This window comes from Aotus nancymaae, unplaced genomic scaffold (genome assembly GCF_030222135.1).
Source record: "Aotus nancymaae isolate 86718 unplaced genomic scaffold, 86718_ANA_hifiasm-v0.15.2.pri h1tg000115l, whole genome shotgun sequence".
In the NCBI taxonomy this organism is placed as follows: Eukaryota; Metazoa; Chordata; class Mammalia; order Primates; family Aotidae; genus Aotus; species Aotus nancymaae.
In genome coordinates, this window is record NW_026988530.1 from 5,537,690 (window position 1) to 5,826,047 (window position 288,358).

The following is a 288,358-nucleotide window of genomic DNA, read 5'->3' on the forward strand; positions in this document are numbered from 1 at the left end:
CCCACTAAGCTTAAATACTAAGCCTAGAGTCTTCCCAGGATGTGGTTACCTCTTTGGGAGCTCAGCAGTTGACCAGGAAAATTTTGCTCCCACATTCAGAAGTCAGTCCGCTCCTCAATCCTAATCTCCACTCTTGTGAACAAAGTATATGGTATAACTAACTCTGTTCCCTGGAAGGCTCTGAAATGGATCAAAACAAGGCATTAATTGGATCAACTTCAAAAATACTCGATGTTCAAGGCTGAATATTATTCTCCTTTCTGCTTCAAATAATATCTAGTCAGTTGTACACCATAGTAAGCAGAGAGTCTTTAATGACTTCAAATTAAAACATAAAGTTATTCTGATAATAAAATGTATGAAATCATTTCAATAACAAAATACTAACAATACACAGATGTACCACATTTAAATATAAACCACCTCCCATTTTCAAATTCCAAGGAAAAATTAAAGTGCAACAGTTAAATCCCCTGCAATCAAGCCCTGATCTTTAAGAGGCAGCTCCCCTAATAAAATCAATCTCTGCCCTTATAAAATCAATCTATGCCCTCAGAAACCCTCAAGTAGTTTCCCAGATCCTGATTCCTCTTAAGGAGCTGTTCTAATCTGCCTATTGAAATCTTGTCTCTCGTCTATTAGATTTCTTTGGGCCTCAATCATTTTTTTGACATGATAACCATAAAGATGTTTTCCCACGTTCTAGTGCTTTAAGGACATTTAGACACAGATGCATCTCCATTTCTCTTTTTATGTGTCTGTCTTGGACTTTAAGATCTTATTTCCATTTCACATCTTTCTTTCTGTCCTTCCAAAAGCTCTCTTTCCAAAAGGTCAGATGTTCTCTTAAGAAAAACCTCTTTCTTCTTCAAGTGCAATCAGCCTGCCAACCTTCATTTTGTTTTTATTCTGTTGCTCCCGTTCTAAAAAAAAAAAGACCGAAGCACACTTTTCAAGCCACCCTAGCTTCTCCGTGATTTCTTTTTTATTTTATCTCATTTTTTTAAAGACAAGGTCTTTCTCTGTCACCTAGGCTGGAGTACAGTGGTGATGATAGCTCACTGCAGCCTTGAACTCTTGGGCTCAAGTAATCCTCCTTCCTTAGCTTCCTGAGTAGCTGAGACTACAGGTATATGCCAACGTGCTTGGCTGATTTAATTTTTTTTTTTGTAGGGGAAAACAGGGTCTTGCTGTGTTGCTCAGTCTGATATCTTTGATTTCTTAAACACACTTGATTCCTGAAGACAATTTTCCAAGCACAATTTTTTAAATTGCCTTTTAACCCTTTGTTCTGTAGTAATTCCATCAAGCTGTTTCTCTGCTCCAACTCCAAAAGAGGTATAGCCTTTATAATAAGAATCCCCATTATTTGATAATAAAAATAGATTACGCTTCCATGAATAAAGCTACTATTTGAGTATAACATGACAGATAAAGCCATGGTCAGAACATAGGAGATTAACAAATTAAAATCAACCTGATAGGGAGTGACCCTCAAGAGCTTGTGAGCAGTCCACATGAATCCTAGAGGTTTGTACAATACTTACACAGTTTCTTCCTTTGGTCCTATAGGTAGACAAAAACAATATACAAATGGATAGGATTTGGCTTATCCACACTGCCTAACTAGGCCTAGCAGTAATAATTTAAAGCTAAAACATTCGTGCTTTGTAACACACATGAAACTGAGGTACAGTTGAGTCTTGCCCTGTAGACCTAGCTGAAAAATGTAGTATAAGCAGCAAATAATTGATCTGCCTCTCATGGCTCTTTTCTCTATGATGATATCTTTTTAAAATTAGGGCCTGCACATGCTATAGACATCTGCTGGTTTTGTAGGGGCCACACACTCACAAGAGAGCTAAGGTGCTGCTGTCTGCTCTCTGAGGCTTGTGTCTGCTAAGGTCCTCCTTGCCTTCTATTTACTAAGGTCTCTGAAGTCTTTGTAGGTTTGTGGAGCCTAGTCTGATCTACAAAGCAGGGGTTTTGCTTACTTAGGACAGCCAGTAAGGCCCATCAGTGTTTTCTGGCACTCATCTGTTTTGTTTTGTTTTTTCTTTTTTTTAAAGATAAGGTCTTGCTCTGTTGCCCAGGTTGGAGTACAGCGGCATGATCACACAGCTCACTGCAGCCTGGACCTCCTAGACTGAAGTGATTCTCCCACCTCAGCCTCCCAAGTAGCTGGGACTACAGGAGCAAACCACCATGCCTGGATAATTTTTTTAAAAAATGTTTTATAGAGATGGGGTCTTACTGTGTTGTCCAGGCTAGTCTCAAACTCCAACTCCTGGGCTCAAGCTATCCTCCCACCTCAGCCCCGCAAAGTGCTGGGACTACAGGTGTGTGCCACCACGCCCAGCCCCAACTGCTTTTTAGAGGCTCCTTGTTGAGATTCATGCATGTTTACTTAGGGCTAGTAGAGCCCTTTAAAAATAGCTATTTGTCTATTATTATAAATTTCAGTCATCCACCAAAGTGAATGAATTCATAAGACCTAAGATTTAAAGACACCTACAGACAGCACAGCAGTTAAAAGCAAACTGTGTAACTGTAAAAAAATCTGTCAGATTGCAGAATAGAAGCCTCAAAGACCAAGGTCAAGAATTCACATGGTTTGTGCTCACAAAAGCACTATAAAATTTTAAAGCTACTTACACAGCTGACTCCAAAAGTCTCAGTCCCTCTGTGTGTTTGATCTCCCATCCACCTCCTTTTTGTTGTCTTATTTCTTGATGATTTTGGCTAATGCACCAGATGTTATGACCATACAGAAGCTCATTAAATAATATGAAGCAATTGAGAAATAAGACCAAAGACATCACATAGAGAGAGTAAACATTCCCTCTATTACTGATGAAATAAATATTAGAGAATTGACCTATTCAGCAGGCAAGTGAACTTTCTAATACTAAACCCCAGGATTAGAGAGATTAATCTTTCAATCAAAGGCCATATTCACACTGAACTTTGAAAAATAACACATGGATGAAGAGAACAGAATGTGTGATTCCTGAAGGCAGCTTGCTCCTAAGATAAAAGGGAAAAAAATGGCTGGCTGGACTATATATATCCAATTTCTTTTCCCAAACTCACTACTTAAAGCATTCACTCCAACTCCCTTGTGAGCTGTTACAAAAATTGCTGCTATAAACATTCCAGCATATGTTTACTGAATTATATTTATATACATATGCAATTCTGTGATGTAGACCTAGGAGTAGAGTTTTTAAGACATAAATATGTCTACGACAAGCTTTAGTAGATGCAAATAATTTTCCAAAGTGGTTGTAACAATTTAGACTTTCACCAGCATTGCATGAGAGTTAAATGCTCAATATCCTTGCCAACTCTTTTATAGTAGTTTTTAAAGTTTTATCCATCCTGGTGGTATGTAGAGGTATCTCATTACAGTTTTAATTTATATTTATTGATTATTATTAAACATATTTTTATGTTTATTGGCCATTTATATGTCCTTTTTATAAAATGCCTGCTCAAGCCTTTTTGACTATTTTATACAAATGATGTATTTTTCTTATTGATTTGTAGGAAGTCCTCATATTTTCTGGTTATGAGATCTTTATTGGATAGATGTATTGCAAATATCTTCTCCCACCCTGGGGTTGGCCTTTTCATACCGATAATCATGTCCTCTGATGAACAGAAGTTCTCTTTGTTTAATAAAGTCTAATTCATTAATATTTTTCTTTTAGGTTAGTGCTTTCTGTGTCCTGTTTAAGAAAATTTTTATCTCCTGGAACGATCCTGAAGATATTCTCCTCTGTTATCCTCTAGAAGCTTCAGTGTTTGTCTTTTACATTTAGGACTATCATCTACCTAGAACTGTTATTTGTATATGATGTGAAGAAGCCATTCAATTTAAATTTTTCTGTGTGGGTTTCCAATTAATCTAGTACCATGTATTTTAAAATATCATCCCAATCCAGGACTCGAACTCAGACCCGGAACAAGTAATCTTAACAAACATTTATAGAACTCTCCACTTCAAAAAAAAAAAAAATCATCCCTTCCCAACTGTACTCTACTATGAGTCATAAATTAAGTGACTTTCTTAATTGTGTGAGTCTTTTCTGCTCCCTTGGTCTGTATGCCTATAGTCTCACCGACATCACAAAGCTTAACTATTGCCACTTTATGATAATCTTGATATCCAGTATCTTGATATCTGGTCTTGCAACTTAGTTGCTCTTCAAGATTATGAGCTTTTCTTGGGCCAATGCATTTATACACAAATTTTAGAATCAGCCACATTCCTAAAAACTTTCTGAAAATTATATTAGGATTGCATCCAATCTACCCATCAATTTGTAGTTTTTAAACAATGTTTTTTATTTTACTTTATAATTTACATATACCATTACTTTACATATTTTGGTTTTTTTCTTTCTGGTCTTTATACTTTTGGGGGCGAGGCAGGCTTTATTACACTGGATAGAACCATCAATACATCAATAAAAGTTTGAATAGAAATGTGATAGTGAATCTCCTTGTCCCAATCCATTCTCAGGAGAAAACTTACTTCCACATTTCCCTTTAAATATAATGTTTGCTTTAGGGCTTTTGCATATATCTTTTATCAAATTATTGATGGTCCCTTTTATTATTTTGCTAAAAGTTTAAAAATTATAAATAGGTATTTAATTTTATAAAATGTTTCTGCATCTTGGGATGATTGAATGATTTTTTTTTTCATTCCATTAATACAGCAAATAACATTAGTATTTTAAAAATTATTATTATTTTGAGATGGAGTCTCCCTCTGTCACCCAGGCTGGAGTGCAGTGGTATGATCTAAGCTCACTGCAACCTCTGCCTCCCTGCTTCAAGCAATTTTCCTGCCTCAGTTTCCTGAATAGCTGGGACTACAGGCATGTGCCACGATGCCAGGCTAACTTTTGTATTTTTACTAGAGACGAAGTTTCACCACGTTGCCCAGGCTGGTTTCAGACTCCTGATCTCAAATGATTCACCTGTTTCAGCCTCTGAAAGTCCTGGGATTACAGGCATGTGCCACATGCCTGGCCTTTTTATTAATTTTTAAATGTTAATATAACATTTCTGTAAAAATTCTGAATGGGCCATAATATCATCCTTTTTGAAACTTGCTAAATTTAGCAATAATTTGTTCAGGATTGTTGCACGTATACTCATAACAGAGACCTGCCTGAAATTTAGTTTTCTTGTAAAGTACTTGTCAGGTATTGCTGCCAACAAAGTTGTTAGATTTAGCAAGTAAAAATACCGGAAACCCAGTTAAATTTGAATTTAAAGATAAACAATGAATAATTTTTACTATATCTTATGAAATATTTTATAGTAAAATTATTCATTATGTATCTGAAGTTCAAATTTAACTGGGCAACCCTAGTTACCAAGGTTTTGCTTACTCCATAAAACAACTTCAGATATTTCCTCTTTTGTATTTCCAATTTTGTATTCAAGAGTTTGTGAACTTTCCAAATTTATGATTGATAGAATTTTTTTTCTTTTCAGACAAAGTCTTGCTTTGTCTCCCAGGCTGGAGAGCAGTGGTGCGATCTCAGCTCACTGCAACCTCCGCCTCCTGGGTTCAAGCAATCCTTCTACCCCAGCCTACAAAGTAGCTGGGATTATAGGCATATGCCAGCACGCCTGGCTAATTTTTGTTAACAGTAGAGATGGGGTTTTGCCATGTTGGCCAGGCTGGTTTTAAACTCCTGACCTCGAGTGATCCACCCGCCTTGGCCTCCCAAAGTGCTGGGATTTACAGGTGAGCCACCATGCTTAGCCGGTTTGATAGAATTTATAAGTGAAGCAAAACATGCTGAGAATTTTCTTTGTGGGAAGGTTACATACAGACTCAATTTATTAATAGATAGAGGAGCATTCAGGTTTACTATTTCTTCATCTGTCAGTTTCATTAAGATGTTGATATGGTTTGGATCTGTGTCCCTGCCCAAATCTCATGTTGAATTGTAATCCCCAACGTTGGAGGTGGGGCCTGATGGAAGGTGATTGGATCATGAGAGCAGTTTCTCATGAATGGTTTAGCACCATCCCCTTGCTGTTCTTGTGATAGTGATTTCTCACAAGATCTGGTTGTTTAAAAATGTTTAGCACTTCCACTCTTTCCTCTCTGTTGCTCCTGTTCCTGCCACATAAGACATCCCCTCTGGCTTTGCCTTCCACTATGATTGGAAGCTTCTTGAGGCCTCCTCAGAAGTAGAAGCCACTATGCTTCCTGTACAGCCTGCAGAACCATGAGCCAATTAAATTTCTTTTCTTTATAAATATCCTAGTCTTGGGTATTTCTTTACAGCAATGCAAGAATGAACTCATACAGAATGTGTTTTCAAGAAATTTGTCTATTTCATCTAAATTTTCAATTTGATCATGATATTTCTGTTTTTTGTTATTGTTCTGTTTGTTCATTTTTGAGGAGGTGATCTTACTATGTTTGCGCAGGCTGGCTACAATCTCCTAGGCTGAAGCAATCCTCCCATTTCAGCTTCCCAGTAGGTGGTAGGATTTCTAGTTATCTTGATATGTTGACTCTTTTATGAAGTATTCTTTTTGTTTCTAGTAGTATTATTGAAACGAATTTGACTTTGCCATTAGAGAAGCGATAACAGCTCTCTCTGGTGTTTTTATGATAAAACTTTTTCCATTCTTTTTCTTTTACCTCTGTGCTGTTTTTATGACATATCTCTTTAAGCAGCATATTATTGGGTTTTTGCTTATGTAACCAGTCTGACAATCTTTGTCTTGGCATACTAACTCAATATGTTTGAATTTAAAACTACTACATTATATTTATTTTGTATTTGTTTGATTTGTCCTATTTCATTTTCTTCTTCCTCCCCCTTTTTTTTTTTTTACAAATTAAATATTTTTATCTTTCAATGTCCCCCTCTTATTGTAGTTTTTAAAATTAAACTTTTACTCTTGAGATAATTGCACATTGTCATATAGTTGTAAGAAACATTACAGAGATACTGCGTGTCTTTACACAGTTTTCTCCAATGATAATATTTTGCAAAACTGTAGTAGAGTATCATAACCAGGAATTGACATGGATACAGTCAAAATACATTACCACAAGGATCCCTCAAATTGCCCTTTTATAGTCTCACTCACTGGCCTCCTGAACACCTGGCAACCACTAAACTGTTCTTTATTTCTGTAATTTTGTCACTTCAAGACAAAATATACAAAAATGCATGGGCTTATATAGTATGCAACCTTTGGAATTAGTGTTTTTTTTTTATTCCACTCAATATAACTCTTTGGAGATTCATCCAGGCTGCTGCATGTATGGATAATTTGTTCCTTTTTATTGCTGAGTAGAGTGATATGGATTTAGGATTTAGAACATTTTGTCTGGCCATTCGGTCAGTGAAGGACATCTAGATTGTTTCCAGTTTAGGGAAATTATGAATAAAGCTGCTATAAACATTAATGTACAGGTTTTTGTGTAAACGTAAGTCTGTATTTTTCTTTTTTCCCTCTATTTGCTTTTGGAGAAAGTTCTTCATTTTTCTGAGGTAAATATCCAGGACTACAATTGCTGGGCTGTGGGGCAGTTTCATGCTTAGGTTTTTAAGAAATTATAAACTACTTTCCACAGTGGTGGTATCGTTTTACATTTCCAGCAGCAATGTATGAGTGATCCAGCTTCTCTGCATACTTGTATTTGGTGTTGTCACTGTTTTTATTTTATCTATTCTGATAGGTGTGTGGTGATACAGCATTGTGTTTTAATTTGCATTTCCCTAATTGCTAATGATGTTGAATATCTCATGTGCTTATTTGCTATCTGTAAACCATCTATGGTAAGTTTTTGTTCATGTCTTTTATTTTAATTGGATTTTGTTCTATTGTTGAGTTTTGAGGGTTCTTTATATATTACAGATATTAGTTCCTTGTCAGATATGTGGTTTGCAATTTTCTTCCAGTCTGTAACTTGCCTTTAAATACTTCTAATGCTTTTCACAGAGGAAAACTTAACTAGTTTAGATAAAGTTCAGTTTTTCCTTTTATAGATCAAGCTGTTGCAGTACGTTAAGTCTAAGAACTCTTTCCTTATGCTTGGATCCCAAATATTTTCTTTTGTGTTTTGTCTAAAAGTTTCATAGTTTTACATTTAAGCCTATTATCTATTTTGAGTTAATTTTTTTGTAAGCTGTGAGACTTAGGTTTAGCTTATACATTTCTTTATTACTATAACTATCCTTTATCAGTTGTGGATAAATCTTGGCTGTTATATCCTCAAATACACCTTTCCCCTATTTTCTCTCTTTACTTTCTATGACTGGCATTACATGAATGTTAGAAGTCACACTGTTGCATTTATTTCTGATGGTCTTTTTTGTAGTTTGCACTTTCCCATTTCTCTGTGTTTCTGTTTTCTACTTATCTACCTTCCTTTTCTTACACTAGCAGCTCTGTTTACCACTTAAAAAAAAATAATGCTCACTCTCCCTTTTATTCATATTGTCTTTTTAGGATTATTTTCCTTCTTCTTGAAGTACATAATTTAGTAGTCCCTTTAGGAATAGTATATTGATAGTCTCTTAATTTTCCTTAATCTTAAAATTTTTTATTTTAGACAAGGTCTTGCTGTGTTGCTCAGGCTGGAGTGCAGTGGGATGAGATTGTAGATCACTGCAGCGTCAATCTCCTGGGCTCAAATGACCCTTCTGCCTCAGTATCATGAGTAACTGAGACCACAGGTGCCTGCCATCATGCCCAGCTGACATCTGTATTTCTTGTAGAAATGAGTGTCTGTCCCACTATTCCCAGGCTGGTCTTGAACCCCTGGCCTCAAGTGATCCTCCCGTCTGAGCCTCCCAGATTGCTGGGATTACAGACCTGAGCCACCACACCTGGCCTGCTCATAATCTTGCAGTTCTAGGATGGCAGTTATTTTCTCTCAGCACTTTATATTATGGTATTTTCCCACAGTCTTCCAGCTTCCATTGTTGTGGTTGAGAACTCTGCTATCAGTATAACTGTTTTCCTTTGTAAGTAAGCTTTCTTTTCTCTCTTGCTTCTTTTAAAATTATTTTCTTGGCCGGATGTGGTGGCTCATGCCTGTAATCCCAGCACTTTGGGAGGCCAAGGCGGGCAGATCACTTGAGGTCAGGAGTTTGAGACCAGGCTGGCCAACAAGGTGAAACCCTGTTTCTACTAAAAATACAAAAATTGGCCAGGAATGGTAGTGCATGCCTGTAATCCCAGCTACTTGGGAGTCTGAGGCACAAGAATCACTTGAACCCAGGAGACAGAGGTTGCAGTGAGCTGGGACATTGCCACTCCACTCCAGTCTGGGCAAGAGAGTGAGACTTCATCTCAAAAAATAAATAAATAAATAAATATATATACACACATCTGCAAGTTCACCTTGAAGTTTCTATCATGGATTTATTTTTATTAAGCTACTTGGGTTACTTTCTGCTTCCTAAACTTGAATTCATATCATTCACTATGAAAAACTGCATCAAGAATATTAAAATAGTGCCACTTTTGCTTTCCTCTATTCTCTTTTCTAGGATTAATTAAACATATTGCAACAATATTGACAAACATTATTCTATTTCCAATGTTTCTCAGTTTTGTTTAAAATATTTTTCATCTCATTCTTCTGTGATCTATTCTGAGTAATTTCCTCAGTAAAATATGTTAATTTTATGTTTAGCTTTATCTAATCTGTGCAGCTCATTCATTAACACTTCAACAACTGTTTTTTTCTTTCTCAAAGATCCATTTGGTTCTTTTCAGATCTTTTTGTCATTCCTGATAGATACCTGTTGCTTTGTCTTTGTAATTTCATCCTTTTCCTTTTCTTTTTTTTTTTGTTTTTTGAGACGGAGTCTTGCTCTGTCCACCAGGCTGGAGTGCAGTGGTGCGATCTCGGCTCACTGCAATCTCTGCCTCCCAGGATCAAGCGATTCTCCTGCCTCAGCCTCCTGAGTAGCTGGGATTACAGGTGCACGCCACCATGCCTGGCTAATTTTTGTATTTTTAGTAGAGACGGGGTTTCACCATGGTGGTCAGGCTGGTCTTGAACTCCTAACCTTGTGATCCGCCTGCTTCAGCCTCCCAAAGTACTACAAGCATGAGCCACCACACATGGCCAATTTCATCCTTTTTGTTATTAAAAATGTTTATATTCTGAATCTAATTGTAAATATCTGAATTCCTTGGGTGTTCAAAGGTGGCTTGCTTCTTCACATGCTTGGTCATCTCTAATTTTGTACTTATGTTTATTTCATCAATCTGTGATATTTCTAAATTAATATGCTTTCCCTCAGCAAGGACTTCCATCTGTTTCTGCCAAGAGACAAAGTATAACATGCTACTATTTTAGTTCTTTAAAGGGTCCCAGCTTAATGTAGCACCATTTAGTTTCCGCTCCTTTTTGTGGGCCTATAGGTAAGGATTACAATTCAAACTTCTGCTTTGGGCATTTGTTTTCATGGCTTATTTGCTTCCCAGGTTTACTTACCCCTCAAATTACCATGCCTGAGTCTAGCTTATGATTGGTATTCCTACCAATCCCCACCTTCTGCCCCCGCTCCCCGCCAACTTATTTTGGTGTCAGGGAAAATTCCTTAGTTTTTCATCCTAGGAATGCAGTAAAAATCTATTAGGAACTATTTTTGAGGGGATCATAAAAATATCTGAGGCCAAGTGGGGTGGCTTATGCCTGTAATCCCAGCACTTTGGGAGGCCGAGGCAGGTGGATCATGAGGTCAGGCGTTTGAGACCAGCCTGACCAACATGGTGAAACCCCGTCTCTACTAAAAATACAAAAATTAGCCGAACATGGTGGCACACCTGTAATCCCAGCTACTCGGGAGGCAGAGGTTGCAGTGAGCCAAAATCATACCACTGCACTCCAGTCTGGGCAACAGAGTGAGACTCCATCTCAAAAACAAAACAAATAAAACAAAACAAAAAACAAAGTCTTGAGGCAAAAAATATTTTGGTGTTTGAGGAACTAAAAGATAGTTCTACATAGCTATAGCATAGGCAGTGAGAGTGAAAGTGGTAGGGGATGCAGTGGAAGAGATTGGAAGACATCATTGTATGCAATAATAAGGTGTTACATTTTATGTGGAATTGGAGGCCACTGAAAGATTTTATGCTGGAAAGTGGATTAACCTGTTTCATGTTTTGAGATCACTCTGGCTATTCTGGGGAGGATGCAATGTGAAAGCCAAAAGTCCTTGGAATCAGGTAGGCCAATTCAGAGTCTATTGCTGTATTCTGGAGAAGAAATTACTGTGGCTTGAGCTTGTGTGATGATAGTAGAGATGGAGATAAGTGGATGGTTTCAAAATATATTTTGGAAAGAGAACAGAAGACGTGTTTTTTTAATATGGCTGTGCCAAGCAAAGTGGCTCTGCAGAAGATCACATGCATGACTGGACATTCAACTTTAACTTGTATCTGAAAGGCTATCATCTCACTACAGCTTTCTTGGTGATGATAGAGCCCTCTTGAATTTCTTTAGATATAACGATCAAAATGTCAAACTGAATACTGATGGAGCCAGCACAGGCAGATCTACAGGGAAAACTGTAGTCTTTCTTTAGTTGAGGGGAATCCAGAAGAATTAAAACTAGAGTGGCCAAATACTTACTGTTCATCTCAGTTTTCTGAGGAGTTACTGTAATGAAATAATCTATTCCAGAAATAAATGACTTTATTTGGATTGCTATGCAAAAGAGGAAAAAAATGCATTAAAAAAGTTATTAGCCAATGGCTGCAAATAATAGAATACCTATCTAACAGTATTATTATGAATTTATTTTTCAGACATATAAGAAGACTGAGGGAAGATGGGTACTGGTATTGGTTCAGTAGTTCAATAATGTCCGAGTTGACGTCTTTGATTTTCTTGCCTTTCTCTCATGCTATTGAGAGTAGCTTTCTCATGACTGGTTTGAACCCACAATAATTTATCAATACCTTGTTTGTAATCAAGGTATTTTTATTATATTTTATTTTTGAGACAGAGTTTCGCTCCTGTTGCCCAGGGTGGAGTGCATTGGCGCGATCTTGGCTCACCATGACCTCTGCCTCCTGGGTTCAAGCGATTCTCCTGCCTCAGCCTCCCGAGTAGCTGGGATCACAGGCATACACCACCACGCCTGGCTAATTTTGTATTTTTAGTAGTGACTTGTTTTTTAAAGAAAGAAGAGAAAATGGATTTTGGGTAGTTAACAGAGTTCTGAACAACCACCTAGATTTAAGAATTTTAGACAAAGGAATAGAACAAGACCATGCTACTTTCTAGTTTTCAAACAGATGAAAACTTTTTCAGAAGTTAACAGTAATGAGTTATTGATATAAATTATAAGTTTAAAAATACATATTGATCTAGAAAATATTTAACGAATATTTAATAATCATTACATTGAAAAATTCATCCAGTAAATATTTGAGCCTATCCATATGCATAGCACTGTACTAGGCCTTATGAGATGTAAAAATATTATACACATTTTCTGTCTTCAAGAAACTCTTTTTTTTTTTTTTTTGAGACGGAGTTTCACTCTTGTTACCCAGGCTGGAGTGCAATGGCGTGATCTCGGCTCATCGCAACCTCCATCTCCTGGGTTCAAGCAATTCTCCTGCCTCAGCCTCCCGAGTAGCTGGGACTACAGGTGTGTGACACCATGCCCAGCTGATTTTTGTATTTTTAGTAGAGATGAGGTTTCACCATGTTGACCAGGATGGTCTCGATCTCTTGACCTCGTGATCCACCCACCTCGGCCTCCCAAAGTGCTAGGATTATAGGCATGAGCCACTGCGCCCGGCCAAGAAACTCTTAAACAATAATTTGTGCTATTATATTTTAAATTTTATAACACTCTTTCATAGGTATTGTAATTCTGTGACTTAGGCAGATAAAATTTTTACCTGATGAAGAAGTTGAGACAGACCCTGCTCTTGTCTCTCTGGCCATTGCCACTTTAATGATCATTTCTTGGCCTGAGGGCTTTCTCTAAAGCTGTGGAAAATAGCTGTGTCTCTGTGTGATCAGGAAATTTGGAAATGCCTGGGAATTAGCAAACTCCCATTCTAGTAGCCTTCACCCAGTGACTGGAAAGATTTGTTATACAGATACCCCAGCTCGCTTGGCCTTCAGATGGGATAACTTTGAGGCCTGTGTTTTCCCAGACTTTTCTCATGGGATTATGCTCCAGTCATTACCAGTGGTAGCTGGCTTGACACCGCACCCTTCATTGACTGTTTTCCCTTCTTTGTTTCACTTCCCCACCTTCTACTGGTGTTTCCTGCACCTCTTAGATAAACTATTTGCACTAAAATCCTTGTCTCAGGTTTCAAGTGAGCATTTCCACTAGGTTATTTCCCCTAATACCTGCCTCAAAAGTGCCTGGCTTAATGGGGCGGAACATGATTCAAGCCAAGCCAGTTGGAATCCTTCACAGGGAATTTTGTCCAGTCTGAAACAGTCAGAAAGGAACTCTCTTCCTTCATCTTTGTTTCATTTGGTTTTGCATCATTCTGTTTTGAATAGTGTCAGGAACAAAGTGAAATCTTAATATTTCTGGAATATTTAATGAATCCAATTCCTACAATTTCTTTTCTGCCAACCTGCATTCATCATCAGCTGTTAATTTAAAAATGTATGAAATAATGTTGCTATAGCATATCATGGTGTCACAGCATACTATAGTAGTTAAGTGCATGGACTCAGGAGCTAGACTGCTTGAGATTGAAACTCTGCCACTTGCCAGTGGTTTGACTGTGCTGATTATTTGTTGTCTGTCAGTTCCATTCTCATTCTTTTATTCTCTCTATATTACAGAGTACTGGAATCCTAAAAATCATTTCCTAGATCCACTTGCCAGTTTGTTTCCAGTTCAGTTGTTAATGCGAAATTCAAAGCTGAGAGGATGGAAGACATTTTTTCTTTTCTTCGGATTCCAGCCTCTGCAGGGTAGCTGGGCTCTGCTACCCTGACTCCAGGAGTAGCTCGAGCAGGGTGAAGGATGTTGGCTTCCTGCAAAACAGTTAAAGATAGTTCTAATAATGCAATAGTTATGTTCCAAAGCCTAAGAAGCACCACATTTGTGGATTTTGGATAACACTGCTTCTCTTTGTTCTGCCAGTGCTAGGAATGATAGCTCTTCTTGCTCAATATTAATATCAATAATTAAAAAGTAACATCTAGATAACAGTACCTTCCACTTTTTGCCCCTCCAGCCCTTCTAGTGGTTTTGGGTTCCCTCAATAATCAAAGTAATAACATTCTCTCTGAAATACCCAAAGTGATTTTTATTTTCCTGATTGAACAATGACTGACACTGTGACCTTGAGGAAGTAACTTTCTCTTTCTTTGCCTCAGCTGCTTCTATAAAGATTATAATAGTACACCTATCTCATTGACATTATTATTATTATTTTTTTGAGACAGAGTTTTGCTTTTATTGCCCAGGCTGGAGTGCAGTGGTGCGATCTTGGCTCACCGCAACCTCAGTCTCCTGGGTTCAAGCGATTCTCCAGCCTCAGCCTCCAGAGTAGCTGGGATTACAGGCGTGCACCACCACGCCCAGCTATTTATGTATTTTTAGTAGAGACGGGATTTCTTCATGTTGATTAGGTTGGTCTCAAACTCCTAACTTCAGGTGATCCACTGACCTCAGCCTCCCAAAATGCTAGGATTACAGGCGTGAGCCACTGGATCCAGCCTCTCATTGGTATTATTATCAGGATTAAAGGAGTTAATATTTTAGGAGCACAGAGAACATTTCCTGGTACAAAGCAAATGCCGTTTGTTAAATAAATAATATGGTGTATTATATGCTATTGTTATATAAATATGGCAGGAGCCATAAAGTTCATAAAGTCTAATGTCTCCATATTTATCCCATGTGCAATCTGTCCCCAACCCTCCTTTTCATTACTGCTTCTCATGATCACTTCTCTACCTGAGTTATGTCTGTCTTCTGTGTTGCTCATCTCTTCTGTCACTAATCAGCACACATGCTTTTCACAGTGTCTTTCTCTCACTTATTTTAGACATAATACAGACATTTTGGAGGTCTGTAGGTTTAAATATTTTTCTAAAGTGATTGTATTTGGGGAGGCCATCAGGCATGTGAAGTAGGGCACAGCACTGGCAGTGGAAGACAACAGTTAATATGAATCCAGAATCTTGAGAGTGGGATGTCAGGGACTTCATGCAGGAGAAAGGCTTGACAAACACGGATTCTTTTGGCTAAATATAGTCCACATTAAGATTATTTACATTTGTATGGTGTTACTCCACTAACTTCGGTTTCTCGATTTTGAGAATAGACATGTTTTGGATCTCATATTCAGCAAACTCAGATTCTAGGGTTACATTTATTCCATTCCCAAGATCTTAGAGACCAAAAAACCCCAAAACAAACAAACAAAAATATGGGAATGAGAGAGGCTTAAAGGTTACTGGATATTCAGAATTCTGCTGTGTCTGTACAAGGGTTAGATCATTGTCTAGAGAACTGGTTAAAGAAAGTCCTAGGGCTGCTATTGACATTTTCAACAAAGTGTGATCACTTCTTCAATTTTTACTGTCCTTTAAAATTTTGGCTAATCCTACTAGTCACAGAGTACTTTTTCTTTATAAATTAGTCTAATCCTCAATTATGCATAAGTGCATTTTTTCAGTCTAATTAGAATTCCAAGCTTTAAAATTAGATGTATATTTTGAAAAGTATATCTGAAAATTTCATATCGTTTGTGGATATATTTTTAAATACAGTAAAAACACCAAGCATAGTAACAACATCAGAGGACAAAGTTGTAAATATGCCACCTTTATATTTATATGAGTATTTACATGAGAATTTGCAATTTTAAGTCATTATTAATCATTGAGTTAATATAAAGTCAATATAGTATTAATATATCATATATTTACTTTAGCAAAAGACATCTACATAAAAGCAGATAAAAAGTTATTTTTGGCTGGGTACAGTGGCTCACTCCTGTAATCCTAGTGCATTGGGAGGCTGAGGCAGGAGGATCACTTGAGGTCAAGAGTTCGAGACTAGCCTGGCCAACATGGTAAAACCGAATCTCAACTGAAAATACAAAAATTACCTGGGCGTTGTGGTGCATGCCTATAATCCCAGCTACTTGGGAGACTGAGGCAGGAGAATTGCTTCAGTCTGGGAGGCAGAGGCTGCAGTAAGCGGAGATCATGCCACTGCTCTCCAGCCTGGGCAACAAAGTGAGAACCCATCTCAAAAATTTAGAAAAGGATGATTTCCTAGTATATGAAAGTCACAGATATTCATCTGAATATGGGCCAAAAGAACAATTCTATTACAATTCAAGAACTGCAGGCCAAGCATGGTGGCTCCCACCTATAATCCTAGCACTTTGGGAGGCCAAGGTGGGCAAACTGCCTGAGCTCAGGAGTTCGAGACCATCCTGGGCAACACGGTAAAACCTTGTCTCTACTAAAATACAAAAGAAATTAGGCATGGCAGTGTGCACCTGTAGTCCCAGTTACTTGGGAGGCTGAGGCAGGAGAATTGCTTGAACCTGGGAGGCAGAGGTTGCAGTGAGTTGTGATCATACAACGGCACTCTAGCCTGGGCAGCAGAGTGAGACTCTATCTCAAAAAAAACAAAAACAAAAACAAAGAACTGCAGAGACTCTTATGGTGTCAGAACCTTATAAGAATTTAAATCAATTTTGGAGACAATCCAAGATGGCCAAATAGGAACAGCTCTGGAGTCCAGTTCCCAGTGAGAATGCAGAGGGTGAGTGATCACCGCATTTCCAAACAAGTTTTTACTGCCCACAGACCAGGAGATTCCTGGGCAGAAAAGCGCCATAAGTCTCCAGCATGGCTGTTTCAGCTGGCGCAGTGGGTCTCCACACAAAAACTCACACAACTCTGGGCAGCCGTTTCAACTGGCACCTGGAACACCTGGGAGACAGAGTTGCCCATTCAACTGAAAAAAAGGGGGCTGAAACAGGGAGCCAGGTGATCTGGCTCAGCAGGTCCCACCCCCACAAAGACCAGCAATCTGAAATACTTGGGATTGAGAGTTTCACAGCAAGCACAGCTGGACCTAGGACAGTCCAGCTCTGTGGGGGGAAGGGTGTTGCCATTACTGAGGCAGTCCACCACTACAGAGGCAGTTCGCCATTACGGAGGCACAACGCCATTACCAAGGCAGTTGTAACTATACCTCTATAAACAAAACCACAAGGAAGTTCACACAGCAGCTGGGCAGAGCCTATGGCAGCTCAGCAACACCTCTGCTGGCAGACTGTGACTAGGCTACCTCCTCGCTGGGCAAGGCATCTCTGAAAAACAGTAGCAGCACGTCAGGAACTTAGAAATAAAGCCCCACCTTCCCAGGACAGAGCACCTGGGGAAAAAAGGCGATTATGAATGCTGCTGCAGCAGACTTAAACGTACCTGCCCAGCAGCTCTGAATGGAACAAGGGAGCTCACAGCTCAGCATTTGAGCTCCTATAAGGGACAGACTGTCTCCTCAAGCAGCTCCCTGACCCCTGTATATCGAAAGAGACACCTCATAAAGGAGAGCTCAGGTTGACATCTCACAGGTATCCTTCTGGGACAAAGGTAACAGAAGAAGAAACTGGCAGAAATCTTACTGTTCTGCAGCCACCACAGGTGATCCCCAGGCAAGCAGGGTCTGGAGTGGACCTCCAGCAGTCCTACAGCAGAGGGGTCTGACTGTTAGAAGGAAAACTAAAAAACAGAAGGAAATAACTTCATCATCAACAAAAAGGATGTCCACTCAGAGACCCCCATCTGAAAGTCACCAACTACAAAGACCACAGGTAGATAAATTCAGAAAGATGGGAAGAAACCAGTGCAAAAAGGATGAAAACACCAAAATCAGAACGCCTCTCCTCCTCCAAGGGATCACAACTCCTCACCAGCAAGGGAACAAGGCTGGATGGAGAATGAGTCTGATGAATTGACAGAAACAGGCTTCAGAAAGTGGGTAATAACAAACTTCTCTGAGCTAAAAGAACATGTTCTAACCAAATGCAAAGAAACTAAGAACCCTGAAAAAAGGTTTGATGAAATGCTAATGAGAAAAAACAGCTCAGAGAAGAATATAAATGAATTGATGGAGCTGAAAAACAACATGAGAATTTCGTGAAGCATACACAAGTTTCAATAGCCAAATCGATCAAGCAAAAGAAAGGATATCAGAGGTTGAAGATCAATGCAATGAAATAAAATGAGAAGGCAAGATTAGAGAAAAAAGAGTAAAAAGAAATGAACAAGACTCCAAGAAATACGGGATTATATGAAAAGACCTAATCTATGTTTGATTGGTGTACCTGAGTGTGACGGAGAGAATGATCCAAGCTAGAAAACACTCTTCAGGATATTTTCCAGGAAAACTTCCCCAACCTAGCAAGGCAGGCCAATATTCAAATCCAGGAAATACAGAGAATACCACAAAGATATTCCTCAAGAAGAGCAACCCCAAGGCACATAATTGTCAGATTCACCAGGATTGAAATGAAGGAGAAAATGCTAAGGGCAGCCAGAGAGAAAGAAAAAATGCTAAAGGTACCCACAAAGGGAAGCCCATCAGACTCAAAGCAGATCTCTTGGCAGAAACCCTATAAGCCAGAGGAGAGTGGGGGCCAATATTCAACCTCCTTAAAGAAAAGAACTTTCAACCTAGAATTTCATATCCACCCAAACTAAGCTTCATAAGCGAAGGAGAAATAAAATCCTTTACAAACAAGCAATAGCTCAGCAGAAATTTCATCAACACCAGGCCTGCCTTACAAGAGCTCCTGAAAGAAGTACTAAACATAGAAAGGAAAGACCAGTACCAGCCACTCCAAAAATGTACCAAATGGTAAAAAGCATCAACACAATGAAGAAACTGCATCAACTAATTGGCAAAACAACCAGCTAGCATGAAAATGGCAGGATCAAATTCACATATAACAATATTAACCTTAAATGTAAATGGGCTAAATGCCCCAATCAAAGACACAGACTGGCAAACTGGATAAAAAGTAAAAACGCATTGGTGTGCTGTGTCCAGGAAACACATCTCATGTGCAAGGATACACATAGGCTCAAAATAAAGGGATGGAGGAAGATTTACCAAGCAAATGGAGAGCAAAAACAAAAATCAGGAGTTGCAATCCTAGTCTCTGATAAAATAGACTTTAAACCAACAAAGATCAAAAGAGACAAAGAAGGACATTACATAATGGTAAAAGGATCAATGCAACAAGAAGAGCTAAGGATCCTAAATATATATGCACCCAAAACAGAAGCACTCAGATACATAAAGCAAGTTCTTAATGACCTACAAAGAGACTTAGACTCTCATACAATAATAGTGGGAGACTTTAACACTCCACTGTCAATATTAGGCAGATCAACGAGACAGAAAATTAACAGGGATATCCAGGACTTGAACACAGATCTGGACCAAGCAAACCTAAGAGACATTTACAGAACTCTCCATCCCAAATCCACAGAATATACATTCTTCTCAGCACCACACCACACCTACTCTAAAATTGACCACATAATTGGAAGTAAATCACTCCTCAGCAAATGCAAAAGAACGGAAATCATAACAAACAGTCTGTCAGACCACAGTGCAATCAAATTAGAACTCAGGATTAAGGAACTAACTCAGAACCGCACAACTTCATGGAAACTGAAAAAATGGCTGTTGAATGTTGACTGGATAAACAATGAAATGAAGGCAGAAATAAATATGTTCTTTGAAACCAACAAAAACGAAGACACAATGTACCAGAATCTGTGGGACACATTTAAAGCAGTGTCTAGAGGAAAATTTATAGCAATATGCCCACATAGGAAGCAAGGAAAGATCTAAAATCGACACCCTATCATCAAATTGAAAGAGCTAGAGGAGCAAGATTAAAAAAACTCAAAAGCTAGCAGAAAACAAGAAATAACTAAGATCAGAGCAGAACTGAAGGAGATAGACACACAAAAACCCTTCAAAAAATTAATAAACACAGGAGCCGTTTTTTTAAAAGATCAACAAAATAGACCACTAACCAGATTAATAAAAAAAGAAGAGAGAATAATCAAATAGATGCAATAAAAAATGATAAAGGGGATATTACCACAGATTCCACAGAAATACAAACAACCATCATAGATTACTACAACCAATTATATGCAAATAAACCAGTAAACCTGGAAGAAATGGATAAATTCCTGGACACTTGCACCCTTCCAAGCCTAAACCAGGAAGAAGTAGAAACGCTGAATAGACCAATAACTGGGGCTGAAGTTGAGGCAGAAATTAATAGCCTATCAATCAAAAAAAGCCCAGGTCCAGATGGCTTCACAGCCGAATTCTACCAGACATACAAAGAGGAGCTGGTACCACTCCTTCTGAAACTATTCCAAACAATCCAAAAAGAGGGAATCCTTTCCAAATCATTTTATGAGACCAACATCATCCTGATACCGAAACCTGGCAGAGACTCAACAAGAAAAGAAAACTTCAGGCCAATACCCATGATGAATACAGATGCAAAAATCTTCAATGAAATACTGGCAAACCAATTGCAACAGCAGATCAAAAACCTTATCCATCATGATCAAGTAGGCTTCATCCCCGGGATGCAAGGCTGGTTCAACATATGCAAGTTTATAAACGTAATTCACCACATAAACAGAACGAAAGACAAAAACCACATGATTATCTCAATAGATGCAGAGAAGGCCTTCGGCAAAATTCAACACCCCTTTATGCTAAAAACTCTCAATAAACTAGGTATTCACAGAACATATCTCAAAATAATAAAAGCTATTTATGACAAACCCACAGCAAATACCATACTGAATGGGCAAAAACTAGAAGCATTCCCTTTGAAATCTGGCACTAGACAAGGATGCCCTCTCTCACCACTCCTATTCAATATAGTACTGGAAGTTCTAGCCAGAGCAATCAGGCAAGAAAAAGAAATAAAGGGTATCCAATCAGGAAAGGAGGAAGTCAAACTGTCTCTATTTGCAGATGACATGATTGTAAATTTAGAAGACCCCATTGTCTCAGCTCAAAGTCTCCTGAAACTGATAAGCAACTTCAGCAAAGTCTCACTATACAAAATCAATGTGCAGAAATCAAAAGCATTCCTATACACCAATAAAAGACTAACAGAGAGCGAAATCAAGAATGAATTGCCATTCACAATTCCTACAAAGAGAATAAAATACGTAGGAATACAACTAACAAAGGATGTAAAGGAAGTTTTCAAGGAGAACTACAAACCATCTCTCAAAGAAATAAGAGATGTCACAAACAGATGGACAAACATTCCATGCTCATGGTTAGGATGAATCAATATTGTGAAAATGGCCATACTGCCCAAAGTAATTTATAGATTCAATGCTATCCCCATCAAGCTACCTATGACCCTCTTCACAGAACTGGAAAAAAATTTCTTAAACTTCATATGGAACCAAAAGAGAGCCCACATAGCCAAGTCAATTCTAAGCAAAAAGAGAAAATCTGGAGGCATCACACTACCTGACTTTATACTATACTACAAGGCTACAGTAATCAAAACAGCATGGTACTGGTACCAAAACAGAGATATAGACCAATGGAACAGAACAGAGGCATCAGAGGCAACACCACACATCTACAACCATCTGATCTTTGAGAAATCTGACAAAAAAAAGCAATGGGGAATGGATTCCCTGTTTAATAAGTGGTGTTGGGAAAACTGGCTAGCCATGTGCAGAAAGCAGAAACTGGACTGCTTCCTGACATCTTACACTAATATTAACTCCAGATGGATTAGAGACTTAAACATAAGACCTAACACCATCAAAACCCTAGAAGAAAACCTAGGCAAAACCATTCAGGACATAGGCATAGGCAAGGACTTCATGACTAAAACACCAAAAGCATTGGCAACAAAAGCCAAAATAGACAAATGGGATCTAATTAAACTCCAGACCTTCTGCACAGCAAAAGAAACAATCATTAGAGTGAATCGGCAACCAACAGAATGGGCAAAAATTTTTTGCAATCTACCTATGTGACAGACAGCTAATATCCAGAATCTACAAAGAACTAATACAGATTCACAAGAAAAAAACAAAGAAACCCATTTAAAAGTGAGTGAAGGACATGAACAGATACTTTTCAAAAGACGATGTATATGAGGCCAATAAACATATGAAAAAATGCTCATCATCACTGGTCTTTAGAGAAATGCAAATCAAAACCCCATTGAGATATCATCCCAAGCCAGTTAGAATGGTGATCATTAAAAAATCTGGAGACAACAGATGGGGAGGATGTGGAGAAATAGGAACACTTTTTCATTGTTGGTGGGAGTGTAAATTAGTGCAATCATTGTGGAAGACAGTGTGGCGATTCCTCAAGGACCTAGAAATAGAAATTCCATTTGACCCAGCAATCCCATTATTGGGTATATATCAGAAGGATTATAAATCGTTCTATTATAAAGACACATGCACATGTATGTTCATTGCAGCGCTGTTTACAATAGCAAAGACCTGGAACCAACCCAAATGCCCATTGAGGATAGACTGGACAAGGAAAATGTGGCACATATACACCATGGAATACTATGCAGCCATAAAAAAGATGAGTTTGTGTCCTTTTCAGGGACATGGATGAATCTGGAAACCGTCATTCTCAGCAAACTGACACAAGAACAGAAAATCAAACACCACATGTTCTTACTCATAGGTGGGTGTTGAACAATGAGAACACATGGACGCAGGGAGGGGAGCATCAGACACTGGGATCTGTTGGGGGAGAGTAGGGGAGGTACAGCGGTGGGTAGGGAGTTTGGGAGGGATAACATGGGGAGAAATGCCAGATATAGGTGACGGGGATGGAGGCAGCAAACCACAGTGCCATGTATGTACCTATGCAACAGTCCTGCATGTTCTGCACATGTACCCCAGAACCTAAAGTGCAATAAAATATATTAAAAAAAAAAAGAAAAAACAACCACAATTTAAATCTACTTGTTCTTCTTACCCTTTTTGCCATTGTTGTTATAGATTCTATTTGTATAGTTTATAAAAATCCACAAGTCATTATTATTACTGTTTTAAGCAGATAATAGTCTTTTAAAATTTACATAATTATCCTTGTTTACGCTCTTTTCCTCCTCTTGAGGATTTGAGATTATTTTCCTTAAGTAGGGCTCCTGGCAGTGAATTCTCTCAACTTCTGTTAGTCCAGAAACATCTTTAGTTTGCTCTAATTCTTGAAAGCTGTTTCCCTGGATATGGAACTTGAGGTTAGCATTTTATTTTTTTTTCTTTCTTTCAGCAATCTAAAGATGTCATTCTATGGGATTCTGGTTTCCCTAGTTCTGTTGAAGAGTCATCTTTCAGACTTACTGTTGCTGTTTTGAATTTATCTTTCCTTTTTCCTCTGGTCCTTTTAAGATTTTCTGTCTTTAGTTTTCAATACTTCTTATTATGATGTAGTCCAGATGATATCTTCTGCTAGAGATGGTTTGACCTTTGCAATATTCTACCTATTGCCAACAGGGAGAAAGTTAAGGATTGATTATCTGAATTCAATTAGGGATTGAGCTGTGTCCAGGCTAGGCTGCAAAGTTTTAGTAAGACCCTTCCACCTGTGGCTTATTTCTGTTGCTCATACATTAAGACATTATCACACAGTCTTTTGATTAAGGAATTGACAGTCTCTGTCTCCTTAGCCCTGAAAGACTATGAAAAATTCATTTCTGCTCTTTGGAGGCTTTGAACTTGTGTCTATACATTCCTGCCTACATAGCTTCAAAATATGTCAAATGTCTTCAGGAAAAGACAATGATGAGTTTGTGACAGACCCCTCCCTCCAGCCTGACTTTTGTCCACTAAACACTGTGAAACCCTGGGACATTTAGCTTTCTCTTTTAGAAGCTTCTGGCACAACTATTTAGTCTCCCATACCACCTCAGCATTCAGCTAATCTGCAGAAAATAGATCATTATGTATATTTCAGAGTCCTTTAGTTTTCAACTGACTATGCTAACCCCTCACCAATACAACTGACAAATGCTTGCTGGAGTCTCTTTTATTTAGTCAAAGTCCTTCCACCTAGGCCAAGTCAGACTGACTTCTGTTCCTGCCTAAAATGTACAAATGTTTTCAGAACTCATCAGCACACCTAGGAAGGGGTCTTTCCTGCCTGGAATTTTAATTTGAGTTATTTTTGATTGCTTCAACATATTTTCCTCTGTATCTTTTAGAAATATGTATCATTTTAATAGAAATTTGTTAAATTTTTAGAATATGTACAATTGATATGTTCTTTTAAAAATGGCTTTAAAGCTGTTTTAGAAATACAATCTTATTTCCCATTTAGGACTACAACAGAATTAAAACAATAAGAAAGACCTTTAGTATTACCTCTTTAAGGACATTTTAGTTTTCTGATAAAGTCATAATAGTGTGGCAAATAATTCATAGTATAGGGAACTGGCCTTATATTTTGAATGTGTGCATTTAATCCATCATTTGAGAATTACATTTAGGACTAGATTATTTGTGCTACGAGATTATGTATATATTTTTTACACAAAAAAGGGGGTTGTTCTGTAACCAACAACTGCATAGATCTCAGCTAAGCCTTATTTCATTTCTCACTTTAGTGTGCCTCTTAATTGTACTTTTAAGTCAGGAAGTGTGTTATAAGAGTTAAGTCTTGGCAGCGATGGTAAAAGTAGGTTAAATATAGAAATGTTTTCCTTTTCTCTGCCGTTATGGAGAAGAGAATGGTAAATGCTATTAGCAGGGTTGGTTCCTTCCCTGCTTCCTTGAGGCTGTAAGGAAAGGATCAGTTCAATGCCTCTCTTCTTAGCTTGTTGATAGCCATCTTCTTCCTATGTCTTTTTTCATATCATCTTACTTCTATGGCTGTGTCTGTCCAAATTTCTCCTTTTGAAAAGGACATCGGTCATACTGGATTAGGGGCTCACCCATTCCAGTGTGAGCTCATCTTAAATTATTTCTGCAATGACTATATTTTCAAATAAGATTATCTTCTTTGATACAGGGTGTTAGGACTTCAACATAGAAAAGTTGGTGGGGGGAACACAATTCAATCTATAATCCTTAGGTGAGCCGAGCATCTACTTTTAGTTTACCCTTATGGTCCTTTGCCTCTCCTAGGCATCAACTACTGGCAAGTGATTAAAAAACCTTTCTGGGCTATCGCGGTGGCTCATATCTGTAATTCCAGCACTTTGGGAGGCCAAGGCGGGCAGATCACGAGGTCAAGAGTTGGAGACCAGCCTGATCAACATGGTGAATCCCGGTCTCTACTAAAAATACAAAAAGTAGCCCAGTGTGGTGGCTCGCGCCTGTAATCCCAGCTACTCAGGAGGCTGAGGCAGGAGAATTGCTTGAACCTGGGAGGCGGAGGTTGCAGTGTGCCGAGATTGCGCCTCTGCACTCCAGCCTGGAAGACAGAGTGAGACTCCGTCTAAAAAAAATTTTTTTTTCTTAAAAATAATTCCTTTCGATTCCATCACTTAAACTATATTTTTTCTGGAAAAAATAATAGTTTAAGTGATGGAATCGAAAAGAAAGAGATCTAAGAATCATGATTCTTAGAAAACAGAAGTGCTAGAATAGAATGTAAAATTCAATTAGTGGCTCTAATTTTGGATGTGAATAAATTCACTATTTGCATTACAGTGACAATTAAAAAAAAGCAGGTTGTGAATCCATCTTATTAAATTATACAAATAATGCAAAATTCCTCAAGTGCAGTAAAACTTTAGTGAACACTAAAAAGTTGATTAACTTGTAGTGAGAGATTATTCATGTAAATAAGTGAGTCACATCTATTACCATTGCCCCTCTGACTACAGTTTGGACTCATAGAAAAGAATGAACACAGTGAATTGAATTCTACCCTTACATAGAAAAGAATGAAAACAGTCAATTGATTTCTAATCTTACCTCATTTATTTATACCATGCTATCGACACTGCTATCTAACATGGAAACCTAATTATTTCATTCTCCCCAGTTTTTCACTGGAGAGATAAAGACTAAATTCCTTTATAAGCTGCAGGTTGTGAGCATCATGATCATTAAGCTCCTATAATACTGAACTACTAGTTGATCCCCAAACAAGCCAGGCTCTCTCAAGGGTCTGTTTTTTTTGTTTCCCTTTACTTGACATTCTCCAATACAACTCTACTGAAATACTACTTTCATAGAAAGGTTTTCCTACTGCCCTATACAATCTTAGGTGACTCTTATGCTCTCATTATTGAACAATTTTAACTAATATACTGTTTACTATTTTATCTCTCTACACTAAACTTTTGAGAGCACAGGCTATAACTGTTTATCTTTGTATCTCTACTGCCAAGCTCAATGCTTGGCATATTCAATACACTGTTCTTGAATAAAGGCCCAGTTTTTATATAAGCACAGCTTACTTTATGCCATAATTAAAAAAAATAATATTCTAAACATAAAATTTAAAAACACATTTTAAAAGTGTAATGCATTAGAGCTCTCACTGCTAACTGCTATTTGAATAAAGTAGTATGAATTATTTGGTTAATTTGGATTTTTGGGTGCTTTTATAACACGCTTGCAACTGTGATTTTGTAGGTATTGCAACTTAAGGCAGAAAAGAGAATGTTATAAACTAAGAAATATGATAATAAAATTCCGGGACCCTTAAATACAAGAAAATACATTTTTTTTTTCTGTTTGAAAAACTGCCACATTATTTTTTTTGTGGTAAAACATATATAACATAAAAGTTACCATTTTAACCTTCCTAAGTGTACAATTCACTGGCATTAAGTACATTCACAATGTTGGGCAACCACTATCCATTTCCTAGGAAAATACATTTTTTTAAGCTCTCATTTTTATTAGTAAACCTAGATATATAACTAATGGTTTTCAAGTACTATTCAGTATGATAACCATATATAAACCAAATAGCATAGTCTAACAAGTGCCAACGAACTTAACTGAAAAATTAACACAAAATATTTAAAATTTATTGAAACAGTCATAAAACCTATATGCCAATAATGGGAGGAACTCCTCAAAACTAAATACCACAGAAATAGCACACCAGGATGTCCATTAAAGTCCTCCTACCTCGGGAAAAGCAGCTTGTGACGCTGGTAAGTAGTAAGGTAAGTTAGCTTTGGCGCGCTCTCCCCAAGTACTAAAACGGAGGTTCTTACTCCGGGCTTGGAGGAGCCTGTAAAAAATGGCTCTATGCCGTATGGAGAATATATGCAATTGGGAGTGGGATAGGAGGCATGCATTGCTTTTATGGGATTCTCAATTTTTTTTTTTGAAACAGTCTCTTTGTCGCCAGGCCTGGAGTGCAGTGGTGCGATCTCGGCTCACTGCAACCTCAGCCTCCCGAGTTCAAGCGATTCTCCTGTCTCAGTCTTCCAGTGTAGCTGGGATTACAGGCACACGCCACCACGCTAGGCTAATTTTTTTTTTTTTTTGTATTTTAGTAGAGACAGGGTTTCACAGTGTTGGCTAGGATGGTCTCGAACTCCTGACCTTGATCCGCCCGCCTCGGCCTTGCAAAGTGCTGAGATTACAGGCGTGAGCCACCGCGCCCAGCCAGGATTCTCAATTGTTAAAAACTGCCACACTAGTAAGACGAGACAGTGAATGCTCAGGCGAAGGACAGGACAGCCAAAGGCTGGACAGCCGCCGGGATCCGCGCTCCGGGCGCAGCGCTGCAGGGTGCGGCGTGGAAGCCGAGGCTCTCCGGGTTTGGAATTCCGCACCCCGCAAGAGGGGGCGGGGCAAGGGAGGAGAAGCCGGGGCCTCCGCCCCTTCGGGACCCATAGGGCGCCCTTGTTTACCTCCCAGTGTTTGTCACCCGAGACAAAGAGGGAAGGAAGGAGGGGCCTCCTGCGGGAAACTCCCTCGGCGGGAAGCGCCTTACTTTCAGAACCTTCTGTAGCACCCCACGGGACGCGGGAACGGCTCCCTCCAGGCCCCCCGCGCCCTTTTCGAGGTTCTCCGCCTTGACTTCCTCGAGTTCTGCGCCAGCCTCAGCGACAGCGGGAGGAGCTGAGCAATCCATTCGCAGGGCAAACTCCAAGCTCTCCCATTTATTATTCTCAGGGCGGCGCAGGCGAGACCCTAGAGGGTCACAGAACAGAGCGACTACAGCTCCCAGGAGCCAACGCAGCAGGGCTGAGCCGAGGCGGGGAACAGACAGGACCTAAACGGTGGTCGGAGGAAGGGCAAGGCGGGCCTCTTCTGCCACCTTAGCGCCAGCAAACAGCCGCCACAGTCGGCCAGCCAGAAACCCAACCGCCCAGTCTCGCCTTAGTATTTTTAAATCTGGCGGGATTCCCGAGCCAACCACTCCCACCGTTTACAGCCCCAGCCAGTCAGCATGAGGCCCGCCATTTTTCAAACCCTCTTCCCGCCGCCAATCAGGATCGAGCAGTACATTCCTCTCCTGACCGGTTCTAACGGGTCTGGGAGTTAACGACCTGGACGACCCACCGAACCTGCTAGGCTGGGGCGTGGGAGGCGGGTCTGCTAAGACACTGACCAATCGTGAGCCGCTGTGGCCAGGGGGCGGGGACTATCTGGGTTTGAATAATTGTCCGAACCAATCAGAGAAGTGGGGGTGTGGCCCGTGGCCTAGCTCGTCAAGTTGCCGTGGCGCGGAGAACTCTGCAAAACAAGAGGTTGAGGATTGCGTTAGAGATAAACCAGTTCACGCCGGAGCCCCGCGAGGGAAGCGTCTTAGTCGTGTCCGGCAGCTTTGCGGGACTGTGAGGAAAAGCTCGTACCAGGCAAGAATCTCTTCCAGTCCCTTCGGGTTCGTGGGCCTGCCTTTCCCCATTCTCTCAGAGCCTCTACTCGGTCTCGGTGCTGTGGCTCTCAGGGTTGGACCTGGCGAGCGGCATTTGGGGTGCGGGTCGGCGAGGGCTGGGGCTGTGGAGGGCCGGCGGGCGGTCGGGGAAGGCGGAAACTTCCCCCGGCTGGGCCGGTTCCGGGAGTTTTGAATGTCGGTCGCGAGGTGGTTAACGGTTGAGGGAGACTCGTGACGTGGAAGCCGGGGGACATTTCTCTCAGGAAAAGCGTTTTGAGGGCGCTTGCGGAGTCACCGAACTCGGTGAAGGGCGGGCGGCGGCATCTGGGGCCCCGTGAGCCACTTGCTGGGCGAGCGTGAAGAGTCGGCCGCGGTCGCTCTGGCCGGGAAGAGGAAGAGGAGGGCGTGCGTCTGGGCGGGGGCGGGGGCGGGGGCGCGGGCGGCCGCCCTCGGGAGGAGGGGGGCGCGGGCAGGGCGGGAGCGGATTTGGGCGGGAAGCGGAGCCCCGCCAGCGTCCGCCCTGGCAGCTGCGGGCTCCTCGCCGACCCGCCGCCGGCTTTTCCCCCACCCCGTCAGGTGGACGCCGTTCTGTTCACCATGGGTAAAGGAGACCCCAACAAGCCGAGGGGCAAAATGTCCTCGTACGCCTTCTTCGTGCAGACCTGCCGGGAAGAGCACAAGAAGAAACACCCGGACTCTTCCGTCAATTTCGCGGAGTTCTCCAAGAAGTGTTCGGAGAGATGGAAGGTGAGGCCGGAGAGGGACGGAGCGCGGGGTGCAGATGTGGCTTTCGGCTAGGAGGGCCTTAGGCAGGTAGTGGGCAACTCGTGAGCTTCTCACCCGATGACTCACCTGAATATCTTAAGTTTCAGGCAGACGATTTTAGGTTTTTACTTATAAGACAAGGAAAGTAAAAATTGCCGACTTTGGATGTTTGTAGTTAAGAATTTTGCTGTATTTTTGGCGCTTATTTTATGTCCACAGACCATGTCTGCAAAGGAGAAGTCGAAGTTTGAAGATATGGCAAAAAGTGACAAAGCTCGCTATGATAGGGAGATGAAAAATTACGTCCCTCCCAAAGGTGATAAGAAGGGAAAGAAAAAGGATCCCAATGCTCCTAAAAGGCCACCGTAAGTTTAAAATAAATCAAATTGCCCCTTGGATTTTTCCTTCAGGTTATTAAACTCTGTTGCTTCCTTTCAGATCTGCCTTCTTCCTGTTTTGCTCTGAACATCGCCCAAAGATCAAAAGTGAACACCCAGGCCTATCCATTGGGGATACTGCAAAGAAATTGGGTGAAATGTGGTCTGAGCAGTCAGCCAAAGATAAACAACCATATGAACAGAAAGCAGCTAAGCTAAAGGAGAAATATGAAAAGGTACATTGTCATCTTAATTTTTTAAAGCTGTGGTTAAGACTAGGTATAGGTAATAACTATAGACAACCTGGGAAATTTAGTTAATCTTTTATTAATTGTTGTCAGGTTTGTTTTGAAAAGGTCTAATGAAAATTTTACACTTCCACACAAGGTAATTGAAGCTTTCCTTTTGACTGAAACTAGTTTGTAGCACTAGTATATTCTTGCAGACAGACTTAAGTGTAGTTACTGTATAATCTGTTTTTTGTTTTTTTTTTATAAATCAGAGGATCAAATTGTTTTATGTAGATACTTATAAAATCTGAAGGTACAGCGGGGACTATGGGACTGTGTGAGGTAAAAGGATACTGGCGGTGAAAGTACTGATACTGCTCTATTGCAATCCTTGTCATTTTACACATTAACTTTTTAAAGCCTAGGGGGATAAGTGCTCTTAAAACTTAGACTGGGACTACCTTTTTAGACAGTTATCAGGGTTATTGGTCAATCATCTTAGATTGTTTACAACTAAGTGGTTTTCACAGTTGTGTAATGACACCGGATGCTTACTTTATTTTTTTTTTTTGACAATATTTCAGGATATTGCTGCATATCGTGCCAAGGGCAAAAGTGAAGCAGGAAAGAAAGGCCCTGGCAGGCCAACAGGCTCAAAGAAGAAGAATGAACCAGAAGATGAGGAGGAGGAGGAGGATGAAGATGATGATGAAGAGGATGAAGATGAAGAATAAATGGCTATCCTTTAATGATGAGTGTGGAGTGTGCGTGTGTGCTCAGGCAATTGTTTTGCTAAGAATGTGAATTCAAGTGCAGCTCAATACTAGCTTCAGTATAAAAATGTACAGATTTTTGTATAGCTGATAAGATTCTCTGTAGAGAAAATACTTTAAAAAATGCAGGTTGTAGCTTTTTGATGGGCTACTACATACAGTTAGATTTTACAGCTTCTGATGTTGAATGTTCCTATTTAATGGTTTTTTTAATTTCTTGACTTGTGTATGGTAGCACAGCAAACTTGTAGGAATTAGTATCAATAGTAAGTTTTTGTTTTTTTAGGATGTTGCCTTTTGTTTTTTAAGAAAAAAATTTTGTAATAAAATTATGTATATTATTTCTATTGTCTGTCTTGATATGCTAAGTTAGTTTTCACTTTGAAAAAGCCATTTGAAGATCAGAGCCATGTTGGCTTTTTTGGTATTTCTGCCTAATAGTTCTTAGACACAGTTGACGTAGTAAAACATTTGAGGCTTAAAAGAAAACCAAACATGCTCATATTTCCAAAATGTTCTTTAAAATTTGACATTTCTGTTTATTAGCTCACTGGTTGTCGGTTTATCAGATATATATACTAATTTTTTTTTTTTTTTTTTTTTTTTTTTCTCGAGATGTAGTCTCTCTGTCACCCAGGCTGGAGTGCAGTGGCGCGATCTCAGCTCACTGCAACCTCTGCCTCTTGATTCTTCTGCCTCAGCCTTCTGAGTAGCTGGAACGACAGGCATGTGCCACCACTCCTGGCTAATTTTGCATTTTTAGTAGAGACAGGGTTTCACCATTTTGGCCAAGCTGGTCTTGAACTGACCTCAAATGATCCACCCACCTCGGCCTCGCAAAAGTGCTGGGATTATAGATGTGAGCCACTATGCCTGACCCAGCATATTAACAATTTATTTTGGGTGAAAAATTCTCCTTAATATGAAGAAGAGGAGCTAGAATGTGAATTTGTATCTAAAAGGGCAAACTGAAGAAAAGGAACAAGATTGAGTTTTCTGTTAACTAAACTGAGCTATTTCAAGATAGAATACCAGAGTAGATTTTGAGTTACAGTAGTCCTTCCTTACCTGTGGGGTATAAGACCCACAGTGGATGCCAGAAAGAGCCGAGTAAGTTTTTTCCTATTCATACACAACTGTGATAAAGTTTAATTTATAAATAAAGCACAGTAAGAGATTAACAGCAATACTATACTGTAATAAGTTCTGTGAATGAAAATACTGTGGGAAAGTGAAATCACAGTAAGGCAGGACTGTGTATCTTCAGTTTGGTCTTAAGCTTTAGAATTATGGACAACTGTAAGAAGCCATTTGAGATGGTTATATTCCATGACTTATTTAAATTTTTCTAGGAATTGTATTATTTACAAGGGAAGGCAGTTATTTTAAGAATGTTTAAGGAAACAGTTGCTGTATTTTAATTACGATAACTTGTTAGAGGTTATTAGTAAAGGTCGAGCATCTGGGTTGGCTATGTGCTTAGAGAAGTAAGCTATTTGTTGACGATTTTAGAGTTAAATTTGACAATCTTGGTTACCTACCAAATTTTAAAATAAAAGTCAGGATTCCTGTTACCCAACCATGGGAGCTTTGGTTGTCTCTTGTCATAATTGGTAAGGATAATCTTCTGTTACATAGTGGGATGTTAGAGCAAATGTACTTAAGTAAAATCTCCAAACATCTTTATGATTGCTCTCTTATTAATTATATTCTGAGTGGGAGAGGCCTCCCAAAGCCATGCAAGAATTGATAAATTGGCCTACATAAAAATGAAAAAATCTACATTCAGACTTGGGGCTTTCACTGATCATAAGATGAAAACTGATTTTCAGTGTTTTCTGGTGTTGGGTGACTCAATATGCTAAAACATTTGGGGTAATCTATTTTAGGTACATACCTATGTCATTTGGGTCCCAGTTCCCTAGCTCTACCAAATGCTAGCAGCATGAACCTTACTTCACAGTGTTTTAATGGTTGAAGTGTTATTTTAAAGTAGTACCTACTGCATAAAGGATATAAAATAAGAGTTTCTAAAACTGCAATAGAGTAATAGTTTGTTTCCTTAAAAACTTCTAAATATATTAGATCTGAGAGGCAGACCTATTGGGTTTCTTGTCACTTTTCTTTTTGGGAGTCTGATTTCTTTTATTTTCTTCTCTATAAAATATATTTTTAAGTTTCTAAGCTAAGAACAACTATTCTTTTAATCAAGAGTTCCTCTAGAATGAACTCGGGATTTGAGATGGGTCCTTCCTGGCTCATGTTTGATTTTTTTTTTTTTTTTTTTTTTTTGAGATAGAGTTTCACTCTTGTTGCCCAAGCTGGAGTGCAATGGCATGAATTCAGCTCACCACAACCTCTGCCTCCCAGATTCATGTGATTCTCCTGCCTCAGCCTCCTGAGTAGCTGGGATTACAGGCGTGCACCACCATGCCCGACTAATTTTGTATTTTTAGTAGAGATGAGGTTCCTCCCCGTTGGTCAGGCTGGTTCTGGTTTCAAACTCCCAACCTCAGGTGATCCACTCACCTCTTTGATATTCTTTTAAGTGTGGATCAAAATTCCAAATCTCAGAATTCTGAATAATCAAGACCAGGTAACTTCAAGGAATGAACATAGTAGAAAACACTGAAATGAGGGCAAGAATTAGATCTCAAACCAGCCTCCACTTGGAGTTGTGTTTGTGAAACAGTTTTAAAAATAGATCATATCTTAATAGTACAGAATGTAAAAGGATATGTAGTATATAACCTTCACTGAGTCTTCTACCTTGTCCTACAGGAGCCAACACCAACAATGTAATATTCTATCCTTTAAGAGACTTAAGTGTAAATAATATATATATGTGTATGTGTTACATAGTGTTACATGGAAGCTTGTATACAAGCATATTGTTAATCTTATTTTGGAGGCTGTTTTCAGTACAACAGAGCTGCCATTTTCCTTTAAATAGCTATCTATGTAGTATCCTGTTGAATAGATCATAATTTAATCAGTTCCCTAAGGATAATAGGATAATTGTTTTTTTCTTTTCTTTTTTTTTTTAAACACTGTTGCTGGGTATGGTTGCTCACGCCTATAATCCCAGCACTTTGGGAGTCCGAGGTGTAAGGATCACTTGAGCCCAGGAGTTTGAGGCTAGCCTAGGCAACACAGACCTTGTCTCTACCAAAAATGAGCTTGGCATGGTGGCCCATGCCTGTGGTCCCAACTATTGGGGAGGCTGAGGTGGATTGCTTGAACCTGGGATGTCTAGGTTGTAATGAGCTGTTATCGTGCCATCACACTCCAGCCTGGGCAACAGACCAAGACTTGTCTGAAAAAATAAAAACATGTTGATGTCACACATAAAAAAAAGACCTAGAAGTGAAGTAGCTGGGCTGAAAGACGTGCATATTTAAAAATGTGCTAATTACACTAGCTAAAACCTGTACTTAATACTTGCCAGAAACTGCTCTTACACTTTGTTAACTTATGAAGCCTGCTAAATAAAATTGCTGCTCAATAGAAGTTGTACTAATATCTACTCCATAGCAATGAAATGTTTTGGAGTGCCTGTTTCTTCATCTCAGCAACATAATTGTTAGACTTTCCGCCGAATTCAATGAGGAAACAGAGACCGGAGTGAGGAAATTAAAAGCCAATTTATTCGGCTCCCGGGCGAGGTTCTATGGTCCGAGAAGGGGCCAGAGAAGTCGCGCTTCTCTTCTTGGGGCGTGGGGTTTTATAGGGAGTAGAAGTGGCTGATTGACTGCGGGGGAAACAAAGAAAAGGTAGTTCTATTGGGTGTTAAAAGACTGGGGACGGGCGAGGTGAACAAAGCGGGGGCATTTCCATTGGGTATGAAGGGATTGAGCACGGACGAGGGGCTGGCCGAGGATGTACGGGGGAGCTACCATAGGGCAGGCTCTTGGCAGGCCTTTTCAAAATTTATGGCAGGTGCAGGACTGAGATTGGAATGCAGACATGGGCAAGGGGAGCCTGCGTGGAGAGGGCAAATGCTGAGCAATGTGCTCAGTATGATGATGTAGTTTTTAGGCATGAAGAGAGAAGGACATGTCCATTCGGCTCCCAAGGAGGCACCGGCCTTACAATAATAATTCTCAAACTTCTTAGTCTTTGTTATTCTGATACATATATAAAATGTTTTCTATTATGAGTTTTTTAAAATGTTTTTTATTTTTTATTTTGAGACTGAGTTTTGCTCTTGTTGCCCAGGCTGGAGTGCAATGGTGCAATCTTGGCTCACCACAACCTCTGCCTCCCGGGTTCAAGTGATTCTCCTGCCTCAGCCTCCTGGAGTAGCTGGGATTACAGGCATGCACCATCACACCAGGCTTATTTTGCATTTTCAGTAGAGACAAGAGTTTCTTCATGTTGGTCAGGCTGGTCTTGAACTCTCGATCTCAGGTGATCCACTCATTAAAATGCTGGGATTACAGGTGTGAGCCACCATTGCTTCCCCCCCGCCACCCTAATTTTTTAATATTTAAGAGCCGTTTGTGGGGCTGGCTGTGGTGGCTTGTGCCTGTAATCCCAGCACTTTGGGAGGCCAAGGTGGGCGGACCATTTGAGGTCAGTAGTTCAAAACCAGCCTGGGCAACATGGTGAAACCCCGTCTCTACTAAAAATACAAAAAAAATTAGCCAGGTGTGGTAGCAGGCTCCTGTAATCCCAGCTACTTGGGAGGCTGAGGCAGGAGAATCGCTTGAACTTGGGAGGTGGAGGTTGCAGTGAGCTGAGATTGCGCCATTGCACTCCAGCCTGGGTGACTAGAGCAAGAGTCCATCTCAAAAAAAAAAAAAGCCATTTGTATTTCCTATGTTCTTTTCTCATTGGTCTTTTTATTAATAGTTTTTGGGAATACTATATATTAAGGAAAATGACCCTTTTGACTATGATGCTTTTTTCATGCAGAGATTTCTTTATATAGGCAAATTTAGCAGTTCTTTCACTGATAACTTTTCTAGTGAGGCCCTTCCCACTCAAAGATCATAAAACTCCAAGACTATAAGAACAATTATCCTTTGTTTTCTTTTAAAAATTTTTTGATTAAATCTTTGATCCTTCTGGAATTAATTTTAGTGCACAGTCTCTGAGGCTCAAATTTCCTTCCCAATGTCAGCAACTACTTTTGGTCTTGTAATCTATAAAAGCAGGACACTGGGTTGGAATTTGCTAAATTATCTTATATATCAAACAAATCACTCGCTGCAAACCTGATCAACAGAGGAAAGTATCTTTTTTTTTTTGCATTTTATCTTTTACCAGTTTCACTATCTGTAAATCATAAGGTTGTCTTACAATAGTACAAATATAGCATTATCTTAAATCTGACTTTTTATTACTAAATATATCACTAAAAATCCTTTACAAAGCAGTAATTTCTTGGGGAATAAAATCAAGAAAGCTAAAGGAGCTGCTATGTCACTGTAAGAACTAGTCCTTTAAAAATGAAATTTCATACCTCTTCTTTCAGCCATATTTGGATTAGTTCTTCATGAGATTCCTACTGGAGACTGACAGTTTTAGAGAAAGGCGGAGTATTTATTGACATTAGGAAATGCCAAGACCTATAGGGACGAGTCAGGGAAAAAGACTGGATGTGGTCAAGCGAAGAGAAATTTTCACTTTTGTGTACTGCTTTGTCCCTAATGCCAGAAACAGTGTTCTATGCATGTTTGTAAACATACAAATACCCCTGTTAAAGGGGACAGCCACTGTTTAGCTCAGTCCAGTTGCTGGATGGAAATGTGGATATAGGATTCCCAGATTTCCCAAATTTTCAAGTGAAACTAGAACTCTTGTGAATTCTGAATTTTAAATATAGTATTGGCAATGAATTACAATTCTGGGGTCAAAACATGTCTATAGGTAAGATTCTGCCCAAAGGTCACCAGTTTGCCACTTCTATAAATTAAATAGTATAGGTAAATGTAAGTTTAATAATTTTTACTTGAGTCAGGTCCAAGGATAATAAAAGTTTATATATGCCTTACAGCTAACCATTGTTTTTATAGTTCAGAAACCCTTCTTGCCCTGATTGGAAACTCAACTTATCCTGCAGTAAAGGTAAATAAAAATGTTTCAGTGGAACTTCATTGTGCTCCTGGGCCTTTATTCTTCAGAGTTAACAGTGCTAACTTCTAGTGATCCTCATCCTAGATGTTACCACATCTATAAGAATAGTGACTCAGGAGTGCAGTAGACTGTCACATTAAAAGGAAAGAAAAGCCGAGTGCGGTGGCTCATGCCTGTAATTCCAGCACTTTGGGAGGCCAAGGCGAGTGGATTGTGAAATCAAGAGATCAAGACCATTCTGGCCAACATGGTGAAACCCCATCTCTACAAAAAGTACAAAAATCAGCCGGGCGTGTTGGCATGCATCTGTAGTCCCGAGGCTGAGGCAGGAGAATCACTTGATCGCTTGAACCTGCAAGCCAGAGGTTGCAGTAAGCCAACATCGCACCATTGCACTCCAGCCTGGCGACAGGGCAAGACTCCTCAAAAAAAAAAGAAAGAAAGAATGAAAAATAACTTTTCAGCATTATGTAGCACTAAATTTTGGAACTGGAAATGGCCTTTATATCTAGTCCAGACATCTTTCTTTGGAAAGGCTGAACAGTCAACTTGGACATTGACCTTGGGCAGGTAAGAGATAGTAAATACCATAATCTATTCACATTTATGTAATTCTTTGATTCTCCACATTTTTAGCAAAGAAAGATTAATGGCATATACAATGAAAAACAAGAAAATATACGAAGAGAAAAAAAAGGTTATGAAAGAAATTAAAAGCCAGGTAGTGAATCACGAGTTTGAATAGGGCTGTTTTTCTTACTGGTTTTGTAACAGACAACTCAGGTAACCTCTTGGTTTCCTCATCTGTAAAATTTGAATGTTTTTGAGGATTAAATGAGGTACTAAGACACCTATTCCAGTGGCAAGAAATAGTAAATGCTCGATAAATATTAGCTCAAAGTATATGTGCCAATATACATGGGTTAATACAGACATTATGATGGAGTATTAGATTCAGTTCTAGCTCACTGCAGCCTCCACCTCCCAAATTCAAGCGATCCTTCTGCCTCAGCCTCTCAAGCAGCTGGGACCACAGATGTGTGCCACCATACCTTGCTATGTTGCCCAGTTTGGTCTTGAACTCCTGGGCTCAAGCAGTCCTCTCCCCTTGGCCTCCCAAAATGCTGCAATTACAGGTGTGAGCCACTGTTCCCAGCCCTGAAGTTCTTGAGAGTCTAGGTAGAGAGGAAAATTAAAGAGGTTATGTGGCAAACATGTTCTTTAGGAGAGTTTTTCCTGGCACCAAATAGAAATTCATCCCTCAGGATTAGAGGGTTACTGAGTACTGGAGTTGATTATGTCCTTGGCCCCAGTACTAAAATTGTGAACTTGGGCAATTTATTTAACCTATCATGTATAAGTGTATAATATACTGTATGTTTAATTTTAGTCACTTGATATTTATAAAAAGTACTGAATAAAGTTTTGGCATTTGCCTTTTTCAACCTGTACACCTAAAACTTGTTTATAACAACTAGTTTATTCATATTCATCTGTGTAATATTCCATTGTGTGATTATATCACAATTCATCCTTTTTCCTGTTAGGCATTTAGGTTGTTTCCAGGGTTTTTGCTATTGCAAATGGCAGTGCTATAAAAATTCCTGTATATATCTCCTGACACTCAAGTGTACTTCCCCTCTAGTAACCTGGATTGTAGAGTCTAGTTGTTTCAGCAGCCACGAGCCTCCACTCTGCCTCCTCAGTTCAACAGTATCACCATTCTGAGCTGTATTCCTTGCACCATGGTTGGGAAAGTCCTCCCAAGGAGACAGACATAGTGAACCTGGGGTTTGCCTTGTGTATTTCCTTTCTTTTAGATATCAGTCTGCTTTGACTGATATCAATTCCTGAAAACAGTTGCCTCATATATTTTGTCCAGTATTAACAGTTGTTTGGGGTAGCAATAGAAGTCCAATTCCAATTACTATGTTATAGCCAGACGTGGAAGTCTATTCAGCTCTATTTTCTACTTAAAGTTTTAGTTTTGTTTTGGGTAGTTAATTCTTAATATAGCTGCTGTTTATTTCCTCATACCAAAAGCCCAAGATAAATTTCATTTAAAGGTAATTTAAAGGATACAATATCTTAGGTATTCTTCAAGATGCACTTAGTTATATCCAAGGATTAAATTAGATCACTAAAAACTACATTCACATGCTATGTGAATGGCATGAGGTAGAGTTAATTTTTTCCCTTATGGTAACTATTTCATCTCCAGTTTCTTTAACTTCTGAGCCTCATTTTTTCACTTGTAAAGTGGGGGTAATAATGATATCTGACATGAAACACATGCATACATACACAAAACTTTTACAGAGGTCTGCAACTTGGCTGTCTTATTCTTCTAATTAAAGGCGGATTTTAAGATTTTCAAATCAGGTAATTATAGTTAACATTTTTATTTCCTTAACTATGTGCTAGTAACTATTCTGAGCACTTTATGTGTATGCTAACATAGTTAATTCTTAAAACAACCCTATAAAATAGGCACTATTACCTTCCCCACTTTTTTTTTTTTGAGATGCAGTCTCCCTCTGTCTGCCAGGCTGGAGTGCAGTGGTGTAATCTTGGCTCACGGTAACCTCCACCTCCGGGTTCAAGCGATTCTCCTGCCTCAGCCTCCTGAGTAGCTAGGACTACAGGTGCATGCTACCACTCCTAATTTTTTTTTTTTTTTGTATTTTCAGTAGAGACAGGGTTTCACTGTGTTAGCCAGGATAGTCTTGATCTGACCTCGGGATCCACCCATCTCAGCCTCCCAAAATACTGGGATTACAGGCATGAGCCACCATGCCTGGCCACTTTCCCCGGTTTATAGATGAGAAAATTGAGGTATAAAGGTAAAAACTCATCAAAGGTCATATGGGTAAATTGTAGTAGAACATGGATTTGAATACAGACAGACTTTAGACTTTATTATACATTCAGATGAACACACTGTAACATCCTTCTACTATGAAAATTAAGGAGCCCTGCATCTCGTCTGCTCAGGTGTAGGGCCTAGGCACAGTTCACTTAAAAAGTTGAAATCCACCAACCTCAATGTGGACATTTCAAAATGTTAAAAATCAGAATTGCAAAGCAATTACTGAATCTAATTTAGAGACAATTCTATCTTTAATCTCTAATTCCATGGACAGTAGTCCCCCAAAACCATCCTCAGATTTTTGTCTATTTCCTTTCAACAGTTTGCTGCCAGTAAAAAGTTTCCTAATGCTCAACCCTTTTTAAAAAGTGCTCTCACGTGGAATAATTTTCACATGGTATCTGGCTCTCTGGTGAGGTACTTGTCATGTTTTCCATTGACTTATATATGAATTTTTCCCCCAATTACTTTATGTCCAGAAATGAAATATATTCTAAGATCCCTATGAGAGACTTAAGAAATAAGGGACTCTCCTTTACTCCAGTCTGGTGCTATGTCACTTTTTCAAATTTCTTAGCCCACCTCTACAGCAGCTAAGAATTGGGACATATGACAATAGACAGGTCAGTTGAGAAAAAGTGTCCCAAATCAACACAGCCACTTACTTGAATGTGTTAGCAGCCATATCTTCTCTTGAGATGTGTTTTGTACCACAGCGTTCTGTGGACTATTTCTAATTTCACCATGGTAGGCTTCCCTTTTCTACTTTTCTCTACTTACTTGATCTGTTAGGTTGTAAAAAAATTTGATTTAAAGACATGTTTGCTTCTAATAGACAATTCTATAGTAGCATTATACTGCCAAGAAAGATATATGTTGCTGGGGTTATTTTTTATAATTAAAAAAGTGTAAACTTAAGAAATTGGTATACATAGGCAAATAGGTAAAAATAAACCTTTGTTTCCTTCCAACAGATATGTAAGCTCTGAGGTTTCTAAGCATGTATAACAGAATGCTAAGCAACATTCAAGCAGATACTCAACTAATAACTGTGGTCTATAATATTTTAGCTATTAAGTGTGTCTTGTAAATAGTAAAATCAAGTAATTCTTTCAAATGTGCAGTGTTTAGATTTGAAATGATTACAAGTACCAAAAAAACCCATGAATTAAAATACAATATTTTATTTTTTTCACCTAAAAAACAAGCAACCCAGAATTAAGATATACATAAGTTTCTCAAATTTACCCTAATAAAATTTTGAATATTTATACAATTTCTACAGAAACATACAGTGTATCAAAATCTGCATAAATCAAATTTATAAAATGTGTAGAAATGCATAGTGATATTATCAACTTACAAAGCAAGGATATGGGAATTATTTCCAAAGCAGCCTACAGTAGAAAATAGTCATTATGGCAGCAGCTTCTGATGTTTTTGTTTGGTAAGGTTTCTGATTTCAATATATAGAATCATATTCATAGAGTATTTTCTTTTAATGAATTGCACAAAATACCCATTTAAAATTTACATGCACAGTTCATTGCCACCTTTCTTAGGCCTATGCATAGTTAATAAGTTTATAATCTACTCAACATGGAAAATGGAGCCTATTTGCAAACACGCAAGTAATTAAAGTATCAATTCTTTCTTAGTTTCTTTTTTTTTATAGTTGATTTATTTTGCAATTATAAATGTTAAACATCCCTAAAGATGAAAGTTAAAATAGTTGATCACAGATCAGTAGCAAAATACAAACTGACAATTCAAAATGTTAAATAAAACTCTGTTGAGGATGTTTAACTTTGACTCTCCAAATTTAAGAGTCACGCTTGGAACAAACAAATTCATAGGTTACATTTTCCTCTTAAATTAAAAAACAAACTTCTGGCAGTAGTTTGTGAATTCCTTTCATTGTAATGATTTCATGATTATAGGATCAAAAATGCTTTAAACTTACTTGCCATTCAGCTCACCTCATCATAGTTTTTTTTTTAGCACTCAGTGTAGGCATTTTAATCTTTTGAGCAGTAACAGTATCTTTTGAGAAATTAAAATCGAATTGACCATTTGGAATATTTCGTTTTCCTAATAGGTACTGTCTTAGTAAATGTTTAAATCCAAACAAATCTTCTGTTTACTGGAAAAATACTAAAAAAAATACACTTCCTAAAAAGAAATTAAGAAACACTAGGGAACACCCAATCTAACAGAAAGTCGTTCACATTTGTTAATTAACTGTGTTTTTAAATACTCCTTTGTTTTTAAATTTAAAAAACATGCAGATAATGTCATTTGGATGAAAATATAAATGAAACATCAATTCACTATTGGCTTCACAGGTTGCACAACTTAGGTTATAATGCACACAAGTTTTATAAGGCCTAATCTAACAAGGGCTTGGAAGGTCTTACCTCAGTCAGAATGAACCTTTGACATGTTTATAGTGGTGTTTTGTTGATTTTGTTACCCTCTCTTTCGGGGGGTAACAATAAAACTGGTAATAGTTTTCTATAGTGACAGGTATTAGAGACGATAAATCCCAAATGTTGGCAGACAATTTTTCTCTAGTTGGAAGACTCCTTTGCAATTCTAGAAGTAGGTATGGACAGAGGGCACTGGGAATGCCAGTAGGTAAGGGAGCAAATGCCACACAACTTCCAACCCTATGGGAAAGCCTTGGGATGTTCCATATTGTCATTTCTTTTTCAAGCCATACAATATCTAACCTTATGGCAAATGGCAGCACATAAATTCATTTCTGAGTAGTAAAAGTATTCCCCGTACAGGTGACAAGTCCATCATTACCATCCTATAAATTTCATCACAAGCTCTTGAAATATATACTGAGAAATGAAAGAGGCACTAAATGTGTTGAAATTCACCTTTCAAAAAAGCAGCATGACTGTGAAGGAAGGCCACCTTGGCTAATAACCTGTGGCAGTGCTTCAAAAGGATGTAAAATTAAATAAAGACACAACAGGTTGATAATCACCAAGTTATATATGAAAGTCTGGCTACTCCAACCTTTTTCAAGTGTGTGAAAAATAAAAATCAAACTGCCTTTCAGACCCCTGAGTGTAATCCCAAAGAAGACAATGTGCTTTAACTCTGTTTAATAAAACAGAGCTAAAGGCACAAATTACCAACATCATCTTAAAACAAAACAAAAAGATGTAAACATCTACAAAGTTTAAGGTAAAAGCAGTCTTGTAAACAGTAACTGCAGATGATAATGTTATTGTAAAATCACAGTTTATCAATGTCCTTGAAACTGATCAGGAGGTTCCAGGTTTGGAGCTGTACAGAGTTAATAACAATAGTTGCAGCAGGTTTCAGGCGGTTTTCAGTCCTGTATAAATTTACTTGTCAGTAGGTAGGTTATTGGTTTCTTTTATTTTCTCTAAACACTATGGATGTTATTCATTTCCCATTTTTGAGTCGTTTTACTGGAGTCACAATTGGAGATGAATACTTGATGCAGGACCTCTGAGCGATCTAAGCACTTTCCTGAAGGAATATGAGTAAATCTGTGCAGGTTCTGGAAAACATAGTAAGAAAAAAGTTTCAAATTTGGACTCTTGATATCACTGACATCAGAAGTCATTAGGAGATAGTTTAAGCAAATGGATAAGCTTATCAACCACACCTCAGACTTCGGATTTCTCTTGATTGTCAGTTTTCTAAGTCCTAAGATCTTTCATTGTTAAGTCACAATATACTGCTGGTATCTGACATTCAGTGTATACAAACCTAATTCATTATCTGCTCCCCATATCTATGTCTACTGTTTCTATCCTGGGTAATGACAATTCCAGCTTTCCAGTCATTAGGAAATACTGCACTTTCCCTCTTTCATTCACATTATACCAGACACTAAGGATGGATATGTGCAATGTCTCTGGTATATATTCCCATTGCCACTGCAGATGCCCTGGTTTGGCCCTCACCATATGTTCAGACTATCCAGGATTGGGTCTGTAAGGCCAAAACTATTTTCATAATAATACAAAGGCTCTACTGCCTTTTTACTTTATTGACATTTATACCGATGGTGCAAAAGCGATGGCAAGTAAAACTGATGGTGCCTTAGCCTGAATCAAACTATGCTAGTACCTGTAGTCTCACTGTTCACTGCCACACACTCAGTAAAAAGTAAATGCCAGTTTCACTTAAAGATGTCACTGATGAAGCAGTAAAACATTAATTTTATTCAATCTTGACCCCTGAGTATACTTAAAACAAAATTTATGAGATGCAGTGGGAAGTACGTATCAAGTACTTCCACATAGTGAGGTACAATGCTCAAGGATACCAGTCTACAATGCAAGTAACTTTTAAGAAACTACCACTTATTAAGTTGTGGTGTACAATCAAAAAATAGTCACAATTATCTGAAAGGCTATTAAATTACTTCCTCTCTTTTCCAACTCTATGCTTGTGTGAGTCTGGGTTTTCGTCATATACTTGAACTAAAGCAATGTATCAGATCAGACCAAATGAAGAAGGAGTATAAGAATCCAGCTGTCTTCTTCTATTAAATCAGATATTAAAGGGATTTGCAAAAATATAGAATTCCATTCTTCTCATTATTTTTTGTGGGTAAACATAGTTATTTTTCATTAAAAACGTCATTTATATTAATGTTTAATGGGGATATTGTTAGTTTCAGATGAATTAATTATAAAAACGTTACAAATTTTTCAGACAATTTCCAATTCTGGAAATATTGCTAGGATAACCTACATAAACAAAAGCAATTTGGGGGTGGGGGGCTCAATAACTTTTAAGAGTGGAAAGGGAATCCAGAGGTCAGAAAGTTTGAGAACAGTCCATACCTCACATTTCCAGAATTATTTTCCTAAAAGTAGCCATTGTTTCCCATCACTACCTTCCTCAAATAAGGTCAATCCCCCTCCAAAACGTAAAAAATGAAGGTCGGTGCTCTATCCTCTGAAGTACAATTTAGAGATACCAAATGATATGCAATTCCTAGAATTTTCTACACATTTTCATGCCACGTCTTTGCTCATCCAGTCTTCTTATTTACTTTCTATGGAAAGCCTTTTTACACTCAGGACTTGTGCAATGATATTTCCTCTATGAAACTCCTCAGTAGTAATTCCTCCCATGAATCACTCTTTTCTATCCTATGGCATTTTGCTTATCTCTATTTTTGCATTTCTTTCTTCTCTACCATTATATGATAGTGCACTTTAGCTATATTTTTGAATTCCCCTACAGTCTAACACATCATTGGTTCTCAAGTGACTAGTAATATCTAATACACAAATGTATATTCAGTGCTATGTCCTTTAAAATACCTAAAACATGTTGCGTGCCATTTTTTGGTCAATTACTTCTTGATATAGTTGCTGGTCTGTTAGCCTCCTTTTACTATTTTGCTAATATTGTTCTCACTGACCCCCACCATTTATTGCTATTATATTTCATTTTTTGTGTGTGAAAACATGCTCCACTCTTTAAGGTTTATGCTACTCTTCTCCTTCCTAACTTGTTATAAGAAAAAAAATCATCAATTGATACATGCTTATCACTTCATGGAAATTATCCATAATGACAATAACAGGGAATGTTAAGGTAGATCATATCCTTATTACATAGATAACAAGTGCTTGCTTGCATGACAGATGGGATGTGATAACAAATACTGAGTGAATAAATAAAATGCAGGGTTGACAGATTCTTTAGTGTGAGGCAGCTTTTCCTACTTTTTGTTTCATAATAAATTGATTTATGTTAGCCAAATCTAGACTTTGAAAACTATACATAAATCTATTAATACGCTGTAATCCTCAACTTGCCACAGAGCTTTAAATACTCACAGCTGAAACACAAAACTGCCCCAGCAGTGTCACGTGAATAACTAAATTTGACCATTAAAGCAAGCAACTTGCTACATTTATCCCGCTGCATTTAGCACACAACAATGATAAAGACGGAATGAAAGCCTAGATTTCAAGTTTTGTTTGTCTCTATCTCCACCTGCTGGACAATACGAAATATTAGCCAAATTTTTAATAGTATAAATATATTTTACTTTAATGAATGATTCATTTAGATTTCAAAAATCAGATTCTGATGAGAGCAATGATGATGACTGCCTCACAGAACACTGACTTTCTTGTATTACTAAAATTAGCAGTGCTCTTCATAGACATCACCGTGGCCTCATTCCGTGACAATATTGTATGAAAGAACAAAAGTGATGCCTCATTATAGAACAATGAGTCATCCAGTGCTCAGGAAAACCTATACGAGTGACTAAATGAGAGGAAAATGCTAGCAAATTTGAATGTAGGCTTGAAGATTTATTCATCTAAATTCCACATGCTAGATGTTATTGAAAATGAAATAGCATATAACATTATTTCAGAAGTTAAAATGCAGAATACCTTGAAGTACTGCCATTCCTTAAATTCATTTAGATTACAGTGTGTAATCATAACTTTTGATCCATCAGCCCCCTTTGTCAAACACTGGTCATACTGCATGAGTTGATTTGCTTCATTGATTCTGAAAAGCTGTAAAAGAAAAAGAGAGAAATAAGTAACAGAGGCACCTTCCCTGCTGATGTATATTTGAAAAGAATGAAACTTAACTCATAATTATAATTAAATTGAATGGCTAGCTTATTTTTCTGTAATTTTTCTGTGTTTAGAACTGTAAGTCCACAAATTATATTTATTTTGATGTTAGTGAATATCCTTATTAACACTGAAATCATTAAGTTCTTTAGTCTCTAAGATACCAAATGGGTCACTAACACATATTTGTTAATTACCAACAATGTGAGAAAATGAAAAAACAAACATATACCCACATAAGAAAATATATTAGTGAATATATATTATTGGCAATAACACTCTATTGGCAAAAAGATGAGGATTAGTGAATAATACTTGTAAAAAAATAATTAGGGAGCTAGGCTTCCATAGTTATGTTAGTGACAAATATATACTCTCAGGAATATATTTTAATCTCTTACATTAGACATTAATTCTTGATTGTAACTGCTTATGCAAAAACCATAATGTTATTATAATGTTATTGATCACTCTTGATGCCCCTCAATGCAGAATAATTTAAACACAAAAGGAAGGTGATTTACCTGATTCCCTCCCATTCTGTGGCAGGGTCCTAGCTCAACAAAGCCTCCATTTGTTTTTCCCATGCTATCAATGCAGTAAGCAGTTTCAAAGCCTCTGATCTGAAAAAATGAACAAAGAAACAAAAAGCAGGCAACAGTTTACTTTTTGATAAACTCTGGCATCAGAACTTAATATTTCATATTAAATATTAAAGTTCACAGGGAAAATCTGGGTATGCGTAGTGACAGGGTATTACTGTATTATCAGTCTTTACATAGTTTGGAAATCATTTATGGTCTTGAAGTCAACATTGGAATGGATTCTTTCTCTAAGAGCATAGAACTACAGATTTCCCTAAAATACCACAGAGGAAAAAAAAAATACCATTAAATACAATTTCAGAATCACAGTATTTCATGTGAATGAGAAGCAAATAGAGAAAAGCTACCTAACCACACTGGTAATAGACACTGGCCCTAGATATCTAGAACAGACTGGATTTGTAAGGGACCTCTCCCAAATGGCTGTGCAGCACTTCTGGTAGCTGTCTCCAAAGGCCTAGGGTGCAAAGGTCACACATGACACATGGCCAGGCAGTGAGGCTTTTCTCTATAGACAATGTAGATGAAAAGCAAACACAGGTTTCCATCTTTGGAATGTATAATTTCTATGAAAATAACTATTTTTGGAAATACTGTATATTTCTCTGAATTATAAATCACTTTAGTATTTGGATAAAATGTTTTATTCTTGCATTCAGCCAGCAAATACTGACTGTGCGCCTCTGATGATAAAAGCTTTTGAGGATATGGAGAGGAGCAAGTCATGGTCCTCACCGCCTGTAGAGAGACGGAGGGGTAGCGGCCAGTCAAGATGGAGGTATGAATTTGCAGAGGAAGAGCTGCTATGCTGCGTGGAGGAGCTCCAAAGACTGCCCCAAGAGACACCTTTACAACAGGTAGGGGTTTACCTTGGAATGTTAAGGAAATGCCGAGAAATGAAGTATAAAGTGCACCTGTCAGAATGGAGAGAGGTTAAACTGAAGATATATTTGGGAGTGAGATAGTAAAAGGAGGACAGAAAATTCTATCCATTCATTCATGCATTTATTCAATCATCAAATACTGAGTATCTGACGTGTGCCAGGCGTGCTGTAGGATCTGAAACACTAGTGAACAAAATAAAGACTGCTGCCCCAGTAATGGGCATGCTGCAGTGAATGTGGGCCCCTGCCTACATTCACTCTGGGAACATAAGGAAAAAAAGACAGAATATAAGTTAAAAAACATAGCAGACAATTTTTCTGCTATTGCAAAAGATGATAAGTATGGGGAAAAAAAAGAAAGAAGAGGAAGTTAGAGTGGGAGCTAGGGTGTTGGGAAGTAACAAGGTGGACCTCACTGAGAAGTGGCAGGTCAGCAGACTTGAAGGAGGTGTGAGAGCTGGCCACGCACGCTGCTGTCTGCAGCGAAGCATTCCAGGTAGAGGAAAAGAGCACAGGCAGGCGCATGCCTGGAGGGAGTCCAAGGACCAGTAAGGACATGGGGCTGGAGTGGAGTGGGGAGAGCAGTGGCAGGTGAGGCCAGAGAGGAATAGGAACAGATGTTGTGGATCTTGGAGACCACCAGAAAGGACTCTGTCATCACTCTGAGGTGAAGGTGCATATTTTCTTGCAGAGGGACATGACTTGACTTCATTTTAAAACAATCACTCCGACTGCTGTATTTGAAATAGGCTGTAGGAGAGCCAACAAGTTAATGTCAGTGAGAGATGATGGTGGCTTAGACCAGGCAAGAAGGAATCAGATTCTGGAACTAGATATGAAGTGCGAGACAAAGACAGGATTCGTGGAAGACTCAAGTGTTTGGTGTGAGAAATCGGTAGAGATGGGTAGGGGGAGGAGATAGGAAGTTCAATTATAGCTGGTTGAGTTTGAAGTGCCTGTTGGACACTCAAGTGCCAACGTCAAGCAGGCAGTTGGATGCACTCGTCTGGGCCCTCAGAAAGAGATCTGTGTGTTGAAGGGCTTATGGTCTAGTTGGGAGTTAAACATAAGTTGCTGTAATAGGACAGGTAAATTAAAGTATAGGGAAAAAAGGTATTAAAGCAATAAATACAGAGAGAGCAGCGTGAGTGTCCTCTGTTGGTTTCTCCTTCTATTCCTGAACTCTAAGTGCAGGCACTTCTGAGGGATGGGTCTTCTCTCCTCTTCTCTATCTGTATTTTCTCTCTTGGTGACCTCATTCAGTCCCATGAAATAACCTACCTGCTGATGGACCCAAATGCGCATCTCCAGAGTGGCCTCTCCTGGATTGGGGCATCATACAACCTACGATCTATTATCAGTAGGCCTTAACAGCTCTACCTGAATATTTGGCAGGTACTTTGCAAGTCCAGAACACCAACAGAAGACTTGCCCCCTCCATTCACTCCCCTACTATCTCCCCAGGCTCAGCAGCCCAAATGAAAAATATTATCAGCTACTCAAATAAAAAAACAACCTCAGTGTCATCCTGGCCCTTATCCTTTACACACCAACCCATCAGGGATCTGCCTCCAGAAAAATTATGTTTATGCAATTGGTCTGCCTCCCTTCATCTCTACTCTCTGGCTGTCTGATTGGCTGACTCTTTACCATTCAGATCTAAGGGCAAATGTCGCCTCCTCAGAGATGCTTTCCTCACCCTGTCCTTAAGTCCTCTTGACAGTATTAGGTGTCATTGTCATTTATCACCATCTGTCATTATCATTTTTGCTTTCTCTTTTTTGGTCTCTATCCCCAGGTAGCATGCTAGTTCCCTGAGAAAAAGGACTCTGCTTGTCTTATTTTCTGTCTAGAAGAGTGACTGGCACATAGTAGGCTCTCAACCAATATTTGCTGAACGTAATTGAGCAGAAGGATGTAGACTTGAATGTTCATGGCAGGTTTAGTGTGCCTGTGGGGCAGCAGCATAAGGCATACAGCAGGGCTGAGGGGTGCAATGAGAAGTGAGTCTGAAGACAAGTTTGAATAAACAAAGAAATGACAATGTCTGATTTTCAAAATGCTTTTGTTTGATTTTAATTATTTTTAATTCATTTGAAAAGCATTGTTGGAGTGCCTATTATATATGGGTCCCTGCATCAGTCCACCTGGACACAATGGTGATCAAGGTCCTGAAGCATTCAGACTGGCTGGGAGAGGGGCAAATTTGGGTGTTGTGAGAACCCTTGGAAAGAGCATAGATGTGCATCTTTTTGATGAAGTGGGGAAAAATAAGAAAGGCTTTTCAGTATTGGTGATCTCTAAGCTGAGAGCAGTACGATAAAGTGAAGTTAGTTAAGGAAGGGAGTTGGAGTAAAGGGCATGGAGGTGCCAGGAGCTAGAGCAAAATGCTGGCAGGAGACAGCATGGTGGCAAGCTGGTCTGGCAAGCTGCAGCTGTGGAGTGGAAAGGTGGCAGATGCTATCAGACAGTTTTTACCCAAACTTTCCCCCAACAATACTTTTCTCTTACTCACATAGTTCCACCTGCCTCTGCCTTCTCCCAAACTTAGTCTACAAATGCACACACTTTGAGATGTGACTATCGGCTGGTACTTACTTCTCCCCAGTCAACATTTTTGGGTGGCAAAGGGTAGTGTGAGGTGATATCATAAGCTATTTCTTCCATGAACCACTTAAAACTTTTGCAGTTGTGATCTTCTCGAAATTTTTTCAGCTCCGATATATCCCCATATGGTAATGCCTGGGATTCAGGACGACTAGCATAGAAGTAGTCTTTATATTCATCCCACCAAACCTCCACAACTCTAACATAATTCTGTAAAAAAGAAAATAAATGTCATTATAAAAAGACAAAGGTCATATCATAAACAGCCTATATTAGACACATGAAATATGGCTTACACATAACAAATTCATTTCAATAGGACCTAACCTTTAATCAAACAACAAATGCAAGTAAGTTAATGATTCTAATATGTCATCTGCCAAGGATTAAAATGTCATGTATATTTAAGCAAAAAGTGTTATACACAACCTGATATCCCTGAGCTGGAAGATCATATATGCTAAGATAATGTATTCTACTCTGCTAACAGAAGAAGAAATTGGATCACAGAGAGTTTATGAGAGCCTGGCTGGACACTGGTATTTCTACTCCTAGAATAACTTCTTTTCTTTCTGTTTTTTTTTGTTTTTTTTCTTTTTTTTTTGAGATGGGTCTTGCTCTGTCATTCAGACTAGGGTGCAGTGGTGCAATCTTGCCTCACTGTAAGCCTCAACTTCCTGGGATCCTCCCACCTCAACTTCCTGAGTAGCTAGGATTACAGGTGCATGTCACCATACCTGGCTAATTTTTTTTTTTTTTTTTGTAGAGACAAAGTCTTATTTTGTTGCCCAGGCTGGTCTCAAACTCCTGGCCTCAAGAGATCCTCCCACTTCAGCCTCCCAAAGTATTGGAATTACAAGAGTGAGCCACTGTGCCTGGCCTATAATCTCTTTTTAATAGAACCATTCTACTGATAAGTATAGGGGAAAAAAAATCTCATTTCAAAAACCATCATGAAAAACAAAAGCTCTGTTCAATAAAACACACTTTTGCAGGTGATTTTATTGATCCTGTTATCATTATAATAGAACCATTTTACTATAACCTCAAATGAACTGGGTATTTTCCCCAGTTGGCTCACTTTTTTTTAATTAAAAAAAAATTTTTTTTTTTTGAGATGGAGTCTCTCACTCTGTCACCCAGGATGGAGTGTAGTGGCGCAATCTCAGCTCACTGCAATCTCCGCCTCCTGGGTTCAAGGGATTCTCCTGCCTCAGCCTCTCCAGTAGCTGGTATTACAAGTGCCTGCCACTACACCTAGCTAATTTCTGTATTTTTAGTAGGGGTAGAGTTTCACCATGTTGGCCAGGCTGGTCTTGAATTCTTGACCTCAAGCAATCCCCCTGCCTCAGCCTCCCAAAGTGCTGATATCACAGGCATGAGCCACTGCACCCGACCCTAGTTGGTTCACTTTAAGGAAAAGCAGCTACAGAGCAATAAAATATGTTGACACTGTGATAACTGACAAATATCTAGCTTTTAAGGCTTTAATTGATGAATGAATGCTTGCTGAATATATGTGACCAAATTGGTATACACTTGCTGTGATTTGCATGTGGCTTGTCTGCCAAAACTCATGTTGAAATTTGATGCCCAATGTGGCAGTGCTGGGAGGCAGGGCCTACTGGGAGGTGTTTGGGTTGTTAATACATTAAAGGCCTCCTGTGGAGGTGAGGGGGTGAGTTCTTGCTCTCCCAGGAATGGATTCGTTCCCACAAAAGTAGTCTGTTAAAGAGTCTGGCTTCCTTGGTCTCTCTCTTGCTTTCTTTCTTGCCATGTGATCTTGTAGTACATGTGCATCCCCTTCTGTTTACCATCATGTGTTGAAGCAGCATAAGGCCCTCAACAGATGTAGCTGCCCAAGCTTGAATTTTCCAACCACTAGAATCTTGAACCAAATAAACCTCTTTTCTTGATAAATTACCCAGCCTCAGGTGTTCTGTTGTAGCAACACTAAATGAACTAAAACAACAATCCCTCATCTTCTACATCATGCATCAGCAAATATTCTCTACAAAGGGTCAGATAGTAAGTATCTTGGGTTTTTTGGGCTATATAGTTTCCTGTGGCAACTATTCAACTCTGCTATTTTAGTGAGACAGTAATCACAGATAATACACAAACAAATGAATGCGGCTATGCTCTAATACAACTTTATTCACTAAAAAGGATTGGATTCAGCCTGTCATCCATAGTTGCTGACCCATCCAGAGCAGAAATAGTAAATGTTTCAGATCTAGCATTCAGATTAAATGTTTTCTAGGCAACAAGATAACTATCAAAGGAACATGCCCCTAAATGCATTGTTGTCACAAAAGCCCATGGGTTTAAAAAAGGCTGCTAGAGGCCGGGCAGGGTGGCTCACGCTTGCAATCCCAGCACTTTGGGAGGCCAAGGCAGGTGGATCATGAGTTCAGGAGATCGAGACCATCCTTGCCAACATGGTGAAACCCCATCTCTACTAAAAATACAAAAATATTAGCTGGGCATGGTGGCACCCACCTGTAATCCCAGCTACTCGGGAGGCTGAGGCAGGAGAATCGCTTGAACCCAGGAGGTGGAGATTGCAGTGAGCCAAGATCGCGCCACTGCACTACAAACTGAGTCTACACGGCACTACAGTGCTAGACTCTGTCTCAAAAAAAGGCATCTATAAGCAGTATGTGATCAAAGAACATATGATATTATCACTTGTTATGGGGTTAGATCTGTGTCCCTACCCAAAACTCATGACTAATTATAATCCCCAATGTTGGAGGTGGGGCTTGGTGTAAAGTGACTGGTTCACGGGGGTGGATCCTTCATGAATGATTTAGCACCAGCCCACCCCCCACCCCCACGCCCAGACTGTCTTTGTGATTTTAAGTTCTCGTGATATCCGGTTGGTGAAAAGGGTGTAGCACCTTCCCGCTTCTCTCTCTTGCTCCTGCTCCCACCATGTCAGATGCCTTGTTCCCAATTTGCCCACTATAATTGGAAGCTTCCTGAGGACTCTCCAGAAGCAGAAGCTGCTAAGCTTCCTGTACAGCCTGCAGAACTGTCAGCCAATTAAACCTCTTTTCTTTATAAATTACCCAGTCTCAGGTATATCTTAATGGCAGTGTGAGAACAGACTAATACATGACTCAACATTCTGAATCCTTGCAAATCTATATGAAATTAGATACAGTACATGTACTCTAGACATGAACAAACCTCAAGAGTTATGTATACATGCGTAAGATTAGAGCAATAAAAGGAAGGAGCAATTAGTTGTCTGGGATGGACAGGGCCAGAGTGGCACTGTGTTGCCCCATCTCGAAGGAGCGGTTAATTAGGTGGGAATGGTATTAAGGGCAAAGAGAAAAGCAAATGCAGTAGGATAAATTATGGCGTATTGTAGTCTGGCAAATAGTTTACAAAAACTGGAATGCAGTATTCACTGAGAGAAAACTTGCTTCAGTTTCTTCATTTTAAGATAAGGATATAGGCTCACACCTGTAATCCCAGCACTTTGGGAGGCTGAGGCAGGCGGAGTTTGAGACCAGCCTGACCAACATGGTGAAACTCTGTCTCTACTAAAAATACAAAAATTAGCCAGGGGTGGTGGTGCACACCTATAATCCCAGCTACTTGGGAGGCTGAGGCAAGAGAATCACTTGAATCTGGTAGCAGAGGCTACAGTGAGCTGAGAGTGCGTCATTGCACTCCAGTCTCGGCAACAGGCTCTGCCTCAAAAAAATACAAAAAAAAATTAGTGAAACTAATTTTGAGGCAGTGAAACTCTGCCTCAAAAAAAATTAGTTGAGGATATAGTCCTTACCTCATAGTGTGCTGTGAAAATTAAGAAGTTTATCTATATAGAGCATTTAGATTTATGTCTGGTACATTGTAAGCACTTAATAAATGTTAGCTCTTTAAAATAACTTTGAATTTTACCCTTGAGATAACAACTATGAAAAAGTTTTAAGCAGGTTAGTGACATCAAATTTAATTTTCAGGTGAATGACACCGGTGGTGAGTGAAGGGTGGGCTGAAGTGGGTTGAACATGATGGCAAAGAGCCAAGTGGGAGGGCACTTATTATTCATGGGAGAGATTTGAGGAACTGCACCGAGCATAGAAAGGGATGGACTGAAGAGCTATGTGTGAGGCCGAATCACCAGGGCTTGGTAAGGGCGAGGGGCAGGGAACAACCTTACATGCTCCCTAAGTTTCATTCATGGGCAAATAGAGAACACGGTGGAAGGAATAACTTTTGAGGAAAAGTTAAAGGTCAGTTTTGACTCTGTTGAGTGAAAGACCTAAAGGACAACAGAGGATAATTCCAGAAGGTCTGAGGCTCAGAGGAGACAAATGAGGTGGAGAAACAGACCTGGCCGTCGGCTGATGGCTCAAGGAGATGCTGTCAAAACTGGAGAAAAGAAAGCACCTGGCACATGCCAGGTATTCACTAAGTGTATGCTACATTCACACTTATTGGGTAGTTTGTATGGTATATATGCTAATTTTTAGAGTGGATACGTATCTATCTACCTCAGCTCTTTTCCTTTTTCTTTCCGATAGACTTTTTTGAGTCAATTTGGCTTTTCATCAATTCTTCGTGATTGTGAGTCCGACTCCAAAGGGAGTTTCCTGCAATGTCAATCATGCCTGGTGTTAATTTGGTGCTAATTTTGTTTTATCATACACATTTAAATCTCATTCCCTGTTGTAGCTGGGGCTTCATTTAGCCAATAAGAAGGATGTTTTGGTTCTGAAAGCCCAGCTGTCTGCTTATTACTTGTTGCCCTGTTGTGAACTGTCCCAAGTTGTGTCTAAAGCCAACAATAAACCTGACTTGATTAAGCATTGCAGAAAATGAGGAGCCTCAGACTTGCATGGCTCTTAGAATTTGTGAAAGCAGCCAAACCAAATAAACTTCAAAGTTGTTTTGCCAGGGAGATAGAGGTCTTCATCCTCCAAGCAGTGGGACTTCTGGATTTCTGTATGAAGCGTCCTTGGTTTGTTTCAGAAATAAATGCCAGCCCCGAGTGTCAGTAGTCTGTGATGAAATGTCAAAGAACTGAGAGACCCCAACATGGCTGGATAATCACCAGATCATCATTCACCACCACACTACTTCTAAATCTGTCCTCCCCAGCTAGAGGATTCTTTTGGAATATGGTGACTATGATGTATCTCATTTTACGAACCTTACACTGCATGGAATGGTGAGAATCAATAGAAGGAACCAGAACTAGGATTCATTTTCTAATAAATGTATGACTGGGAAAGAAGCCTGAGATGATGCTCACCCCACTAAAACAGTCCTATTCAATTTAAGTTCAATATATTTTATTTATTTAAAAAAATTTCTAAAAACATTTCTAAAATGTTTTAAAAACCAATGTTTTGTTTTTCTGCTGGTTCATGAGTTTTGGTAAAATATAGATATCAATCCTAGTTCTATATTTATGGCATAGGAGTTAAGATTCTTATTAAATAATAATAGCAAAATGGTTATTACAGCAGAACAATTTGGATGTCACAATGAAAAGAATCAGTGGAATTTTCCTCTATTTTATGTGAGTGAGATGGAGAATTTGGAGGCAGAATATAAAAGGACAAAGGATATTCACCTTAACTTTTCAATCTTTGTGGGACAAGAGATATTAATCTTTTGTAAGCTTTGTTCAAAAATTTGATTTTGCTTACTATGCAAACTCCTAACATGATTATCTAAATTTTTAAAAACCAAACCATATTTTACTCATGTGTGAATAACAGAAGCTAGTATTTTCCCTTCAACTATTTCTCTACACAGTGTCAGACTTTTTTGAGTTTATTTGAAATGTATTCACGGAGAACATTTAATATAGGAATCTTAATCAGAATGGGATATAATGGGAGGTGAGGTTACCAAGATGGCAATGTAGGAGACACCAGCCTTTATTCCCCCACAACTAAAAAATCAAATACAGACAGTTACTCACAAACCCAAATAGCCCAGAGAGAGCTCCAGTGTCCATTAAATAATCTGTAGCAACAAAATGGAGCAAGAGAAATGAAGAATATCTACATAGGACAGGATCACTGGTGAGGTGGTGCATACCTGAGGCACAAGGGGTAGCTAGGAAAAAAAGAAGGCAGATGCTATTGGTATCGGCCATGTGGCATGAACTACCATAGTTTCCAGAGGCCTGCTTTGTAGAGGACACTGGCGTCACTTGCCACTGAAGTAAACAACAGCCCTTTTGCTGGGGAACCCCAGAAAGGAAGATGCATCTGCACACTCACTACCATCCAAGAAGCAGCTACTCTTGAATTACTTTGAGGAAAGCTCTGCCAATTCTCCCATGCTCCAGTGAGCCCTGATCCTGAAGCCATAGCTGCTCTGCTAGTGCCCACACTGCAGCCCCAGGCTCTGCAGCTGGACTGGGCCCACCTCTGACACTGGAACCATTGCTATAGTGAGCTAGTTCATGCTCCAGGCCCCAGAACCACACCTTTACTGTGCATGCCCCAGCTCCAGGCCCTGGATCAGCTGCAGTAGAGAGCTAGAACTCACCCCAACTCAGAAGCTGCTCTAACTCTATGCATGCTTCTTCTCCCTTTCTTGGCTCTAAGAGCTACTTCACAAGCATCTGGGCCTCACATACTGCTATCAACATTGGCAGCAGGGGTACCCATGTCCCAAGCAACAGCCCAGCTGCCATAGAGAGCTAAGCACTACTCTGTCCGCAGAGCTGCATTAACTCTGAGCACATCTGTGCTCCCATTCTTGGCTACCTCAGCTGTCTCACAAGCATCTGGTACCTCACATTCTGTTATCAATACAGTAGTGAAATGTCTGTGCACTAGGCCCTGGGGTTTTTAAACTGCCCCAGATCCTGAAGCCATAGTCTCTCCATTCATGCTCGTGCTTCAGTCCTTCCATAGCCACTCTACAAGTGCCAATGCCACTGCCACTGCAAGTGAGCCCATGACTCAGAACCAGTGCCACAGGGCATTTAACCTCTGCAATGAGAGAAAAATAAGGATGTCCTTGGCAGCCATACCCAAAGACCTCAACATGCCTCACTGCCACTGTAGATATCTACAGCATTAGCCACTGAGGGGCATTGAAATCTTTGCCAACACTGACTTCAGTGGGCAGACCTATACAGGGAATACATAGCTGGTATTCTCAGTAGTCCCAGAATTGCTACACTCCACCCAGCAAGTACCCTTGCACCCTCCTTCCCCCACAGAGGAAAATCTTTCCACATTGAAACCGGCCTGTAAAGTCTGCAATTGGTAACTGATCCACAAAATGCACAGGCATCAATGTAAGGCAACAAGAACATGAAAAATGGAGAGGACATAATACCACTAAAAGATGACAATAATTTCCCAGTAGCAGACCTGGACAAATAATTCAAAATAATTGTTTTACAGAATCTCAGTGAACTTCAACCAAACACAGAGAAACAATTCAGTAAAATCAGAAAACCAATAAAAAACCAGAATGAGAAATTTACAAAAGAGAGGGAAATTGTTAAAATAAACAAGCAAACAAATGCTGGAGCTGAAAACTACCATGAATGAAATAAAAAATGTAATAGCATTAATAGCAGAACTGATTAGAAGAATGAATCTGTGAACTTGAAGACAGCTTAGTTGAAAATATATAGTCAGCAGAGAATAAAAAGAATAAAAAGGAATAAAGAAAGCTTACAGAATTTATGGAACAGCACCAAAAGAGCAAATATTTAAGTCAAAGGAATTCAATAAAGAGAAGAGAAAGACAAAGGGTAGAAAGCTCACGTAAAAAATTATAGTAAGAACATGAGAGTAGTCTAAGAAAAAAATAATAGCAGAAAACTTTCCAAATCTGGGGAAAGATACAAATATTTAATCATAGGAAGGTCAAAGGTCTCTTAACAAGATTCAATCCAAACAAGACTATACTAAGATATATCATAATCAAACTGTACAAAATCAAAGACAAAGAGGCAATCCTAAAAGCAGTAAGAGAAAAGGAGCAAATAACATATAAGGGAGTTCCAGGAAGGCTAGCAGCAGACTTCTCAGCAGAAACCTTATAGGCCCAGGGAGAGTAGGATGATATATTCAAAGTGCTAAAGGAAAGAAATTGCCAACCAAGAATAATGTACACAGCAAAGCTGCCATTCAAAATGAAGAAGACATAAAGACTCCCAGATAAACAAAAGCTGAAGTAGTTCATCACCACAAAATCTGTGCTATAAAAAGTGCTAACAGGAGTTCTTTGAATAGAAAGTAAAGAATAACAACCAGCAACGTTAAAACATATGACAGCATAAAACTCACTGGTAAAAATAAGTACACAAATTCAGAATACTCTAATACTGTAATGGTGGCATATAAATCACTTATACTTTAGTATGAATGTTAAAAGAGAAAACTAATAAAAAGTAATAGCTACAACAATTCATTAAGTGATACACTATATAAAAAGATGTAAATTGTCACATTGAAAATGTAATAGGTAGGATGTAGCATAAAAGTATAGAGTTTTTCTATGTAATTAAAGTTAAGTAGATATCAACTTCAAATAGCCTGTTATAAATGTACAATCTTTCATGTAAGGTTCATGATAACCACAAAGCAAAATCCTATCACAGATATTAAAAAAATAAAAAGTAAGGAGTCAAAGCATGCCATTAGAGAAAAATCACCTAGTCACAAAGGAAGGCAAGAGAGGAAGAGAGGAAGCAACAACACTGAAACAGTTAACAAAATGGCAGTAATAAGTTCTTACCTATCAATAATTACCTTAAATGTAAATAGACTGAATTCTCTAATCAAAAGATATAAAGTAGCTGAATGGATACAGAAAAAACCTCAACTATATGTTGCCTGCCATAGATTCACTTCATCCTTAAGGATACACACACAAAAACAGATTGAAAGTGAAGGGATGGAAAAACATTCCATGCAAATGAAAACCAAGAAAGCAGGAGGAGCTATGCTTATATCAGATAAAATAAACTTTAAGTCAAAAGCTTTAAAATAAGAAAAAGAAGATCATTATGTAATGTTAAAGGGATAAATTTATCAAGAAGATATAACGATTATAAATATATATACACCCAATACTGAAACACCTAAATATATAAAGTAAATATTAATACATCTGAAGAGAGAGACAGACTGTGATACTATAATAGTATGGGACTTCACTACACCACTTTCAACAATGGACAGATCAAAGAGACAGAAAATCAATAAGAAAATGCAGATTTGAACTACCTTAGATGAAATGAACCTAAAGTACATACACAAAACATTCCATCCAATGGTGGCAAAATACACATATTTCTCAAACGCACATGGAACATTCTCTAGAATAGATCATATGTTAGGCCACAAATGAAGGGTTAAAAAAATTTAAGAGAACTGAAATCAGAGCAAGTATCTTTTCTAACCACAATGGTATGAAACTAGAAATCAACAACAGAAGGAAATGTGAAAAATTCACAAATGTTAAACAACATGCTCCTAAACAACCAATGGGTCAAAGGAGAAATTAAAAGGAAAATTTAAAACTACCTTGCGACAAACAAAAATGGAAACACAATCTGCTATAAATTATGAAATACAGTAAAAGCAGTTCTAAGAGGGAAGTTTATAGCAATAAATGCCTACATTGAAAAAGCAGAAAGACTCCAAACAAACAACTTGATGTCATACCTCAAGGAATTATAGAAAGAATAAACTAAGTTCAAAGTTAGAAGGAAGGAAAGAGATAAAGATCTGAGCAGAAATAAATGAAATAAGACTAGAAAAAAAATAGAAGAGACCAATGAAACTAAGAGTTGATTTTTGAAAAGATAAACAAAATCAGCAAACCTTTAGCTAGACTAAGAAAAAGAGAAGACCAAATAAATGAAATCAGCAATGAAAGAGGAAAATACAATTGGTAGCACAGAGGATTATAAGAGACTACTATGGATAATTACATGCCAACCACTTGGATAACCTAGAAGAAATAGATAAATTTTCTAGACACATACAACTTATCAAGACTAAATCTTGAAGAAATAGAAAACCTAAACAGAACAATAATGAGTAAGGACATTGAATTAGTAATAAAAAGTTTCACATTAAAGAAAAGTCTAGCACCTCATGGCTTTACTATTGAATATTACCAAACATTCAAAGAAGAACTAATACCAATCCTTTTCAAACTCTTTCAAAAAACAGAAGAGGAGGAAAAACAACCAAACTCATTTTATGAGGGCAGCATTACTCTGGTACAAAAGCAGACAAAGGCACTATACGAAAAGGAAATTAAAAGCCAATATCCCTGATGAACACAGATGTAAAAATTCTCAACGAAACCTTTGCAAACTGAATTCGACAGTACGTTAAAAGATCATTTATAATGATCAAGTAGGATTTATCCCTGGGATGCAAGGATGATTCAACATACAAAAATCAGTAAATGTGATACTCCACGTTAACAGAATGAAGGACAAAAACCATATAATCATCTCAATAGATGTGAAAAAGGCATTCGACAAAATTCAATTTAAAAAGCTTCAACAAATTAAGTACATGAGGATTGTACTTCAACACAATAAAGGCTATATACAGCAACTCCATAGCTAACATTATACTCAATGATGAAAAGTTGAAAGCTCTTCCTCTACAATTAAGAACAAGACAAGGATGCTCACTCTCCCCACTTCTATTTAACATCCTACTGGAAGTTTTAGCCAGAGCAATTAGATAAGAGAAAGAAAGAAAAGACATCCAAATCAGAAGAGGAGTAGTTAAATTGTCTCTGTAGATGACATGATCTTATATATGCAAAACCCTGAAGACTCTAACAAAAAGCTGTTAGAACTAATAAACAAACCTAATAAAGTTGTAGGAAAATCAACATACAAAAATCAGTAGCATTTCTATATGTTAACAGTGATCTATCTATAAAACAAACTATGAAAACAATCCCATTTATAATAGTTAAGCAAAACAATAAAATAGGAGGTGAAAAATCTACATGCTGAAAACTATAAATTGATAAAATAAATTGAATAATACACAAAATAAATGGAACAATACCCTGTGATCATGGATTGAAAGAACTAATATTGTTAAAATATCCATATTATAAAGGCAATCTACAGATTAAATATAATCCCTATCTAAATTTCAAGGACATTTTCCCCAGAAATAATAATAAAAAAAAATCAAACCTAAAATTCATATGGATCCACAAAAAAACCCTGAATAGCTAAAGCAATCTTGAGAAAAAAGAACAAAACTGGAGGCATCACACTACCCAATTTCAAAACCTGCTACAAAGCTATAGTAATCAAAACAGTATTGTACTCACATAGAAACAGACACATAGACCAAAAGAACAGAACAGAGAGCCCAGAAATTATCCACATATTTATTGCCAATTGATTTTCAAGGTAGATGCCAAGAACACATTAGGGCAAGAACAGTCTCTTCAATAAATGTTGCTTGGAAAACTAGATATCCATATGCAAAAAGAATGAAACTAGACCTTCATCTCACACCATATATAAAAATCAACTCAAAATGGATTAAGGACTTACATGAAGATCTAAAACTGTAAAACTTCTAGAAGAAAATAGAAAAATTCCATGACATTTGTCTGGGTGAAGATTTTTTTGGATCTAACAACCCCAAAAGAACAGGCAACGAAAATAAAAATAGACAAATGGAATTATATCAAACTAAACAGTTTCTATAAGCAAAGGAAACAACAAAGTAAAGAGACAATCAATGGAATGGGACACTACATCTGTATACCATATATCTGGCAAGGGGCTAATATCCATAACATATAAGGAACTCAATAGTAAGGAAACAACCTAAATAAATTGGGCAAAGAACCTGAATAGACATTTCCAAAAAAAAAAAAAAAAAAGACATACAAATAGCCAACAGGTACATGAAGAAATGCTCAACATTATTAATTATCAGAGAAATGCAAATTAAAACCATAAGATACCACCTCCCACCTGTCGGCGGGAATGCAAAATGGTGCAGCTACTATGGAAAAACAGTACAGAAGTTCCTCAAAATATTAAAAATAGAACTATCATATGATCTAGCAATCTCATTACTAGGTATATATCCAAAGACATAAAATCTGTATATTGAAGAGGTATCTACACTTCTGTGTTCGCTGCAGCAATATTCACGATAGCCAAGATATGGAATCAAGCTAAGTGTCCATCAACAGATGAATGAGTAAAGAAAAGATGGTATACATACACGATGGTATTGATACTATACACCCTTAAAAAATAAGAAAATCCTGTCGTTTGCAACAACATGGAGAATATTATGTTAAGTGAAATATGCCAGGCACAGAAAGACAAACACTGTACGATATTACTTACATGTGGAGTGTAAACAAGTAAACAGAGTAAAATGGTGAAGGTTGGGGGGAGTAGGCTGATTTTGGTCAAAGGACACAAATTTCTGTTAGGAAGAATAATTTCAAGAAATCTACTATACAACATGGTGACTACTACAATTAATAATATATTACATATATGAAAATTGCTGAGAACAGATTTTAAATGTTCTCACCAGAAAAACAAGTACATAATGTAATACATGTCTAAATAGCTAGACTTAGCCATCCCACAACGTATATGTATATCAAAACATTGTAATGTATATGATAAATATATATTTACTTGTCAATTAAAAAAATAGGGTACAATCTTGTTTTTTTTCAAGAGATGGGGTCTCGTTCTGTCATCCAGGCTGGAGTGTACTGGTGCAATCATAGCTCACTGCAGCCTTGAACTCCTGGGCTCAAGGAATCCTCCTGCCTCAGCTGAATAATCTTAAAGAACAATAAGGTATTTCATGAATAAGTCCACCTAAGTAAACATGAGAATCAACATGACTGATGAAGAGATTTACCCCATTCAATAAGCTGACAATTGTTCAGTAACTACTATAGCATGTGGTATAAAAATGATAGTTCCCTATCCTCTCCTTTTACCCAAAAAAGTCACCTTCAGAGTTGGAGAAGACCCAACATAAATGGGTGGAGGATTTCCTTGCCAGCCCTCAAGACGGTAGATATGTCCAACACGAGAGCAAGGGACAAATAATAATTTGCCACCACACTGCCATATCTATGAAGAAAAAAACACATTGTGAAAGTTGTTTCAAATACAAACATAAACTACAACTGACAATTTATCTTGTAAATGTAAATCTAAAGTCTAAATTATATACAGTGTCCACAAAGAATTCCTAAGCTAAACAAATACTAAAATAATTTGCTTTTTAAAAACTCATATAACAACAAAGAAGGCAATAGGGAATATAGTATGAATAATAAACTGCTACTAAGGGGCCTCTTCCTGTATACTCATAGCCCCTAGCAACTTTCTCCCAACATAACCTTGCAAAGTCATGCAGATTCTTTATTCCTAACTCATTCATCATTTCCATTGCTAATATATTTCCTACTTGGGTGATTATTATAATAACCTCCTAACTGGCTTCTTCACCTTCACCTTCTCTCTACTCAACTATCCTTATTTATAGCAAGAGATTATTATAGCTGAAGAGCGGCTTTGGGTCATGTTACTCCCTTGCTTAATATCCTTGATTGTTCTCCACTGCTTATCAACTTAAATAAAAATCTCTTAACTCAGCTTTAAAGGCTCTCTTCAATATGGTCATAACATACCTTCCCATTTTATCTTCTTAGATGTCTTTCTTATTCATGTTGCCTGATTCTGCCAAAGTGTGCTGCTTACTGTTTTCTGAATAAATTCCTTGTGTTCCCTTCTTTGTACTTTTCCTCATGCTACTTGCTTAGAAGTCCCCCTCCCATCCCTTATCTCTGCTTATTAACATTATACCCATCTTTCTAGGTCTGCTTCAAATTCTACATCTAGCATGACGCTGTTTCTTTTTTTTTTTTTTTTTTTTTTTTTTTTTTTTTGAGACGGAGTTTCGCTCGTTACCCAGGCTGGAGTGCAATGGCGCGATCTCGGCTCACCGCAACCTCCGCCTCCCGGGTTCAGGCAATTCTCCTGCCTCAGCCTCCTGAGTAGCTGGGATTACAGGCACGCGCCACCATGCCCAGCTAATTTTTTGTATTAGTAGAGACGGGGTTTCACCATGTTGACCAGGATGGTCTCGATCTCTTGACCTCGTGATCCACCCGCCTCGGCCTCCCAAAGTGCTGGGATTACAGGCTTGAGCCACCGCGCCCGGCCAACGCTGTTTCTTAATCACACCAACTGACTGCCATTCTGCCTTCTTATTGTATTATGAATTTAAGTATAATTGTAATATCTTCTTATCGAGTCCCTTGAAAGGATTGATTTACTCCTCTTCTATCTCTCACAGTGCTAAGCACAGGACATTTAAGACAAGAGGTAATGAATACCTGTTTAACTCAAACTGTGATATAGTTTTCTCTCTCTTTTGGAAAATGAGGGTTGGAATAGGGGTTGAGATGGAGGCTAGGGCATGGAAGGAAGTATTGCTCCAAGACTGCCTCAACAACAGGGGAGGTGCTGCAGGAAGACAGCTCCAAAGTCAGCCTGAGGATGCAGTCATTGTGGGGCTCTGTTTCTGTCTTGAATCATCATGTCCTACAGTGATAAAGGGTGACTATGTCAGTGGGTGGTCAACTTGGCCCTAATGCATGCAGATTCTTCTAGGGGTTCCTATAATAAAAAGCTCCAGTATATAGAAAGTTGGGGTGTGGGGGGTAGATATTTTCATTTCTAAAGCTTGCTGGTCACAATTTTGAGCTCAGTCCTGTAAATACATGGTAAGTTTGGAGCTTGCGTTTTATTTTTTCCCCAAAGGCATCCATTTTCGTTAAGTCATTCTTTATAATTTGGAGAACTGCATTATATAATTGTTTTATTTTTTTTCCCCACAGGAAATCAGCTTTATCTGAAAGCCACAGAAGTTAGTAACTACTTGGAAAATTCCATCTGTTTAAAATACTGTTACCTTGTATGAGATCTCAAAGTTTTCACCACCCCAAATCTGGAGTCCTGGATCATAGAGACCCAGTTCAAAGAAGAACTCTCGTTCAATGGCAAATAATCCCCCAGCCATGGCTGGGGACCTAAGAAAAAGAAACACTGCAATAACCATAACAGACAAACCCCAATATCCCTTCACCAACAGGCAAGAAGCCTTGTAGAATACAGCATAAAATACATAGAAGAGACAAAACTGATGGGCAAACATTAAGAAATTATAAAGCCTTTACAAAAAAAGAAAAATATCTGCTCATAATTCCCCAAAAAATTTACCACAGTTTCTAACTGAAACTATAGTTCATTATAAAATAGAGCATTGTTTCATTTCACCATTAGAGGGCGCTTTGGTTCCTTTGTCGATTTAAAAATTAAGTCTTAGTTAAAATAGAATTTTCTCTTTCACTCTTAAAAACACTGAGCCACACAGCCGTGGTCTGCTAACTGCTCCTGCATTGATTTATGAGTCATTCTTGGATGAACAAAACCATACACCATGGAAGCAGTCTGTCATTTTTAAATTTTATAGCTCAGGGGCTCGCCAAATAAGGGTGTGAATCATCGTACAACAACCACAGTTCATTCAGAGTTTGCAAATGTAGCACAGAAATGACACAAGAGAATTAGACATAGATATTTACTGTGCCAGGAGGTAGGAATGCAAAAGGGTGATCTGTGGATCTGTGGGGCTTGAATGGATCTTAAATTGGACACTTTTTAGGTCCAAGAGAAAAAAGATTTGGCAACTTATTAGGGACAAGTCACTCCCACCATTGAAAGAAATGATAGCAGAATTTCTCTTGTTCCCTGACCCTCTCTCCTGAACAACTAATTACTAATGCATCATGATTCTTAAATTTTAGGGCACTCAATATTATTAGGGTAACTTCTTCAACATCATACCTATTAATCTATTCAAATAGGTTCAATGAAACCCATTTCAAGGTTCCATTGATTCTACCTTGAAAAAATATATATATATATATTTTGAGACATAGTGTCACTCTATTGCCCAACCTGGAGTGCAGTGGCATGATCATGGCTCACTGCAGTCTCAACCTTCTAGGCTCAAGCAGTCCTCTCACCTCAGCCTCCTGAGTAGCTGAGACTATAGGCGCACACCAACACATCTGGCTACGTTTTTTTTTTATTTTGTAGAGACAGGGTTTTGCCATATTGCTCAGACTGGTCTAGAACTCCTGGGCTCAAAAGATCCACCTGCCTATGCCTCCCTAAGTGCTAGGATTATAGGTGTGAGCCACGGCACTCAGCCTTGAAAATACATCTTGAATCTGCTGACTTATTTCCAACTTCACTGCCACCAGCCTACACCAAGCCAACACTACTTGGACTTTGCAGTATCTCCCGAGCTGTGTCCTTTATTCTATTCTGCCCCTACCCTAGTCTAATCACACAGCAGCCAGAGCAGACTCCTCCACATGCAGTTGCATGATACCAGCCTCTCCCAGCTCTCTGGTCTCACCATGCTCTCTCTTCCCATGAGTCCTTCACTGCTCTGCTCCCACCTGGAACGTGCCATCCTCCTTGCTGTCTCAAGGCCTTCACTCATATTATTCATGATCCTGAAATGTTTCCCCTCCTTTTCCGCAGGGTTGGGCCCTCATTCTTCAGGTCTTGGCCTAAATGACACTGTGTCATTAGGCCTATTCCTGATCTCCCAGGCTGGATTAGGTTCATCTTTCCATAAACTCATGTACTCTGTGATTTTTCTTCATACTACTTATCACAGCTGCTGTTCCAGAGTTTGTTTGTCTATGAGAAAGGGTCTCACTCTGTTGCCCAGGCTGCAGTACAGTGGCGCAACCATAGTGCATGGCAGCCTTGAACTTCTGGGCTCAAGCAATCCATCTGCCTCAGCCTCCCTAATTGCTGGGACTACAGGCACATGCCACGACACCAGGCTAATTTTAGTGTTATTTATGTAGTTAACTGTTTTAATTTCTGTCTGACACTCTATTTTAAGTTCAATGAAGAAACATATCTTTAAAAATTTATCCCCAGAAAATAGTGCGTGGCATACAGTAAGCACTCAATAAATGTTTGTTGAATGGATAAATAATGAATCAAGAAATATTTTCAATACTGAAAGAAAAAAGCATCAGGAGAAAGTTGTTCTCTCATGACTTTTCTTCTTAAAGTATGCTGCCTAACTCAGTAACAACACCATTATGTTTTAGGTGATATTTTCATGTCACATTTATTTAACTGTCATTTTAGATTATTCCATTATACCTGTATCTTTTTTTATCTTTAAATATATTCCCATTCATCTCAGTATATACTTGAAAATGCATCTTAACATGGAAACCAGTGAGTTAATTAACAGATAACTTCCCTTTAATTTTTCTAGCTCATTTGAAAAATTTTCTTTACTGGCCTGTGGAATTAGCAGAAATGTAAATTTGCTCAGCACCCTTTGTTTTTTTCTCCCACAGTTATTTGTTCAGTAGGTAAGCAGTAGGTTCCTGGACTATTCTGAATAAGAAATTTACAAAAATAATTTGGTAAATGTCCAATTAAGCTACTATAATTAAGTGCTATAACTTCTTTATGTTTGCCGTTCAGTATCTTGATATCATGACATGCCCAAATCCCACCAGCATTTCCATGACATTGGAAGCACCTTCCCAAAGCAGAGTTCTAACATTATCAGCAGTGTAACAGGGAGAGAGAGACCAAAAGCAGAACCATAGGTTCAGAAAAACAAGATTAGACACATTCAGGAGAAGGCTATACTAACATTTGAGCAAACATTTCATTTGGGGTGACTTTTTTGAGAAACACTAAAATTTTCTAATTACCAGATCAACAGAAGAGAGTAGCATAAGTTCTACTGAAAGAACCACAAGAAGGGACAAAAGCTGATTTTGGAATAGAGTTTTCTTTAATCAATCATTTTTCCGAGAATGAAGCAATAAAGGATTCTATGTAACATTTTTTAAAGTCATGTACTGTGAATCATCAGATTTCACTAGTACAAAATTAGTATTTGAGAGTTAACAATAAAAGGGGAGAAAAGCCCAAAAATCTCTTGCTAGTGCCCTTCACTATTAACACTATATCCACAGCATAAATGTGGAAATAAACGTCTTGGTTGAATTAAAAGTAATTTATGTATTTTAAATTTATAGAATAACACTGTCATCAAAAGAATAAAATTTGATGTCTAATCTAGTAGGATAGGATAACTAAGATTTTCTTTTTTTCACTTGTACTTCGAACAAATGTCATATTACATTATTTTTCTTTCCCCAATGAAAGTGTGTACGTCTCAGCAGTGGATATCGCATTTAGGGTAAAAGCAATTATCATGGAGCAAATGTGAATTCAAAGCTCTGAAACAGTATAAGGAAAGATGCTCTTTCAGAATCTTAGACAGCATCTACATATAGTTTTAATAACAAATCTTTAGCTTGGCAAGAGGTTAATAGGTTAGCAGCAACTGGAGAAAAGAAAAATATGTAAGTGATTTAGTGATTACCGATATGGTTCAGTTTTTGTCTTTCTCAGTCTCTTCTCTTGAGGGGTCAGAGGCACCCGTTTCCAGAGCATACTCCAATCCCATGCTCCTCGGGCATACCCATCTTCATCACCACCCCCTTGGGGTATAATTTCATATGTGTTGCCATTTATGACATCTATAAGCGGCACAGTGCAAATGGTTCTGTATTGTGTTGATGATGGCAGCAAAGATCAAATGGAAGCGTATGTATGGACCCACACATTTATAAGAGTTCATGAGGAAGGAAAAAAAAAAGGACTTAGATAAACATTCAGCATAAGAAAATAAAGTAACAGTCTTTACCGATAAGGTTCAGTTTTATGTTTTCTTTTGGCTTTTTCCTTGTGGCTTAGAGGAATACGTTTCCACAGTAAACTCCAGTCCCAGGCCCCTCTGGCAAAACCATCTTCATCCCCACCTTGCTGTGGTTCAATGGAATAATCATTCCCATCTATGTAATCTATTAGAGGCACAGTACATGTAGTTCTGAAACATTTACAGAAAATGAAAAAGCATTTAAGAACCCAAGACTAGTCAGCATGCCTAACTACATTATCTCTTTCTGTTGTTGATTTGTTTGTGCGCCAGGGGACTTTAATATCTCATGGGAAATAGAGTAAATGAATGTCCCATAAAAGCCAAAAAGCCTGTTTTTATAAGGGCAGGAGAGAGGAGACGTCCCCCTAGGCTTACAGACAAATGTCAGGGACAAAGAACCATATCATTGAGCTTAATAGAGTTTTCTCCTTTTCACTTTGGTCCTAATGGTAACTTTCTTTTGGTAATTTTATATTATAAGAATTTCTGGCCTGTTATTTTCCCTCCCTATCACCCATTAAAAAGCTCACATGTGCGTGTGCATGCACATGCGTGTGTGTAGGGTCATAGTACTTGCCACGTGATTAGCAGTTCTCCCAACTCTTTGTTGCTTTCTATTTCTTGGAAACAGTTATTATGAAAATGAGTTTCTGTACTTTTACTTGATCTTCCTCACTCCTCTGACTGCAGAAAACAGCTTTTATTGTCCAAAAAAAGGTACTATTGCTTAAAAAAAACAAAAAACAAGCAAAAAAATCCCTCCAAATTTGCTGAAGAACTTAAGAAGTGGTCTGAGAATCTGGAACAAAAAAGCCTTTATATTTGAGCTTCATGAAAATGCTAGTACTCTATAACCAATTAGATGTCAAAGTGACATTACAAAGATTATCTGGTACCCTGATTATTGCAATGTTCATCTTGTCAGAAAGGATTTTAAAATCTATTTTCCTGAAATGAAAATGACAAGCCTTTTATATCCGGGTCGGGGTGCTTTTTAGAAGTTTAAAAACCAAGGAAAAGGAAAAACCTACAGGGCTTAAAACTTTAATATGGGGGAAGTAGAGTCTAGAAAGGTGCTTCAGTCCCTACAGAGTGTGAACTCACACTGGAGGGTCATTGTGAGATTCGTGGGATCTGCCACTGGAATTTGGAAAACCACTTCCTTACTGCCCAGAAGACTGCTGGTATTCACCTAGAGAGAGTCACCTGACATTTGGTCAGTTATCTTTCCTCATTGCTTATAATTTTCACATTCCTAAATACATGAGGCAGTGTAAAGTATCCCAGGGAGGCCATGGTCTGACAGTGTATTAGCTATCTGTTTTGGGGAAAATTAATTTCTCTAAGCCTCAGTATCCTCTTCAGTCAAATGGAGCCAATAATCTCTATCTTGTAGGGTTGCTATGAGGATTAAATTAGACAGCCTGTGAAAAATGCTCATGATAGGCCTTCACATTAAATCCTCTCATGATTAAATCCTCCAAAGTGCTGCCTTTGATTCATGCCACTTGTCATTTGCCACATGGACATGTCTTATCTTCCTAGTTATGGACTAGAAACAAGGCTTTTGGAGCTAGAAAACCAATGGTGCCTTACGTTGTTTTAGACATTTCTGGAAACTTAATGGTGATTGCCACATTTCATGGAATAGTTGTCTATTTCCAATCTTTAAAGTTTCTATAGGAACCCAAAGCCTTGACACAAATAATACTTGATCTTTTCTCTTGAAAGGCACAAGAATCAATAGGTATAATTTCAAAGCATGGTTCCTGAAGGGTTTAAAATTCTTACTCCAGTTTAGAGGGAGCAATTCATATTACTCTTAGAGAAAGTGCTTGTAGATAGAAGTGTCTTAATAACCCAACCACAAAATGATTCTTGAATGAAGAACCCTAGGTTTCTCCCAAATGTCAGACTGTCTACATTTGAAATAGTCCACAGTATCAGTCTAGCTCTACCCAAGGAACCTACTAGATAAGGGATAACACTAAAGCACATTTGATGCACTGAATGGAACTGGAATCAAAGAATGAAAATATCATTTGCCCTTCTAGGACAAGGTTTACTTTTCAATCAGGAAAGAAAAAAAGCAAGGTAGTGTTACCTGTCCTTAGATATGGGAGCTACAAGTGGTGCATACCAGTTAACTGCCACCTCACAGTGGGCATCAAGGTATACCAAAACCTTAAAAAAAAGAGGCAGGTGAAAGAATACTCCTCATATATGTCACATCATATATTACAAACAATTTAAAATTAGATGCTAATAAAAATTAGCATTATAGTTAATTCTGACACACAAGTTATCTGTTTAAGCCAGCATTCTCATTTCAATTAAAAAAAAACTGAAGGATGATTAAAAATGTATATGATTTAGTTACTAAACCCAAAATGTTGACATTGTAGATATCAAATGCTTCCTACCTGTCCAAGTTTAGCCTTCTGAGCACCAATACTTCGTGCTTGAATTAAACCTTCCCTTCTCTCATTTCGAAATACCTTCACTAGGCCATTCCACAGCTTAATATATTCATCCAGTTTTTCTTTTAAGTGCTCTATTAATTAAGAAAAATCAATTGATATTATAAATTAGACTAATGAATAGAAACCAGCTAATTATTATTTTTCTCAGGAAACAAGAATAAGAAACAGGCGCATTGGGTAGACAGTAATTTTACATGGACCAGACTGAATGTTTTATCTATTAAGAAGGAAGATAAAGCATATTATTTAAGTTAATTTTGGGTTTAATATGCCTACAAAGAACTGGTTAGTGTGAGAATTATCAAACATCCCTCTAAACAATGATTACTCCAATTTACAGGTAAGGTTTTAAGATACGTCAAAACTATTTTTTTTCAGTTCACATGTTAATGTCAAATCTGAAAGCTTTAAGGAACAACATTTTGTTTGCTGTTGGCAGAAGCAATGGTTAGGGTTTCTGAAGATGCATTGCCTACTAATAATATACAATTTCACTGGAATCCACACAGGGTATGGGTTATTTAACATTTGTTTCTGGGCCATCTTTCCTCAACCACAATCAGTGTTCAAAGTTGTAAACTTGGTGTGATGAATATGGTTCCCAACAAGTTGGCATAAAAAAAAAATCTCATTTTTTCTTTATCTTAAGTAACAAGTGTATAATTATACTTTATAAATATAATTATACATACATATATATGTATATATGTGTTTGTAATTTAGTAGAGGAAATTTTGTGTTACAAAAAACCAGACACATTTGGCAGAGTTTCCATCTCAGCTTCCCATTGTAAGTGAACAGCTTTTGTTTATACCACTATGAGTCCATGAAATAAGATAACCACAGTCAGAAGAAGCTGCAGATCCTTTAAAAGATGCTTCTTGAGGACACACAAATTGTTTTAAAATTGTTTAAAAATCTGGCCCATGAATACGCAATCACAAGAAAATTGCTGCATTTAGAGATGAGTTAGTGGATAAATGGGCAAATCAGACTGTATACTTAATATTTGACTCATTTTAGGGTGTTTATTATTAGTAAGATACATTTGGGTATCTGGAATTGAGAAAAAAAACTTCCTATTTCGGTGCCCAGTTTTAATAAGTATTATAAATAAAATTCTCATGCTTAATCATGTTTTCCCCCAGAAAACCTGAGTAATTTTCCCTTCAAGTTAACTTAAAAAAAAAAGCACTTATCATCTTCTTTTTAAAGTTCAGTGCAGTCCTAAATTATTTCTTTAAAGCCTTTTTGAATTCCATTAGGAGAGTTTTTTTGATATGTAACTTAGACACATCTTAAGTTTTTATGGACAGAAATGAATTGATGGCCCATCCTTCAAATTTAGATTCTTGGTTACCACGGACCAAAGGTGGAAATGGTGCGTCCATTGCCTTTCGGCTTCTTTGTATCTCACACTGCTGTACACTGGGTTAGTGCTCAAAATATTCACTGCCTTTCCTTGGGTGAAAATTACCCTCCCTAACCCACTGACTGCAGGCTGGGCCACGTGACTTGCTGTGGCCAAAAAGTGGGCGGAAATGACGTCAGTCACGTGCACAGAAGCGTTAAGAGGCCACTTGTGTGTGTCTTCTTTCCCACAACCCTCTCTAGGCAGTGTCCAAGCGGAGGCTGTTCTGCACTCCTGGGCCCTGCAGTAAGGATAGGGTGCAGAGCTAGGGCTGATTCACAGGCACGGTATAGTTTGAGCAAAAGCTAACTCTTCCTTATGCAAGCCACTGAGAGTGGGTTTGCTTTTACTTTGGCCCAACTCAGCCACAACTGGCTGATGCACACGTGTGTGGAGGAATTTGCTCCAAACCTTCTTTAGAGAGGATACTGTAATGCCCAGAAACCCAAGTGCCATAATGAATTAGCTCGTTTGTGAGGTTTTATATGTATTTTGTCTTTAAAAGAAAAATCGTTATCTTAATTTTACTTTCTGAATTTATTAGGGAAAGTACACACCAAATTATGACTGAATTCTGACTAGCCAAATACGATATAATTTTACTAAGGATATTACTCAGATTTTAAGGTTGTTTTGAAATTGGAAAAACTAATTAAAGCTGTACTTTTGTTCACAGGTAGCCCAAACGTCTCTGTATACTCTAAACTCAAGGGACCCTGCATGATTTGTCTTCATTAGAGATTTGTAAAAGAAGCAATGATTAAAAAAAAAAAAAAAAAAAAAGACGAAAGTAAAATACACAATACTCTGAAGTCTGAAATTGTGTTCTTTTCTAAGGCAAAGTAGTTATTTTAGGAATGCTAAATACCTTTTGGTATATCTTCACTTTTTTTAGGATATGATAAGCTTTTACTGAGTATTAATAATATAGAGGTTCTTAAAATTAGTAAAATTATTTTATAGATTTAGATTTTTGTACATCTAAATTATTATTGTACCAACAATATCATTTGTCTGGAGACAGAAATAGTGTTTTAATGAAAACATGACTGCCAAAAAAAATTGCAACCAAGATGGACATAAACAAAATGAACAGGAACAAAATGTTTTGCCTAAAAGCTTTTAGATTTGACATTAACATGAGAACTGAAAAAAAATTTTAATGTTATCTTAAAGCCTCTACTCTAAATGCATTTGATATGACTAAAAATTTTAAAGCTATACATTGTCTTGTATACTTAAAAATGACTAGTTAATAAAATGATCAGCTGCACAGAGATGAAGGGAAAAATAAATAGGCCATATTTCTATTTATTTGTGCTAACATAATGTATACAGTTTCAAGATTCTAAACATGTCCTTGCAAAACCAGCAAAGGTTTGTCCAGACTACAAGAATTCTCAAGTTTTGAAGGAAGCTTTTTTTATAAAGCCATTTTGAATGATATTTTCATGTTACTTATGTTTATCTTCACTTCTAATCTTATAATCAGTGGCATGCTTTTACCGAATTTTTGTGTACAACCAAATTTTTGTGTACTACTTGTACATCTCTAAGCATGTAAAATGGACATAATAACATCTACTGCAAGGATAACTGTTAGTATGAAACAAAATAACTCACATACAATGCTTGGCACAGTGTCAACTTGTTGATAACAGATGCTATCAATGGATGCTAACTATTAATTTTTTAAAGCTAATTATTTTGAAGTCATATTTTTGCAATTATTCAGGCTTAACTTATTTTACAGACAAAATGTAAGTTTTATAGCCATTACCTTTATTACTGAAATCGTCAATTAACACAATTTCTGCTAAATATTTCCTTGGAGTCCTTTTAATTACACTGTGGACTGTTCTCATGAGGGTTGACCATCCTTCATTATGGAAGACAATGACAACACTGGAAGTGAGCAGGTTTTCATCATAATGCCAATACTTGCATCTGTAAAGAGAAAATTTCATCATATTTATTTACAGGTAATCTATAACGCTTGGCTCCAAGCTGACAATATTTTCTGATTGGATTACATATTATCAATTTAACTGTGGTAAGTGAATGAAATACAACCTTTAATATTTTAACAGAAACACAAGATAAAAGAGAGAAACTGTTATGAGATAAAAGTCACTCCTAGATAAAGCTACTGCATACCCAATACTTATTCTGTGATAAAAAGAACTAATTTGTGAATTTATGTTGAGGATGCTTAAGATAGTATTTGCAGCTATGAGGTGGTTGGCTTTTCTTCATGACTTGGATCTTAGTTTACTTTCCTTTTTGAAATGAGCTTTTGGCATAAGAGATTTATTTCACTTGTTATAAATAAACCATTATATTACTGTATTTGAAAACTAAACACATTACATTACTATGTTTGACTAAAATATTCAGAAAAAAATTCAACAGGCTGAACTGAGGCATACAGCAAGCATTCAGAAATTTACTGTGGAATGAATAAGTGCTAATACTGTTTAGAGCTTTTAGATTAGCTAAAGAGCTTAGTTGTTCTACACAACTATTTGAAACAAACTGTAGCAGGTGTAGTTTCCAGAAGGCTCTTCCTAAATAGAAGAAACCCCAAACAGGGCCTAGTAAAAAGGCTCATTTTGATTCTGAAAGAATACTTTGCAGTGTAACCAGCCCAAAGTTGGGAGGGACCAAACACTCTTTCAGAGTAAGTTCAAAAACATAGCAGTGGGTGAAAGGAGATCTTGTAGGAAGATGTGGCAAGTGTTTCTGGAGAAACTAAAGCAGTCAGAGCATGGTATGCCTAATTTTAGATGGGTAGGGATAATAATCCCCCTAAACTAACTGTAACCCAGATAAAGACTCAGGCAACATTTTTCTTCCTCTGACTCTAACCACTGGGCTTAAAACAGCAGGACTGAGTGAGAAAGACAGTAATTTTTATTTACAACAGACACCAGAATTGGTGAAAATATATAACACATGAATGGAAATTAGGGAATTGCTGATTTCTAAGGCAGAAGATGGCAACTTGGGGATAAGGGCAAGATAGGAACTTTGAATGGGAGACAGGAAAGAGAAACACTGAGGGGCTGAAGGAGGGAGGAAGAGAGTGAGGTGAAGATGACAGAGGCTGGTGAGGGACCCCTTTGCTGTCCTAGGGACCTCCATTTGGGGCACATCTGCAGGCCTTGAATTCTTACAGAGGACAGGGGATAACAGAGCTGGAATAGAGGGTAATTTTATGTTGTGTGTTATGTAATATTTCCATCTCCTTTCACCAATGTATAATTTAGAAATAATAATTTAAAGATGTAAATCAGGTTATGTGCCAGAATAACTCTATTGGTATATATTTTTCTTATTTGTCTTAAGAATTACAAAGTAATGCATAGTTTGTTGCACAAAATTTAAACAATATAGAAGTATATAACATAAAGGTGAAAGTTCCCTCCCTGCCTCTCTTTAGCAGGTTTTGTTACATTCAATCCTCTTGTTCTCTCCAGCTTTTCACCTCTTCCTAAAAGAGCTTCTACTTCCCTTTTCTAAGGAAGAGAGATGTCCCCTAGTAGATGTCAAATCTCATCTCCTAGAGGAAATTATTGTTAATAGTTTGGCTGTATATATATTTTTTAAAATTTTGTATACTCATGGAGACATGTCTGTTATATATATAGAACACATGTTCAGATGAGTATATATAGACTTTTCTCCCATGTGAGTATGTATAAGACTTACATAATTCTTTTAATAAGAATTAAAACATTATAATAATGTTTCAATACATCATTGAATATTCCATAGTATGGCTCTTCCACAGTCTAATGTTCCATAGTATGGCTGTTAGTCTACTGAATTATTTCTTTATTGATGGGCATTTCTGTTGATTTTATAATAAGGTTTCAATAATCATCCTTTTGTATATATCTCTATGCCCTTGCATAGAATCCTTTTCTACAAAATTTTCAAGGCTGTAAGCTCATTAAGGACAGGAGCCTCAGCTATTTTGCTCAGTGCCATATTTCCGGCATACAACATATAACAGCTGCTCCATAATTATTTCCTGAATTGCTTTGGGGATAATATTTTTGAAATGTCTCTTGATATATTTTGTTCTCAGTAATGTCTACTCTCCACCCCACAATCTTTCTACTTTGAGATACCCTCTAGAACTGAGGGAGAAGGAAAAGAAAAATCAGTTGGGTCAAACTCAGACTGCAGAAGTTGTCTGCCTGCAATGTCACAGCAACAGGTAAAATTAAAACAACCTAGGAAAAAAACTCAGGCCGCACCTGTACACAGATAAGCTGACAGGGTCTAGCACAGAAGCCCTTTTTTCTTTATATAATTGGTGAGCTCCCAGGAAAAAGTTTCCTCCCCTTTTCAGGCATACACATGCCGGGCTCCATGGAAACTGACACAGGGAGGATGGGGGCATATCTAAAGCAAACCCACAGTTATACAAACAAGAGAAGCAGCGCTTTGTGCTTGCTAGAGACATACTCACAGTTGCATAAGATAAGGGGAGCTGCACAGACAGCTTTACTGATATGAAAAGTTGCTCAAACGGCTACAGAGATGAGAAGAGTTTCTTATAAAAGCTTTTGGATTTAGCTGTAACTCGGCAATCCACTCGGACATCCACTCGGACTCCCCTCTCTGCTTCGAAGTGCTTTCTTTCTTTCTTTCTTTTTTTTTTCTTGAGATGGAGTTTCGCTCGTTACCCAGGCTGGAGTGCTCTCACCGCAACCTCCGCCTCCTGGGTTCAGGCAATTCTCCTGCCTCAGCCTCCCGAGTAGCTGGGATTACAGGCACGCGCCACCATGCCCAGCTAATTTTTTTTGTATTAGTAGAGACGGGGTTTCACAATGTTGACCAGGATGGTCTCGATCTCTTGACCTGGTGATCCACCCGCTTCGGCCTCCCAAAGTGCTGGGATTACAGGCTTGAGCCACCGCGCCCGGCCGAAGTGCTTTCTTTTGCTTATTAAACTTTCCCTCCACCCCTACCCTGGTGTTCATGCTCCTTAATTTTCTTGGATGCAGGACAAAGAACCCCGGGTACTAGTTCAGACAATGAGAAACTGCTACTTTAAGGTGCATTGGCAAAACTACAACAGAATAAGGGAAGTCTGCATGGCTTTACATTCTGTGGAGGAGGACATGTTCCTCTTTCACAGAAAAGGGAAGTAGAACCTCTTCTACTAGGGAGAGGTGGAAAATCTGGAGGGAACAAGGGGACAGAAGGTAACAAAAGCAGATGAAGGAAGGGGTTTGTATGCAGCCTCCATTTCCCAACTTTAGGAGGAGACTATCCAGTAGAAGGTGGTTGCTGTGTAAAAGAGAAACTACGCTGAAGTGTACTTAGGGAGGAGAGGTAGAGACAATTTCCCATTCCACATCTGCTGTGTAGTCTCCCTTAGCTCTAGGGTGGAGCCAGAGAGCCTAGAAGTTTCCACATGCTTCCAGTGGGGAACATGGATGTTAGCCGAGAGTTAAGAGCCAGGGGCCTGCCAGGGGTCACAGTGGTAAGGAATAGGATGACATGTGGCAACTCTGTAGGATTGAAGGCTTAAGACAGGACAGGCCCTTGTAGACAAGTGGGCTTCAGAAGATCCACAGTACCAGTGAGAGCCAAAGTGGAGATGAGTCCCTCAAAAGTGGGGCTGGCATGGAAAGGAAAGGCAACAAGAGAATTGACTAGAAGTTACTGCAGCAGGGGTTCCTTTAGCAGCAGATGAAAGGGTGCCAGTCTACCTGGGAATACAGGCACACCTCACCCAGAGCCAGGAGGAGGCAGCAGAGACAGAGGTAAGTAGGCCAGAATCACCTATAACATGTTCCTCAAGGGTGCACGATCCTTCTGTCACCTGGATGCTAGAGAGAAAATGAAGAGAGGAAAAGAGACCCTCTAAAGCACAGAAACAGCCCAGAGAGGGAGTCTGAATTTTGTGCTGACTAGATTGGACACTTAGCCCAAGTGAAAGCCATCAGCCCAAGACAAATTGAGCTACCTTTAATTACAAGCTTTCATTTGCCACCATCAGCCTGAAGGCAGGATCTTAGTTTAGCTCTTTTCTGGTTTGTCATTGTGAGATGAAGCCATTGGATAGAACACACAGAAGTAGTGCTTATAATACACAAAGCCTTGATATTAAGATTTAGGAAGAAGGAAACGCACATTGTATTGAGGTAAGACCCCCTATTCTGCATCATTCTTCTCACTTTACTGGTGTAGCATTTGTAATAAGTTCTAATAAGAAGGAAGGCCAACATTTAAATGGATGGAGCTTGATATATATTTTTGACTAATTTCTCCTCTTTGGTATCTCATTTCCCAAGAAAACTTTAAAATCTAACATCAAGGACAGTACTAGTTCAGCTACACTGTAGAACTGCTCTGACCACATATACTCACATTCAGATTACAGGCTGGCAATGATTAGGGTTATTCAAAGAATTTTACAGAATATTTCCAGAGTAGCTATGTGGGCCAGGCTTGGCATCAGCAGAAAATATAAGAATTAAGAATTTCCATATTTTCCAATAACTTAATAGATTTAAAAAATAAAAATGAAATGTCTATGAATAACTCTCTTGCATTTTCTTTATATCAGTTATGTTTTTAACATCTGTAGTTTGATATAAAGCCTTGTTATATTTAGACTTCATCAATAAATAATACCTAATTCAGAAGACTATGAAAAACATAACATTTTGAGGCTGCAAGTCCCTGCACTCAATATAATCATTAATCTACAATAATGTGTGTGTGCATGCATTTGTGTATTTGGTGTGTGGAAGTTACTCATCTCTTGTTCCTCTCTCTTAAAGGTTGTTTCTTACTTTAGATCATCTGCTAGGAGTCTCAAGAAAAACAGTCATTTTTTATTCTCTTCCCTTAATTCTGAAATAAATATAACTGGGAAGATTCTTTAGGCATAGGAAACAAATCATCAATTTGAGAAACACTGATTTTTTTACTATCCATTTTTTTCTTCCCTTTTATTGAGACAGCCTTGCTCTGTTGCCCAGGCTGGAGTGCAGTGGCATGATCTCGGCTCACTATACCCTTGCCACCCAGGTTCAAGTGATTCTTGTGCCTCAGCCTCCTGAGTAGCTGGGACTACAGGCACATGCCACTATGCCCAGCTAACTTTTTTGTAGTTTTAGTAGAGATGGGGTTTCGCCTTGTTGGCCAGGCTGGTCTTGAACTCCTGATTTCAGGTGATCCACCTGCCTCGGCCTCCAAAGTGCTGGGATTACAGGTGTTAGCCACCACACCTGGCCTCCATTTTTATTTTTGAATAAATTGAAGACCTTTCTTGCCTTCATCTAAAACCTCTTTTGCTCATTCTTATAAAAGAAAGTAGAAAAATGCTTACAATTTATAAGAAACAGTGCTGACACTTGAATATGTTACTTATGTAGAATACAAAGTTTAATTTAGCATTCAGAAATCAATAGGCATTTTCAATGGGAGGAGAATTTATCACCTGATATAGTTTGGATGTTTGCCCCCCTCCCCCCACAAATCTCCTGTTAAAATGTAGTCCCCAGTGTTGAATGTGGGACCTGGTGGGAGGTGACGGGGTCATGGGGGTGGATTTCTCACGTTTAGTACCATCCTCTTGGTGCTCTCCTCGCAATAGTGAGTTCTGGTGAGATTTGTTTAAAAGTGTGTAGCTCACCCCCCACTATCTCTCTTGTTCTCACCACATGAGACATGTGCCCTCTGCCATGATTGGAAGCCTCCTGAGGCGTCCCCCAAAGCCAATGCTTGCACAGCCTGCAGAACCATAAGCCAATTAAACCTATTTACTTTATAAATTACCCAGTCTGTTATTCCTTTATAGCAATGAAGAATGGCCTAATGCATCACTGTTAAACCCAACTGCTCAAGATCAATAGACTGAGGAGAGTGGATTTTACTCAAATGTTCAGTTTCTATGGACACTGGTTGGAATGACGTTCCTTGAGAACACAGTATGGTAGATTTTATTCCATACGGTGCATTACACATAGTAAAATAAAAAATCTAAGCATCAAAAGAAATTTATAGATTAAAATTCCTCATTATCACCCTCTGGAAATGCCTCATATTGTCCATGTCTTTCTCAAAAAAGACTGCTATAATAATTCAGATGTGGACTGGACAACATACGAAATCAATGCTACAATTCTTAGTCTGGATATAATTCCTTTATAAGTATAATCTAAAATTATATTGGCACTGCATTTTTGCAACTATATCACATTGCTAGCTCACAAATCCCTAGAAATTTTCTCCCAAAATTACTATTAAGTCCAATGTTTCCCATTCTGTATTTTAGCAGTTGAACTTAGTATAAAATACCATGCTTACATGTATTGCATTTTATATTGTTGGTTTAGGTGCATGTTCCAGCAGGTTCTGCCCTCTCTGGTTTTTGTCATTTGTTGTGTGTAACTACCCCTCCCAGTTTTCTACTTGAAAATTGGACTAATGATTCCATTTTATCTACTGTTTATATGGAGGCATATAAGGTCAAATATTGTTTTAAAGCTATGTGTTTTCTCTGAGAGGTTGATATCACTCCATTTATCAATTTTACCTAATTGTGCTATCATTCAAACTACATTTATTCCTCTTCTCCATGGGATCTAAATACTTTACTCAAATATCTTGCTAAATCACACTGCATGAGGTATCACACAGTCTCCTGGTCTACTACACATGTCTTCTTTTAGATATAGCTATGACTTTGGTATGACTCTTTTTCATAGCCCATGCTGGTACCTAGTGACAGCTACTTTTTAAGTATATTTAAACGATCTCCCTTAAGATGTTACTGTGTATCAGTGACAAGTTTCCAGGAACAAATTTTCTCTCTCCTCTTTCAGAAATATAAGGCACTATTTTCCCACCTCTAGTTTCCTAAAATTTCTCCTCTTCTCTCCAGTATCTGTGGATTACTGACAGCACTTCCTCTCAAACTCATCTGGCAAGTTCCTCAATATTTGGTGCTGTAAGAGGCTTTAAAGACTTTAACAAATCTAGTACACTCTTAAGATGTCAGTTATGATACTTTCAATATGGAAATCATTCCTGCAGATAACTTTGAAGGAAACAAAAAAGAATTGCACATCTTTTTTTTTCTTATATTAATCATATAATATGCCCTAATAATCTGCCTACTCTTTTGCTTTTTAATTATTTTATTCTGAACGGAATTTTAAAGCAATTTTTTAATATTTGCAGACAATAATACTTGGAATGCATGTCTAGAATGTCGCTTGCTTTTCTGAAAGCTCCTCCATCACTCTGCCCTACTGAGGTCCCCTTCTCTAAGAATCTCCTTAAACAGCAGTTCCCAAGAAAAACAACCATGTCATGTCATCCCTGGGCCATCAAAATGGACTCAAAGTGCACACCTGTTTGAGAGGTGCCAATCAGAGTTCTTCTCTGCCAACTTTGAGCTTCTGAAACTCTTGTTAGTTTCTGTTAGGCTCTTGCATTGTCAGGCAAGGACTGGGCAGCAGAGAAAAAAAGAAGTAGAGATGACAGTTCATGAACTCTGAGAAAGACAGAGCACATAACTTTAGTTCTCAACTTTTTAGTTTGTACTTCTGAGTCTCCCATAGCCACCATGTGTGCTTCCTGACCCTTGTGTTCTATGAGATACTCACATATCCTTTCAACTAGTGGCTCACACCACCCGCTCCACATTTTTTTGTTTTAAGATTAAACTAGTTAAACAGATTTGTTTCTGGGCAAATAATCCATGTCTAACACGCTACACTGATATTTTTTGAAAATATAAACTAATAAACTAAAAAACACTTGATATTATTTGAATAATAAACTAAATAATAGTTTATTATGTCTTAATGAACTGAGTTAAACTGAGAGCTTTTCACTAAGTTTTTATCTGTCTATCTATCTATTTATCTATCTATCTATCTTCTATTTAAATTTGAGATTATTGGAGATCTTCCTCTATGGTCATGGTTGAAGTTACAGGAATGTGAGCTAGAGACAGAGATGGTATTGCATGATAGGTCCTAAAATTTTTTATAAATATGCAAAATTGATTAAACCTAAGAGAATTACATATGCTCACCAAACAAGAAGCTGATATATAAAATATTAGTTTGAAATGAGAAAAAAATAAAACAAATTTTCATGCAACCTAGTCATCACTGGAAACTCTGCCTGCAAACTCTAGTTACAATAAGAAGGTTGCTTGGCAAACACAGTATCTGTTTTAATGGCTGATGCCTTACAGTTTTGAAGCTCCCCGCTTCCTCCTCCACAATAGGGTGTGCTGAACAGACTAAATTTATACTGACTGACTCGAGCCCCCTCTCTGATGGACAGCTAGTGGTACAATAATCACATCTTTTCTTAGGTTCCCTTATTCTCACCCCCATGTAGACTATTCCTTTCTTGATAATACTATATATTCCTTATTTTAACTAGACAATAAAACTGAGGTTATAGTTTTTTATTTAAACATTTTCTCAAACGATGCCTCGATTCCTTGAAGACCTTCTTTTCTTTTCGTTGGTCAATAGAGACTCTAAGATGATGAGCTAGTTACTTTTTTCCAATGTTATTATCAATCAATCCCTGTGAAGGTCAAAATTAAGCCTATAATAATAGAACTCATTCTACCTTATCATCTGCAAGATTAAAATGCCAGCAAAAGTAATGATCAGAAGTTCTGCTCTTAGCCAAAACAGCATTTTCATGTATTATGTCAAAACTCAATACGTACTTGTTGATTTGATTCCAAAAATTTTCCTGAGACTACACCTTTGTCACAGGAGTACTATATCACAGAATACTATTCATTTTCCTTATTAAAGAATCAAGTATTAATGAAAAGGGGAATAAAAAAATGTTTACTTTCTGCTCTATTGAGGCTGACAGTCAAAATCAATGTACATGGAATTAATGGATGACTCTGCCCTTTCAGGATGAAACTAGACAATTAAGAAAATATGACTGTTAATTACAACCCTTGCTTTGGAGTATACTGTATGGTGCCATAGTTGGAAGGCAGAACTCATTCTTGAAGGTTGTACCAGATGGTGGCTTTAGCTCATTGCGCCCATATCCCTATCAGGTCCACTCCTCCGAATCAGCTCAATCTAAATAAAACAGCATGTGCCAGGTTTTAAGACAAGCATCCCTAGTTCCAAGCAGGTTACTGAATCTGAACTTCTCCTAGGGCAGATTTCATCTTCTGAGGCAGAGAGTTGAGATGCATAGATTTATTTCATGTCTAAATAATCAGTGGGGTTGGAGGAAAGTGGATCATTGTTAGCAGAGCAGCATGGCTAGTACCAGAAACTCTCCATTTTACCATGGATGAATCCTAAGGCTGGAAAGCTACAAAAAGCTCATAAAAACCACTGGTGCTTGTAGCTAATGTAACAAAGAGCTGCACCATCATCTGCCAGACCACTTGGGGCCTTTTCTGACCCACAGCTCACCGAAAAGCTTCTATTTATTTCTATTTTCTTGACTCTGCTCTGAGGTAGCCAGTTTCCTGGCACTCCCACAGTCTGTGGGATGCAGCTGTCCAGGGGTTATCATGACAACAGCTTTCTTATCTCAGTTCTCCACCCAGAGCTCGGCTGCCAATGATCCTCAAACACAGTAACAGTATGGTTAGAATTCACAGCTCCAAAACAGCCAGAGGCTTCCTAAAGGTTACCTCGTCATTTGGCCACTCAGCTTGCGGTCTCTGCTATCACCTTAAATAATGTGTGCAAACTGTAGGACAGAAACATTCAAGTACCATTTTAGAGAACACTTCAGTCTCAGCCATCCCCTGATGCTTCTCCTCATTTAGCATCCTAATGACCCCAAAGAAATGAGAAAGTTATGTTCCCCATGTTGAGATACTATGAGAGAAGATGTTAAGTGAGAACGTCATAGTTGACAGGTGTTAAGAGTGGCTGCACAGGGATGACTGTATTTCCTTTTGGTGCGGACATTAGAGGAATCAGGGGCTATAACCTAAGTCACTGAGCACTGGCTGCAAGAGCAGCAGAGGAGAGACCACTGCAGTGAGCCACAGAGAAGGAACATGAGCACCCATGAGGAATCCAACAGGATCCATTCCCAAGCATATGTTCAACATCCCCAGCTGACTCCCAGAACTAGAGCTAAAATTCTCACAGAGTAGACAATGTTTGTGCCAAACAAATGGTGATTTTACTATTAGTTATTGTGATCTCCTTTTATCTTAGACTAAGGCAATGCAGTTCTAATAGCTCTTACAGTTTTCAAATCACTTTAAACATATTACCTCACGTGAGTTTCACAGTAACCCTGTGAGGTAGGAAGGGCAGGCATAATCATTACTTATTTTATACATGAAGAAACAGAGGCTCTGTTAGGTTATATGGTTTGCTCAAAGTCACAAAGTGACAGTATCAAGATTTAAAAATGACTCCTTTGACTCTAACTTGAAGGCTCTTTCCTTAAACCTACAGGTTTACTAAGAATTATACATAAATATATGCTTAAAAAACATACAGGAAAATAAATTACATGTATTAAGCATATATGCTTAAAACATACAGGAAAATAAATAAGGAATAAATAAGGAATTTATTTTTCTGTATGTTTTTTTAAGCATATGTGCTTAATACATGGCCACCAACAAAATGGTTGCACACAGTTCAGAGAATGTCTGTTTGAAGGTTAAGTATACTAAGTATGTTATGGAAAATTAAGAATACTGAACTATGTCTTTTGGGTAGCTATTTTCAAGTTTTCTTTTTTTGAAAAGGAAAACATACTCAGACAGATGTATCCAGTTAATTATTTGAAATCTCAAACCACAATTTAGGAAAAAAATCTGGCAGGGAGTCCTAGGAGTGGACATATGTTCTTGTACATTTCTTCAAAACTCTCTGGGAAAGGAAGAAAAGAACATTTCACAGTGTGAGCCATATGTTTATAGCTATATTGGACTCTCATTTCAAATATGAGCTTACATGCCATATTCTGTGTTATAGAAGTATCAGCTTATCAAACACTGATATATTTGAGCTGAAACAACAGGATCAACACTGGGCACCATGCATGGATGTATAGACAGCCTAACATCCTGAGCAAATACAGGTTTGCATCTTTGACTTAGTTATTAATGTATGCTGCACCTTATTCCACAAGCAGCTTACAAAGACACACAAAATGTAACAGTATTATAAAAGTTAAAAATAGAAGGAGGGCAAAGATGGATAAAGAAAGAATGAGAAAAAGGAAGGAGGAATCAAGAATGAGGTTTTAGAAGTAAATACCAGAGGGCCAAGTGCTCCTGTGTGCACAATTCTGGGGTACCACTGACAATGAGCACACTATGAATACACCGAGTGAGTAGCATGGTGGGTTGGGTATACCAAATACTTCTTACGGATAAATCACAATTTTGGCTTGAATTTTCTAACAAGAAAACCTAGTCAGGTCTGTGTTTAACAAACCAGTTGTTCAGAAGAAGTGCAATATTCTTGGTGTTAAGACCAGATGGGATTTTTTGTTGTTTTTTTTTTAACAACAACAACAGGGGCCTCCTTATGGTGAATGCAGTAATGAGTTTCACTGGGCTGTTTTTCATGAAGACTTCAATGGAGACCAATGGCATTGTACCAAGGTGCAAGTCAGTAAAAACAGTTGTGCAGAGAACAAGTTGGGAATTTAAGTTCAACACAGATTTGAAAATCACACTTTACAAACATTCTTAAAATGTTTATTGAGTCATCTCTCCCATTCCATGTTTCATCACTGAGTGAGTGATTATATGTCTTCTCAATGTACTCTAATTACAATGAGGAAATGACATCAACCATATGGAGGACTTAGATTTCCAAAAGAAAATTTCAACACTGTTAATGACTGAAGAGCTACAGTCTTACAGTAGCAGCATGATAACTTTAGGCTGGAGTTAGCAAATAATTTCTCAAAAGACAATTGTTAGATATTACAGGATTGGTTGCAAGATAGGTTGTAATATTTACTTATGGAAGTCTTAAACATTGATAGTAATGTCCCTATAGCAAAATGAGGAGATGTACTAGATCATTTTTTGAAGACCCTCTCCACTGTAAAACAAATATGACAAAGAGCATGTAATTTACAACAGTTAGCATTTATTAACTCACATAACAGGCATTTTCTGGGGTTAATAAGAATATGCTGGCCACATTTAGTAATTTATAAAGATATTAGGAAACCAAGTAGTTCATTTGGTATATGACTGACGCATATGAGATGTTTAAAAATATTGTAGAGGAGAAAATTTGCTAATACTATTTCAAAAAATTATTACAGTAGTATACCTCATTTCTGGAATCAATTGAGTTACCTTTACTTCTCTTTTTACATCTCTGCTTCATTGTAATTTTCCAGAAAATCAAATCTTTCTAAGGCGAGTGAGTAACCAAGAGTGAATTGAAGTTAGTTATCAAATGTTTTACGGCTCAAAGATGGGATGGAATTATAAGAACTGAGATGATATGTTAATTCTCACTTTGAAGGAGACAGATGCCAGAAAAACTCAAACCAAAATTTTAGAAAACATTTTAGTTCACTTAAAATCTGGCAGGGAACCCAGTGACTTAACTCATGTGAACACTGCATGTAAGCTATGGTCAACTGTCATCTTGAAATAGTATCAGTTTGTTGCATTCTCTCTGAGAGTCCCTCAATTTCTAATGGTCTACAGATAGTGCATAGATAAGGGAAGACCATTACCAAAGGAGGAAAAAAAAAGAAAAACAGAAAAGGGCAAAACAAATATATTCTGTGTGAAGTGGAAGCAGTGAGGGACAGGGATGGTGGAGAGCAGAGGAGAGACTCCAGAGTTGACAAAACACTACCAAGTAAAAGGAACCAGTTATTAATCCTTTGATTTAGTGATTCCACTAGGAATTTGTCCTCCTGAAATAATCAATGATGGGCACAAAGATTGAGCCATAAGTGGGTTCCTCACAGCATTGTTTACCATAGTGAAAACCTGGAAATAATCCAAATGTCCCAAATAAAGGATGAATGAAATAAATTGTGGTCATCCATGCAGTGGATCATACAGTTAGCAAAATGGTGTTGTGCAAAAAAATATTGAAAGATACATAAAAATGTGTTAAAAATTTAATAAAAATTTAAAAATAATATATAACATCTGACCTTGTCTTTTAAAAATATCCTACTTGAGGCTGGGCATGGCGGCTCACACCTGTAATCCCAACATTTTGAGAGGCTGAAATGGGTGGATTACCTGAGGTCAAGAGTTTGAGATAAGTCTGGCCAACATGATGAAACCCCATCTCTACTAAAAATACAAAACTTAACCGTGCCTGATGGTGTACACCTGAAATCCAAGCTACTTGGGAGGCTGAGGCAGGAGAATCACTTGAACCCAGGAGGTGGAAGACATTTCAGTAAGCTGAGATTGTGCCGCCGCACTCCAGCCTGAGCAACAGAGCAAGACTCCGTCTCAATCAATAAATCAATCAATACTTTTAGATATAGATATAGATATAACTTTGGTGGTAGGATTACAGGAGATCGTTTTTACTTTCTTCTTTTAAATATTCTACAAAATATAAATACTTCTTTCATTTTTTCAAAATATTTAAAATTGCTACTTAAGATAACTACAAGTGAATAGAACATTACTGTGGCAGCTTCATAATCAGCAATCCCCTGGGCAAAAGATCTAGCCTGATACCTTTATTCTCATAAAAAATAGTCCTTAAAGCTTTCCCCAGAACAACATCAGCTTACTTACAGAATTAGACCAAACTTTGGTATTCACTTTGCAGATGGCTTTGCTGAAATGCATCTATTCTAAAAAGCAAGGGCATATTTTAAAAATCATTACTATTTATACTCAGTCTCATTTTGAGTCAATAGGTTAATTCAAAGATTTGCAAATTATACTTAGGGGAACTTTGTGCTTCACTGCTGCCAGTTTTTTCCCTTCTGATATTAGCTGGTTATTCCATCTAATATATAGTCCTTCTAGATAGCTGTCATACTGATAGAGCAGGAGCCTGCACAGAATGCAGCTGCCAAGAAGACTGCTGTTTCTCAGAGGGCTGCAGCAGCTAAAAGCAAAGATAAATGTGCTTAAATGGGAAAGGAAAACACAAATAAAGATATAAGAGCTCTGCTGGAAGAAATCTTTTACAAGGGCCAGTTGCCAATTTTTGGTGGTTTATAAATCCAAAGAGGAAAGCCAGTGCTTCTGAATTCCAGTATAATGTTCCAAATATTACTGAGTAAATATGTTTAATTATCATCACTTTAAAAATAAAGAATTTCATATGGAGGAAAAATTATATCTTTTGATGAAAAACATCCATCAAAAACCTTAGAAGTAAATCCTAAATACTCTGAAGCAATTGAGATGGGTGTCTGAGATTAGCATCACAGCACTGACCTCTATGGTGATCAATACTAAAGCCTTCATAAAAGAAAGGAGGCTGTCTCTGCAGTTTCCTCATTACCTAAGGTATTCGAATGCAGAACATCAATTTTCCCCTAAAATATTCCCCGAAACACCTGTCACAAAAACAAGCATTCTTTTTCTCAATCTTCGAAACTCAAGATTTCATAGGAGCAATTTGACTGAATTCCTCAGATACCTAATGTCTTATTTTCTGAAGCTGATGTCAATCTGCTATATCTTTATTCTAGAGAGCACATACAATTAATTGTAAGGGTTATTGCCACTGTTTAAAGGGAAAAACGTTTCCCCTGTACCTCCAAATTATCCCACTTTAATTTCAGATTTCCCCATGAAATCATCCATACATATCCTTACTGATTGTCAATAATATTTTCTCTATCCTTCTGCAGAATAGTTAAAACTAGTGCCAGTGGGTCCAAGTCCACTTGATTATCCTTGATTATATTTTTATATTTTTCAGGTTCTAGAAATATGCATACATTTATATCACCTAGTTCTTTCTTCACGGGACTTTTGTAAATGACATCTCTCACAATCAGCTGACGAGGTAGGCAGGGTATTTCTAGTTTTACTGGATATGAAACATCCTAGCATCATAACTGCACTTTTGATACTCAAAAACCATTCATTTCTTTTCCTGCATGATTATAGTTAGACTTCATGGCCATGATCTATCAGTTTGTTGTATGTTTCTTTGAGACCAAGACTGAAGTAAGAAACAGGTCCAATCACTACTTGGAAAGAATTTAAATTACTTCTGTTGAGGAAGAGGAGGGAAGATTAAATCTAAAATTAATAAGTATTCCTGGCTGGGTGCAATGGCTCATGCCTGCAATCCCAGCACTTTGGGAGGCCAAGGTGGGCGGATCACCTGAGGTCGGTAGTTCGAGACCAGCCTGACCAACATGGAGAAACCCCATCTCAACTAAAAATACAAAATTAGCTGGGCGTGGTGGCACCAGCCTGTAATCCCAGCTACTCAGGAGGCTGAGGCAGAAAAATTGCTTGAACCCAGGAGGTTGCCGTAAGCCGAGATCTTGCCATCACATACCAGCCTTGACAAGAGCAAAACTCCGTTTCAAAAAAAAAAAAAAGTATTCCTGATAAAAGTAAAAGCCAGTTGCCAGGAAATTAAACAGATTCAATACAGCATCCAACCATTTAGGAAAGGTGATGCACTTGGGGCCTGAGGATATGATACTATCACATTTACATGGTCATAAGTACCTTTGAAATTCAGATTAGGTCTACTTATCAGCAGAGACTATTTCAGCACTAAATCTAATAAATATTCCAATCAGTGCAGAAGACTTCCTGTGTTCCATTGCTCATGTCACTAACTGCAGCAGCCTCTGTTGGGTACACTTTGGCATGATTCCAGCTGCCTTCCCAAGCCCATTTTAGCAGTTAGATAGCTATAAAAGGAGGTAGAAGATAAAGTGGGGAGGGGTGGGAAGGAGCAAAGAAAGATGAATTATGAGGGGAACATATAATAATAACTAGGCCACTTTGTTTCTATTCCTTAAGTGGAAAAACAATATTCGATGCTTTTTGGTCTTGACATTTCTAAAAGCCATTATCAGATTTCAGTTTTGATATAAATTAACAGGCAAATAATATTTTGTTTTGTTCTGTGCCTCTGTTGTCTGAGTGCTCCTATAATAAGCCATGCTTATCTGACAAACGTCAGAGGAGCCATGCCCCTCTGATAAACATTTTCATTGTTACTGAGATTTAGGTTTATTATAATGGGATACTAGACATTTTACCCATTAACTATAAAGTAAATATTTCTATGATTAACCTGAGCCCCATACTAAATACACCAAAAATCTGTGGATCTTTATGTGGATTCAATGTCAATAAATGTGGACTGCAATTGGAGATGCCTGATTGGGAATGCACACAAGCATGTTCTGTTTCTTGTTTCTGCTCATAAACAAGTGTCCTATTTGCAGTCTGGTGCCACAGATTTTCTTTCTTTTTTTTTTTTTGAGACGGATTCTTGCTCTCTTCCCAGGCTGGAGTGCAGTGGCGCAATCTCGGCTCACTGCAACCTCCAACTCCTTGGTTCAAGCTATTCTCCTGCCTCAGCCTCCCAAGTAGCTGCGAATTAACAGGCGCCCACCACCACGCCCAGCTAATTTTTGTATTTTCAGTAGAGACAGGGTTTCACCATGTTAGCCAGGCTAGTCTCAATCTCCTAACCTCGTGATCCGCCTGCCTCGGCCTCCCAAAGTGCTCAGATTACAGGCATGAGCGACCATGCCCAGCCTTTGTGATTTTAATTGATAATTTTGCTGTTTAAAACAGCCTCCTGAGAATAATGTCCATGTGCTACCTGGCATTCCTGAGCAAAAAAATGCTGTTCTGTATCCTGTGCAGAAAATCCATGTGAGATAAGCTTTGTTTGGGTGCGAGTTACAGTGTTATTTGGCCCTGAGTATAACCCATCAATGTTATAGGTAAAATAAAGTGTCTTTAAAGAGATACATGCCTAAAACAAGGTTAGGTTGGTGCAAAAGTAATTGCAGTTTTCGCCATTTAAAAAAAAATGCAAAAACCACGACTTTTACACCAACCTCACATTTTTCTTCACTTCTCTTGATACAAATTATAGATTCGATCACCCAGCACTTACAAGCAAGCATTTCTTTATCTTAGGTTGACATTAAGAACTTCTTTATAATTTGCTCACTTCCTTCAGGACTCCTCCTCTTATGTATTAGGATGGCAGAATGAAAGACAACAGGAGGGTACTGCATTCAAAAGATAAGGCTGAACACCACACACCTGGCATGATGAGAGGCCTATGCAGATAAAAGAGCTTCTGAGGCTTCTCTATGCCACACAGGGGATGAAGGTGGCCTCCAGCAACTGTGACCTCCAATCAGTGGGGCTCAGGTGTGGTATGCCTTTTATGTCCTTTAGCACATTTGTTCCCCACAATAACTTTACAAGCCAAGTATTATTATCCACAATTGCTAGAAGAGGAAACCAAAGCTCTCTTAAATGGGCATTATCATGCTTGTAACTCAGCTCTGTATGGGATTCCTGAAGTGAACCTCATGTAGACTTATGAACTCGGCACTCTCAGGTACCATGAAGCACCCCTCATTTACTTTGAGCTCCGCTTCCTGAGGTGAAAATTCTGCCACAAAGGGGCCCCTGCTCCTGTGGAGCTGGTCCCCCTGCTGTGCCTATTCTAGACCACTTGCTGGTCTGTGGGCGAGTATGGTTTCCTGTCGCTGCAGAAGCCACTGGCTGCTAATCTGCCCATTAGTGTTCACAAACCCTTAAGTGTAGAAATTTGCCATTCTTGAGTTGGACAGGCATTTTAGTGAATGCTCTTTCAGCATATCTCCCTAGCATTCAGGTGTGCATTTCTGGGGCCAGGCTGGAGGGTGATCTAAGTGACAGGCATGGTACAATGGTAAATTCTGCCCATTCCCTCAACACTCATCCTCTACTCTTAAGGGCATTCCAAGGTGGCTTTTAAAAATTAATATATGATAATAGTACCTTTTTATGGGGTACACATGATATATGGATACATGCATATAATGGGTAATGATCAAACCAGGGTATTTAGGATATGCACCACTTCAAACATTTATTATTTCTTTGTGTTGGGAACATCCCAAATATTCTTTTCTAGCCCTTTTGAAATACACAATATGCTGCTGTTAACTATAGTCACCCTGCCGTCCTATCAATCATTGAAACTTATTCCTTCTAGCTAACTGCATGTTTGTAGCTATTAGTCAACCTTTCTTTATCTTCTATCCCAGCCCTCCACACACATGGACCCCTCCCAGCCTTGGGTAGCCATCATTATACTCTCTACCTCCATGAGATCAAAGTTTTTAGCTCCCACAAGAGGACATGCAACATTTGTCTTTCGGTACCCCGACTTATTTTTAACATAATGTCCTCCAGGCTCATCCATGTTGCTGAAAATGGCAGGATTTCATTGTTTTTATGTCTATTCTCTTATTAATAATATGACTTCCTACAACTTAGATTTAAGCAAAGGCCCTTCTACACACAGTTGGAATTTTATATGTACACATTTAAAGAGAGGTATCTTGGGACTGACAACATATTTCTTTTGCTTCTAAGTAAAAATTTTATTACTATAAAATGTTTAGCAAATGTATAGAAAATATTACCATTAACACTACTGCTCTGATCAACACACTTTCCTGCTCTTTTGTCTGGTAGAGTGAAAGGTCCTAGGAAAACCTGGATTCACTTCTGGCAGGCATTTAATTTAATCCTGGATGATCACATACTGTTTACACTTGGGATTCTTTATCCACAAAGTGAGGGATCTCTCATATTACCAAGGAACCCTTCTAGCTCCCTTCAGTTCTAAAATTATTTTATTTTCTTTTTCTTTTTTGAGACAGTCTTGCTCTGTCATCCAGGCTGGAGTACCGTGGTGCGATCTCAGCTCACTGCAACTTCCGCCTCTTGGGTTCAAGCAGTTCTTGTGCCTCAGCCTCCCGAGTAGCTAGGTCCAGCTAATTTTTTGTATTTCTAGTAGAGATGGGGTTTCCCCATGTTGGCCAGGCTGGTCTTGAACCCCTGGCCTCAAGTGACCTGTCTGCCTCAGCCTCCCAAATTTCTGAGATTACAGGTGTGAGCCACTGCACCTGGCCAGTTCTAAAATTCTATTACAAATTTAATATATTATGAACAAGGTTCTTGAAGCATCCAAGCCATTCTCTTTAAAAGCTACCATGTGACTCCCAAAGTGCAATCTTATGCACTAGGTTCCCATCCATTCTGATAAGCAGTATATCTGGGCCATTTGAGGAGTGAGATGAAAGTAAAGATCTAGACTAAGAGAAAGGAGATGAAAAAAGTAAAAATTCTGAAAAGAAATGTGGAAGAAATTCAAGGCAATCCCATACTGCTTCAGGGAAGGAAAAAGGGAGAGAGACAGGGTGGAGGTGGGGGAGGGAGGCAGATTAAGGGGAAGGAGGCAGGGTGGGGGTGGGCAGAGAGAGAAAGAGAAAGAGAGAAAGAAAAAGAGAGAGAGAGAGAGAGAGAGAGAGACAGACAGACAAAGGTGCTTACACCACCACCATTGCTAGTATAAACAGCTAGCATGTACTTGCTGCTTACCATGTGCTAGGTGGTGAGCTAACCATGTCACAAACCTGATGTCATGTAGAGAAGGCTGGTGAAGCTAAAGGATAAGGAAATCTAGGGAATGATAAGCTTTTAGAACAAAAAATAAGTTTTCAATGTTCTAAAAATCATGAATGTATATACAGAGGTATGGAGAAAGACCATGACCATTATTCACCAAACAGTAGCTGCCTCTGGAAAGGTTACTTCTTGGGATGTTAGGCAAAATGGGTTTCCTCCACCCCTGGATCTGGCACAAACAAATGCTAATAGAAGGAGACATTCTCATAACAGGATTATATCCTGGAAATGGTAGCAGGGTTGAGTTTGGCAATATAAAATGGCTGATTGTCCTCAAGCTAATCCACCTGGTCTCCTGCCTACTCCTGGAGAAACCGAAGGACAAGCCTGGTATCCTGGCTGCCAGTCTGATGGTCTCCTTGCCAGGATGGGCACAGTGTTGAGTGGCCAGACGTGAAGCGCAAGTTTTGCCAAACAGTACAAGTTGCTAAAGTGCTGGGATCAAAGAAGGATTTGCTTCTGCACCAATACTAGGTAGCCAAGTCAACAGATGCTGCATCTATCTTTACTTTCCACAAAGAGCTGTTGCACCTGGCAGTAGCCCAGGGGCTGCTAAGCCCTCCCACCCTCCAGGATGCAGGAAGAGGCAATACCATAACAGAAAGCATGCCACAAAGCTCAGGCTCCAGTGACAACAGCTGCACACCAGCTGCTTGCTGGCTGGTTCTATTCAGCTTTTTGTCTAGAGAAACAATTGTGGAACACCCAGGGGAGAATGTAGAAACAGAGAAAAACTTAATTTTAAAATGAGACCTGAGAAGACATCTAGGTCTCTGGTTTCTAAACTTGTTGGAGGAGCCCAGGGATTTCAAGAAGGTGCCAAGAACAAAAGTATACAGTTGCCTAGGAAGTCACTTGCAAAAGGATTCTGGGGCTTTTTGTGGTTCAAACAAGTTAGAAACACTGACAACTCTCTCTTTTTCAGATAAGAAAATTGAGACTCCGAGAGGAATACAGAAGAGCAATACGCATCTGACCCTACTATGTGCTCAGAGAACTCACCTGTATTAGGACAGAGATAGAAGAATCAACACCACAGTGTGTAGACTCATACATTATACCTTGGGATGGACATTGATGGGAAAAATAAGACAATTTTTCATCTTGTAGGGTTGGCTTTGTCTTATAACATTTCGCCTCGTATCATAACCACTCATATCTCAGTTACTCTGGCTTTGGGTGAATTCTTCTGATTCCATTGTATATCTGCTAAAAGTTTACAATCATTAGAATACAAACAGTAAGTTCCTTTTGATGACACAGGTATCATATGGCAGATATTTTTCTTTTGAAAATGGGAGGGTGGATGGGGTGGAAAAATCAAAATATGCCCTCAAGTTGGAATATTATTTTCCTACTGAAAATTTGGTCCTAAGACTAACTTTAAAACAATTATTTTATCTATATAAACACTATCTATGATAAAAGTAACTGGCTAAAGGGGGAAGGCCTTGCATGGAATAGCTTTACAGATGTCCCAAACCAATTAGCTAGCAGTTTAGAACTTAGGTAATCAGAATAATGTCTGACCACAGGTCTTTATCATGTAAATAACATTGATCTTATTTTATGATGTGTTTACATTTATCTTAGCACTATCTCTAGACTTTAGAAAACATGGACAATTTTTGGGAACCCTGTTCAATGAATTCTTGGCATTCCAAAAGCAGTCACTACAAAATACTGGTATTATAACAAAATACCCAACTAATAAATTGTTGAACTTTGAATACTTGAGTTTTGCTCTCATAAGTTCCTTTAATTTTATTAATATGATGATGGTAAAGTAAATTACTCCTTCCAGTTTGGAGGCTGGTTGCCCTATACCATTTAAAACCATTTTAGTTCCAGGAATATCAAAGCTTGCCAATTTGCTATTATTTTGTCTTCCAATCCTAAGTAATTAGTATACAGATAGGATTTCATACTATCCAGCCATCTATGCTTTTGCAGATGTGATTTCACATTTGCAATATAAAATCGTTTTTCTTCTGTATCAGTTAATTAAAATAGAGCTCAGTACAATTTTGAATAAGTAAGCATCTTAATTATCTAAATCAACACTAAGCACAGAATCTCTGAAATTACCAATAGATCAAGTATAAGAGATTGAATTTTACTTTATAAAATAACATTGTATTTGTTAATGATCAAACTGAAGACAGATGATGACAAACTTTTTCTGAGGAAACTTATTATTCACCTACTTCATTCTAAAATCTACAGCAGTGGCTTTTTCAAAGTATGATCCACAGATTTGTGGGGTCCCCAAGGCCCTTTCTGAAGTTTGGTTAGGTCAAAATTATTTTGCTGATCATATAAAGATACTATGTTTTTCACTGTGTGGATATTTACTCTGACGATACCAAAGCAAAGGTGGGTAAAACTGCTGGTGCCTTAGCATAAATCAAGGCAATGGCACCAAATGGTATCCATATTTATGGCATTATTCACTGCATACACTGCATACACTGCATACACAAATATAAAAGACATGCCGCTTACACTGAATGACCTTGAAGCAGTAAGTCTTCCTTGACGAAGATTTATTAATTTTATTAAATTCCTTGAGTACATGCCTTTTAATACTCTGTGAGACGAAATGGGAAGTATGCATAAAAGACTTCTATTAGATATTGAACTATTACGGTTGTGTCAAGGAAAAGCGTCTGAGACTGACCTGTGTGCTGAATAAGTTTCTATGATTTTTTTTTTAATAGAATGCCATTTTCACTTAAAGGAACCAAAGGACAAACTATGGTCACTAAGATTGGTTATCTGGCAGTATTTTGAACATGAATGAAGGGAGCCTGTCACTTCAATGAAAACAACTGGTTTCATCTGTTGCCAATAACAAAACTTGAACTTTCAGGCAAAACTAAGAAATTTGGAAATATGACAGTCTCTCAGGAGTTAAGGTTTTTTCCAGTGAGACTGATGAGGTTAACAAATGTATTGTTCTTATCATTATATAATAAAATTGTTGGTATTTAAAAGATCTGCATTACTTGGGAAACCAGTATTTTCCAAATGACCAACTCCTGATGTTACAGCATTATACAACGGTAAAATATAATGTTAAAGTGCAAGACAGAATAGAAACAGAGTACTAAAGGCCCATTTTTATGCTTTTAGATTCTATATTGCAACTACTTTTTAAGAAAACTACCACTTGTTGAGTTTTAGTACAGTATCAAAAAGGAGTATCCACAATTACCTGGAAAAAAGCTATTAAAATGCTCCCCCCTTTTGCAATTACATATCTGAGTGAGGCCAGATTTTCTTCATATATTTCAACCAAAACAACCCAGGGGTACAGACTGAATGCAGAGGTAGGTGTTGGAATTCAGGTATCTTCTATAAGCCAGACATTATAGAAGTTGGCAAAAATCTGAGACAATTACACTCATGATTTTTAATTTAAAAAAAATTGTTTTTCATAAATTATGTAATATGTAATAAATTTATTATTCTTAAATGAATTAACAATTAACAATTTGTTTTAATTTCAGTGTGGTAAATTTTGATAGTTAACCCACATAAATAAAAGCTTAATTATTTGCAGCTATCTTTTTTTTTTTTTTTTTCATTTTTATGAGACCTAGTCTCACTTTGTCGCCCAGGCTGAAGTGCAGTGGCATGGTCTTGGCTCACTGCAACCTCCACCTCCCGGGTTCAAGCAATTCTGCTGCCTCAGCCTCCTGAGAAGCTGGGATTGCAGGCACGTGCCACCTGTAATCCCAGGCTAATTTTTTTTATTTTTAGTAAAGATGGGGTTTCACCATGTTGGCCAGGCTGGTCTCAAACTCCTAGCCTCAAGTGATCCACCTGCCTCGGCCTCCCAAAGTGCTAGGATTACAGGTGTGAGGCACTGTGCCACTGCAGCGGCCTATGTTTTAAGCACGTTAAAAGGTGGTTTGTAGGCTCTGACAAGCCAAGCTATTAAATAAGTATAGTGCAGGTCCTTGAAGAACATTGCCTGATTCAACCTTGTTTTGTTATAATGCTGATGAGAAAAAAAAAAATTGATGCCACTGTCTGGTAGAGTTTGCACACCCTCCCCTTGTCTGCATGGGTTTTCTCTGGATACCCTGGTTTCCTTCCACATTCCCGAGCTGAGCCCAGTAGGTGAAATGTTGTGTCTACATAGCCCAGGGTGAATGAGTATGGGTGTGTGTGAGTGCACCTGTGATGGGATGGCGTTCTGGCCAAGGAGGGTGCCCATCCTGTGTTTTCAGCCACCAAAATGGGCTCTGGCCACCCACCACCCTAAACTGGAATGAGTGGATTGCAAATTAAATGAATAAATACAAATCATTGTAAAATAAAAACATATAAAGTAGACAATAATTATACAGTTGCAGGACAATAAATGATGTGGAACAAAAGCACTCAGCAAGCTCCCCACGTTTGTTATTTCTTGTTTTTGAACTGCATGGTGGTGGAAGGTGCTCCTGACAATTTTCACTTTGTAAACGTTTATTTGTTGATTAAACTCACCACCACAATGACCACCATCACTTACAGGTTCATCAAAAATTGGACGAATCATCATCTTACTTGTTTTTATTAATCTTTCTTAAATGTATGTATATTTCACATTTATTTCAATATTTAATATTAGAAGTATTTTGGTCCTTAGAAGTTTGGTGATATTTTTGTGACTAGAAATATGCCATAGGAACTTGACTCTTGTTTATGTTGTAAAGCAGAATAATAAACATAAAAAGACATGCTCGTTTCTACTTGCCAAGATAATATCCCAAAGCTCTGAATTCTGTGATGACATACAGTTATGTAAAAAATACTTCGAAGACAAAACAAAATAAAACACATGCCTCCACCACAACTCTTGCCTCTGTGACTACATTTCTTAAAAGATAAATGATCCTAGTCCTTGCCTTTTCCTATACATAAAATAATGTTTGACACAATTAATGATTATACTTCTATAATCTATCACCAGATATACTCTTACACTGAAACGTAGACATAATTTTACATATACTAAATCTTCACCACCTACATGTAAACTATAAACTAAAATACTGCCTTAAAACAGCCTGACAGGATATAGTCCTATAGTCCAATCTATAGTCCTCAGTAAGACTTCCAAATAAAACTAATTTTAATTATTTAAAAGCTTAATTTTTTCCTTTAGTCAACAATATCTATTTGCCTATGGTAAAATTAAATTCACTGTATGTCCTCTCCCTGAACCTACTGAAGACACTGAGCAAGGACTCACAGTATTGTTACATGCTTTACCTTCATATAATTCATTCTGGCACGTGATGATATGTAACTACAATATTTATAAGTGAATTTCTTATAATAGTCCTGATAAGCATATTATAAAATTATCTTAAAAGGTTAATAAGATAAGCATTACCAACATTTTTCTTGAAATTTCAAATAATTTTCCCCTACAAGTATTAGCAATAATTCTTCTAATTAAAAATACAAGAAATGGGCTGGGTGCAGTGGCTCATGCCTGTAATTCCAGCACTTTGGGAGGCTGAGGTGGGAGGATCACCTGAGGTCAAGAGTTTCAGATTAGCCTGGCCAACATGGCAAAACCTCGTCTCTGCTAAAAATACAAAAATTAGCTGAGTATGATGGTGGCAGGAGCCTGGGATCCCAGCTACTCGAGAGGATGAGGCAGGAGAATCTCTTGGTCCCAGGAGGTAGGGGTTGCAGTAAGCTGAGATCATGCCACTGCATGCCAGCCTGGACAACAGAGGGAGATTCCCTCTCGAAAAAATAATAAATAAATGGAAATAAGAAATAAGGGGGATAATTCAAGAGCAGGATGAGTTTAACAACTTAGAATAAAGTTTGGACAAATATACACCAAATTCTGAAATGCCCTCAGTGGCCACCAACTGGGGCTGAAAGATAGAATTAGAGAAATAGCAGGATTGGATCTTTTTTCTTTTATACTGCAAAAAGGGTGGTTCCCTCCACTCCACTCCTGGTATTTGTTATTTAACAAAAAAAAAAAAAAAAAAAAGGGAAAGAGAGAAGAAGTTATAAATGCATCCATGAATGATTACTGTACTACCACCAACAACATTCAGATCTGCCACGATGGCGCCTGAGACCATTCCTGAAACCCTCCTCTAATCTAGTAATTATCTGCATCTTACATAGGACAAGTTTTCCTATCTATGTGTCCCATTCCATTAGTCTGTTCCAATGCTTCCCCTTAATCTTATCAATTCATCTCTATATTTTCATTGTGACACTCCCTCCTCCCACAACATTACCTCAATTGACCCTTTACAGCAGTGATTTTAAATCAGGGGTGTTTTTGCCCTCCAGGGGGCATGTGGCTAGATCTGGAGAACTGGTTGTCACAACTAGGGATGTGGAAGCAGGTGTGTGTGTTCCTGGCATTCTAGTGGGCAGATGCCACAGATGCTGCTAAACATCCTACAATGTAGAGGACAGCCCTCACAACAAAGAATTATCCAGTTCAAATGTCAGCAGTGCCAAGATTGTGAAACCCTGTCCTAGGAGGCAGGAAAAAAATTCTGTAATATTGACCCACTAAACCTTTGTCTTTTACCTTTTTCTAACTTTCTCTGTGAAAAAAAGTTAATGTCCTGTAGCAAACTGGAAAACAACCTCTTTGCCGTTAGCATCCCCAACAAGGCAAGGGATATATATGCCAAAATTTGAGTCCCAGGATCTCCATCTTTGAGTTATGTGACCTGCAAGTTTTCTACTTCTCTGAGGCCTCACTTTCATCATCCAAAAATATAGTGAAATTGAAAACATACTATCTCAGTATGGTTATAAGCATAGAAGATAGTGTATTTAGAAACCTAGCAGACTGCTAGACATACAGATGTAACACAGGGACAGTGATGCTGCTGATCCTTACTGTCACTGACTGAGGCCCCTCTATCTCCATCAGCTGATGCAACAGAGAGATAAGGAAAGCAGCAGTCACAGCAAGACAGTTAATTACGTGGACGTGGAAGAGACAGCTTAACCTCATTTGAAGCAATCGAGAAGTATCCCTGAAAACCATATCAACAAGTGTAAATAAGTACACTAGGGCTGAACCCTGCCTTTCTGGGCCATTCTTTATCTCTTGGTGCACACCCTTAGTACACTGTTAATTTGAGCCCTTCCTCTCATCAGCCTCCACATCGGGCATATGACTCTGAAGCCAGAGACTAGTGCCACAATGACAGAAGGCATGAGGTCAAGAACCAGCCAAACTCTAGTCTAGGTTACATTATTGTCTGCTCAGAAGATAGATCGATTCTTCGTCGTATTTGATTTAAATAAGAATACCCAAGGCTGCTTTCCTAAGTAGTTGTGTTTATACAGACTTCAATGGAAGCTTTCAAGAGAGTTTCTCTGTCCTCCTTTAATGCCCTTTCCCCAGTTCCATCTCACTGGGAGAAGAAATCAGCCTTAAATACCTTCCTTGGATGGGGACCCACTCCGGCAGGCCTGCAGCTTACCATGTTTGGACTCTGGAGGGAGCTCCTGCCTCACAAAAGATAAAGTAGATCCTACAAAGACCACAACACTTTCCTTTAAAGTGACAGCTGTGGATCTCCAGGGTCTTAAGAAAGTGGAGTTTAGATTCTCAAATCTTTCTCTAGAGCCCTTTTCCTGATTTTTGGCTTGCTCTCTGGGTCTTTCGATTCTGGAGAATGCACAAATATTTTCCATTTGATTAAGATGGCAGTGCTCGTTCTAAAATACGCCACTAGGCTATTAGAAATGTGATTTACCTCCTACACAATAGCTACATCCCCTAGGATTCAGTGAAGAGGGAAGCAAAGCTACCGGTCATTTCCCAGTGACAGACTAAAAGTTTACTGAATATAATTAAACTATATTATTTATATAATTTTAACTCATGCTTGGCTTTTAAAAAGGATGCTAAGTCTTTTTTCCTTCTTAGCACTTCCAACTTATATCTTGCAAAAATGATGAAAGACTAAATCTATTGGCTGGGCCCAGTGGCTCACGCCTGTAATCCTGGCACTTTGGGAGGCTGAGGCGGGTAGATCACAAGGTCAGGAGTTCGAGACCACCCAGTCCAACATAGTGAAACCTCGTCTCTACTAAAAACACAAAAATTAGCTGGGCATGTTGTTGTGCACCTGTAGTCCAAGCTACTCAGGAGGCTGAGGGAGGAGAATCGTTTGAACCTTGGAGGTGGAGGCTGTAGTGAGCTGAGATGGTGCCACTGCACTCCAGCATGGGTGACAGCAAGATTTTGTCTCAAAAAAAAAAAAAAAAGACTAAATATTTATGATACACCAAGTGCACCTTTTACATATTCAGCTTAAAATGAGCAAAGATAATTAACTTACTTCTAAGTTCATTCAAGAAGTTATATAATAATTATTCAATCATTATTCATATTACTACTTCTACAATCCTTTCTGAAGAAAAAAAATTGGTGCTGATGATCCTGCTTTACAGCTCTCTCCAATGACTTCCCTTAACCATGGGGAAACTGTCACAAATTCTTCCTATAAAGAGCCGAGGTCAATTTTAAACTCAGAGTGTGAGTAACCCTCCCTATAATTGCCTCTAACCTGTTTCAACTACTTTTTAAATTGCCTTCTCTCCAACACAGGTCCTTTTACCTGATATTCCTAAACGTGAAAAAGGAGAAGTCATTTGGAGTTTTATAGCCAACTATGGCAAAAGTGAGTCCTGGCTCTAAACTGAGCCAGGTTTCTCCGTAGTGTGGCCATATGTAACTCCTTGCTGTCTATTGAGAGTGGTCTATTTTTTAGAATGGTGGCTCTGCTTCTAGAATAAATGGAGAGGTAGGGGATATTCCTTTCATACAAATGTTGGTTCATGCTTGGTTTATCAGCAAGCCAGTGTCATGTAAATTATTCATCTAAAATATGGAAAATATCTCCCCTTCTCCCTTTTCTATTATGGCTATGTTATCAAAGCAGTTGCAGTATAGCCCTACGCCCAGAAGTTTGGCTAGGCTTGCATTTTAGGTGCAATTATAGGCATTTCTATGTAGTCCTAGTAAACTCTCTGTTTTGCAAGATCATGTGAAAGAAAGAAAGAAGAGAGAGAAAGGGAGGGAGAGAGAGAGGGAGAGAGAGAGGGAGAGAGGGAGGGAGAGAAGGAGAGAAGAAGGGAGAGAGGGAGGAAGGCAGGGAGAGAGGGAGGAAGGCAGGGAGAGAGGGAGGAAGGCAGGAAGAAGGCAGGAAGGCAGGAGAGAGAAAAGAAAAGAAAAAGAAAAAGAAAAAGCAAGAGCAATGAGACTTAAGGAAAAAAAAATAGGGACGGCACCAGAACACTCAAAACTTAAGGAACTTTGAGACCAGAGCTCTAAGGAAAGCAAAAATCAATCAGCACAGTTAAAATAGGCACTAATTTTTAAAATTTCATATCACAGTCCATCCTTTGCAAACCTAAAACCCATAGGCTTGTGTTTTCCTTTTTGTAGGTCTTCAGAGACATTCATTTTCAATACAGAGCAATTTCACCAAAATTAAAAGTATGATCCAAGGACAGCTACTTCAACAATCAATTTCCTTCTCAGTTTCCTTGGATGCACATGCAGCTTCTTCAGACAGCTAAATAGAGCACCAAGTACAGTGGGCCTTAAAACCACTAAACTCCCCTTTCTTTAAAGAAAAACACTTCTGCAGAAGATAATTTTTTCCCCTTAAAGTCTTCGTAAGTAAATTTTTATGGCTGTCTTTTTAGCTGCGAGAAAACCTTATTCCTGATCACTTCCAAACATTTATATGCAAGAGGAAATCTGTGAACCACCAAGACTTCCACACTGAATTGATACCATTCCCCTATTTACCAAACACACAAGAGCCAATATGCATCAAATAAACACATATTGTAGTAAACGGGCTGTATCTAATGGTTCTGGAACAGTCTGGGCTAGATTACCAGAGGTGACCATGCTGACCCACTGAGGGTTAGGGGTGTGTGCTCGGCCATGTGCATTGCACTCTAGCATGTCTGGGTCTATTGGCACAGGCTGTCTTTCAGAAGGAACTGATAACCTTTTGGCAGAGAACAATGACTAAATACCTTGAACAGACTGTTAGCTCAAACATCAAGATGCCCTAGGAGGAAAGAGTACAAAAAACATCCCTTGATCTCTGTGTTCGTGTTTCCCATGGGCAAGAGACTTATTCTGAAGAGAAAAAAAGAGTTAAGGTTTCCTGAAACTGTCTATCACTGGAATGGGATGTTATGGGATATCTAGTGGTGCCACATAAATATTTTTCAAACTAGTCTCCAGGAAACTTACTCTAAATTCGTAGCTGGGGGTAGAGGGCTGTGAAAATACAATAAATGCAATGTGAGTTTATAACTTTTTATCAGGCATACTTTGTGATTTGTAACATTGGTGGCAGAGTTAGAAGGATGAAGGGAGAGAAAATGAAGATAAATCTTCTGTCAATAGAGCAACTTGGACAATAACCAGAGAGTAAGAAGGCCCTTTCATCAACCAAATGAGGTCTGGGCAGTAGAAGGATGTTTCCACCAAGGGAAGGGAGCCAGCTAGAACCTATCAAGGGAAAGAAGGCGCTTCAGGGAGCGGGGATTCAAGATTGCTGCTACTCTGCTAATGGAGGTTTAGAGAAACAAAGTACCTCAATTTCCAGTTTCTGTAGCCTCACTGAAATAAATATGGTACCTCCCTAAACTGCTGTGGAAATGGGGAGATGTAAGTTACCTCCTGTTTTTTTAAAAAATTTCAGTTTGCCTAAATACATCTGTTGTTAGCCAGAACCCGAAACAAAAATCAACTCTGCATAATTGAGAAACTTCCAACATGCAATGTATATATGTTTTTGTGTTCATATGTGTGTGAAGAAGTAGGCATCAGAACACAAGGACTTATTTTAAAGTAAATCTGGAGAACCGCTGAATTCACAAAGTACTCTAGTTTCCAAGAGTAAAAATTTTCAGGCCAGTAAGCAACATGTCCATCTTGGGTCATCTGAAACCACTTTCAAATGTGTTTTCTGAACATTAGACCTAAAGTTGCCGAACTGTAGTCTAAAAAATGCAATATATTTTGGGCAATCTATGAATAAAAGGGATTATGTGTGAAAAATTGTCACCAATGTCGTTTGGATGGTCATATAGAACGACCATATATTACAAAAACAGAAACTGGGGCAAAGTACAAATACCTATGCATATACATGATTCACATATGTATGTGTATGTATGATTTCTATATATTCTAAATATTTGCCTTAATGTTTTGTGAGTAGCTTTAAGGTTTTAGCTCTAGCTGAAATCTACAGATCAAAATATGTAAAAACAAATTAAAAGGAAAGCTATAGCATTTCAACTAAATCAATGTTTTAAAAATATAAATTTTTAAATTATAGCACTACATTCTAAATAGCTTGGCAGATATCAAAGAGAACCTTTTACATGGATAGAGAATAAGAAAACTTCACAAATACAATTCACCTTAGATAAAATTACAGCATAAGAATCAATATTTACTTTGGACTCAGGTAAGAGGAGAATTATCTGGTATATAAGGCATGACTGTAAATGTAAAATATCTTTTTTAAAAAATCTCCATTTCCCATAGAAAAGCTTAAGAAAGATATTAACAATTAATCTATTAACATGTGCATAGCTCTTAGAATTTTCAAAGCACTTTTACATCTATCATCTCACTTTGAAATTGCAACTAAGATAGCTTTCTACAAAACAGAAATGCAAACGGTGTCTAGGTGGGAGAAAAAGTTAAACATTAGAAGCAGATGAATTCACTCAATGAGTCAAAATATTTAATTCATTTGTTTGAATCAAAATACCTCTGACTGTCTGCCTTCTTGGGTAGAAAAAAGGGATAAGAATAATTTCCAAGTGTTAGCATCAGCAGTTCACAGTAAAAGGAAATAAAATCCCAAACTTTATCAGAAGAAAATCTACCCTATCCACAAATAGAACTTTCTACTTCTTCCCATAAACAGGCTCCTCTTCCTGACGGGCTCTAAATGAGTTCATCGAACCCAGGGAAGAGACCAGTTTAGGTAAACGAGCTTTGGGCAGAGCAGCTTGTTTTATCCTAACCACCCTCTTTCTGTTAATGGCACCACTCCTCTTTGTGTTACTGAGCTTTAAAGCCTTGGATTTATCTTTGATTTCCCCTTCCACTCCATCACCTGCCAAGGCCTACTGCTTCTAACTCTTTTGTTCTCTTACATTGAATCTCCTTTTTCTAATTCTGTATAACCTCCACTGGAGTTCTCACTTGAATGCCACTAACCCTCTAACAAGTTTCTACCCCCTAATCTACTCTAACACCTCTTCTAGTTAAAAATCCCCAAAGTTCTCTTTATAAACCTTCAGTGGGTATTCCCAAATACCAGATTCAGTGTAGACTCTGTGAATGGCATGTAATCTTCCAATGCCCTACTATCTTCCCAGCTGTATTTCTCTGAACATACCTCCAGATCCAAGTAAATTGCACTACTTGTTCATGTCTTCTACCTTTGTGCCCTCTTCCTAAGGATACCCTGCTTATCCTTCAGGGTCTTCCCTAGTGTCTCCCCCAACCATTCTTTTATTTATTTTTCTTTTTTTTTTTGAGATGGGCTCTCACTCTATCACTAGGCTGGAGTGCAGTGGCGTGATCTTGGCTCACGACAACCTCTGCCTCCTAGACTCAAAGGATCCTCTCACCTCAGCCTCCCAAGTAGATGGGACCACAGGCATGTGCCACCATGCTCAGTTGATTTTTCTGTATTTTTGGTACAGAAAAAAGGGGTTTTACCATGTTGCCCAGGTTGGTCTCCAACTCCTAGACTCATGCAATCAGGCCACCTCAGCCTCCCAAAGTGCTAGAATTACAGGCATGAGCCACCATGCCTGGCAAAGTATCCTCTTCTGACTCCCCTGTAACTTGACCTCTCATTCCTCTAAACCACATTACTAAAAGCTCACACCTTTTGATGGTTCTTACATTCTGCCTTATATGATGGCATTCTTTCCTTTCTCCCTAGTGGTAGATGGTGAGCCTCTTGAAGGCAGGGACAGTGCATTACATATTAGAGATACTCAATATCTGTTGAACTGTGAAGAAAATCATATTTGTACTTTATAGAAAAAAAGTGTGAAGGCAGGTGAAGTCATTCTTGGCTCAAGTCTTTAAAAAAGAAGTAGGCCTCCAGTTCACTCAAAATACTGTTACTCACCCTTTTAACAAGCAATCAACAGCCAATAAATTAGTCAGTGAATGTAATTCAAAGCTATCATATACAGAAGTGTGAGTCATGCCAGCAGCTGGGCAGTTCTCTCCTGCTTCTAGGGAAGAGAACATTCATCTACAAAGACTACAAAACAGTCACAAGAATGGACAAGCTAACCGCAGTGTCAGATGTCACAGCTGGACAAAAGGCCCAAGCTTGGTCTCTAAGCTTTGCAGGTGCCTCATTTCTATGACAGACAGAGGTGGGAGAACAAGGCTATTAGGGCCTGTGTTCTGAAGCAGCAAAAAGCCAGCCACACCAAACGAGCTTTTGAGGGGCTCCAAGCACATTCCCCATGAGGGCAGAGGATGAGGAAGGGTGCATTCTCATGTGTACAATATGGATGTACAGTATGTTTTCAATATGTTGCCAGTAAAAGTAGAAAAGTGCTAATATGCATATTAGGTAATATACAACACTCAGGGGACTTTTATTCATGGTTGGTTTTTATTTTAGAGAAAAATTCCGAAGATTGTTCACATTCTAAATTATAAATAATTTTGCTTAGAAAATTATTTGTTATACTCTACATTGAATTGTAAGTGTTCAACAAAGGAATGAAGTCTATCTCATTTTTTCTAATGTGGGAGAAAGAATTCAGTTTAAAAAATAATTTGGATTCAGTTAAAAAATTTTCTGGGATTTATTATATTTGGGCATTTTGAAATATTAAAAAATGACTTTTATCACTAGTATAGGATTTCAAAGAGAGGCTTAGGAATATTTACTAAAATAGATTTGGGCCTTTGAATTTAATTGGAGACACAATATTTACAGAAATAATACACAAAAACATGCAAAGTCCTACTTCTAGGCACTGCTCCAGTGGTGCCAGAGGAAAGAACACAGGAAACAAGTGGCTATGCAAGGCATGGAAGAAGGAAAGAAAAGAGACAGGACGGAAACCGCGGAGTGCAAGGAGGACTCTGAGCTGCGAGGTTCCCATGGAAATCAGTGTGGCTGAAATATTCAAAGGAGATGAAGGCTTTGGCATCCTGGAAGGTACTAGCAGAAGTAAGAATATGTAGATAAGGCAATGTGTGACATTTATGTTTTCCAAAAATCAACAGAGCCTATCAAAGTTAAATAGCAAATGAAAACATTCAAATGTTGACAACAAGGTAATGAAGAAAATACCATAGCAGTAAAAACAGCTAATACTACTTAGGTTTCTAACCAACAGGCTAATAAAAGACTTTTTGTAGTCAATTATGTCATTCAATTCTAATCCGAACCCTGAGAGACTGGTATTGTTAGATCTGTTTGAAAGTTTAGGCAACTGAGGGTCAGAGAGAATAAATAACTGGTCAAAGATCTTACATCTACTGATGGCATCAAGGTTTGAACCCTGTCTGATTTCATTCATACATTCATTATCGACAGATATTTACCAACCGGGTACTACTGAGTTCCTACTTGTCAGTTACTAGGTATACAAACGGGCATAGTTTTTGCTCTTAGGAACTTAACATCTAAAGAGAAAGAGAGCCAATAAATAACTTAATAAACCAATATCTAATTACAAAATTTGATAGATACTATGAATAAAATGGTTAGAGAGAAGTAACAGAGAATCAAGTGGGGCCTTAGCAAATTAGATAGCATGGTTAGAGAAGTGCACGTGAGGCCTAAAGGATGGGAAGGAGCCAGCCAGTCAAGGGACGAAGGGAACAAGCATTTGTGGAGGAGGGAAGGGCATAAGCAGAGGACGTGAGACAGGCCAGCACAGCTGGACTAGGTGGACAAGAAGTACAGTAGGTCTGCAAGGTAGGTAAGGGCCACAGCAATGGGGGATCCTGCATGTTAGGAGTTTGGGTTTTAAGAGCAATGGGAAGGCACAGAATGGTTTTAAGATTGGAGTTTCTAAAAGACCACATTGATTTATCTGTCTGAATAACAGGCAGTAAAAGGCAAGAGCAGAAATGGAAAGTCCAGTAAGGAGACTTCTGCAGGATTCCAGGAGACAATGGTTGCATGGCCTCAGTTGGAGGCAGAGGAAAGGAAAGAAGCAGACCTCGGAAGTGATCTGGGCCACATTTTGGTGATAGAAACAAGAGGCCTTGCTGATGGACTGGATGTGAGGGGTGAAGGGGAGGGAGGCATAGAGGATGTCTCTAAATCCTGTGCACTGCTTTAAGCCTTGTACATCATTTAATTTCCTTAACGTATTTCTTATATTAAAAAGTTACCTATATTTATATTGGTGTTTTAAGTGACATATTTTTAAATAAACAGCTCATGTGCTAAAATCTGTTTCCACACTGCTAAACTCACCGTCTGATTGTAACATCTGCACTGAGGTACACTACCAAGAGAGAGATGTGCCTCAGGTGTGCAGTAATGGAAACGAAGGGGCTTTCACACCAAATCACCTAGGGGTGACTCACAGTTTTGCCATTCTTCTGGGTAAATGCAAAGAAGTCACAACTCTGAGCCTCAGATGACTTGACTTTATACATATGGCTAAGAACTCTCTCACAGTTTGGTTATGAGAATAGGGTAACTTATACTAAGTCCTGGCCTGCAGCAGAATGTCAATAAATGTTAGACTCTCTTCCCTTCTCCCCCCATTACAGTGATGAGAATGCCACCAGTCATTTCTCAAAGCACCTCTGTAACAGAGATGAGAGATCTGAGTGCTACATTGAAGATAACTGAGACACACTTTAGATGAGGGACTGCAGATCCTGTTAGGGGTCCTAAAGGGTCCTCACATGGCTGCTCTAACTCTTTAGCAACCATCCTCATCTCCTAAGATTGCCAGATAAAACACAGGACACCCAGTTAAATTGGGTTTCAGGTAGCCAGGCGTGGTAGCTCACGCCTGTAATCCCAGCACTTTGGGAGTCCAAGGCGGGCAGATCACGAGGTCAGGAGTTCCAGACCAGCCTGACCAACATGGTGAAACCCTGTTTCTACTAAAAATACAAAAATTAGCCAGGGGTGATGGCATGCGCCTGTAATCCCAGCTACTCAGGAGGCTGAGGCAGGAGAACTGCTTGAACCCGGGAGGCGGAGGTTGCAGTGAGCAAAAATCATGCCACTGCACTGCAGCCTGGGCAACAGACTGAGACTCTGTCTCGAAAAAAAAAATTGGATTTCAGGGAAATCCAATTTCAAAAAAATTTTAAGTATATCCCATGCAATATTTGGAACATACACTAAATTTTTTCACCATTTATCTGAAATTCAAATTTAATTGGGCATCTTGTATTTTTATTTGCTAAATCTGGCAATGCTATCTGTGACTAGGCAAGTCTCTACTGGGAATAAGTTACTCCAAGATTCTTCCTTCACAGCCCTGTGAAATGCTCTGACTCTTCTCTGTCTAAGAGGTTGTATCTCTCACCATGACAGTGCTGCACTTCCACTCCTATTCTTCATAGTTCACTCATCTCTTCTCACTTTTACCAGTAAATGTACAGGAATTCTCAAAATCTACTGAATGGCATTATATTGGACACAGGACTTTACTTAGTGGTCATAAAGAATGCTGGTGAATAGGTGTATGTGTATGTGTGTGTGAGTGTGTGTGTGTGTGTGTACACACACACCTGTAGGTAAATAGGTATGGGGGTGTGAGCACCTGCTGTATTAACCTTTTTAAAATGAAGATTATGCTAACAATACATTATCAGGAATACATGTTGAATGTTTTCTAGTAGCAGTAAATTAAATTTGCAACTACATTAATGAAAGCTATGTAGATCCTTCAGTGGTAGAACCAGTTATTGAATAAACTGAAAGAGAAAAGCTTTGAGTTCATTCAATAATCACTATCCATCAAAAGTTAAGAGCTGAAAATCTTTCATTTTAAAATCATACTACGTGAAAAGAATTGGAAATCCTAGGCCACAGTTTTATCTATCTGAGTGTTCCTTTTGCATATAGTCAAGTGTTTCGACGCCCAGTTTCAGTAGTGAGGAAAAAAATAAAGGAAACATAAATCTAGTTAATTATGTGAGACATCCAGAGCACTGTTACTGTTTGCTATTGTTCCACAACAAGATAAGGCACTTGCTCCAGAATGAAAATCAACACATCAAGGAAGTTTTGCTATTAAAAAACTGTCAGTAGAACTAAACAACGTATTTAATAGCGTAATTGACTTACATCTTGGTGCAAGCTCATTTTCTCACTGTGGACTGGTAACAAAAAATTCATAGACCAGTGCCAGTCTGGGGACCATATTTTGAATAGCACTGATGTAAAGGACCCCAGAATTTTATAAGGTCTGCCTTCAATACGATGGCATAAACGGAGGGGTCGCCTCCTTCTGGCCATTTTGCTGTTCAAAGATCCTCTTATTTCCTTGAAATAAAGGCATCAATAATTTCTCTATTCTAACAATCTAACTAAACCTAAAAACCTATCAAAACAATAGTTGCCCAAATTTTAGAAAGAAGAGGATGTGTGCTTACTCTTCTTGGCGTAAGTCATTGACGCTGCGGTCCAGTGAGATCATGTCACTTGCCACCATGTTAAATCCAAACTCTTTAATGCTGGCTTGAACTGCATGTTTGAATTCTGGTCCCAAAACCAATGGCTTGGCTTTCTCTCCAGGGCCACCAACCACTCCAGGAGGCTCAGGTTCTTTGGGTTCAAAGTTACCAAGGATCCCTGGGCGAAGCACAGGATCACGGTAGGTGAATGTCTGAGGCTTAAATGTGAGATACTGCCTCTGCATGATATCTTTCTGGGAATCTCCTCCAGCATGGTGCTCTTGTTCATTTTTGGCCTTGTTTTTTCTTCTAATAGACTCTAAGTCCACTTCTACTCCTTCAACATGAGGCCATGGTACCACAGGTTTGAATCTGTCCTCCCCAGGAGCTAGTCCATTGCCTCCTCGGTTGGGCATGGGGTCATTGACATCTCTGTCTTCCTATACAAAAGGGAGGGGACATACAATGAGAACATGAAGGCAAACCACCACAGTAGAGTTCATGAGACCAATTTTCAGGTTTAAAAAATGGTGAGGCAACAATAAAACAGTTCAGGATGTAGAATACAAACGTGCAGTTTTCAGGACTTCCCATCAGAAGATATCTTTCAGGGTAGAGAGGAAATACCAAGAAATAGGCTATTTCTTCACCTTACTGTTGCAAAATTAATGAAGGTATGCATTTTTACTTCTGCCTTTGCAAACCTACCTCTCTATCAAAGACCTCTTCATAAAGCATATTTTTAAGGGTTAGAGCAAAGAAGTTCTAGAATCTTTGATTAAAACAGATGCTTAATAGGTCATGTTTGTACAGTATGTGGTTTTCCCAGTTGTCCCATGTGTGATAAATATAACCTTTTGTCGGTAGCACAACCATATGGTGGCAGTGGTATTAGATGTATGTCACTGTCAGCAGGCTGGCTCAGTGCCCCAAATGGCAGAGGAACAAAACGGGGATATGCAGAGTCCAAATTTGGTATTTTTCACTCACTGAGAGTTTATCTGAATTCAGAAGTATAAAAAAAGCTAATATCTGTAACTTAGTCAGCTTGGACTTTTAAACCAGTTCCCTATACCTAGTCTGCCCATTTTAGAAGCAGCATGGGTCAAAACATTCTTTGTACAAGGATATTCATTCCTAGTAAAGGGTGCCTCTCTTTTCTGTTTGGATTGTCTTCATCACCTATGCACATCTTCCCCTCAGATATCCTCAGTACTTTTGCTTCTGAGGTATTTTACGTTAGGTTTTTTCCTAAGCCAGTACAATTCTCTGCACAAGGCACTGTTTCTCAACATCGGCATCACCTTGATGGCTTTAAAAAATGCCAATGTCTGTGTCTTACCCTCAGACATTGTGATTTAATTGGTCTAAGTATTTTGATTTTTAAAAGCACCCCTGGTGACTTTAATATACATCTCAGCCTGAGAATCACTGGCTTAATGGGAGGGCTGCTTGTTATAATTAGACAAGAGGATTACAGAGGACACAGCTAGGGAAGAGGCAAGGTGCACACAGAAAAACTGCAAAATAGGCTGATGGGCCTGCGACTTCCTTCTACACTAAGACTGTGCGATTCCCCAACAGATTAGCCGTAGCATTAGCACCACCCGACCAAAATCTTTCTATAGGGTTAGAGCTACCTTGAAAAGTAAAGTTTAACAGTTTGTCTTAAAAAATATAAAAGTAAGGCTCTAAGTATGATGTGGATGTGTAGGCTGCTCTCTATTAGTAGTTTATTTAGAGGCAAAAATCTTTATAGAAAGTCAGTTATTTCAGATGTGAAGTTAGTAGGTAAGGGCTGGCTAAGAATTGACTTTCAAGAGTTCAAAAATAAATTTTTTTAAATTTTCCATTTGTTTAGGTAATATAGACATATGATACAAAATTCAAAATATCCAAAAGGGCATGTAATGAAAAGCAAGCTTTCCTGCTTTTCCTTCTGCAGAGGCAATTACAGCTATCAACTTCTTGTGAATTTTTCTAGAGATGTGATATGCAGGTATAAACATACATGTGTATACACAACAAGATTATTTTTTTAAAGACGGGGCATAGATTTTAACTAACTCATTAAAAAAGGAACCTGTAAGATGTTACAACTGGTTCAAAGATAAATCCAAAGGACAAACATAAACATCAAGAACATGGCAAAGAATTTAAACATAGATACAGATCTGGTTAAATTGGTCACTCTGCATAAGGCAATAATCAATTGCATTCCACAAGAATAACGTCCATTTCAATGGACAAGAGTCCTTTGCATCACTCTCAGTTTTCTGTAATTTACAGGACTGCAAAATAGGAAAGGGTGAGATAAGCTGGAAAGTTGAGTTAGACAGTCATCTTCGGGACCATTTCAAAGTTTTTCACAAGTTCCCCCTGAAATAGAAAAGGCAACACAGCCTGATTGTATAAATGTGATGCCTTTCCTCAGGCATGTGTGGTTCAGGGTTGAGAAAGCTTCTGGATCAGCCTTCTGATTGTCACACCTCATGGACTTAGCTTGAGCCTAACCTGTGAGCCCTACTAAGGATCAGAGTAAGTGAGTAGAAGGCTGTTTTGCTGGAAATCATATTCAGGAAGGACTGAAGATTCTCTTGGGAATTAACTAGTTCTAAGAAATGTATAAGGTAAGCATGACTGTAACAGAGAAGGGGTGATTCTGACGATGGAAAACGTGTTTGTTTCTCCAATTTATCTCCTGGCTCTTTCCAAAATTATACTTACTTATGTTAGTATCGTAAGTAAATTAATATAGAGATATCATTATAAAATGTGTAACAAACTGGTCCCAAGTTGTTGATGCTGAAACAAGTAAAACACAAAAAGGAAAAAGATATTGTCCTCCACTTCAATTTTTCATATCACAGTCTCAAGTGAATTGGTAAACAGGGAAGTAAGAAAACTTTATTAAATACAGAAGAGTAGTTTGAACAGCTCATACAATACCAGCATCCATAGCCATAGCATCCACTAAATTACCTAATGTTCCATGGAGAGGAAACTGTATATTAGCAGAATATAGAATATGACAGTACAGGAAATCAAATTGTGAAATACACACTATAGTTTAGGTTGCCCTATGCTAATACCAAAATTGCCAATTTAAATATTTTTCAAATTCACCCGTTTCAACAAGAGAAATTTTAATGGATTCAAAAATCCATGTTTGTTTTCCTCTAAAAGTTGTTTTGGTCTTTTTTTTTTTTTTTTTTTTTGACTTAATGGTTCTTTGTCTAATCTTAAACTGTTGGTGTTCTTTAGGATTCTGTTATTAGCCTATTTGTCATTCCATCCTTATTCTGGGTTATTTCATTCTCTTCCAAGCTCAGTGACCGGTTTTACAGTGAGTATTGCAGCATCCATTTTGCCAGCCCATATCACCTTTCTAATCTCTAAACCTCACAAGCAACTGCTTCCTGAATATTGCTATTCATATCTCTCTAACTTTAACATAGCAAAAATTGAACCTGTCATTCACCTCACATCACAAGCCTGTTTCACTTACTGTCTTCTTTACTTCAGGGATTGAAACCACCTTTCACTCAACTGATGAAATCCAAAACCTGCAATTCATCCTCAACTTCTTATTCTCTTTTATCTATCCTTCTGACATCCAATTAATTGTAAATTCCTGTCAATTCTATCACCTGTGTAGAGTCTCAATCTGGCTACTTCTTTCTATCATCCTCACTGCCACTGCCTTAATTTAGGTACCCTCACCTCCAAACAAGATTACAGTAGGAATAACAGTGATGATGGTAAACACTGTGCCCTAAGAGCTTCACATATATTAACTTATTCAATCCCATGAGTTAGGTACTATGATTGCCATGTCTATTTTACAGACAGGATGCCTGACAGGGAAGTTACCCAAAATTAGTATCAGTATGTAGTAGAGTCAACATTTCAATCCAAATTATCTGGCTCAAGATTCCATACTCTTAATCATTATGACCTAGTGCTTCTCACTCTGATACATGCACTTCCTACACAGCAGCCATAGGGACTTTTCTAAAATTCATATATAAATATGTTTCTCTCCCTACTTACAATATTCCAGCAGTAGCCCCCTGCCCTCTGGAGAATATGCACTCCTCAAGAGGGATAGCAAGGCTTTTCTGGCTCTAGACTGCATTTATGAAATGTCTCCATCACTACCCATGAGACAGGAGTCAGCTAACTTTTTCTTCATAGAGTTAAGTAGTAAATATGTTTGGCTTTGCAGACCACAGGGTCTCTGTGGTAATTATTCAAGTCTGCCTCTGTAGTGCAAGAGCAGCCACAGACAACATGTAAAGGAATGTGTATGGCTGTGTTCCAGTAACCCTGTATTTACAAAGACAAGTGTTGGGTTCGATTTGGCCTTCCAGTCCCTGCACTAGACTGTAAGTTCTGTGAAAGTGTGGAGGTTTTGTCCATCGTACGCATCACTGCATGCCCAGCACTTATACTGGCACATAATTCCTCAATAAATACTCACAAAATATATGAATGAATCCTAAAATTTCTGCTTTGGTGGCAAGACAGAGTCTGAAAAGAAAAGGGGAGATAAAAAATGGAAAATATAAAATGGGAGAGCCAGGCTTAGATCAGAAAGATCCTTACAGGCAATACCTTATGAATTTACCAAGAACATAGCTCTATATTCCCTACACAGCACTGTACTTTTCATAATGCTATATAATAGCACCAGAAAAACTGAATTTGCTTACTTCTCAAAGGCTGCATGTTATTAAATCTGAAGGCAAAACCAAATATAAGAATCGTCTGTCTAACCCCAAGTCAACTAAGAATATTCACATCAAATCTTAATATTATATGATTCAAACAATGGCTACAAAGTGGGGTAATAGTTAACTTCCCAGAGGAGAAAAACTACATACTCCCCCTTTCTGAGAGTGAATGAGAATCAGTAGATGCCTCTGTGACTCACTGGTACTATGGTACCTTCGTAAACACCAGCTGATCCACTCTACAGCCCAAACCAATGAATCACTGTTGAATAGAAATGGAAAAGAGGATGAGTAGATAATTTTCCAAGATCAATATGTTCATAAAGGTGGAAATGGACTGAATAATACAGTCACTTATCACCAGATGGCAAAATGGATTACCAGAAATAAAGTCAGGCTAGTCACTACCCACAACTTACAAAGTGCCCCTTCTTATCCCCAAATCCTACTTATATGTAATATTTTTGCAAGATGGTCATGCCTTGGCAGAGACCCACAGGGATTTAGAAAAAATGGTCTTTAGAGCAAATGACAATTACATAGGCTTGTTTGGATTTGAAATCACAGGCGAAGCCTAGGAAACTAAGCTTTTAAACATGAGCTCATGTAGTCACACGGTCTCTTGAGAAAAGACAACTTAGATTTAGGAAAGGGTCACTGCTTAAACAACATGCACACTATTTGGTTATTATTCCTCATAAGCCACAGAATTTAAAGGCCTAACAAGTCAAACTTCATTCTGTGATTTTAACTCTCTTGATCAAAAACACCTTTCATCAGAAAAATCCTATCAGCATCCTTTCTCTGGCTGCACTTACCTAAAAGGAGCAGAAGGAATGGGCACAGAAAGCACAGAGGGAGGTGGTAAAAATAAACAAGCTCAGAAATTCAAAGGGAACAAGGCGTGCTAGTAGGCTGCGGCTCCCCAGACTCTCACCAACACGTGGCAGGATGTGGGTGGGAATGTGGGGTGCACCAGCCTCAGTATCCATCTTTCTCTCTGCTTAGTTACAGCTGGATGGACTAGACATTTCCTGCTGACCGAAGACCTCCACGTCTTGCTCCTTTCAGAGCACTGAGCAATGACTGCATTGGGAGTTGTGGTCCTGCTGGGCATGGTCAAGGAATTTGTCTGTGCTTAATCAGGGCTTAAAACGGGTAAGCTCAAGATTAAACAGAGACCTTACCAGTCCTTGAATATCTAGAATGTCATCCATACAGGAAAGGGCCCATTTCCAAGTATATTTTAATATTCATAAACTAGAAATAAATTGAAGGCCACTTTCCAATGGCAATGCCTCTGTTAGCAACTCGGGCAGAACTGAAAATGGAGAAAGTATGCTTTCAGGTAATTTTATGGAAATATAAAAATTCTACGTAAGCTCCGGGTGTGGCTTAAAGTATGACATTCTGGTAAGAATTATCTGCTCAAAGAAATAGACTGGCTTAGAGGAATTCCTATTCTTGTCTTTTTTTAAGTATCAAACCATGATATAAACCAAAGGGTAACAAAATAGAGGAAATAGTATAATTGACATCATAATGCTCCACTAAAAGAAATCTAGGTCAGCAACTCTACTGCATATTAAACATAAGCAGGGCAACCAGGCTGAACACTATATAGTAAACCAATGTGTCCCAATCTTACTTTATGGATTGAAACACTGGGACTCGACAATGGAGTGTTGCCTATTATACAATAGCTAATAGCTATATCTTTTATTTTTCTCTCAGGACTTCCGATATACTAAGGCAACTGCAGTTACAAGTGGGTAAGTCAGTGATGCAGTTTTAGCCACCTATTGCAAAGATTTTATCAGTTTCTAAGGGGGCATTTTGAGTCAATTAAATGCCACCCACTTTTAATCAAAATATAAAATACAGTATAAGATCTATCCTGTACTATAGTGAAGAATATTGAAATAAATAGGTATTTTCCTAGGTTGCACGGACACTGCTTTCCAACCTGGGCACCAGAGCATGACCCTGTTTCAAAAACAAAGGTAGCTTCCTAAAAAGTTGTCTATATCACATTTTTGAACACCTAATCATCTGAATAAAAGGAGGATTACATTATATAAGAGTCTCCCAAAAAAATCTCACAATTGTGCAAAGATTAGATCTTTGGATTTTTCTGCATACCATTTGGAATTCTTAAAAGAAGTCCCCATCTGCATTGACACAATATTTTTCTAAAGATCTCTGTGCATCCTGAACAATAATTATCAATCACAGAATACCAAGACAAGGTAAGTTTTAAGTCTTACACTCTTTTCCCCCAGTTTTAATGCAATTTCTTCCACATCACTAGGATAATTTTGTGATTTTCCTGACTTAATGGGAAAATTAAATGTACCAAAAATACTACCTGCTCAGTAGAAAAATATCAACCATTTTTTTCTTTCTTTTTTTTTTTTTTTTTTAAATAGAGCTGGGGTCTCACGTTGTTGCCCAGGCTGGCCTTAAAGTACTGGGCTCAAGCAATCCCCCTACCTCGGCCTCCCAAAGTGCTAGGATTACAGAGGGTAAACTACCGCGCCTGGCCAATCAACTATTTTTTGCCAATCAGCTCTTTGAGTTATTAAGATAACCTCATATGAAGATTATCCAAAACCATCTACATGTTCTCATGCCTGCTCCAAGCATCCAGTGTAGTCCCCTCCCTTCTGGAAACCGAATTCCCTTTTTAAACAGAAGACAAAGCATGCACAGCCATCCCACCTGCTTCTAAACCCCCATATAGCTTCTTTCTCCAGGTGAAAGATGGGGAGCTGGATCTCAATGTGAAAAACTTTGAACTGTTTTAAGCATTTAAAATCATTGAAGAAGCCAAACAAGGTCTAAACAGTTTTGTTCCCACCACACTTATTTCAATTTAGTATATAAAAAATATTGACACATTAGTCCCATATGTTCTGTCTTTGGATAATAATTATGCACAGATGGTATCCCTAGTCTTAAATTAGCCAGTGTCCAATTCCCATCGCCATCTCTATTTCAAGTAGACACATTAGTAAGTATTTGACATTTAATCTCATATTATTGGACATTGTGAGTGAATATAATTTTTGGTGGGGAGGCACCTTTTCACTCAGGCTTTAGGAAAATTGCTCTTCAACTGACAAAAAATATTACCTTTATTTTACCAGAACCCAATCTTAATGGACAAGTATGACTTTCTTTAGATGATATGTATTTATTTAAAGTATGTCAGAGATAAGATACCATATTAATAAGAAAAACTTCAGAAATATAAAATCTTCTAAGTCATAAGTTTGATCTTTTGGAATGCTAGATTATTCCAGTGATTAGGTATAATTTAAAAGTGGTTTTGGCAGTGATATTAGTAAATATGGGTAACAAATCCATTATATTTACTCAGAAGTATATAGTACAATTTTGAACAAAATTTAGCTCGTCCAAACTGAAGTAGGTGACCAAACTTATTAAAGTTATGCTAAATTCACTTTTAAAGAACCATAACAATGCACCAAATATTTTAAAGGCATTAGGGTAAATTACAAAATAAAAACTTTCAATTTTCAACATATAAGTTAAAATTATTACTGGAAAAGTGGAGATTTCACACAAAACCCTTCTTTGTGTTAACACTGTAATATCTAATGTTCTGTTTTATAAATATGAAATTACCATTAAGCATACGATAGTTCAAACCAGTACATTTAAACTCAGGAACCAGCTCCTGGGAACTTCTGCCCTCCTCCCATGGTCCTGGGTCCTGTTTCGTTTGTTTTATTTACACAGATGCATTCTGCTTTCATACCAGTGAATGTTTCTAACATTACACTTCTTTGTGTAATGCCTTAGTATCTGTTTGTGTGTTTCTCCCCAATCAGACTGAGAGCTCTTTGAGGACAGATAGTGTGTATTATTTAACTGTACGTCCTGAGTACCTAGTAGACAGCAGGTACTCAGTACATGTTTGTTCATGGATGAGTAAATTGAGAACATCTAGCTGTGGCTCATCTATTATCCTGCTGGAATATAAACTGATTTTGAGCCTATTATCTTATGCCACTGCTCGGCTTGGTTTAAGCTAGCATTTTGGGAATCCAAATGAGATAAGTGAAAACATTATTTCCCTACAAATCTAAAATTTGAATAATCCTTTTTTTAGTTTCTTCTCTTCTTCAGATTTGGATAAATCATGTTGGCACTTCATGGAAAATGAGTACTTTATTTAAACATGAAAAAGTAAATCTGCTGATGTTAGTCTTAGTTCTCTTTGCCATTTATCTTGCAAATAGTTTCCTGCTAAATCAGGTCAGAAAAATATCAGTTAATACTCAAGTGGGAATACATTTTAAAAAGAAGTGAGTAATTAAAGGACCAAAATGCAGGTTAATTTTTGCCACAGAAAAATAAACAAATTGATTATTGTTTTACCAAAAAACTTTTATTCTTAAGACTGTTTAATTGGCCCAGATCAAAGTTATCATTGCAGACAACTAATGAAGTCTATGAAACACATGAAATTTGAAACTATTTATGAAATCCATATAAGTTCTTTCTTTCAGAGACCTTATAAAAATTCATGCTTTGGCTCATAAACTGAATCATACATATACATTACAGATTTTAAAAAATCTTTCTTATTGTGAATATTTAACATTAATTCTTTAGCTGATTTGAATTGAACTTGAAAAAATCAAACATGAATATTAAATGATCAATATACATCATATTGTAGTATATTTCAAAAGGTGATAAAACTGTATTTGTCAAAGTTTATGCCATCATTTCAGCACGTATGTCAAGACAGGCCTATAAATACAAGACATACCAATGCCGCTAGAAAGCCCATCTCCCACAGGAAGCAAAAGGCTGATAATAATATTTTTAGAAATAATAAAAGGATCTAGTACATTTTAACTCTCCATGTTTAGGGCTAAGCAGTTCCTGAATTTTAAAAAGAAAGCTCCTAAGTAGCATTTTTGTTCTAAATATAATGTATAATCAATTACACAACATATTTTAATAAAATAGTCAGTATTTTACAAGAAACATCTTACCACATTATTCCTGAAAAATGACCTGTCTAAAAGTAAGAAAGGTTTTGGGAAAGTGAAGAGAAAAGAAAAATGAAAGCGAAGTAATGAAAGAAAGATTGTAAAATAAAATCTGTGAAAAATTTTAAACACATGAATAAGTTATACATGCATATATATTATGTATGAACATGGAGAGAGGAAATACACATTTAAAAACCAAATGACTTAGTAGGATAAGAAATAAGAAATTAACCCTGCTGAACAGACTCTTCAAAAGAACAATCACAGCATTTCATCAGGTGGAGAAAGGGGAACTGCTTAAAAGCTGAATTGATTGAAAATGAGGTCACATCTGCTCCTCTTCTGCCCACTCACATCATGTTTTGGAATGAACTTTCAGCTTGTGCCAATCAACCCTACTTTAGTACCCAGAAGAGCTAAGAATTTCTCTTTCTCGATCCGCTTTAAAATATTTTAAAATAGCATTCCCAATATCAATCCCTGGAGACCACGCTGTTAACACTTTTTTTTTTTTTAAATCCAGGGAAGTACTTATTTAGGCCTATCCTTTGATTCTTGTTTCCAATATAACAGCGTATTTTATAACCTAATACTAGCCAATGGCAACCAAACAGTTTAATTCTTAATCCTCCTTGGCATCTGGCAAACCCAGTGAAACCACATAATGATTTCCAAATCTTCTTAAAAACCTTATAGGAAATTAAAGTCACCAACAGAATCATCAATAATTCTTATGACACTAAGAAAAACATTTTACTGACTGAGAGCAGAATGAGGTCAAATGTGGCATTTGTGTTGGGAGAGAATGTTTGTAATACCCTTTTGAAAGCCAAAAAAGCAATGTCCTACTATCCCTCTAGGGGAGAAACTCGAGAATGAGTATAGCACTGCCACATGAAATGTTACAACTACTTTCTGCAGCTGGAAATGCATAAAACGGCTCTTCCTCCACCACTTCCCTGCTTTGCCCTGAAGCATGGCTTTCATAACAGCTCATAAAAAGGTATTGCAATGTGTGGCTTTACAACACATGCATTATGATTGATGTATGATAACCTTCTCTCACGAATCTGAAAAAATAACCACCCCAAGGAAAAAAATACCTCAGAGCTTTCAGAGCAGATGTATCACGTTAAAGCCTGGAACAACATTTTATTACCATGTCATGACTAAAAATCCATTTTAGGAGGGTGTGACAATGTAACATAATTATGTGAGACAGAAAAATACATTCAGAGTAGATTAAGGTTATTTACGTAATAAACTTTCTAACATTTTACTTTTTAACTATCAACAGGCCTGATCTCAAGAAGGAATGCTTATTCGGTGATACTGTGGTTTATCATGAATGTTATCTGTCATTCAGGTTACTATTTATATTCATCATTAAAAGATAAAAGAATTGTCCTTTTAGTTATCCAAATATTTATTACAGGTCTACTATACACCAAGCACGCTATATAAAAGTGCCATGTTATAGAAAAAGGCCTTGCCTCTAAGGGAGTCACAGCACTGGAAAAGGGAATGCCTAAGCAGGCCTGTGACCTGATCTGCGTTCTGAAAACAGTAGAGGCTCCCCAGGACATAGGCGGTGGGGATGTAAGGTGAGGCATGAGGAAAAGGCACAAAATCATAAGAACATGGAGTGCTCAGAAAACGCCAAATCATCTGCTGTAACAGAGGGGCAGGAGATGAGACTTCAGATACTGGCAGTTCTTCAGAGGGCCTCTTAAGAACTGCTGAGAGGTTCAGACTTGATCCTCGTACATGGGAGCCATGAAATCAAAGCTGAATTTTGGAATGAGTACTCAGATAGAGCAAATGAGTGGGAAGAGAAGCCAAGATGTTGTCAGAGAGATAAGAAAAAAATTAAAAATAAAATACCACAGAAGGCAAAGTGGGAGAGAATTTCAAGAAAGGGGTGGTCAATAGGGCTAAAAGCTGCAGTCATGATGCTGAAGTAACAAGAATGACAAAGTCTGAAGGTACAGGCCAGGGGAGTATGGTGTGGCAGTGCTGCAGTGGGCCTAGCTCGCCACCTCTCTGATACTTAACAGTGGAGGCCCCAGGAACATGGAACTATAAAGGCCTCTCGACTCCTCACAGTTCTCTCCTACCCAGCTAGCGGTTGGATCTGCCATACTGCTTTCTGTCTTCTAGAGCACACAAAGCATTTTCGTGATCCCCTTGTTGCTGTGCCCTAGACATTCCCTTCAAATGCCTAACTGATGGTTTAAGAAATATGTTTGGAGTACCTACTGTGTACCAGGTTACAGAGATACAAAGGTAAGCAAATACATCCCTGCTTTTGTGGATCTTTCCGTCCAGTGGGGCAGACAGATAAACAAATAATCATATAAACATGGTGCTGTAAGAAACTTCAAGAGAACTAATCCAATATAGGAAGTTAGAAAAGGCTTTCTTGAGAATAAGTACATCATTGAGCAAAGATTTGAAAGATGAGAAGTTAGGTAAAGAGAGGACAGAAGTGTATCCCAGGTAGAGAATGTGTTGTGCAAAGTGCCTGTAGCAGGAAGGCCTATGCCAAGCAAGAAGGACTAGATACAGCTGGAGTCCAGAGGCAGGCCTGGGGCCAGGTAAGGCAGAAGATTAGGTAGTAGCTAGATCAAGCCAGGCCTGGTGTTCATGGTAATGCATCTGGACTTCATTTGAGAGCAGTAAAAAGCAAGTTAATAGCTTTAATGCATCCTGGAAGGGACAGAAGCATTTTGAAGAGTTCCCTGGCTGAGTAGTAAGAGAACAGACCTGGAAGCAGGTCAGAGTGACTGAGGACAGATTCGGGAACAAACAGCAGTAGTCTGGATGAGAATCTTTGTGGTAGAAGAAAAAAAGTGGACAGATTCAAGGGTTAATTAGTATCTTAGTCCATTTGGATTGCTATAAAGTAATACCAGAAGCTGCATAATTTATAAAGAAAAGAGGCTCACAGTTCTGCAGACTGTATAAGAAGCATGGTACCTGCATCTCCTTCTGATGAGGACTCAGGCTGCTTCCACATGTGGCAGTAGGGAAGGAGAGCTGGTGTGTGCAGAGATCACATAGCGAGAGAGTCAGCAAGAGACAGAGAAAAAGGTGCCAGGTTTTTGTTTTCTTTTTTGTTTGTTGGTTTGTTTTTAATAACCAGTGCTTTTGGTAACTAAGAGAACACACTCATTACAGTGCAGATGGCACCAAACCGTTCATGAGGGATCTGCCTCCATGACCCAATCACCTCCCATTAGGCTCCACCTCCAAAATTAGGAATCAAATTTCAACATGAGGCTTGAGGGGACAGACATCCAAATTATAGCAATTAGAAAGTAAAATGAACAAATGTGATGATGGATTGGATATGTGTGATGAAGGAGAGGGAGGTATAAAGGATGACTTTAAGATTTCTGACTTATACAACTAGATACTATTCACTGAGAGAGGAAACACTGAAATAGATCAGAATTGAAGATGATGAGTTCCCTTTTAGATATGCTGAATTTGAAGTGCTTCTGAAACACTCAAGAGGAGTTGGAAACAGAATTTATAGCTCAGTGAAGAGATCTGGACTGGAGAATATAATTTGGTAGAAATCTTTATGTAGATAATAATTGACCCAAGAGCCAATAAGACAAATGATGGAGAGATTATAAAGTGAGAAAAGGAGAGGACCTTGGATCCCGCCTTGAGGAATCCAACCCTTACATTATTGATAGAAGAGAGTGAGACCACAGAAGAGACAGATGACTCGCTCAATATTTGAAAGAAAACCAAAAACCAAAACAGTGGGTTCAGACAGAAGGCATGGTCAACCATGTCAAGAAGCCAAGTAAGATAAGGACTGCATTTGGTAACATGAAGCTGAAGCTGGCTGGTAACTTCAGTAACAGCTGTTTTGATAGGGTAATAAGGATGAGTGGAAGTGTGGAGTTGGGAGATGTGGAAACGGTACAAATAGGAATAGGCAACATTTGTGAAAAACTTGCCTGTTAAGGGACGAACAGAGATGAAGAGATAGCTAGAAGAAATACGCAGTGGAATAAGAAAACTCAGTTTTTTGTTTTTTTGGTTTTTTTTTTGAGACGGAGTTTTGCTCTTGTTACCCAGGCTGTAGTGCAATGGTGTGATGTTGGCTCACTGCAACCTCCTCCTCCTGGGTTCAGGCAATTCTCCTGCCTCAGCCTCCTGAGTAGTTGGGATTACAGGCATGCGCCACCATGTCCAGATAATTTTTTGTATTTTTAGTAGAGACGGGGTTTTACCATGTTGACCAGGATGGTCTTGATCTTTTGACCTCGTGATCCACCTGCCTCGGCCTCCCAAAGTGCTGGGATTACAGGCGTGAGCCACCGCGCCCGGCCCAACTCAGTTTGTTTTTAATGGGAAAAGCTTGAACATTTTTAAAAGCAAAGGCAAGGGTGAGACATTTAAAAGCATGTGAGAGAAGGGGTAATCAAGTGTAGAAAGTTCTTGAGAATGTAGAAGGGACAGGAGTCAAAGCAATCATGGGGACTGGCCTGGTTGGGAGGAGGACACCCCCTCTGCTGTAATAGGAAGGATGGAATTGGTGCAGATACCGACATTATTCTCTTCTTTGGGATCCAAATCCTCACCACTGCAGTCTGAATTAATCCAACAGTGTCTCCCATTTAACGTATTCTGTATATTGCATTTAGACTTACCTCTGTTAAACACTGCAGATATATGAAAAAAATACTCAACATCACTAATCATGAGGGAAATGCAAATCAAAACCACAATGAGGTATCATCTTATCTGAGTCAGAATGGCTCTTATCAAAAAGACAAAAAATAACAAGGCTGGCAAAGATCCAGAGTAAGGGAACTCTTATACGCTGTTGGTGGGAATGTAGGTGACAGCAGCCATTATGGAAAACAGTATGGAGGTTTCTCAAAAACCTAAAAATAGAACTACATACGACCCACCCATCCCACTACTGGGCATTTATCCAAAGGAAGGGAAATTAGTATATCAAAGGATACCTACAGTGTCATGTTTATTGAAGCACTATTCACAATAGCCAAGATAGGAATCAACCTAAGTGTCCATCAGTGGATGAATGGATAAAGAAAATGCAGTATGTATACACAATGGAGTACTATCCAGCCATAGAAAGAAATCCTGCCATTTGCGGCAACATGGATGGAACTGAAGATCATTATGCTATGTGAAATAAGCCAGGCACAGAAAGACAATAATATCATGTGTTCTCACTCATATGCAGGAGCTAAAAAAGTGGATCTCACTGAGGTAGAGCAGAACGATGGTTAACAGTGGCTGGGGAGGGGAAAGGGGTAAAGAGAGATTGGTTAATGGGTACAAACATACATTTAGAAGGAAGAAGTTCTAGTGTTCAATACCATAGTTGGGTGGCCATAGGGAACAATATATTGTACATTTCAAAATATTTAGAAGAAAAGATTTGAGGCATTCCCAACACAAAGGTAAGAAACGTTACAAGTTCACACCTGTAATCCCAGCACTTCGGAAGGCTGAGGCAGGAGGATCTCTTGAGGCTAGGAGTTTGAGACCAGCCTGGATAGCACAGTGAGATCCCCATCTTTACAAAATGTTTTTTAAAGATCAGCAGGGCGTGGTGGTGTACATCTGTAGTCCCAGTTACTTGGAAAGCTGAGGCGGGAGAATTGCTTGAGGCCAGGAGTTTGAGGCTATAGTGAACTAGGATCATGCCACTGCCCTCCAGTCCAGGCAATAGAGCAAGATCCTGTCTCAAAAAACAACAACAACAAAAATGTTCAAGGTAACAGATATCCTAATTACCCTGATTTGATCATTACACATTGTATGCATGTATCAAAATGTCACACATACTCCATAAATATGTACAATTCGTATGTATCAGTCAAAAATTTATAAAAACCACTGCTTTCTAGTATATGCCAGGGATTTTTTAAAAAAGAGACTGAAAGGCTCCCAAACATCAGGCTCACACTCTTTTGCCTGGCTTCAGATGTTACCCACTATGTAGTCACTCAAGCTGTCCCTGTACTCATTAGTCAGTCATGTCCCTTCAGGAGATGGTTTTAAAAAATCATTTTCTGTCCTGCCTCTAGGGTTTGTTCACTTATCAGCCTTAGCCTACAGCACTGCCCTGCTTTCCTCCTCTCTTCCTTCCAGGTACAGTTCCAATTGCATATATAAAGACTCAGCCCCCACAATCTGCTCTAGTTCCAGTGATACTTTTCCCTCTTATGAATTTCTACTCAATACTTTTATAATTCTCTACCTGTCCTATATGTTAGTTTTTCTTCCCCAACCAGACTAACAAGCTCTAATTGAGGAGTCTTAGTCTTTTGCTCCTTCTGCACAGGAAGAGCTTCTATTATGTGTCTTCCTTTCTCCTAAATTCGGTGCCATTTCTATTTTCCTTATTCCTACTCCCATATACAAAATAACAACAGTTATTCAAAATGAAACATGTTTCCTGGCCTCCATATTTTGAAAGGAGGGTCCGCCTTAGGCTTTTTAGATGGATTTTTGGGGCAACAGCAATATAAAATTTGATTTTAAGAAATAAAACTACCAGACGCTGTTAAGTATGTTACATACTCCAATCCTCACAGCTATGCAGTGAGATAGGACCTGTAATTTTACTCACATTTTATGTTTGAGGAAGCCAAAGATTAGCAAGGAGATTATACATCATTAAGTCACACAATTAGTAAACCACCGATCTAGGTTTGAACCCTGGCCTGTGGCTCCTAATCCTGTGCTGGTGGCCACAATGCTTAACAACTTCAAAAAGACTGCTTGATGTTGACTTCTACTTGGTAGGAATCCAGAAATTTACAAGAACAATTAACTTGAGGGGCCGATCAATATATACTTTAATGTCTCTTTATTCTGCTTTTTAAATTATGTTATAAGGCTATCTTTGGCAACCAGTAACACCTAAGTAGCCAATTCTGACATTGCAGAATGAGATCTGCCTGTCAAAGATGTTTTGTTCCTTCAATGTGTTAGGTTATGATCTCCCCTGACAGCTTGTGAAATAAAGGGAAAAACATTTGGAACAATTTAATACAAAGAATTAAATCAGTCTGTCCCATATGTAAGGACTAAAGTGCTTTTCATCCTGTGTTAAGCTGACTGTTCTGAGTGAGGTACTACTGTGAATTTTTAGATGTTCAAACTATTGCTAATGAATACTCTTGCCTTTTTTGTGACCAAAAGTAGTGCTGGGGCTATGGAAAAAAACTAAATTATTCATGATTGAGCCCATTCTTATAGCTTTGCTGATATTCTACTCTCACCAAAAATTTATCAAATGCCTGGTTCCATAAAGACAGCAGAAGACAATTACACTATCAAAGAAGAATTTACTATATTTCCTAGGACATGCTAACTATATTATATGTAAGACCAGAGTTCCATTTTTTCCCTCCCATAGTGTAAGAGGTATCAATTAGAGAAAGAGGGAAAAACCCTCACAGAGCACTTATCCAGAAACACCTCACAGAGTTACTTATCCAGAGATACAACCAAGAGTCTGTTTTCTAGGCTACATGAGAATATTCACTATGAAACCTAAGTGAGAATTAGGAGTGACATAGCAAAACACTACTTTCATAGAGAATAATATGGAGTGTTTTCCTAATTTCTGATTTATCATATAGTAAACAGATTACACTTATATTAAAATATTAAAAATATGATAGTGAACTTTAACTTTCCATTATCTTATAATTCCATTTCTTCATCTTGCTAACTACCACCTTTTAGATGATAGAAGCAATATTCTAATTTTATCATAACATGTTCACAATACTAAATAATTAAAATAATCATTTTATTTCAGAAAACTTTTTGGCACTTTGAGAGAAGGAAACATAGCAGCAGTTGAGCAACAGGAAGCAACTCTACCAATTAACTGAAAGAAGCTAATCACATATGCTTAAATTTAGCTGGTCTGACACATTCCAACCAACCTCAGTTGATCATACATAAGCTGCCGAAGTGATACAACTAAAATTTGCTATCTGTTTGCAATGAAAGGCAAAGTTCTGGCAAATAATATGCAATAATTTATTAGAAGACTACAGTGGCAACTCTCACTGAATATCTGTTTTATTTTGCTATACTCTTCCGACGACCCTAAGTTATCCAGGTTTTTTGTTTTCTATTAAAAAGTTTCCCTTCTTTTACCTGGTATAAGGGAGGTAAGCAGCACATTTATCCTGGTAGCTACAAATAAATGAAAAAGGAAGCATGCTGCTACTACAGGACACATGGAAGACAGCCTATGAATGTGTCAGTCAAAGCATCATCAAAGTTAGAACCTCCAAAGGCTTACCAAGAAAAATGGAAGAGATAAAAATGAAAATAAAAAGTAACAGTAGTAAATCAATTTATCAGAGAAAGTATTTTATTGAATACTGACTTCCATCATGATGACTACTACAAAGATGATGATAATAGGATGAGGAGAAAGTAGAAGAACCCAATGAAACAAGCATGATTCCACCCGCATTATACGTATCTCTTTTAATTCCTGCCACAACTCTTTGAGCTAGACACCACTATTATCCCATTTTTTACAGTTGAGAAATCTGAGGCACAGAGTTTAAGTAACTTGATAAAAGCTGTGCTCCAAGGAAGCAGTAAAGGTAGGATTCATATCCAAGTCTTTGGCTACAGATTCCATGTTCTTAACTATCGTACTCTCTGTAGATAGGGAGGCATTCATGCATATCCTTAACTAGAATTTCTAGGGAACTTCTAGCTAAATAAATTGACAGTTATCTTTGTAGATTTTATAAATGCTAAAACATAAATATATTCCTTAGAATCACTGTTAATTTCAATAAAAATTTCCTTTATTCTCAAACCAATATAATAACTGCTAACCAGAATTCATAATAAAATAGTTCAGAAAAGGTTATTGTAATAGAAGTAAACTTGTAGAAATCCAATTAGTATTTCAAAAAGTAGTAATAACTTACTATGATGCCCACCAGCCTAAGTGAATATTAAGACGGAATCAAATGTAATATGCTGGAAGTGATATATTCATTTCATGTGACTTAATTGCTACAGAGAAAAAAGAAAGACTTTATTTTCAGCTAGTCACTTTGGCACATACGACAATTAAACTGAGCTACTGAGATTGCTATTCTGATTTTGCAGAAATATAGAATTGTCTTCAAAAATCTACTGTTTGGTATGGTGATTCCTCAAGGATCTAGAAATAGAAACACCATTTGACCCAGCAATCCCATTACTGGGCATATACCCAAAGGATTATAAATCATGCTATTATAAAGACACATGCACACATATGTTCATTGCAGCACTGTTTACAATAGGAAAGACTTGGAACCAACCCAAATGCCCATCAATGATAGACTAGATAAACAAAACGTGGCACATATACACCATGGAATACTATGCAGCCATAAAAAAGGATGAGTTCATGTCCTCTGCAGGGACATGAAGCTGGAAACCATCACTCTCAGCAAACTGATGCAAGAACAGAAAACCAAACACTGCATGTTCTCACTCATAAGTGGGTATTGAACAATGAGAACACATGGACACCGGGAGGGGAACATCACACACCGGGGCCTGTTGGGGGATGGGAGAGCTAGGGGAGGAATAGCAGGGGGTGGGGGAATTGGGCAGGGATAACATTAGAAGAAATACCTAATGTAGATAAGGGGGGGAATGGATGCAGCAAACCACCATGGCATGTATATATCTATGTAGCAATCCTGCATGATCTGCAAATGTACCCCAGAACTTAAAGTATAATACAAAAAAAAAAAAAAATCTGTTTGTCTGCCATTGAAAATAAGGTTTTCAAATTGACACCAAAGAAGAATTGCCACCCTTCTCCTGCCTAAGTCATGTTAGTATTCCTGAAAGCATCCTCAGTTTGGTCTCATGCAGATCTCACTAAGATCATTATTTTCAGCAAATTTCTTGCACATCTACTCCTGGGTATGCTTGCTGGTAGGCTCCCAGGAAGTTAAAAGTCAGTGATGACCTCAAGATGCATGAAATCTCTTTTTATAAACATACCAGTGGTTCTTAACCTTTTTAGGATCACAAAGATCTTAGACTCTCCTAGGGAAAAAAAAATGTACAAACAGTTTAATGTTGGTAGAGTTTTTTATAGAGCCATCTGGCTGTAAGTATCAAAATCTTTAAAAGCATTCATTCCCCCGACTACAAAATTTCAGACCGGTGAATATATTCTAGGGACACAATTGTAATCACAGAAGAGACATTATGCAGAAATGTTCACTGCAGCCTGTATACCAGCCAATCCACTAGAAACAAGCAGAATGCCCTTAATAAGAATAGTTAGAAAAATTATGCTAACTGAACTGAATACAACTGAATAGTATATAATTATAAAACATTCAAAAAATAATTTTTGTGGAAAATCCTTATATGTAACGTTAGTTTTAAAAAGAATATACACATTGAATATACACACTGTTTATACCACATCACCTCAAATATGCAAAAATAATAGTAATGAGGCATATAAATGACTAGAAGAAAAGAGAGTAAAAGTAGTTTTTTCTGGTGATGAGCTTTTGGATGTCAATTTTTCCCATCTCTTGGTTTTCCTTATTCCCTATATTGAGCACATGCTTGTATAAATTTTCAAAAAATTGTCAAGCTTCCTGTTACATTTGTTTTTAAAACTACTTATTCAGAAAAAACAATTGACCTGCTAGAAAACATTTTCTATAACTTGAATATTTTTGCCATAAGGAAATTCTTTATTACAGTAAGCTATAAAATTTGTTGGCTGCCACAGCGTCATTTTACATAATTTAAGGAACAAACAGAAAACACACGAACGACTAGCACAGCTGAAAAGAGGCTGAAAAGAAACAATATTTATGGCCACAAAATGACTAGGCTGAAAGTTCACACACAGGGCAGAGCTAGCAATATTTGTCACTTGAGAAACACAACCAAACTTGAGGTAGCATTTTAAAAACAGAAGCAAAAAACCTAGCTTAAGTGATTTTTTTAAAGATGTAAAAAATACAGAATGCCACGAAGCCAAGTATTAATCACACAATTACCAAAAAATCACTTAAAAGCAATGAGAATCATGCTGCATGACTTCCCCTAAAATGAGACATTCATGAGCCAGAAAGCACTACACAGCACTCTATGTGAAGAGGCGCACATCCTTGTAAAAAAGAAGGAAACGATACTCTACCTTAACACTTTGCTCTTTAGTGATCTCTCTTACTTACCTGCTCCCAGTTCAATCTTCTTCAAGATACTTCTTTAAATGGAGTTGAATTTTAAAATTTTTAAATTAAATTAAAAATTAAGGTTAAATTAACAGTTTTTGTCTCCAAAGTGGCAGATGTACATGGCAAAATAGAAGCAAGGAATTAAAACAAGGAGTTGGATTAATTTTTAGGTTATTTTTCCTTATTAGATTGGCTTTTAACCACATATTAAAGCATATTTGACATATGTATAATTTTAAAGCATTTCTAGTTTAGAAAATATTGTTGAGCAAAGAAATTATGTTGCTGGGTGCTGAGTTTCAATATACTCAGAAATGATTTATTTTTAAAAACTACAGAACAAACATAAAGTATTTCGAGATCCTCCAATAAAAATGAAGACAAGATACACGCCTCAAGGAAGAAGAGAACAAACAGTGCATTTGTAACATAGTCTCACCTAATTTAAATGGAAAAATCAGGCATTTCTTTTGCTGAGAGCACATAATCCCATACACAAGGGACCAGGTACACCAGGCAGGAGGAGATCTGTGCTACATGGTGGCACATTTCAGCCCTTGCATCCACAAGTTCAAATGAGCAGGTGTATGTATTTCTCTGCACCAGGGGTTAATAGGACATGCAGCCCTTCTGCCTCCAAGTTCACACAGAAGACAGACAGTTGGGACAGTCAGGGAGCAAGCTGAGAGTGAGTAATTTTCTCCATCAGAAAATCATGGGATGAAGGATGCATGTTGAGTGTCAAAAAGGATGCTTTAACAAAGAAGGGGTTGAAATTAAGGAGATCCTAAGCATGAGTTAATATAAAGACTTTCTCTTGCACTGACCTCTTTGAGAACCTTCTCAAGAATGGCTGTAAAGACAAGCAGAGTAAAATGTTGAGGACAGGAGATGCTAAATGCCTGATGTTTAAAAAAACAGTAAGTTTATTTTGGTTTATCCAATGCAATGTAAGGCAAAGAGTTAAAAGCTGATACAACTGGGTTAAAAAAAAAAAAGACTTTATAGTGAATGATGTAAGAGCAAACTTCTCTGAATATATATTGAATGGGAAAAATAAGAAAAGAATAGCCAATAGGGAAAAAAGTCTTTATCAAGAAAATTTGTTTTGAAGAAATTATAGCAAATTTATTGGAGATGTGGTGGACACTGTGATCAGTGATCACTTCTATGCCAGAAGCCCTTTCAGGATTAAAAAACGTATTCCTCTGGCTGCAGAGAGTGCTGGCAGAAGCGGGTACCCATCCAAGATCAAGCCTCCTTCCAGGGACAGTCTGCACACAGCAACAGGTCAATGCAGAGGTAAAAGGCCAGTCCTCCCACTCCAAATTGGAAAGACTTTAAACAACTCCCTAGCTCCAGAGCTCTCTGTGGGGTTGGCTCAGGACTTGGTAGAGAATCACATCATAGCTCTTCACTGAGCAGTTGTGCTTGTATCCCTTCCCTTCCAAAGGTATTGATCCCCAGAAATCAATTCTGTTAGATCTGTCAGGTATCTGTAACAAAATCAGACAAAATCAGGCATCCAAATCTCAAGGTCAGAGTCAGCTTCCTGGGTAACCCAACCTGTGGCAAAGATAAAACTTATGTTTTCCTTAGAAAGTAGCTCATTAAGTGGAGTACATACGTTTAAGTCAATTTTCTCATTTACAAAATAAGAATATTAATATGTGAGCACAATAAAGTTCCTGCAAGGATTAAATGAGGCAATATATAAAATACTTTGGGTGCCTGGCAACACTAAATACGCAATAAATGCTAGGCCATTATTAAATAAGTTCTGTTTTTTAAAACAGGATTACTGTTTAAAACCCTCTGAAGAATTGTAAGGAAGATATTGAGGATAATGAGAGCCTAAAAATATGAAAAATTACTGTTCATGACAGTAGCTTCTAAGCTCCCTATACCACCTTCCTGCAAATTCATCTTTTTTTTTTTTTGCTTCCTAGTCAACCTTTTCCCCATTTCCTTAAACATTTCTCCCTGTGCCAGTAATTTAACGATTACATTATAACAAAATTATAAAAATGTCTTAGTAGGTAAAAAGAGGGCGGGGGAGGAGTGAGAGATATTTAACCCAAAGTAAAACAGATCTCACATATTCCAGCAGTCCTGAGACTGACTAGGGCAGGAGATAATGGATTTGTTATTTTAAAAATACAGACCTACAATATGACAGAACTCTTTTCCCAAGATTCTAATTCAGAAGTTCTTGGGGAAGTGGATGTAGATATTTGTATGTTTAAAAACTCCCCAGGGACAAAAAGAACTGCAAAGAAATCATAAACTTCATTCAGAATTCTATTGTAATTTAAAACTACATGTGTATATATGAATCAAACAAATACAAGTTTTAAATGTGATATACAAATAAAATTTTAAAAATTAATGTGAAATTTGAATTATAAATATTAACATGAACTCATGATTAAAAGAAATACACATTATTTCCTTGCAATGTACACTGAAAAGGTCTAGAAGCAATGACACAAGTATGATAGGGATGTCTAACATTTCAAGCTTGATTTCTAAATACTAGAAAGAATGGAGGTTCCTTGAAGAAATAGCTGATTTGGGGTCTGAGGCAGGAAATTGGAAGGTGAGAAAATTTAGTTGTGTCAGAAAGAAAAGTAGCATTGAAAAAATAATGGGAAATATTTAATATGATCTACTTGAAACGTGGTAAAGGGGAAGAATTACAAATTTACCCTAACTTTTTAGAAGAAACTGTAGTCAACCCACAGTTGATTAGGAAATGCTCACCTTTACAGAAGAAGGCCAGCTAATCAATGTAGATGTAACGGAGTCTGATGGAACAATAGATTCTGATAGGGACAAAAGGATGGTTTCCTTTAGGTGAAATGTTAGCAACGGGATATTCACATAATACCAAAGTACCCAGGCACGTTTGTTATTTACCAAAAAAAAAAAAAAAAAACAGATCTGGTAGTTACCACCATGAACAAATGATTTAACACAAATTCCAACGATGAAACAACCTGACATCATTTGTCACCTGATGTAATGCAATATGAAGTACACACCTCAAATGAAGAAGTATTTTTATAAATAATGCTTTACCTAAACTCAAATTAAGCCAAGATTTATACAGATAGGTCTATGTATATACACAGAGAGGGAGAGAAAGTGAGAGAGAGAAAGCAAGTTTGTTAAAATATTAACAACTACTGAATTTAGTAGGTACTTATATGAATGTTCATTGTACTAGTCTTCCAGCTTTTTGTACATGGGAAGAAAATTTTAGTTATAAAAAGTTTGAGAAAAAAACACAAAAAATGTTCTTTAGGTGATTTTAATGCACTCAACTTGAGAAATTTTGGACTGTGGGGGGTCTCATTTAGGGAAAATAGTTAAGTTTATTCCAAAATGAAAGGATTCCTAAAGAAAATATGCATAACAAAATACACTGTGCAGTTCTTTTTCATTTAATAATGTTAATACTGAATAGTTATGCTACCATTACAGAGTTTTCATACAAGAGCTAGTATAATTTGCTTCTTTTAGAGCAAAGTGAAATACAGATATAACTCAGGCTGAGCAATCTCACTAATTAAAAAACTCTATCACTTAATTTATTCATCATATTTATTGAATAATTAATATAGGTTAGAAAAAGACAGGATATAGTATGAAAAAGATTGGGGAAGTTTTCTGCATTTAAAGGGCAATGAGTGGAGTTGTATGCAGAATACAGACTGTATGATTTGTCTTTTTGATGACTACAGTGGGTATCAACGGTCATAACTCTTGCACTCACTATCAGGCAGCTATTGAAGGCTTCATCTTTTGTTAAAAAGATTGCTGATCCTTAGGAAGCTCCACCTAAGTACAAGTGTTTCCTAGAATTGATGTAGAGAAGTGTGCTGAGGCTAGGATGGAATTTTTTTTTAGGATGATTCTTACTGTGAAAAACATTATTCTATTATTGCCAAAAATGATACATTGGCAGAAACTAGCAGTCTGATGCTCTGACCTTAGTAGTCATTTTATTTAAAACACCGTTGCAGGTCAATGATAGAAAGGAATTGAGCTCAGCTGTAAAGTAGGAGTGACAAATCCCAGTTTACAGCCAATGTCTTCCATTAATGAGCTATATAATTGCAGGTACATAGCAGTTAACTCATTGGTAAAATGGGGATAATAGTAATGTCCAATGTCAGTCACAAAGCCTTCAAGAGGATCAAATGAGATCATGTGTGGGAAGGCACTTTATACAAAAGTTCCATTTTAATGTAATAGATTAAGGAAGGGCAAGTATAGTTTAACATTTCTAAAGAAGTGTTTAGAATAGCTAAATCTTCAGTTTTAAACCCATAATTTTTAAAGAATAGCTGATTTTGGAGTTCAAGACCAGCCTGGCCAACATGGCGAAACCCTGTCTCTACTAAAAATACAAAAATCAGCCGGGCATGGTGGTGGGCGCCTGTAATCCTAGCTACTCAGGAGGCTGAGGCAGGAGAATTGCTAGAACCCAGGAGGCAGAGTTTGCAGTGAACCGAGATCGTAGCATTGCACTCCAGCCTGGGGGACAGAGCGAGACTCCATCTCAAAAAATAAAATAAAATAATAAATAGCTGATTTTAAAACAAACCAAAACCAAGCATATATATGGTGTATAAATTATTAAAGTAATGTTGACATTATCATCATCATGCAATAAATGCTCCATTAACGCAAAGGTTTACTGAGGGTCTGCCAAGCACGTGCTGATACCATGGCCTAGCATGACTCAGTGAACTGTTATGGTTCCTGGTTCCATCACAAGGCAGGAGCAGAAAGTCACACCAGCACTGAGAAACTACAGCACCCGATAGCTTAATTTTATGTCTTCTGAATCTAATTCCGGCTTATATTTTGTATGCTTTTAAAATTTTCAGGTTTTTATTAAGGTTTCTGGCCCCTTTTCTGAGTCATGCTAAAATAGCATATCTCTCACAAGAACAATCTCTAAACAGTAGTAATTAACAAATGGGTGAAGTCAAATAAATCTGAATTATATATCCCATTGAAGTAACTACAATTAATTTAAATCTTTGCTTTTGTAATAAAGTCTAGATGTAACAGCAAAACTTACCAACATTTGAGTCACAGTCGAATGTTAAAACTGGCGATATCTGCCTTTTAACTTTTTCAAAGAAAGTTAAAATAGTTTATTAACTATTTGATAGATAATACTATTAAAATATTTAAAGTTCTCTATAAATCAAATGCTAAGTTAATTAAGAATCTTTGGGTCAGAGTCAAATATTAAAACTGGCATTATCTGCCTTTTAACTTTTTCAAAGAAAGTTAAAATAGTTTATTAACTATTTTATAGATAATACTATTAAAATATTTAAATTATCTATAAATCAAATGCTAAGTTAATTAAGGAATGTTCTAAGTCTGAATCTAGAAACAATTTTAGAATGTGATTTTATTCTATTGGTTGTTCCATAATTTCAATTAGTATCAAAAAACCCTCTAATTTTATTTCATTTATTAATAGTCTCTCACCAAATAATTATATCTCTGACCTAATATGATTAATAGCTCTACTCTATTTGAAAAATTCAGCTCAGCATTGATTGCTTCTCCATTTTATTCATGTTGACTTTTATTCCTAGGCTAGAGAATAACTCCATGAGCAAAGAAACTATTCTTGTCTTTCTTCTGCTATAACTCCAGCACCTAGTAGCTCTCCTGAAAGAATATTGATGAAAAGAAATAAAACCAAAAAAGAGCCCAAATAGCAAAAGCAAGACTAAGCAAAAGAATAAATCTGGAGGTATTACATTTCCCAACTTCAAACTATACCATAAGGTCATAGTCACCAAAACAGCAGGGTACATTTATAAAAATAGGCATATAAAACAATAAAACAGGATAGAAAACCCAGAAATAAAGCCAAATACTTACAGTCAACTGATCTTCAACAAAGCAAACAAAAACAAAGTGGGGAAAGGACACCCTATTCAACAAATGGTGCTGAGATAATTGGCAAGTCACGTGTAGAAGAATTTAGCTGGATCATCATCTCTCACCTTATACAAAAACCAACTCAAGATAGATCAAAGACTTAAATCTAAGACCTGAAACCATAAAAATTCTAGAAGATAACATTAGAAAAACCCTTCTAGACATTGGCTTAGTTAGGCAAAGACTTCATTACTAAGGACCCAAAAGCAAATGCAACAAAAGTAAAGATAAATACACAGGGCTTAGTTGAACTAAAAAGCTTCTGCACTGCAAAAGAAATAATCAGCAGAGTAAACAGACAACCCGCAGAGTGAGAGAAAATCTTCACAATCTATACATCCGACAAAGGACTAATATCCAGAATTTACAAGGGAACTCACACAAATCAGCAAGAAAAAAACGCTCCCATTAAAAAGTGGGCTAAAGACATGAACAGACAATTCTCAAAGAAAGATATACAAATGGCCAATAAAAGTGAAAAATGCTCAATCACTGATTATGAGGGAAATGCCAAATCAAAACCACAATGCAATATCACCTTATTTCAACAAGGGTTACCATAATAAAAAAATCCAAAAATAACAGATGTTGGTGGGGATGTGGTGAAAAGGGAACACTTTTGCACTGCTGGTGGGAATATCAACTAATGCAACCACTACAGAAAACAGTGTGGAGATTCCTTAAAGAACTAAAAGTAGATCTACCATTTGATCCAGCAGCCCCACGCCTGGGTATGTACCCAGAGGAAAAGAAGTCATTACAGAAGAAGATAACTGCACACACATGTTTATAGCAGCACAATTTTAAATTGCAAAAAATATGGAACCAGCCCAAATGCCCATCAATCAACGAGTGGATAAAAAAATGTGATACACACACCACACACACACACACACACACACACACACCATGGGATACTACTCAGCCATAAAAATGAATGAAATAATGGCATTCGCAGCAACCTGGATGGAATTGGAGAGTAAAAAAGTAAAGTAACTCAGGAATGGAAAACCAAACATCGTATGTTCTCACTCATAAGTGACAGCTAAACTATGAGGATGCAAAGAATGATAAGAATGATATAATAGACTTGGGGACTCAGAGGAAAGACTGAAAGGGGGTGAGGGACAAAAGACTACACATTGGGTACAGCGTACACTGCTCAGGTGATGGGTGCGCTAAAATCTTGGAAATCACCACTAAGGAACTTATTCATGTAACCAAACACCATGTGTTCCCAAAAACCTATTGAAAAATAAAAATTTAGAAAAGAAAATATAAAATAACTAAAATGACCAAGAATTTGGTAGTTGGTGGCAGCTTGAGGGGAGAGACCATAACTCATTTATCTTTGCATACCAAGCATCTAGCACAGTATAGATGGGGAAACCCAGAACCAGCAGGGGGTCAATAAATGCTTGTTGAATAAAATAAACAAGTGATGAATGAATGGGAGTACTGGACAACTGACAAAATTTAAAAGAATACATGTGGTTATTACTAAGATATTTTGATATTTACGACAAGACCTAAGCAGAAATTCTGTTTTACTATTATTTGTACTGGACAGTATCAATCCTTCTACAGTCAACACAATGTGAATAGCAATGCTTAACCTAAAAAGAAGTAGGATGGGCCGGGCGCGGTGGTTCACGCCTGTAATCCCAGGACTTTGGGAGGCCGAGGCGGGCGGATCACGAGGTCAAAAGATCGAGACCATCCTGGTCAACATGGTGAAACCCCGTCTCTACTGAAAATACAAAAAATTAGCTGGGCATGGTGGCGCATGCCTGTAATCCCAGCTACTCAGGAGGCTGAGGCAGGAGAATTGCCTGAACCCAGGAGGCGGAGGTTGCGGTGAGTCGAGATCACGCCATTGCACTCCAGCCTGGGTAACAAGAGCGAAACTCCGTCTCAAAAAAAAAAAGAAATAGGAAATCTTAAGTGGCCGAGAGACTTGCCTGAGTTGTTCTTTTTAGGTACCTGTACATAATTTCCTCCAAACAACCAACCATTAAACACCCACCCCCACACACCCTTCTCAGTGGCCCTGCTTGGATGCTGTTTCCAAAGCAAAGGAAACAAAACATGAGGGACAATTTTAGGTAAGGGTAATACTATCTTGTTCTCCATAATGCAAAAAAAATCCTTTCAAATTTACTTTAAGAGCTTTTTAGCTTTTCAGAAAATCTTTTCACATTTATTCAATTAGAGTAATAGTTAGAGTAAAACCATTTACCCAACTCCTAAATTCCAGCAATCTTTTCTAAGCCTTAGGGAATTAAGATTCATATTTCTTTTTATATCAGAAGTCGTATTTTGTTCACAAATGAAATGACTTCTAATCTACAGAAAATGTCTATGCTAAGATTAGAAGATAAACCAGAATCACTAATCTATCTTTATTATCATTTAAGATGAAGAAACTGTCCCAAGCCCAACGAATAGCATAAGGTATTGAAATTTAATCTGTCTCCCTACCCTGTCTCCAGAAGCCAAGACAAAATTTAACAAAGTGATTCAGTCAGAGAAATTAAAGTTATAATGAAATTTAATCAGAGAACTCTCTGGAGCCTGATGTCTCTATGACTGTATTTTATAAACAACTGTCAGTACCCTTAGCATTTTTTTTCTTTTGGCTTTATAGGGAGTATCTTACAATAGGCACAATCTTCTATAAGCGAGGTTGCAATGCAAGTTTATCAACCCACTCCTTAATGACTCACAGAGTGAAAGCAGGCTGCAAAATATCTGTTTCTCACCAAGTCTGCACAAAAGTTAGATGTGTATTAAATTTCATCTTCACTGTGTGCCTTAAAGTGCATATGGCTAAATGTGGGTATGAAGGTTTAAGAAAAATTATGAATGGCAAAAACCATAAACCACCCCCTATCACTTAGGCAAAGATATGTAGAAGATTCCAAGAATTGAATCTCAAAAACTATAGAAATAAGGCTGGGTACGATGGCTCAGGCTTGTAATTCCAGCACTTTGGGAGACGGAGGTGGGTGGATCATGAGGTCAGGAGATCAAGACCATCCTGGCCAACATGGTGAAAGCCCATCTCTACTAAAAATCCAAAAAAAAAAAAAGCTTGATGTGGTGGCAAGTGCCTATAGTCTCAGCTATTTGGGAGGCTGAGGCAGGAGAATCACTTGAACCTGAGAGGCAGAGGTTGCAGTGAGCTGAAATAGTGCCACTGCACTCCAGCCTGAGCAACAGATCCAGCCTCTGTCTCAAAAAAAAAAAAAAAAAATCCAATTTAAATAAGAAAGCTATGTAAGGTAATTTTGGTTTTCTTTTGTAGAAAATAAAAATGCACAAACTACAACATGCTTTTCACTTCAAACTTATGTTCTAGTAGATGTCAAAATCTATGAAATATTATTAGGGTAAATTAACGGACTATTACTACATGAAACGAAAATGATGTTTTTTGACTAAATAAGTAGGATGCATAATGCTGAACTTTGAAATGTTCTTCCAATGGTAGTTACAGTTTATTACTAACAAGCTATCCTTACTGAAAACCTTATCCTCACCATGAACAAGCAACACATCTGTAAGAAAGGTAATAACTCAGGATTTGATCTGTGACTATGCAGCTAACAAACTAATCCATATGAGGATCACGCCTATACATGTATATGCATTTTTTTAAACTTAATGGCACCATTCTCTGGTTAATTGAGCAAACTGACCAAGTATTCCTTTTAATATCCTCACAGTAGATGAGTGATAGATCTGAAAATGTGGCCAAAAAACAAGAATCAGATTTTCTACAGATTAAATTTTCTAAACTATATAAAAACATATAATAAGAATAGTACACAAGAAACCAAATTACTGAAACCACAAGACAATAACCTCAACCCAGGGACCCTCACACCTGGGGAACATACCCATCACTCAGTTGCCAAATAGAGAGCCAAATACTGAATGTTTACTAAAGAATACATCCTAGCAGGTTTTTTCATATATAATTATCTCACAAAATCCTCCTGATAACCATAGTTTTTATAAAAGAAAACGCTGAGACTTGGAAAGGTGAAAGTGATTTATTTAAGTTAATACAACTAGTACTAACAAGGGACAAAGTCAGGATTCAAACACAGACATCCTTGATATCAAAAGCCCAGTAACACATTACCCCCTCCACAATTAAGATAAAATACTGTACTTATCTATTTTAAGCATTTAGATTTTTGTATAAAAGACTTCATTTAGATTCGACTGATTTGGCTGATTATTTGTATGGTTTAAGTTTACCTTTGCACTTCTAATGAAGAAAGCGTTTGCTAAAGTATATCACAAGTTGAAACAATATTAAAAGTGAAAAGAGTGATCAAATATCATATACAGAAATAACATAGACATCATTATTACTTCACTTTAAAGCCAGCTTGTGGGTTTTTGAGACAGGGTCTTGCTTTGTCACCTAGGCTGAAAATCTCAGCTCACGGCAACCTCCACTTTCCCAGCTCAAGCCATCCTCCCACCTCAGCCTCCCAAGTAGCTGAGACAACAGGCCCACAATGCCATGCCCGGCTGATTTTTTTTTTTTTTTTTTTTTTTAAACAGAGAAGGGGTTTCAGCATGTTGCCCAGGCTGGTCTCGAACTCCTGACCTCAGGTAATCCACCCACCTCAGCCTCCCAAAGTGCTGGGATTACAGGCATGAACCACTATGCCTGGCCTTGCAAAGCCAGTTTTGAAGCTCTGAGTGTTTGTAAAAATGCAGTTCATATTTTCTAGATCAATCTTAATCACTAGAACAGTTTCAAAATAGTTGACAAAAAGAATAGTGGATTTTATATGGTTCTATTGTCAGAATGCTCCTTGAAAGGATTCCTTGAGCCTGATGAAATTCCACATCCTGGACTTCTCAAGTCAGGCCAGGTCTTAGGGTTAACAATGGGACCTCCCCTAGCTCACAGCTGTGATCCTCAGTCGGGTTCCCCAGGGATTGGGTGCATTAAAAAGAGAAAGGTAGGCACCTTATCTCAGCACTTTGGGAGGCTGAGGTGGGTGGATTACCTGAGATCAGGAGTTTGAGACCAGCATGGGCAACATAGTGAAACCCTGTCTCTACTAAAAATACAAAAATTAGCCAGGCATGGTGGTGTTCGCCTGTAATCACAACTACTTGGGAGACTGAGGCAGGAGAATCGCTTGAACCTGTGAGGCAGAGGTTGCAGTGAGCCAAGATCACATCACTGTACTCCAGCCTAGGCAACAGAGAGAGGCTTCGTCTCAAAAAAAAAAAAAAAAAAAAAAAGGAGAAGAGCAGAGGTTTGTGGTGGAGCCAGTGGGTATTCAGAATCTCTTGGATAGTTGGATTTGTTCTTTCAACTAACTTTCTTTGTGTATCCACCATGTTTCTAGCCAACTTGGCTGTGGAAATACAAGAGGTAAAAATCACAGCACCTGCCTTCTAGGAGCTTAGATTCTGGTAGGAAGGAAAGACAGTAAGGGATCATGATAGGATTACCAAAGGGAATGGGTCCAAGTGTCCAAGCCACAACTTGACTATAAAAACTGGCATCTGGCCATCACTGAGGCAGTCGGTGTATTCCTGAAGCACGACCACAGGCTAGATGCCAGGATATGTTGGTACTGCCTCTGTTATTTGAGAGGTTTTGAGTAACATTTCAGAAAATGCTGTCACTATTAGGGCTGGAAGGAGCATTTAAAAAAAAAAAATCCAAGCTGTAAGTCTGGAAGCAAAAGTAAGACAAGGGCAACAGGTTACTACTTGATTCCATCAAGGCATTCTGTAAATTCTCTGCTGCCAAGTGCCAGAAATTTGACTCTACCAGGCTTAAGAGGCAGAATTTGGACCAGTCATTGTACAGCTCTATTGAGAACTTATACAGTATACACACGCACTAAGCACTTCACTTTTCCCTAGGGCTCATCTGGATCTGTCAGTCCCTTTTCTCTTTGAAGATTTCTTAAAATCTGGAGTTTTCTTAGGGCTCTCAGTCCCTTGTAGACTCAATTTAATCACAGAGATCTTGCTCTTTCTTTGGAACACACTTTCTGTCCCAGCGGGCAAGCTAGTTAGAGATAAGAGGCCTAAAGCTACTATGACCTTACAGAGTGATCTGGGCCAAACTGCAAGTTAATGACTCCTCAAAATAAAGCTTTCTAGTTTATCAAAATCCAGAGGCTGAAATACTTATCACAATGTGGTCTCTTGAGAGTTTTTATTTTTGTTTTAAGAGTTTTGTATTTATTCTGTCTTTCGAACTGAACTTCATTGCTGAAAGGATACAACACTTAAACTTCTTTAAAAACATCAAGATTAAAGAACACACAGTATAATGATCGCTTCTCAACTTAGGTCATGCAAAAAAAAAAAAAAAAATAGTAACAACATTGGGTCATGTTTATTTCCAGAGGCATCTTGATCTTTTTTGCAAACCAGAGATTCTTTTGCCTGGAGCCATAGAAAAGCCCTTACATTAGCCTTATAAAGTGAAATGTACGTTAGTAAACTATAGGGGTCAACATTTCAGAAACATATAGTAGAAGAATCTATTTAAGTCTATCTAAAAGCCCTCAGTCTAAAATCAAAGGTGCTATAAACAGTTATGAGGACTCTTTTGGAGTAATAATAGGAAAGGATGTTCATGTAATTCAATCAAGGTGAAAGATGAGACTTTTAAAACTAAAGCTGGTAAAAACATAATGGCCAGCAAACAGAATGGAGGTGCTGTACACCTGTCAATGCTTGAATATTTATCTGAACAGTTGTATTTTTGTGATTTAACCCTTAATTTCATAAGAGTGAATTTTATTACAATGTTTTGGTTAGCAGACCTTCAAAAATTACTAAGACATAATCTCTATATAGCTATCAAATCATAGTTTTTTCAGGATGTGTGAAAACAGCCTCCTTTATTTGATTGCAAAAATATCAATCCGAGACTGAAACTGTGTATGACTATTGGTATTATACATCACAGCTCAATTGTATTACGCACTACTATCTCATTGCCTAACCAGTTCTACAAACATTGGCATAGAAATAACAACTCTTTTTTTCTTGCCAGCTTCCAGAGTAGTTCTTTACTCTCTTGGTTGGCAATTGCTTAAAGCTGATAATCTTCTGAACTAGGTACCTTCTAACAAACTCTCAGGTTTATGGGGAGCAGCTCCTCATGGGGTAACCAAAATAGCACAGAGCTGAGGATCAGGTTTATCAGTTTTAATTCTACGATAAAATTCTACAAGAAAAAAAAAACACTAGAAAGGAGAAAATGTAAAATGAGAAATCATATTTTTTGTTTTAAGGGTCTTGAACACTAAGAATACATCAGAGAACTCCAAATAAGGGCTTTTTCTATTTATCATCTCATCAGCTTAAAATTACAATACATACATTTTTCTCAGATATTTAATACAAGTTAATCAACAGTAACTCATACTTCCCAGTGTATTACATATACAATTACATCCACTTGTCCAAAGTGGATTTTTTTTCCCCCACGAAGTGAGCAATTATGTTAAGAGAGAGAAACAAGGCTTAGTTTTAGTATTTTCCACAAAAGGTATTTTTAAAATGTGAATCTTTCCAAGTTTTAGTATTTTCCACAAAAGGTATTTTTAAAATGTGGATTTTGTACTCAGCTAAGAAACCTATTTTAGAAGAAATGCTCATGCGCTTTAATGCCCTATGGTAGACACACGGAAGGAAATGCACATGGAACTCTGAAGCACTGAAGTAATGCTGCTATTGTCTTTGTTCTGTTTTATTGATATGTCCAATAGACATGTGTCAAAATATTTTAAATCATTTCATTATAGAAAATCACTACACCTTAATATGCTATTACATTCTAGTGAAAGAAAGTCATCGTTAGCTGATTAAAAAAAAAGCCAACTGAAGTGAGTCAGAAGACAGTGGTAAAATAGCACTGGCAGGGAATCTTTGTGTGACTGAAGTTAATCCCTTCATCTCTTTGGATGTCTCAGAATCTTCCATTTGTAAAAAGACAATTAGTCTAGAATATCTACACTGAAGCTTCTTTCAAGTTGGTGTCATATAACCATCCTGATCACTGCTAAATAATCTGTTTAAACAATTTGGACCTTTAAAATGCTTTTTTAAAAATTTAAAGTCTAGTAGTTATTTGTAGGCTATTACAGATACTATTATTTTATTTAACAGGCCTTGTTAATTACTTGTGACTTCTGTAGACTTAAGTTGATTTTTAATAAGGATATGGATTAAAGAGCTATGAAAATAATTTAATTGTTAAATTCACTTGCATGAAATAAAACTAGATAATCTAAGTTTGCTCACTTCATACAAAATTAAGTGTTAAAGAGCAAACATTTTTCTTCATATCTCCAACTCATTGAAAATAATCCTCAAATTACCTTTGGATGACCTTTCTGAGACTTACTATCTTTCAGGATAGCACGTGTGCTGTCCTTGTCAGCACTATGTGAAAGAGAGAAGAAAGCCATTGTGACTCACCTATTAAAAATTCCCATAAAATTACAGAGTAGTCAACCACACTGCCTGCTGATATCTGGCAGTCTTGTTATCAGTTTAAGAATATGAAATTTTAACCTGAAAAATCCAGAGTTGACACTTTGAAAACTGACAGGCTGAAAAACTTTTGTATTCGGTCATGATGTTCAGAGATATACTAAAATAATTATAATGCCCCTGGGTATCTATTTTGGTATAGATTTTTAAAAGCAGTTTCAGGAAAGTATAATCTATGAGGTAAGTCTAAAAGGTGTCAGGAAAATGGGAATACATATAAAATCTATGCAGTCATACCCATCACAATTAAATGTCAATTAACAAGACTATTTAGACTGTGTGTGTGTGTGTGTGTGTGTGTGCACGCCCATGTGTGTGATGTGCTCGTGCACACACGTGCAGGTATATTTTACATTTAATTTCCTGACAATCTAAAGATTAACTTGAAAATCCCTTTGTTGCTGACTCTTGTTGTTGAACAAATCTGTGTATAATATTAGTCTGCATTCCTATCCTGTATGTTAGAAATGATGAAACAAAAATGACACAAGATTTGTCAATGGAATACTCAGGTCTGTATCATTACTCTCTGTGGGAAAGCTTTGTTCTACCTATGATGAAACAGGATGTGTTTCATCATAGGTAGAACAAAGAAGTTGGACCTTCTTAGTTAAATGTACTTGTCAGTATCACCTATGTACCCTTCTCAAGACACACAAGCCCAGGCTCACACAGAACAGAGATTTTTACCTTAACAGATCTAGTGAGGGTACAGGCAGAAATGCGTATTTAGGAATAGCTTCCAGGTAATTCTTAACATGCATCCCTAGTTAAGAACTTCTAGATGTGGTTTTTCCAACATAAAGACACTAGTAAAATCACTCAGAATTTGGAAGTAGTGATTTTATATGTAGTTCTTGAGTACTTGAGATATGGCTGGCCCAAATTGAGATGTACGGTAAACGTAAAATACACACCAGATTTCAAATGAAAAAAAGAAAGAACGTAAGGCATCTTAATATTTTTTAATATTGATTACATGCCGACACAGTCTTTTGAATACACTCCCTTAAATAAAATGTTAAAATTAATTTCATCTGGGTTTTTAAAGCTATTTTTAATACGGCTACTAGAAAATTTACAATTATATATGTGACTTGCATTTATTTTTCTACTGGATAGCACTGAAATAGAATTTTAATAAAGTATCTTCTACAGAAGATATTTAATATTTAACATTTTAATTTTTTTTGTTGTTGCAGGATCAAAAAGAAGGATGGGACAAAATCAGCAAATGTGAAAAGAAAAAGTAGGCTGGGCATGATAGCTCACCCCCGCAATCCTGGAGGCTGAGGCAGGCTGATGGCTTGAGCCCAGAGTTCAAGACCAGCCTGGATAAGATGGTGAAACCCCGTGTCTACAAAAATACAAAAAAATTAGCCTGTAGTCCTAGCTGCTTGGGAGGCCGAGCCGGGTGGATCGCTGGAACTCGGGAGGCGGCAGCTGCAGCAAGCCGAGATGGCGCCACTGCACTCTAGCCTGGGCGACAGAGAGACCCTGTCTCAAAAAAAAAAAAAAAAAGGAAAATGAAAAGTAGTAAAAAAGATTTTCTGCTCTCCCTGGCTTTTGATAGAGATTTGTGCAAAGGTGCAAAGGTGACCATTTTTCATTTAGCTCTAAGTATGTTTAGGAAAGAGTCAATGACGGTGAGTTTCCGAAGGCTGAAATTCCATCTGCCTCAAACACAGGCTCTGTGCCCACAGAGACTCCAAGGCACAGGTTTCTTGGCATCCTTCCCGGCAGGAAACAAGTACTCATTCTTCTGGCTGGAGTCAGTTATGTTGATGCTGCAATGTTTCTAGGTAAGCATAATTAAATAAGTTTCCTTTTTTTCTTTGAGACGGAGTCTCGCTCTGTTGCCCAGGCTGGAGCACAGTGGCATGATCTTGGCTCACTGCAACCTCCACCTCCCAGGTTCAAGCTATTCTCCTGCCTCAGCTTCCTGAGTAGCTAGGATTACAGGTGCCTGCCACCACACCCGGTTAATTTTTGTATTTTTAGTAGGGACGGGGTTTCACCATGTTGGTCAGGCTGGTCTGGAACTCCTGACCTTGTGATCCACCTGCCTTGACCTCCCAAAGTGCTAGGATTACAGGTGTGAGCCACTGTGCCCAGCCATAAGTATTTCTTAAATTGCTAGGTGCCTAATTCTGCCTGAGCACAAAGGCACCTGAGGTCACAAACTTTCTTGCTGGCACCTGGGAAAGGAAGGCAAGCAGGCCAAGGATAGATTGGCAGGTAGGGTGGGAAAGAGGGAGCCTGACGAAATGGACTGAAGGGCTTCTACACATTCCTGCAGGAGGCAGTGATGGAGGCTGGGTCAGATGCCAGAGACTAGGAGATCAGATTGGGTGACTGGGAGGTACTAGCAGGTGCCAGGGAGTGGAAGCAGACCTGAAATGTTGAGAGCGAAATCTGGCTAAGTGACCATTTTCCTTTTGGCTCCAAGGAACTACATAAATGTCGGTGAAGGTACATGTTCACAGATCAGAGAAGGCTAGAATTATTGGCATGTACTTCATTTTCCAGTCCTAGACCTGAAAGCAAGTGAAGACAAACCTGGGTGAACAGGAAACTAGTATTACATAGAAGTTTTACTCTCTCCACTTCGCTGGAAAGAAATACTGAAGAAGAGCTAAGACATGGGCTGACCAAGTCAGCCTCATTCAAATGTATATACTACAGCAAACTTCTCCTTTTGCGCCCAGAAGAGAGAATACAACATCAACTAGGAATATTTTGAAAAAGAACAATGATGGGGGCAATGGTGGTGAAGACCTGCCCTCCAGATATTAAAATATTGAAATGGCAATAATTAAAAGTTTGACACCAATGTGCATAAGAGACAGATTAAAGAAGCAAAGCTCAGCAACAGGCATAAATATATGTAAGAGTTCAGTACTTCAAAACTTTGTATTATTTAGTAAATGATACTGAGTAGTTGGCTAATCATTTGAACGAAAGATAAATCTCCAAACTATTCTACTCACCAAAATAAATTCTAGAAATGAACAAAGATTTCAAAGTTAGAATTCACAAAAGTGCTAAAGAAAACATAATTTTAAATTGGAGAAGGACTTTCTAAACATGGCACCAAAGGTAGAAACCAAAAGGAATCACTCGAAGGTTTCATCACATAAATATGTTAGAATGTTCAGCTCAAGATGCCAAGCTAGGCACCTTTGCCTTTCATCTTTAGAGAACCATTTAAATAAAAAGACGGAGGTACAAGGAGGAAAACCTGTAACAGGGAAGAGACGAGCTGGAAGGACAGGAAGCAGATGAGAGCCAGCTGGGAGATAAACCAGCTGAAAGAGCTGGAGTGGAGATGAAAGCCTGTCCTGTGTAGACTATGGAGGAAGGAGAAGCTCCTGGAAATGCTCTGGGCTCAGTCTGCAGGGATGAGGGGGTAAGAAGGGATAAAGCTGCTAATATTCTCATTTTATAATGTAGGGAGTCAAGAGATGCTGCTGAATGATAATGGAATAAAAAATAGAATTAGGTGTGTCACTTCAAGTCATAAGGGTAAATAACAAAAAGTTTTAAATCTAAAATATTAATAAAATAAGAGGCAAATGGGAAAGGGTAAGTCAAATTCACATCTTTTCTAAGTGCACAGAAATATTCTATTGTTAAATCAAAAATAGAAAGAATTGTATATTTTCTAATGCTGTTAGGTAGAAAATATGAAATGAGCATGATTATACTTTTCATTTTTAACTTTTACATCTTCTTTAACCTTGAATAATATTTTAAAATATCACAAATAAAATAAAAACAAAAAACAAAAACAACTGGGGGAGTAACTAATATTTATGACACCCAAATTGTTAATATTCTTAAATCCAAGCCCCCTCCCCTAGAAAACTCTTACAAATCAATAGGAACATATAAATGCATCAATGGTAAAAAAAATATATATATATGAAAAAACAAACAGGCCGTTTACAAAAGAAGAAATATTCAAGTGACCAATTTGTAAATAAAAAAATATGTTCAACTTCACTAGCAATTTAAAAATATAAGTTAAAAACAATGAGGATCATTTTTCACTTATGAAGTTGACAAAATCCAAACTGAAAATATCCATTGTCCACGAGGTTTTCAGTTATTGGTGAAAGAGTAAACCTACACAACCTTTCTAAAAGGCAAATGACTTAAAATTTTGCATACCTTTTGATCCAACAACTAAAATGCTAGAAATGTACTCTAAAGAAATCATGACACTGCTAGGCACGGTGGCTCACACCTATAATCCCAGCACTTTGGGAGGCTGAGGCGGGTGGATCACGAGGTCAAGAGATCGAGACCATCCTGGTCAACATGGTGAAACCCCATCTCTACTAAAAATACAAAAATTAGCTGGGCATGGTGGCGCATGCCTGTAATCCCAGCTACTCGGGAGGCTGAGGCAGGAGAATTGCTTGAACCTAGGAGGCGGAGGTTGCGGTGAGCCAAGATTGTGCCATTGCGCTCCAGCCTGGGTAACTATAGCAAAACTCCGTCTCAAAAAAAAAAAAAAACCAGAAAGGGAAGAAAGGTACAATATTTAAGAATGTGCACAAAAAAATTAGCTACATCAACTCTTATCACAAAACTGTTTACAACAGCAGAGAGGTGAGAAACAACCTTAATAGAAGATTAGCTGAACAATTTTACTACTAAACGACATAGAAAATATTTATTGGTATGTAAGATAGTTTCGAAAGAAAGGAAGCTAAGCTATGCGTACAAAATCATTTTACTTAAGTAGTATATTTTCTTTATGTAAATTATATATATATATGTGGAAAATGTAATAATATATAGCAAATTTAGTAAGTTATCTTTGGGTGGTAATTATTTTATTCTTTTTTGTATTTTTTACAAAAATTGTTTTTGATTTAATATTTTTAAAAAGCATATATTTCAAAAAAGCATATTTTAAAAAGCATAAAAGAATGCCCACCACCAGGGGCATTCTTGGTCAGCACACACGACAACAGCTCCAGTTAAAAGGCAATAGATCCCCTTTGGAGAAAGTTCTGGAGCCCACTGCAGTCTTGGTACTCAAAACAATATAAATTAGACAGCTATGAAAAAGTGAAGAAAGGGCAAATGACCACACCTCAGACACACAGCAACGTATGAGACAACACAGATGAAGCAAGCTGATAGAGTCCACTTATTGGATGGTAAACTCCAACAGTTACAGACAGGAGCTGTCAGTGAGAAGCTGGTGATGGTCACAGGGACAGAAAGCCAAGTGCCCTTTTGCACAAAGGCCCTGTTGGCGAAAGCAGCAGTTTCCAAAGGCCTGGCAATGGTAGACTGTAGCAGCCAGGGGTAGTGTCACACCTTGGCTGAAGTTGCATGGCAGTTTGGTAAATCTGCAACCACTCCAGTGGGAGAAAGACTTTCACCTGGGCACTAAGGACACTCTCTCCACAGCCCCTCCCCAACCTCTCCCAGCAACAGAACTGTAGAGGGTGCAGACTCAAGGACAATTCCCCCTCACCCATCACTGTTCTTTTCTACTTCCCATTTCCTAGAACATAAGAGAGGAAGAAAAATCTCGCAGAATCTAAAGACTAGTTTCAGATTCCACATCCACACAGTGGAAACAAGCAACCTCTGAATTCACGAAGACTGAAGTTGAACCTTGACTCTACTAAATAGTTTTGTGTCCTTGGCAAGAGATACAAGTTTTCTGAACTTCGGTTTCTTCATCTGTAAAGCTGGGACAATTTGAGACAGATATCAAGAAATGGCAAAATAGGACTTGCCAGCAGACATCACCCCCACCCAAGAGAAATATCAATTTGAACTACCATCCACATAGAAAAACACCTTCCACAAGAACTAAGGAAACCAAGTGAGAGATTACAGCACCTGGATATAGTACTGAAGAAGGTAGGAAGGACAGCTCGACATCACTTGCATCACCCCTCACCCAACCCCAGGCAGCACAGCTTGAAGCAAGGTATCCTCAGCATGAGGGAGGGAGAGAGAAATAAGCACTAGACTTTGCTTTGGACCTGCCAGCAAAACAAGGCCTGCCTCAATAAAAGCCAGCACCAGGTTGTCTCCTGCAGCCTGTCATCAGGCTTGCACCTGCAGACCCAGTTTCTGGGCTGCAGATACAGGCACCTGTCCCACCCAGTGCCAGGCCAGCCCCTGAGGTCCCAGTTCCAGGATGGTACCTACCTGTGGACTGAGCCTCCAAGTCTGTCCCAGCACCAGGCAGGATCCTGCAGCCGCAGGCTCTAGGCCAGCCCGGCAGGCTCAGTCTCTGAACCTGCCCCACCACCAGGCCAACCCAGCAGCCCTGTTAGCCCCAGGCTTCAGGCCCACTCAAGCTACCAAGCTGGCCCTGCAGCCCTAGTCATCAGGCTGGCCTCTGCAGGTATAGGCTACATACCCAACCAGCACCAGGCCAGCCTCTATGACCCCAGGTTCCATGCCCACCCTGGGTTTCAGACCATCCTAGAGCCAACTTGCCCTACACAGCCCCAGCCCCAGACTTCAGACACAGCCCAATGACAGGGGCTGGGTCTGTCATTGGGCTGGCTAACCTGTCATTGGCCTGGGTCTGAGGCACCAGGCTGGCATCTCTGGACACAGGCTTCAAGACTTCCCAGTGCCAATCTTGTCCCTCCAGTAAGAAATAAAAGCATACCACTAGAGAAAACCACCTAATCATAAAAAAAACAAGACAGCAAGAGAGAAGAACAGATTAAGTCCCTGCTGTCCCATGCTCCAGCAGGCCGAGGATGCAGGCCCAGCCCAGCAGACCCTGCTGCCAAGCTGGCCTCCATGTACCAAGGCTCCAGAATCAATCCTGCAGACTCGGGTATCAGGCCCATCCTAGTATGTGGTCAGCCTCTGCACACTCACACTCAAGACCTACCTCAGCACCAGGTCAGCCCCTGTGGCCCCAGGCTTCAGGTCAACCTCTGAGGATATGGACTCCAATTCTACTCTTACAGATCCAATGACAGGGGATCCAAGGCTCCAGGCCCAACCCCACAGACCTAGAGACACAGGTACCAGGCCCACCCACCTGCTGATCCAGGCACCAAGTCCAAGGCCTTCAGTAGTAAGTGTGCCAGAGGACCACACCAGATGACCTGCTCAGAATCTCTGGATGAGGTGACTAGTGAAAGGCTTCCCCAGAAAATGCCAGTATGCAAAGACTGGAATAAGTCCTACTTCTTCAAATGCACAGATTATTAACATAAGGCAACAAAAAATATGAAAAAGCAAGGAGACATAATACCACCAAAAGAACACAATAATCTCCTAGGAGCTGCCCTCTTCCAAAATGGAAATATATGAACTGACAAAATATTCAAAATAATGTTTTTAAAAATCTTAACACACAGTGTTAAGAAACAATTCAATAAAGTCAGGAAAACAACACATGATCAAAATGAGAAATTTAACAGAAAAACTGAAAGTATTTCTTAAAAATCAAATATTCTGAAGCTGAAAAATACAACAGGTTAAATGAAAAATGCAGTAGAGAGCATCAATAGCAGAACTGCTCAAGCAGAAGTAAAAATCTGTAACATTAAAGACAGGTTATTTGAAAACATATGGAGGAGAGAAAAGAAAGAAAAGGAATGAAGAAAGTTTATGAGATTTATGGGACAGCATCAAAATAGCAAATATTTGAACTAAATTGAAGAAGAAGAGAGTCAAAGGCCCAGAACACTTATTTAAAGAAGTAAAAGCAGAAAACTTTTCAAATCTGTGAAAGATATAAATATCCAGGTACAGGAAGGCCAACAGTCTACAATCAGATTCAATCCAAACAGGACTACACCAAGACATACTATAATCAAGCTGTCAAAAATCAAAAAGAAAAAGAGGATCATGAAAGCAGGAGAAAAGGAGCAAATAACATATAAGGGAGTTCCAGAAAGACTGGCAGTAGACTTCTCAGCAGAAACCTTACAGGCAAGGAGAGAGTGAGATGATACATTCAAAGTGCTGAAGGAGAAAAAACCACCACCCAAGAATATTGTACCTGACTAAGCTGTCCCTCAGAATTAATGAGAGATAAAAGACTTGCCCAGACAAACAAAAGCTGAGGGAGTTAATCACCACTAGTCTTGTCTTATAAGAAATAGCAAAAAGAGTTCTTCAAGCGGAAAGAAAAGGATGCTAATTAGTAATGTGAAAACATATGAAAGCATAAAGCTTACTGGTAGAAGTACACAAATTCAGAATAATACTGTGATACTGGTGTATAAATCACTTACATTTTAGTATGAAGGTTAAAATATAAACTAATAGCTACAATGTAATTTGTTGATACACAATGTAAAAATATAAATTGTGACAGCAAAAGCATAACATGTGGAAGAGAGTAAAAGCATCGTTTTTTAATGCAATCTGAGTTGTTATCAACTTAAAATAGCCTGTTATAACTAGATGATGTTGTAATGTAAACCTAATGTAACCACAAAGAACACCTAGGGCAGATATGCAACATTTAAATAATAAGGAATCAAAGCATAGCAGTAGAGAAAATCGCCTAATCATTTAAAAAGACAGCAAAAGAGAAGAATAGAATGAAGGATTTATAAAGCAACCAGGAAGTAGCGAACATAATGGCAATAAGTCCTTACCTATCAATAATTACCTTGAATGTAAATGGATTAAATTATCCACTCAAAAAATATACAGTGGTTGACTGGATAAAAAAACAAGACCTAACTATTGCTGCCCACAACAGATTCACTTTACCTGAAGGACACATAGACTGAAAGTGAAGAAATAAAAAAATATATTCCATGCAAATGGAAATCAAAAGAGAGCTATACTTTCAGGGTAGCTATATTTATATCAGATAAAGTATACTTTAAGTACTGGAAAATGAGACAAAGAAGGTCATTATATAGTGATACAGGAGACAATACATCAAGAGAATATAATTGTAAATATATATACACTTAACATTAGCACATCTAAATACATAAAACAAATATTAATAGATCTGAAGAGAGAGAGACACAATATAAATCTGGGACAATGATAGTATGTATCTCATGGAGCTGCTGAGAAATAAAAGCAAGCAAATAGTCTGTATTCAGAAAAATGATAGCTTTTATCAGAAAATGCCACGCAGTCTTAAGGGCCAGGTTGTTGGTCAAACAAATGCTGTAAACGGCCAGGTAAAGAAATAATTTTGAGTTGGAGTAAGCAGATAAGGCTTCCTGGAGGGAGGATTTGAACCTGATAAAGTTTCCTGGAGGCAGGATTTGAACTAGACTTTGAACAGCTAGATAAGGATTGAGGAGGCAGAAAAGAGTGAATAGGGTAATCTAAGAAAATACAATAGCATTACCAAAGTTAGGCAGACAGATCCCTCGTTCCTCCTCCCTGTTTCAGTCATTTCTCAGCTCCATGGCCACTGCAGACCTATATTGGGAATCAACTTCCTAGGCTCTCCTCCCCACAGTGTACTACAAGTTTAGGTGGTAGTGGTTTCTCTGCCTTCTATAATATATGGTATAGAGTTGGACCCACAATAATCTGTACTTCTCTTTCAGAGAATTTTCATTCACCCTTGATATCTGAGTGGACTTCTTTAGAGCTATGCCATATGACAGACACTGGGGATAAACCAGAAAAAGTACTTTAAATACTGTTTGATTCTCAATTTTTAAGAATACAGAAGCATTTCCCTTCAGCAAAACAAAAACCATTTATATTTTACAATATCAATATTGCTACAAAATAGCAATAATGATCATCAGAAAGAAGAGAAATCAATAAATACTATGAACTTCTAGACCAGCACAACTGTCGTTAAGTAAAGCCAGACTTCCTAATGAACAGTTCATAAAATTAGAATCTATTGTGTTTTGTTTTGGATAGATTTTCCTCTCTTCAGAAATGTAAGACCCAGGCATCTATTGACAAAAAGACAGTCACTGTTTCAAAACTTTAAAACCTACTAAGAGACATAAAGGTCTGAAGTTCTCTGCCTTCCTATTAAGGAAAGGTCACAACAAGGGGGCTGATGAAAAGATGTTTGCGGGGTTCTGGGCAACCTGGCTTAAGCATTACAGAGGCACTCCAAGCTAATTAACACAGAACGTTGTAGGACACATCACTTACTAGAAAAAAAGGTGCTTTTTCTAAGATGTCCTCTTTGGTATCATCTGTTGGTCATCTGCTCTGAACGGGAGTTGGCATTTTCATTAATGTTAATACAATGTTGAACTGAATCCTGTAAACTGAAAATGACTTACTGGTTTGGCTCAATCTAGAAATAGCATATAACCCAATTCTCTTTGCCCAAAATAGATTATATTCTAGTTATACAAATAGCTGTGAACCCTTTCAAAGCACTTAAATTTTTTTCTTTTTCTTGATTCCATAAGGCAGCAAGGTGCAACAAGAACAGCAAGTACTTGGAAATTTATATTTGGGTTTACATATTTGGACCTACTATTTCCTACTTGTGTGACTTTGGCTAAGTTTATAATTAGTTAATTCATCAAATTAATTTAATAACCACATCTTATATCAAGAATGACATGAGATAGTTTATCTAAAAACATACAGTAAAAGACTATTTTTTAAATACTCAGCAGAAAAGAAAAATGAAGGCAGGAAAATCAGGAGAAAAAAAGGTAAATACAAAATTCATTCTAAAAGGTCTTATATAATTGTTAAAAGTAGGTACAAAATATTGCCTTGGGATTACACAAATGTTAAATGCAAATTCAAAAACTGTAATTTACAAAATCACTAGGCCACATACTTAATCTGAACAGATTTATTTGTGATGGATAAATCTCATAAATCTTGAAGGTTTATTGTAAGAATTAAATACCTCTATGAAAATACCTAGTGTAATCCCTAGCACACTGTAGCTATTCCATAAATATTCTTTCTTTGCTTTCTCTTAATCTTTTCAGTGATAAATCTCTCTATTTTAAACTTAGGTTCAAAAGTGGTATTTGAGAAATGCTACTCTAATCCTTTTCTCATTCAGAATATTACTTTCATCCTACTGAAATAAAAAGCAACACATAACACAATCTACAATATAAAATTTCAGGATTATAGGATCTTTGTACTACAAAAAATGGAAATGGCTGCATCCTGCAAAATATATTTGCTGCAACATTCTTTGTGATTACATATTCACCTCCCACTCCTTAGCATACCCTAAACATTGGAAACACATAAATTTTAAAAGACAAAACTGCTGTTAGCAAGCTGTGGAGAATATGTGCCATTCAAATAACTAGAATAATATGGTCTTGCACATGGAATCCTAAAATAACATGTAGGAGGTTGTCAGCTCTGATATTAGTGTGCTAATTAGGCTTCCCCAGAATAAAATGATATGTTGAGCGAGATATTTTTTTTTTTTTTTTTTTTTTTCCCCCAGAGTAGAATCCTATAGATTTTGGAAAGCAGTATCCAAGAACAAAGTGGTCTTAGAACATGACAGTATGTATGACATATACAGATAATTGAAAATAGTTCTAAACAGATTAATCCAAGTGGCTTTCTTTCTACCTTAAACAATCAGGAAAAAATATGACTCTATGTAATGGAAAGACCTGACATTTTCATTCTATTGGCATAAAATTGTCATGTTGCAAAAGGTGACTGACTTTCAATAGGATGCAATTAGATTAATTCCAAAGTGCTGCTACAGAAGTTAGATATATAATTGGTTAGCTAAATGGCTTCTTCCAAGCACAAATAGAATTTTAATAATTGCTTTAGCTTTATAAAAATCTTGTATTTATCTAAAATGGTTAGGGAATGGGTTCTTCAGGTTATGAACACTTGCAGCAATGGAGACTTTCTTATTCTATGCATGGATTGCCAATTTTCTAAGAATTAGAAGCCAATAATGTACTAAAACTATTCCAGGAAGACTTTAACTTTTGTTGATTCAGAAGGAACATGGTGCATCTTTTAACTCCTTAGGGTCACTGTTATGATAATCCATCTTTATTACAGTACCATGGTTCTCATCTACCCTAATTATCCAGCAAATGGCTCACCGCAGATTCTAATTTGTTCCATCCTACCTCAACCCTATTACCAACTATCACCACCCACCACCACCCTACCCAAACTAGAAGACAACCAGAGATAAATCCTCAAGAAACTTCTTTTTGAGAGGGTGGTTAACAAAGTTAAATTGGGTAGAAAACAGATGAAGCAAGTTTTAATCCTTTGCTGGGTAAGAATGCTGCCTACATGGTGTGGGCGATCTTGTAGGACTCTGATGGGCAAACCCGGGGCCCATTAGGAGGGCATGAAGATCCAAGCATCTGAGCTGGACCACAGCACTAAAAGATTACAGTGATGACAACCGTAAAAATGATGATGGTTATGATAGGAATATCTCTAACATCATCATCTTCCATTTTAGCATATAGTCCCTATATTCCAGGCACTATCCTAACAACTTTGCATATACTAAACAATCCACTGACTGAGGCACCAGAAATGTCCCTAATGTTCACATGCAGAGGTCAGTAGCTTGCCCAAGGTTATAAAGTAAGTGGCAGATCAAGGACCTAAACTTGGGCAGTCTGACTTTAAACTCAGCGACTACCTTATGCTACCTCTACCACACAACTTATCACTCAGGCACCTAAATACTGAATCTTTCTTCTCCGAATTACCCTGTTCTTTAAATGTAACTGTCATCTCTGTGTCTGTGGCACACAGTATCTAGCACATAATGCTCCATAAAGATTTACTGCATATTTTGTATACAAAAATTTGATTGGGAAATACATATGGTCTTTTCTCTTATTGCAACAGCCTTCCTCAAACTGTGCTCTTGAGAACACTAATTCCCTTGCTTTTTTCTCTGCCTAGAAGGTTCTCCCTCCAAGATTTTCGTAAGGCCAGTTAACTTGAATTATTCAGATTTCAGCTCAGATATCACCTCTTCAAGAGGCCTTTTATGACCATCTGATCTAAAATAGTTCTCACTTCTCACCCAGAATACCCACATTGATGTATTATACTCATCGTATCCTTCATGATCTGGAATCATCATTTCAATCTTTTTACTCATCTCTCTCTCCCTCCGCCAGCCCTCCCTGAGGCAGTCTGTGATGGTATCTATGGCACACAGCAAGTCCTCAAACATTTACTGAAATAACACATGAATTGATGCCAATAGGTTATCATACTAAATATTTTGTTTTCATATAAGTTTGTGAAACTCTGGGTTAAAGAAAGTTAAATAAATTCCTTCAGGACTTTTCAGGCTTCTGCAAGAGGCAGGTATAATATACAGCTTTTGCCAAACTTATCTGGTCATAGAACTTATCTGGCCACAGGAATTGTTTGTATTTGTAATGGATCCCCTCACAGAAGGACACTCTGGGAAGGGACACACAGAGATGTATTAACTATATGAGAGGCTGTTGACATTGCTTTAAGAAGTGCCCTTCTCCCCAGTCTTTTCTTCACTGAAGAAACAATCCAGGTAAAATAAGTAAAGCAAGCTGCATCATCCTTGCAGGGATGCCGTGAGGTTTAAATGCAGAGTAATTGCATGGTTAACATGTTTTAATTCCTGGCCTCCCTACCCCTCATGGCAGCCCTGGAAGAGTGGCAAAATCTGCATTTTACAAACCAGGAAAATAAGGCTCTACTCTGTGGAGTAATACACCCTAATTCACCCAGCTGCGAAGAGGACAGACCAGAACTCAAATTCAGAACTTTCTGGTCCCAAAACCCATCCTCCTCCCATTATTGAACACCCTACGTCTTCATCCCTCTACTTCTCTCCAACCACAGCCTGGACATCCTTGGGTCTGGACTTTGGGATGACCCTGGGTGAGATGTGGCTGCTCAAGTTAGAGCAGAAGTAGACAACAGCACATCTCCACCTCCACTACAGGTGTTTACATTGTTCCTTGTGCAATTCCCACAAGAACAGTGACTAAAGTTTTTCTTAATATCCAACAACACTAGGTACTATGGAATCTAAGCATCAAAACAAAATGGGAACATCTCTGATTACCAGTAGTATAATCATTTTCATCCCTTTACTGTGTAAGACTTAAGAAAGAAGAGGAAGATCATTTTCCCATTGCTGAATTAAGTTGATTAACAATTACTTTTTATCATAAAAGTCCACTCTAGGGTGTATAAAACTTATCACCATGCTTTCTTTTCCTTCATATACCTGAAATTTCTTTATTCTTTTTAAAAGATCATAGCTCTAAATATTACCATCTTAATGCAATATAAATTTATCTTTTAAAAAACTTCAGTTGTAGAAATCCTGCAGAGCATCACTATTTTGCTTAAGAAAGAAAAAGAATCTCAGTGATGAGTCTGGAACTCTGAGGTTACCTTCCAGAACTTGCATAAAGAAGGCATTCATGGAACTAGATATATACTACCCACATCCTGACAACCCCAAATGATATGGTTCGTTTTGTTTACCCATCAAAAAAAAAAAAAAGAGTCTAAAATTTTCACCCTCTCTGAAACATGTACCTATCAAATGTACCTCTGAGTATCTAGGCAAAGAACCCCAATTTTATATGCATTAAACCAGCTCTTTAAGTAACAGGAATAAAGACAACATTCAGGAAGCAAAGAAAAATCCAAACATGAAAGTGTCTCTGAGGTTAGACCCTTATTACACTATTGCAATACAGTCATCAAACAATCAACAATAATCTTCCTTGCAGGAAGATTATTATTATACCCAGAAAACCAAACACCACATATTGTCACTTATAAGTGGGAGCTGAATGATGAGAACACATGGTGGGTAACAACACACACTGGGGCCTGTCTGTGGAAGCAGGGAGAGCATCAGGAAGAACAGCTAATGAATGCTGGGTTGAACACCTAGGTGATGGGTTAATCTGTGCAGCAAATCACCATGGCACACATTTACCTATGTAACAAAACTGCACATCCTGCATATGTACCCCAGAACTTAAAATAAAAGTTGAAGAAAAAAAATCTTCATGTTACCAAGTAACAACAGTACCTTATTCCTGCTCCAAATTCCAAGTTCTTGTTAAAGGGTCTTACAAAATATATAAAATGCTTCCATTTTAAACAACTTAAAATACATTCTGGGTGGGGTGTGGTGGCTCACGCCTGTAGTCCCAACACTTTGGGAGGCCAAGACAGGTAGATCACCTGAGGTCAGGAGTGCAAGACCAGTTTGGCCAACATGGCAAAACCCCATCTCTACTAAAAATACAAAATTAGCCAGGCATGGTGGCGGACGCCTGTAATCCCAGCTATTTGGGAAGCTGGGCAAGAGAATGGCTTGAACCCAGGAGGTGGAGGTTGCAGTAAGCTGAGATTGCACCACTGCACTCCAGCCTGGGTAACAGAGCGAGACTCTGTCTCAAAAAAAAAAAAAAAAAAAAAAAAAAAAAAAAAAAAAAATACAGTCCAACTTAAAACTCCCTTCATTATTAAAATACGAACTAGAAAACTGTTATGTAATTTTGTATTGTACAACTGTTTGAAATTTTTCTCCTATTAATTAGGGAATTTGCTAGTAGCTCATCTACATCTGAAAGCAAGTAAAGTAAGCAGCTGAAGTTATTTGTCACGTCCCTGTTAACTTGAAGGCAGCTATTCTTTTGACTGTATAACATTAATAAGAGGCATGTTTTAGTCTTAGGGTTTAAATTGTTAATAAAAACCACATAGTGATGTATGTGTGCACTCTCTCTTTCCTCACTATTAAATCCCACATGCCAGATCTAGCGTCTTCACTAAGAGACTATGCATCTGAGTAAATCAAGTGTAAGTTCCTTTGCCTGTCTCATCAAAGTCATCATCTTATCTGATTCACTGTAAGCATGGAATAGAACCTAAGTTCTTGACAGTAATTATAGACTGTCCAAAGAAACTAGCCAGATAAGGACAACTCTACTCCTACTTTGAGAGACTACCTTCAGGATCTAGTGTTCTTAGAGAAGAAAATATGTTTTGGGGTTATACTCAGATATTATTGGCACTAGGAAGTACAGTGTTTTTAAATGTCACCTTTGTTCCTTTGCAAGATGACCCTAAGATCCTAGAGAAATCACACAGTCAAGTTTTCTTTAGAGAAGATGGAGAAACAACTCAAGCATTTACAGGTCTTCTGAACGGAAGGACATTAGACCCTGAGAACTGTTTCAAATGTGAATTGCACTTTAAAGTAGCCTAGACCCATAGCCAGTCACTCAGACACCCCTTCAGGCTTTGGAAGATTGTTCTTCATGCTTGTATAGGTCATTTTGGTACTTTTTCAGAAATAACCAAATGTAGCAACATGAGAAATAGTCACAAATACTTATAGATGAAGCTGAGAAAGTAGAAATAAGAGTTTAAATGATATGACAGACTTGTTTAAGGACACTTCATCGAACAAAAAACACTCAATATTAATATCAAATTAATATTCTGGGTCTTGAAATTAAAGGAAACAAATCGCTTCATAAAGACTTTATGTGTGTGTGAAACCAAGTCTTATGAACTAGTTATTATTAAACTAGCAATGAAAATTAACATCTGTCATTTGCTCACCAATTCTAGGTAGAAATTTAGTTAAGAAAATCTAAGCCAGAGTTTTCTGGTTTACAAAACCCTTCACTGATCTCTTCAACAGCAGCAAAAAAGTAGAGGACATTTTCGGGATTCAGTCTGAATGCTACTATGCCTGAAAACCAGATTAAATTTATCTCCTGTAAGGCAAAATCGTAATCAAAGACTCACATGAAACTGCCTCTGAAACAACTGCTTAGATTCAAAATCGATTATCAGTTTCATTTTATTAGTAGTAAACTTCATCTCTCCCTTATTTGTGAACATGATAAATTCCTAAATTTACATTCAAAGCCACAGAATATTACTGTGAATGTGAACGTGTGGACAAAAAATGTTCCCAACAGCTTTCCAAACAATTTTTTAAATGCAATATGGTGTATACTAGCCCTAGGGCAATAAGACAAAATTTCTAAGATGATAAGTAAATTGCCTAATTTAAATTTAAATTGCCCCTTTAAACAACCTAAGGCATGTACAAAGCATGCCTCTGTATAAATGCGGTATGTTAACATGTTGTATTAAATCTGACAATAAGAACCCCAATTAGTTTACATCATTAGTCTCCTTAGCCTACTATTATCTCTTAATGCTTTTAACTCTCTGTACCCTAAGCAAACACTGTAAAATAAGTAATAGTTACAAAGCAATTAGCTGAGCCAATAAAGAAATATTTAATTGGTTCCTAGACTATCAAAAAGACTTTAAATCCATTTACAAATAGGAAAGTTGAAAACTAAAGTCTAATTGCTTTCACTATCTATAACTACATAGCATATGAACAAATTTACATTAACTACATAGTAAATAAAGCAATAAATTATTAGCATTGTCAACAACTGAATATGTTTAGCCTCCTTTTTTTTAAAAAAAAAATAGTTTTTCATACAATCACCTATTTTATAAGCCCCTTGGATGCCTCCCTAATAACAGATTTATTTTGAACTCATTGATTTCATATTCTTTAAAAAGGAAATGAAAAATGAAAACCTTAACCACTCCAAAAAACTAGTTTTGGGATTGCAATCAAAGCAAACACTCTACTCATTAACTGTATTAACTGAAGGCTGGCAATTTGGGAGGCTGGTAAATGCCTTTTTCTTGTTTGTTGACTTCTGTTTTATCACTTATTTACACAGACATTTCTTCAAATTTCATACTGTGTATCACAGTTGATGATCTTTTATTGTCAAAAAAGATCAACAAAAACCCAAGCATCACTTTAAAAAATTATAGAAAAATAATTTTACTGTTACACAAAACCATGCTTTGTCTTCCATGAATGCAATGACTTTAAAAAAAAAAAAAAAACTGGGGGTCAGAGGAGAGAAAAGACAGAAGAGACAAGGGTGCTAGGCAGCAACTTCATGTATGTGATTTGAGGGTCCAGCTAACAAAATCTCCCTTTCTGGCTTCCATGTGCATTCTCCATAACAGTAAATTCCTTTAGGTTAAAGCAGATTATTTCTGTATGGAGTGTATGTTACTCTAGAATGATTTATGTACGTACAAATTACAGAAACCTACTGAAGCTAGCTTAAATAAAATAGTATTTGTTTTAAGAATTCAGGGCTATATTACAACCTAATCAGCAGGAAGAACAGGCAGGTCTCATGGGAATTAGAAGGCCTCAGGCAGAGGCAGAGGCAGAGGCTGAGTCTTTTTGTCTATTTGTCCCTCTCCACATCATCTTTCTTTTATCTCTGCTTCTGGAAACAAAGTGAAAATCTACTTCATTCCTTTCTCTATAGACTGGCTTCCTTGGCAAGCCTTTTAGGTTTTCCTCCCCCATAACCTTGCCTGGCATATGACTGGTGCTTAAGGAGCTGATCCTGGTACCATGCCTACCAACCAAGTCTGTACCATCTCCATTGATTCAAAAATCCCAGGACAAAGAATACAGCTGACCTAGCGTGAATACCCCTGTCCCGTCAACTATATCCATGGAACAGGGTTGAATCTTCCAACCTACAGATAGGGACAGAGAACTGAGGAGGAGATGTAGCTTAAAATGAAATGCATGGCCAGGTGCGGTGGCTCACGCCTATAATTCCAGCACTTTGGGAGGCCGAGGCGGGTGGATCATGAGGTCAAGAGATCGAGACCATCCTGGTCAACATGGTGAAACCCCATCTCTACTAAAAATACAAAAATTAGCTGGGCATGTTGGTGCGTGCCTATAGTCCCAGCTACTCAGGAGGCTGAGGCAGAAGAATTGCTTGAACCCAGGAGGCGGAGGTTGCAGTGAGCCGAGATCACGCCATTACAGTCCAGCCTGGGTAAGGAGGGACACTCATCTCAAAAAATAAAAAATAAATAAATAAGAAAAAAGAAATGCATGTGTGTTACAAGGTCCTACTGAATTCAAATTTATACAGAGGACAATATTAACCACTGAACACAAACAGGAAGACTGAGTGAGAAAGGCTCAGGCAGGTGCATTCTGACGGTTTCCCAACAATTTACTCCTACAGCCTTTCAAGGCAATGATGATAAAGAACTCAAGTATACATATAAAGGGGACAGTTTATGTCCCCTTCTGGTGGCATGGCACCTGGGGCATCTTTAATCGTTTGGTGATTCTGATACTTCTCCAGACAACCCTTTAGAAGTAGGAAGGACCCACATACAGAAACTAGAAATAGAAACTGTTCTGCAAAGGGCAACTTATATAAACACAGGGATGAGATGGCTTTCAGTTTGAAGATAAAGGTTTTTTTTTTTTTAAAAAAAGGAACTTGTTGCTTATAAAATTGAATATCTCAGCAATATGGCTGAAGTACAGAAAATCCTAATGGACAGGGGAGGGTATATATTAAATTCCAAATTCTGAAACAAGGAGGACCCCTTGAAGCCAAAATAAGAAAGGTTTCAGGGCAAAGGAATAATGCTTCTTTATACAGCAACTGTAAATATACAGCACATGTCATCTTAATAATTATTTCTCCATGCCCTTTAAATTTTTGGTTTCTACTTGCTGCCCTCACCCACCACACACTCCTTGACACACTTCTCCCTCAGCCTGGCAAAATCCTACTTTGAAAGACAAGCACAAAGTTAATCCTCCTCAACAGACTTGCCCTTTTCCACTTCCCAGATATGATTCATTTTATTTTAATATTTAACATACAATGTTAATGTCTTCACATTCACCTCACAAACCAGCGTGTGACTTACCTGAGAAAAGAGATTATATCTTAGTCATCTTTGTATCCTCAAAGCCCAGTGTAACAAAAGACACCTAAAAAAATCCATTAAGTAGTTTTTTGATGAGTCACAGACACTAAAAACAAACAACTTAAAGAAAGGCTCACAGAAACTTATGAATAATAGATTCATGATAGATTTCTAAGGAAAGAAAGGAAACTTTGGGCTGCATCCTTACCTAATGTGGATGAAAGGACAGCAGGCATGCTTTCTCGCATAAAAGTGACTTTGGTATATGTGCAAGACACTCCTCAAGACTGAGTACACCACTCTTCCACTCAATCTTGTTCACACAACCTGGCCCAGATCCACCTCTCTAATTTTGGTCACAGTACTGTTTTGGGCACCGTATCTTCCAGCTGAACTTTCCAAAGGAAGACTTTATATCCACTACTGTGCCAGTGATTATTATCTTTCAGTTCCAAACCTACCTTTCTATATTTTGCTTTGTGAATCTGGCTCTAGAACTTTGCAAACATTTCTTGCCAACTACGTTCCCATTAGGCTTTACCAAACAGGGGGCACTAGACTGAAGCAGAAAGGCTGGCAGAAGAGATTTATCCTTTTGCTCGCTGCTTAAAGGCAACTCACCATGGTAACTGGAGTGGTCCCAATCTATAGCATTTATTCAACCCTGCTCCCACTCCCCAAACCAGCCCCATTATTTTCTAGAGACAACAGGAAGCCAGCCAAGTACTCCCCCATCCCACCCCCAGAGATCTGAACACAAATTTGCCAGGTACTTTTGTAAGCTTCCAAATTTTGATAATCCCAACCTCTTCTTTTATTGCCCTAGCCCTATTGGTGCTAGTTCTTCTTGGAATCCCTATCTGTGTGCTTCCTTAATATTTCCATTTTGTCTTTTCAGTGCTCCAACATAACCTGCCCACTGTAAGACCTACCTCCCAATGCTGCTATGCAAGTCCACAGACTTTTGCTTATAACCTTCAATGATCCATAATCTTCTCCATGGTCTCCAGACTGCCAACAGTAATAGGGTCAGATAGTGAATTTTTGGTATCAAATCTTTGCCAATTCCAGGCCTCCTCTACATTTCTGATAATGGATAAAGCTCAGATATGGGGAGTAGGGATTATTCCAGTTGGCAGAAAAAAGACAAGAAACATTACTCTGTTAACAACAAAGCAAACCAATAAATGTAGAATTTCAATAAATCATCATAACCCAATGTTCAATAAACTTATTGAACACCAATGTTAAAAAGCACTGCTTGGTGATAATGAATGCATTAGAAAAGCTTAAAGCCTGGACCTATTCATGTGAACTTCAGAGACAAGTCTGAAAAGAGACTTGAAATCAACAGTTAACCAAGTAACATAAAAAGTAACAAATTTATGTTTGGATAAGATCAAATTTACACTAGATACCAAGACCATGCTAACTGTTCTAGGCAAGGAGAAAGTGGAACTAATGAAAGTTAGCTACAAGTGACTTTTGAGCCTTGCTTATACAATTGTATCATTTAAAAAATTATACGCTATTACCTTGTAGCAAAGACTATGATTCCTTCCAATTAGTACCCACTCCCTAACCTCCAATGGTTAGCTATGTACATGGCCACCTAGAATAAAGATACTGAAAGTGATATGTACAGGTAAAGAGGCAAATTCCTTGTTTCCTTCCTTCCTACTGCTGTACTGTGGACATGGTAGTAAAATCTCAGACCACGTAGATGAAAGCAACTCTCTAAGAATGACAGAGTAACAAGAGAAAAGGGGCATGTATCCCTAACAGCACCATAAAAGACTATGAAGTATGGCCATTATCAGTTTGGATATTTATGTAAGAGAAAACTAACATTTTGGATTTCTGTTGTAGTAGCCAAGTCTGTATTTTAATTAACATTAACTCCAAATATCTAGTTACTATCCCTTAAGGTTCACACAGAGTCAACAGAACCAACTGAGAGTTGAATCTATGGTTCAGCCTCCATGTATTTCCATAAGGAAGGTTGGGATGGTGGTAGAAATAATGTTTCCTAGCAGGTACCATTCAAAGACTTCCAGAGGCATTTGTGAACACTGAATAGGGAGTAAAAATGTTCAAGATAGATAATGTTAATTTTGAACACAGACGTCCCTTGGAGAAAGGGAAGAATATCCATGATTACTGCAGGGAGTTTCCAAAAGAAAAGGTGGTGCTTTCAGTGCACACTTTATTAGACTAATATTTTTAAAGTACTTCATTCCATCTTGCCTATGCAGAAAAAGTTATCCACCTAATATACACCATATAACTCTGGTGTTATATGCTTGCAAAATGTTTTTGGAAGTATATTTGATTTGGGGGACCTATTTTGTTATTTCTATAGGAAATGAGTTTCTAATAACTAAAACATAATTCATACACTGGACATCTATTTTTATATGAATAGAAATCTAACATGGGTTATACTTAAAATCATTTGACTCACAATTGGAGTCAAGAACCATTTATGTTTAGGTTCCCTGCATAAAAGAAATTGCTAAATATAAGTACTTAGCAGATTCATCAGGCTGCGTGGCAATGTAGCAAGATGGAGGTGACTGCCAAGCAGGGGTTGTTCTAGGAAACCTATTTTAACTATCAGTAGAGTTTTTCTGTAATTGTGAAGTACACTGTAAACGGAAATCATTTTTGATAAATAACAAAGCAAGATCAGTGAGCTGTTTTCAGGTGGAAAACGATATGGGGAGCATAAGTGCTGATATCAGTGTAAGATGATTACATGAGCACCTCAAGTTTGAGGATTAAGAATGAACTGTAGGTCTCACCAGGGTTTACCACCAGGGAGACAATGATTATTGTAAACTAAAGGAAAACCACTAGAACACTTTAACTTCTCCCTGAAGGGCAGTAAGGCCAGGGGCTACTCAGCAGGGGACAGGGGAGTAGTATAAAGTAGGGTGTGTCTGCTGTTGAGAAGTTTAGGAACCAACTGGGGAAACAGCCACATGCTAAAGAGCATTACCACCAGTCATAATCAGGTACATAATGAGGAACTTGGCTGAGGTCAGGTATATAGGTGTAGACTCAAGTGGTTAGGAAAAGCTTCAAGGAACAGGTAGATCCTGAATGGGTCTTGAGGGATGGTAAGATTTACACAGTCGGATGATGGCATGCTGCACATGAACAGGCAAGGAAGGCCTCAAGGCAGAATTCAGCAGCCAGATTCCTCCTCTGAAGACAGGTCCATCTGTCCATGGTGCTTTCTCTTCTCTCAGAACACTAATGTTCTTTAAAGACAATTAGATGTTCTTTAAAAACTGGATCAGTGACCAGGTCAGTTTGTGAAAGATGTGCTAAAATGCTGAAGTTTCTTTTCTATAGTACTTTTCGGAGCTTTTAACATACCAATGTACACTGTGAAATCTCTGAGGGGGTGAAACAATATGCAATGCTTCTCAACCTTACTGGCCCCAAAACCCTTTTAAAGTAATGCCTGCTAATACACCTTGGTTCACAGAACACAGTTCAGAAAGTGCTACTTGGTGGTACTGAATCCCACCTGAAGAGGTAGGCTCTGCAGTCAGCCTAGGTTTGAACTCTAGTTGTTACCCATGAGGTCAACTGACCTTGGGCAAGGTATTTAACTTCTCAAAGCCACAAATTTCCTCAACTGTAAAATGTCAGAAGATTAAGTTAAGAATGTAAACATACCTAGGTGTTCAATAAAGTTACTCATTAATATTTGATGCTCAATTATCAGACTAGAATTTGGCTCCCCACATGGGTGGGGAGTACTGAGCTGACCTGTTGTATTAGTACATAAGTATAAATAAATGCATAATGTCTGTATGTATTTAAGATATAGGCCAGGCACAGTGGCTCACACCTGTAATCCCAGCACTTTGGGAGGCCGAGGCAGGTGGATCACGAGGTCAAGAGAAGGAGACCATCCTGGCCAACATGGTGAATCCTCGTCTCTACTAAAAATACAAAAATCAGCTGGGCATAGAGGTACGCGCCTGTAGTCCCAGCTACTCAGGAGTCTGAGGCAGAAGAATCTCTTGAACTCGGGAGGTGGAGGTTGCAGTGAGCCAAGATCACACCAGCCTGGCACACAGAGTGAGACTCCATCTCAAAAAAAAAAAAAAAAGATGCAAAGACATAGAAAGGAAGAGCCCTATCACGACATAGTGAAATAAGTATTGTCCAATTATGCAATGACTAAAAGAAACGGTATTAGCTAGAGGAGCCAAGATGGCCGAATAGGAACAGCTCTGGAGTGCAGTTCCCAGCCAGAACAACGCAGAGGGTAAGTAATCACCCCATTTCTAAACAAGTTTTCACTGCCCCCAGACCAGGAGATTCCCGGGCCAAAAAGTGCCATGAGTTTCCAGCATGGCTGTTTCAGCCAGTGCTGCAGGTTGGCGCACAGAAACTCACACAAACCTGGGGGGTCATTTCAACTGGCACCTGGAAAACCTGGGAGACAGAGCCGCCCATTCAACTGAAAGGGAGGGGGCTGAGACAGGGAGCCAGGATATCTGGCTCGGAGGGTACAACCCCCACAAAACAAGCAATCTGAAATGGTCTGAATTGAGAGTTTTGCAGCAAGCGCAGCTGGAATGTGGATGGTCCAGGTGGTGGGGGGGGGCATCTGCCACTACCAAGTCAGTTCGCCAATACCGAGGCAGTTCTAACTGTACCTCTGTAAACAACACCTCAAGGAAGTTCACATAGTAGGTGGGCTGAGCTCATGGCAGCTCAGCAACGCCTCTGCTGGCAGACTGTGACTAGACTATCTCCGTGCTGGGCAGGGCATCTATGAAAAAAGGCAAGAGCATGTCAGGAACATATAAATAAAGCCCGACCTTCCTAGGACAGAGCACCTGGGAAAAGAGGTGGTTATGAGTTCTGCTGCAGCAGACATAAATGTACCTGCCCAGCAGCTCTGCATGGAACAATGGAGCTCCCAGTACAGCACTTGAGCTCCTAAAGGGACAGATTGTCTCCTCAAGCAGCTCCCCTACCTGCATATACCCAAAGAGACATCTCATAAAGGAGAGCTCTGGCCGACATCTGGCAGGTACCCTTCTGGGACGAAGATAACAGAAGAAGGAATTGGCAGCAACCCTTAGTGTTCTGCAGCCCCCACAAGTGATCCCCAGGCAAGCAGGGTCTGGAGTGGACCTCCAGCACTTCTGCAACAGAGGGGCCTGACTGTTAAAAGGAAAACTAAGAAACAGAAAGAAATAGCTTCAACCATCAACAAAAAGGACGTCCACTCAGAGACTCCATCCGAAAGTCACCAACTACAAAGACTACAGGTAGATAAAGCCACGAAGATTGGAAGAAACCAGCACAAAAAGGATGAAAACACCAAAAACCAGAACACCTCTCCTCCTCCAAGGGACCACAACTCCTCACCAGCTAGGGAACAAAGCTGCATGGAGAATGAATCTGATGAATTGACAGAAACAAGCTTCAGAAGGTGGGTAATAACAAACTTCTCAGAGCTAAAAGAACATGTGCTAAACCAATGCAAATAAACTAAGACCCTTAAAAAACGGTTAGATGAAATGCTAACTAGAATAAACAGCTTAGAGAAGAATGTAAATGATTTGATGGAGCTGAAAAACACAGTATGAGAACATTGCAAAGCAAACACAAGTTTCAATAGCTGAATCGACCAAGCAGAAGAAAGGACATCAGAGACTGAAGATCAACTCAATGAAATAAAATGAGAAGGCAAGATTAGAGAAAAAAGAATGAAAAGAAATGAACAAAGCATCCAAGAAATACAGGATTATGTGAAAAGACCTAATTTATGTTTGATAGGTGTACCTGAATGTGACAGGGAGATGAATCCAAGCTGGAAAACACCCTTCAGGATATTATTCAGGAGAACTTCCTCAACCTAGCAAGGTAGGCCACAATTTAAGTCCAGGAAATACAGAAGAACACCACAAAGATATTCCTCAAGAAGAGCAACCCCAAGGCACATAATTGTCAGATTCACCAGGGTGGAAATGCTAAGGGCAGCCAGAGAGAAAGGTCAGGTTACCCACAAAGGGAAGCCCATCAGACTCATAGCGGATCTCTCGGCAGAAACCCTACAAGCCAGAAGAGTGGGGGCCAATATTCAACATCCTTAAACAAAAGAACTTTCAACATAGAATTTCATATCCAGCCAAACTAAGCTTCGTAACTGAAGGAGAACTAAAATCCTTTACAGAAAAGCAATTGTTGAGAGATTTCGTCACCACCAGGCCTGCCTTACAAGAGCTCCTGAAAGAAGCACTAAACAAGGAAAGGAACAACCAGTACCAACCACTCCAAAAACGTACCAAATGGTAATGACCATCAACACAATGAAGAAAATGAGTCAACTAACGGGCAAAACATCTAGCTAGCATCAAAATGGCAAGATCAAATTCACACAAAACAATATTAACCTTAAATGTAAATGGACTAAATGCCCCAATCAAAAGACACAGACTGGCGAATTGGATAAAAAGTCAAGACCCATCTGTGTGCTGTATTCAGGAAATGCATCTCACGTGCAAGGACACATAAAGGCTAAAGATAAAGGGATAGATGAAGATTTATCAAACAAATGGAGAGCAAAAAAAAAGCAGGAATTGCAATCCTAGTCTCTGATAAAATGGATCTTTAAACAAAGATCAAAAGAGACAAAGAAGGACGTTACATAATGGTAAAAGGATCAATGCAACAAGAAGAGCTAACGATCCTAAATATGTACACGCCCAATACAGGAGCACCCAGATACATAAAGCAAGTTCTTAACGACCTACAAAGACACTTAGACTCCCATACAATAATAGTGGGAGACTTTAACACTCTAGTGTCAATATTAGACAGAGCAACGCGACAGAAAATTAACAAGGATATCCAGGACTTGAACTCAGATCTGGACCAAGCAAACCTAATAGACATTTACAGAACTCTCCACCCCAAATCCACAGAATATACATTCTTCTCAGCACCACATTGTTCCTACTCTAAAATCGACCACATAATTGGAAGTAAATCACTCCTCAGCAAATGCAAAAGAACAGAAATCATAACAAACAGCATCTCAGACCACAGGGCAATCAAATTAGAACTCAGGATTAAGAAACTAACTCAGAACCGCACAACTTCATGGAAACTGAACAACTGGCTCCTGAATGTTAACTGGATAAACAATGAAATGAAGGCAGAAATGAAGATGTTCTTTGAAACCAATGAAAATGAAGACACAACGTACTAGAATCTCTGGGACACATTTAAACCAGTGTCTAGAGGGAAATTTATAGCAATAAATGCCCACATAAGAAGCAAGGAAAGACCTAAAATCAACACCCTATCGTCAAAATTGAAAGAGCTAGAGGGGCAAGATAAAAAAACAACCTCAAAAGCTAGCAGAAGACAAGAAATAACTAAGAGCAGAGCAGAACTGAATCAGATAGAGACACAAAAAACCCTTCAAAAAAATCAATAAATCCAGGAGCTGGTTTTTTGAAAAGATTGACAAAGTAGACAGACCGCTAGCCAGATTAATAAAAAAGAAAAGGCAGAAGAATCAAATAGATGCAATAAAAAATGATAAAGGGGATATCACCACTGATCCCACAGAAATACAAGCTACCATCAGAGATTACTACAAACAATGTTATGCACATAAACCAGTAAACATGGAAGAAATGGATAAATTCCTGGACACTTACACCCTCCCAAGCCTAAACCAGGAAGAAGTTGAAACCTTGAACAGACCAATAACAAGGGCTGAAGTTGAGGCAGCAATTAATAGCCTACCAACCAAAAAAAGCCCAGGTCCAGATGGGTTCACAGCTGAATTCTACCAGACATATAAAGAGGAGCTGGTACCATTCCTTCTGAAACTATTCCAAATAATACAAAAAGAGGGAATCCTTATGAGACTAACATTATCTTGATACTGAAACCCAGCAGAGACTCAACAAAAAAAGAAAATTTCAGGCCAATATCCATAATGAACATGGATGCAAAAATCTTCAATAAAATATTGGCAAACCAATTGCAATATCACATCAAAAAGCTTATCCATCACGATCAAGTAGGCTTCATCCCAGGGATGCAAGGCTGGTTCAACATATGCAAGTCTATAAACATAATCATCACATAAACAGAACCAAAGACAAAAACTACATGATTATCTCAACAGATGCAGAGAAAGCCTTCGATAAAATTCAACAGCTCTATATGCTAAAAGCTCTCAATAAACTAGGTATCGAAGGAACATATTTCAAAATAATAAAAGCTATTTATGACAAACCTACAGCCAATATCATACTGAATGGGTAAAAACTGGAAGCATTCCCTTTGAAATTTGGCACTAGACAAGGATGCCATCTCTCACCACTCCTATTCAATATAGTATTGGAAGTTTTAGCCAGAGCAATTAGGCAAGAAAAAGAAATAAAGGGTATTCAAATAGGAAAGGAAGAAGTCAAATTGTCTCTATTTGCAGATGACATGATTGTATATTTAAAAGACTGCATCATCTCAGCCCAAAAGCTCCTTAAACTGATAAGCAACTTCAGCAAAGTCTCAGGATACAAAATCAATGTGCAGAAATCACAAGCATTCCTATACATCAATAACAGACTAACAGAGAGCCAAAGCATGAGCAAACTCCCATTCACAATTGCTACAAGAGAATAAAATACCTAGGAATACAACTAACAAAGGATGTAAAGGATCTCTTCAAGGAGAACTACAAACCACTGCTCAATGAAATAAGAGAGGACACAAACAGATGGAGAAACATTCCGTACTCGTGGTTAGGAAGAATCAGTATCATGAAAATGGCCATACTGCCCAAAATAATTTACAGATTCAACACTATCCCCATCAAGCTACCAATGACCTTCTTCACAGAACTGGAAAAAACCACCTTAAACTTTATATGGAACCAAAAGAGAGCCCACATAGCCAAGACAATCCTAAGCAAAAAGAACAACACTGGAGGCATCAAGCTACCTGACTTCAAACTATACTACAAGGCTACAGTAATCAAAACAGCTTGGTAGTGGTACCAAAACAGAGATACAGACCAATGGAACAGAACAGAGGCCTCGGAGGCAACACCACACGTCTACAACCATCTGATCTTTGACAAACCTGACAAAAACAAGCAATGGGGAAAGGATTCCCTGTTTAATAAATGATGTTGGGATAATTGGCTAGCCATGTGCAGAAAGCAGAAACTGAACCCCTTCCTGACACCTTACACTGAACATAAGACCTATCACCATGAAAACCCTAGAAGAAAACCTAGGCAAAACCATTGAGAACATAGGCACAGACAAGGACTTCATGACTAAAACACCAAAAGCATTGGCAACAAAAGCCAAAATGTACCCTAGAACCCAATGTATTAATAATTAAAAAAAAGAAAGAGTATTGTTTTACCTTTTAAACATTCATAATATGAAGAAAAATGAGAAAATCCTGGAGTGGCTAAGTTGCATCAGGAGAAAAAAAGAGAAATGATGCTTCACAACACAGAGACTACAGGAGTAACAGTAATAAACAAAATTAAGAAACCAATGTTTTTACTAAACCTCATATATAACCCCATGGCAGTGACTTAAATTTCTTAATACTAACTCACTACGCAGAGGTTTAAAAGCTTTAGAGTGCTTTACAGTCCACAATTTTAAGTTATGAACTATGTTGGGGAAAAGAATAGGGAAGACATAGTGAAATAAGTAACTTCCACAAAACATTTGCTCTTCCAGTTTTATTCTCCCTCGGATGGCTTCTGTTTTTCTTCATTTAATTGCTCTTTTTGCCAGAAAGCACCCAATGTTTAAGCAATCTTAATAAACCATCTTATAAAATTCAAAATCATGCCTTGGCTTTTTTCCAAGGGCAGGTGAAAAAATTTTGCAAATGTGGTGTATATGACAATTTCAGATCTCTAATTCCCAGCACACAGGTTTTTTTTTTCCTCTAATGTCCTCTTTCCTTAAACCATCTTAGTATTAAAATGACCAGATGATAAAAAAATTTAAAAATCTATATATATCCTAAAAACAATAAAAATATTCCTACAGTGAAATTAAAAAAGCAATCCACAGAGTTTATGTATACTGTGGACCATGTCTACGTATAGCACATATATTTAGTCAAGAAATACACCAAATACCTGATGATAATTATCTTTGGGTAGGATGCGTCATAGATAATTTTGTTTCTTACTTGCTTTCACTTTTTAATACTACCTACAATGAACATACATTCTTTTTTTCTTAATGTAAATGTATTTTAAAAGTAAATAAATAAGGCCGGGCGCAGTGGCACATGCCTGTATCCCAGCACTTTGGGAGGCCGAGACAGGTGGATTGCCTGAGCTTAGGAGTTCACAACCAGCCTGGGCAACACAGTGAAACCCCATCTCTACTAAAATACAAAAAACAAAAATTATCCTGGCACGGTGGCAGTTGCCTGTAGTCCCAGCTACTTAGGAGGCTGAGGCAAGAGAATTGCTTGCACCTGGAAGGCGGAGGTTTCAGTGAGCCGAGATCGCGACACTGCACTCCAGCCTAGGTGACAGAACAAGACTCTGTCTTAAAAAAAAAAAAAAAAAAAGTAAGTAAGTAAATAACAATATTTTCCTCTTTCCCCATATGAGAACACTGGTTCACTGAAGGATATAACTTTTAAGACAAAAGTCTAAAAGTCCAGGAGAAAAAACAGTATTCAGCCCTCCTTCACTTATAATTCAAAATAATGAATTCATAGCAAGTTTACAGAACTTAAGTATTTTCACTCTTTTAGCACTCTTGAAACTATGTACAAATTATGGTGCTCATCCAAGAAGAAGGAACAGAAGGAAGGAAAAACAGTATGTGCAAAAGTACAAGTTAAACCCCGCCATAGAAGCTCTGATACAGTTTCCTAAAGGAATCACAAGAACATTGCTATAGAGCTGATTTTACGTCTACTTTACAGATGAGGAAAAAGGAAGCTCCCAGAAAGTAAATCACTTGGCCAAGGTCACTAAAGCTATTAACAGTGATTGCACCAGCATTTTACCCCATGTCAGAGTCCATGTGTACTTTTACTATATAATGATGTTCAGCTTTATTTTTAATCCACCAGCTGCCACCTTGTCCTTGGGGTGCTATATGTTACACAGTAAGGAAAATTACACATCAATATAATTTCTCTAGAAAACTTAGTATTCATAGGGATTAATATTCATGGTTATCGACTGTTTTTAAAAAGAAAAAGCATATATGTGGTTTAGACCCCCCTCATCCTTCCTATTCCCCGAAACCCAAGACAAATGATTGGCTTAAGCCATGACCTTATACTATATACCCGGCCCCTCCTCCTTTTAGGTGGCACACACTTATCTTATCCCTACAACTTAAAGCTCATTCTCCTTGCCCTATGCCCAAGCTCTTGTAAGGAATACCATAATCAAGTTGAATGTAATTTCCCTAGGAATCTTTTGAATTATTAAGGATGTGTTTGGGTTTTTCCAAATCTCAGTAAGACAGTGACAAGAAAGCATCACTAGGACAGCAGCTTATCCCAAAAGTATGAGATTGCTAAATCTCTTGAACCTAAATAATGCTTATTTCTTTCTTTCTTGACTAGCACACGGTTCACAGAAACTGTAGGCTATACGATGTATACAAGGAAATTAAAAAAAAAAAAAAACACTTTCCCAGCAGCACCGATTTAACCCCCACTACTTCCTAGTAACTAGCTACAATACAAACTTTGGAATTTAGTATTCCTAAACTATAGGTCTTTTTTGCTTGTGCTAAATATCTACTACATTTTAATTCATTATACCGCCCAGGACAGGAAGCATTTAAGCAGTATTATAGAATCAGAAATGCAGTACATGTATTATTTTAAGAATAAGGGATTTCTCTCAATCAAGTATTATAGTAATCGAAACCCTAAATTATACTAGCTTCTTTTCCACAAAAGGAATTTTTCCACTTTTTTGTTGTTGTTGTTGTTGAGAATCACTGATCTTCTTCACTCCCAATAGTAAGTTAAGCATCTAAGAGACATTGTCCTTTCAAGATTCCAGGTGGCACCCAGTGCACCATTTACTCTGTACACATACTTAATATGTGCTGTTCATGCTGCTACACACTTTCACAACACCATAAAGAGAATTCAACAAACCTGAGTCTTCTCTGGGCAAGGCAAAGGTGACTTCCAACTGATAACAAGCAAACTGACACAAACCAAATTTCTCAAGCATTTGGCTTCATGACAAACCTGTTAAAGCATGGTGATTTCTGTTTTGCTTTTTTACTTTTTTGGGTGTCAGTCATCTGTTACCAATGTATTTTTAAATGTACATATGTAAAATCCTAAATAAACAGAAACGTCAGTACTGGTTCATGGATTTAGGAAATTAAGTAAATCAATTTGTATCTAAATGGAAAGAAGGCACTGTATATATTCTGATCTTTTTTTACCACTTAAATATGGTTATCATGTAAAACTGTGGCAAGTGGCACAATGCTCATAGTCAGCTGACAAGAAGTAATGGAGATGGAGTGAAGCAGATTGAAACATTAGTGTTCAACTTCCAGAATATTAGTATCTCAAAGTACCAAAAACGGTGTTCTAAATCAGTTATTTTGACATTATCAAGAAGATGTTCCATTTAGTAATTTAAATTTGATTTGATTTTCATCACTGCATATATAAGGCAGTTTTAAATTAAGCCCACCTCAACCCAGGAAAATTTGCAGTCCTTTGACAGGAAGGAACATTGTGCGAGAAAACCAAATCCTAACCTTTCTCCCATTCCTACTCAATCACTGGTCTTTAACTTTCATCATTCATCCCTCTCAAGACCTGTGGTATTTCAGAGGATATAACAGCCTCTTAATGTAGCTTTTTGTTTTGTTTTAAGTACAGCATTCAAAGTAGTGGTAGGGGGTGCAAAGAGATGACACAAAGAACACTTTTTTTTAAAGGTCCATTATTACTAATTTTAAAAATGAAATTTTCTCATTATCACTGGCTCAAGAGTTAAAGGTTTGGTTATCTTTAAAAAGTATCAGGTACACAGAGAAAAAGCTGTGTGTGTGTGTGTGTGTGTGTGTGTGTGTGTGTGTGTGTGTATTATGGGGAACCTGTTAGCCTCATTATTCAAAGATTTGGTTATCTTTAATTTAAAAGAATCAGGTACACAGAGAAAAAGCAGTGTGAGTGTGTGTGTGTGTGTGTGTGTGTGTGTGTGTATTATGAGTAACCTGCCAGCCTCATCATTCAAAAGCTTTAGTTATCTTTAATTTAAAAGAATCAGGTACATAGAGAAAAAACTGTGTGTGTGTGTGTATGTGTGTGTATTTGTATTATGACTAACGTGCTAGCTTCATCATTCAAAGGTTTCAAAGGTTTGGTTATCTTTAATTTAAAAGAATCAAGTACATAGAGAAAAAGCTGTGTGGGGGAGGGAGGTGTGGTGTGTGGTGTGTGTATTATGAGTAACCTGCTATCCTGATCATTCAGAGGCAACACGCTGCGTGCCCAAATGGCAGGTTTACTTTTTCTAGCTACCCACAGTCAATAAAATATACAAGTGATGACATTTTTAACCTTAAAACAATCATTCTGACATTTAGTACCCACTGGAACCCAAAGAAACTGACCAATGAATCACTCAAATTCCAGGTCTCATAATCAGAGAAAGGAATCCTCTGTCCCAAGGGAGAAAAAAATAGATTGTAGTTATTTTTATAAAAAATTAAAGGAATAGTAGGAAAAGTATCTCAATTCACTAGAAAACAAAATACTGAACAAATGTATATTACTTTTGCTGTTACCTTAAGTTTTCTAATTTTCTATATTTAAAAAATTCTATTCCTTAACTGACACATACAACTTCCTTTTAGCTCTTTCTGCATTTATCAGCCCTTATAAATCATTACACAAGACATGTTACTTTTAAACATAAGTACTGTCACTTAAGCTAAAGAAGTAGATGCAAATAAGAATGTTTCAAGCCATTTATTTATCTTTAGGAAGCAATTTTTGCCAACATATAAGAAAGATTTTAATATTTACTTTTATCTTAGTGTTACCAGGTAACAGTGTGGCAGTCAGGGATGATAACTGCTTCTTACGAAACATGATTTTACCACTGTGAAACTATTTTTTAGACTGGCTGTGACTTGCCTTCCATTTAGTCATAGTGTATAGGCTGATCAAACAAGAGTGGCTGTACTCTTCCTGCAGTCATAATTAATGAAAAGAAAGATGAAGCCACATTCATTAAAACCTTCCTCAGATTTTCAAATAGGACACTGGGAAAAATAATCTGAGAATGACCATGCAGTATATATGTATTCTGACCGACACCTGGATGATACCAACATTTCCTTTCTCAGGCTAAGTAAACAGCAGGACCTGGGAAAAGGCAGTATTTTCAGCTCTATTATGTTTGTAGGTTGATTCCACTCTTCAAAATTTTCAAAATTAACAACTGTGCTTTCACGTACCCTACATTTATTTTAAAATAGAAGTGTTACATGTGCCATGATTTAGAGTCTAAATGTTAGCTACAAGAAGAGGAATAGGGTTATCTTAATTTCATACAGAAAATGTATTTCTTTAAAATGCCAAGGTATTTAAAAATCATCCTCTTTTAGTAAATTTTTAGAATAGAGACTTTTAGAAAATTATTTATTTTTTTCTACTACCATGATCTCCCTGGATGTAAGCAAATTTATTTTCATTGATCACTAAAATTGAAACATTCTCCTTCAGCCTCCTCTGACAAATTTGACAATTTCCTCTTCGAATTTCCTCTGAGACAATCACACAGGGAGCAACAGTTAATGAAACTGCAGGCCTCTATATCCCCATTCTAGCAATCTTTTGCTTAAATGTTCAAATATAATTATGTATTTTAAGTAATCAAAATTTCCAATCTTGACAGTGATCTTTTAGTTTAAGAACATCTACCATAGTAGAAAAATCTGCATGTTTAAAGTAATAAGATTTCAGTCATTTTTATTCCATTACTCTAAAAAGCACTTTGTAGTCATTTATTCTGTACCATAATTGAGAGCTTATTTGCCAAAAATCGAATGGATTTTTTAATTCATTTTAAATCATCCTGGCATGAACTAGCAGATTTTTGAACAGGGGTGTTTAAACACTTTCCTTCAAAAGAAAATGTAAAACTCTGCGAAAACAGATTGTAAAGGTAACACTAAGATTTACACAGCACACCTTGCTGTATTAGAGATTAAAAGATTAAATCTGTTGAATTAGATAAATTTTAAGAAACGCAATGATCAAATTCTCTAATAAAAATTGCATGGCAAAATACTGAACTTCCAGAATAAAACTACCTGGGAAGGGTAAAGATTTAAGTCTTCTCAAGTAAGCATAATTAAAACCTATATCCAGTAAGACAAACATTTTAGAAAATGCCTAAGACAAGTTTTGAAATGGCTATGCAAAGTATACTTTTGATTTCCAGGTACACAGTATTTTATTAACAAAGAACTGGCCTGGTGCAGTGGCTCACACCTGTAATCCTAGCACTTTGGGAGGCTGATGCAGATGGATCACCTGAGGTCAGAAGTTCGAGACAAGCCTGACCAATATGGTGAAACCCCGTTTCTACTAAAAATACAAAAATTAGCCAAGCATGATAGTGGGCATTGTAATCCCAGCTACTCAGGAGGCTGAGGCAGGAGAATAGCTTGAACCCGGGAGGCAGAGGTTGCAGTGAGTCAAGATAGAGCCATGGCACTCTAGCCTAGGCAACAAGAGTGAAACTCCATCTCAAAAAACCAAGGGTGCCACTTGTAGAACAAGTTAGGCATTTGCACAGTTGTAAAAGCCACTTGCAAACCTTGCTTACATTAAAGAGTATCTTATCAGGTTTGGTTTGTTTGTTTTTTAAGCGACATGCTTGCAAACCTTGCTTACATTAAAGAGTATCTTATCAGGTTTGGTTTGTTTGTTTTTTAAGCGACATGGTCTTGCTATGTTGCCCAGGCTCCTAGCCTCAAGCAGTCCTCCAACCTCAGGCTCCCAAAATGCTAGGATTATAGGCTTGAGCCACCACATCCAGCTGGTGTTTCTATTAAAAGGAAAACCAAAAGTCAAAGGAGAATTATTAATACACACAATTTAATAAATAGAAATGCTGACATACCCAACTTCAAGTAAGAGTGAACTCCCTCCAAAAAAGTTTTGGCAGTTTCTCAGTTACTGCCTATTTAAGATATACTTACGTAATAAATAATACCAATTCTTTTTATAAGATACCACACAGTTTTCATAGGAAGCATAGCTTTACCAGTGAATACATAGTTTTCATAGTAAACAACTATGCATATAAAATAATTTCACAAAGGTAACTACAAATGGTAAAATTACACTTAAGCCAGATACTTATTAAGCATGTTAAGTTTACTACCGAAGACAGCAGCATACCGCTTGAGGCTCAGATATAGTCCTAAACCCAGGGAATTGGTAAAAATTAAAATTAAAAAATGACTAGGTCATCCACTCTATTCTCATACAGAATGGTTCCCAATAGTATGTGACTTAATTTTAATTTATCCAGTTTAAAATATTCTTGGTAATAACAGATTCCTATTGCTTTGCTTAGAAACCTACTAGCAGACTAGTTTGTATTAATATAATACTGCAGTTAATTGTACCTTCTAGATTTGGGAAACCAGGCTGCTCTGCACCAATTCTATAAACCTAATTAGATAATGTAAAGTTAATTTTTTCCTCAAGTTTCAGTGTACCAGTTCTTGTATTCAGTGAAGTGAATCAAGTCTCCCTGTTGGCATGTTTAAATGCTTCTCGGGAGCGATGCTTAAAAACGATAAAAAAAAAAAAAAAAAAAAAACTGCTATGAAGGCTGGGGAGCCCAGAAGGGAATTTATAATAGTGCAGAAATGAGAACGTTTCACATTTGGAAATATTCAGGATTCTTAGAAAATGAAACAACTAAAAGTCAGCTCTTCCCTCTCCAAAAAGATGTAGGCCCTGGGTGACTGCAGTTCAAGTCGTCTCATTCATTGTTGCTTTCGGGACCACAGGGCTGAACTAGAATTAAAAGGTAAACCTCATTTTTAAAAACTAAGAGTATTGAAATGCTGAGCATACAGTTTTGCTATTCTGTTTTTTAATACACTTCAGTCTAATTAATGTACTAAAAACTGAAAATTGCCTAATGTTCTCAGAAGAAAATTTCTTTTCCAACTTTAAGTATAAATTACTTTTCTAGTCACAGCTTTTCAAATCACTGGGTTTCAGACTTGAGTAAAAAAATGACTAATATGTGTTGTAATATCTAGCTTATATAGTATTATACAGTATCACAACTAAAATATGTATACATAGGTGTACACACACACACACACACACACACAGAGTTGTGGGTAGGGAGAGGTTGAAAGGCACATAGTTATGGTAGCCCAGATATACCCAAAAATGGGTTAAGTTCCTCTTTGATAGTTACAGTTCTTTAATAAAACTTCTACTCTATTGGTATTTTCCCATAGTGAAGATGACCATTCATGACCTGAACTTCTTTATCATCTAGGCCAGTTTTCCTGGGCCATAATATTTACTGATGCCAATGACGATGCTGTTACAGTCCCTCTCTAGGGCAAAGTATTACTGGTTCGCTTCGCAGGCAGGTAATGCTTTCACAGCCACTTGCTTCAGCTTTCATTCTAATCAGTCCTCAAATATTGTAACACTTGCATTTGTTGATGGCCCTGCCCTTAAAAGAATTATTTTTGCTCACGGTCAGGCAATAGTGTCTAAGTCATTTTACTTCCATCTATGCCTTCTTCCTCTCTCCCCACTAACCTCCTATAGCCTAAAAGAAGGCATTTTCCATGTTTCTTGCTTCCTACACACATTTTTCTCCTCCATCCACACAGACTCCTTTAACATACTAATCAGCTCCCTGAGCTTCAGATACCATCCTCTGGCCAATGAAATGCATCCACTTCTGATTCCATTCTGAGCTCCATCTACTTGGTTAGACACTTTCACTCGACTGACCTGTGGTCTATAAAATACTCTATGCCCAAATCACATTTTTCATTTTGCAGCCCCCAAATCTATATAACGTCTAGACTAGTACTCCTCAAAGCAGGATCACTGGACCAGCAGCAACAGCATCCCCAGGGAACTAGTTAGAAATGCAAATTACCTGCCCTACCCTAAGTCTACTCAATCAGAAATTCTGGGCATGTGGCTCAGTAATCTGTTTTCTCACACCCTCTAGGTGATTCTGAAGCCTACAGAAGTTTGAGAGCCAGTGCTTTGGACAGTTGTATTCCTCCTAAAGACATCAACATCCTTCCTTTCCTTTACCATCAAGAATGATTCCTCCTCCCACTGGGCAATTCTATTATACTTCCATCATCTCTCCCTCTGTATTCAGTTTCTAGGGCCTTCTCCATAGTTTACGCTTCATTATATCCTTCAGACATAATTCTCTCGTCACTGAAAGCTAGCTTGCACTGTTTCCAGATTATTCCTTACAGCCCAGCTCTGACATTCAAAGTCTTTCATGGCTCAGATTCTATTTATCTAAGGTCCTCTATTCCATTCCTCTCCACCCAATTTTCCAGCCATGTAGTCCCCAGGATTGGTCACAGTCATTTACACTGTTGCACACAGTCTCCTCTGTCCTCATCCCTCCAACATGTCTTTTTACAACACAAGCTCTCGGACAGCATCTAGCCCCATACATTAGACGCTGCTTTCTCTGTAATCCCACAGGGCACGGTGGACTTAACTAACACAGTTTTGTTTTACCCACCACAACTGTTTACTTGTGCATCTGGCCCACACACAAACTGTGGCCAAAATGGGTTATTACTCATTTTGTTTATCCAGGAACATACATTTTAAGCGAGACACCCATATAACTTACCATCCAACTTAGGAAACTTCTGAGAGTGAAAGGATAATAATGGCTAATGGGCAGCAAATGTAAACTAAAACAAATAATCACCCAAATAACAGACCACAGGAGCCACACATCCCCATCATCTGAGTCCTGACTACATCTTCAAGCAATTCAGAACTGTACTCCCTCCAAACTCAACAAACTCCAGACATACTGGCTTCAAACCTACCCTTCCACCCCATTCTCTTTTTTAAAAAAATTTTTTTTGAAATGGAGTCTCGTTCTGTTGCTTAGGCTGGAGTGTGGTAGTGCAAGCTCCACTTACTACAACCTCTGCCTCCTGGCTTCAAGCAATTCTCTTGTCTCAGCCTCTTGAGTAGCTGGGATTACAGACGTCCACACCTGGCTAATTTTTGTTTTTAGTAGAGATGGGGTTTCACCATCTTGGCCAGGCTGGTCTCAACCTCCTGTCCTCAAATGATCTGCCTGCCTAGGCCTCCCAAAGTGCTGGTATTGAAAGCGTGAGCCACCATACCTGGCTTCCCATTCTCTTTCATATTACCATGTACAGATGGCTCCTCAACATACCAGGGTTATACCCTGCAACAAACCCATTGTAAACCTGAAGAATTGTAAGACGACTTAAGTCCAGATGCTCTCATACATGTGACAGGATTACACACAGATAAACCCATCAAAAAGTCAAAAATCATAAGCTGAATCATGGTAAGTCGGGGGCCATCTGTATTGTCTTCAGTGTTTATCTGAAATTATCCTGCTAGTGTCTACATATCCACCTTTCAATGTAGTCCATGTGTACTTGCCTGTGTTGTTAAAAACTGTAGTGCAAAATCAGAGAACACAGCTCTGAAGTTAGAATACCTCAGAGTGAATCCTGGCTCTACAATTAAGTGAATGACCTTGGACAAAGACTTCACCTCTCTATACCACACCAGTCTCATCTATAAAGTGGGGATTCCATCAAACTTGCAATAGAAGGTGGTTGTTACAAATAAACAACAAAATACATGTAGAATATTTATTTGGCCCAAAGTAAGGATTCAATATATGTAAACTATTATTGTTGTTGTTATTACCGAAATCCTTAATTTAGCTACTTTTCAGATTGTACATTCATTCTTCAGGAATGAGAATCGAAATTCAAAATATGAACAAAGACAATTATCTAGTTTGAAGCTGAATAATCATGATCATTTTCCTGCATTCAATAGCTACTCAAATCTTGCTGACCAACTTTTTTAATAACTCATTAGAATTTCCACATATTCTGTTTACAGATGGCTCAAGCTCAGAATTTTGCTTTTCATTCATGATGCATTATTTTCTCTCTTCCTGTTTCTCCAATTTACTATTGTCTGATATAACATAGTTTATACAGAAACCCAAATCATATTCCCACATGTTATCTCCCATCCCATGCAACCAGCCTAAATCACAAAACAGACTGCTGTTCAACAGTTTCCATTCTCTCTTTACTAATAATTGTACACTCCCCAAAAGGCTATTTTAAGCCTTCTCCATCTACTGGTTTGACTATTGACGAAACATATCCTTGGGACAGTTCTTATATTACTTCTTTATATTGCTACCAGATTAAGGAATAGCTCTCCCCCACCCTCAACTAGATTGTAAAAGCAGTAACTTCCACTTCAGGTGTTCTCAGTGTTCTTCATGGGGTCTTAGGGAGGGGAGGATGAAGAGAGGGGCAGGGGCAAGGAGGTGGTAACAGGGCTGATGCCTGACCTCACAGAGACCACTGGATGGGAAATGTTTCCACAGAAGTGATAAATACAGCAATTCTTAGGAATTCACCAAACATTTCCAGAATGTTCAGACCTATGTGGGAGACATAAATGCATGTACTTTAGTTTGTATGAAAAACATTTAATATGTGCCTTCCATAAAATCAGCACCAGGAAAGATGAAGGAAATAATGAACAGGAAACGTGAACCCTGCCTTCAAAGGGCACATAGTCAGTGGTTGGAAACCTTGTTTGGTTTAGAGGACACTTTAGGAAACATGAAAGCTTCTGATTATCAACCTAGAAAAAAAATGCAGATGCATGCAAAAGTTCGAATTAATTTCATGAAGTCTATAAACCCTAGATTTCTCACACCTGGTGATGTGAGAGTTTTATCATTTTTATGTGTGGGGGAGAAGGGGGACGGTAGATTGAAAACAGCAAAGAAAACAAAAACCAATCTTAAGGCGTGTAGCCTGGGAAACAGAACAGTGACCACTTAAGACACCACACTTTCACTAAGTGATAGCTCCATCCCTAATAGTATAAATGGAGCTTCCATTTGAAATACAATCTCATGTTCAAGGGCAGAGTTTTTCAGGTTACAACTGATCATCACTGAGATAAAATGGCTTTGGAAGGTGGAACTTCACTGTCAGGGTAATCAGTTCAGACACTAATCTTCATTTAAGCTCTATTCCTTTCAAACCTGTTAGCTTATCTATCACATAAAACCTCTTGGCCTAGTAGTTCCTGAATTAGTCCTACTACATACACCCTGAACCTAAGTGGCATTAATGACTTCACTAAAGTTGCATTGGGTATCCAGAGAGTCATTAGTTTACACACAGCTTCTCAGCAGTACTGAATGTTTTAATGCAACGGTCCCCAATCCTGGGTCATGGACAGATATCAGTCCATGGCCTGTTAGGAATCAGGCCGCACAGCAGGAGGTGAGTAGCAGGCTGGCAAGCAAGCATTACTGCCTGAGCACGGCCTCCTGTCAGATCAGTGGTGCCACTAGATTCTCACTGGAGCATGAACCCTATTGTGAACTGTCTGCAAGGGATCTGGGTTGCACGCTCCTTAGGAGAATCTCACATCTAATTATCTGAGGTGGAACAGTTTCATCCCAAAACTATCCCCCACCCAACTCAACCCCCACCCCCAGTCTGTGGAATAATTGTCTTCCATAAAACTGGTCCCTGGTGCTAAAAAGGTGGGGGACTGCTGTTTAAATGGATCTGTCAACATTTCCTTTAAAAACCTTTATTTTCAGAGGCTTATGAGTCAACTGTAGACAGTCACTCAGGGCTAAAACCTGAGATAAATGGTGTCAGTCTGAGACATATTATAATTCATTTAATTAAAGGAACTTTCTGTGCTTTGCAAGTCTAAACAGATAATCTTAAGAAATGCTAACCTTAAAATATCCAGAGGTCAAAGACTAAAAAAAAAGGCTTCCCATAATAATAAAATACAAGAAGGTATACATTTTGCCTTCAGAACTTTCCATAATGGAACAAATAATCTATCATCCGAGGCCTCCTGACACCTTCGCTATCACATCCAATAGCCAAATCCTGATGCCTTTGCATCTTTAGGAGCTCTTGAATCAATTTACTTTTTTCTATCTCTACCAGTTCTGGTGGGGGTTGTAATTCTTCAGGTGGGACATGTGTTTGCTCCTACCAATACAAGCAAACACATGTCCCACCTAAATAATTATAACCCCCACCAGGACTCCTGCTACCTGTTCTATAGACAAATACATACTTTCTGTAGGCAGTCAGAGTGATCTTTTCAAAACACAAATCCACTCTCCTGTACTTAAAATCCTTCAGTGCCTTCTCACTGCACTTAAGATCTATCCTTAGCATGGTCTATATGACTCATGCTTTCCTGTGTAGCATCTTTCTACTTCTCTTCTCAGTCTCCATGATACAATATTTATCTCTTAGTTTCTCACTATTTCACCCATGCTACCTCCTGCCTCAGGACCTCTGCACAAATGCTCCTTCTCAAGAATGTTCCCACCCACTTCCAGATTAACTACTCTTCTTGAAATGTTCAGATTTCACCTCAAAAGTCATCTGAGTAGGCAGCTAAGCAGACACGAGCAGGGCAGGAAAGCCCCTCTTCTCCGCCCCCAACCAGGAATGTCAGGTGGTCATCAAGTGATGATCAGGCAGTTATTAAACTGTCTGAAATATACTTGGTGGCAGCCAACACCATGGAAAGGCAATCTCCCAAAAGATAGAAAACACCTGAAGCTGGTGATCAACAGGTTCCTGGTAAGATCTCAGGAGCTGGGTGAGTGGGCTCCAGCATGTGCCCTAATAGGCAAAATGGCAGCTTTTAACTGGTATATGACCTTCCTCTAGGAAGGCTCAACTGGTAAGAGAAAAATGCCTCAAGTGAGCATGAGTACAACTGCAGTGAACCCACTGCATGGAGCCCCTCCTCACTGCTGGCAGGCCTCTGCAATTGCAGACAGACCACCCCAAAGGAAGAATCAGGGGAAAGAAATGCAAACCCTGGAATCAGGCCAATGTATAAAACCCTAAGTCCAGGATCAGATGAGGTACCTGGATTTCTCAAATCACCCACATGGCCCTCTTCAATGTGTATTTTACTCCCTTCCATTCTCGCTCTAAAGCTTTTTAATAAACTCTCACCCCTGCTCAAAAACTTGCCTCAGTTTCTCACTCTGCCTCATGCCCCTCTAATAAATTCTTTCTTACAAGGAGGTAAGAATCGAGTTGCTTCAGACCTGTATGGATTTGGTACTGCTAACGGGCATTTCTTCAGGTAAGGCTTTCATGACCAGATTCCTCCATTTTCTTGTGCCCTATGATTTTCACTATGAAAGCATGTAGCACAATTTTTATGTATATCTTTTTGGAGGTTTGATTACTGTGTGGTTTTTACAAGATCCATGAGATTAAGGACAAGTATTTTCTTAACAACTAGTACCATGCCTGGTACATAATAGGCACTTGATGTTTAAATAAATCAATATTTAAAATCACAAAAGAGAATATAATCGAAAACATAAGGTCATTTTTCACATCATTCACCTCAGAGAAAGGGCAAGAGGCCTAGAGACGGAAGGAAATAAGAAACATGTTTCTTTTGTCTTCACTCCACAGGTGGGCAGACCTCAAACCAGGAAATAGCACAGATGTGGAAGGACCATCTCAAGTCATCTAGGCTATAACAGACTTTAGCGTCTGAAATATGCATAGTTCAAGACAAAAAGTGGCACAGAGCAGATGGAGCCACAAGTACAAGCTTGCTGGAGTAGAGGCAGAACCCAGATCTAGTAAACTGGATAGTTCAGGCCATTTAAAGGGATGCAAAAAAGTCCGTATGTAGATCAGCATTAAGAAGCAGAGATTTCACAATGGGTGGAATATTTGCAATAATCACCTAAGTAAAAGAACCACAAGGGGGAGGAGAAACTCAGGAGTCAGAATCCTCCCTACAGGATTTGTCCTTCTAGCACTGTATCTTAAAAGCTTCCTATGTTAGTCTTTATTAAAGGGAAACAATAATCCCTTATTTATGCTCTCATTATTCATAAACTACACTTTAAATTGCTTACATTACTATTTACCTGAGAAGCCAATAAAATGGTCTTTCTTGCTCTTCCGATATGCAAGCATTCTTCTTAATGTTAATTATGTTAAGTCTTTAAAATCTAGATTTTGTCTTTGATAAATGATAGAAATTACACTGGATCCACTGAGAAACTTTATTAAGTATACTGAAACAACAAAAAAAAATCAAGATATCATCACCATGTAGTATTGAAATGGGCATATGGCCCACCCTTTATTTGCACTAATAAAACATTCAAGTGATGCTGCTGTTCCACCACCTTTCAAAGACCATCTGAAGGGCGGGACATTCTGAACCTAGTTTTGCCAGTTTTTCGTCAGTTTCTCTCCCAGAAAACAGGGGGTTAAACATTTCCAGCTGCATCTAAAAAGCCATCTGATGACTTAAAACAAATACCCTCAATTGCAATTTTCAGTTATCCTTTGTCAATAAGTCATATCGAGAGGAAAATCATAAAAAGGTCATCATCACTCCATGAGCTGAGAAGCTTAAAACCGCAAACGTACTGAAAAGGAAAATTGATACTTTTCATTATCATCAATTCAGATTACTTAGATGGGAATCCATCCCAGATATTACAAAGGGATTCCACTGCTATAGATTTCAAATACTGAAACTTACAGATTACATCTAATCTCATGATATAGGCAAAGAGCTGATAATGGGATCTCCTCCTAGGATTCTTACTCTTGAAAGGACGCCACAAGCCCTTCTGCCCAACTTCCTGACGCTAACTTTCCAGAAGGAAAGTTGATAAACATGACAGAGAAGCAATGCTGATCACATTTGCAAAAAGCACTTGACAACAGAGAGAGCGACTCGACTCCTCCTGCAGCCTCGCCACCTCGGCTGTCGTGAGCCCCTCACGCCCTCTCCTACCCCCCATGCCCAGGGATGAGGAAGCAGCGGGCGCAACGGCTCATCCAGGGGAAAGCAGGTCAGGGTGCGGGCGAGGCCGCTGCGCTCCACCAGCTGCCGGGTCAGTGAAGCTGCAGTGGCCACGGCCACTTCCCCGCGCGGCGCGGCTCCTGGTAACTAATGTTCCGAGGCGCCTGACTAAACCCTCCAAATCCAGGGAATGTCAGCGCTCACACTCGCGCCCTGGGCGGCAGACAAATGCGTCCCTGAGGAGCCGCTGCCAACTCCGCGCCTGCGCTCCCCTCGGCGTCGGCCTGAGGTAGCCGGCAGCAGCCGGCGCGGGGCGGCCAGGCGCCGACACAAGTTAGTTTTCCGGCCGGAGCAGCCCTGCCGCAGCCCGGGAAGAGGAACTGCTCCTCTCCCCCCGACAGCGCCCCAGCGCCGCCAGAGCAGGGGCTTCCCCAGGCGCGGAGTCAGGGACGGAGAACTGGGGGCAGCCGGCGGGGCGGGGACGCCCCTCCGCCATCTCCCGCCAACAGCCCCTCCCTCGTCCAGGGACGCGAGGGGGACGCGCGGTCCGGGCGAGGCCTCGGCGGCTCCTCGCACCCCGGCTCCCCGCCGCCGGAGTTGAGGGGGAGGCGCGCTCTCCGTAAGAGCCGGAGGCGGGGCGCCATCGCCCTCCCACTCCCGGGCGGGCGGGCAGGGGGAGCCCGGTGCTGCTAACACCCCCAGACGGGAGGCGTCGGGAGGGGAGGCTGGATCGAGGGGCCTGGTCCACAGGACCGGCGGTGGCGGCAGCGGCATCTCGCCTTCTTCAGGCCTGTACGCGCCACAGGCCGCAGCCTGGACCAACCCCGCGTCCCCCGGCTACGAGTGCGGCGGTCCCGGCCCCCAAGAGTGGGACGCCGGGCGGCCGCGGCCCCCAAGACCCGGCTCTCCGCCCGTAGTCCCGGCAGGGAGAGCGATCATTCGAGCCGCTGCCGCCGCAGCGCGAGTGTCGGCAGCGGAGCCCGGGGCGGGGAAGAGCCGATGAAGGGGCGGCGAGGGGGCGGGCCGCCGGCGGCCAGGGGGACGCGGTGCGCTGGGCTCGGTGCCCCCTCGGCCCGCGCTTCGCCAGCACCACCTGCAGAGTCGCGGTGCCCACGCTGTGCCGCGACCCCCGCCGCCCCCTGCTCCCGCCACACGCGGGCAAACAAAACAAGTTGCAGGTCGCTGCCGCCGGAGGGGGCCGGGCGGTTCACTCACCCTCATCCTGCTCAGCGGGCTCGGGTCGTCCGGCCGCGGGGTCAGGGAAGACCAGAGGACCACTAGCCCCAGGAAGCTTCCCACCACCAGCAAACTGCGTAAGATGAACCCAATCTTCAGCCTCATCTTCCTCCGGCGGCGAGAGACTCACAGCCCGGCGCAGCCGCCGCCACCGCTCTCCCCTCCCTCCTTCCCCCTCCTCCGGCTCTCCTCCTCCTCCTCTTCCCCCCACCCCTACCGCTACGGCTGCCGCCCTCTCCGCTGCCTGCCCTTTCCAGCTCCAGATCCGGAACTCCCCTCGTCTCTACCTTCCCCTGAGCTCTTCCCTCCGCCCCTCTCGTAGCCCCCTCCCCTCCGGCGGCCACCGCAGAGCTCCGACCGACCCGGGCGCCTCGCTCTTCCTGGCAGCTTTCCTTTCTACCTGCCCCCTTCCAGATCCGCAGTCTCTGCTCTCCGCGCGAGCCCCCTTCACAGCCCCCCTGCTACCTTGCAACTAACTTGCGCTTTCCCCAGGTCTGGTCTTTAGCCTTTGCCCTGCAGCTCAGCTCCTTAAAGCCTTCAGATTCCCAAACTTTTATTGCAATTATGGACCACAACTCCGTCCCTAACGCCTTTGCCCCCGGGAACCCCTGACGTGCCGCCCCCTCCGGCGGACTTGGAGCGGCTCTTGGCTGCACCTCTTCCCCTAGACCCACTGCCCTGAGCCCCCTACCGAGAGGCTTGCAGGAAGCCAACCAGGAAGTGGGACTACCGCTGCTGCTGCTGCAGCAGCAGCTCCACGTGGCTGATTTATAGCTGAAGGTTTTTTTTTTCCTTATTGATTGTTCTTGCTTTTTCACACGGCTCCTTAAGGTGGTGGATTTGTAACCGAAAGGCCCAGGTGAGATGTGCAAATATCACTGGATTGGAGGAGCTCACTTGGAAAGCCAGTATTTCTTTCTCTTGAGCTAAAGAAAAGAAAGGCGTTCGTCTTATGCCAATAAGCAATACCAACCTTGTTCACGGGCTGGTGAGTTTCAAATCCGAGGACCACGGATTTCAGGTTTTTAAAACAATTCCACCCTCATTGCCTCCTTCAGACCTGATTTTTGCCACTTGATTTCTGCTTTTCAAACGCCTTTTCTGTCTATGTTACCTAAATTACAAAGGAAAGGATATTGGCAAATGTTTAGCCAAATTCCCCGCCTTAAGGAAATAATTTTTCTGCCCATATCTCCCAATAAAGATGCCTATGACTTTATACCAGAGTGTATGTAATTACATTATCAGTGTACTATATCCTAAACTGCTAATTTAAATCGAACAAAACGTTTTAAGATTTTATCTAGAGTTTTGTTTTTGTTTGTTTGATTTTGAGGCAAAGTCTGGCTCTGTCGCAGAGACTGGAGTGGAGTGGAGTGGTGCGACTTCGGCCCCCTCCGCCTCCCTGCAACCTCTGCCTCCAGGGTTCAAGCAACTCTCCTGCCCCAGACTTCAGAGTAGCTTGAACTACAGGTGCATGTCGCCACGCCCAGCTAATTTTTTTTTTTTTTAATTTTAGTAGAGTCGGGGTTTCACTGTGTTGTCCAGGCTGGTCTCGACTCCTAAGCTCAGGCAATCCACCTGCCTCGGCCTCCAGAAGTGCTAGGATTACAGGTGTGAGCCACGGCACCTGGCCTATCCTAAGTTTTAAGATGGTGAAAGCTGATTCTTTTTTCTCATACTGTCATATCTGCAAGTTTTTGCTTTAAAACAAAACCTAGTTATGTAAAGTTTTAGAATAAAACCTTTTAAATCATCAAATAGATAAAGAATTGTACCCGACTACCTTCATGTGTGTTTTAGCTTGGCTTACAATAGCTAGGGTATCGGGGAGTTCAGCAGATACTATAATTTCAGAATTTCCACAAAATATCTAAAGTGATGGGTTCTGGAAATGTAGGATGGATTGTAGTTAGGTGTATTATTAGTTGGCTGAATGATTGTACACCTGTAGAAGTCCACTATATAGAGCACCTGGAAAGAGGGACTGTCAAGGGTTAAACACAAATCACTGCTTGATTCAGCATTTGTATCAGCCCCTTAGGTTAAAACCAGTTGTTTTAACTGGAAGCTGAGAGAGATTTCTCCTAAGACCATTTTTTGGTAAAAAAGATCTAGAATGTGTAATTCATGAAGTATGAATCTGCCTGGTAATATGATATGAAAAGCGAATGCACCATTTCTTGGTGATGATTCAGGTCGGTGTTGGGACCCAGGAGTCTCCTGTTAATCAGTACCCTGGTGATTTTGATCCCGGTAATATGGGCACCACCTTTGGAGAAACACTGAAAGGAAGCAGGGTAGGGGGTTGGGAAAAGTCTTATGTAGATAATTTTGAAAGGCAGGAATAGGCTTATTTATGGACTCAATTTGAACTGTTCAGAAGTGAGGTGGACTGCTTTTCTTTATTTTTTGAGTCAGGGTCTTGCTATATCACTCAGGCTGGAGTGCAGTGGCACATTCATAGCTCACTGTAGCCTGGAACTCCTGGGCTCAAGTGATCTTCCTGCCTCAACCTCCTGAATAGCTAGGACTACAGGTGTGAGTCATAATGCCCAGCTAATTTATTTTTTATCTTTTTGTAGAGACAAGGTCTATTGTCGGGTCCTGTTGCCCAGGCTGGTCTGAAACTCCTAGCCTCCAGCCATCCTCCCTTTTTTGTCTCAAAATGCTGGGATTACAGGCATGAGCCACCGTGGCCCACCTGGACTCCTTTTTATAGGAGATAGAGACTGGGCTGGAAATAGGTAACTTACAAGGCATCTTACTGTGACCATAAGAGAATAATTTCATTTGAAATCAGCAGCTGAAGTCCACCTGAATAATTAAATCTTGGATTTCTGCTATTTTCACAGGGGAGACAGTTTTTTATTATTAAGAAAGTAGGAAGCTTGGTCCAGCACGGTGGCTCACGCATAATCCCAGCACTTTGGGAGGCCAAGGTAGGTGGATCATAAGGTCAAGAGATTGAGACCATCCTGGCTAACTTGGTAAAACCCCGTCTCTACTAAAAAATACAAAACTTAGCTGGGTGTGGTGGTGCATGCCTGTAGTCCCAACTACTTAGGAGGCTGAGGCAGGAGAATTGCTTGAACCTGGGAGGCGGAGGTTGCAGTGAGCTGAGATGGCGCCACTGCACTCCAGCCTGGCACTTGGCAACAGAGGAAGACTCTGTCTCAAAAAAAAAAAAAAGTAGGAAGCTTTATTTTTACTATTATGAGCATAGCTGCATAAATATGCAAATGAAACTGATACCTATCATCAAAGTATTGGGAATGGTTCTTTGAAGGTCCTAGTATTCTGAGAACATCCTGTCACCACCACCACTACCCTCCCCTACCTTTAGTTTTACATGTAGAGAACTTAAAATATGTGTGAAAGAGTATATAGTTATATAGTTGTATATTGATTAATAGGTATATAGTTGCTAAAGTTTATGTTTCTCTGAGACCTAATAACATTTAAAAGAAACTACAAGTAAACTAACACAGGAACAGAAAACAAAATACCGCATGTTCTCACTTATAAGTGGGAACTAAATGATTAGAACACCTGGACACATAGACGGGAACAACACACACTGGGGCCTCTCAGAAGGTGGAGGGCAGGAGGAGGGAGAAGATCCGGAAAAATAACTAATGGGTACTAGGCTTACTACCTGGTTGATGAAGAAATCTGTACAAACCCCCATGACACAAGTTTACTTATGTACCAAACCTGCGCATATACCCCTGAACTTAAAAGTTAAAAAAAAAAGTGCAAGTATACATTAAAACATATGCCCATTGCAATATTTGCTGGGAAGCAGACTTTGTAGAGTTAACAGAGCTCTGTTTAGAAATTGAGGAGCTACATTCAAAGCTTAGGTCAAGATAAATCACGTATGTCTCTGAACCTAGGGCTTTTATCTGCCTAAACAGTGATTACAATACTCAATCTCACAATGTTCTCAAAAGTAATGATTGAGGTCAAGTACATATATAAATATAAAGTACACTTAGTGTAATGGGACAAGTCTCAGGTGTGTCTGGCTATACTTCTTGTTTTATGAAGTTCCTGGGATAATAGTCACTAAGGAAGAGAGTAGAGACTAGAACTGAATGAGATGGACACAGAGATCGCCAAGAGAAGCATCGTCCTCTGCCAAGTCATGGGGTCATGTGTGGTGGATGGTGACATGGCATCTTCAGCTCAGAGTCCAGCTGGGAGCTCAGAAGCAAGGTAACTGAAGGGAAGAGAAATTTCTGAGCACCTAATGTGTGTAAGATGCTTCACATTTATTATTTCATCTAACCTCTACACAACCTGATGTGGGTATTACTGCTGCCAAGGTGGGATTCAAAGCAGGTTTTTTTCTAACCTCATAATTCTTTCCAGACTGGACTAGCCCTCTGAGTCTGGAACATAAATGTTTTCAGGCATTGTAGTGTGCAAGAGGTCAGAGCCTAAAGCTTTGTTATATTTTAATTTCTCCACCATGTCAACTCTGTTAAAGGGAAGCCCACCAGAAGGAATTGTACTCATTTGGGGGCTACACTCCCTTGGGGACCTCACCATGCTTCCCTGTCTTCTCTATGCTGCAGCCAAGCTGAACTTCTAGGTTTCTAAATGTAACTCACTTACCTTCAGACCTTTGTACATGGAGTTCTTTTTGCCTGAAATACCTTCTGACATCTTAACATTACACTTAGATGTCAGTTACAGAAAGCTTTTTTGAGTCTCTCTCACATGTCCCACTCCACACTCCTGTGTCCCTTCCCACCAAAGTACTTGGGTAGGCATCCTGCTGGGTGCTTCCACTGCACCCTCTGCTTCTCCTTTCCTCATGATTACCACTGTATTGTAATTGCTTAATTTCTTTTTCCTATACCCAGACATACATGAAGGTGGAGCCTTGTCTAACTAGTTCGTTATTGTTACCTGTGTCTGGTATGTGGAAATAACTCACTGAGTATTTCTTGATGAAATGCTGACTGAATAATGGGATTGAAAATATAAAAGGCAGATGAAACTTAGAAGAGGGGTCAGGTTTACTTCAATTGCTATTCCTCCTCATCGGGAGGTTTTTCTTCCAAGGATAAAACTTTGGAGGTTTTATTACATTAGCAAAGTGATTATTTTACACATGTTCTTCATCATCATCAATTGATAGTCTGTTTCCCCCTTACTCAGCATCCTATTAAGGCTACTCAGAACTAAGAAGAAAGGGTGGTTTTAATTAGGGTTCATATTTTTGTATGTACTGAGATTTAAACACACACACACACACACACACACACACACACACACACACCCCTGCACTGAAATGGGAACATGCAGCCATGGTGAATTATTTGCAAACAAATTTCAATATTAACTATGTCTGGTTGCCAAGAACTCAGGTTAGAGTCAGTGACCTCTAAATTAGTAAATATCCTATCACCTATTCTATAAGCCATTTAATCACCTCTTTTTAAAGAAGAAGAAGACCATTGGTGGGATCTTTAAAGGAAGATACATTTTATAGTTTAGAGAATAATTACTACTGGCTGGGCATAGTGGCATCATAACCAACTGGGCCTGGAGAATTTGCTGCCAAGTTCACCCACATGGCCAGCGGGCAGGCCTCAGTTCCTCACTGGCGGGCAGTGGAAGGCTTCAGTTCCTTGTCACATGGGCTTCCCCACAGGGCTACTCATGACATGGCAAGCTGACTTTCCTCCTGCATGAAAGATCTGAGGGAGAGAGGCCCAAGGCAGAATCCACAGTCTTGTATAAGAAATGCTCTGTATACTGCCTTTATCTGTAAAATGAAGGTGTTAGACCAAATGATCTTTAACATCCTTTCCCATACTGAAATTCTGAGATTTTCCTATGATGTTGATGTGTGATTGAGACTTAAATTTGTGCTTTCATGTGGAATACTATAAAGTAAAATTCTGCCTTTGTACTTTTTTTCTGACATAGGGTAATATTTCTATCATAAGCTTAAGAGATGGATAATTCCTGAGTTGTGCTCATCTGGAATAAAGGACTGTTGTCAAGAGCTTCCATTTGATGAGGTTAAGGGTCTCTTACAGTGTTTTGAAAGCAAAAATACTTATTTAAAAGCCCTCAGATTTCACATTGCAGAACATTACCTCTTCATAATTTGGTACTGTTTTTGGACTCCCATAATTCAGAAGTGTTCTTCTGATTTAACCATTTATTTCAGAGGTGATTGAAACAGATATGTCTCTTACCACTCTTGTTTAAAACCTCTTCAACAGCTTCTCATTGCTCTTAGATGTAAGCCCAAACTCCCCCATTTATTACAAAGCCTTTGTGAGCTTGCCTCTGCTTACCTCTGCAGCCCCATGGCTGGTCAGTTTTCCCCCCTTTTCCAACTTAAACTATAGCCATGTTGACTTTGTCTCCATTTCTGAAATAGGCCAACTTCCCTCTCACTTCTAGACCTTTGTGTATGTTATTCTCTTGCTTAGAACACTCTCTCTGTAGTTCTTACACTAACCCCGCTCCTACAAGCTTCCTGATAACCCTTCAGATTTCAATTTGTATATCAATTCTTTCAGAAACTTCTAATTGTCTTCATCCCCCACCCCACTGCTAGGTTAGAAGACCCTGCTTCATGCGTTCAGAGCACCCTGTAAAGTTCTCCCTCAGAGCATATAGAGCTCGACTTTTTAATTGTTTATTCAGTTGTCACCTTCATTAGACCAAGTTTCTTAAGGGCAAGGACCATGTTAGAATTTGGCATTGTGTCTCCTGGTGTTGACAGTGCTTGCAACAGAAGAAATGCTCAGTATTAAGAGTCTGAACGAGTGAAAATAGATTTCCTATGTGCACTGTTTTAGGCATAGGTGAAAGGAAGTTGCATAGAAAAAATACTAATTTAAAAGCCCTCAGATTTCACAATGTGGAACACCACCTTTTCATAATTTGGTCTGGTTTTTGGACTTCCGTAATTTAGAAGTCCTCTTCTGATACAAGAAGCATCCTTTAATAGCTCTTAAAAGGTGATAATATCTAAATGTTTTGCAGAAGCATTTTATAGGTAGATGGTTTTGCCTTTATTTGGGTGTTGGGAAAGAAGGGTACAGTATTGTACATTTTACCTGACCAAAATGAGTACCATAATTCCTAGATAATAAGCTGATAGCTGTTTGAAACTGCCTGTCAGCTCACTGAAGGCAAAATGCGTTGCCCAGAACCTCACATCTTTTATGTGGGGACTCAGTACCTATATGACAAACTAGCCTCTCTGTGTTACTGTTGATAATCTCTTAGAGCATGACCTTGAAATAATGGGTGAATGGAAAGAAACTCTGTCAGTGAAAGGGCCAGAAAACCTACCCAGCTATATGCAGAATAAGAGATTTGGCTAGACTCAGATTTCTAATTTCCTTTCAAATGCTCAAATTTCTCAAAATTAAGGTATGAAATGCACTGAAGAAAGACTTAAGTTCTCAGCAGGTTGGTTAGTTAAATGACCTGAAAGTTTTCAAAACAGGTATTTGTCATGGTATTACTGTAAGTCCTCTTAGAGTTTGTGTGCATAAACCTCTGCATCGGTGACCAGGCTAGTTTCAGACAGTTATCAATTTGTTATCACATCCTTCCAGAGATCCTGCTTATCTAGCTATGCCTAGAACCTGACATTCTTTATTGTGGGAACCTGTAAGACAAAGCCTCTCCTGTTAAAACAGATTATCTCTTAGATCATAACTTTGACACAACGGGTGGAATAGAAAGAAACTATGTCAGTGAAAAGGCCAGATAACCCATGCTGCCATATGTAAGATGAGAGGTTTGGCTAAACCACATTGGGCATAGCTGGATAAGCAGGATCCCTGGAAGTGTGTGAAGATGTGTGGGCAGGAGAAAAAAGTCAGGGAGGAGGGGACATTCCTGTGCTTGACCATCTTCTGAAAGTTTTTTGATTAATTTAAATAATATTGGGCTATTTTAGTAATGGACTATGCCTACAGGCCTTTTTAGTCATTTGAGACAAGATAAACAGTTACACACAAATAAACTCAGATTCAGGCTACAGAGTGATTATGATGCAGAGAGATTTTCCCAAATGATCCAGGAAGTAAGAGTCTGGACAGGAACTAGAGTTCTGTTAATTCCAAACCTTTTATTTCCCAACTGTGCCATCCTGCATCTTGCTAATGTCCAGAAATTTCATCCTTTTTTTTTTTTTTTTGGAGACAGTCTTGTTCTGTCACCAAGGCTGAAGTGCAGTGGTGTGATCTTGGCTCACTGCAACCTCTGCCTCCTAGGTTCAAGCAATTCTCTGCCTCAGCCCCCAGAGGAGCTGGGATTACAGGCACCTGCCACAACATCTGGCTAATTTTTTTGGTATTTTTAATAGAGACAGGGTTTCACCATCTTGGCCAGGCTGGACTTGAACTCCTCCACTTGCCTCTGCCTCCCAAAGTCCTGGGATTACAGGCATGAGCCACCACGCCCGGCCTTATCCTTTCTTTAGTTTCTAACAACTGAACAATGACAAGTACATTTTCTCTTTTATTTGAACATGTGGCTCTGCATTACATGACCATTTGGAGAGGCACAACAGAGAGTTGTGAGCCAAGAGTGCTGATCTTCAGGGGAGCTCGAAATACTGCCATTTAGGTAAATGTACCTTTTACAATGCTGCAAAGAGTTATGAAATTTGAATTATTTTAATTACAATTCTTTTTGGAGAGTGATGTTTGAGGACTTGGTTTTATGAGATGACTTCTCTTTTCAAACCACGTAAAATGATTTTTAACAAATGGAGTCCTTTTCTATGATCCTCTCCTGTATATTTTTAGATATTTCTATTCAACATCTTTTGAGCATGTGTAATGTGCTAGTCATTGTTCTAGATGCTGGAGATAGAGCAGTAAACTAAAAGCAGAAACCTTTGTCCTCATAGAGTCAGACAATAAGCCAAATATGTATATTATTACATCTTGTTATCGAATAAACTGCTATATCACTACATGCCAAGCCTTTTTCTAAGAGTATACAAAGATCAACTGATTCATTTAGATGATCACATTAGAAGATAAATGCAATGAACAGAAATAAGCCAGGGAAATGCAATGTGGAATGCTGGCGGCGGGGGTAAGGGAAGGTTTCCATTTTATAGTCTGAGAAGATAATATTTGAACAAGTCCCGGAGATGAGGGCACAGCCAAGTGGGTATCTGAGGGGAGATGGCTCCAAGCACAAGGAGCAGCAGATGTGAGGCCCTGATGCAAGAATGTTCCTGCTTGTTTGAAGAAAAGCAAGGACATGAGGACACCTGTAGCTGAGAAAGTGAAGGGAGAGCATTAGATCATAGTAAAGACTGTGGCATTTATTTAGAGTGACAGGGGAAGTCATCGGACAGTTTGGTGCAGAGGCGGCATCATCTAACTTACATCTAAATAGTATCACAGCCTCTGGCTTCTGGGTTTGGTTTGGAAAAGAAAAAGATAAAAGCAAGGACCAGTTAGGAGGCTTTTGTGGTAGCATAGTAGGTCTCTAACAGTAGAGGTGGATAGAATATGTTAGAATATGGATATATTTTGATTATTCTTCAGCTATGATGGTTCCAGCTAATTAGGCTTGTTGTTTTGGTTCCTGGCTCTCTGTAAGTAGTTAAATTAATAACCTGTAAAGCAAAAGCAAACTCTAAATGCTCTGGCATCACACTTTTTTTTTTTGAGACGGAGTTTCGCTCTTGTTACCTAGGCTGGAGTGCAATGGCGCAATCTCGGCTCACCACAACCTCCGCCTCCTGGGTTCAGGCAATTCTCCTGCCTCAGCCTCCTGAGTAGCTGGGATTACAGGCACGCGCCACCATGCCCAGCTAATTTTTTGTATTAGTAGAGACGGGGTTTCACCATGTTGACCAGGATGGTCTCGATCTCTTGACCTCATGATCCACCCGCCTCGGCCTCCCAAAGTGCTGGGATTACAGGCTTGAGCCACCGCGCCCGGCCCCAGCCTACTCTTTTCTTTTTGATTTATATGGGTACATAGTAGGTATATATATATATATGTATGGGGTACATGAGATATTTTGATACGTGAGTGCAATGTTGTAACAATCACATCAGTGTAAATGGGGTATCCATCACCTCAAGCATTTATCATTTCTTGTGTTATAAAATTTCAATTATATTTTTATTTTAAAACATACAGTAAATTTAAAGTGGTTCCAGGCCAATAATGGCACAGGTATCTGAAAAGCAAATACAAATCCTTTCTGCAAGAACTCCTTTACCTCATGCTTTGAATAATGTTTTGTTCATGTGGTCTCTAAAAAATGAGTTACAGCTGGCAATCACTAAACACCCAAGACATCATGAGGGAGAGCCAGCAAAAACCAAAAACTGCAAAATATGATGTGTAAAAAATTAGCAATTGCAGTTATCAGACATAGAACATAAAATAATATGTTTAATCCATTTCAAGAAGTGAAAAAAGAGACCTGAAAATATGAGTAAATTTGAGAAAAGACCTAATTTCCAGAAATAAAAAATATAATTAAAAAGTTTTAAATTACTGAATGCATTAAATTGCATATTGGATTTATAATTGAAATTGTCTCATCTCTTGGTTTCTGGGTTCTATTCATTTATCTTTCTATCCATTCATTCTGTCTCTTTCACTAATTCTACTATCTCTAAAAACAAGGCGTCATTTAGAATTTAATTCGTTCTAATTCTTTTTCTTGCCCTCAGTGTTTTTGTTTTTTTTTTTTGAGACAGTTTCTTGTTGCCAGCCTGGAGTGAAGTGGTGCAATCTCGACTCACTGCATCCTCCACCTCCTGGGTAAAAGTGATTCTTCTACCTCAGCCTCCCAAGTATCTGGGATTACAAGCATGCACCACCATACCTGGCTAATTTTGTATTTTTAATAGAACCGGGGTTTTACCATGTTGGTCAGGCTGGTCTCAAACTCCTGACCTCAGGTGATCCACCCACCTCGGCCTCCCAAAGTGCTGGGATTACAGACCTGAGCCATCACACCCAGGCTTTTCCTCAGTTTTTAACCTCTTCCTGGACTAACCCATTCACAAGGCTTCAACTTATATTAATACTTCCCACACCTAAACTTTTGACGCAGATTGTTTTCTGAGCATTAGACCTACAGGACATTTCTCAATGGATGTTCCATTATCATTTCAAAGTCAGCATTTCCAGAATGGAATGTATTTATTTCCCCACCGAATGATCTATTTTTTGTAGGCTCCTGGTTTAGCCATTGACACATGAACAAAAAATTTCTAAGATATCTTCCATAGTTTCCTCCACTTTTTCCTCCCAGATTTACTTGTTACCAAGTCACGACCATTCTATCATTGGTATTTACTTTTACATCTGTTCTCACTGCTGTGACTCAGGGTCCCTTGCCATTTCCTTCATCATTTTCCAACCTTCTAGGCTCCTGTTTCTTAAATCCACAATTCCTAGCGCTACCAGAATTATTTTTCTAAAATGTAAGTTCAATCACATCACTCTTGGAGCAAAAGCTTTTACTGGTTCACCCTTACATGTAGTCATTCATTGCATCCTGAGAAGTATCATCTCAAATAAAGCACTAAAGTACAGCGTTAGTGCCCTGGTTGGAGAACACTAAGAAGATTATAGCTTTTCATGGACTTTAGTAAACTAGATAGATGGTAGAGAAGGAGAACATCCTGTAGGACCATGTTAGATAAATCTTTGATTAAAAAAAGTCTTAGGCGATGTGCACAGCAACCTACTCTCCTACCTTGCATTTCAGAAGTGCTAGTAAGTGAAATGAAGTATATTCACTCAACAAGGAGACCACTAGATAGATGTCTTCATCTGAGATTAAAAGGAAAAACATCAAAATCAGGCCTGTAGAAAAAGTGCTGCAAAACAAGTGAACAGAGGTTTGGAAGTTTTTAAAACTTAGAAGAACATAAGTGAATAATTGCTGTGAGGGTTCCAAAATTTCAGGGGCTTAATGCAATAAAAATTCATCACAGCACAGCCCATTTCTCTGTGTGGGTTTGTTGAGGGGTGGGAAAGGAACTCTTTCCATTTGATGGATCTGCTATTCCTGGGATGTCAAAGGCCTCCATTGATGCTTTGCAACTAGTTGGTAGTGGAAGGTGAAAAAGAGCACGTGCAGGATCACTAGGAAGTGTTTTAAGAGTCAGGCCCAGAGGCAGGAAATGTCCCTTTTGCCCAAATTTTATGCACCTGAACTCAGCTACATGCTTATTGGTAGATGAATCATTAAACAGTATATCTGTTCCTTTATGTTAAAAAAAATATTTAGTAAAGGAAACAATGGACCATTAAGTGGAGAAGAATACATGATACAAAGCTAAACACACTCTGGTTCTAACTCTCTTACTAAAAGAAATCTATACATTTTTATTTTTCAAGAAACTGTTAAAAAATAACCTATTACCATTTTGATCTGTCTCTGAATAGTAGGATTGCTGGGAATATTCTTAATGTTTTTCTGTACCTACATTATTAACAGTGAAACTATTACTTTTCAAAATAAGCATTACCAAAAAAAAATGTAAAAGAAAGACAATGATGTGTTTTTAAAAATATTTGTATATTTTCTAAAATTACCTATTAGAAGACCTTGTCCTCCTAGTAGAGGCTTAATAAATATTCACTGATTGAATCATTATACCATTGAATAGAATAATTAAGTGTAAATAGCCTAAGAACAAAGTGTTAGGGAAGTTATTTCCCTAGTGACACCATATAAAATGTGATAACTGATGAACCAAATTACCATACTTTCTTCTTTATATGATTACCTTGATTTCAGTTTTATAATACTTAAATTATACTGTAAGTGTGGCATTAATACTAATGAGTTACCTATGTTAATGATTCTGGAACTTCTGGAACTTTATTCATATTGATACTATGTATACAATTTTCAGTCATACCTAAAGTAGCAATATACTATTGCTTTCATGTTTTTCATTAAAATTACTTATTTTTTATAAACCTAAATTTAGCTTTATATTAAACAGCAATACCAGTAAAGTCACGGGAGTGTATTGTTCCTACACATATTAAAATATAAATGTGCAATTATCAAAATTTAAAATCTTCGTGTGCTACTTAATCATGTTTTGTTTTTTTTTTTGATATGGAATCTCACTATCACCCACGCTGGAATGCAGCAGTATGATCTCGGCTCACTGAAACCTCCCACTCCTGGGTTCAAGCCATTCTCCTGCCTCAGCCTCCCTAGTAGCTGGGATTATAGGCACCACCACCATGCTCAGCTAATATTTGTATTTTTAGTAGAGATAGGGTCTCACCATGTTGGTCAGGCTGGTCTTGAACTCTTGACCTCAGGTGATCCACCTGCCTCGGCCTTCTAAAGTGCTGGGATTACAGGCATGAGCCACCCATGCCCGGCCTACTTAATCATCTTTTGCCCCCAAGATTACCACACTTTAGGATTAACTGACTTATAATATGTTGTATTTCCCTATTTAATATTTTAGGTTCAAGCTTCTACATGTTTGAGGACCATGAACAACATATGTTTTGCCCAGCTGGCATCTAGTTTTATGATTTATGATCTAGTTTCATCATTTATGTTATATATGTAGGTATATATAGGTACCAAAAAGTGAATGCTTTAACAGGTGTTGTATGGGTTGATTTTTTCTTAAGCATGCCAGTTTTTTTTTTTTTTTTTTTAACAATTAATACTCTGTCTCCCTCATTTTTAGTGAAAGTTCACTGATCTGACATAAAATAGTTTTATGGCAAAACTTTATAAGCTGGTTAATGAGGGAACATTTTAAAAGTCTAGATTGCTTTGGTGTGTACATTGCTTGGGTAGGTAAAATAGAGAGGTTACTACCATTTCTTGAGAACATAATCTTCTTCTCAGAGATGATAAGTAACCAAAATTTAAAAAGGTTAATCAGGCCGGGCGAGGTGGCTCACGCCTGTAATCCCAGCACTTTGGGAGGCGGAGGTGAGCAGATCACAAGGTCAAGAGATTGAGACCATCCTGGCCAACATAGTGAAATCCCATCTCTACTAAAATACAAAAATTAGCTGGGCATGGTGGTGTGAGCCTGTAGTTCCAGCTACTGGGGAGGCTGAGGCAGGAGAGTTGCTTGAACCCAGGAGGTGGAGGTTGCAGTGAACCGAGATCATGCCATTGCATTCCAGCCTGGCACCTGGTGACAGAGTGAGACTTGTCTCAAAAAAAAAAAAAAGTTAATCATTAATTTTACATTTTAAATGAAGGGTTTTGTTTTTAGATGATAAACAAGGCAAGCTTTAGGTTTTGCGACACTTAAAAAATACAAAGGAATTTACAGAATTGATCGAGGAAAATCCTTATGATAGAGACCTGTTTGGGATTTATGGGATGTCTGAAAATACGGATGTGGTTTCTAGGTTATTTCTGACTTTGTGGTTATTATGATTAAGTGTCTCATTTTCTTAATGTTAAGTATTAAGAAATGGTTGGGAGCAAGGCACGACTGGGTGAAGTCAGCAATCTAATAATTGAGATTCATACCCAAGTAGTTATCAAACCAAATGAATTAATCAGTTACACTAGGTAGGTTAAAGTGGAAAACCTATATAATTTTATATTTTCTGTGTTTTTAAAACAAATACAAGCCTTCAGCACAAACCCCACCTACAACGTCCATGCAGGACCTTGTAAAACAACAGCTGATAAATGAGCATTAGCATTCTTGTGGAGCACAGACTCGGAATAAGCCCTTTGCTGAGTACTGATGGCTGTGAATACATGGGCTGAGCTATTAATTATTATTATGAATGAGATGTGACTGACTTTCTATTATATATCGTCATTCCATGTGATTCAATTTATGAGTGTATTTTAATTATTGAACCAAAAAAATGAATAATTATAAAAGATACCTAAGAAAAAATATCCATCTTCTGTATTGTCCTGTTAGTGAGGAACTGTGAATTGATTTTTTTCCCTTTTATGAAAAAGAAATATTTGCACATCTACAAGATAAAGAACAAGAAAATAGAGGAATGAGACACTCTGGCTTTAGGCTCATAATAAATGTTCCATCTGCCCCACATCGCACATGCTAGAACCCCGACCTCTACCTTCCAGAGCTGCAGTGATCACATGTCCTGGCATGCCATTTTCCCTCTCCAACAGTGTCTTCACATTTTATCTGAACAGCCTGTTTCATGTGTTTATTACCCTGCACAGCCTCATATTTTATGAAGTTGGATATAAGTTATAAATAATAGATTGTGAATTTAGCCTGTTTTGACTGAGCTTGTTAGACTTTATATGGGAATCATTGAGACCTACAAATGTACGTTTCCATTGTTTTGACACCAAGGAATAATGGCTAGAGTTCATAAATAAAATTATGTAAATGATTCTGTTTTGCTTAAACTGCCAGGGAAACAACAGACAAAGTGCCCCTTGGCCCCCTTAGGTGAGTAGGCTGGAGGAATCACCAGGTGGTATATCTGGTGAGGCAAAGAGGCAGACCCAGCCAACTATACTGTGAGCAGTTCCAACTGCACAGCCAGGGACACCACTCCATGGAAAAGGCTCTTGTTCAGTCGTTGGCCTCTTCAGCCCCATTGGTGGGCAGCAGTTTTTCTCTAGGGTACCAAAGTGTCCCTCTCCAATTTACGATACTGCTTGTATCTCTTAGCTTCACAAACTGTGATATGAGCAAACTAAATGTTGCTATTTAACTTGCTTTGTAGGGGAAGAAAGGGACTAGAGTCAAAGCAGATGGCCACACCATAGTAGAATAGAATTTGAACCATTTCTGCAGACTCCCAGTCTAGAGTTTCCTTTACGCTACTGAGCCTCCTATTTCAAGTTGAAGACATGATTAGTTTGTTGGATTTCATTAACTATAAATTGAGCATGGGTTCTAGAGATATGATGATAGACAAGATAGAATAATTCTCTGCTTTCCATAAAGTTTGTAGGTCCATAGGGAAGGCAGACATTAATTTATATGATGAATGCTGTGATAAGAGATATTTGTGATCTAGTACTGGATGCTGGAGGCATCTAGTGATACCTAGTCTACTCTAGCGGATCCAGAAAGGCTTCCTGGAACAAGAGCCGTTTAAGAGGACACTGGCAGGCCAGGCGTGGTGGCCCACGCTCTGTAATCCCGCACTTTGGGAGGCTGAAGTGGGCAGATCACCTGAGGTTGGGAGTTCAAGGCCAGCCTGACCAACATGGAGACACCCTGTCTCTACTAAAAATACAAAATTAGCCGGGCGTGATGATGCATACCTGTAATTCCAGCCACTCGGGAGGCTGAGGCAGGAGAATCGCTTGAACGCAGAAAGTGGAGATTGTGGTGAGCCGAGATTGCACCATTACACTCCATCCTGGGCAACAAGAGCAAAACTCCTTCTCAAAAAAAAAGACATTGGCAGATGCATAAATATTACCCAAGCAAGTGGGGGAGGGGTGGTAGAGTGGAAAGGAGAATATGCAGAATGCCTGAGGTTAGTTACAGTGACAGGAAGAAATCTGAATGACTGGAGTGAGTATTCCAGGATAAGCAGTGGCTAAACCCAGGATTTTAGAGGCAATCCTAAAGACAATGGGCAAGGGAGGAAAACAGACTATCAAGTGACTATGTGTTGAGAACAGAGAGCACCAGGATTAGCTTAACACCCCAGAATATACAGAGTTCAGATTAGAGTCCCTTGCCTCATCTCATACTGTTAAGAATGCACATGTATTTGTTTTCCTAAAAGCAGACTGGGGAAAGAGAAACCAGTGCTCTCTTACCTGATGCTATTCTTCAATTTATTGAATATATGTTTACTGAGTATCTGGTATATTCAAGGGCAGGTACCACCTTGTGCTAAGCACTATTGAACGTTCAATGTACAAGTTACTATTTATCGAGTGCTTGCTCATGACATGCTTAGAATTGTGATTATAAATGAAGTCATGGGCCTCATTTATCGTAATCTCTTTGGAAGGTAGGACAAAACAAAATAAGCAACTAGGCCTGTCTACAAACAGGTATTATGCACACTGCTTAATGTTTTAATAAACAGCCAAGTTGATCTCAGAATTGTATCGAACAATAGGAGAATTTTTGGTTTTTCATGTTATTCTTAAAAGACTTAGTTTTTTCAGTTTCGTAGTACAGGTACCAAATTAAATTTTGCTCAAAAATATAAGTGCATATTATGTGCCAAGCATTGTACCAGTGATGCAAATGGAGGGCATTGTTCCTTGCCTCTGAGAAGCTTGCAAACAAGTGGGAACTATAGCAATAAATATATTACAATAGGATGTACTATAAAAATGTTAGATGTTACAGTAATATGGGAAGCTTTGTAAACCTGTTTAATTTATTCCTTTATACTGCAAAAATGAAAATATAATGCATTTCCTGGTTTTTATTTTTATTTTTTTGAGACAGAGTTTTGCTCTTGTTGCCCAGACTGGAGTGCAGTGGAGCGATCTCAGCTCACTGCAACCTCCGCCTCCTGGGTTCAAGAGGTTCTTCTGCTTCAGCCTCCCAAGTAGTTGGGATTACAGGTGCCTGCCACCACACCCAGCTAATTTTTGTTATTTTTAGTAGAGACGGGATTTTGTCATGTTGGCCAGGCTGGTCTCGAACTCCTGACCTCAGGTGATCCACCTGCCTTGGCCTCCCAAAGTGCTGGGATTACAGGCGTGAGGCACCGTGCCTGGCCCATTTCCTGTATTTTTATTGACACAATTTTAAATAAAATGGTTGAAATCCAACACATTCCTGTTTTCTTCTAAAATGTTCTAAATAGAACATTTATTTGTCTAATAAAGTTATAAGAGTCATGAACCATTTCTTGTTTGGAGAATTTGTCTTTTGGTAATCAGAAAATGAACAGCAAATTACATTCCAAAAATGAAACTGTTTTAATCAGAAGGAGACATTTTCAGTGTGATTAGGCAGCTGTCAGCACAGGTTAAAGAAAATCAACCAGTAAACTAGATCCCAGAAAACTTTCTAAGAATGTCCATTGCTTTTTTAAAAAAACAGACTTCATTCATCTTAAAAGCATTTGTATAGCTTGCTTCTTAAATGCTGTACACAATTTTTCATATCTCAACATGGAGAGGTTTCTGCTTTTCAGAATATGCAAATGTGTCATAACTCTTACATGTATTTTATTGATACATGTATTCAGTAAGTATTGAGTGACTAGTTATATCAGACTGTGAGAATACAGAACCCTGCCCTTAGGGCACTTACAGCCTGGAGAATCTGATGGAGTAACGAATAGTTGCAGAAGATATTTCTTTTGCTTGACCATTCTTCTCACTAATACTTTTAACAAAAAAATTGAAGGTCATATTTTATTAGTATTTTCACATATCCCCTTTTGATTAGAATTTTCTAAAACACTGTTTTTCTAGGTATCTTTAATTTGATGCTGTAATGGCTCACATCATGAACTTATCGAGGAAGTTTACTACCATGATTCACTGTGGTGAAATTTTTTTTGTTTTTTGTTTTTTTTAAATGGAAGGAAGGATGGAAGGAAGGAAAGGGAGGGAGGGATCAATTAACATAGCTACCTCTGAAGCTCTTTATGGAAGATGTATAATAAAATAAGGAAAATTTTGGGGAAGCAGCGGAGCACAGAGAGAAGGAAAAGTGAAATATAGGTAGAATTGTACAACAAATTAGAATTATTTTTAACTAAGGTTGGAAAACAGAAGGTTAAAGTTAATGCAATCTAGATAAAATCCAATTATATAATCTAAGGATTGAGAAGACCTGAAATCAAATATGTTATCAAGAGGAAATAATATATTGCAATTCCTTAATTCAGTGATAAAATTTCAGCCACCAATTGCCCATATAAAGCCTACCAAGTGACTAGAGTTATGTCTCTTGCCTAGATATAGGTCAATTAATTAAATGATTGCAAACAAATAAGTGCTGTCTGATTTCATGAGTCATTTAATGCTTGATAACAAAAGCAAATCAATCAAGGGGGTAAAATAGCAATTGTAATCTGTTGGTTTTGAGGCTTGAGATTTATTTAGCTTCTTTAATTTTGAAATCTCAGCATTAGAAATCAGAATGTTTCATTACATTTTTCTTCAAATAGTCTCAAGTGACAGTTTGTTGAATTTATAAAGTTTACATATGTAAATTTTAAAGTGAAGATTGTTTTACTTGATAGGTTTTTAAAATGTCGATTGCACAGAGGAAGGTGCTATGAATAAGAATTCGCACGTGCCTAGTACAAGTAGACAATTTTAAAAAGCTCTACATCATTTTAAATATGCGTTCTCTTACTTTTGGATCAGAACACCAAGGAAAGAATTTACCATTTAGACTTGCCATAAAATTGCATTTATTGAAGACCCAGCATTTGGGCACAAGAGATTTTAATAATAGCACAACCTCACTCAATAACTCACAGCAGCTCCAAACTAGTCCTTTCCCTTCATTCTGAGCCTATTGTCTACCACCCAGCTCAGAGCTGACTAGGTAGCTTTAAGATTCAGTGAAGTCTCTTCTTATTTCTATACATCTGAAGGATAACTGTTTCAAGGCATAAAATACAAGAAAAGTATAAATTGAAGGACTGGTTACTAGGGTTTAACATTCTCATCAGAGCCCACACATCCTCCAGGGAGACTAATGGGGTAATATGTAAAGATATGTGTGCTCACCGAACTCCATCTTTTTTTTTTCTGGACACACGGTTTTAGTACATTTTCCAAATGCCCTTGATGGGGTCCTGTCACTGAGTTCTAACGAATGGAAGTGATGTACAACACTTGCAGGCCTGGCCCCTAGAACTCATCTTGCATCGTCCACAAAGTTCTGTCTTGTCCACCCATCCTATGCACAGAATTCAAGGAAAGGCTGAGGTCTAGTGGGGAGAGAAAGGCAAGCTGAGGCCATGTGCAGAATAGTTTTACCTCTCTTCTTCCCACTGCACTTGCACTGGACTGTGACTTGAGCAAGAAATTAACCTATTTTGCATTATACCCAATGCCTTAGTTTTTATCATTGCAGTTAATATGCGATGAATAATACAGTTGGTAAAGATGGTGGATAGGAGAATGAGAAAGCAGATATCTCCACTTTATAGTTTGCCACTAATTCTATATAACTCCCTGTAGAAATGAATTTGGTAAGAGTAGTACCCCATGATAGAAGTGCCAGACATAAAAAGTTACCAAACCAATATATCAGGGATCCAATGTGGTTGAGTACCTTGCTATCCTCCATTTTTCTCTTCAAGCATGTTCTGCATATCTGTATCACATTAACCAGGACATATTTCTTGACTTGCCCTTGGGATCCAATAGTTCATTTATTCCATTTACAACATTTTCCCATTGATTATTGAGCAGTATTATCCACATTCCATTTCCAAGTTAAAAAATATTTTTTCAGAAATTAATAACCACTTTTTTGAAATTAATGAATTTGGCAAAGGGATGAGTACAGAATTGATTATTTGAGCCTAAAACTGTTATAAAGGTCAGGTGCAGTGGCTCACATCTGTAATCCCAGCACTTTGGGAGGCCAAGGCAGACAGATCACTTGACGTGAGGAGTTCGAGACCAGCCTGGCAACGTGGTGAAACCCCGTCTCTAATAAAAATACAAAAATTAGTCGGGCATGGTGGCGCATGCCTGTAGTCCCAGCTACTTGGGAGGCTGAGGGAGGAGAATCTTTTGAACCAGGAAAGTAGAGGTTGCAGTGAGCCGAGATTGCACCACGCACTACAGCCTGGGCAATAGAGCAAGACTCCAACTCAAAAAAAAAAAAAAAAAAAGGCTGTTGTAAAGTCTTTTTTAATTATACTTTTGTTATCGTTAAAAATTTAAAAATTTTCTTCTCTTTTTTGTCTACCAGATATTACATTATAATAATATAATAATCAAAACCAGTATAATGGTGATGCTGTAATAGCCAGATCAAAGGACTGAAATAGCCCAGAAATGAGTTGGGCATGGTGGCTAATACCTGTAATCCCAGCACTTTGAGGCCAAGGGAGATCACTTGAGGCCAGGAGTTGGACAATATAATGAGATCACTTGATCACCTGAGCACATAGATTCCTTGAGGCCAGCCTGGGCAACACAGCGAGACCTTGTCTCTACAAAAGATTAAAAAACTTTGTCAGGCGAGGTGGCACATGTTTGTAGTCCCAGCTACTCAGGAGGCTGAGGTGAGAGGATTACTTGAGCCTGGGAGGTCAAGGATATAGCAAGTTGTGACCACACCACTGCACTCAAGCCTGTGTGACAGAGTGAGATCCTGTCTCAAAAAATAAAAATGAAGCCCCAAAACATATTTAAATATATGCAAACCATTCTTTTGTATTTTTTATACACACACACATATGCATATGTATATATTTGGGTATGTTTTCTGGACCTTCTGAGTGAACGTTTTCTTCCCTCTATATTGTGTTTTCTTCCCCTTTTTTGTATTCTTCTTTTTAAAAAATCATAATGCATTAGCAAAGCCCCAAAATGGATCCCAGCGATCTCTGCCTCCTGGTATTCACACCTCACGTCTTAGTATTCACAGGCTTTGTGCCAGGGTTGGTCTTCGCAAGCAGTTGAAATGAGCAGAAGAGATGATATGTCACATGGTATGTTGTTAGATCATCAAGACCATGGCTTCCATCTTAGGCAGTCATACTCTTTCTCTCTTAGATCATTTGCTGTGGGGAAGCAAACCACCATATGAGAGGACGATCAAACAGCCTCTGGAGTCTCATTTGGTAAGGAACCGAGGACTCCAGCCTGAGGACTCAGGCAAGTAACTGAGGCCTGCCAACAACTATGGAGCAAGCCTGGAAGTGGATCCTTCCTCAGCCTTCAGATGGGGCAGCAGCTGCAATGACAGCCAAGCCAGTGCCACCTAGCTTAGCAACCCCTAGAGAACTAACTCTGGGTAAGATAATACATGTTTGTTGTTTTATGCTGCTACGTTTGGGGGTAATTTATTATACAATAGATAATTAAAATGCATAGCATATAAATAAAATCAATAAAACCAGTATGGCTCAGCAATGAGTAAATTAGATAATTAGATAAATTTTGACATTTCTGTTTCTATGTTAATTATTTTTCTCAGAATAATTTCCTATGGTAAAATATGTTAAGAGTGGTTACCAATAGGACATTTTTAAATTAGCAATTAGTTTAAGAGGCCAAGGCAGTTGAATTGCTTTCACTCAAGAGTTTGAGGCCAGCCTGGGCAACATGACAAAACCCTGTCTCTACAAAAAATACAAAAATTAACCAGGCATGCTGGCATGTGCCTATAGTCCCAGCTATTTGGGAGGCTGAGGTGGGAGGATCAATTGAGCCTGGGAGGTCAGTCTGCAGTGAGTCAAAATCATACCACCTCACTCCGGCCTGAGCAACAGAGTGAGACCCTGTCTGAAATATATAGATACATATTAACAATTCTTTCTGGAAACAAAAGTATAATCACTGTACTATTTCCCATTTTATTAAATGCAGTAAACAGTATTGCAATTTATTTGTGTTTATTTAAAAACATTGTGGAAATCTTTGGGAGAAAAGCTACTTCAAATTAGTCTGAAAACTATCATTTCTTTCTAGCAATGTGTAATAGCATAATGATTGCTTAGTAGAATTTCCTGAGAGAGATTGTAACATATATTTTAAGCAAAAAATTGTAAACAAGTTCTTCTGCAGTACTTGAAGATCTTTTTTTGTGAATATCTCCCTTATATATATTATGAAGATATATTTTTTGTGTCTATCCTCCTTATACGTAATATGAAGATAGGGTTTTTTTTGGTGAATATCCTCCTAATACTACTAGTATTGTTTGCAATCTGTCATTATTCTTAGTGTAAAATTAAACTTCAGCAGAGTACCTGTGTGAACTCTAACAATTTTTGAATTAGTGAAGCCCCAAATCAATGAAGCTTTACTTGGTATAAGGGAACTGGAAAGGCTGAAATCTCAAGGGAAAGTCAAGGCAGTAATTCCTAGCAGGCTGTGTTTCTTGGTGTTCTCTGTGCTTCACAGAGGTTGGAATGAAGCTTCTGGTCTAAGTTGTCTTAATCGTGGTCACAGTGGTAATTTTACTTTCCCACTCTTTTTCCCTCAATTAGAATGACTGGGAGAGTTGAGCTAACAGAGGTAGAATATTGGTTCACAAGACAGGATTTTAGAGAGATAAATGTGGGCACGGAAGAAGGAGGAATGGTGTGGAAGAGCAGGTGGAGACAGACACAGCAGGGCTTAGATAGTCCCTATAACCAAAGCCTGGTTGTGAGGAATGCAATAGAAAGGATTGCCTGTGCTAAGATGGCAGTTTTAATGATAATATTTGAGGGAAAAAAATTAGATCTTGGAAAATATGTGAAAAAAACGATTAGTTTTAATATCATTATTACTTTACCTGAAACACCATTTCAAAATCAAAGTTAGTAGTGATGTCTTTCCATTAATGTTGGAAAGACTTAGGCTATCTTATGCATAATTTTTCTGGTAAATTATGTAATGAGTGGTATAATGTAATATAATTATACTCAATGTAATTATACATAAATAATGTAATGAGTATAATAGCGTGGCTATTGTGAAGGGTATGGAGTAGTATGTCTTTCTTTTTTCCCTCTTAACATATAAAGGCTATTTTCTGTATTATACAGACATTGATATTTTTATGTGAATGAACAAATAGAAACATCAGGTAAAACTGAAGGAGTTGACTTGGGTTATTTCTTGTGTGAAATGGATGATAAGAAAAATATTAGAAAATGTTATTACATTATGGAACTTCTCATCAAAATACAGCTTAATGAGTACAAAAAGATAAACTAGAAAAAGACATTTGTAACACATATAACTGACAATGAATTAATATCTAGAGTGTAAAGAATTCTCACAAATACATGAAACCCAGTAAAAAGCAAAAAGGACAAAAGATATGAATAGACATTTCCGAGAAGAAGTAATACAAATGGCCATAAACATAGGAAAAATGCCGAACCACATCAGTAATCAGGGTGATACAAATAGAAGAAAATGATATAACAATTATATCAACAAAAAACCAGGAAAACTCTTATAATACTAAATGTTATTGAGGATATGAAGCAAGGGGAACTGTCATTATTGGTATAGGTGGAAGCTAGAGTACATTCCGTTTGTAGAGAAATTTTGCATTGCCTAGTAAAGTAGTATATACGCATAACCCATGACATAACGATTTTACATTTACATGTACCACATCTTGCACAAATTGAATAGGAGACATGTTGAAGAATGTTAATAGGGCTTTTTTTTTTTTTTTTAAAGACAGAGTCTTGCTCTGTCACCCAGGCCGGAGTGCTGTGGCATGATCTCACCTCACTAAAACCTCCATGTTCAAGTGATTCTCATGTCTCAGCCTCCTGAGTAGCTGGGATTAGAAGCCTGTGCAAACACACACGGCTAATTTTTGTATTTTTAGTAGCAATGGGATTTCACTATGTTGGCCAAGCTGCTCTCAAACCCCTAGCCTCAAGTGATCTGCCCACCTTAGCTTCCCAAGAATTTTATTTTTAGGGACAGGGTCTTGCTATATTGTCCAGTGTATTAGTCTGTTCTTATGCTGCTAATAAAGACATACCCAAGACTGGGTGATTTTAAAGGAAAGAGGTTTAATTGACTCACAGTTCAGCATGACTGGGGAGGCCTCAGGAAACTACAGTCATGGCAGAAGGGGAAGCAAAGACAGCCTTCTTCACATTGCAGCAGCAAGGAGAAGTGCTGAGCAAAGGAGGAGAAAGCTTCTTATAAAACCATCAAATCTGGTGAGAACTCACTATCATGAGAACAGCATGAAGGTAACCTCCCCCCTGATTCAGTTACCTCCCATGGGGTCCCTCCATGACACCTGGGGATTATGGGAACTACAATTTGAAATGAGATTTGGGTGGGGACACAGCCAAACCATATCACCCAGGCTGGAGTGCAGCGGCTATTCACAGTCATGATCCCAATACTGATCAGCACAGAAGTTTTGATGTGCTCTATTTCTGACCTGATCCAGTTCACTCCTCCTTAGTCAGTCTGGTGGTCCTCCACTCCCTGGAGGTCACCATATTGATGCTGAACTTAGTGCAGGCACCTGATTGGCATAGTGCACTACAGCCCAGAACTCCTGGGCTCAAGAGATCTTCCTAGCTCAGCTTCCCAAGTAGTTGGGACTACAGGCATGCACCACAGCACCTGGCGGCATTCTTCTTTATTTTATTACAACCAGTCTTAACTGGTAGATAGGGTGTTATTCTTAATAGCAGAAAGTTGGAAACAATCAATCAACAGGAGAATGGATATATAATCTGTTGTATAATCATACAATGGAAGGTATTAAGTAAAAATTATTCCACTACAATCACATATGTCAACACAGATGGCTCACAAACCTAAGGCAAAACAAAAGAAATGTATCACAGTAATACACAAAACATAGTTGTGGTATATCAATTGGTATATCAAAACACAATTGTATTGGTATATCAATTTTGTGTATCCATAGATATACAAAAGCAGGCAAAAGATATAAAATCTGGCAAAAATTAAGCAATATGTTGTTTAGAGATACCTTTTTTATATATAATACAAGTGGTAAAACTCTAAGGAAAAGCAAAAGAATGCTTAATACAAGTTTCAGCATAGTGGTTAGGTGGTTAGCTCTAGAAGAAGAAGGGCAGCTCTGATCAGTGAGGGGCCATCAGGGGCTTCTAAGTTTCTCGTAATAGTAGTCCCTTTCTTAAGTTGAATGGTAGAGAAGCAAGGTTGTTTGTGTTATTTTTGTTCTTTAAGTTGTGCATATATATACTCTAAAACCTTTGCATGTGTGATATATCTCATGACAAAATATTTTACAAATGTGTATGGAGTCTACACATTGGGAAGCTGGCCTGGATACAATTTGCAAAATGAAGACAATTGTTATATCTATTAAATCATTGATTTCCCCCCCCCCAGATATTTCTTGAACTTGCCCTGCTCTCCTTTTATCTTTGTTCTTTGCACCGTGTCCTTATCATTTCTCATATGGGTACTATCATCACTGTCTAACCAGTCTTACCTCTTGGATTCATCTTCCTCACAGCCACCAAAATATAAATCTATTCATGCCCCCTACCCTCATTATTTAGAACAAAAGTTAATGGTCAGGCTTTTTCTACAGCTGTGCTCTCTGCTATTAGTAACCTCCAGAGTTATTTGTTATACACAGGTACTACCTCACTACCATATTACTCATATTTAAAATATTTAAAATGTTATAATATATAATACTTATATTATTTATCAAGAACAAAATCATTTCTGCTCTTAAGTATATTATTAACAAGAATTTTTAATTCCTATTAAAATTAAAGGAAGAGCAATGTGATTTAATAACTTCGTGATTTTTGAAGTTTTAGTGAAAACTTAGTAATGCAAAGCATCAGAGATCTGGCTCCAGTATCAATTTTTGATTCTCAGTTTTAATGGCTGTCATAGCTTCATTTTTCTCATTCATGTTTTCCTTATATCCTGAATTTTCTCAATTATTGTTCTCTTTTTTGTACTGCTATATTTTTGTAAGTTATATCAAAATGGATGGGCAAGGTAATAAATAAATAATCTAAATAAACCATTAGATTTGGCTTATGCTCCCAAAAAATAAGTATTTGTAACTCAGGCCTTCCAAAAAATAAACATTTTATAATAAACAATGGATAATTTATGGAGACTTTACTGCAGTAATAAATGCAAAGATGGGTAAATCTTCTTCAACAAGTTCAGTTCTAGAATATCTCAGAGACATAACGCCAAACCTATCAGTAAGAGAGAAATTTACTGGTCATATACATATTCCATTTGTCAGATTATCTTGTTAATTTTTATCAAGTTCTGTCTTATATTGCATTTGCCAAGTTGGAAGAATAACATAACTTTGACCATACCTGAATTTTTGTAAAACTTCTCAGAATACAAAGAAGGTTGACGAACCAGCTTTTGTTTGTAACAATTCCATATCGTTATATGATGCAGAAGTTACAAAGCTTTCATCAACAATTACTGACTACTTTCATTGTCATCCTCATGTGGGAGTTCTGAAAGACTGAGATGCATTCAAGTAACAGAGGAGAGTGCACAGTGCAGCCTTCTGTATTAAACAAAAGAATAAGAGAAAAATATTCACTTCTATCCAACGTGCGAGCAACAGAGCATCAACACAAACAAAACAGGCACCAGCCACAAAGCCTTCAGGAATTCAGGAAAGGAAGATTAAAACCACACTCTTTAAAGGTGAACAGTATTTTAAAAATACAATTTTATTTGCAACAGAATTTTTATTAAAGAAAGACACGCCTGAATAGACTATTATCCAGATAGTTCTTTACAAACTGAGTTCCAGACAGTGGTTCACTTTTAAAGGACTCCAATAGTACCATATCCAAGAGTAAGCAGATCAGTTCACAAAAGTACTGCCAGTGTCACCATGCAGGCCAACCCAAACCATCCACAACTGATAAATTTCTAAATCCTAATGTATTAAGAAACCATAAATGCCCACATCATTCCAGATTTATTTTTACTTCTCAGAGATCCAAGTCAGTACTTTACATCAATTACTCTATTACAAAAGGACAAAATGATTTACTTCTTTGACATTAAAAACTGAAATATCTAATTAGAAAATACCCTCCAGATTTATGATGGAAACTGACAGATATTTTAAGAACTTCCTAAATTTAATGCACTATTAAAATTGCACCAATGGTCATATTAGCATAATTGTCAAAGTAAGATTTGGAAGACCTGAAAGTAATATTACTTCAGGAGGCAAGAATACAATTATTAAATAGTGCTCTTGTGATCATCACATGGTGGTTTACAAAAATTAGTTCAGCCATTGTGGAAGACAGTGTGGCGATTCCTCAAGGACCTAGAAATAGAAATTCCATTTGACCCAGCAATCCCATTACTGTATATATATCCAAAGGATTATAAATCATTCTACTATAAGGACACATGCACACGAATGTTGATTGCAGCACTGTTTACAATAGCAAAGACCTGGAACCAACCCAAATGCCCATAGATGATAGACTGGACAGGGAAAATGTGGCACATATACACCATGGAATACTATGCAGCCATAAAAAACGATGAGTTCGTGTCCTTTGTAGGGACATGGGTGAACCTGGAAACCATCATTCTCAGCAAACTGACACAAGAACAGAAAATCAAACACCGCATGTTCTCACTCATAGGTGGGTGTTGAACAATGAGAACACATGGAGACAGGGAGGGGATCATCACACACTGGGGACTGTTGGGGGGAATTAGGAGAGGGACAGCAGGGGGTGGGGAGTTGGGGAGAGAGAGCATGGGGAGAAATGCCAGATATAGGTGATGGGGAGGAAGGCAGCAAATCACACTGCCATGTGTGTACCTATGAAACAACCTTGCATGTTCTTCACATGTACCCCAAAACCTAAAATGCAATAATAAAAAAAAATCCCAGACTGTCTCTCTTTCTCAACACATGGTAGGATTATACTTTGTTGTGCACTTGGAAAGCTTTAAGAGAGCATCTCCTTCATTGGATTTGTTTTTCCCTTTGGCTTTGTGATGGATAACATTTAAGATGACAGATACTTGGCCAGCAAAGATCCCTGGACAGTTACCAAAAGCAGAGTCCTGCTTCCAACCTGAAAAAGAAATAGAGCATAGCAAGAAATAGTTAAAACTTTGTGTTTTAAGCTGCTGAGATTTTGGAGTTTGTCACCATATCACAACCTACTCTGTCCTGCCACAATGCCATATGCAAACGTATGAAAGCACCTATCTGATTTCTGGACATCATAATTCTTTTTTAATTTTTTTTTGAGACAGTCTCCCTCTGTTGCCAGACTGGAGTGCAGTGGCACAATCTCGGCTCACTGCAACCTCCACCTCCCAGGTTCAAGAGATTCTCCTGCCTCAGCCTCCCGAGTAGCTGGGATTATAGGCACCTGCCACCATACCGGGACAATTTTTTGTATTTTTAGAAGAGATGAGGATTCACCGTGTTAGCCATGATGGTTTCGATCTCCTGACCTCCCAAAGTGCTGGGATTACAGGTGGGAACCACCGCACCTGGCTTGGACATCATAATTCAAGAGTGAAATAAAGGCTGGGCGCAGTGGTTCATGCCTATAATCCCAGCACTTTGGAAGACCGAGGTGGGCAGATCACAAGCTCAGGAGTTTGAGACCAGCCTGGCCAATATGGTGAAACCTCATCTCTACTAAAAATACAAAACTTAGCTGGGCATAATGGTGGGCACCTGTAGTCCCAGCTACTCAGGAGACTGAGGCAGAGAAACACTTGACCCTGGGAGGCAGAGGTTGCAGTGAGCCTAGATCACGCCACTGTACTCCAGCCTGGATGATAGAGCAAGACTCTGTGAAAAAAATTTTTAAAAGAGTGAAATAAAAACAGGTTCTCTGTCTCAATTCTGCCTTCTGCTTTGCTTTAACAAAAGAACCACTAGTAGTTGCTATGAGAAAGATATCCCAAATTGTGTCGATTAATTTGAATAGAACAAAGTTGTGCCTACTCAAGTAGGACAGATGTTTCATATTATAATTCACAGTGGCTGAAAGAATGTCCGGCAGCCTATTATACATTCTTCTGCATTTATTTATACTAAATGAACAGGAAAAATATTAGTCTTTATTTTTAAAATTAATTAATTTTTCTTTTTTTAAATTTTACTTTAAGTTCTGGGGTACATGTCAGATCTTGCAGGATTGTTGCATAGGTACACACATGCCATGGTGGTTTGCTGTCTCCATTCCCCTGTCACCTACATCAGGCATTTCTTCCAATGTTATCCCTCCCCAACCTCCTCACCCATCGCTGTCCCTGCCCTACCCCCCTACTCCCCAACAGACCCTATTGTATGATGTTCCCCTCCCTGTGCCCTTGTGTTCTCATTGTCCAATACCCGCCTATGAGTGAGAATATACAGTGTTTTGTTTTCCGTTCTTGTGTCAGTTTGCTGAGAATGATGGTTTCCAGTTTCATTCATGTCCCTACAAAGGATATGAACTCATCCTTTTTTATGGCTGCATAGTATTCCATGGTGTATATGAGTCACATTTTCCTTGTCTAGTCTATCATCGGTGGGCACTTGGGTTGGTTCCAGGTCTTTGCTATTGTAAATAGTGCTTCAATGAACATACATGTGCATGTGTCTTTATAATAGAACAATTTATAATCCTTTGGGTATATACCCAGTAATGGGATTGCTGGGTCAAATGGAATTTCTATTTCTAGTTACTTGAGGAATTACCACACTGTCTTCTACAATGGTTGAACTAATTTATACTCCCACCAACAGTGTAAAAGTATTCCTGTTTCTCCACATCCTCTCCAGCATCTGTTGTCTCCAGATGTTTTAATTATCACCATTCTAACTGGCATGAGCTGGTATCTCAATGTGGTTTTGATTTGCATTTGATGATGAGCATTTTTTTCATATGTTTGTTGACCTCATATGTGTCCTCTTTTGAAAAGTGTATGTTCATATCTTTTGCCCACTTTTGAATGGGTTTGTTTGTTTCTTGTAATCTGCTTTAGTTCTTTGTAGATTCTGGATATTAGCCCTTTGTCAGACGTGTAGATTGCAAAAATTTTTCCCATTCTGTTGGTTGCCAATTCACTCTGATGATTATTTCTGTTGCTGTGCAGATAAACTTAAGTATAATTAGATCCCATTTTTCTATTTTGACTTTTGTTACCATTGCTTTTGGTGTTTTAGTCATGAAAGCCTTGCCTATGCCTATGTCCTGAATGGTTTTGCCTAGGCTTCTTCTAGGGTTTTTATGGTGTCAGGTCTTACGTTTAAATCTTTAATCCATCTGGAGTTAATTTTAGTGTAAGGTGTAAGGACGGGTCCAGTTTCTGCTTCCTGCACATGGCTAGCCAGTTCTCCCAACACCATTTATTAAACAGGGAATCCTTTCCCCATTGCTTGTTTTTGTCAGGTTTGTCAAAGATCAGATGGTTGCAGATGTGTGATGTTACTTCTGAGGCCTCCGTTCTGTTCCATTGGTCTATATCTCTGTTTTGGTACCAGTACCATGCTGTTTTGATTACTGTAGCCTTATAGTACAGTTTGAAGTCAGGTAGCGTGATGCCTCCAGCTTTGTTCTTTTTGATTAGGATTGTCTTGGCTATGCAGGCTCTCTTTTGGGTCTATATGAAGTTTAAGGTGGTTTCTTCCAGTTCTATGAATGGAGTCATAGGTAGCTTGATGGAAATAGCATTGAATCTATAAATTACTTTGGGCAGTATGGCCATTTTCATGATATTGATTCTTCCTAACCATGAGCATGCAATGTTTTTCCATCTGTTTGTGTCCTCTCTTATTGTTTTGAGCAGTGGTTTGTAGTTCTCCTTGAAGATGTTCTTCACATCCTTTGTTAGATGTATTCCTAGGTATTGTATTCTCTTTGTAGCAATTGTGAATGGGAGTTCGCTCGTGATATGGCTCTCTGTTTGTCTTTTATTGGTGTATCAGAATGCTTGTGATTTCTGCACATTGGTTTTGTATCCTGAGACTTTGCCGAAGTTGCCTTTCAGCTTAAGGAGATATTGAGCTGAGATGATGGGGTCTTCTAAATACACAGTCATGTCATCTGCAAATAGAGACAGTTTGACTTCCTCTTTTCCTAATTGAATACCCTTTATTTCTTTTTCTTGCCTGATAGCCCTGTCTAGAACTTCCAATACTATATTGAATAGGAGTGGTGAGAGAGGGCATCCTTGTCTAGTGCCAGATTTCAAAGGGAATCCTTCCTGTTTTTGCCCATTGAGTACAATATTGGCTGTGGGTTTGTCATAAATAGCTTTTTTATTATTCTGAGATATCTAGTTTATTGAGAGTTGATATCTAGTTTATCCGTTGATATCTAGTTTATTGAGAGTTTTCAGCATAAAGTGCTGTTGAATTTTGGCAAAGGCTTTCTTTGTGTCTATTGAGATAATCGTGTGGTTTTTGTCTTTGGTTCTGTTTATGTGATGGATTACGTTTATAGATTTGCGTATGTTGAACCAGCCTTGCATCCCTGGGATGAAGCCTACATGATTGTGATGGATAAGCTTTTTGATGTGCTGTTGCATTTGGTTTGCCAGTATTTTGTTGAAGATTTTTGTATTGATGTTCATCATGGATATTGGCCTGAAGTTTTCTTTTTTAGTTGTATCTCTGCCAGGTTTTGGTATCAGGGTGATGTTGGTTTCATAAAATGAGTTATGGAGGATTCCCCCTTCTTGTATTATTTGGAATAGTTTCAGAAGGACTGCTACCAGCTCCTCTTTGTACATGTGGTATAAGTCAGCTGAAAACCTGTCTGAATCGGGACTTTTTTGGTTGATAGGCTATTAATTGCTGCCTCAACTTCAGACCTTGTTATTGGTCTGTTCAGGGATTCAACTTCTTCCTGGTTTAGTCTTGCGAGGGTGTAAGTATCCGGGAATGTATCCATTTCTTTTCTTCCAGGTTTACTAGTTTATGTGCATAGAGTTGTTTGTAGTAATCTGTGATGGTGGTTTGTATTTCTGTGGAATCAGTGGTAATATCCCCTTTATTGTTTTTTATTACGTCTGTTCAATTCTTCTCTCTTTTCTTTTTTATTAGTCTGGCTAGTGGTCTATTCTGTTGATCTTTTCAAAAAACCAGTTTTTTGAAAAGATTTATTGATTTTTTTGAAGGTTTTTTTTGTGTCTCTATCTCATTCAGTTCTGCTCTGATATTAGTTATTTCCTGTCTTCTGCTAGGTTTTGAGTTTTTTTTATCTTGCTCCTCTAGCTCTTTCAATTTTGATGCTAGGATGTCGATTTTAGATCTTTCCTTGTTTCACATGTGGGCATTTATTGCTATACATTTCTCTCTAGACACTGCTTTAAATACGTCCCAGAGATTCTGGTACATTGTGTCTTCGTTCTCATTGTTTTCAAAGAACATCTTTATTTCTGCCTTCATTTCATTGTTTATCCAGTCATCATTCAGGAACAAGTTGTTCAGTTTCCATGTAGTTGAGCAGTTTTGGGTGAGTTTCTTAATCCTGAGTTCTAATTTGATTGCACTGTGGTCTGAGAGACTGTTTGTAATGATTTCTGTTCTTTTGCATTTGCTGAGGAGTGATTTATTTCCAATTATGTGGTCAATTTTAGAGTAAGTGTGATGTGGTGCTGAGAAAGATATATATCCTGTTGATTCGAGAGCAAAAAACAACCAGCCAGTAACAAATTTGTGGTGGAGAGTTCTGTAGATGTCTATTGGGTCCACTCAGTCGAGATCTGCGCTCAAGTCCTGGACATCCTTGTTGATTTTCTGTGTCATTGATCTGTCTAATATTGATAGCGGAGTGTTAAAGTCTCCCACTATTATTGTGTGGGGGTCTGTGTCTCTTTTTAGTTTGTCAAGAACTTGCTTTATGTATCTGGGTGCTCCTGTATTGGGTGCATATATATTTAGAATGGTTAGCTCTTCTTGTTGCATTGATCCTTTTACCATTATGTAATACCCTTCTTTCTCTCTTTTGATCTTTGTTGGTTTAAAGTGTATTTTATCAGAGACTAGGATTGCAACCCCTGCTTTTTTTTTTGCTCTCCAATTGCTTGGCAAGTCTTCTTCCATCCCTTTATTTTGAGTCTATGTGTGTCTTTGCACATGAGATTGGTCTCCTGAATACAGCACACTGATGGGTCTTGACTTTTTATTCAGTCTCCAGTCTGTGTCTTTTGATTGGGGCATTTAGGCCATTTGCATTTAACATTAATATTGTTATGTGTGAATTTGATCCTGCCATTTTGTTACTGGCTGGTTGTTTTACCCGTTAGTTGACGCAGTTTCTGCACTGTGTAGTTGGTCTTTACCATTTGGTACATTTTTGCAGTGGCTGATACTGGTTGTTCCTTTCCATGTTTAGTGTTTCCTTCAGAAGCTCTTGTAAGGCAAGTCTGGTGATGATGAAATCTCTCAGCAATTGCTTGTCTGTAAAGGATTTTATTTCTTCTTCACTTATGAAGCTTAGTTTGGCCGGATATGAGATTCTGGGTTGAAAGTTCTTTCTTTAAGGATGTTGAATATTGGCCCCCACTCTCTTCTGGCTTGTAGGGGTTCTGCCAAGAGATCCACTGTGAGTCTGATGGGCTTCCTTTTGTGGGCAACCCGACCTTTCTCTCTGGTGCCCTTAGCATTTTTTCCTTCATTTCAATCCTGGTGAATCTGATGATTATGTGCCTTGGGGTTTCTCTTCTTGAGGAATATCTTTATGGTGCTCTCTGTATTTCCTGGACTTGAATGTTGGCCTGCCTTGCTAGGTTAGGGATATTCTTCTGGATAATATCCTGAAGAGTGTTTTCCAGCTTGGATTCATGCTCTCTGTCACATTTAGGTACACCTATCAAACATAGATTAGGTCTTTTCACATAATCCCATATTTCTTGGAGGCTTTGTTCATTTCTTTTCACTCTTTTTTTGTCTAATCTTGCCTCCTCATTTTATTTCATTGAGTTGATCTTCAATCTCTGATATCCTTTCTTCTGCTTGGTCAGTTCAGCTATTGAAACTTGTGTATGCTTCATGAAGTTCTTGTGCTGTATTTTTCAGCTCCATCAAGTCATTTATGGTCTTCTCTAAGTTGGTTATTCTAGTTAGCATTTCATCTAACCTTCTTTTAAGGTTTTAGTTTCTTTGCATTGCATTAGAATATGTTCCTTTAATTCAGAGAAGCTTGTTATTACCCACCTTCTGAAAACTGCTTCTGTCAATTTGTCAAACTCATTCTCCATCCAGTTTTGTTCCCTTGCTGGTGAGGAGTTGTGATCCTTGGAGGAGGAGAGGCGTTCTGGTCTTTGATGATTTCATCCTTTTTGTGCTGGTTTCTTCCTATCTTCATGGATTTATCTACCTTTGATCTTTGAAGTTGGTGACTTTGGATGGGATCTCTGAGTGGACATCCTTTCTGCTGATATTGAAGCTATTTCTTTTTGTTTTTTAGTTTTCCTTCTAACAGTCAGGTCTCTGCTGTAGGACTGCTAGAGGTCCACTCTAGACCTTGCTTGCCTGGGAATCACCTGTGGGGGTTACAGATCAGCAAGTATTGCTGCCTGGTCTTTCCTCTGGTAGCTTTGTCCCAGAAGGGTACCCACCAGGTGACAGCCAGAGCTCTCCTATTTGAGGCATTGTTTTGATTATACAGGGGTCAGGGAGCTGCTTGAGGAGGCAATCTGTCCCTTGTCTGCCTGCAGAGGCACTGCTAGGCTGTCATGCACTCGGTCCAGCTGCTGTGTAAGCTTCCTGTGGCTTTTTACACAGGTAAATTTAGACCCACTTCAGCATGGATGCCCTTCCCCCCACCAAGCTCAATCATCCTGGGTCGAGCTTGAATCAGTGTGCTGGCTGTGAAACTCTTATGTGAAAGGGCTTCAGTTTGCTGGTCTTTTGCAGAGGGGGTGGTACCCACCAAGCTGTATCACCTGTCTCCCTGCTTTCAGCTCCTCCTCTTTCTGGGGAGCATGTAGCTCCATCCCACAGGTGCTCTCAGTGCTGGTCAAAACTTTCACCCAGATCTGTACTGACAACCCACGGCATCTGCCGTTGCTGCTGCTCAGATCTGTGTTGGTATCTTGTGGCGCTTTTCAGCTCAGCGGGGATCTCCTGGTCTGTGGGTTGCAGAGGGCATGGGAGAAATGCAGTATCTGAACCAGAGTGCCGGGGGGCAGGGGGGTGAAGTACCCAATCCTCTGGTCAGTTGCACTTCCTGGGTGAGGCAATGCCCCACCCTGCCAGTTTGCCTTCCTTGAGCTACACCCACTGTCCAACCAGTCCCATTGAAATGAACCTGGTACTTCAGTTGGAAATGCAGAGATCACTTGCCTTCTGCATCTCTCTCACTGGGGGCTGCACTCTGGAGCTATTTCTATTTGGCCATCTTGGTGGAATCTCTCTTTTTTTTTTCTTTTGAGATGGAGTCTCACTGTCACCTAGGCTGGAGTTCAGTGGCATGATCTCAGCTCCTGCAACCTCTGTCTCTGGGTTCATGCAATTCTCCTGCTTCAGCCTGCAGAGTAGCTAGGACTACAGGCACCCACCACCATGCCCAGCTAATTTTTTGTATTTTAATAGAGATGGGGTTTCACCATGTTGCCCAGACTGGTCTCAAACTCCTGAGCTCGGGCAATCCACTTGGCTCAGCCTCCCAAAGTGCTGAGATTACAGGTGTGAGCCACTGCACCTGGCCTACTTTTTTAAAGTAATTAATCCTATCCCATTTGGGCTCTGGTATTTATTCTCCTGATCAGAAATGAGCCAAGACAGCAACTTAGGAGTCCTTTTAATCCTTTCTTAAAAGACATTCACATGATACTGTAGATTCCTTTGACTTTAAAAAAAATTGCATTATTATCTTTATTTTATGAAGGAAGGAATCTTGTTGATATTGTTAGAAATTATATCCTTAGTGCTCAGAATAGTGAACATAAGTACACCAAAAGTAGTATTTTTTAAAAATGAATGAATCTGCATTTCTGCTAGAGTACTCATTAACTGCAAGGTCAATGTGAGTTAGCAGTATGATGTGGGATGGCTGAATAGGAACAGCTCTGGAGTGCAGTTCCCAGCAAGAACAACACAGAGCGTGAGTAAGCACCACATTCCAAATGAGTTATTACTGCCCACAGACCAGGAGATTCCCGGGCTGAAAAGTGCTACGAGTTTCCAGCACAACTGTTTCAGCCAGTGCAGTGGGTCGCCACACAAAAACTCACACAAATCTGGGCGGCCATTTCAACTGGCACCTGGAACACCTGGGAGACAGAGCCACCCATTCAACTGAAAAAAACGGGGCTGAAACAGGGAGCCAGATGATCTGGCTCAGTGAGTCCCACCCCTACAAAGACCAGCAATCTGAAACGCTCTAGTTTGAGAGTTTCACAGCAAGCACAGCTCAACCCAGGATGGTTCAGCTCTGTGGGGGAAAGGGCAACTGCCATGACCAAGGCAGTCCACCACTGTCGAGGCAGTCCGCCATTACTGAGGCAGTCTGCCATTACTGAGGCAATCCACCATTATTGAGGCAGACTGCCATTACTGAGGCAATTCTAACTATACCTCTATAAACAAAATCACAAGGAAGTTCACACAGCAGCTAGGCAGAGCCCATGGCAGCTCAGCAATGCCTCTGCAGCCAGACTGTGACTAGGCTGCCTCCTAGCTGGGCAGGGCATCTCTGAAAAAAGGCAGTAGCACATCAGGAACTTATAAATAAAGCCCCACTTTCCCAGGACAGAGCACCTGAGAAAAAAGGCAGTTATGAGTTCTGCTGCAGCAGACTTAAACATACCTGCCTAGCAGCTCTGAACAAAACAACAGAGCTCACAGCTTAGTACTTGAGCTCCTATAAGGGTCAGACTATCTCTTCGAGCAGCTCCATGACCCCTGTCTACCCAAAGAGACACCTCATAAAGGAGAGCTCAGGCTGAAATCTGGCGGGTATCCTTCTGGGATGAAGATAACAGAATAAAGAACTGGCAGAAGCCATTACTGTTCTGCAGCCACTGCAGGTGATTCCCAGGCAAGCAGGGTCTGGAGTGGACCTCCAGCAGTCCTATAGCAGAGGGGTCTGACTGTTAGAAGGAAAACTAAAAAACAGAAAGAAATAACTTCATCATCAACAAAAAGGGCATCCACTCAGAGACCCCATCCAAAAGTCACCAACTACAAAGACCACAGGTAGATAAATCCACAAAGATGGGAAGAAACCAGCACAAAAAGGATGAAAACACCCTAAACCAGAATGCCTCTCCTCCTCCAAGGGATCACAACTCCTCACCAGCAAGGAAACAAAGCTGGATTGAGAATGAGTCTGATGAATTGACAGAAACAGGCTTCAGAAGGTGGGTAATAACAAGTGTCTCTGAGCTAAAAGAACATGTTCTAACCCAAAGCAAAGAAACTGAGAAAATTGAAAAATGGTTTGATGAAATGCTAACAAGAATAATCAGTTTAGAGAAGAATAAAAATGACTTGATGGAGCTGAAAAACACAGCATGAGAACTTCGTGAAGCATACACAGGTTTCAATAGCCGAATCCACCAAGTAGAAGAAAGGATATCAGAGATTGAAGATCAACTCAATGAAATAAAACAAGAAGGTAAGATTAGAGGAAAAAGAGTGAAAAGAAATGAACAAAGCCTCCAAGAAATATGGAATTATGTGAAAAGACCTAATCTATGTTTGATAGGTGTACCTGAATGTGACAGAGAGCATGAATCCAAGCTGGAAAACACTCTTCAGGATATTATCCAGGAGAACTTCCCCAGCCTAGCAAGGCAGGCCAATATTCAAGTCCAGGAAACACAGAGAATGCCACAAAGATATTCCTCAAGAAGAGCAACCCCAAGGCACATAATTGTCAGATTCACCAGGGTTTAAATGAAGAAAAAAATGCTAAGGACAGCCAGAGAGAAAGGTCGGGTTTGTGGGTAACACCCCCCATGGGCACCAAGGAAGGATAACTGTCCAGACCCCAGGCACAATTAGTGCCTGAAGAATATCTTAGTTTATAGTGTTATTACTCAGTGATTTCCTTTATATAATCCTTTATATACAATCATGTATTAGTTTATAGAATTAGTGCCTGAAGTATAACTTACAGCTTACATATATCCAGCTTATATAATTATACTTAATACTTACATCTAGCATACTTAGTTCTATATAATCTTTCCATATAATCATATAGTTATTGTAGTCGTAGCTGTACTGACACATTTAGTGCTGATTTATATAATCCTTCCATATAACCATATAGTAGTTTGTAGCAGGAGGAATGCCTAGAGCAGTCACAGAACAGAAGCAGTACATGGGAAAACAGCCAGACCAGGACAAGAACCAAAGACCCAGGCGGTGGTGTCCCTGCCTGAAAGGGTATAGGCTGTATGGCAGGCTTGGAGCAAGAGCCTCTCCTTCTGATAAAGGAGTTGTAGTACCTTGCATCCAGTTCCTGTGGAAAGTAGGCCTCAGGCCTGAGATCCTGGAAATAACCGAGGGAGAAGAATGCCTCTGGTGTGACCAGTCACAGCAGCTGTACACCCTGTCAGTCTTTTCTTGCTTCTGTGCTAGCTCAAATCATTCTCCATAAATATCTTAAGAGAATAGTACAAGTCTGTCAGCTCCCGCTGCATTAAGCTTACAGCATCCTTCTATTAGAAATCCTTTGAAGTCTCCAGCCCCCAGATAAGAAGTGTTGTGCACGACACCTGTTGCACACAGCCCACCTCCTTGCCTCAGTGACCTAATGGGGGTGGACCCCTTTTTCTGTACATGACCCTCTACTACTGCACACAGCATGGTCCCCTCCTGCACACGGCCAACCTCTCTGCCCAGGTGACATAATGGGGTGGCCCCCTTGCTTGTAATTCAGGTGATTATGTATGCCCTATTACCAAGCCTATAGATGATGACCTCACTTATGACCCTGCCCCCTGCTTGTACCTAATAAATACAGATGCTTCTGGGCATTAGGGGAGCTCTTGCTGATCTCCACTCACAGGTGGCATGGCCCCCCGGTCCAGATGCTTTTCACAAGTTCTTCAGTGTCCTGTGTCTTTACTTCTTGGATCCTGCACCTCAGCACAGCATAAGGGAGACCCCATGACCCTGTGGGGCCCTACAGCCTTGCATGGGTTACCTACAAAGGAAAGCCCATCAGACTCACAGCAGAACTCTCAGCAGAAATCCTACAAGCCAAGAGAATGGAGGGCCAATATTTAACATCCTTAAAGAAAAGAACTTTCAACCCAGAATTTCATATCCAGGCAAACTAAGCCTCATAAGCGAAGGAGAAATAAAATCCTTTACGAACAAGCAATTGCTCAGAGATGTTGTCACCACCAGGCCTGCCTTATAAGAGCTCCTGAAAGAAGCATTAAAGATAGAAAGAACCAGCCAGTACCAGCCACTGCAAAAATGTACCAAAAGGTAAAGAGCATCAACGCAATGAAGAAACTGCGTCAACTAATGGGCAAAACAACCAGCTAGCATCAAAATGGCAGGATCAAATTCATACATAACAATATTAACCTTAAATGTAAATGTGCTAAATGCCCCAATCAAAAGACACAGACTGGCAAATTGGATAAAAAGTCAAAACCCATTGGTGTGCTGTTTCCAGGAAACCCATCTCACATGCAAGGACACACATAGGTTCAAAATAAAGGGATGGAGGAAGATTTACCAAGCAAATGGAGAGCAAAAAAAGAAGCAGGAGTTGCAATCCTAGTCTCTGATAAAATACACTTTAAACCAACAAAGATCAAAAGCGACAAAGAAGGGCATTACATAATGGTAAAAGGATCAATGCAACAAGAAGAGCTAACCATTCTAAATATATACACACCCAATACAGGAGCACCCAGATACATAAAGCAAGTTCTTAACAACCTACAAAGAGACTTAGACTCCCACACAGTAATAGTGGGAGACTTTAACACTCCAGTGTCAATATTAGACAGAGCAACAAGACAGAAAATTAACAAGGATATCCAGGACTTGAACTCAGATCTGGACCAAGCAAACCCAATAGACATCTACAGGACTCTCCACCCCAAATCCACAGACTATACATTCTTCTCAGCACCTCATCACATCTGCTCTAAAATCGACCACATAATTGGAAGTAAATCACTCCTCAGCAAATGCAAAAGAACAGAAATCATACCAAACAGTCTCTCAGACCACAGTGCAACCAAATTAGAACTCAGGATTAAGAAAGTAACTCAGAACCACACAACTTCATCAACAACTGGCTCTTGAATGTTGACTAGATAAACAATGAAATGAAGGCAAAAATAAAGATGTTCTTTGAAGCCGACAAGAATGAAGACACAATGTACCAGAATCTTTGGGAAACATTTAAAGCAGTGTCTAGAGGAATAACAATAAATGCCCACATGCGGGGGATGGAGGCAGCAAACCACTTTGCCATGTAGGTAACATTCATGCAAAAAGCATCCTCTTTATCATTTTGCCACTAAAGTTAACCATAAATTAGAATTGGAGGTTTTATCCAATTATGTTTGAAAAAAAAAACAAAAAACAGTTTGATGTGGCTCTCTTAAAATCCAAATGCCATTTAGGCTGTAATAATAGAGGTGGCAGATCCAGGATAAATGAACAACATAATTCGTTCTACTCTTAATCTTTTGGAGTATAACATTTAGTTAAACATAGTACCACACACCAGGAAATACTGACATTAATACATTCTAGTGCAGTGTTTCCCTAACCTTTTTTTCCATCCTGGAGACCCCAGAAAATGGTAATATTTGTAAGATACAAATGGGTAAAAAAAGGCTTTGTTCATCTTAGGGCTGAGAGACTAAGACACTGTCAAGAAGTAACAAATTTCTCTTAGTGGCATGATCTCAGCTCACTGCAACGTCTTCCTCCTGGGTTCACATGATTCTTCTGCCCTAGCCTCCTGAATAGCTAGGACTACAGGTGCCCGCCACCATGCCCAGCTAATTTTTTGTATTTTACTAGAGACAGGGTTTCACTCTGTTGCCCAGGCTGGTTGCAAACTCCTGAGCTCAGTTGCTGTTTAAATGTTGATAATAAGGTAATATTTATATAACAAAGGAGAGAGACTTTTTTATTCTACAAAATCTGTAATACTCAGGAAATAACATAAAATGATTATGATTATTTCTCTCATGCATGCTCCAATGTCATGACACTCAAGAAAATAATATTTTGGCACACTCACAGAAAATAGTATTTTGGCACACTTGTACTCTATTGTGTCAGGAGAAAACCAACTGGGATGGGAGAAGGGAAACAGAAGGCACAGAATTAGTCATTATGCAAGCCACAATTAATCCAGCACATCTAATGTAAGGCACTTTGCATATATTAACTCATTAATCCATTTATCAATAAAATGGGATGGTGTTATTTTCTCTGCTTTATCATTAAGGAAACAGAGACTTAGAGACATTTAATATTATATCTAGGTCTGTGTAAGTACTTTATGGTGAGCTGGGTTTTGAATCTAGAACTGACCCCAAATCCTATGTTATTTTCTCTGCAAAATAGCAAGACAGAAAGGGCTTCTGTACAACTGTCTTCAAATGTAAAAGGACTGCTAGGTGGCAGAGAGATTAGAAATTTCTGATGCTCCAAGAAGTTGATCTCATACCTATAAGTGGAATAATGAAGGGGGACAGACTCTATTTCAGAATAAGGAAGAAATGACTGTCTTATAATGGTAGAATTCTCTACTGCAGATGGTGTTTAGCACATGTCTACTTCTTAGGGAGTTTTAGAAGAAACTCCTATTTGGATGACCCCTGACTTTATTTCCAACTTCCAGTATGATATTATAGTAAGTAAAAAGCATGAGACAAATCTGTTAGAAATACTGTTTCTTTCACATGAACTTTCTCGGAAGGATTTGTATTTTAGACTAATTGCAAGTGGATAAAGAGCCAACTTCCAAGAGAAAAGGCCAAATAGTTCTCCAAAGAGTTTACAAGTGCCTTTCTTTGAAGACTGCTCTATTATTTTGGAGCTTCCAAGACCTGGTAAGAAGTGCATTCATTCTCAAAAATCAAAATACAGTCCCAAACCTTCATCATCAGCAAGGTTGCAATGTAACAAAGAGGCCCTATTACTTTCCTCAATCCTTCTGAAAGTGAATGGATATCAATTAACAAGAAATCTTAAAATCATTAGATTGCCCTACTTTAGGCAATGGCTTAAGGCAATTTTAATATGATTCTGTTGTGCGTGTAAGAGAAATATTTATTTTCAGATTTCCCTTCATCTTCCCACAGTCTCTTTCATAGACACACTTTCATGTTTTATTTTAGAATACATCTCCTCTTATAAATCAAGGAGTTTCTAGGTAGAATACTTTTGTCCTGAATGGAGTACAGGAAAATTAAATAAAGGGTTGGCTACTGATCGAGAAATCATAGAGCCAGGTAACATCACTGCTACTGTCTCCACCATTGTCTTCTCTACCTTTGCTCCATCTCTCCCTGTCTCCTCTTTACTTTCTTCCAGCTGTCCTGTGAGGAGTCTGAAATGATTTTGGACTTGCAGTGACTGTCTCCTCGATTCTTTATTCCCCAAACCAAGGATAATTATGAGACAAACCTAGGCCAGGCAAGGTGGCTCACGCCTGTAATCCCAGCATTTGGGAGGCGAAGGCAGAAGGATTGAGTCCAGGATCAAGACCAGCCTGAGCAATATAGTGAGATCTCATCACTACCAAAAAAAAAAAAAAAAAAAAAAAAATTACCCAGGCATACTGGTCTGTGCCTGTTGTCTCAGCTACTTGGGAGGCAGAGATGGGAGGTCACTTGTGCCCAGGAGTTCCAGGCTACACTTGAGCTAGGATCATACCACTGCACTCCAGCCTGGGCAGCAGAGTGAGTCACCATCTCTTGAGAGAGTGAGAAAGAGAGAATCTCAACTGTTACAGAGAAAAAAATTCTAGATAGGGATGTGGCCTTTCAATTGCTTGCAAATGATCCTCCTTTTCCTTGGCTACAAATGTCTTTCATTATAAAGAAAATTAATTGAAGTCAGAGAGAAAGTCTAGTAGATCTGGATTGCAGATCGTTCTGTCATTAGCAGCATTAACTATTTGTCAAATGCAAGTGAGCATATAAATATCAATAAAATTTGCTCAAAGATATCTACATAGATAAAATATCTATATATTTCTTGTCCTATCCTTCCTATTTTTTAAAGCAAGATACATATTTTATGATCGTGATTGAGAGAAAATTATAACTTCATTATCTTCAGTATTTATGTTTTGAGACAACTGCTTGATGGGTGAAACCATTTAAAAACCAAAGTCCTTTCAGTTCAGTAGATCCAATGGTAAGAATCTAAGACAAACTCAATACATACCTAATTTTGCTACGTAGCAATAGAGCTAGTGAACATTTCTCCTTTGATGAGCCTGGAAAATAGCATAGTGATTCAGAGTTCACGTTCAGGATTCAGACTGCTGGAACCCAACTCCATTACTTACAAGCTTTATGACATTGCACAAGTTTCTTATGCAGGTTCCCTCATCTGCACTACATTCCCTTATCTACACATTGGTGATAACTGATAGGATTGTTGGGAGGATTAAATAAGACAGATCTTGCAAAATACTTAGCATAGTGCCTGTCACATAGTGTTAAGTGAATGTTAATCAGTATCATTAGTTTATCAGTATATAGAATTAAAAGAAATTCATACCTAAGGAAGTATAACACTAATAAATAAAAATGTAGCTTGGCTGCCTTTTATACCTATGCACTTACATTTCTTTGGGATTTTTAGATTACTGTGTATTGTTTTTCTATCGGTGTACTTGCTTCAATACTTTGAGAAAATAAACTAATGAATATTAATCTATGAAATATCCCTCTATAGAAATATATAAAGCATGGTTCAATGCTTTGTAAAGTCTCACCAAACCTAAGGGTATTAAAATTGTTTTCCCTGGAAATGTTTTATGCTTTAAATACATATGTTTAAAAAGTAGTCACTATCTTTTATTCAGTGCTGGAATCTCTAATCCTAAAGTCTAGAGACATAATACTACTGCCACTGAAGTTTGCAAGTGGATTGACATGCTTCTAAGAAGCATGGGCATACTTCAGAAAATTATCCTAGAGGGTAAAGAAGAACACTATGTAAATAGAGTCGGAAATCTCTTTATATTGAGCTGACAGTTCTGTATCTTAACATTGACAATCTTCTAGACACTAAAGTTATTCAAATTCAAGACAGTCCCTGATGAATTAGTTTAATTGCCCTGATGCGGGCCAAAAAGTAAGATTACATACATTCTCGTTGAGAGAGCAATGTCACTTTTTATTAAATTTCAGACTCCTTCAGTTAGATTTACACTGGGGTGTTTTACCCCCTCCAACAACATTTAAATTTAACTTCTTGTTCACCTTTCTTCCTACTTGTTTTTGTCTAGCATGATTTTTATGCCTTCAGGTGCATATGAATTATTTATGTACCCATATGATTTTCTTCCTACATCTCCACACTGTGTTTTAAGTGAAAATTTATGACGGAATATTAAATAAGATGAAAGCAAAACCAAGGGAAATGCAATATAGTTGTGTGTATGTATTGATAATGCTAACCATCAAGTATTACTGGACTCAACTGAAAAAACAGAGATGAGATATTCTGTAACTGCCTTCACCAGTGGCTCATTTTGTATAGCCCTAAGGCAAGATTAGTTCCTAGAAGACATCATTCTGTAACATAACCCTTTCTCACCTCTCAGCTCCCCAGGCCCCCTCCAGCCCCAAATACCAGGTAATTTCACTAAATCATAATGCATTTTGTTAGCAGCATGGTGATAGGAACTAAATGAATGTTGGATCATCTATTATGCCAGTGGATAAATTACCAAGTGCCATTTCTCCAAATCAAATGTGTTTGCGAATCAAACCCTGCAATAGTTGCAAAAAGCAGACCTTGCCTGACTCATCTTTTATAATCATTGTCAGCTCTAACGCTTTAGAATGCCTTAAAATGATTGTAAAAAGTCATAAATCTTTAGAATGCCTTTAATTCCACAAATACAGTTGTATAGCTCCTTCCATGCTGTTCACAGAGAGTAAAGAAATTTGCCACATTGACACTATTCTATCCTAACAATTCATATCCTTCACAGGCCTTTCTCAAAGACCCATCTCTCCCTTAATCTTCTCCAAAAGCCATAAAACTCATGCTTTTTCTATGATGGAGAGAAAATTTTAGTCTGAAATCCCCAACTTTACATTTTCATCTTCAAAATGTCCTTGCTGTAGGGAGTAAACCCCATCCTTCGCTTTCGAGTTAAAAAAAAAGAAAATGGTGTTTTTCAAGTAACTTTATCCTATATGTCTCTGTATCATTAAACTGTTTCTTTCTTCCATCCTCACAATTTTCCATAAAATTTTTGGGTTTAAAACTGTACCACATCTATTCCAAAGTTGGAGATCAGAAAAATGTGCCTTGATAGGCCATTGTGAAACCATCCACTGACTGTAAACTGGCTTCCAAGAAAGTGCAAAGTAAAACATTTTATTGGCTTGTACCATTAAGAAAATGAGGCCATAAGGCATTAAGTCAACCACAACAAACAAGTGATTTTGTTTTTCCTCTAATACCTAAACCTGCTCCAATATATCTAGTGAAATCTTTTATTTCTTTTTCTTTGGCAATGAAAGAAAACATGCTGTCATATGAAATGACCTCTAAAACCATGGTGCAGTAATGTGGTCAGAGCAGTGTGTTTAGAGTCTGAAAATCAAGTATGTAATCTTTGACAATTCTCTTACTCTCTGGGTGTCCTGTGAGTTGGATTTCTCTTTCTGTAAAATATACACAACCTTTTATCTACTCAATAGGAAAAAAAAAAAAAATTGAGAACTCTCTTAGCATTGCATTTTTTGTATGAGAACCTTTAATTTTTTTAAGAGTCACAGCTCATTTACTTTCAGATTGCATCTTTGTTGTGGTTTCATTTTGCAGTCCTTGAGTATCCACTATTTTAGCTACTGATACTATTCCAAATTATTTTTTGTCACCAAACCAATAACAAAAAAGGCCCTGAATAGCCTCTGTAGGTGTTTATGTTTTTCTTTAGTGTAATACCTCTAGAGAATAGTTTATTTTAACTCCCTTGTTTTCTAGATTGTTCATGTTGGAAGGCAGACTTTCTGAACTCTTCTCAAGTGATGATAAAATGGACTCGTTGATAAATCTTTCTGGTACAGATTTTCAAAACTTCCATCTATCCACTGTGCTTTCATGTTAAAGAAAGAATGGAACATCATCTCTAAAACAAGGTAACTTCAGCTCTGGGGCTGAGGAGGCCAGCCTGCCACTGGGTAGTTTTGATATCAGAAGGATTTCAAAACCTTTCCCCTGTGGAGGATGAGTTATATACCCACCCTGGGGCATCAACATGAAGGTGCTGAGCAGCTTGCCATTGACAGAACGCTGCGGGTCCCACAGGCCACTCCTGCTAAAGTGTAACTGAAGTTGTTCTCACAGAACTGCCATCCACACAACCCACCCAGGGGGACTGTGGTTCTACACTGACTCAGTGATCAGAGTGGGGACATTTTCTTATTCCTCCAGAGACTGACAAGAGATGGGACCTGAAGTTACCTTGATCTCACAGCTGCATCCTGATACATACATTTTATTACCATGTTGGGAATAAATTACTCTGAGGCTCCCAATAATGGCTGTTTTGGTTTTGACAAATGAGGCTCTGAGGTTAGATCCCATAAACCTCTACTTCCATCAATGGAGATCGCAATGTTCATGTAAATTATCTGCATAAATTCAGTGTCAATCTATTCAGATAAGGACCAATGTTATTTTTAGAGAAAGAACTGGAATATAAACAGGTGATTTTCAAGAGCTTTCTTTTTGCAAATTGCCCACTCATTACAGAAGGGTGCCATGAGAAGATCAGATTGGGTGCGGTCGAGGCTCACTTCTGCTTCCAATGACTCCGTTTTCCATGACTTCTCAGCCTTTGCATGGGCCAAGAGGTTGAGCTGAAAGCAGCTTTGGCCACATAAGTGATGTTGGGACACAGGCATTTTAGAAAGGGTGGAGGATGCAATGACTACCAAGGTAAATAAATCCTCTTTCCTCAGAATATTGGTTATGTGAAAATTACTGCTTTTTTCTTTTTTTAAGGTTTTTATAAAATTACTCTTGGATTGATTGCATGAATTTTGTTGTTGTGTTTCTTTCTATAATTTTTGATCTTCAGAGCTCAAAGAGGCACTCTCATTTGCACAGCACTAAGAGATGCAAGTTATTCCATTTTGTGTGTGTGTGTGTGTGTGTGTGTGTGTGTGTGTGTGTGTGTTTGAGACAGAATATCACTCTGTCGCCCAGGCTGGAGTGCAATGGTGCAATCTTGGCTTACTGCACCCTCCACCTCCTGGGTTCAAGCGATTCTCCTGCCTCAGCCTCCCAAGTAGCTGGGATTACAGGCATATGCCACCACGCCTGGCTAATTTTTGTATTTTTAGTAGAGACAGGTTTCCCCATGTTGACCAGGCTGGTCTCAAACTCCTAACCTCTGGTGATCCGCCTGCCTCCACCTCCCAAAGTGCTGGGATTACAGGCATGAGCCACGGCACCTGGCCATGTGTGTGTTTTTAAAAAAGCTTTATAACAAATATATACATGCAGCTGACAGAAGTAATAGTCTCATTTTACATGTGTGTTAAGTCTCTTAATGCTAACACTAAATGCAAAACAGGTGCTGGAAAAAGCCTAGAGCAATTATAGTAGGGATGACACATCAGTAGTTGTTATAATGACTTAACAATTAAGGGTTGACTGAAAATCTTGTTAAACTCAGGAGACTGCTCAGCATCATCATCATCTTGTGCAAGTGCAACAATTAAGCTGTTGCTTTGCCATGTCGTTATTCAGAACTGAAAACGCCCTTTGGATTAATGTGTCTTCATTTCCCAGCCTGCTCATTTTATTGAATGACATGGCTATGGGACTCTGGTAAGTTTTGATTCACTTTCTGTTAGGAGGTTTATTTTTTACATATTTTCTATTAAAGGCCCCTTACCCCCAGCTTAAAGCATAAATGAAATTACACATTTTGCAAACTATGCTCAAGTCACATGTGTCTTTATTTTGTAAAATTATATAGACCATATCTACTATAATTATTTTTATTGTCAGTGCTAAAATTCTGACAATCTGGGGAGAAGTCAACAAAACAGACTCACAATCAGTTGAAAATTCTTTTCAAAGACTCAAAATGTGAACCTAATTTCTACCAATGTCAATTTTTAGAATGGTAGAAGTTAAGTTAGATTTCTTCTTCCAGATGCTAAAATCCCAGTTAGCGTCACTTCTTTTATTCTCTTTCTTATTCTTTTTCAAAAAATTGTCTTGGATAAGATGTCAGTTACATGTGTACTATTCCTGCTTTCACTTAAAGGCTATAATTAAATCTTTTGTTTGTTCCGACTGCAGTTCATTCCTGGCATTGGATAAGAGCTAAGCTATTGCTTCTCCAGGTTCTTCCCTCAATAAAAGTGGAAGTAACAGTAAAATGATTACTAGCTTTTCTAAAGTGAATTATAATACACCTGACAAAACAAATTCACTTTAATATAAAGTGGGATGTAGAATTTTATTTCATCAGCCACTTGTCAAGCTAACCCATTTAGAAATTCTAATGTAGTTTTCAACCTTTGCATTAAATATGTTTCTTTCCATTTTCATTCTCAAAAAATTCATCAAATTTCAAATGACATGCTCTTTCTAGGGTTTATGTATGCTTTCACTTTTTAATAGCAATTAACATACTATGTGAAAATTATTACTTCATTTTATCTACTCTAGTTTTTTGAGGTCAGAGTTACACTCAGTTTAGCATGTTTTAGAGCTAGGTGCTAGGAAATGTACCCTTCTTTTTGGTTACTGTTATGCAACCTAGAGTCATTTTTATTATGAAGGAGTAAACTGGGCATTGGAAAAAACAAAACTAACCTCCTAATCTTAGAATATAAGATTAAGTGTATAGTAAATATCTTTAAACTACTTAGCAACCTGAAAAGCAACAACCAATAACTTGAATTTTTTTAGGTGACTCTTACTTATTATGAACTCCTCTGCAATTAGGCAACCAAGACCCTAAGGATTTTAAGATTAGAAAGTGGTTAATGGGAATAATCTAGCTTTCAGATGTCTTGTTCTGTGTTTCACAACCAGATGAAGAAGGGGCTACAGCCCTCATCGCCTGAGGACATAGTCTCTCCATTCAGCTTTTGTGAAGAGAGACTTCATGGTTTTCTTCCTGTGATTGAAGATCCTCTGTGGTGTGACTTTTCCTTGATTATTTGAAAATTTACACACCCTCCCTGCCATGCCTTTGCTTCAGTCCAGTCTTCCATCCATGAATACACCAGGCCTGATTCTGCTTCCCTGCTTGTGCCCCACCCTTCCGCCACATCTTGCTGGCTGTTCTTTTTCACCACTTGGTTTTCCATCCTTTAGAGTTCAGCTCTGGTCTTATCTCCTCCATTATGTACTATTAACATCAGTCTGTCCTTCCTCTGAACTCTAAAATTTACAGCAATACTATTTTTTATTTGTATTTTGTTTATATGTGGCTTCACATTATATGCTCCTTATGCTCATTATATTTTCTATGTCTAGGTCTATCACTAGCAACACAATAGTTTTATACATCTTATGTAATTTAAGGGTCAAAATGGTCAATGTGCTCCTTTGGCTCCCTGTCCATCATCCCACTTCTGGTGGTTTCAATTGGAGACAATAAGCAACATGAATCAGAGTACAGTCAGGAAAAAAGAACCCAGACCAAGTGGTTTCGTTGAGAGAATTTAACATGGGGAACTGGTTCCAAAGAGATGGGACATACTAAAAAGGCAAACAACAAATGGTGAAGGCAGGTATTTGCAAAAATAGGAAGTTACCAGCACCTTTCTAGAGGAGGTGGTTTCACCACAGTTTAGGAGCTGGGGCTGCTCAGAGGGTGCTGGGGCCACCAAGGGTAAGGCTTCCCCAGGGAAGCTGGGACCATGGAGGAGACACAAGCACTGTCAGAAATACTGGCCAAAGTAAGGAAGGGAGGAGCGTACCCTGGCTTCTCCCCATCTACATTCCAGACTCCTGCCAGTGACTTTTCTAACCAAACTAAACAGAAGCCAATTAGCAAAGAAGCACGGGCAATGCGTTTTGCAGAAATCAATGCTTTGTGATACAGAGCAGAACAGGGGAAGCAGAGGAAAGAAATCTAAGAGTAAATGGGCAAATTATTAACACAGTGATGGAGCAGAATTGAACAAATTCAAGGCTATTCTACATGTGGTGGGAACTACAAATAGTCCAATAACTCATAAGTAACTTGTTTCCAACATCTTTCCTAGGATTACTATTTCTGAATAATCACAATTTAATAATTTAGACTTCTTAAATAATAATGTATAATTCCTTTTATTTTATTATAAATTATAAAATACAAAATATGTCTGTCTATCCTTGGCTTGTGTCAAAGGATTGCAACTATTCTTGCATGTAAATGTAAAGTATAAAGAAATAATTTCCAAAATATATCTTCTAATTGAATCAAATCTAATTATAGCCACTTCCTAATTTATACCTATTCAATATATTTTCCATCTGTTAACATATCTAAAACTAATCTCATCCTTTTGTTATTAGTTGAGACTTTTTCATTTAAAAGCTATGGAAATCCAACTCAAACTAGAATAAGCAAAGTAGGAAGCATATTGGCTCAATCTAACTGGGAAATCTAAATCTAAATCTTGTATATCAGGGATAGCGGAATTCAGGAGGTTAAATGATATTACTTAAATTCATTCTTTCTCTCTTGTTCACTCACAGTGCTCTGCCTGCCTTTGTTTAATTTCACTCTCAGGCTAGCTAGCTTCATGTGTGATATGCATAGAATTCCTGGAAGAACTCATATTGGGATGCCTGGATCGAATGCCCACCTAGAGAGCCATTCCTTAAGGCCAAATTTACAGTGGATTCTGATTAGCCAGACCTAGGTAAGGAAAGTACCATTTGGGGTGGGGTTGGGGCTGTTATCTTCCACATCCAAATCACATTAGTTTGGGAAGGAGGTTGTTTCCAAAAATTGGGATACTGAGAGGATTAAAAAAAATATATATATATATATTCGTTATACTCTTCCTTCCTACTACTACCAATTTCTTTAAAATTTTTTTGGTTTTTGGACAGGCAAACTGGCTCATACCTGTACTCCCAGCAATTTGAGAGGTCAAAGTAGGAGGATCACTTGAGCCCAGGAGTTCTAGACGAGCCTAGGCAACAAAGTGAAACCCCATCTCAAAAAAGAAAGAAAGAGAGAGAGAGGAGAGAGAGAGAGAGAGAAAGAGAAAGAAAGAGAGAAAGAAAGAAGAAAGAGAGAGAGAAAGAAGGAATTCACTGGGCATGCTAGTGCACACCTGTAGTCCCAGCTACTTGTGAGGCTGAGGTGGGAGGATTGCTTGAGCCTGGAAATTCAAGGCTGCAGTGAGCTGTGATAGTGCCACTGCACTCCAGCCTAGGTGACAAAGCAAGGCCCTGCCTCAAAAAACAAATCGTTTTCACTGTCACAATTTTGTCAACCATGCGAGTTATAAACTGTCTACTCCCAAATTTTTGCAATCATCAAATCCTATCACTTTTTCCTTGAAATTAATTCTCATATCTGTCATTTACTTTTATTTTCAATTGCCACCACTCTGATTTAGACCAGGTTTTCTCAACCTGGGTACTGTTGACATTGTGGGTCAGGTGACTTTTTTGTTAGGCTATTCTCCTGCACTGTGTAGGATGTCTCTACCTCATGGATGCCAGAAGCACTCTTCCCAGTATGACAGCATAAAATGCCTCCTGGGGGCAAAATATCCTCTGGTTGAGAATCTCTGATTTAGACGTTTGTTAACTTACACTTGGACTACTTTGCTAGTCTTTTTAAATTTTATTTTATTATTTTATTTTATTTTTGAGACAGAGTCCCGCCTGTCTCAAAGGGATCTCTGTTCACTGCAGGAAAAGAAAAGGTGGCACCAGAGCTGGGCTTTAGAGGATGCATAGGAGTTTGAGTGGCACAATCTCAGCTCACTGCAACCTCTTCCTTCCGAGTTCAAGTGATTCTCCTGCCTCAGCCTCCCGAGTAGCTGGGATTACAGGCATGAGCCACCATGCCCAGCTAATCTTTGTATTTTTAGTAGAGACAGGGTTTTGCCATGTTGACCAGGCTGGTTTTGAACCCTTGACCTCAGGTCATCCACCTGCCTCGGCCTGCCACAATGCTAGAATTACAGGCATAAGCCACCATGCCCAGCCAAGACCAGATTCTTTAATCTGGCATCTATAACCAAACTTACAACCTGTTACTACTCAGCTAAATTTAAGGGAATATTTTCCACTCAGAGTGGACTACCCATTGTTCCTTGGCTCTGCTTGCATTTTCCAAGTCATTCGTTTTGTTGCTCTGTAGGTCAGGAGTGTCTTCTCTCAACTTAGTTTGAGTCAAACTCTCAGACTCCTATCATCCTCTAAAGCTCAGCTCTGGTGCCACCTTTTCTTCTCCTTCAGGAGATCTTCCTTATATTTTCCTTCATCCTCCCCAGTACATGCTTATCCCACTGCTCTCACATTTTACCATGCTCTTATTATATTTTGGCTTGTCATTCATTTGACTCATAGCACATGCAGCTTGTACTGTTATCATTTATGATCTTAGCAAGACCTTATTATTCCTACTCAATTATCACATCCTTGAGGGAAGAGATTCAAATAAGAGATACTGTCTCTGACATCACCACTTAGATGTGCCTTAAGGCAAGATGAGTTAATTTTCCTGTGTTTTTGTTTTTCCAGCTGCTTCATGGAGAGTTATGCTCTTCCTTCCTATCTCACTTCCTTTTTGAGGATAAAATAAATAAGGTGAATGCATTTCACAGAGCAACTACAAAGGACTACAGAGTTCCTATGTGAATCTTCTCAAGATTTGCTGTGACTTGCTGTAGAAGGTCAGTATACTTTTGGGAATGGATAGGAAAATTAACTTTGTAACAGTCTCAAGGGAGGTAGGAAAAATGGAGTCATGGGAATGTAGAATGGTGCAGCTACTTTGGAAAACAGTCAGGGAGTTCCTGAAATAGTTAAGCATGGTTATAACTATTCTGTTATAAAAAGGAGTGAAGCATTGATAACAGGTTACAACATACATAAACCCTGAAAACATCATGCTAAATAAAAGGAGATAGTAACAAAATATCTTACATTATATCATTTCATTTGTATGAAATGCTGGGCGCCGTGGCTCACGCCTGTAATCCTACCACTTTGGGAGGCCAAGGTGGGTGGATCACCTGAGGTCAGGAGTTCAAGACCAGCCTGGCCATCATGGTGAAACCCCATCTTTAAAAAAAAATTTTTTTTTTAATTAAAAAAAATAAAGAAATGCCCTGAATAGATAAACCCATAGAGACAGAAAATAGATTACTGGTTGCTTGGGACTGGAGGTCGGGGGAAGATGGGGGACAGATGGGCAATATCTAAAGCATACAGGGTTTCTTTCCGAAGGGATAAAAATGTTCTAAAATTGACTGTGGGGCCGGCATGGTGGCTCACACCTATAATCCCAGCACTTTCGGAGGCCGAGGTAGGTGGATCACTTGAGGTCAGGAGTTCACGACCAGCCTTACCAACATTTAAAACACCATCTCTACTAAAAATGCAAAAAAAAAAAAAAAAAAAAAAAAATCAGCTAGGCATGGTGGCACACACCTGTAATCCCAGCTACTTGGGAAATTGACCCAGGAGAATTGCTTGACCACAGGAGGTGGCAGTTGCAGTGAGCCAAGATCGTGCCACCGTGCTCCAGCCTGGGCCACAGAATGAGACTCTGTCTAAAACAAATAAAGCATAAATAAATAAATAAATATAAAAATAATAAAGTTGACTGTGGTTATTGTTGCATGTATCTGTGAATATACTAAAATACACTAAATTGTATATTTTAGATGGGCAAATTATATGATGTGTGAGTTATAGTTCAATAAAACTTATTTTTAAAAAATCACAAGCATTTCTATACATCAATAACAGACTTAAAGAAGGCCAAATCAAGAATGAACTGCCATTCATAATTGCTACAAAGAGAATAAAATACCTAGGAATACAACTAACAAAGAATGTAAAGGACCTCTTTAAGGAGAACTACAAACCACTGCTCAAGGAAATAAGAGAGGACACAAACAGATGGAGAAACATTCCATGCTCATGGTTAGGAAGAATCAATATCGTTAAAAATGGCCATACTGCCCAAAGTAATTTATAGATTCAATGCTATCCCCATCAAGCTACCAATGACCTTCTTCACAGAACTGGAAAAAACCACCTTAAACTTTATATGGAACCAAAAGAGAGCTCACATAGCCAAGTCAATTCTAAGCAAAAATAACAAAGCTGGAGGCATCACACTACCTGACTTCAAACTATACTGCAAGGCTACAGTAATCAAAAAAGCATGGTACTGGTACCAAAACAGAGATATAGAATAATGGAACAGAACAGAAGCCTCAAAGGCAATGCCACACATCTACAACCATCTGATCTTTGACAAACCTGACAAAAACAAGCAATGGGGAAAGGATTCCCTGTTTAATAAATGGTGTTGGGAGAACTGGCTAGCCATGTGCAGAAAGCAGAAACTGGACCCCTTCCTGACACCTTACACTAAAATTAACTCCAGATGGATTAAAGACTTAAACATAAGCTCTAACACCATAAAAACCCTAGAAGAAAACCTAGGCAAAACCATTCAGGACATAGGCATAGGCAAGGACTTCATGACTAAAACACAAAAGCAATGGCAGCAAAAGCCAAAATAGACAAATGGGATCTAATTAAACTCCAGAGATTCTGCACAGCAAAAGTAACAATCATTAGAGTGAATTGGCAACCAACAGAATGGGAAAAAATTTTTGCAATCTACCCATCTGACAAAGGGCTAATATCCAGAATCTACAAAGAACTAAAACAGATTTACAAGAAAAAAACAAACAAGCCCATTCAAAAGTGGGCGAAGGATATGAACAGAAACTTTACAAAAGAAGACACATATGAAGAAATGCTCATCATCACTGGTCATTAGAGAAATGCAAATCAAAACTACATTGAGATACCATCTCACGCCAGTTAGAATGGCAATTATTAAAAAATCTGGAGACAACAGGTGCTGGAGAGGATGTGGAGAAATAGGAACACTTTTACACTGTTGGTGGGAGTGTAACTTAGTTCAACCATTGTGGAAGACAGTGTGGTGATTCCTTAAGGACCTAGAAATAGAAATTCCATTTGACCCAGCAATCCCATTACTGGGTATATATCCAAAGGATTAGAAATCGTTCTACTGTAAGGACACATGCACACAAATGTTCATTGCAGCACTGTTTACAACAGCAACGACTTGGAACCAACCCAAGTGCTCATCGATGACAGACTGGACAGGGAAAATGTGGCACATATACACCATGAAATATTATGCAGCCATAAAAAAGATGAGTTCGCGTCCTTTGTAGGAACATGGATAAACCTGGAAACCATCATTGTCAGCAAACTGACACAAGAACAGAAAATCAAACACTGCATGTTCTGACTCATAGGTGGGTATTGAACAATGAGAACACATGGACACAGGGAGGGGAGCATCATACACTGGGGTCTGTCGGGGGGAACTAGGAGAGGGACAATGGGGGGTGGGGAGTTGGGGAGGGATAACATGGGGAGAAATGTCAGATATAGGTGATGGGGAGTTGGGGAGGGATAACATGGGGAGAAATGTCAGATATAGGTGATGGGGAGGAAGGCAGTAAACCACATTGCCATGTATGTACCTATGCAACCATCTTGCATGTTCTTCACATGTACCCCCAAACCTGAAATGCAATAAAATATATATTTTTTAAAAAAACCAAATCTAAAACTGACAGAAAAAAAGGATTCCACAACCTATCAATATCTGTTCAAGCTTCTTGAATCAAAGCAGGCAAGATAATCCAAGACTAAAATGTTAAGCCAACGGATTCTATCATAATGTGTTTTTAGTGTGAGTCCCTTGTTTGCTTGCCCTTAATTTATTCTTACTGCCCCGGCAGAAATTGCATTCTGCATTCTCTGCTTCTGTGCTCTTATTGGATGCTGAACTTAGTGACTCATGGATCTGCAGAATTCTATTAACTTGCCATCACTAATTTTTGGTTTTAAACATAGCTATGTCAGGTTGTCAAAATATACATTTTTATCATAAAGAATTTTACTTTGGGGAGTAGAGAGGAGAAAATCCTGGTTTCCTAAATATAGGGAACATTTGAACAGCATCAATTTCTGCAAGTACATTGTGGCCGATTATACAGGACAGAGTTTATGCAGACCTGACTTTTGGCAGTTGTTGGAGGTAACCAGTTTTCTCTGCTTTCTCAGACATAGGCTATGATTGCCGGTGAACTGCTGAAGAGTTTTCATTTCTCTGTGTAATACATACATTGTTTTACATAAACTCAATTTCACCTTTCTTGTCTATTTCCTCTTTTAAGTATAACGGGAATTTGTGAGCCTCCCAACCCTTTCTTAGGGGCAAACTTTTTAAACAACATAAAGACTATCTGGAGGTTTGGCCTTACCACCTCTCCTGCAGATATCCCTCTGGTGTCTCTGGCATTCTGGGTTTCTTGGCTGTCACAATAGCCTCTGTTTCTTAGCACCTCCCGAGACCCTCTTCTCTTGGTGCTGGAGCGAATGGAATGAAGAAGCCTCCCTCTTTTACTTTTCCCTTCTTCCCTTGACACTTCAGCCTCATCAATGTTATCAAAAAGCAGTAATAAACACTTATTGAGCACCTACTGTATACCATTAACTATGTTGAGTGTTTTACTGCATCTCAACAACCCTACAAATCTGTACTATTATGTTGCCTATGTCTTTTTTTTTTCCCTTGCGATGGAGTCTCACTCTGTCACTAGGAAGGAGTGCAGTGGTGTGATCATGACTCACTGCAACCTCCAACTCCCAGGTTTAAGTGATTCTCCTGCCTCAGCCTCCTGAGTAGCTGGGATTACAGGCATGCACCACCACACCCAGCTAATTTTTGTATTTTTGGTAAAGTTGGGGTTTACCATGTTGGTCAGGGTACTCTCAATCTCCTGACCTCATGATCCACTGGCCCCGACCTCCCAAAGTACTGGGACTACAGGCGTAAGCCACCGTGCCAGGCTTATGTTGTCTATTTCTAGATGAGCAAACCAAGTCTTAGAGGCGTGAAGCAACTTGCCCAAGGTGTGGTAGAGCAAGGATTTTAACCTAGGCAGTCTCACCAGTACATTTTACTACTGCCAAGATGCAAGTTCTTAAATACAAGTAGCTTACATTTCCTTGTGTGTTTGAATGGAATGATCACAAGTTGCAGGCTTTCACAACGTGAGTGGTCACGTGCTGGGAGGTCAGCTGCCTCTGCGTGTCATGGCCTGCTGGCTGAGTCCTGCCCCCATAGTGTCAAGCTCCTGTCATGTGGCCCTTCCCAGGCAGCCCTCCCTGTTGTTGGGTTCTGGTAACCACTCCCTCCCTTCCTCCACTTCAGGCCTCAGGTGGTCACACCTGCTGTACCAGCCCCATAGATTGCACTAATCCCTTGTGGTTTCTCTACATCCTGTGGACACCTTGGCAAACAGGTTTTTAATTAAACTTTCCTTGAATTTTCCTGTTATGAGCATGCCACTTATTTCCTGCCGAAGCCCTAACTGATGCAGTCTCTTGGGTGCTCCTCCATGCCTGACCTGGTTCCACCTCAGTTCACACCCATGCCTCACCTGGCTCGTGGAAAAACTCTACTCCCTTCCACAGGAGAGGAATGTGCATGTCTTCAGTTCTTTCTTGAATCCCACAGGCTCAAGTGGGCTCCACCAGTCTGGTGGACCTAGGGAGAGAGGGAGGCAACAGGGCTCTTCAGCTGTGGTTCCGTCTTCCCACCTGGAAGGGCCGTGGGTCTGCTGGTGCCTTACTAATTACAGCCCTCAAGGGCATATCCCTTATTATCTCAGAGACAACATGGACTAACCAAAAGAAAAACATCCTTTTATTAGCAGAACTCTGGTTAACACCTGCAGAAACACCAAGTCTTCTGTGTCTAAAATCATCAGGTTCAGATTCTTTTCTACTCTGTCTGGGGGCTTGGCAGCATGAACAAAAGATCATAGTAGCTTTAGTGGCTCCCTGGAGAACATTACCAACTGTCACTGAATTACCTTGATTCAGAATTTGGGGAGATGCTTTCCCACTCATCCTCATTCATAAGTGAATTGGGATTCATAGTCTTGTTTCTTTGGAATTATGTTTCTGCTTTAACTTTTCCTCCAAAATTCTAAATATAGGATTAAATACAGAGTCCTAGGGATGACCTTCGGGGAGGTGCCTAACATAGTTTTTGAAGGGTCAAGAAGTCTTCTTGCAGGAAGTGATGAGGGTTGGCCAAGTGAGGAAAGGATTTTCTAGGTGGAGGGAACAGTGTGTGCAAAGGCACAGAGGCAGGTGACTGCATGAGCAATTTGGAGAAATGCAAGACTGTGTGGTTCCCAGGGCTTATCCTGTACAAACATCCTCAGGTATCAGGTATGCTGTTATTAAGGCCACATCGGCTGTGTATTGCTAGCATGTTTTCCAGTTGGTTAGTGCCTGGGGTGAGCAACCATCCCAGTTTGCCAGGGACTGTCCCAGTTTTAACACTGTGATTCCCATGTTCCAGGAAACCCCTTAGTTCCAGACAAACTAGGGCCATTGATCACTCTATGTGGTTACAGAAGTTGTTAAATATTTTGGACATCACCCCTGCCTTTAATATATGTGCATTCATATATAATGTATTATACACACACACACACACATTCTTGAGTCCTTTTACAAGATTATATCTTTACGTATTCTTGCTCTTTAGTTTGGAGCATGAGTTCTACCTAATACTGCATTCTCATGTATCATCTAAGATGACCTCCTCTCACCTTGACACTGTAAAGTATTTTTCCATATATGTAGTCTCTGAGGTATCTTGAACTTTCCTTTCCCGCTATCAGATGAGCTCCCCTCAAGGATCTTTGAAGAACTCTCTTCAGACTTTTCTGCTTAGAGGAAATTCCTTTTTAGACTCAAAAGATAGCTGGCTGTATTAAAAGGAGTGCTGCTATGACTGGAATGTTTGAAGATAGTTCCAGAAATTGTGGCTTCGTTTTAGTTTTAATTTTAGTCTCTGAATTACGTATTTAATATAGACCAATTTTCAAGAATAGCAGATATCCCAGCTGATTTCTGTGGCAGGCAGAAGTGTTCTTCCTATCTGCTGTTCGCTGAGCCAAACAGCTGTGCTTTGAATCTGCTCCCCAGGCAGCTGCCTTATGCTGTGACCCTCCCACACACTTCCTGCTTGATTGCCACACCTGGAAGCTGAGAATGTCACTGGACAGACTGAACCAGGTGACACATACCACAGAGAAGTCTGTCATCGCTCTTTCCTACACATGTCTGAAACTTACAGACATCGTAAATGATTTGCCAAAATTTAAATGTCTGCACCGAGTTGTGGTAGGCCTGCTTAATGGTAAAGGCATATTCCATGTTTGAAAAATGTTTCACTTTGTTGTAGGTCAAAGCATTAATCTGTAACTCTATGAGTTCCTGTAACTATCTCCAAGCTTGCCATGTTGTTGTCATTATTATTTTTATTGTTTTTCTGGAAAATCAGCTTTGGAAACACAGTAGGATGAACAACCGCCCAAGTTCATGTCCCAAGGAATGCATGCCCCACTTTTGTCCCCAGAGTCACATTTCCTACGTATTAGCCCTTGCCAAAGCCATACCAATAGAAAAAAGCTACACAGTTCAGTTCCCTCTACTCTGGTCTGTTATGTCTGCTAAGCATTTGCTAATTAATTCACCAAATGGTCATGAAACTCCCATGTGGCAGACACTGACAAGGGCATCCCCACCTCTGCTGTCTGACTGTTGGTGGCAGTTCCAGACCACCTTGGGAGGCATATTTTGAGGAAGATACAAGTCAATCCACATTACATATTTCCAAGTCCCATCCCTATTTTTGAGGAAGAAATCTAAATACGGTACCTTAGATCATGAAAAAATTTCTTTCCATAGGAGCTGTGTATTTTAAGAATTTAAAAGGGATTTGACAAACCTGTGGTCGTACTCTCTCAAGGCTCTCTTTTTCTCTTCATTTTCATGGACTTTTACCTATCTGTGGTTATTTGCCTCTCTGCTTTTCCCTATCATTCCTAGAAGGTAGAGCTGCATCATATTAATTATAGAATTCCCAACATTTAGTTAGTATCAGGTATGCAAAAGATGCTCAAAAGTTGATTGGAAAACAATCACATGAATCACTTAACCCAGAGAGGTAAGTGATCTGTTTAAAGTAAAAAACTAAGATGACGGGAGGATGGATGCAGCAAACCACCATGGCACGTGTATACCTATGTAACAAAGCTGCACGTTCTGCACATGTATCCCCAGCACATAAAGTATAATAAAATAAATAAATAAAAAATAAGTTTTATCCCTGACTAAATTTCAGTGTGGAAATAAAGAAATAAAGATAGCATGTAAAAAATAAATAAATAAATAAAAGTAAAAAACCAGTTAGTGATATCTATGTATACCCCATTAATATGTAATTAGGACCATATAAGCCCAGTGATGAGAAGACTCAAAGTCAGCCCAAGCAAGACTGGGTGAAAGGCATGAGTCAGACAGACACTCAAGTCTGGACAGACAAGCCAAGTCACCATGAATTATTGCCTCCTTATAATAAAAGATCCTGAAAAATTGAGGAGTTATGGGTGGAGTTGAGTAAAATGAAAAGTAAATAAATGCCTGGTCTAATCTGGAAAGAAGCAGGAAGAATCTTGAAGAAAACCGATACTCTACATTATTTTAATCAGAAGTTGTTAAGGAGAGGAATCTGTTAATCTGACAAAAATTTTGATGATATGATGCCATTTTTGAAGCAAAATTATATACACATAAAACAAATTGTGTAAGGGTATATGTATTAGTTTGTTGTCACACTACTATAAAGACATATGGGGTAATTTATAAAGAAAAGAGGTTTAATCAGCTCATGGTTCTATGGACTGCACAGGCTCCTGCTTCTGAGGAGGCCTCAGGAAACACAGTCATGACAGAAGGTGAAGGGGAAGCAGGCACATCTTCACATGGCTGGCAGGGGGTGAAGATGGGGAGGAGGTGCTACAAGTTTTAAAACAAGCAGCACTAGGGGGATGGTATTAAACATTAGAAACTGCTCTCATGATCCAATTATCTCCCACCAGGCCCCATCTCCAACACTGGGGATTATATTTCAATATCGGGTTTGGGTGGGGACATGGAGCCAAAGCATATCAGTAAATATATTAAACTGTTAATAGAGATTGTCTTGAGGGTAGAATTAATAGGTACTTTTGCTATTTTCTTTTTTTTTTTTTAACTTTTAAGTTCAGGGGTCCTTGTGTAGGTTTGTAACAGAGTTAAACGTGTATCATGGGGTTTGTTGTGCAGATTATTTCTTTGCCCAGGTATTAAGCCTAGTACCCATTAGTTTTTTTTCCTGATCCTCTCCCTCCTCCCACCCTCTACCCTCCAATAGGCGTGTGTGTGTGGTTCCCCTCTATGGTCCATGTGTCCTCATTATCTATCTCCCACTTACCGGTGAGAACATGTGGTATTTGGCTTTCTGTTCCTGTGCTAGTTTTTTAAGGATGATGGCCTCCAGCTCCATCCATATCCTGCAAAGGACATAATCTCATTCTTTTTTATGGCCACATAGTATTCTATGATTTATAAGTACCACATTTTCTTTATCCAGTCTATCATCGATGGGCATTTAGGTTGATTCCATGTCTTTGCTATTGTGAATGTGCTGCAATGAACTTACACATGCATGTGTCTTCATAATAGAATGATTTATATTCCCTGGGGTATATATCCAGTAATGGGATTGCTGGGTCAAATGGTATTTCTACTTCAAGATCCTCGAGGAATTGCCACACTGTCTTCCGCAGTGGTTGAACTAATTTACCCTCCCACGAACAGTGTATAAGCATTCCTTTTCCTCTGCAACCTCACCAGCATCTGTTGTTTTTGACTTTTTAATAATAGCCATTCTGACTGGTGTGAGATGGTATCTTATTATGGTTTTGATTTGCATTTCTTTAATGATCAGTGATGTTGAGCTTTTTTCCATATGATTGCTGGTTGCATGTATGTCTTCTTTTGAGAAATGTCTGTTCACGTCCTTTGCCCACTTGTTAATGGGCTGTTCTCTTGTAAATTTAAGTTCCTTGTAGAGGCTGGATATCAGACATTTGTCTGATGCATAGTTTGCAAATATTTTCTTTCATTCTGTAGGTTGTCTGTCTACTCTGTTGACAGTTTCTTTAGCTGTGCAGAAGCTCTTTCATTTGATTAGATCCCATTTGTCAATTTTTGCTTTTTTTGCATTTGTTTTTGGCATCTTCATGAAATCTTTGCCCATGCCTATGTCCTGAATGGTATGCCTAGGTTGTCTTCCAGAATTTTCATAGTTTTGGGTTTTATATTTAAGTCTTTAATCCATCTTGAGTTAATTTTCGTATATGGTGTAAACAGGGGTCCAGTTTTAATCTTCTGTATATGGCTAGCCAGTAATCCCCTCAGCATTGATTGAATAGGAAATCCTTTTTCCATTGCTTGTTTCTATCAGTTTTGTCAAAGATCAGATGGTTGTAGGTGTGTGGCCTTATTTCTAGATCTCCTATTCTGTTCCATTGGTCTATGTATTTGTTATTGTACCAGTATCATGCTGTTTTGGTTACTGTTGCCCTGTAGTATAATTTGAAGTCGGTAGTGTAATGCCTCCAACTTTGTTCTTTTTGCTTAGGATTCTCTTGGTTATTCAGGCTCTTTTTTGTTCCACATGAATTTTAAAATAGTTTTTTTCTAGTTCTGTAAAGAATGTCAATGGTAGTTTAATAGGAATAGCATTTGCATTAGTCTGTTCTCACACTGCTAATAAAGACACACCTGAGACTAGGTAATTTATAAAGGAAAGAGGTTTATTGTACTCACAGTTGAGCTTGGCTGGGGACTTCAGCACCACAATCATAGTGGAAGGCAAAGGAGCAGCAACGGCGTGTGTACATGTTGGCAGGCAAGAGAGTTTGTGAAGGGGAACTTCCCTTTGTAAAACCATCAGTGCTTGTGAGACTTATTCACTATCACAAGAACACCATGGGAAAGTCCCACCCCCATGATTCAATTACCTGCCACTGGGTCTCTCCCATGACACAGGGGAATTATGGGAGCTACAATTCAAGATGAGATTTAAGTGAAGACACAGCCAAACCATATCAACATTGAATCTACAAATTGCTTTGAGCAGTATGACCATTTTAATGACATTGATTCTTTCTATCTATGAGCATGTAATGTTTTTCCATTTGTTTGTGTCATTTCTGATTTATTTGAGCAGTGGTTTGTAGTTCTCTTTGCAGAGATCTCTCACCTCCCTAGTTGACTGTATTTTATTCTTTTTGTGGCAATTGTGAATGGGAATTTGTTTAGGGTTTGGCTGTTGGTTTGACTATTATTGGTGTATAGAACTGCTAGCAATTTTTGCATATTAATTTTGTACCTTAAGACTTTGCTGAGTTGCTTACCAGCCTAAGAAGCTTTTGGGCCAAGACTGTGGTTTTCTATATATAGGATTATGTCATCTGCAAATAGGGACAGTTTGACTTCCTCTATCCTTATTTGAATGCCCTTTATTTCTCAATCTTGCCTGATTGCCTTGGCCAGAACTTTTGATACAATGCTAAATAGTGGTGAGAGAGGACATCCTTGTCTTGTACCAGTTTTCAAGGGGAATGCTTCCAGCTTTTGCCCATTCCGTATGATGTTGGTTGTGGGTTTGTCATATATAGCTCTTATTTTTAAGTATGTTCCTTCAATACCTAGTTTATTGAGAGTTTTTAACATGAAGGGATGTTGAATTTTGTCTAAAGCCTTTTGTGCATCGATTGAAATAATCATGTGGTTTTTGTCTTTAGGTCTGTTTATGTGATGAATCACATTTATTGAATTGTGCATGTTGAACCAACCTTGCATCCCAGGGATGAAACATATTTGACTGCAGTGAATAAGCTTTTTGATGTGCTGCCAGATTTGGTTTGCCAGTATCTTGTTGAGGATTTTTACTTCAATGTTCATCAAGGATATTGGCCTGAAGTTTTCTTTTTTTGGTATATCTCTGACAGATTTTGGTATCAGGATGATGCTGGCCTCATAGAATGTTTTTTATTTCACTTATTTTGGAATAAGTTCAATAAGTTCAGTAGGAATGGTAACAGTTCTTTGTATAGCTAGTAGAATTCAGCTAGTCCTAGCTTTTTTTTTGGTTGGTAAGCTATTTATTACTGCCTCAATTTCAAAACTTGTTATTGGTTTGTTCAGGGATTTAATTTCTATCTGGTTCAGTCTTGAACGGGTTTATGTGTCCAGAAATTTATCTATTTCTTCTAGACTTTCTAGTTTATGTGCATGGAGGTATTTATAGTATCCTCTGTGGTTGTTTGTATTTCTGTGGGCTCAGTGATAATATCCCCTTATAATTTCAGATTGTGTTTATTTGAATTTTCTCTCTTTTCTTCTTTATTAGTCTAGTTAGCAGTCTATCTATTTTATTAATTTTTTCAAGAAACCAGCTCTTGGATTTGTTGATCTTTTGAATGGTTTTTTGTGTCTCCATCTCCTTCCGTTTAGCTCTGATTTCAGTTATTTCATGTCTTCTAGCCTTGGGATTTGTTTGCTCTTGGTTCCCTAGTTCTTTTAGTTGTGATGTTAGGTTGTTAACTTGAGATCTTTCTAATTTTTTGATGTGGGCATTCAGTGCTATAAATTTCCCTTTTAACACTGCTGTAACTGTGTCCCCAAGATTCTGGTATGTGGCATCTTTGTTCTCATTAGTTTCAAATAACTTCTTGATTTCTGCCTTAATTTCATTACTTACTCAAAAATCGTTCAGGAGCAGCCTATTCAATTTCCACTTAATTGCATGGTTTTGAGTGAATTTCTTAGTCTTGAGTTCTAATTTGATTGTTCTATGGTTCAACCAACTGTTACGATTTCAGTTCTTTTGCATTTGTGCAGGAATGTTTTACCTCCAATATGTGATCGATTTTAGTGTAAGTGCCATGTAGTGATGAGAAAGATGTATATTCTGTTGCTTCAGGATGGAGAGATCTGTAGGTATCTATTAGGTCCATTTGATTTAGGGCTGAGTTTAGGTCCTGAATATCTTTGTTAATTTTCTGTTTCGATGATCTGTCTAATATTGTCAGTGTGGTTTAAAGTCTCCCACTATTATTGTGTGAGAGTCTAAGTCTCTTTGTAGTTCTCTAAGAACTTGCTTTATGAATCTGAGTGATCCTATATTGGGTGCATATGTATTTAGAATAGTTAGCTCTTCTTGGTGAATTGAACCCTTTATTGTTATGTAATGCTCTTCTTTGTCTCTCTCTCTTTTTTTTAATCTTTGTTGGTTTAAAGTCTGGTTTCTCAGGCACTAGGATTGCAACCCCTGCTTTTTTCTGTTTTCCATTTGCTTGGTAGATTTTCCACATCCCTATATTTTAAGCCTATGTGTGTCATTGCATATGAGATGGACCTCTTGAAGCAGCATGTCAGTGGGTCTTGGTTTTTTATCCAGCTTGCCACTCTGTGTCTTTTTTTTTTTTTTTTTTTTGAGACAGAGTCTTGCTAGAGTGCAGTGTTGTGATCTTGGCTCACTGTAACCTCTAGTTCCCATGCTCAAACAATTCTCCTGCTTCAGCCTCCTGAGTAGCTTGGATTACAGGTGTGTGACACTGCACCCAGATAATTTTTGTATTTTTAGTAGAGATGGGGTTTTGCCATGTTGGCCAGGCTGGTCTTCAACTCTTGACCTCAGGTGATCTGACCATCTTGGCCTCCCAAAGTGTTGGGATTACAGGCATAACCCACCACACCCAGCCCTCTGTGTCTTTTAATTGGGATATTTAGCCCATTTACATTTAAGGCCTGTATTGCTGTATGTGGATTTGATCTTGTCATCATAAAGTTAGCTGGTTATTTTGCAGACTTTTTATGTGATTGCTTTTTAGTGTCACTGATCTGTGTACTTCATGGTGTTTTTGTAGTAGCTGGTAATGATTTTTCCTTTCCATATTTAGTCCTTCTTTCAGGAGCTCTTGTAAGGCAGATCTGGTGGTAATGAATTCCCTCAGCATTTGCTTGTCTGAAAAAAATTTTATTTGTCCTTTACTTATGAAGCTTAGTTTGGGTGGATATGAAATTCTGGGTTGGAAATTCTTTTCTTTAAGAATGTTGAATATTGGCCCTCAGTCTCCTCTGGCTTGTAGGGTTTCTGTTGAGAGGTGCATTGTTAATCTAATGGGCTTTTTTTTTTTTTTTTGTAGATGACCTGGCCTTTCTCTTTAGCTGTCCTTAACATTTTTTCTTTCCTTTGACCTTGGATAATCTGATGATTATATGTCTGGGGGATGATCCTCTTGTGGAGTATCTTACTGAGCTTCTCTGCATTTCCTGAATTTGAATCTTGGCCTATCTAGCTGGTTTGGGAAAGTTCTCATGGATTATACCCTGAAATATGTTTTCCAAATTGGTTCCATTCTCCCCATCTCTTTCAAGTACACCAATCAGTCATAGATTCAGTCTCTTTACATTATCCCATATTTTATGTATATTTTGTTCATTCCTTTTCATTCTTGTTTCTCTATTCTTGTCTGCCTTTCTTATTTCAGAAAGACAGTCTTCAAGCTCTGAGATTCTGTCCTCTGCTTGGTCTATTCTGCTATTAGTACTGTGATTGCATTATAAAATTCTTATATTGTGTTTTTCAGCTCTATCAGGTTGGTTACACTCTTCTCTATACTGGCTATTTTATCTGTCAGTTCCTGCAATGTTTTATCATGATTTTTAGCTTCCTTGCATTGGGTTACAATGTGACTCTTTAGCTCAGTGAAGTTTGTTTTTATCCGTATTCTGAATTCTACTTCTGTCATTTTAGCCATATCAGCATCAGCCCAGTTCTGAATCCAGCTCTGAACCCTTGCAGACATTTGGAAAAAAGAAGACTTTCTGGTTTTTTGAATTTTCAGTGTTCTTATGCTGATTCTTTCTCATCTTTGTGGACTTATCTACCTTTAATCTTTGAGGTTGCTGACCTTTAGAACTTTGAATTTTTTTTTTTTTTTAACAGTCTGGCCACTTTATTGTAGGGCTGCTGCAATTTGCTGGGGATTCACTCAAGTACTCAGTCACCTCAGATTTTCTCGTACCTATAGGTATCACCAGCGAAGGCTGTAAAAGAGCAAAGATGACAGCCTGCCCCTTACTCTGGGACCTCTGTCCCAGGGAGGTAAAGACCTGTTGCCAGCCCAAACACACCTGTAGGATGTGGCTAGAGACCCCGGTTGGAAGGTCTCACCCAGTCAGGAGGAATAGGATTAGAGACCTGCTTAACAAGGCAGTCAGACAGCTTTCTTATAGCAGCCATGTTGTGCTCGGGTACTGCCTCCACCCATGACTGGCTTGGGCTTTCCAAAGTCTAGAGGTTGGAATGGCTAAGTTGCCCAGACAGTAAGGATGGTAGCCCACCCCTCCCTCTGGGAGCTCTGTCCCAGGAAGTTTTTAACTCTCTATCCACCAGAGAACATCGATAGGGGTGGCCGGAGGCCCCATTTGGGAGGTCCTGCCCAGTGAAGAGGAGCAGGACTAGGGACCCACTTAAAGCAGTCTGCCATGCTTTTGTAGAGCAGCTGTGCTGTGCTGGGGTACTGCTTCTGGATCCCGTTGAGTTGGGCTCTCCAAAGCCCACAAACTAGAAAGTTTAAGTCCACCTAAACAGCAAAGATAGGGACCCGAAACTTCCCCCAGGAATTTCACCCCAAGGAGAATTCAAATCTCCGTCAGCTTTGGAACACTGGTCGGGGTGGCTGGAGGCCCCAGTTGGGAGGTCACACTCAGTGAGGAAGAAGGGACTGGGCACCCAATTAAGGGATCAGTGTGGCCATGTTTTGGTAGAGCAGCTGTGGTGTGCTGGGGGAACCCTTCTACCCCAGGTTAGCTTGGACTCTCCAAAGCCTGCAGGCTGGAGCGGCTGAGTTATCCAAACAGCAAAGACGGTGGCCTGCCCCTCCCCCAGGAACTCCATACCAGATAGAAGCATCACTGTTGCCAGTGATTGGCTGCAATTCTAAGCCAGGGAGTCTTATCCTGTAAGGCATCGTGGATGTGGGGCCTGGGACCACTGCTACTCAGCCTCCTAGATTCAGCCCCCTTCCTAGGGGTATGTATGGAGGTCCAACCTCCCACCTTGCTGGAGTCGCAGTCACTTTTGCCAGGAAACCCAGAGCTGGTGTATGTAAGCTCTTGGATGTCCGCACATGTCTGAGCAGCTGCTCTGCCAAGACTCCACACAGCTGTGTGTCAGACTGAAGGCTCTGGTGGAGAGTGGGTTCATAAGGACATCTCCTGACCTGAGAGTCGCAAAGATCCATGGGAGAAGCATGGTTTCCCGGGATCACATCTTCACTCACTGCTTCCCTGGGTCGGGGAGGTTCCCTGGGCTCCATATCACTCCCTAGTAAACCATTGTCCTGTCTTGTTTTTCTTTGTTCTCCATGGGTCAAGTTGATTCCTTTATTAGTCCTGACGTGCGTACCTGGATGTTTCAGTTGAAGGTGCTGCATTCACTGTACCCTTTTCTTTTTCTCTGTGAAAGCCACACACCACGGTTGCTTCTAATCACTCATCTTGGTCCAAATGCCCACTATTTTCTATTTCTATTCTTTGATTAGTTAAAACCATAAAAATGCTAGAAAACCATAGATTCATGTATTTTTTTCTTTTGTTTGAGAAATCTTAAAAAATTAAAACTTTCTATGTGCTACATTTAGGCAAACACTTACTGGAGCATCCACTATGAGCATCAACTCAGTACTGTGTGTGCAGCATTTTTTGTCAGAAATGTTGATGTGTGGAAGAGGTATAGCTATCGTGCTGTGAGAATGTAGGGAAGGAGTGAGGGTGGACTTAGCAATAGCTTCAAGCAAAAGGTGACATTGGAGTGGACTTGAAGCGTGAGGAGAACCTTGAGAAGGAATGTTGGAAGATTTTTTCCAGGTGAAGAGAACAGCATGAGCACTAAGAACATGTGACAGCAACACTTCTTGGGGACAGGATAGTAGATTTGTGTGGATGAAGCTTATGCTCTTGCATGAAGAAAAGGATATTAATGTAGCAAGCTTTGAATGTCATGCTTAAAGACTGGGTGCTCTGTAGGGATTAGAAAGCCATAGGCAGCTTTGTGATGAGGGAGGAGATGCCATTTTTCTTACATGGTTGAACATTAAAAAAAAAAAAAAAAAAAAAAAAAGGCAGGGCATGGTGACTCACACCTGTAATCCCAACACTTTGGGAGGCCTGGGCAAGAGGATTGCTTGAGGTTAGGAGTCAGAGACCAGCTTGGGTAACATAGCTAGATCTTCTCTCTAAAAATAATAAAAAAATAAATTAGCTAGTTGTGGCCGCTCATTCCTGTAGTCCCACCCCGGCTACTCAGGATGGGAGTTCAAAGCTACAGTGAGCTATGATTATTGCTACTTCATGCCAGCCTGGGAAGCTAGGATGTTTTAAAACAAAAAACAAACATTACATATTGTTTTGCAACTACTTCTTCTCCATCCCACTGATTAGTTTTTTGGATATCTTTTTGTATCAATAAATATGAACATATATTATTTTCAATTGCAACATAATATCTTATTGCATAGAAGTTTTATAATTTATTTCACTCAATTCTCTTGGTAGGTATTTAAATTAGTTCAGACATTTCGCTTGTATAAACAACACTCCCTCAAGCCTCATTTTAATTATGCCTTTGTCTTCTTACCTAGTTATTTCCTTTGGACCACTTTTTGGAAGTATACTTTTCAGTTCTTTTCTAAAACTTCTGTTTTTTCTCTTATGTTTCAGAAATTCCTTCCCTGACTGAAGATTATTTTATCAATGTTCACTTTTATTAATGTCTAATTTGAGTGTTTTCATTTTGAATATATAAATCTTTAAACCATCTTAACTTCATTTTGGAATACAACAGCCAATGGGAAATCTAACTTAATTTAGAAAAGTAGTTTGCCAGTTTTCTTGTTGACTGCTGAAGAGTCTGTTCTTTTCCTACTGTTTTGGAACACTTAAAAATCATATTCTAAATTTATATATATATTGAATTTAATTTTTGTATATAGCATTTATTCAATCCATTTATTCTGGATGCAGTACCACAGTGCTTTAATTTTATAACTTTACAATAGATTTAACACTCAGTCAGGAAATCTCCCCTTATTCTAGCTAGTTTTAGGTAGTTTCCTGTATGTGTCATAGGAATTTCCCTCTGTAATCTTCAATTTTTAGTAAAGGTCTTCACACCAATAGCCTTATGTTAGTGGTACTCTCAGGAATGATGCAATTAGGAATGTCCACCTTAAAGAAGCTGGTGCCAGAAATGGAACTATGTGCAGAAGTGGATGAGCAAGGGAAGGCTGGAAAGTTTACAAAAATTGAAGAAGGCATTACATTTACTTGGAAGGAAAGAGTAAATCCAAATGCCTGTAGATGTTGAGGACCTAAAGCTTATATATATGTATTATGCATTTCATGTATATATAAAAATGTGTTTATTTGAAATACACTAATATCACACTATATTAAAAAATTCTATGTTCTGCTTTTTAAAATTAACATTATTTAAGAGATATTCTCTCTAAGGTTATATTTTTATCCTTCAGAAATTTCATTTTTATTGGTTGAGTAATATTTCATCCATGGATGTTGCATTATGTCGTGATGCTTCATAAAATTGTATAACAACACTTCATTATTAATGTCTCATGTAGGTTAACTACAGAGCAATAATCTAAAGCTAATTCTGTCTGTGCCTAGAAAATATGTTTGCCCTAAATTGTTTGACTTAATGGTTCTCAGATTTATTTGGCTTTTTCGTAGATTCATTCTTGAGGATTAAATGTGCTTGAGTGGCTCTTACTAATTTACAGGTTCACCCTATTTATTTAGCTTCTATAACTACTTTTGAGTAATCAGCATAATGTAAGTAATATTTGATCCTCATTCTTCTTCCACTTCAGAGACCCGGTGTTTCATTAAATGGTTAGGAGTGGCCATATAACTATGACTCAGGAAACACTTTCATCTTTACAGAAATGTATGTTTAAGACATTTAACTTAATCTTTGACAAGTGCATTGTGAAAAAGTTTTCCCCATTCTCTGAAATATTATTTTTAATAATTTGTTTTTAAAGTTTGAAGAGATTTTTAAAAATAAACACTATCACTCCTCAGACAGGGTAAGTGATCTGGCTGATTTAGAACTAGAACACAGGTCTTCTGGTTCCAAGTTTAGTGATTATTTTTCTCAAATTCTCCTTTTGTATAGGGAATCATTTTATATTCCTTGTATAAACCCTACTTAGGTAAGATGATGGATTTCAAATGCTAATACTTTTGATTTATATGTATGTTTACAAGTGATATAGGTCTACCTTTTTTTTTTGTATTACGTTTTCAGCTTTGGTATTAAAATTAGATGCCAAGTTTAAAATATTCCTTATGTTCTGGATTGATTTATATGGCACAAAATGATCTGTTCTTTATTTGGTAGACTTGCCTTAAAACATCCTAGTGTACTGTTAGGGGTGTCATTTGTTTTGTCTGTAAAGATTATTTTGTAGTTATATTTATATTAAGGTTTTATTTATTTATTTTTTTATTTTTGAGACGGAGCCTTGCTCTGTTGCCCAGGCTGGAGTGAAGCGGCGCAATCTCGGCTCACTGCAACCTCTGCCTCCCGGATTCAAGCAGTTCTCCCTACCTCAGCCTCCTAAGTAGCTGGGATTACAGGTGCCTGCCATCGTATCCAGATAATTTTTGTATTTTTAGTGGAGACGGGTTTCACTATGTTGACCAGGCAGGTCTTGAACTCCTGACCTCAGGTGATCTGCCTGCCTTGGCCTAAGTGTTGGGATTATAGGTGTGAGCCACTGCACTTAGCCTGTTTTTGTTTTTGTTTTCTTTATTATCGTTTTTGAGTCAGTCTTTTCCCTTGGAAATAATATATATTATCTAGGTTATAGATAAAGCCCACCTACTCTTTATTTTGTATTTTATGCAATGCTCAAATAATATGTAGGTTCTCTGGACTAAATCGTGTCCTCCTAAAATTCATTTGTTGGAGCTCCAATAGATGATATGCTGGCCTTTGGAGGTAAGGCCTTTGGGAGGTAATTAGATAAGGTCATGAGGATGGGGCTCCCATGATGGAATCTGTGTCCTTAGAAGAGGAAGAGAGCCAGGCACAGTGGCTTATGCCTGTAATCCCAGAACTTTTAAAGGCCGAGGTGGGTGGATTACCTGAGGTTGGGAGTTCAAGACCAGCCTGAGACCAACATGGAGAAACCCATCTCTACTAAAAATACAAAATCAGCTGGGTGTAGTGGTGCATGCCTGTAACCCCAGCTACTTGGGAGGCTGCGGCAGGAGCGTCGCTTGAACCTGGAAGGCAGAGATTGCAGTGAGCCAAGATCGTGCCATGGCACTCCAGCCTGGACAACAAGAGTGAAACTCTGTCTCAAAAAAAAAAAAAAAGAAGAAGAAGAAGAAGAGGAAGAGAGACCAGAGCTTGCTTGCTCTTCATCATGTGAGGAGACAGCAAGAAGGTGGCTGGCTGTCTACGAGCTGAAAGAGTCCTCACAGGGGAATGTAAATGGAAGGCACCCTGATCTTGGACTTCCAGCCTCTAAAACTGTGTATTATAGCATCCAGAGCAGACTATTATGCTAAGACATTGTCCACTAACCTCATTGTTACAGCTGTCCACCTGAAGATGGAAATCTGTAATCAACCCTAGTGATCCTCAGTTCGGAGGTTAGCATTGTTTGCTCAGTGATTGCTGAATGGAGGGGCAGACCATGGACAGGGCTTATTCTCAGCTAGCATGAATAGGTAACCTGCTTTGTGTTTTGGGGAGCTCTTTGGATTTTAAAATTATATCTTTGGTGTTCTGAAATTCCTCCATCTATGTATTTCACATCCTACTAGAAATTCATAGGGATTTTGGCTCTGGGAAATTTTCTAACAACGCTTAGTTTGATTTCCTAACTCACTAACCTACTCCTCAGCTATGTCCATTCTGCAATTCAGTCTATCAGTTGAGTTTTTAGTTTGTCAATTACTTTTAAAAGTTTTCATCAATGCAATATATTGTTAAATCTCTGAATACCATAATTTTGCTCATATGGTAGATCCTCTATAGATTCGCAACCTTCCCTCTCTCTGTCCTAGGTGTTGAAATTTATAGTCACATTCATAATTCTAGCCGAGTTTGTTGATATTATTGTTTTTATGTATTCTACTTTTTACTATGTAGTCTGGAGCTTCAGCAGCTATATTACAACCATTAGTGAGATAGAGGAGGGACAAAGGAAATGAGGATAGTAGCCAGCCATTCAACACAGCTGCCTAATCAATCACCAAGAGCTTCTTAAACACCCCACCCTGTCCACCTGCTACGAAGTTCCCCAACACACCTGACCACCATGAACTGCATCTTCTTGATGATGTTTTCTCTTACACATAATAAGATTTGTAGTCTTTTTTATTGTATAGTTACTTGGAGAATTGGATTTGATTTGTTTTCGATTTTCAGATATGGCTTTAAAAACTTTTTCTGATGATGGTACTCTAGGTTTCTGGATTTCTCTGGATTTTTTTTTTTTTAACCAGGGATTCTCAAACTTTAGACTGCGTCAGGATCACCTGGAGGTCTTGTTAAAACCTACCCACAATGTTTCAGTAGATGTGGGGAGAGGCTGGAGAAACTTACATTTTTGTTTCCAGATGATGCTGATGCTGTTGGCCTGAGAAGCCACACTTCGAGAATCACCTTCAAAAATCATATCTGGGGCTGGGCGCAGTGGCTCATGCCTGTAATCTCAGAACTTTGGGAGGCTGAGGTGGATGGATCACCTGAGGTTGGGAGTTCAAGACCAACCTGACCAACATGGAGAAACCCCCACCTCTACTAAAAATACAAAATTAGCCTGGCATGGTGGAGCTTGCCTGTAATCTCAGCTACTCAGGAGGTTGAGGCAGGAGAATCGCTTGAACCTGGGATGGGGAGGTGGTAGTGAGCCAAGATTGTGTCCTTGCACTCCAGCCTGGGCAACAAGAGTGAAACTCTGTCTCAAAAAATATATATATATATATATATCTGTTACTTATTGGAAAGACAACTCTGCATATGTGATTAGTTTTCCATATTGATTTAAACAAATTTTATTTTTTTTAAATCCAAGATTTTCATAATGAGTAGTCGAAGCTCAGAGGAAAAAATACAATGTTACTTTTAAGTTACAAATATCCTCCTCTGTGCTTCTTACCCATTTAAAATTATTCCAAGTCTTTCACTCCTCATAGCCTCTGTTGTCTTCTGGAACTCAGTGTTTTCACATAATTCAAATTTTGAATGAAGATAAAAAAATCAGTATGTGTAAGAACATTTAACATCTTTGTATGTATAAATATATGGTTCAACAGACAGTAGTTTAGACATATAAACATTATTTCAGAAATTTATACTTCTACAATAGTTTTTAAAAAGTGCTTGTGTCAGGTACATTTCTACAGCATTGTCTGAGACTGACTCAGATAATTTAATCATCTCCTGAAGCCAATCTACTCACGATTTTCCCAAAGTAGCCACTGGTACCTAAGGAATCCAAACAGATGAGGGAAGCTAAATATATATTGCTTCCTTTAGTCTCATATCCTGTTTCTTCTTTCTTCTTCAGAATTCATTTTCAGGCCCAGGCACATGATTATGTACTAGTTTTTAAGATTAAATGTTCATATCTGCTTTATACTATGTTTTTGAGAATGACTTTAAATGCATGAATGCATTTACAATAATTACCTATATGCATGTATTGGATGATTAGGACATAAAATACAACAAGAAGAAACACATTTATTAGCTTGTATAGTTTATTTTAACTGTGAGACTTCTCTCCTACCTTGTAATCAAGACAGCCCTTCTTCCCCCTGAGTCTCCTAAACTTAAATATTTGAATGTGCTTTGAGATTATCTTATTTCCACTCCCTGTCATTGAGTGCTGAGCTCGAACACTGCCTATTTTAAGCTCTAAGTACTTTAATTTAAATTTGCAAGTAATTATTACCTCTTGAATTTGAAATGCACATTTCTTTAAGTGCAAAAATCACACTCAAGTGAATCAGCTTATGTATTAATATAAACAACCTTAGAGTAAACATATCACATATATATTTTAGGCTGCAACATTCCTGTTACAACCTAACAACTAAAAATACTACCTATATGCTTGAAGGTGAGTTATGACTGTCATGGGAACCATAATTTTGAACCTGATATTTATGGGCATAAATCTCAGCCCTGTTTCTACCTAAGCCTTTAACTTAGGCAGAAAAATGTTTTAGAGGCTTCTTTGCATGTTGTAACAATAGCATTTGTCCTGACTCTGATCTATTGTAGTTGCTTTCTAGTTTTTCTCAGAGACAGCTGGATATGAAAGTGTCTCCTAATACATGATGCCGACTGAATCTCACTGCCATTCAGCTTGGGCATTAAGGCTTAGATTGCAGTATCAATACACACAGAAGGACAGATTGAATGTATTAGGTTTTTCTAGGGGAAAGAAATGGAGAAAGAGAAATAACATCTTGGAAGTCTTTATACACTATTTGTATAAAGGTAGTATTTATCTCAGGCTTTGAACATAATTAGAAGTGGTTTTCTGTTGTATTTTGAGAGGATCTAGCTGTGGCCCTGGAAAGAGGTTCAATCTCTCAGAACAGCAGTGTCCTCACTTTTGGAATGAAGGAAATAATAGTCACCTTTCAGAGATTTTATGAAGATTAGCTATGATAATATGGGTAAGGTGCTTAGTACATAGTCTGTCTGATGCATGCAGGGACTTCATAATGAGTGTTTAGTGTAATTGAAGAAACTGAATCAAAGCAACAGAATAATGATGACCAAAGGAGACATAAGCCAAGTGTGGGCCAATCCCATGTGTGTTATGATAAACGATGCTTCAAAGAATTGTCTCTAGGCAAAAATCACATTAAAAAATAAATACAATTGAGGATGGAGATAAAATTTATCTGAGCAATCACTTCGTGTTAAGCACTATGTAGGTGTATTAGGTATCTAGTGCTGCAAACCAAAGTATCACAAAACTTAGCATCTTAAAACAATACTGCTGTAAGAGAATACCACAGACTGGATAATGTGTAAAGAAAAGAAAAGCAAACAGTTCTGGAGGCTGGGAAGTCCAAGAGCATAGTGCCATTATCTGGCAAGAGTCATCCCATGTGAAAAATAGAAGTGAGTGCATGAAACAGAGAGAGACACCAGGGGCCAGACTCACTTTAAAACAACCTGGACTTGCAATAACTAACCTGTTCCCAAGATAGCTATATTAATCCATCTGTGATGGCACCACCCTCATGACCCAACCCCTTCTTATTAGGTTATATCTCCCACCACTGTTGTACTGGAGATTAAGTTCTAACACATCAACTTTTGGGAGACACGTTTCAAACTGTAGCCAACACATGCTGTCACCCAGGCTGGAGTGCAGTGGCATGATCTCAGCTCACTGCAACCCCTGCCTCCCAGGAGAATCATTCAACCGATTCTCCTGCCTCAGTCTCCCGAGTCGCTGGGACTACAGGCACACACCACCACACCTGGCTAATTTTTTTTTTTTTTTTTTTTTTTTTGTATTTTTAGTAGAGATGGGGTTTCCGTGTGTTAGCCAGGATGATCTCCATCTCCTGACCTTGTGATTCGCCCACCTCAGCCTCCCAAAGTGCTGGGATTATAGGCGTGAGCCACTGCACCTGGCCCAAACACACATTTATTATATCATACTTTTTATGAATCAGAAGTCATGGCATGGTTTAGATAGGTCATCTGCTTCAGGGTCTTTCATAGGCTGCAATCAAGATGTAGGCCAGGGAGGCGGTCCCATCTAAAGGCTCAGCTAGAGAAATATTCACTTTCAAGCTTACATAGTTGTTGGAAGAATTCAATCCCTTGAAAGTTGTTGGACTGCAACTTCAGTTCCCAGCTGGTTGTTGGCTGGAAATGCCCTCAATTTTTTTCCTCATGGGCCACCTTTTTTCTAATGGGATGCTTGCTTCATCAAAATATGCAAGTCAATAGAGACAATCTAAGACATATGTCTTAGTTTTGTTTAACCTAATCATGTTAGTGATGTCTCATCACCTCTGCTGGATTCTATTGGTTAGAAACAACTCAAAAATTTCACCTGTATTTCAAGAGGAGGGATTATACAGGGGTATAAATACCAGGAAATGGGGATCACTGGAGACCGTTTTAGAGTGAGTCTACCACAGTAGTTAACATGGAAATAACAGAAGTTGTAATCATAGCAAAAACTAACATCGTACCCATTGTGTGACAGGCATTTCTCTGAGAATTTACGTTTGTGAATTCATTTAACCCTTCCAACAACCAAACAAAGTAGGCATATTACTATATCCATTTTAATAATGAGGGAATTGAAGCACAGAGAGCCTAAGTGATTTGCTTAAGGTAACATAGCCAATAAGACGTGGAGTTTAAAACCTGACATTCTGGCTCTAGAGTTCTTATCCCTAAACACGATCACACTGCATATGCTGTATGGCTATATAACATAAAAATTATAAATAGTAATTATTGACAAATATGTTAGATTTGCATTTATTTCTTCTATATTTGAAGGAGGTGTCTGATTATTAGTATTTTACATGAAATAAAAACATTCTGGATAGGTAAGATAACGTACGTGCTACTACATAGTAGGTGCTCAGTCAGCGTTAGTTTCCTTTCCTCTCATTGGTAGCTAATTGGGCATGGCAGAGTTAGGGTAGGATTTTTTGGGCAGTCTTTAATTTGCTAAAAGTTTGAAAATATTTCCATATTACTAACTCTCTGAAAACCAAAATATACAGAAGTATTTACTTGCAGTAGAACAATATACATAAGCTCCTGAGATACTAGGATTTTTGCTTTCAGAGTGGAACCCAGATAGTATTTGAATAACAAGTCATTGGCCTTGAGTGGATGAATTTCAGTGACAGAGTTGAGCAGCATTTATTTAAAGGGGAATTCTTCCAGTTTCCATTAATTCGTTACAATCTTCTGAGTAGTAGGATAAATATGATGTATTTAATTTGACTTCTGCACATTATAGAGTTCCCTTAGCTTTGCTACCACATCTACTCACTTCTGTTGCTTTGAGGTACAGTTTCCTGCTTTCTTTCCCTGCAGTCCTCTCCCTTACAAAATAAGATAGGATGGAGATATCTACATGACTCTCATAGACCACCTTTTCCTACTAAGTCTAAAGTTTGTATGTCCCATATAAAGACATGGCAAAGTTTTGCCCTGTATCATCTGACTTATACTGCTTTGGCCTGCAGGACACTTGATTACTAGAGAAAAACAGTTACAACAATACTTGTGATTCCTAGGTAATCTGAATGCCCACTCTACATCTTCACTAACGTACATAATTATAATTTGATTATACATGACCATATATACTCTGTGTGTGTGTATGTGTGACAGAGAGGGAGAGAGAGAGAGAATATCTGTCATGAAGAAGAAAAACTAAGTCATAAATTATTTTTTATCATCTTAAACGATTCCAGAATATAAGTGACCATTAATAAGTAAGTAAAGGGGCCAGGCACAGTGGCTCAAGTCTGTAATCTCAGAACTTTGGGAGACCAAGTTGGGTAGATCACCTGAGGTCAGGAGTTCAAGACCGGCCTGGCCAACATGGTGAAACCTCGTCTCTACAAAAACACAAAAATCAGCTGGGCGTGGTGGTGGGCACCTGTAGTCCCAGCTACTCAGGAGGCTGAGGCAGGAGAATTGCTTGAACCCAAGAGGTGCAAGTTGCAGTGAGCCGAGATCACGCCATTGCACTCTAGCCTGGGCGACAAGAGCAAAACTCTGTCTCAAAAAATAAATAAGTAAGTAAAACCAGAGTCCATTATGCTCAGAAATTACACTAAGGCATCATTTTGTGTGGTATTGTGAATACTTTTGGGGATACTGTTATGGACTGAATTATGCCTTCCACTTTCCTAAATTCGTAGATCGAAGCTCTAACCTCCAGTGACTACATTTGGAGATTGGGTCTTTAAAGAGGCAGTTCAAGTTAAATGAGGTCAAAAGGGTAGGGGCCTAATTCAATAAGATTGGTGTCCCTATAACAAGAGGAAGAGACATCCGAAATCCACTTTCAGAGTGGGCACAGAGGAAAGGCCACGTGAGGCTACAGCAAGAAGGCAGCCATCTGCAAATCTGTTGTCAGAAACCAACCATGCTGGCACCTTGATCTTGGACTTTGAGTCTCCAGAACTGTGAGAAAACAAACTTGTTGTTTAAGCCAACCAGTCTCTGATATTCTGTTACAGCAGTTTGAGCAGAGTAATATAGATAGCTATCCAGTTAAACTCCTTATCACCTACAGCCCCATCCTCATTGCCTACTTCCTTGTAGAGAGTTAGCTCCTATAGATGTGGCTAAGTGGGTAGCAAGGAAGCAATGTAATCTTTCGACCTGAGAACAGCCATTTATCCCAGCTGCACTTGATCTAAGTTTGTCCAACAGATTCACTCTAGGGGGAATTTGAAGCAGGGTCTCAGAAATTCTAGTTCATTTCTGTAAGATGCCTTAAAAGAGAAAGTATTTGAAGCCTGGGCTGTGGTAACCTTGTGCATGCAGATTTTTGGAAAGAAGGAAAAGAATAAAGTAGACGTGCAGATGTGCAAAGAGAGGAAGAGATGCTAATCCATGAGAGTAGCCTAAGAGAGACGGGAAAAGGGACCTTGGCCATGAACTCTGAAGTGCTGACTTCCAGTCTCTTGTGAGGCCCTGTTCAAGTTCTGTACTTGGTTTCTATAAAATATCTCTGATTTTTACCAAAGTTCCTTTTTGCTTCAGCTGTCTCTAAGCAACTTCTGTTTTTCTGCAACCTGATTCTGTGATAAGACATATGGAAACATGTATAATCAAAGCCTAAAGCATGAATTAATTAGAAATTCCATAATAAACATAAGGTTGATTCATGAATTTGCTAATCATTCTCCCTTGCTGTGGAAATAATGGAAATTTTATTTTTATTTTTATTTTATTTATTTATTTATTTTTTTGAGACGGAGTTTCGCTCTTGTTACCTAGGCTGGAGTGCAATGGCGTGATCTCGGCTCACCGCAACCTCCACCTCCTGGGTTCAGGTAATTCTCCTGCCTCAGCCTCCTGAGTAGCTGGGATTGCAGGCACGCGCCACCATGCCTAACTAATTTTTTGTATTTTTAGTAGAGATGGGGTTTCACCATGTTGAGCGGGATGGTCTCGATCTCTTGACCTCGTGATCCACCCGCTTCGGCCTCCCAAAGTGCTGGGATTACAGGCGTGAGCCACCGCGCCTGGCCCGAGAATTTTATTTTTAATCTATGGCAGTTATAGATCTCTATAAATTCAGTTATTCTCATTTCTTGTTCACATTCTACATTGTCTTTTTGAGGAAGATCCTGCCGTGTGTCTATGACCTATAACAAAGGTAAGAAGAATATGTTCCATTTATTCATTTAAAAAATAATTGAGTGTGTGCTTTGAAGGAGTTCTGGTCTGGAAAAAAAATCTTGGGCAAGCACATTCAAATCAGAACTTGTTTCTGTCTGAACTATTTCATGTTAACTGGTGAAACAGTCACAAGATACCCAGGTACGACCACTCAGATGGTTCTTTATATCACTACAGGGGACACATTCAAGATTACTGTGGACAGTATGCTCTGGGGTATACAGTACATGATATTTATACCACATATGGAGCTCCAAAATGACTAAGCATAGCCATACGATTAGTACTATAAAATATATGAATGAAGTCATATGAAGCACAATTAGTTCTACATGGGAAGGGAAGAACAAAAGGCAATTGGTGAAGGCTACACTGAAAATAAGAAGTTGATGCATGATTGGTAATTTTCCAAGGAGAACAGACAGAGAATGTGGACGTTTCTAGTTTGGGAAATAACAAAATACAGACCAAGAGACATTAAAAAAATACACGGAGGAAGGATGGAGTAAGGAGCTCCCCAAATCTGCTTATCATAAAAGCAATGAGATCACTGGCAAAAAAAAAAAAAAAAAAAAATGCTCAACATCAATTTTATCAGAACTCTAGAAATTAACTAAGGGCTTACAAAAGCCCATGGAGTATTTGATCAAGAAAAATTGCAGAATCTCAGAAAAAAATAGCAAATCTTGTAGCATTTTAACTTACACTAATTCTGTAACCCTCCCTAAGCTCTGTCATAGCCTTGAAAACCAACAAATTTATAACAATGGTAGCTGTGAAAACCAGAAGCTTAGCACCCATTGGATGGGACAGAACAGTTTGGAACTGTCCATCCCCAGAGAACTGTCACTACTTGACTTGTCTGGAAGCTTATGGAAAAGTTCTATTCTCAGGACTTGTCCTTATTTGACCTGACTCAAAGCTTTCTCTGTGTGATGACTCCTACTTGCAAGCCTCACAAACAGGATAAAAAGCAGTTGATAGAAACTGTCTTTGTGGAAGTCCAGATGTTGGACTTACTAGACAAACACTTTAAGCCCTCCATGATAAGCATGTTCCAAAAATTCCCTTCATTTAGGATATTGTAAATTATTATGAGAAAAAAAACCCAGAGTTCTATGGTCAAATACATTGATGAAATAATGAATTAAACAATTTCTGCATTACATGGTATGTCAGTACCTTTCCTGTGCTAATATACATTGTGATCATCTAAGAGTGATATAAGAAGTGGAGGAAAACAGGTATGTCAGGAGTTCTATTGCCTACTTCCTTGTAGAGAGTTTCCCAACTCTCTACTTCTACAAGGAAGTAGAGAATTGGGAGCATTTCCCAAAGTTCTTTTACTACAAAAATAAAATATCAAAAAACATTTTAGAGCTTATGGGGACAGTAATGACTCTTAACACGTAGTTTAGAAAATAGAGGGCTAGACCATCATCTCCTGTGATAGGGTTATTCCTAACATAGGAACACTATCTAATCTAATTTACATGTTTCCTGATACACTGTCCCCTACATCCTCCTTACTTTGTAATTGTTTACTGAAGGAATACATGTAAGTAGAAAAGCTACAGGGGAAGAAATAATTACAGGAATAGTAACAAAGCAGGATAAAGACCTCTGCTGAGCCAGCCTCTCTTCTTCATTCCCACTGTGGTTATCCCCACCTGTATATGCTACATGCTTCTCATCTTAAGACCCAAACTGATCTTATCACAACATGGGCTTCACAAAAGCACTTTGAATTTTGTCATTACTCTCCATTATTTCCTGTCTTTTGTTGGTCTCTAAACCCAAATCCAGCTGAGCTTGAAGTTCCCATTTAACCCTCACTACGATCTGATGGACTGACATTCCAACTCACCTGTCCAGTGTTTACCAATCCCAGCCCTGGAATATAACTCCTGACACACCTGCTTTCCTCCACTTCTCTATGTAGTACTTCAGATCAGAAGGAATTATTGTGGTTGGGTCACTGAAGGTGTGCCGAGAACATCTGTCTCAGCCACATTTAAATAGTGATTTCAAAGAAGGTTCCCTTGGTTATCCTGATCTAGGTAACATCTCTTTCAAACCTCCTTACTTTTCAGTCAGTGACTCACCTCCATTCTCCAGGTCTTTTCCCACTCTACTGAGCAGCAGAGAGAGTTAAACTAAATAGCAAAACAGGGGCAGACACTTTATTTTACAATATTTGGTGTGGGTAGGATGAGAGCCCATAGTGGAAGAGATCTAAGCTAGGCAAGGGCACCCCAACCTAGTCCTAGAAACAATGCCATATTATCCATTGAAGACTCCACCTAAGTATTATCACTGACAAGCAGAGAATGCTGTTAAAAGAATGCAGTGAAGATAAGAGGTTAAGAAACTAATGCTAAAGAAGAAAAACTAAAGGCATTGAAATGGAAACAGTTGTGATGCAAATTAATCTTATGTAAATATAGAAACTTAATAGGAGTTCTTTAGAGCTCTCTGATAAATGTACATTTAAGCAACAACAATCAATTTTCCAGGAAACATCTTTATAGCATATTTTGATGTGGACCTTTTGAATAAAGCAATCAGAAATGTTTGTTATGGCAATGGATAATAAGACTGCAACTTGAAGGAAACTAGCAACGAGAGAGAGCAGCTTGACCAAGTATGAAGAAGGTAAAAATAATTCCAGCAGCTTTCTTTCACTGCGAGAGTATCTGAAACACTCTAAGAGCACCGTCAAGAGAGCTATTCTTGACTCTTAATTCAGATTCCCAACACGTGTCTGTCTCTTGGTTTACTCCGGAGAAACCCTAAAGGCTAAGATAAGTCTTTGGAGTAAGGTCACTGTAGAAGATGGACAAGGAGTCCCTGGACGATAGAGAAGTCAGACAGTCCCTTCTCCCATCAGCCAATGGTGACTGGCTGTTATTTGCCCTTCTGAGAAACAGGACAAAGCCAATAAACTTCAGGAGCTGAAAAATATACATCATAGAACAATAAAGCACACCGAGCATCCTGACACCCACAGCTGCAGGCAAGGTACCAAAATCTGTTAAGGCAAAAGTCACAGCCCAGTGAAGAGATGGAGAGTGGGCAGGCACTGGGCAGAAAGGGTGGGAGCAAAGTAAAGTAATTGCATCTGGAGAAAGAAGACAGGAAAGCTGAAGAAAAAGTAGTGATTAAAAATATGAACACAGACAATTACATATGCAACTTGTATTTCTTTGTGTAAACATGAAATGTGACTACTATTTATCAAACAGAAATACAGTAAAGCATGTTCCACATCTGAAGGATACAATGCCACCAATGTCCATTCTATTTGAGTTTAAGGTTATCTCTATGGATTGCTAGACCTGTCTTTTTATATCTGCATAAGATTTTGAATTTTAATAACTTTTTTTTTGAGATGGAGTCTTGCTGTGTCGCCCAGGCTGGAGTGTCATGGCACAATCTTGGCTTATTGCAAACTCCGCCTCCTGGGTTCAAGCAATTCTGCCTCAGCCTCCTGAGTAGCTGGGATTACAGGCACCCACAACCCAGCTAATTTTTGTACTAGTAGCAGAGACAGGGTTTCTTGATGTTGACCAGGCTGGTCTTGAACTCCTGACCTCAGGTGATCTGCCTGCCTCGGCCTCCCAAAGTGCTGGGATTACTGGGGTGAGCCACTGTGCCCGGCCTAATAACTTATACTTGGTTATCATGGAGATAACAAATTCAAAATATGTATATTTCTTTTTCCAACACCAAATGAAACCAACGAAATTTACACATTGTCTCTGCTAAGTCCAAAACTGCAAAGGCTCCAAGATTTTATTCTTATTGAAAGATAACAAGTTAAACTGCCTCAACTTTATCTACATATACTGACAGAGGGCACAAGCTCCCTGAGCCTTGAAAATAGATAATTTATTACTCACTGCAAAAACGCAGCCAAGGCAGCATCATGTACTGGTTCTCACATCCCAATCACTGCACAGTGATGTGATGAGGATTAGATATTACCTGTGTTTTCCGCAGGGTACATCACAGGAGAGGAATCCCTCAATTGGAGACGCTTAGCTAAATTGGGCTTCTGGAGCATCTTCCCATCTCCTCCTCTCTAGAGAGATTTCTCATTATCCTGGAATGTAAGTAAATGATTATGGGTGGAGAAGAGGCTTATATCTTTGTTACCACAGAATGCCTCTGATGAGGCACATCTCCAGCTCTGCAGAGGATTATACTATCTCTATCTTCCATGGATGTTTGTTCTTATAAGTGTCTTTCATTCAGAAGGTCTGGGCCATGCAGAAATGAAAGATATCCATGAAGAATTGTTCTCCAACAGCTTCAATTTCTCAAAAATTTAATTTAGTTTATTTTTTTCAAAAAGATGTTAATTTTGTTTATTTCTACTATCCTTTCATATTTTCCCATTTTTTAAAAAATTCTTCTTTTCACACTTGTAGGCTTTCATATTTCTGTTATATAAAAAAGTCTTTACCCCAAGATGAATTCTTATTTGATTTATTTGATTTTATTATTAGTATTATCATCACTTTGAGACAAGGATTTGCTCTGTCACTCAGGCTGGAGTGCAGTGGCATGATCATAGCTCACTGTAGCCTCAAACTCCTGGGATAAAGTGATCCTCCCATCTCGGCCTCCCAAGAAGCTAGGACTACACAGATACATACCACCATACCTGGCTTTTTTTTTTTTTTTTTGGTAAAGATGGATTCTCACTATGTTGTCCAGGCTGGTCTCAAACTCCTGGCCTCAAGTGATCCCCCTACCTCGGCCTCCCAAAGAGGTAAGATTATTACAGGTGTGAGTCACTGTGCCTAGACTTATTTCATTATTTACTCAATATTAAAATTTATATGGTTCTCTATGACATTGTAGAAAATTCAACCAGTATAAAAGTATTCAAAAACCATCCTTTAATATGTCACTATCCAGAGATAACTGGGTACATACATCCACATATAGAAATACGGTATTTTACCTTAATGAGGTCATTAAATACTGCTTTAAAGTCTTCTTTCATTGGACACTATGTCATTGACTTTTCATATGAATTCATATAGAGCTACAGCGTGCTTTGAATGTCTGGTTTTAATTTGCCATTGAAACAGCACACTTTTTAATGGTAGTGAGAACCACCACGCTAGAGAAAGTTGGCCACAGAAATAGCTTCTTTAGGCTTAACTTGCTTTCTCATTATAGGTTACTTTGCCCCTTCTTGAGGTTTATATTGAAACCAAAGCTCTTACAAAGCCTTTTATTTCCCTCAGGCTAACTTAGGAGAGAGATCCTTTTTCTTCACAGGGTTTAAGAATAAACTAAAACCAGAACCTGAATATTCCCAGGACTTCCCCTCCACCTCTCATCTTTGCTCCTCATCCTGGAACATGGCTGCCTACAGCTCCTTTGTTTCCGATTTCCTCCTAGTATATAAAATAATATATGCCCTTCCCTAGCTTGCTTCTTTAGTTCTCCTAAACCACTAGGCAGTTATACTTCCCTTCTTTTTGGCACAACATTGTGTCTTGTCCATCATCTTTCTACCATACACACTTGACTTTACACTAAGATTCATACAAGAAATTTGTCACCCATCTGACAAGGAATTAATAATGAGACTATATATGGAGCTCAAGCAACTCAATAGCAAAAGAGCAAATAATTTGATTAAAAATGAGCAAAAGATCTAAATAGACATTTCTCGAAAGAAGACATAAAAATGGGCCTGGTACGATGGCTCGCACCTGTAATCCCAGCACTTTGGGAGGCCAAGGCAGGTGGATTACCTGAGGCCAGGAGTTTGACACCAGCCTGGCCAACATGGCAAAAACCTGTCTCTACTAAAGATACAAAAATTAGCCGGGCATGGTGGCACACGCCTGTAATTTCAGCTACTCAGGAGGCTGAGACTCAAAAAAGTTTAAACCGGAAAGGCAGAGATTGCAGTGAGCTGAGATGGTGCCACTGCACTCCAGCCTGAGTGACAGAGTGAGACTCTGCCTCAAAACAAACAAATAAACAAACAAGACATAAAAAGAGCAAACAGGTATGTGAAAAATGCCCAACAGTACTAATCATTAGAGAAATGCAAATAGAAACTGCAATGAGATATCATCTCATCCCAGTGAAAATGGCTTTTGTAAAAAAGACAAGCAATAATGGATGCTGGTGAGGATGTTCAGAAAGGGGAACCCTCATAGACTGGGTGGAAACATAAATTAGTAGAGACACTATGGAGAACAGTATGGTGGTTCCTCAAAAAAGCTAAAAATAGAACTCCCGTATGACCCTGTAATCTCACTACTGTGTATATACGTAAAAGAAAGAAAGTCAATATATTGAAGAGATATCTTGCTTGTATGTATGTATAGTGCAGCACTGCTCACAATAGCCAAGACATGGAATCAATCTAAGTGTTCATCAACAGAAGAATGGATAAAGAAAGTATGGTACATATACACAATGGAAATCTATTCAGGCATAAACAAGAATGAAATCCTGCCATTTGCAACAACATGGATGGAACTGGATGACATTATGTTAAGTGAAGCAAACCAGGCACAGAAAGATAAATATTGTATGTTCTCACTCATATATGGGGCTAAAAAAGTTGATCTCATGAAGGTAGAGCATAGAATGATAGATACCGGAGTCAGTAAGGGTCGTGGGGAGGTGAGGGGTAAAAAGGGGATGGTTAATGAGTATAAACATCAAGTTAGATAGAAGGAATATGATATAGTGTTTGGTTGCACAATAGGATGGCTATAATTAACAATAATTCATCATATTTCAAAATAACCAAGAGAGCAATTGCAACATTCCAAACACAAAGAAATGATAAATGCGGCCGGGCGCGGTGGCTCACGCCTGTAATCCCAGCACTTTGGGAGGCCGAGGCGGGTGGATCACGAGGTCAAGAGATCGAGACCATCCTGGTCAACATGGTGAAACCCCGTCTCTACTAAAAATACAAAAAATTAGCTGGGCATGGTGGCGCGTGCCTGTAATCCCAGCTACTCAGGAGGCTGAGGCAGGAGAATTGCCTGAACCCAGGAGGCGGAGTTTGCAGTGAGCCGAGATCGCGTCATTGCACTCCAGCCTGGGTAACAAGAGCGAAACTCCGTCTCAAAAAAAAAAAAAAATGATAAATGCTTGAAATGATGGATACCTCAATGACTCCAATTTGCATTACACATTGTGTGTTTATATCAAAGTATCACATGTACCCCATAAATATGTGCAACTTGTGTATTCATAATAGTTAGAAATTAAAAATCTAGGGCTGGGCATGGTGGTTCACACCTGTAATCCCAGCAATTTGGGAGGCTGAGGTGTCTAGATCACCTGAGGCCAGCATGGCCAGCATGGTGACACCCTGTCTCTACTAAAAATACAAAAATTAGCTGGGTGTGGCGGTGAGTACCTGTAATTCCAGCTACTTGGGAAGCTGAGGCAGGAGAATCACGTGAATCCAAGAGGCAAAGGTTGCAGTGAACCAAGATTGCGCCACTGCACTCCAGCCTGAAAGTGAAACTCTATCTTGAAAAAAAAAAAAAAGAAAAGAAATTAAACATCTAAATTAAAAATCTAAAAGAAGTTTGCACAATGTTAATACCATCAAGTGAAAATTGCCTTTCCTTTCTCTCTTTAACACTGTATTGATAATATACTTGTTTTTTAAAATTGTGAATGCTGACTTTTTCTGCATATGACATTGAAAAACGAGTTTTCTCACACCATCCTCAAAGTTTTAAGAACAAAGCAGTGATGTTATGAACACAGCAGCTTTTCCTCTGCTTAGCATCTGATTCATGCCACTCACTTGTAGAGTCATATAGATTCATTTGTTTATTTAAGTTGGTTCACCTTCCCTCACAAACTGAGTTCCCAAGAAAGCAAGGGAAAAACTCTGAGATGGAGTTTAGCGATCAGCACGTTGATTATGGAATGCTTTTAATATCAATGCTTAAGAAAGGTAAGGAGGAAGCAGAAAGAGTAGCTGGAGAAGACAAGCTGTTATACAGACCCATAGACAGTGTTAATCAACCCCACAGGGAACCCTTCAGAGATGTCCTGAGTTGGGTCAAAGTGGCCAGACCTTTATGTCTTTGAGTTGATGAGTTACTGAATGTAGGCTGCCCTGAGAAGGGATATGACCTTGAGCAGAGCTCTCTTGCCAACTGAGGCAGTCCCTGAAGGAGCTACCAACTGAAGGCACCCAGCACCTCCAGCAGTTGAGGTAAAGGGTCCTTCTCTGCTGGCAGGGGGTCTGGGCAGTGTGTCATAGTGCTCACCACACCTTCCTTAGAATTGGTCTCTTCTATACTTTGTTTTGGAAGCAATTCTATGCAGTGCTCCTTTTAAAGATCATTTCTTTTCCCTCTGCCTAAACTTCAATCAATTTGTAGTTCCTAAGCCCACTATCAGCATTTATTCTCTTCTTGTATACTTAAAATATTTGTAGGAAATGTCTTTAATCTTGCTTGATTTCTCTTCTTCCCTTATCAGTCTTGACTCTTCACAGAATTCTCTTTTGGATGTTGTCTTTTGATATTTCACTCTGGTATTTTACCTTTGTTTTTTCTAGCATGTGCTTGATGACTATATGCTCACAGTTGGAATTGTTTACTTTGCTCTTTAAAATCTCTTTGGCTTTGTGCTTTCCATTGAGAGTTTTCTATATCTTGTAATATGTTTCCTGTTTTCTGGCACATTGAAAGAACAGATCCTCACTCCCTTAGATCATTTCTGTTACATTTTTCAATTCCTTCTTGTGATGGGAATTTTATTGTTTTTCATTGCCAAAGCTCCCATTTCAGAAAACCTAATAAGTAAATGAAATAGAAGTTCCTATTTGAGTATATTCTGGGATGCAGACAAGCCTGGATTCATAGATGGTGCTATAAGAAGTTTATCTGCATGAAGCAAGATGAAGGCATTATGCCCTACACCCTGGGGAAAGGGAAAAAGGGAATGGAGGAGGTGGCATGGTTTGAATCTTTCATATAGGATCCCACCTTTGGATGAGTCTCAATGGAGATAGAGGCTCAAAGGGATGCTGAGAGGGCTGTAGCCACAAGAGGCCCACTGCAACACACAAGCAGCCCTGCTCCAGTGCCAGTGTGACACATGTGGCCCAGTGGGGATGGGGCAGAGCCTCTCTTCTTTTCTTCAGGCAACTCACTGCAGTTCACAGAGGATGGCAAGAAACACAAGGTGGTTTTGGCAGCATGAAGGTCTGCTTGAAGATTTGCCAGGCATCAGGAAGCAGCAACCTTGGCATGGAAGCCTGGTGGCCAACTGGCCTGCAAGACTCATAATGACAGAAAGGTTTAGTGGCTCACTGTGTGGTGTCTACACACATACCCCATCTCCTGCACCTCATTTCCCCAAACAGCCTTTGTACCTTTAGCAACATCCATTACCCTCACAAGTCCTTAGAATGAGTGGGACCCTTACTTGTTTTTCATTAGTTTTCTGGGTACCAAGGAAGGAAGACACATATTGTTCTCATGGTCATTGCAGCAAGATAGAGAGCACACAGGAGCAGGAACCAGAAACCAGTTTGCCTTGACAATACCCAGGGAAACCACTGAAGTACTGGGGAGGGCTTGAATATCCACTGGGTGCGGATAGGGGTCCAGTATGATTGTATTTACATTTCAAGGAGCAGGAGACCTCAGATGATAGCTGGGTTACACAAAAATCCCTCTGTTGCTTGGCATTCTGCTGTCAACCCTGTTGACTACTGTTATGGATTGAATTATGTCCTCCTAAAATTCATATGTTAAATCTTAACCCCAGTACCCTAGAATGTGACCTTGCTTGGACAGAGAATCATTGCAGATGAAATTGATTAAGTTGGTATAAAGTCATTCTAGAATAGGGTGGTCCTCTAATCCAGTGTGACTGGTGTCCTTATAAGAAGGGGAAATTTGTGTAATCCTAGCACTTTGGGAGGCCGAGGTGGGTGGATCACTTGAGGCCAGAAGTTCAAGACCAGCCTGGCCAACATGACGAAACCCTGTCTCTACTGAAAAATTAAAAATTAGCTGGGCATGGTGGCACATGCATGTAATTCCAGCTACTCAGGAGGCTAAGACATGAGAATTGCTTGAGCCTGGGAGGCAGAGGTTGCAGTGAGCCAAAATGGCACCACTGCACTCCAGCCTGGGTGACACAGCAAGACCCTGTCTCAAAAAAAATAAAGCAACAAAAAAAGGGATTTCCAGGCAATATGACCAAATAGGAACACCTCCAGTCTGCAGCTCTCAGCAAGACCATCATAGAAGGTGGGTGATTTCTACATTTCCAACAGAGTGGCACCTGGAATGCCAGTGAAATAGAACCATTCACTCCCCTGGAAAGGGGACTGAAGCCAGGGAGCTGAGTGGTCTAGATCAGCAGACCACACCCCATGGAACCTAGCAAGCTAGGATCCATTGGCTTGAAATTCTTGCTGCTAGCACAGCATTCTGAAGTTGACCTGGGATGCTGGAGCTTGATGAGGGGAGGGGCATTATTACTAAGGTATGAGTAAGTGGTTTTCCTTCACAGTGTAAACAAAGCTGGTTTACAAGTGTAAACAAGAAGTTTGAACTGGGCAGAACTCACCACAACATGGCAAAACTGCCGTAGCCAGACTGCCTCTCTAGATTCCTCCTCTCTGGGCAGGCCATCTCTGAAAGAAAGGCAGCAGCCCCAGTCAGGGACTTGTAGTTAAAACTCTCATCTCCCTGTGACAGTGCTCCTGTGGGTAGAGGTGACTGTGGGCACAGCTTCAGCAGACTTAAATATTCCTGCCTCATGGCTCAGAAGAGAGCAGCGGATCTCCAAGCACATTGCTCAAGCCCTGCTAATGGACAGACTGCCTCCTCAAGTGGGTCCCTGACCCCTGTGCCTCCTGATGGGGAGACACTGCCCAACAGGGGTTAACAGACACCTCAAACAAGTGAGTTCCAGCTGGCATCTGGCAGGTACCCCTCTAGGACATAGCTTCCAGCAGAAAGCAATCTTTGCTCTTCTGCAGCCTCTGCTGGTGATACCCAGGCAAAGAGGGTCTGGAGTGGACCTCCAGAAAACTCCAGCAGACCTGCAGCAGAGAGCCCTGACTGTTAGAAGGAAAACTAACAGAAGCAACAGCATCAACATGAACAAAAAGGACGACCACACAAAAACCCCATCTGAAGGTCACCAACATCAAAGACCAAAGGTAGATAAATTTACGAAGATGAGGAAAAACCAGCACAAAAAGGCTGAAAATTCCAAAAACCAGAATGTCTCTTCTTCTCCAAAGATCGCAACTCCTCACCAGCAAGGGAACAAAACTGGACAGAGAATGAGTTTGACAAGTTGACAGAAGTAGGCTTCAGAAGGTGGGTAATAACAAATTCCTCCAAGCTAAGTGAGCATGTTCTAACCCAATACAAGGAAACTAAGAACCTTGATAAAAGGTTACAGGAACTGCTATCTATAATAATCAGTTTAAAGAAGAACATGAATGATCTAATGAAGCTGAAAAACACAGATGAGAACTTCGTGAAGCATACACAAGTATCAATAGCTGAATTGATCAAGCAGAAGAAAGGATATCCGAGATTAAAGACCAACTTAATGACATAAGGTGTGAAGACAAGATTAGAGAAAAAAGAATGAAAAGGAAGTGAAAAGACCAAACCTACATTTGATTGGTGTACCTGAAAGTGACAGGGAGAATGGAAACAAATTTGAAAACACACTTAAGGATATTATCCAGGAGAACTTCCCCAACCTAGCAAGACAGGCCAACATTTAAATTCAGGAAATACAGAGAACACAACTAAGATACTCCTTGAGAAGAGCAACCCCAAGACACATAATCATTAGATTCACCAAGATTGAAATGAAGGGAAAAATGTTAAGGGCAGCCAGAGAGAAAGGTCAGGTTACCCACAAAGGAAAGCCCATCAGACTAACAGTGGATGTCTCTGCAGAAACCCTACAAGCCAGAAGAGAGTGGGGTCAATATTTGACATTCTTAAAGAAAAGAATTTTCAACCCAGAATTTCATATCCAGCCAAACTAAGCTTCTTAAGTGAAGGAGAAATAAAATCCTTTACAGACAATCGAATGCTGAGAATTTTGTCATCACCAGGCCTGCCTTACAAGAGTTCCTGAAGGAATCACTAAATGTGAGAAAAAACCAAAACACAACCGTATCAGCCACTGCAAAAACACACCAAAATGTAATGACCATCAACACTATGAAAAAACTGCATCACAATGAGCAAAATAACCAGCTAGCATCATAATGGCAGGATCAAATTCACACATAACAATATTAACCTTAAATGTAAATTGGCT

General features: G+C 38.8%; 2 protein-coding genes across 4 annotated transcripts; one reads left to right on the plus strand and one right to left on the minus strand.

The window, feature by feature from the left end:
* The first annotated feature begins 28,718 nt into the window (after nucleotides 1-28,718).
* On the plus strand, nucleotides 28,719-32,618 carry HMGB2 (high mobility group box 2). 2 transcript variants are annotated; one of them, XM_021672802.2, is made up of 5 exons: nucleotides 28,719-28,892; nucleotides 29,463-29,633; nucleotides 29,871-30,016; nucleotides 30,090-30,264; nucleotides 30,843-32,618. In XM_021672802.2, the coding sequence occupies exons 2-5, from the start codon at nucleotides 29,484-29,486 to the stop codon at nucleotides 30,990-30,992; spliced, it is 621 nt and encodes a 206-aa protein (XP_021528477.1). In that variant the 5' UTR covers nucleotides 28,719-28,892; nucleotides 29,463-29,483; the 3' UTR covers nucleotides 30,993-32,618. The 2 variants fall into 2 exon arrangements, with proteins under 2 accessions (XP_021528477.1, XP_012310097.1); XM_012454674.3 differs by having other exon boundaries at nucleotides 28,719-28,866.
* An 8,527-nt stretch (nucleotides 32,619-41,145) lies between these two features.
* Nucleotides 41,146-194,713, minus strand: GALNT7 (polypeptide N-acetylgalactosaminyltransferase 7). 2 transcript variants are annotated; one of them, XM_012454671.3, is made up of 12 exons: nucleotides 194,498-194,713; nucleotides 112,766-113,226; nucleotides 75,205-75,371; nucleotides 71,954-72,084; nucleotides 71,635-71,714; nucleotides 69,192-69,374; nucleotides 65,658-65,775; nucleotides 63,686-63,808; nucleotides 50,680-50,898; nucleotides 47,117-47,215; nucleotides 46,401-46,529; nucleotides 41,146-43,525 (listed from the first exon to the last, which is right to left on the minus strand). In XM_012454671.3, the coding sequence occupies exons 1-12, from the start codon at nucleotides 194,621-194,623 to the stop codon at nucleotides 43,388-43,390; spliced, it is 1,974 nt and encodes a 657-aa protein (XP_012310094.1). In that variant the 5' UTR covers nucleotides 194,624-194,713; the 3' UTR covers nucleotides 41,146-43,387. The 2 variants fall into 2 exon arrangements, with proteins under 2 accessions (XP_012310094.1, XP_012310095.1); XM_012454672.3 differs by lacking the exon at nucleotides 69,192-69,374 and adding an exon at nucleotides 69,516-69,698.
* Nucleotides 194,714-288,358: the final 93,645 nt, after the last annotated feature.

Bases quoted from the DNA above. Each gene is read 5' to 3' on its own strand.
- GALNT7 (XM_012454671.3), bottom strand. From the start codon at position 194,623: ATGAGGCTGAAGATTGGGTTCATCTTACGCAGTTTGCTGGTGGTGGGA. The intron at 72,085-75,204 runs GTAATGGCTATA...CTTAATTAATAG, and splicing joins TGACGATTTCAGTAATAAAG to AGCACTTAAAAGAAAAACTG. The intron at 46,530-47,116 runs GTAAATCACCTT...TTTCTTTTACAG, and splicing joins ACAGAATGGGAGGGAATCAG to CTTTTCAGAATCAATGAAGC.
- HMGB2 (XM_021672802.2), top strand. From the start codon at position 29,484: ATGGGTAAAGGAGACCCCAACAAGCCGAGGGGCAAAATGTCCTCGTAC. The intron at 29,634-29,870 runs GTGAGGCCGGAG...TTATGTCCACAG, and splicing joins AGTGTTCGGAGAGATGGAAG to ACCATGTCTGCAAAGGAGAA. The intron at 30,265-30,842 runs GTACATTGTCAT...ACAATATTTCAG, and splicing joins TAAAGGAGAAATATGAAAAG to GATATTGCTGCATATCGTGC.